Source organism: Micrasema longulum, unplaced genomic scaffold (genome assembly GCF_059751315.1).
Source record: "Micrasema longulum isolate JH-2025_06_02 unplaced genomic scaffold, ASM5975131v1 h1tg001645l, whole genome shotgun sequence".
Lineage (NCBI taxonomy): Eukaryota > Metazoa > Arthropoda > Insecta > Trichoptera > Brachycentridae > Micrasema > Micrasema longulum.
The window spans coordinates 303-288,660 of NW_028278824.1; the positions used below are offsets into that span (position 1 = coordinate 303).

The following is a 288,358-nucleotide window of genomic DNA, read 5'->3' on the forward strand; positions in this document are numbered from 1 at the left end:
TTGTTGAAATTTCATTTGTCGATGCGTTTTGAAGCTGCAAGACTTTTTGTGATGATAGCTATAATATTATTATCATATTATGTAAATGTTATCAACTATCAAATGTCTAAATTTAGTAAATGGGGTCTAGAATTTCAACCGTCCATGCGCTCAGTAGCTGCAAGACTTGTTGTTATCTAACTTCTAATTTTATAAATTTGCTTTTTATTTCGTTTTTAAAATATCACTTAAACTCTAAACTTCATTGTCAAATAAAAAATTTGAAAATATGAATTTAAATAAGGGCTAGATTTCTTATTGTCCATGTGCTCTGTAGCTGCAAGACGTTTTGTTATCTAGCTCATATATATCATAATTGGAGACGAGGAACTAGAATCCCAACCGTCCATGCGCTCTGTAGCTGCAAGACGTGTTGCGATATTTATTTATTGTACAGCGCCCTTGAGTTGATTTTCACAAAAATGGCGCTTTATAAATTATCCAAACATTATTATTATTATTGATTTTAATTTTACTTGAAATTTGTAATTCAATATATAAATAAAAAAACAAATAATTTTGTCATCACATGCTACGGATTTATTCAAATGACTTATTGAGAACAGGTGTGTTTTAAGGTTTTTTCCTGAACATCGCTTTACTCTCACAGTTTCGCATTTCTACTGGGAGAGTATTCAATGCCGCATGGTCTAAAACTGCAAATGCGCGTTCACCGAACTTAGTGCACTGGTTGCGTACTGGTACAGGTATAACGACTTCCTATGGCCGCAGATGTAGCTGATCTAACCATTAGACATATATCAGCTAGGTCATCTGGAATGCATAATTCTTTTTTTAAATTCCGGGGCAAAGTTGTGATGTGATTAGCATTCCACCTTCTGTGGAAAACGTAGCCAGTGTAATAACAAAAGTAGTGGAGTGATAGAACTAAACTTAGGTATTCCAAAAATAAGTCTCGCTGCGGCGTTTATTACAGACTGTAGGCGAATCGTTTTATTCATCGGTTGACCAATTATTTTCTTCGATTGAAATTATATGCCTGGTTGTTATGAAACTAGTTGATTGAAATCATTATTTTTTTTAACATTTAATCTGATATTTTAAAAAGTTACAATAAAAATCCGAAAACGGGTAATTTTAAAATTGTAATTTACCGTTTTTTTTATCTACATACTGTCGGCCTGGTGAAAGTATGAAATATGACCGATCATGTAGTTCATTTGAGTATTAAAATTCCTAGGAATAATTTGGTAACCGCCATTGCTCTAAAAATAACGTACGAAAACGGTGCAATAATTCACGTCGAATTGAAGAAATGCCTTCTAGAACTAATATTTAATTGGATGACTTGAATAATGGTTTCGAAGCACGATAGAAATGGGAGAGTCTTTTTAGCGGTAGATGAACACGCTTAAATTTGTTGAAATTAAAATAATTTGTTTGTCTAATTATACATTTGTCCATAAGCAGCTTAACTCTCCCTTCTCGGTGATGTGTAGTCGGTACAAATTGCGGTACAAATTGCAGATACGCAATAACTTGAGTATCTCAGAGTAGTAAACATAATAAATTCTGGGTTAAGATTTTTGGTATTCCTCCGTTATTCATTTACGTATCGGTTAAAATAATTTTTGATTAAACAATTAATTTATGTATTTATTTTATTTTATTTCATTGGAAAGCCAACAGACATTTATAAATTTTAACGATACAATTATACCATAAATACATCTCATAAAGTCCAAGTAGAGGCTTCCACATGATATTGTTATTGTAAATGTTGTCACATAAAAATTATACATAACATTAAATAACTAATCATACAAAACTTATAATATTACTAGAAATGTAAATGTAATACATATTATTCAAAATATATCAACTTTTGAATATTGGTCACACAGTTGCACATTATAATATATAATACAACTATAGTTGACCATACAGTGTACATTTATTATGTGCCTACATACAGAACTGCATATAATGCATAATATAATCATTCCATGTAAGTTATTTATAGACAATTCTTGATGAAATTCAATTTTTTATTTATTTATTTATTTAATGTCCAAATTTACACAATTTTACATGGACACAATTATATGTTTTTTATGTCCTGACTTCTTAGAAAATTTCGTGAAGTCGGGACTCTTCGATATATAAATCAAAAATATTTATTTACATATTAAAACAATATACAAGTAATCAAAACGATTTGCAAAATAATCAAAACAATAAACGAAATAATAATAGAAAAATATAAATAATAAAAATTTATACACGTCGAAAAATGGAATATAGAAAATTTATATAATAATACGTATGACAGTGATGATATACACAAATACGTATTTGGATAATAATGAAGACAGCGGAGATGTTATATATTTATTCCCGGAGCAATCTCATACAGTGGTCTCTACCCTTCGATACAATCCAATTATGGATCTTCATCTGAAATATAGACGTTGTTTTGGAGAACTTAATATGTTCATCCAAGACGTTGAACACTCTTGGAGCTATATATGAAAAGTGTCTCCGAGCAAACATCGTACGTGTTCTCGGTATTGTAATGATAGAAGATGCCCATTAGAGGATGAAAGCGCTAATTTTTCAAATAAATAAATGTAAGTGTACCAAAAAAATAAATTTATACCTTATATTTAAAAATAAGTTGACAATATTAAACAGTTATTACTTATTGCGAACAGAAAAGGCGTTTTTTCAATAATCGGAGATAAATCACCAATACAATAGAAAGTTTACTAATGTGTCGCATGTTGCGGAGTATGAAGTAAAAATGTACCGAATATATAATTGTCTTACACAATCTTTACGTCTCACTCTCGATACTACAGGTATATTCGGGAGCGAGAGAGACAATTTCACGCGTCACACGCGCTAACTTCAAAGTTTTCAGTACTTCTGCCGGACGCCAGTTGGTAGTTCTTTTAGAATTTCGTCAAGGGCGGTTACTTTTAATAGTTTATTACTGTTTTTTTAGGAATAAGATAAAAAATATTATCACTTTTGATTCCAACTATACATAACACCCAGAGAGGTCACATTATTTTTATTATTAATTATAGTTTGTAAGCGAAAAATATGAATAAATAAAAATAAAAATTATTAAAGCAATTGCCTATGAATATTCAATTTTTCCAATAAAAAATCTCGCGTTTTTGCATGTATAATGATTACACAGCACCGTAACGCGCAGTTGTTTTTGGCACAGTAAGGGAAAGGTCAAGACAATAATTATAAACAAAATGACTGTGGTGTTTATTGGTACTCCTTATAACCAATTTAAAATTCGCAGACGACATCGTATTGATCTGGATGAAGCGCGTGTCATGTGAAAAGAGATTGCAGAAGAGACAAAAAAGTGGAACTCCTATAAACTCAAGCAAGACTAAATTAATGACAAATCGATCCTCGGCGGTGCTGTAGATATTAACAATCTGCTAATGGAAGAAGTAAATGAGTATGAGTATCTCGGCGAAAACATTTACTCTCCAGAGATAACCAGACCACTGAGCTTCAGAGGAGAATTAAATGGCAATCTGAAGAAATTATTCGACAGCAACATTCCTCAAAGTATCAAACGCAGAATGTATGACCAATGTGTACTTCTAGTATTGACATATGAACCAGAAACACTTGGTATTAAATATAAAGACTTATCTTGAATGTAGTTCAAATAATTTAAAGATAACAAATTGAAAATTAAAACTGTGGCACCAAAATCTTAATTTTTTTGTTTTTTAAAAGAAATACAAGCATTTTTAATTAAATGAATTTTGCGGTATTTTTTTTTGATTCTATGTGAAGTTTTTAATTTTCACGGTACACTTTTAGCAAAATGTTAATGCTCATATCGGCCGTTAAATGACTTTTAAATGTTGCTGAAAAACTGTAGATATCAAATATTTACAACCAAAACATCCTTCAAAAAATATTATAATTTTAAATATATAATTCCGTAAAGAACTAAAATGTTTTATCAGTTTTATTTTTTAAAGCTATTAGTGAAGGCATTATTTCACGTAGAATTTAAGAAAAATGCCACAAAATTTATGTATTTTAAAACGCTTGTATTTCTTTTTAAAAGCAAAAATTTAAGATATTGCTGCCACAGTTTTAATTTTCAATTTATTATCTTAAAATAATTTAAACTACTTTATATGAGAATCAATGTACCAAAGTCTGGTCTAAATTTTAAGTGGCGTAATCTGCCGGTCGAAAAGTAATTATATTTTAGTTAATAAAATTTAGTTTATTTTTAAACAGAAATGCCTTCAAAATGATTGTTTTTATTTAATATATGTTTACTTAATTTTGTTAATAGTGCGAACAAAAAAAACCTTTTATAATGGCAAAATTGTACGGTGTACTTACTTTTTATCAGACGCGGTAATCTGTCCACTGATTATTAAGCTTGTAACAAAATGTATTTAAAAAATTTATTTACACGTATTGTAATTTAACATACATTTTTTTGTTTACTTAAAAGGGTGTGTTCACGATTATCATTTATATAGAGAAATAAAATCAAATCTAACATGGCTCAGCCTGTTTTAAGGTGGATATTTTTATATTAATGTAAAATCATGAATTCGAAAACCCTAAAAAAACACATTTCTTCAATAAGTATTTTATACTTATTTTTCATCTAACCTACATACAAATAATTATACTTAGTAAGCTTTAATATTTTTATTAAAGATATTTTCTTTTACAATTCGTTAAACGAAAAACCTTACTCGAAATTTGTCTTAATATAAACATATTAAGTTCGAAATTGAATATGCAGTAAACATACTGAAAAATACTGAAAAATAAACGTACTGAATTAAATCAACCGACTAAAAAGGCGTGTTGGGTCTTGTATGAAAATGTCAAAAGATGAAAGCGCTTATGGCTATTTGTAATTATTGTACATTCTATGTACCTTTGAATTCTCCGTTCTCAGTTTTTACTGAAACATACGAAATCACTTTTTGTTCGTAAAACTTACTTTTTTTTCTTTGTCTGTTGCTTAAATCGCGTTTTTGCGGATGGGTTGAAATTCTCGACAATTTGGGTTGAATTAAGGTCACACATTGTGTCAGATTACCGGACACCACACCTTCTCAATTTCGCTAACGCACGAACAACCGTCAACGGACACGCTACAGATTGGCCTTTGTTATTTTTCTATGTTTTATTATGTATGTTTAGAGTCAGCCAAACAGCAGTCTAGCAAAATATAAATATTGAAAATCAAACATACTCGTATAACATAACCTTTGTGTAATACTAGACTCATCGCTAATAATTACCATCCATTGATAGTGCTAATCACAAATTATGGTTCTCAGTTTTTTTTAATAAATATTTTAGTTCTTTGAGCCGGATTTCTTAACAGATTAACTGCCGCTCTGTCAAAGGCGGAGTGTGGGGCACCAACATCCAAATACTGAAACAAAATTTCACCTTTAAAATCACCGTAGTATACAAAGTTTTTACGATAGTATTTCCATGTTGGTGTAGTGAGTGTCCTGGCGAATAGACGGGTACGTCCCAAAACCGGTAGAAATTAAAAGTCGGTAACTGGTTAATTACAAATATTCACTAACATTAATTGAAATGTTTGACCACAAAGTTAATGCTTTGAACATTAATAAAATTGTAATTCATAATAAAAAAATCTGAATAAACTCTAAGCTAAAAAATGTTTATTTATATTATCGGGTGGTGGTCCCGTGGCTAGTGTATCGTACTCCCGGCTTAAAGGTCCGTGGCTCGAATCCCACTCTAACCCAACTTGATTCCCATTTTCTAATATTGCGTTATTTACAACTCGTTGAAGTTGGCCCTCAAAATTAAATATTTAGGTATATCATAAGAACGCAAATATTGAATATATATATATAACAATAATATGTAATATTTTTATGGTCCTTCGAGCCGGATTGTACAAAAAAAAATAGAAAATTTGTTATAATTCCTTCGCTTTTGTGTACGCAATATTTCAAGCTGGATTACAAGACTACGAACTAAAATAAGTTGAATGATTATTTGAATGGATTTTAAATTAGTTTCGATTTTTGTCCTATCAGAAGTGGATATAACGTTTTGTAATCACTCTGTTTTTACAATAAATACAATACTGCTTGACCGGAAGTTTTCGTTTGCGAATTGACCATTGTCACCGTTTATACTTCATGCTATGAGATCATACTGTCATATCTCACTGCAGGAAATGCAGCAAATTACTTTTGTGTTGTTTTTTTTTAGTTCTATTTCACTAGGTACTTTTACTGTTCAATAATATTTTAAGTATGCCCAAATGTTTTGTGCGGGATCTGGCTGTAGTGAAATTTTGCTTTATCATTCTTCTTAATCAAAAAATGGTCATGCCATGTCTTTCTCATTTTCTGTATTTATCAAAATTCGTATCGTTTTTTTTATAGCCGTTCTTTCGCTGTCCATTCGCTCTACATCTCCTTACCATCGCAGCACCTCCTTTATCACTTTTGTGTAACTATGTCACACGAGTCTACATAGAAAAGAAAACTTTGTAATGAAGTCGTGTTTTGCTATAACAAACCTTAATTATGTGATTATTTTTATAAATTTGGGAAAATAGATTATTCAACAGAACTTATGTATACCTATGTATATCTTGCTGAGAATTTCATTTACCTTTCTGATCATGGTCTTTCGCTTCGCTCTTCTCAGGAGATAACACTTTCCATTCCTCGACATAGCGCATTATTTTTCAGCTATTCCTATTCCCTCCAAGCCGCTAGACTTTGGAATGAGCTACCCATTCATATAAAAAATGCACCTTCTCTAGCCACCTTCAAGAAACGCCTGAAACATTGTTAAATATCCCCAGAATCCTGAACTCCTTGAGTTTTTACTGCTTTTTTTTCTCAAATGTATTTTTTTTATCCCTTTTTCTTTCCTTGGTTCCTCTTTCGCTCTCCTTCCAAACTCATTATCTGATCCCACATTTTTCTTATCATTTAATACGTTTAACATAATGTACTTAAAAAAAATAAATATATAAATATTAATGTTCATATGTGCAAGCCTTATCGCCCAATTAAACAGCTGTTATTTTTATTATTTTTTTTTTTTAATATTTTATTTTAACATATATGTATGTATCTTTTAATAAATATTTATGTTTTTTTAGTACAAAATTTTGACCAATCTCTTCTTTTGACCAGTTTGTTTTTTGGTCGGCTGGAAGATATTGCTTTTAGCAAAAAGTCCGCTAAAGTACTTATTCTTTGTAGGTACTTGAAGTTTTAAATAAATAAATAAAATATTTTGTACAAAGTTTATATTTGTAGCACTAACTTTGTGGTTATTCATTATAATAAAATAAATAAAACAACTTTGTTTTTAACCACTAATTTTTATTTTCCACTGACCGGTTTCAAAGCAAACGAGCTTTTTCGTCAAGGTTTACGTAATTAATGAATTGATTCCTATTTTATTTTTATCATGTTCACTAAATGCTACACGTGGACTCAATAAATCAAGTCGTTTTTTCCTTACGCGGGTGGTAATTTGATATCATTATTTTCGAAGTAAGGCAGGAGAGGACTAAAAGAAATATTGTTTATTTGGTTATTAATAATTATTTTCTTATTACGAATCGATTTTTTAATTTCTAACTTAGTTACTTAAACCTTGACGAAGAACATTGTTTGCTTTGAAACCGGTCGGTGGAAAATAAAAATTAGTGATTAAAAACAAAGTTGTTTCATTTATTTTATTAAAATATTTTGTTTTTGAGTACCTGTTCTTCAAAATACAGTCAACCCTCCTATAACGCGATTAATTCGTACCGCGTTATATGGAAACCGCGCTAAGCGAATTTCAGAAATAATGAAATATAATTAAATGAACATAAACCAGACCGCTTTGTTTTGCATTACACACATACTTACAAATTTCATCCTCAATGTCCAGGTTTTTAAGGATACGCTTAATAAATAAATTTGTAAACAAACAGAATACAAACGTTAATGAATATTATTTGTATTTTTTCATATTTTAGAGTAGGTTAATAAAATATGATACGTAGTTTATAATATAGTCAAATTATAAACAAAAAAAAATTGTTTCTTACAAAAAACTTAATACATATCATATGATTTTCATTAATCATCACTGTCGTCATGTATTATTAACCTAACCTTTTTTCAATCGGCCGATAATCCTATTCACTTTCCAAATTTACATCTTGGTTTTTGAAAGTGGTTTTATTTTGTAATTCTGCCAAATGATCTTATATGGAGCGATAGAGATAAAGTTTACGTTGTTGGAATGTTGTCTTGTACGAAAAACGCGTTATATGGAAACCGCGTTATAGGAGGGTTAACTTTATTACAATATTTGAATTTGCCAAAATGTTTGTAGACAAAGGACAAGATTTCACCACCTCGGGAGTCATTAAGATTAACAAATTACAACAGGGATGGAGAACTTAGAAAAAATAACATGAAAGTCTAGGCATTTGCAGGGCTTATGACCTGTCAGGCGTTGCCTAGTATGTGAAATAATTCAGTCAGGTGAATCTCTTCACAAAAATAAAGGTTTCGGCTCTTTAACTTCACTTAAATCAACAAACGGGAAAATTGAAGAAAAATGGATGTTCAAACATAGGCAAAATAGTGAACGTTACACGGTGGTTAACTTTATGTTGCTTTATGTAACATGTCGTTACAGCACCGTTTCCAGAGGAATTTTTAGCACAGTCTTTTAAGAGTTGATTTTTTTTTTATAATTTTTTTTTATCAACATAAACGGCAAATCTGCCTTTTACAAAAATTTATAATACTAACATATTTGGCTAAATATTTTTTTTTTTAAAAACATAAATTTCTTTTTACCCAAGATTTATAAAAAAAATTAAACCTAAAAATTATATAACATATTCAGTAGAAAGTTTAAACAATTCAAGAATAAATGTAAAAAAACAAAATTAAAGAATAAAATATTTTAAAGAAATATAACAAGAAAATCATTAGTACTGTTTCATACAGCTGGGCAAAGTGAACAAAAAACTGTATACATTATGAAATGCATGAATAAATAAATATAATTACAATTTACCATCTTTGAAAGGAACAATACCGTACACTAAATATATCAGATACGTGGGAATAACTATTGCCGAGTTCATGAAGTCTGTTTAATACGGCATTACAAGTATACACTGTCCGTGAATTGTTGCTACAAAACGGTGGCACCTGTCTAGTCATTCTTCCAGGCACCCTGAAGTTGATGAGAGATTATAGTTCAGGGCAATCCCATATTGAATTTACAATTTTGAATAAATTTAAAAGGTCTGTAATTTTATTAAGTTCGTTTAGTTTTAACAAATTTAATGTTTTTAGTAAATAATCGTAATTTAAAAAATTCATGACTGATTCTAACTTTTGTCGACAATGCTTGTCTTAGCTTTGCATAATAATGATACATTTTTATTAATCGTAATATCTTGTGATACACACGATATAAGGAAATAAACAAAACAAACAGAACAACGTATCTAGACATTCGTTATAGTTTTACCGCACATTCACCAAAATATCGCATATAGACAGCATTCAGGAAAAATTGACGTTGATATTTAAAAAAAAGATTCGCTCATTATTTTAACTATTATTTGTTATGGTCGTTATAAAATTGTTGCATAATATCATTATGTATGAGTTATAGGTATATCGTTTTGATTAATTTATCTAACGGCGGAAGATAAATCTTGCTTGTGTATTATATCGCGCTACGATAAAAACTATGTAGATTAGTGGGTCACTTTTTCTTGCAGTTGTTGCAATCAGATCTGAGAACTAAACTAGTTTTAAATGTTAATTTGAAACCATGAGGTCGTGGTCCTGTGGCGCAACGGATAACGCGTCTGACTACGGATCAGAAGATTCCAGGTTCGAATCCTGGCAGGATCGAAATTGAATTTTTTTATACATACACTTTTTTTTTTTTTTAATTGGAACTGTTAAATTTTCTTAATCAGTGTTGTAAAAATAATTATAGATTTTTTTTTATTGCCGCCTCCAAAATTATAAGATAGTTTACCTTACGTTCACATTATTATTTGATCTATTTGTAGTCAGCGCAGCTGTTTATAATATACAACATTCTATACAGTCATATCAACACGGTGTAATTTAGTCTCGATCTCCTCGTGGCAGTCGTGGCCGAGCGGTTAAGGCGTCTGACTAGAAATCAGATTCCCTCTGGGAGCGTAGGTTCGAATCCTACCGACTGCGATTTTTTTTTATGAAAAAATTGTGTACGTTTACAGGAATTAAAATGGTGTCACGTGTTATTTAGTTTTGATTACAATACTAGCTATATCTGTAATTATTTAATGCCAAATATTGTGTTGCTCTTAACAATTAGATAAAAAAGAAAAGAGAAAGCATTTCACGATACGCATTCGTTAATGTTTAAAAGAGATAAACATATTTCCTTGGTTCATATTTATTTATTTGTAACTCGTTACCGCAGATAAACTGTCTGGTAGCTTTCAAATTTTTTTAATATGTTAACATATTACAACAGAGATAAAGAACATTTTAGAGAATGTAAAATAGAAATCTAGGCATCTACAGGGCTTATGACCTGTCATTACCTTCTCTAAAATGTTCTTTTTCTCTATTGTAATATGTTAATATTAACAGCTCCCCGAGAAGTTGAATCCAGTCCTTGAATATTTGAACAAACTCAAAATATTTTTTGTGGTATTTTTTAATAAATCTTTAAATATTTTTTTATTTATTTATTTATTGAAATCTACAGTCATATATACAATAATATGGTTTTAATATAAAATATCCTTAATACTTGACTAAAAAATATTTCAAACCTATAATTAACAATGTACATAATGCGTCATAAATAAAGTTATTACTACTATACAGTAATAGAATTTGGAAAACCATAAATGAAATGTTCGTAGATTTTTAAATTAAAAATAATATTGTATTTTCTTTTCACTACTAACCCACGATGACAATGCCTGCATGCTGTTGCTGATTTCCTTTTTGAATTTATTATTATTCATGTTGAATATATCACTCGCATTGTAATATGTAAATACCCACTTAAAAATAGACCCACTTGTTCTTTATTATTGTTTTTATTTTAATTTATATGTTTTTTTTATCTCAGTTTTATTTTCTCACATGGTACTCAACAAAATATTTTTCTTTAACTTTTTTTTGAACATATACAGCTTGTACAATAAACCCCGTCACATCAGAAATCACAATGATCGGTAGGTATGAGCAAGATAATGTATTGGCATATTAAAAAAAAAAATTAGAAACATGACTACGTGCTATCAAATTCAAAAGTTTCAATTCAATTGATTTGTCTATAGAATCACTTTGTAAAGCGTCCTTGAGGTATTAAATTACGAAAATGGCGCTTTATGCGTAATCCATTATAATAATACTGTATTTATTATCTGTACACTATTGCTAATTAATTCTTCTGACTTCTCTACCCAAACCCACCAACCATTTTTTTAACAATTTATTATACGAGGAAGTTCAGTGGTTTTTTTATTTTGTTAATAGAAACTACGCCAAATGTCTTTTTTTGAATTATTAAACGTCGTTTTATCAGCGCTATGATTTTTAAAACTTTTTTATTTCTGTCCGCATGTGACGTCAGAGGTTCTCTTCCGCTTATTCTCGATCAGTTCTGCCCATTGGTCCGTTGACGGTGAGCATACCGGATATCTTCCATAATCTCTTATCATTGGTTATTCATATAGACTAGTGACGTCGCCGTCGTTCAAAGTAGTTCGTTTTTATCAAAATATTTTTTTTTTTTTCGTACATTTTCAAGAAACATTGCCGCACAATTATATGCTCTAATTTTAACCGCGCGCAAGAAAACATTTTTTGTACAAATTTTCTGTAGAGCTATTAAATCGAGGTCATAGTTTTTTAATGTTTATTGAGGCAATACATTTAATATTTTGGGTTCCAAAAACCTGCAAGTTCATTGCCCGAATTTAGAGCTTGGGCAATGTCAGAGTTTAGGCAATTTCCTTTTGGGATTTTTTTTTTTATAAAAAAGAAATATAAGCGTTCTTATAATTTACACAAATATTTCAATTTTGGTGGCCATTTTCAACGAGTTGTAAATAACTTACTATTAGAAAATGGAAATCAAATTAGGGTAGAGTGGGATTTGAGCCTCGGGTCTCTGGCCCGTGATTCCACAACACTAGCCACGGGACCACAATCCGATTCCCGAGCATAATAATTGTGATATAATAAAAGTGGTGTGGTAAAACGATGTATGATAGGTGCACAAATATCGAGATCCGTGAACTATGTAAGGCTGAGACATGCATTATCGACAGAATCAAGAAAGGGGTGCTGCGTCGGTTTGGACATGTAGAGCGAATGGACAGCGAAAGAACGGCTAAAAGGATGTACGATGCGAATGTTGATGTATGCAGAAAACGAGAAAAACCGAGAAAGACATGGCACGATCAAGTCCATCAGATACTTGAAGATGGACATGTCAAGAGTGAGAATAATCAGCGTGCGTGCATGAGAAGATGTATGAATGTAGAGGAAGCTAGGTTTGTATGCAAAGACAGAGTGATATTGCGTTTTATCCTCTCTGCTTACCCCACGGGGAAACTACGCGATGGTTTGTTTATTTGTTTGTATTTACCGTTACATACACTATATTCGTAACTCTATAAATATACAATTGCAACAATTGCCATTTATCCAAAACCCTATAATATTACTATATGAATAAAAAATAATGTTTTACTCTTAGAGTATATACTATACATCTATACTCTACGATTATACTATTCGATGATACTTCGGCGTTGTTGAAGTGTGGGCTGTTTGTTTTTTGTTATATAAATTAGCCGATCATTTGTTTTGAAATCTTGATATTTTATTGTAACTTATAACTGAATAAAATTTTCACTTAATCACTTTACTGGTATATTTATAATTAAATAAAAATAAGAATCATTAAAAATATTTGTCTAGAAGTGGCGTGATGGGGTTCCGAGGGTTGCCCTCTCACCCCCATGGTCTATGGTAAGTCGTGGGTTTGGAAGGGGCTGCATTGTCCCCGATATACGGGTCGCCTAATAGGTCTTTTGACGGTGGGCTGGGATTTTTTTCGCTTAATTTTTTTTTTAATATGTGTTTTCTTAAATTAAAAAAAATCGTTTCAAATCAAGTAACTAAAATGGTAAGAGAATTTGCTGAAAGAGAGCGTGAACGGCTCCACGCCTTTTATTGACAGCTGATTCACTCTGAAATCCCCTTAATCAGTCTAAACTATCAAAAGGGTTAAGAGTTTCAAATACCTGGGGGGAAAATATATATTACAGAAAATGACAGTTTTCAAAAAGAACTGGGAATGCGGTTAGGAGTTGGAGGCGCCACATTCAACAGTATGAAGGCTGTCTGGAGATCGGATATTTACTCAGTGAAAACAAAATGCCGCCTATATATCGCCTGCATAACACCTATTCTCTACGGATGTGAATCGTGGCACCTCACTAGGGCCCAAAACAGCAAAATTCTAAATTTTAAAACAGGTGTCTAAAAAGAAATTTCGGTGTGCGGTTTCACTTTGTGAGGAATGAAGTAATAAGAGAACGGACGTAGCAAACTCCGTTGACAGCTGTCGTCAAGTGGAGGCGATGCGGTTGGCTTGGCCATGTAGGTGCTGCAGATGCCTCCTAAGAGCCTTAACCACGCTTGCCTACTTTACAAGGCATCAAGTTCTCGACGACCTGGACGTCCATTGCTGACTTCGCCAGCAGTTTATGTCAGAACTTCAGGACGAGAAAGGAGGAGCTCGCAGCCGATAGAGATGCACGGAGGCTCTTTGTGGATACCATATGCTCCAACTAGGGAGCGGACATGGAATGATGATGATGATTCAGCTGGAATATATGTAGGCGCAAATTCAATGTGCTCAACACAAGAAAGAAAAAAAAAAAGTTCCCTTTAAAAAAATCTACCAATTGTGTTCAAAATAGTGATAAAAACGCAACATTTTGACTTTTACATTTTTTCTTATTTTTTCCAGTTTAAGAAGAGGTCCCGGTGCCAACGTACAAGATGGCAGTGGATACACACCGCTACACCATGCTGCACTCAATGGGCATAAGTATGTTTATTGTATTTATTAATAATTTTCATAATATTCATAAAAATCTTTTTTTTATATATATATATATATATGTTTTTCAGGGCCAGACCGCGAAATTTCAGAGGAGCATTCCTCATAGTAAGCTTTTAAAAAAAAATCATAACAAAATTTTTCCAAAAAGTCATTGAAATCTTTATTTTTTTTATGATTTCAAAATGGAGTAATCTTTAACTTCTCGGACTAGAATCTCTTCCGCAAACCCGTACCCCTCCCCGACAAAAATAAATTGCGATAAAAACGTATTTGACCAACGAACGATACGCACCAGACGCAGACAAGGGAAGTAGCTGGGTAGGACATGGGTAGGGGTTTGTGGAGGAACTGCTTGTCCGAGAAATTAATGATTTTCTACATTTTGATTTTACATTTTTTTTAGTGACTCTTTGGAAAAAAAATTAAAAGGATTTTTTTTAAAGCTTACCATGAGGAATGTTCCTCTGAAGTTTCGCGTTCTGGCCCTGAAAAAGCGTGCATACGTTTAAAAAGCTATGAAATGTTTTTATTTCATTTGATTTATTTCGTCTTTTTACGCACAAAGGAGCATTTACACATTGGTCGATTACGGTTGGTAGTGGTAGTATTATTATTTTTAGTGGTGGAGGTCAGTGCTATGCAAGCTCCTGACGTCACTGCGACCTGTGAAGATCTATTGTGACGGGTCACCGTGAATCGCCCTCCAAGCACAGGTCTATAAAGAGCCTGGCTGCCGAGTGAAAGGCGAGAGTTTACATTTTGCTAAGTCTCCCCCTCCATGCTCAGTTTCGCAAAGTATCGGGCTATTAGGTAGGGGGCGTGCTCTTCAGCATCTTCAGATTTAACAAGTTTAATCTAAACCACCCCGAGGATGAGGCTCATTTAATGATGTAAAGCATCACATACACATATAATGTGTATAGGCGTTTCGTCATCTGCACAGCAGAACCTACATCTAGAAGTTTCGAAAAAGTTCATTCTAGCAAGGTGTTTGTTCAATCGGCAGTGCCCCGTAAGGGCTCTAGTGATAACCCTCGCTTGATTTCGGCTTAGCTTTATTAGGTCAGGAGCAAAACTCTGCGAGTAACCTTTTATCAGTTCCTTCGCGTGGTGCTGAGTTGGTAGTATGCGTTTGTACACAAAAAATAGGCAGTAATATCATAAATAACATTTAGCTGAAAAAAACTTATCAAACAAGATAATTAAAATTAGACTATTAAAAAAAATGGGTTTAAAGAAAATATTTTAGAAGATGGCATACACTTAAATGGAATGAACAATTGAGTTGCCCATATTTATGTATTTATTTGTCAATTGTAGTCTGCATTTCTTTACGAACTGTTTTACACACCACGTATGCCGACTGTAAATATAAGTTAGAAGTTAATAAAAAGAAAGCCGATAGCTGCTAAACTGCCGATATGTACAGACAAATAGATCCACATTATCCGCAGAGGCCAGTTCAAACAGCCGTTTAAACCGCCACAACTTTATGCCGCTCACGCAAAAAACCGTTCTCTAATTTTCTATAGTGCTAATTTTAAACAATTATCCCCACTACACGGTCCAGTTTTTTCTGCCGCGCACGCTGGTGTTATTTGTTTTGTGTTTTAGTGTAATCTTTTAGTGTTTTTAGTTATTTTAGTGTTATCATAAAACTTATTATTTTGCTCTCGCAAAAAAAACCGTTCTCTAATTTTATATAGTGCTAGTTTTAAACAATTATTCCCACTACCCGGTCCAGTTCTTTCTGCTGTGCACGCTCGGGTTATTGGTTTTTGTGTTTTAGGATATTCTCTTAGTGTTTTTAGTGATTTTAGTGTCTTCATAAAACTTATTATCAAGTGGGTACACACCTCCGACAGCAAACTTAGACTCGCCCAGTACCTTGTGCCGAGTAAAGCCGAGGGAACACGAGCTAAGCCGAGCGTAATGTGTAAATGTGGGTACACCCCTACATGATACTTACTTCGCCTCGCCGATTCTCGTTGCGAAGAAAGCCGAGTTACTACGTGAGGCGTTCAGTTGTATTTTATGAATATCTGTTTATTATAGTAAATAGTTTTAAGTAAGATGCTTATTTAAACTTATTGCATTATTAAAGTACATCTAAACAGCAGTTTTAAAGTAAATATTACATTGATTTCTTAAATTTTGAGCCATTCGAAATCATTAAAAATTTCGTAAAATAATTTTCATATTCGTTAAGCTTCCTTTTTATTTATTTACATTTACTCAATTTTTTTTATTTTATTTTTTAAATAATTTAATTACTTATTTTTATTCGATATCAATCAACATGCCTTTCTTATTAGACTTACTCCCGAACAGGAAACAGTGGTAAGTACTTATAAACTATAATTATTTAGCTGAACTAATAATTAACATCAAAATAAACTGTACCTACATGTCAGTATTATCTTTAATTTTAAAATATATGTGAATGTACATATTTTTTTTTTTTTTATAATTTTTTTTTATTTTATTATTATTATTATTATTATATATATATATATATTTTTTTATTTTTTTAATTTTAATTACTTATTTTTATTTGATATCAATCAACATACCTTTCATATTAGACTTACTCCCGAACAGGAAACAGTGGTAAGTACTTATAAACTATAATTATGTATATATATATTTAGCTGAACTAATCATAATTAACATCAAAATGAACTGTACCTACATGTAAGTATTATCTTTAATTTTAAAATATATGTAAATATACTTTTATTTTTTATTTTTTTATTATTATTTAATTTAAACCAAGTGTATACTTTTGATTTTTATTGATTTTCATATTACTTTAAATTTCTATTGAAATGTCATCCTCTTCTGAGGATGATGGTGGGGGGAATGAGCAAAACATTTTCACACCAAGAACGTCCCTGAGGCGGTCACCTCCTGCAGATGCGGAAACGCTGGATGGCGGTGGGCAGATCAACCTGAAGAGACTGAGGAAGGAGAGAACCCCCTCCATATCACCGTCAAAGAAGGAGGCAAGAAGGGAAACCAGAAGGGAGAGGGATAGGGAGAGGGAGAAAGAAAGGGGAAATGCGAAGGAGAGAGAAAAGGTAGTTGATAGGGAGAAAGAATGCAATAAGAACAGGGTGAGAGTAGAAGATAGTAAGCGAATTGATGAGAGGGAGAATCAGAATGAAAAAGGGAGTGAAGAAAAGGATGACAAGGGGATTGCAAATGCTCCTTGTAAAGAGCTTATACTAGTCAGAGGTGGAATAGCAATCATAGAAAAGATCATAACAATGGAGAAGGCTCGCCTGAACTCAGACTTGAGGGCAGGTATACAAGGAGCGAATCTGGATATTCTCGAAGCGGTTGGACAATTAGCAGTTCGTCTTGAGAGGGAGGTAGGGGAAAGAAGGAGGCTTGAGGGAATGCTAAGTATTCTCTCAAATCAGGAGGAAAGAAGTACCCAGCCTGCTAACGTAAGTGGTGCCAATATCAAGGGAACATACGCATTAGCCCTGAAAACGGGCAAAGGTAAGGAAAGAGTAATTGTGCCCTCTAGACCAACACTTCTCATATATCCAGAGAAACCAGAAGGAACAACGGCGGAAGAGACCCAAAACACTCTCAAAAAAGTTTTGGATCCCAAGCAAGATGGCTTTGTTCCAGTGCGAGTCCGCAAAATAAAGCAAGCGGGAATCTTAATAGAGACCTCTAATAAGGACGGGCTTGGTCAAATTAAGAAAGCAACGGATAGATTGAAAAGTCATGGTTTCAACCTAGTTGAACCTAAAGGGAAACAACCAAGGGTTGTCATTTATGACGTCCCCAAAGACATAAAGGAGGATGAGTTTCTGGAGCAAATGTATGAGACCAACCTAAGAGATCGTCTTAATATTTCAAAAGAGGATGTTATTAAAACTACGAGAAGAATAGCACTTTTTGGCCCACGGGACCGTACCGTGGTTGGTTGCATTTATTCTGTACACCCGGAGGTCAGGTCTGTCCTTGTTGAACAGGGACATATCATAGTAGGATGGAATAGCTGTAGAACAAGAGACTACATTGGGGCCATCCGTTGCTTCAAATGCCAAATGTATGGTCATGTTGGCAAGTATTGCACACAGAAAGAGGAGGTGTGTAAATATTGTGCTGGTGTTGGCCATGGTGATACAGGCTGCCCGAATAAGAGTGGCCCAAGTAAGTGTGCCACCTGCACGCGATTTAAAAAGCCCAACGACCACCTAACGGGATCACAGGAGTGCCCAGCATATCTGGCCGCTGTAAACGCATACATAAGACAAACCAATTATGGGGATTGACAAGGTTAACCTAAAAATTGGGCAGGTGAATCTTGGCAGATCTAGGGCTGCGACTCTTGAGTTGCATCGGGTATTCGAGTCACATAAACTAGATTTAATTCTCATTCAGGAGCAATACACTGTCTTAGGCAGGACTGTATACCTGGGCGAGGATATTACGGTCTTGGAAACAGGTACTTGCCCCGGTGCAGGTATAGCAATCTGGAATCGCTCTCTTAGACCGTTGCTGTTGCATCACCTGTCTGATGACTACAGACTTTGCATTTCCCTCGACCTAGGAGGTGTTGAGTTGGTGGTAGTCTCGGTATATCTGAAATACGACCAACATGCTGGACCCCATGTCCGGGGTCTGCAGTCAGTAATGCTATCTTACCGACACGCCCAATTCATAATTGGGGGAGACTTTAATGCACGTTCTGCGATCTGGTTCGACACGGTGCGGTGCCGCACACCGAGGCAAGATGCAGTGGAAGAGTTTGTGATGGGATCTGGATTGATCTTGCTCAACTCGGAAGGTCAACCGAAAACGTTTTCGGGTCCATGTGGAGAAAGCAACATCGACCTTACCCTAGTTTCGGGTGGCCTTGCCACCTACACTACAAGGTGGACAGTTCAAGCCGGTGAGATGTCTAGCGATCATAGATTAATAACTTTTGGTACTGGAATTGAAACACAAAGCCAGGTAAGGACGGACACTTGGTCTTATAAGACTAGATCTGCGGATTGGTATCGATTTGGTCAGGATCTTTCGGACCAGTTATTAAACTTTGACGTTAGAGCGGCTAGAGGGGACGTCACACTTGGGGATTTTTTTAATTTGTGTGTGACCCGGTCAGCTGATTCGAGTTTAGGTCGATCTAGACCTAGCGGACGGTTAAAGACACCTTGGTGGAGCGAGAAACTAACCTCGCTAAAAGGTTCTTTCAAAAGGGCATCCCGTAGGTTGGGAGTTGCCCTCAGTAAGGTGATCTCCGCAGACGTGCTCGAACAGTATAAAAATAGGGTAAATATTGCGCGGCGCGCCTATCGTGCTGCCATTTTAAAAGCTAAGCAAACGAATTGGAGAAAGTGGATCACTGAGATGGGCAACGCGGATCCTTGGAGCCTAACCAGTGTACTAAACAAGAATGGAAAAGGGTCGGACAAATATTTGAACAACGTGATTGTTGGTAATTTAACTACCTCCACTATCGAGTCTACCTTGAAGGCTCTTTTAGATTCACTGATTCCACAAGACTGTGAAGTAAATGATTCTCCGTACCACACTCTGGTCAGAAGAATCAGCGTCGTTGACCCTAGTGCCAGTGATATCGAGGTGTCTGTTGTCACGGAGGGTGAAATCGATAAAATCATAAAATCCCTCGGACCAAAAAAGGCACCTGGTATTGACAGAGTTAACGGAGAAATTGTGAGAAACGTATGGTACTTTGCCAGGCGTGAATTCACAACTCTGATGAGTTTATGTCTAAAAGCAGGGATATTCCCAAAAGTTTGGAAAGTAGGATTGCTGCGGATCATCCCAAAGGGTACGGATAAAAAGGAATCTGATCCCAAGGCTTACAGGCCAATAACGCTCCTCCCAGCTCTCGGTAAAATTCTTGAAAATCTCATTAGAAATAGGTTGGAAGGCTGGCTCTCTGCTCCCTCTCCAAAGCAGTACGGTTTTACTAGAGCCCGGTCTACGGAGGATGCTATACTTCGTGCCAGCAAATGGAGAGATGATTGCCGGGCAAGATTTGCCTGTGGGATATTCCTCGATATCTCCGGTGCATTTGACAACGCCTGGTGGCCGATGGTATTGACAAAATTAAAATCCAGAGGTTGTCCGAAGGAACTTTTTGGGATCATCCGGAGCTACCTTAGTGATAGATCCATCTCTGTAGTCCACGGATCCATAACCGTGTGTAGAACGACGACCATGGGTTGTCCACAGGGTTCTATCCTGGGGCCATCACTATGGAACATACTATTTGATGACTTGCTGCGTTTACCTTTTCCGGCAGGCAGCGATATGGTGGCTTACGCAGACGACGCTCTTCTTCTCTTGTCAGGAGACAGTAGAAGGGAGTTGGAAATTAGGGGGTGTGAGGCACTTAAACTAATTTTAGAATGGGGAAATAGGAACAGACTAACATTCTCACCGCAAAAGACTATGGGACTCATGGTGAAGGGTATCTCTGACAGAGGAAGAAAACCCACAATCAGGATGGGTGGGCGGGGAATACGATTTTTCCAAGATGTAAGGTACTTGGGTGTCCTTTTGGATACCCAAGGATCGTTTTTGGCTCATGCCAAAATGATATCCTCAAAGGCGTCTTCGCTTTTTATGAAAGTACGAAGGGTGAGCCGAGCAACGTGGGGAATAAAAAGTAATGGGGTCCGACTAATATACCGAGGAACTTATGTCGCACAATTAACATATGCTGCTAAAGTTTGGGCTCATCGTGCATCCTCTGGTGGCGTCTACAGGACCCTCCTGAGTGGCCAAAGAGCCCCTCTTATTGCACTCACGGGTGCTTATAGAACTGTGTCCACAGCCGCTTTACCTGTCCTGGCCGGGGAACTTCCGGCAGACTTAGAGGTAATGGAATCTGTTGCGGTGAAACTACTAAAAAAAGGTGAGTTGGTTACATATTTTGACATCAGTGTTCAACACCGAGAGGGTAGTAGATTAAAACCATTGACAAAAAGAATAACAGAAAAAACTATTGACGAGTGGCAAATTAGGTGGGATGCATCTCTGACGGGGCGCTGGACGCATACATTTTTTCCGGACATACGAAAAAGACTAAGCCTTAAAAAAATTAACTTGGATCACTGTGTTGTCCAGATGTTGTCTGGACATGGTGAGTTTAGGTCAAAACTATATGACCTCGCACTAGTAAGAGATCCTGAATGTACTTGCGGGGAGCCCCGTCAGACGGCTGAACATATCCTATGGCATTGCCCGATTTTAGATACTGAAAGGGAAAACATGCTAAACGGCTTGACAGAGGTGACGAGGCCGATGTGGAATCCAAGCTTATTGGCTAATCCAACTAACGTCAAAGCATTTTTTCATTTTGTCAGCGAATGGGTAGAAAAATGGGAGGAACTGGGTAAAGGCCTACCATGAGTACTAAATCAGTTTAAGATAAAAGGATGCATACTTGGGTACTAGCATTGGTTGTCTGAACTGAACTCTTGTCCGTCTGTGTTGTTTTTGTCCCATAGAAGGGAAATGGTAAATTACAAATCTAAATAGTAGACTAACTCAAGAGAACCACGCGCCGACCATGCTCTAGGACCCGTTTCGTCTGCTTTAAGGTCTGTGAAATTGTTAGGAAGATTAAGGTCTTTGCATAGGATTGTTTCTACTGTTGGTATTAGGAAAATGGTTTTTGCGAGGAATTCAGTACTATGAAGAAAAGTAATTTCGCCTGAGTTCGATAGGGATCGTGTTAGGATCTGTGTTAGGATTTTGCCGGTAGTGTCTTGATGATTTGATTTTCCACTGTGATTTGTTATAGATCTGTTGATTGAGTGCATGTTGTATAGGGCAAATTATTCTAATGTTTCCTATATGTCTTTGGGTTTCGTGTCGTTTGATTGATTTGTTTGTATTACTACGTTCTTCTTCCTTTCCGATGCGGGATCTGGAGCGTACGGCCGTGGTCTCAATTTAGAACTAACACTGTATTCCTCCACTGTAATACTGGGAAATTAGAAAAGGGTGATTGTGCTGACCATGTGTATTTGATTGATCACAAACTGACAAAACTGCAGTGAGGGGTACAATGAAAGTTTTTAAAGTTTATTTGTTTTGTTATTTTCGCGGTTTGATTGTAAAGAAATATTAAATTTTCGCTTAATTAGTTTAAAAAAAAAAAAATTGATATTGATATGCGAAACTGAAGAAAGACTCAAGTCTTTATGAACAGTTTCGGGAAAGGGGTGGATGCTTTCATTGTATCCGCAGAGGCCGTATTCAGCAAGCGAATTGCCCGACTAATGGGTAAATTCCGACTCGCTTCTGGGTGCGCAAAACATTGCATGAGATCTCGCTCTAGTATAATTATTGGGAACATAAAATTCATTTAATTTATTTACGGACTTATTCAGTCCATTTAACGAGGGTAAATACATTTCTTCTTTTTTATATCATATCGATGGCTCAGTTCCATAGAGAGATAGCTAAAAAAATGATTTTTTAAGTTATACTATTAATTATATTTAAAAAATATCATTTTTCATTTCTACAAAGGTGTAACTCTTAAAAACTATTGATTTTCTCATAAAATACAAATGTTTTCATATGGAAATAAATGAACTCAACAATCTCTGAGCTCCATAACTAATTAAAACGTTGTAATAATATAACTAGTAAACATAGTGTACATATTTTACATAAATATATTCATATACAGGTGTTCATTAAACCCTGTCACATCCAAAACCACGATGATCAGTATGAGCAAGAAGACATATTGACACATAAAAATAATTTTTTGAAACTAATAAAATTCGCAACCGCCGGATCGGAACATTGGATGCCACTTGTTCCAGTTACGATGGTACATCAATAAAGCCGTTTAGTAAATCATACATTATTATAGAGTCAATGTTATTTCTACGTTTTTGTAGACTTGAGATTTTTAGCATTGACTCCATTTCTCTCTATGCGTAGTCTCCCTCTCGAGGCCAATCATCTATGCTACGTTTCTTAGTGGACGATGATGTACCGATTCAATATGATTTATTCCGGCCTACATAGAATGGAGACCAGATCACGGAGCCATATTAGACGAACAAGTGAGCAAAAGAGTGATTTAACTCTAAACCTTTGTTGTATTCAATAAAAAATAAATTAATCGGGTTGTGGTCCTGTGGCTTGTGTCTCGGACACACGGACCGAAGGTCCGTGGTTCGAATCCCACTCTTCCGCAACTCGATTCCATTTTCTAATAGTGAGTTATTTACAACTCGTTGAAAATGATTAGGTCAATCATAAGAACGCAAATATTTCCTTTTTCATTGTTATATTTTTTCCTCTTAATACTTTCTCAGAAAATATTACCACATTTAAATTATTATAACAATTATGTTTGTTACTTCATATGTATGATTTATAAGTTTTTAATGTTATTCGTTTTATTTGGATTGATATTTTCAATTTAATAGTCATCTTTGATATTGTATCATTTGTAGCTATTATAACAATTCATGTTTTGAGTTTGTCCAAATTTTTATAGACAAGGACTGGATTCAACCCCCTAGGGAGCTGTTAATATTTACATATTACAACAGACACGAAGAACATTTTACAGAAGGGAATATAGAAGTCTAGGCATCCACAGGGCTTAAGACCTGTCATTAGCTGGTTTAAGTGGCCACTTTTCACAATGTGTAATATTCACTATTCTGCCTGTATTTGAACATCTATGTTCCTACGACTTTTCCATCTGTTGACGTTGACTTTAACTTCAAAAACGAGACTTCTATGTATTCTCAAAAATGTTTTCACTCTCTGTTTTAGATCTAAATAACTTCCTAGGGACGGATCCAGCATATCTACAAATATTTGGACATGCTCAAAACATTGTTGATTAAACTAACTATTATAATTATAAAAATTGAATCTAACCCACATGATAAAAGTTTCAGCTCTTTTACTTCACAAAAGTCATCAGATGGAAGAATTAAGGAAATGTGGATGTTTAAACATTGGTAATATTGTGAATGTTACACAGTGTGTAAAGTGGCCACTTAAACCAGCTAACGACAGATCATAAACCCTGCAAATGCCTAGACTTGCATATTCCCTTCACAAACATGTTTTCCTTCTGTTGCAACGAATTTAGGATTAACTCGATTATTCACAAAAAACATTGCTTTTTGGTATGAGCGAAACCAATAGAAAGATCCACGGTTTTTGGCTATGTAGAGGGAGTGCTCTCTAAAGTTAGGGTTTCCTAGGACAGCGGTGCCCGTATTTTAACGGCCGTAGTGAACGGTGATGCAGTGGACAGCCGTCGTAACGGTGACTAGAGTGTGGTTTCCTAGGAAAACGGTGTTATCAACACCATTTAACACCGTTTCCCTAGGAAACCACTCTTAATTCGACGTTACGACGGTTATCCACCGCATCACCGTTCACTACGGCCGTTAAAATACGGGCACCGCTGTCCTAGGAAACCCTAGCTTAAGCAAAAAGATCTTGATTGGCCCACTTTAGTATATCCTTCCTGATCCCCAACAGTTAGCTAAATTTAAAGTAAAATAATTGCAGAAAAATCCACTAATTTAAAATAAAAACCTTGTATATCGTAAGCAAGGTAAATAATAAAGCAACTCCTGTATATAAAAAAATAAATAAAAAAAAGCAAGGAGATCATACTTATCCTATCACTGTTTTTTATCTTTGCTAATTAATTTCTTTTTAGTGCCTTTTTAAAAATTTCTTTTGGGTATTTTTACCTTTTGTTTTCCTGCAGGGAGATCGTCCTGATGCTTTTGGAGCACGATGCCTCTCCCAACGTTCCTGACTCCAAGGGCTCGTCCCCCCTCCACCTAGCGGCCTGGGCCGGACACACGGCCATCGTCCGCCTGCTGCTGACCCACGGACCTGCCCTCACCAACGTCAACCTGACGGTAAGTAAACAATTTGAACGAAACAAATATTTTTTAAACTAACTAACATACCAAGCTTAATGTTGACTTTACACAAGGACAATACAGTAGACAGGACAATATTGTCTAGTCCCACCTCAGATTAGCCTAAAGTAGTTTATACGTGGAACGCTGCGAAAATAATTAAACGACGACGCGACGTGCGTTACGAGTATTATTTATTTCATAACAATATGTATTGGAATTGTTGAAAGGACTACCTTAATAACAACAAGACATTTCTGAGCGACATTTTCGGCAAAATTGCGCAGGCAAGCGCCAAGCGCTAGGGTATTGTCCTATTAGCTTATCCGTGCGCGTTTACACGAGGACACTGCTACCGCGCGCGGTGATAGGGGTAATCCATTGTCGTGCGGAGATAGCCTGCTTGTTATATCTGGGATAATGTCTCTGTTCATTGTCCTGTCCTCAAAATTGCTGGGACAGGGCAACATGACATTATTTTCTGCCTCGGAACGTACATTTCTTATTTACATTATAATATGTAAACACGATCCAACAGCCAACTTTTTTAGTCAAAACGGACAAATGGGTTAAATGAAACGAGTAACATTGAAAAATTGCTGTCATTACGCAACGAAAACGCAGTACAGAGCTTTTGGCCTCATAGAGTTATCATTATTTATTATTATGTAACTTTTTGTACGTAATGTTAATTTTACATTAGCGGGCTTATTGACAAATGGCAATTTCTTCCAACCAACCACTAAAATAAAAGTTTCATTTTTGTAATTCACGTCGCAAAACATATTTATTTATTTTATCTTATTTCATTTTATTTCATTTTATTTTATTTTATTTTATTTTATTTTATTTTATTTTATTTTATTTTATTTTATTTTATTTTATTTTATTTTATTTTATTTTATTTTATTTTATTTTATTTTATTTTATTTTATTTTATTTTATTTTATTTTATTTTATTTTATTTTATTTTATTTTATTTTATTTTATTTTATTTTATTTTATTTTATTTGCCATACATTTATTTAATATTTATTGAGACAATATATTCAATAGAAAATAAAAATAAAAAAAGCTAAAGATTCACAAAAATGAAAATAATTGTAAATGTATATTAATTACCTTAAATCAATACTAATGCTTAATGGGAAAAGGGAATAAAGAGGAAAGAGGAAAGGGGGAGAGATTAGGAATACGTATGTTTTAATTTTTATTGCATGCACATGAATTAATAAATAAAATAACATTTAACTTTAAATTATGAATATCAAGAATAAAAATAAAACAATATTCTTTGGTATATATGTAATAGAACTGCAAAAAAATGCACTGATTGATTCGGTGTTTATTTTGTAGAACTCCATATTTAAACTTATAACATTAGAAATACACTGATTTGAGTCTACTGAACACTTTATTTTATTTTTACAAATATAAAAATAAAATAAAGTGTTCAGTAGACTCAAATCAGTGTTTGATTTCTAATATTATAAGTTTAAAATAAGTGCACCTTAATTATTGTGATATATTAAATATAATAGAAAATATTACTAGCTTTTACCCGAGGCTTCGCTCGCGTGGTATTAGGGAGAAATTAGTTATATTAGTTTTGTCGTTAAACAGTGAAAAAAATACGGGATTAAAAGTAGCCTGTATCGATTTCCGGGCCTCTAACTATCGCTATACAAAATTACGACGATCCGTTAGTCTATGGCGACATAGTATCGTTATTCTGTTTTAATGTTAGTCCATTTTTCCGCTGAGAATTTTTCGAATGAAGTAAGAGGTTTTTTTCGCAAGTCGCATATCACGCTTTTTAGAACTTCAGCTATCTCTGTGCTAAAAATCACGACGATCGGTTGCTCCGTTGCGACGTGAAAGAAACATAAACACACTTACGGGCAAACTCATTTTCGCATTTATAATATTAGAATGGATTTAATTTAACTGTTTGTTGTGAACTGGCCCAAAGTCGTTATATTTTTATTCTCTCTGCTTATTGAGATTAAAATATGTAATGTTATTGTTTGAAAATGATTTTGTTTGATTTCAATGTTATTTACACTCAAATATCAAATCATTTGTTGTTTATATAATTAATATGTAACTCAAATAAATGATCGTATAATGTTTATAAATTAATCTTTGAATTCAAACATTGTGGTTCATGTGTACGTTATCAGTTCCATGAAATTTTATAATGTTTTTATTGCGTATTTGATTATTTGGTTTTCCTTATTATTTGCATAATTCGTGTTTTTCCTTCATAAATTATTAAACATAAACGTACAGTGGGTTCGAACATTTAATGGCCCATATTAATGTGTTAGTACCTGCCAGTAAACCAAGCAAACGTACATTTTTTGTTTGCGCGAGTACGCGCACTATAATATTTTATATGAAAACTTCGTCGCGCAAACAAACGCAAACAATCGCCATGAAAGATTTAACCGCACTGCACCTTGTATTAAAAAAGCAAATATTTTATAATTAAAAACTCATCTCCGTTTTCTCCGTCATCTCTCACACAAATCTGCTGATTTAGAGCGTTAAAGCTTTTTTTTACGAAATGGGCATAAATAATGACCACAGTCTAAGACAAAATTCATTTGAAAAACCACCTGAACAATTTTTTTAATATTTTTATTATTTTTTATTTTTTTTAGAATATTAAGAAAATAAAGTAAAATTACATAACAATGAAATACATATTAATAGTAAAAATAGTAAACAAAAAATCCCACAAAGGCATGGCCTATTCGTGGGTATACTAGAAAATGTTAATGAATTTTTGCTCCTACAATAAATAATGGACAGTTATTATATTTTTGTGTAACATAAGAAAGAAAAAATAAGATATTCTGTAAAAGATAATATGGTTTTTTTATAGTAATTAAAAAAGGAAAAAAAAATATTAAAAAAAACACAAATATATTTCTTATTATTAAAGGGCAACAAAATAAATCATAGAAAAAAAGAGTTCGTATCTTTAGTTTGAATCCAGGATAGTGCATGTTTTTTAAAAGAAGGAAAATTTTGAAAGTTTATAATCAATGAAATATTATCAGTAAAAAAAGAATTAAAAAGTTTTGGGCCTATAAAATATGCACGTGACTTGATCTATTTGAATTGATTGTAAATAAATTTTGGTTCTTAAATATATATTTTAAAAATTGAAAACAGTATATTTGTCTTAGGTCTAAAAGTTTAGCTTCAATAAAATATTAAAAAAATATATTGTTTTCATTTTAATTTTATAAATAAATACTTTCTCTAAACTCCTGTACACTTAACTCAAATTTGTTGAAAATGGTCTGTTGGACGAAAACAAATTAAAACGACGAAAAATCAAACTAAAATCTCTTAAAATATTGCATCAGAGATGGACAATATTTTAGAAGGAATTCTAGGCATTTACAGGGCTCATGACATTGGCTGTTTTAAGTGACTGCCTTGAACACTGTGTAACATTAACCATTTTACTTATGTTTGGACATCCATATTTCTTCAATTATTCCATCTGTTGAATTTTGTGAAGTCAAAAAGCTGAAACCTGTAATGATGTGGTCGAGATTCGTCTGACTCTCAGGCGTTGCTCTCACCCACATCAATCAAAGATTCAGCTCTTTTACTTCACAATTATTTTGAAGTTAAAGTACCGTGAAGTGATCGAAGAATTGAAAAAAATACGTGTGTTTTAAGTAAAATGCTGAATGTTACAATGTTACATGTCATAAACACAGTGAGTGAAGTAGACACTTTAACCAGCCAATTGCATGTCATAAGCCATGTAAATACCTAGACTTCCATATTTTCTTTTCTAATATGTTCTTCATCTCTGTTGTAATGTGTAATTCTTAATAACTACCTGGAGGGTGAAACTCAGTCTATGTCTACAAACATTTTGACAAACTTAAAATATTATACTATATAGTATATTTTAAAAATAATATTGTAGACATATATATTTAGTTTCTAAAGAGGTACCTACGGAAAGTTTTTCTTATTTTTTTTTCATTAAAGTGTTTCTCTTTGAATTTCAGGATTATATATTTTTAAAAAATATTTTTTACCTTTTCACGCTTTTGAACCTTTCCGAGCCTGAGGGTAAAAAAATCCAAGAGCTCCTGAGAAATACCCCAGCTAAAATGCTATAAATACGACTGTAAAAAAATCAAAAATAAGTTATGATTGTCATGGTAGTGTTTATAAAACTGTTTCAAAAAATTTCTTAATAAAATACTGTCGCGATAGGATGCTGTATAGCATCGCGCTGCTCTCAAATTGAACATTAAACAACATTGATTTAAAATATGTTAGCGCGACGGTACGCGGGAAATGGGAACGGGACTGATTGTAAAATGTAAAGCACAAAATATATATTTTTTGTTTTTATGGCTAGAAGATTGCGTCGCATGTTGAGATAATTTGCCAGAAAATGTTTTAATCATTTTGATACATACTTTACAAAAAATTCAATCAATATGAGGAGGTATTAGGATCTTAGATATAGGGCAATTATATATCTTTAGCATAATAATGTGCTGTGAAAGCAAATTATTCTACCAAACCCCCAAAGGAACACTTTCAGACTACCAGGAGTCAAACTAGAGGATAAGCCATGGGTTCTACCACAATCTCTGAATTCGGGCAAAAAAAAAAATAGGTTTCTGGGCCCAAAAATATTTAATATGTTACCCGAACATTGCAAAACCATGACCCGGAATCAATTAAATAAATTTGTTAAGAATTGGTTTCTGGGTTTATGTAGAGAAAAATACGACTTTATTTAAAAAAAATTCCAAATAGAATAACTATTAAAAATTGTAAAACTGTATAATAAATTAACTAGTAGGTATCATGTTATTTACTTTTGCATAAAAATGTCTGCCTTAAAACAGGTACCTAGTTAGACAGACTAGGCATAATCCAGAGAAATCTATTGCCTAAAACATGTAGTAGATAAAGAAATTTGAAGTTTAGTTAATAAATCGTGATTATTATTATTATGATTATTAACGAAAAAGTTATTGAAAAAATATGCTGCCTGGGGGACCCTAGATACACCTCTAAGGCCCGGAAGGGTTATGTATTAGTAAATTATTGGTTCAACTGTTAGTATTAGTTTATTATTATTATTATTTCATTTTTTTATTTACATTCATATATTTTTTTAAAATATTTTTTATATTATTTTTTTTACAGGACTTAGCAAGCCAATTAATATAGCTTGTCTTGTTGTAAAAAAAAAGCAAAAAATAAGTAAATGATAACGCAATTATAAGATAAAAATAAATACAAAACCGGAGTACCAAAATTTAAAACAGAAGTGTGTACATATTTAATAGGCACAAAGCATTTTATTAAAAACATTATTTCTTAACATATCTATATCTATATCTACGTCTATATCTATATCCATATCATATCCTCATCTATATCCATATATATATATATATATACCCGTACATGGACACATACATATCCATACATACAAATATACACATATATACACAAACATACATATACATATATAGAATTTATAATTATAAATATCCATGAGAATATTACATAATTATAAATTCTGTTTTATATATATCTATATTTACAGATATTCAATTTTATTAATATATTTATATTATTTTGAACGTCATATTTTACAAATGACGTTTCTTGCATCCTTTTACCTTTATGTGTATTTAATAATGTATTTTTCTACTTACAAGTGAAAACACTAAGTACCATTTGTTTGAATAAAATTAAATGTTTTTTTTTTTTTTTTTTATATTTCAAAATACAAAAATGTACAAAAACACAATTGTTTTCCCATGAGTTAGCAAACTCATTCTGGGATTGATACAATTAAAGTTTATCAGATAAAAATAAAAATACATTTAGTTGAACATAATTAAAACAAAAATGGGCAAATCTCGGTGACCTTTTTAAAAACAAATTATAATATATTATTTAACATTAAATTACATGGGTCAAGGGTTATCGAGAAATAATTTGAGGAAATGATTTTTTAGTGTTATTTGATTTCCATTCGTAGACTGGTAAGAAATTGATTTAAGGTGAATAGGCAGGAGGTTATATTGAGTAGAGGCAATGTAGAGGAGTGACCTCAATCCTTTTTTATATTATTTCTCTTCATATTATTTCTCTTTATTTTAACTTTTAATATAATTTCTCTTATCCTTTTCGGTACAACCTTTAACATACTTTGTTTTTGTTTCCTCCAGACTCGCGACAATGAAACGGCCTTACACTGCGCTGCGCAATATGGCCACACCGCTGTAGTCGTGATGCTGCTAAATCACGGAGCGGATCCTACCGTCAGAAGTGCGAGGGACGAAACGGCTTTGGACCTTGCTTCTCAGTATGGAAGGTAAAATACCAGTCATCATAATTTCTTAAAATTGTGTTCGGGCGGATGCAGAATACAGTTCTGAGTGTGAAATAAAACCAGAACCCCGGACGAGTGAGTATTCACTGAGGAAATGAGGAAATTCAGTGTCTTTTTTTTATTTTTTTATTTGATAATAGACTTAAACTAAACCAATTTTTTGTTTGTTTATATATCGTATTATCAGCTCTATGATTTTTTAAAGTTTTGCATTTCTGAAATAACTCCGCGTGTGATGTCAGAGGATGTTTTCTGTTAGTTCTTAGTAATGTATAGAAATATTTTTTTTTAAATTAATTTTTATTTAAGAAGGTAAACATGAACATAAAATATAAAAGGAAACATAATGAAACCCATTAAACTGCGAAACCGGCTTGTCAGCAGCCAATTGGTTCGTTTACGGTTAGCCAACCGGATATTTTTCACAGCTCTCATGTCATTAGTTGGTTCATATGAACCGTGACGTCGATGAAAGTGGTGCGTTTTTATTAAAATATCTGGGCTCAGGGCCCATATCACAATGGAAAGTAACAAAGTTACCGTCAATGAGGAAGTTCGGTGTTTTTTTTAAATTCGTTATTAAATTAAGCCAATTTTTTTATATACCTATCGTATTATCAGCGCCATGATTTTTTAAAGTTTTTTATTTCTGAAATCACTCCACGTGTGACGTCATCTGTCAGATCTTCCGATTGGTTCGTTTACGATAACCAAACCGGATGTCATTCACAGCTCTCATATCATTGGTTGGTTCATATGAACTAGTGACGTCGTTCAAAGTAGTGCATTATTTTTTTCGTACATTTTCAAGAAACTTTGCCCTACAATTTAATGCTTTAACTTTTACCGCGCGCAAGAAAATATTTTTGTATCCAATTTCCCGTAGGGCTGAAATACCTCGTTCTAAAAAATTGCTTTTTTTTTTATTTACTCTCACGTCAAAGTCTGCCTTCGAACATTTTCGTATCCAATGTCCCGTAGGGCTGAAATACCTTGTTCTAAAAAATTGCTTTTTAAAAAAAAAAAATTACTCTCACGTCAAAGTCTGCTTTCGACTAGTCGTGGTTCCGTGGCGTGAGTAGTGTCGCGGACTCCGGATCAGGAGAACCGAGGTTCGAATCCCGCTCTATCACAACTTTTTTTCCAGTTTTAACACGGTTTTTTTCGTCGAAAAGAAAAAGGCTCAAAAATTTAAGTATTTGGGTTAATCATAAGAACGTAATATATTTGTTTGATAGGTGGTTCTTAATTTCAATATTTCATTGTTTATGGATTTGCACCTATAATTTCATACTGATCACCTTACTTTGCATGTACTAAAAATGATCAAGATCCGCTGCGATTTGGAATACCAATGCAGTGCCCTATGCACCACTGCCGCTGGCAAGCAGACATTTAGAAAAAATAAGCACTCCGTTGACTTTGCATGAAATAAATATTTTTCAATTAAGACAGTAACCTTAAAATATGCCGAAAAGTGTTGTTTGTGTGGGAAAAAAAATATGCCATTTATTTAATGTCTATTTTCATCGATGCAAAATTTAAGTTCGATTCTCTGACGAATTTTATTTTTATGCCAAAGAAAAATATTTCGACACAGATAGAGAATATTTTTTAAAAGAAGTGGTAGCGTAGGCATTAACAGGCCTTATGGCCACTTTACACACTGTTTAACGGTTACCTTTCTCCCTTTTTTATACATTGATTCCTTCAGGATTTTCCTAGCTAGTAAAATTATTTTGTAGAATTTCAATTAAATCTTTCAAGGCGTACTCGCAACTGCTTGAAAATTGAAACATTTGAGTAAATCATAAAAACTCTGATAATTTATTTTTTTAATCGAAAATTATTTTGTAAATAAACTATTTTACTTTTTTATTCCACGTCAATAAAATTTCTTAGATTTTCACGGTGTTTTTATGCCGCGTGTCGTTCGCACTTTTTTCGGATCGCATTACAGCGTCCATCAACAGGGTTGATGTTATAATATTTGTGTAAATACCTATTTATGTAACTTTATGTACTTAGGATCTGTACCGTAGCACAGTCGTTGCTATGTGCAGCTAATTAAACTGAAATCTATGCCGTTTAACAGTCAACGCTTTTATGTGATTTATTCCGAAATCCGTACTCTGGATTTTTATGGCCATCGATTAAAGTGTTTAAAAGCTATTTTGGACTATTGTGCCTCCTGTGTCAAGCATTTGTTTGCCGAAATTAATTTAGTGAACCTTTCAAATTGTTCCCAGCGATTAGCCTACTTTAAATATGTGAGCTCACAATTAATGTAATAAATATGCTTTGTTTAATTATTATTTTTGTTAATATTTGTTTTAGATTGGAGACGGTCGAATTACTGGTTAGAACTCATCCAGAACTTTTGGAACCCTATAGACACCCGAGGTGCATATATCCTCATACACCCCTTCACAGAGCCAGCAGAAATGGCCACAAGTAAGTTGTTTTGATTTCACATTTTTTGTTTGTATGTTGGAGTTGACAGAAGATAAACGACGGTATCCATTGAGGTGTACTTATTACACGTTGAACAAACAGAGTAACCGAGTAAATGTTTTACTTGAGTAACTGAGCACTGAACTACATGTTGTAACTGACTTAGTACTGACTAATTGAACTGACTGTCCGATTAAGTAACTAAGGATGCTACTGCTTATATTTATATATAAATTTTCCAGTGTTCATTTTACTTCCAAATGGGGTCTTGAGGTTGTGTACTATTTTCCTGGCTCTCAGCAATTTTCAGCGCGTGGTTTGTCCGCAATTTTATACTCGTGAGTTGTCAGCAATGTGTCATTAGTTATTTGAATGTTTTGATTCAATTTCTGCACTGTCTTTTAGACGATAGTAGGTCATATGACAGTGAGTATTGAATTTCCGAGAAAAATTCCGGGTGAATCATATATGTATAACAATTAAGCAAAAATTAAATAGAGTGTTGCAATTTTCGTCCAAAAAATGATTAACGGGTTAAATCAAATCAAAAATGTGATAAAATTAATCCTCCAATGCTATACAAACGAAATTAATGATAAAAAATATAAGTTTACCAATGAGGATAAAAACAAAGTCTTAAAACTCATTGCACAAGGGATTATGACTACAATGAGTTACCTGAAGATTTAAATTAACATAATAAACTTTGATATAAAATTGTAATGTTATTAAAAGTTAGTTAGTTCTTAAGTTTTTGTTATGGACTAAATAAATAAAATAAAAAAAAATGTTTTTATATGTATTGTTTGTATATTACACCACCAAAAAGTTCAATCAGCCGCTGAACTACGCGGCTAGGCTGTTCATTAAATGCGGGCATTCGACTGAATGGCTAGGCCATTCGTTGAATGAACGTTTAACGAAAGGGTTGAAGGTCACGTCGCCTAGCCTCTTTAATTTTAATACAACAATTGTCATCGTTTTATTTTGAGATGTGAGGTTAAGTTAGGTTAGGATAGGTTTGGTTAAGTTTGTTACTTAATTTAATCATTTATTTAACTTAATAATTCATCCTTAACTAAACTTAACAAGTTAAGTTTAAAAAAAACCCCCGGCGGTTTTTGGTTCTGCCGTTTCCAAAGGACAACTAACAACCTGCCAACACGTTGAACGTTGAGTTATCTGAATTCATTCATCGGCCTAGCCATTCAGGTGAATACTGGCGTTTAATGAACAGCCTAGCCGGTAAGTTGGCTGGCTGATTTAAGTATCTGGCGGCGACATATATAGACATGATCATAGAAAAACGACGCATGTGATTCGTGTGACATAGTGTGTGAAAAAATCACTCCTCTAGCGCCAGATACCTAGATTACAAAAATAATAAATCGCTTTGTACTTACAGCCCATCTGCCAAACAAAATGGATTTTTTACACTTGAAAATAGACGCACTGTATCTGAATTGTGCTATTTACATAAATTATTAAATAATAAACTAGACTCTTTAACGTACTCTCCAAAATTAATCTGAATGTCCCCTTTCGCGTGACAAGAAATAAGTAAATACTCCATCTGCCAGTTTGTAGCACTAACTATGCACAACACTCTTTCCTCTATCGTTTTTGCTCTAACTATTATGTTTTTTTTTCATCTATTAATATATTTTAAACGCCCCTTAATTTATTTAAAAAATAAATTAAGACTTTTTATTTCTGGCTGCGATACGATCCCACTTACTGTTTAATGATGCACACACCTGAACACTTACTCCGACACTAATAAACATAAACACACGTCTACACTTACTCTCATACAAATACACATAAACACATATTTTTGTTGTAACACAATTTAGTAATATTTATGATTTTTATTTAGAAACTTCGCTGGTCTGTCTTTAAACCGTAATTAAAAAAAAAAAGTTTTACATCATTGTCGACTGTTTGTTTCTTTAAAATAAATAAATGAATAATAATTAAAAGAGAAAATACGATAATACATTTGTATGAAGATAAGGCAGATCGCGTTTTCTCTTAAACAATTTCTAAATTAACGATTTAAACATTCGATTTTAAGATTCGATTTTATGATTCGATCTATAACAAATCGATCCCTTCCTCCTTGAACTCCTCAATTCCCTAATGCAAATTGTAAATCGTATTCCCTGTTTTGCGTACCGAGACGATAATCTAATTTCACCAATCCAAAAGCCTTCTGCAAATGTCGTGTCCTGATTGGTCGCGAGATTAGCGCTCGAACAATTTTGAAAAACGATTTCGAACCATCTCGAAGATAATTAAAATGAAAATCTGACGATGAAGGGTTCAGAAAGAATGATTTGGATTTTAATAAAGTTTATTATCATTTTATTTTTTAAAATTCAGTTATAAACAATAGCCAATTGATTTAGTCGTAATGATTGCGATTCAATTTACACATGAAAAACCAAAAGAAACTTAGGCGCCTAAATAATATTTAATAACTTTTCTAAATTCGCTAACCATCTGATAGAAAATAATCATAATTTTAATAAAGACAATGGGTTCAATGTTTATCATGTTGAAAATAGATCATTAAAATCAGACAACTTAGAAATTAAAAAAGAGATTAATAATAGCAAAATTGAAAAAATAATCAAACAAGCAATATTTCTTAAAAGTCCTCTTTTATCAAATAAAAATACAAATGTTCCAATTTCAACCACCATCAATTTACCAGATACCTTCAAAAAAACAAAATACTACATGAAATTATGACTGGGGGGCTTATTACCTCCATATGTTGAGATTTATATATATATATATATATTTAGATAATTTATGTAGCGCCATTTTTTGTGAAAATCACCTCAAGGGCGCTGTACAATAAATAAATATTCCAGCACGTCTTGCAGATACATAGCGCATGGACGTTTGAGATTCTAGTCTCGCCTCCAATTATTATGATATAGGAGCTAGATTACAGCACGTCTTGCAGCTACAGAGCGCATGGACAATAAGAAATCTAGCCCCTATTTACATTTTTTATTTTTTTGTTTGACAATGAAGTTCAGAGTTTTAGTGATATTTAAAAAATGGAATAAAAAACAAATTAATTAAAAATAGAAGTGAGATTTCAAGTCTTGCAGCCACTGAGCGCATGGACGGTTGGAATTCTACACCCCATTTACTAAATTTAGATAATTGATAGTTAATAATATTTATCTATTGAACCTAGATTACATAGATTATCGTCTTGCAGCTACTAAGTGCACGGACGAGTGAAATTCTAGCAATTTAAAATTATCAATCAATTTACGAAATAAACATTGAGCATAATAGTAAATTTGTAAAGTGTTCATGCTAAAAAGTAAACAATAAAAAAACTAAACAGATAAAGCACCGTTTCAACACTATGAATAACAAAACAGATAAAAAATATCCGAAGGGTAGCTTCCGTAGATTTTGGGTAGCCACTGTCGCAGAGCCGCACATGTGGCAAACACAGGTTGTTTGCTAAATTCCTGGAAGATGGCGCGGCCCATGTGTAGTTGCCGAGGGGGGAAATATGCCTATTATTCCAATGACTTTATATCGATTTCAGCTTAGAGTTAATGCATACACTAAGCATTTTAGTATGTATATAAATATTTAGAGTACCTATCATAGACACTGGTAGAATTATAAAATAGAATATGATACATTATTAAATTATACCTTGTGAGGAAGCTTGTGTAGCTTCGAATTCGGTCCGTCACAAAATATGAAATACGTGGTTTAAACAAAGTTGTTTTATTTTTAAATAAAAATGTGGTTTTTTTTCGACTGTGGTTAAGCTTTGTACGCACCACGTACAATGAATAATCTTAAATTCTTGCTATGAGTAATACCTGAGCGCATTTGGTTCAACGCAATAAAACAATTTCTTTATTATAATACACAATAGTTGCATTGATTTCCATACGTGCAGAAAATTACATGCGTTATGTTTTTTGAAAACAATTCTTGTTAGACATTATTCAGTAGTAAATATATTTTAATAAATTATCGTATCAATATCGACTACCATGATATAAAATTTGGCCAGGTAGGCCTCTTCTGACTGGCCACTGTTTTCTGTATAAAAAAATAATATTCTTTTGATATTTTTTTAAAAATATTTTAATTACTGGTTACTAACACAAATATTTCAAATTGTTACACAAATATACCCACACATTTTGCACAGAAATTTCGACTTTATTTTTTGAAAAAATTGACAATAACTGGGCCCAGGGCCCGCATAACAATGGAAAGTTAACAGAGTTATCGTCAATGAGGAAATTCTGTGTTTTTTAAATATTTTTATTTGTTATTAAATTAAGCCAATTTTTTTTTAATATACTATCGTATTATCAGCGCCATGATTTTTCATAGTTTTGTATTTCTGAAATCACTCCACGTGTGACGTCAGAGGTTCTTATCTGTCAGTTCTTCCGATTGGTTCGTTTACGATAACCAAACCGGATATCATTCACAGCTCTCATATCTTTTTTTTTTTTTTTTTTAAAAAGAAATATTTGCGTTCTTATGATTTACCCAAATATTTAATTTTGAGGGCCATTTTCAACGAGTTGTAAATAACTCACTATTAGAAAATGGAATCAAGTTGGGGTATAGTGGGATTCGAACCACAGACCTTTGGTCCATGAGTCCAATACACTAGCTACAGGACCACAACCCGATAAACATTTTTTGTATCCAATTTCCCGTAGAGCTGAAGTTCCTCATTGTCTATGCGGTCGTTTTTTTTTTACGAAAATGTAAATACTTCGTCAATAAAGTACAATAGAAGATATTGTTTTTAGTAAAAAAATATAAAAATGAACACATTTTCGTACATAAAACTTTGATTTTACTTTATGGACAATTAAAGATATTATCTTTGTTAAATTTTTATTGTAGTAATTGAATCTCAGTGTTGGTTCTATATTTTCCCAAGTGTTAGAGCTAATAGTGTAATTTGAAATATTATGAAGGTTTGATGATGGAGACACGGCGCAAAATAAATAAACACTAATTGGTTATTTTTCAGGGCGGTCGTGAACGTGCTGCTGGCGGCCGGGCACTCGGTGGGCGCGCGCACGCCGTCCGGCACGGCGCTGCACGAGGCCGCGCTGTGCGGCAAGGCGGCGGCGGCGCGCGCGCTGCTGGCGGGCGGCGCGGACGCGCGCGCGCGCGACACGCGCGGCGCCACCGTGCTCGACGTGCTGGCGCAGTTCCCCGAGCGCGCCACGCACGAGATCGTGGCGCTGATCAACAGTAAGGACCTTTGAACCTGACTATTATATATATATATACATATATTTTATTTGTTTTATTCTTTATCTTAAAATAGTGCGCACACAAAAATATTATTTTGTGTGCTCTTGTAAGAATAACTTTGAATATAAATTTAAAATTGTTGTAAGACAGAGGAAAAAATATTTTTGAGAAGGGAATATGGAAGTATAGGCATTTACTGGGCTTAAGACCTGTCATTGACTGGTTTAAGTGGCCACTTTTTACACTGTGTAACATTCATCATTCTGCCTATGTTTAAACATCCACATTTCCTCAACTCTTCTATCTGTCGACTTTTATGATTTCAAAGATCCGAAACCTTTATCACGTGGGTGAGATTCGTACAGGTCATAAATCATAAGCCCTGTAATTGCCTAGACTTCCATATTCCCTTCTTAAAAATATTTCCCCTCTCTTTTGCAACAAAGTTTTATCTAAATAACTCCCTAGAGAGGAAATCCAGCCAGTTTGCAAACATTTGGGCATACTCAAAATATTGTTGAATTAACTAACTGGTAAAAGAAGAAGTATTAAAATTGGAAAGTGGTTTCAGGCGTTGCCTAGTAGGTGAATTGGTTCAGCCGGATGAATCTCACCCACATGATAAAGGTTTCGGCTCTTTTACTTCACCAAAGTCAACAGATGGAAGAGTTGAGGAAATGTGGATGTTTAAATATAGGCAAAATGGTGAATTTTAACAGCCAGTGATAGGTCATAAGCCCTGTAAATGCCTAGACTTCCATATTACCTTCTCTAAAACGTTTTCCCTCTCTGTTATATATTATTTATAAATTGTTTAACGTATCCATGTTAACCTTATGTGTGAATTTTTTTTTCCCATTTGAGATTTTTTTTCTGCCTCGAAATAAATTGAATTTAGTGACTCCGCCTTCGAACCAGAGATTATGCATAAACCCAGAAACTATAATGCATGAATAATATTATAAAAGAGGCAATTGAATTGTGCAGACACCCAAATAACACAAACAAAGACAACGGGTTTAAAATTAACTCAACATTGTTCCGGTATTACACAATACGCACGACAAAAATGACACTGAATTTACCTACTGCCGACTGCATTTGCCGTAATTATTGCTCTTGCAACGGTAGCCAAAACGTCGAAACTAATCGAACTGACACCGGATCACCCAAAAATGGCGATACATATTGTAATACGTGTCTCCCGTTTTCCCAGAATACCGGTCCAGCAACGGCACGGACAGCTCCGGCGAGGAACTGCCCCCCATCCCCGTGGCGGGGGACAGCCCGTACGACAACGTGCGCCCCCCGGGTACGGCCCAGAGAGCCCAGCGCCCCGTGTGGGAGCGCCGCCCCGAGGACGAGCGGCGGGTGTCGGCCGCCTCCAACATTTCTATGTGAGATATTATTTTTCTTATTAGTGTTTTGAAGACGTTGAAAGAGTTAATGCAGAGTATAAAATGAGCGACGCATGTACCAAGTAATTTCTAGAAAATTAAAAAAAAAAAAAAAATTACTAGAAAATAACAATCCTGGATATACCTTGTATAAAAATAGAGAATTTAAAAAAAAAAAGTACTTTTTTTCTTAAACATGACAAAAATATCGTACGAACGATTTTTCACTATTCTTTATTATACGTCAAGCACTGACATGACAGGGGGGCTGTTATGTCAATGCTTGGCGTATAATAAATTTAAAAGCCCTATGGGCGTTAATCTTTACATATATAATTCCTCTGTACGTGTGATGTCACCGTACTCCTCCTAAACGGCTTTACTGATTTACGTGCGGTTTTCAGATAAATATAGATCTTTGCGCTGTGCGTGTTCGTAGATATTAAAATCTTTAATCGAATATGTAAAAAATAAGTTAGGAGCATAAATGTTTTATTCATCGATCTACCAGAGTTGCATTAGAGGAGAATGCATTTGCAAAAAAATGGAAAAATGTTGTTTTTTTTTGTATAAAATAAGTTTTTTTTTATGTATTCAAACATCATTTGAATTTTGTGGATCTCAATCAGATTCTTTACTTAAATTCCTTATAATTTCTACCCATTTATTTCATTTTATTGGATTTTTGGTAACACTAAAATAAAATTGAATTCAATACATTTTTAAAAATCGTATTCCTACATAAGTGCTCCCCTTTGTTGGTGAGACGACCGGAGTTTGACGTTTGCAAAAAGAATGCCATATTTGAAAAAAATATTTATTTCATCTTTCAGAATTCAACCATAAACAAGTACCTACTTAAATTTAATAATTGAATAATAACAAATTTTAGTTTTGGAATTCAATCACAAGCGAGTACCTAGGTACCTACCTACCTTATAATAAAAAGTATATTTTCAAGGAAAGCCAACGTTCGGGCAGGACAACGTCTGTCGGGTCAGCTAGTAAATAAATAAAGAAGTTTCAGCGTATTCAAATTAGGCTCCCCCCCATCCAATTCCTTATGAAAGAGAGTACTGCACAGAAGTATGATAAATTATTAAAAACATTTCAAATATAAAAATTAATTTATATTTACATATTCCTTAGTTCGCCTGCACCTAGACTATTCCTCTGTTATCTGGTCTCCATATTATGATGTTCACATCAAGAATATTAAATCAGTTTAACATCGATTTTTGAGAAAGATAGGCCGGAGGTTGGGCTTATCCAGAGACCAATATACGTATCTATAATAACCGTATCTAGAATAACTCCCTAGGGAAAAAATCCAGCCATTCTGCAAGCATTTGGACATACTCAAACTACCTTAATTACATTAACTACCTGGTAAAAGAAGAAGTATAAAATTTGGAAAATTGTTTTCAGGCGTTGCCTAGTAGGAGATTTTGTTCAGCCGGATGAATCTCACCCGCATAATAAAGGTTTTAGCTTCTGTACTTCACAAAAGTCAACAGATGGAATAGTTGAGGAAATGTGGATGTTCAAACATGGGCAGAATGGTATATGTTACACAGTGTGTAAAGTGGCCACTTGAACCAGCCAATGACAGGTCATAAGCCCTGTAAATGCCTAGACTTCCATATTCGCTTCTCAAAAATGTTTTACCTCTCTGTTGCAATAAGTTTAAATATGAATAATTCCCTAGGGAGGAAATCCAGCCAGTCTACAAGCATTTGGACATACTCAAACATTGTCCTCCATCAGTGTTTTTTGGTGCTGTAAAATCACAGTTGCGCCGTTGTTGCACTAAAAAAAAATGCGCTTTTGGCAAGTCCCCGCGCGCAACTGACCAATCAGGCGTTGTTGTCACTAGCACTCGCGAAATTGTTCGAATTTTCTATAGGCACAAGTTCTATCTGGTAGTTTGTAGTCAAACTATCATTCTGCCAATTTTGCACGGATAAAACACGTATTCATAGACTTGTGGCATACTTATCATGATTTTTTTTTTAAATGTTAGTTATGTCATTGTTGCGCCGGATGACCGATATGTTGGCCTAAGAATTTAAATCATAACACTTGACATTTAATTAAAAGAAAACCGCGAAATATCTCCTTACTCGCTGAAATATTTATCTCCTTTTGTTTGAATGTTCAAAGTGTAAAATATAAAGAAAATCGCCCCTTCGACACTTCGGGGTTGAATTCTCCGGAGTGATCTCACTCGGCGGCCGCAGTCAAAGGGTTTAAACCGTTTTGTAGTGTGTTAACCCTGTAATTACGACATCTTGTGAGGTGTCATCTCGTTTATTTTGGGCGGTCTTGGGTTCAGAGCCATAGGGATACATGTCAATTAAAAAATAATTTTTAAAAGAGGTGCTTTTTAAGATCTCCTATTCACTATCAAAGATATTACGACAGCATCTTTGTTTAAATCACATCTGAAGAAACATCTCATCTCTATCATAATCTATCATCCTCTCTTCTTTCCTCTTTGTTCCTCTTTGCCATTGAGTAATAGTTTTGATTTAAGGTAATTTATTACGTTTATTTATATTTTAATTTAAAGTTATTTATATATTGTTCAAATACAGTTATTTATATTGTTTTACATCTTAAGCTTTTTATTTTATGCTTATTTGTTTATAAATTTGTGGAAACCACTTTTAAATTGTAAATCTTAAGCGGTTTATAAATAAATAAGTGTAAAATGTCATACCACAAAGTGAAAAATATCTTTGATATAAACAATAATGAATCCTATTGAATATGTTTCGTTACTTAAATTGTGAAAATACTTTTTTTTAAATGCTGGTTGGAAGAAATTACCATTTGTCAATTAGCCCGCCAACGTTCAATTTACTTTTTTTTAATCAAAATTAACGGTCGAAGCCAATTTGTACAAAATTAAAGTTAAATACAAAGTTATATAATAGAAAGAAAACATAGTTAATTATTATGCTTAAACTCAATAAAAGTAATTCATAGTAAAAAAATATTAAAGATTTATAGAAAAACAGTAAAGTATAGAAGAAAAGTACTAAATAAGAAATACATTTTAGGTTTGTAAATCTAACATGGGCACATATTACTACGCAAATTCAGCAAAAATAAAAATAAATATACTTGTATATGATAAGAGTATATTATACAAACATACTAAATCTTTGGTTCATCGGTTATTGTTGCAAAGTCAGTAGTACGCACTATTATGTACAAAAAGTAAATTATAAAAAAAATCTTCAAAATTTTTACTTTTCTCTATATTCTCATTGATCGAAAAATTATTGGGGCGATTCAATTATCTTGAGTTTGTATACTAATTCTGTGATTTTCAGCGATTTTATATCCGCGCGTATCAGTTATTTGTCATCAGTAATTTAGGTGTTTTGACAACCTATTGTTTGCATACGGAAAATGCGTGATTCAATTTTTGCACTGTCTTTAAAACCATATGAAAGTGGGCATTTATTTCCGGGTGACTCCTAAAAACCTAATAATAAACCTAATGCATTCTAAAAAACTAAATGGAAGACTGGTCCGTGTTATAACGATACTCTAGTGACATTAATACTTATTATGAATACGAAATATTATTTATTTATTAATTTTAAAAAAACAAACCGTCGACAGTGATATAGTAACATGAAAAAAAATACAGCTTAAAGACAGACCAGCAAAGTTTCTAAATAAGAATCATACATATTATTAAATTGTGTTACAACAAAAGGGTGTGTTTATGTGTATTTGTATGAGAGTCAGTGTAGATGTGTGTTTATGTGTATTAGTGTAGGAGTAAGTGTTCAGGTGTGTGTAAGTGTGAGCATCATTAAATAGTAAGTGGGATCGTATCCCAACCAGAAATAATGAGTCCTAATTTATTTTACAATAAATTAAGGGGCATGTAAAATATATTAATAGATGAAAGAAAAGCATTATAGTTAGAGCAAATCAATTATAAAGCAACTACCTCAATTCTCGTAGTATACAAGTATTTATATACCACTATGATCTAGGTTGCAATAAAAGGGTTTTTTTAATTTTTTAAAGATATATTTGGACTCCTGTATTTAGTAGCCTTACGTGTCATGTACAAGGCTATGGTACTCGGAAAAAGTCGTTTTTGTTTGTCTTGGAAATGGGATATTTGATCACTGATTTTGGTTTATTACCTTTTTTTTACATTTTTTTTTTACATTTTTATTGCACCACAACAGGCCAGGAGGCCTAATTACAGTGGTGAATTACATCACAGAGCACCCAGGCTTGAGAAAAATCACATTTTTTTTAATTTTTGTGTTCTCATCGGGAATCGAACCCGGAACCTTCCGTGCGTGAGTCTAGCGTCTTGACCACTACACCACGGAAGCCGCCTTTATGAGTCCAATCACTATCGTTGCAAAGTTCAAGAACAATGGCTCGTGGTTACTACTTTAACTACAGTGTGGATATCTGTTAAGGATATTCCATCTTTCCTGCATTCTGCTTCAAGTTTATGGCGTTGTAAACTGAAAAATGGGCATTGAAATAACTGATGTTCGATACTGTGTGAAGAAATATCATCGCATGGACAATAGTCATCATTCCTTAATATAAAATATAAAAGGGTTAAACACCTTGCTATATTAATATGGATGCAAAAAATATACATAAAAGAGTTCGGATGTTTATAAAAGAAGTGATGAACAAAGCTTTTTTTTCAGTGCATCCATCGTTCCTTTCTCCTTTCAGAGAAGTCACCCACCCTCAAAGGAAAGGTGACAAGAGCCCTTAACGTTGGCTGGAAAAGCATTTAATGACAATTATTAAACTTCCTGTACCTGTGGAACATTGCGTCATGATTGTTTGAATAATATACGTTGGGGTCGCGTCGGTCGTACAGGCAAACAAGTCTTAAAAACTAACATATTACAACAGAGATGGAGAACATTGTAGATATTAGCTGGAGGTGAATGGTGGACTTTTACTTTTTAAGTGGAGTAATTTAATGATAATCGGAAAATAAGCATGGAAAATAGGCGCAGAAAAGCAATTGTAAGGAAAACGATTGAGTTATTGCTTCCTTGGAAAATTATGAATTCAGCTGATTATTCAGAGAGCGAGTGATTGTTGATTTGGGAAAAAAAGTAATTGAAACAAAATGAATATTTTATATGAAACATCATAACGGCTTCGTGACTTTGCTCCCCCTTCATACAGATTTATCCTTCTACCTGCTCACAGTTTGTAGTTTCTATCTCCCTGACATTTAATTCGTGTGCGTACCTCTTCTCTAAATAATTAAGATCCCATTTAAGTAACTTTGGACGGTTTTCTGAAAGTGTAGCGCACCCTCATTAGCGGAATCTCATTAGTTTTGTGACAGTTTAAATGCCTTTTCGTTTTAGTCGTGAGTGTCATTTTAATGAAAATTTCCTTCCATTCTAGCACTTTCTTTTACATAAACCTAACTAAAAACTTAATTTCTAGCAAACCGTCTTTACGTTTTGATCTATTTCACTTGAAAATAATTTCATCAAAAGAAACACGTTGTCCAAAAAAGTTACTTATAAAAATCGCTTCAGAACGTTTTTCTACTTACTTTCCTTATTTATATATTTATGTATGTTTTCCAATTTATATTTATGTTTAATTTCTTTATTACTAATGATATATTTTATAATGTGTATTTATGCTTCAATTTTTATTATTATCGGTATGTTTTATAATAATTATGTCTCATTTCTTTACTTTTAATGGCAAATTTTCTAATTTATTTTTATGATTCTCATTTTATTATTATTACCTGCATGTTTTCTAATTTATATTTATATTGATTTTTTCTAATGTTATTATTATTATTTGAATTTATTAAGCATCATTTAATGAAATTTAAAAAAAACATGTAAAAAAGAAGGTCTTTCCTAAACACAGGAATTTCCTAGCTAGTCGGGACCTGAAACAAAGAAACTCTGTACATTTTAAAACTGGGAAATACAAAAATAAATAAAATTAAAAAAATAAGTAATACCTAATTAATAATGAATACTATTTCGAATTGTATTTTTTTTTTGTAAAAAATCTGTTAAGACAATAAACATAAAACATCACTAAAAATGTTGACAATTTTTCTCTTTACATTAAAATTTTCATGTTAATACGCTTTGGATTTGTTTGTTTGTTCGCTTAAATTACGTAATAACAAGTTTGTATCCTTGCACTTTTTTTGTGTATATTGGGTATCATCCGAACAAAACTATATATTTTTTCATTTGTTTTATTTATCGTAATAAAAATACGTGTTTAGTTTGATTACACTTTTATGAGTGATTTTCACCAGTAACCGGGTTTCATCAACACCGACATAGTCGGACTGTCCGATTTCGATATCGGTCACCAGTCTGACGACGTCGGTCACGACGAAATCCGGTCTGTGGTGAAAATTATAAATAAAAGTAGAATTTAACTTAATACGTATTTTTATAATTTAAATACAGTTTCAGCAAGAAATGTCGACAGAAAAACTCATTTTATTATTTGTTTTATTTTGTTTGTTTTGGTTTTTGTGAAGCGAATGGTACGGAGGTCATGTTTGTTTGTTTGTTTTTTTTTAAGTTTCTCTGCTTTACAGTCAGCCATAAAATAAAGCATTAAACTACTTATTATCATTTTTACAGGAAATCTAATTGCAATTCTCCAAACAAATCTCTTATCCCTCGTTCACCTCAGTCGTTTGATAATTTTTCCAAATCAAGATACATGCTTCTGCTTTCATCTAAATGCTTTGGCCTTAAACATAAATCAAGTTCAGCGTCAGACATAAGTTCTAGTTCAATAGGGTATTACAAAACTTCGAAGCCTATTGAAAAAGATGAGGAAAGTCTTATGACTAAGTCAACTTCAAGCATATCCACCTTGCGTGTTGGAAAAAGCAAGTTTTTCAAAAGAAAATCATCCAATCCTATTGACATCCCCGAAATAAACGTCATCCTCGAATCTCATCTTAACGTCTCTAAATCTTATCCCCGTCAACAAAAAAATTCTACTTCCCAAAATAGACCATCTTTACCAAATATTACTGAGGCTTCGGAATACTTTGCTGATTCCGATAGTGATGGTTCAGCGCCATCTTTTAAATCTGTTTCTAATCCTATCTACTCTCACTGTGGAAGTGTCAAGGACTTGTTGGAATTAATGAAAAACTCTAACCTGTCGGACGACGAAAAGGTATACGAAGAAACGGAAGAACGACATTTTGATATTAATAACGTGTTTGAAGAAGTTGGATGCGAAGAATTAACGGTCAGAGATTCAATTTCGGGATCACCAGTAGAGTCAACGAGATCGTCGTTTGAATTTCATCCGAATTCTCCAAAAGCTGGATCTTTACTTACCAAAAAAAGCCAGTCTGTGAATGATGGGAAAATTTCAAAAAAACCTTTACGTTCAACACACTCAAACAGAACGCTTCGGAATTGGACGGTTGAACAAGAAGGATTTAAAAACTCTGACTCGATGTACACCAAAGTAATGCTTGCTGCAAAAGAAAAGAATGTCGGTGTTAAACCAACGAATCCGTTGTATTACGCCATGCTAGATTTTACAACAAAGGCAAACTCCCTCAAACAATTTGAAAAAGTTAAAAATACGGATAATCACCTATATGAGCCATTTGACTTTAGCAATTATCCTCCCGAAAATACACGAATAATTAAAAACGATAATTTGCAAAGTCCAATACATGCTACCATAAGAGATACAACATTTAAACCAATTGAAGTGTTTCGGGAGAGTAGTACTATTTTTAACAGTACACAATCTGATAAGACCGCAGATGGAAATTCTAGTGACGATGTTGCAATACAAACCCAGTCTTCTGAGGAGTCCTTAGAAGAATTACTCACATTCAGACACGGCGTAAGGAATAAACCTGTGGCTCCACCTCGCCCTAAAGGTCTAGTCATACCGAAAAAAATGTCTCCAAAATTATCTGATTCTAATTCCAGCAGATCGGTTAGTTTGTGTTATTCAAACGATTCCTGCAAAAGCGATAGTCTTAAATCATCTATATCCTTAAAGAAGCGACGCTTATCTAATCCAACTAATCGTAAATTGGCGGACTACGAAGAGTTTTCTAATAAAAGTACACCATCCTATAGAAATTCCATTGGTGCAACATCCATAAGAAGTGTAGAAATGGTGTCTCAAAGATCAAGTTTTGATTCTTTTAATACAGACTCTTCATCACAAAGATCTAGTTCTGATATTCCTGTTGAAAGTTTTTATTTACCAATGAATAAAGTTCTAGAATTTTCTCAAAATGCGCAAGATTCCTTAGATACCACACCAGGATCCTTATCAACGTTACGACAAATCCACGAACTGGACGCACCATTGTATCAAAATATGGCATACGTGAGTGATAATTCACGATCTAACTCCGAAGGAAAATTAACATTTACGCCGCAAGGTAGAAGATTTTCTGGCCATATTATAGGATCAAGAAGGTGTGTTTATGATACACCGGTTGATGACGGCTATATTTATATTTCTAACAAAGCATCTGGAAATGTTTTGAATTCACGATTAAGTCGTGAAATAGACAATGATGTCGTTCACGTAAAAGATAATCCGAATGTGGACATGTATAAAAGTACAGCTGAAGATCAGTCAAATTCATCTCTTCAAACTAAAGATATTGATTTGACTAATAATAGATTTGTTTGCTATTGTGAGGATTCCTGTTGCGACTCGCATCACACCAAAAAGAAATCCGACGGATCTGGATATCAAACAGCTTCATATTCTCAACTAAAACACTCGGTATCTTTTCCAAATCTTCAGACTTACCAAACCGAGAAAAAATTCTTATCAATGCCCACAAAATCTAAAGAAACATCAATCTCTCAAGCCTTCGATATAAATTTTAGCACACCATTTAATGATCAACCCGATACCTTCCTTTATGACGAAGTCCCCTCATCCTTGAAATGTGCTGATATTCCACCAATTGCTTTACAAAAACAGTTTTACCCAGAAGACACCGGTGGTTCCCAGTATGAAAACGTCGAAGCAAACAGAAAGAGAGATTCAACGGTTTCTAATGTGTCTTTTTATTCTGCATCTGATCAAACAATTTATGAAGTTCCTAGTGCAATACCTGTCGTATACAAGAATTTCCCTCGATCTTCCTATTTATCTAATCCTCGTGAATCCTCCATATCATCTGTGTCATTTTATTCTTTGTCGAACGAATCATCTATTCAATCCCCTTGTTTCTCTGAGCCCGATTCCTCCTCTATTCCAACTGACTCTTTACATGCTAATGTTGCTTCTTCCTGTGATTGTCTCGCGCTTGTTGCTAAGGGTGGCAGTACATTGTGTGTTCACAGCGGGTCGGATGGCGGTCATTTCCCATACTCTAAATCCCAACTGATGGAAGGCAGCTATCACTCTGAGGAACTATCGTCCAGCTACCAATCGGGCAGAGTCAGAGAAGCGGACCAGCTCAGTATATCTTCGACAACATCGAGTACTGGTGGACCCAGTCCGAGAGAAAGGCAGCGATGTGGAACCAACGACTCTTCAGTCAGTGGAGGAAATGTTTATCTTCCGATGGCGTCATCTGGGTACCACGCTCATAGTCCTGGTTCTAACAACAAAGTTTCGGTAAGTTTTTAGTCAATCTTATAATAATAAGCGTGATTTTAAAAAAAAAGCATTTTATGAAAATGCTTTTGACAAATTAAATCACTGCGTGAAGCCGAAGTACAGCATATCGTAGGTGATATTACAATTTTTTAACTGCAATAAATTCGTTATAGGGACTAAGATCCTTTGTTTTAAATTATTGATATTTTTTACTTTAAATACTTACTGTTTTTTTTACTCCAGCGTTATTTTTGGTTGATCCGTAAGTAATAAATTAACAGAACACTTGGTAAGTTCCCCTGCCGAAAAAAATAATTGATAGCTACGCGGTATTGCAGTATTATCGACGATAGCTTATTTTTTAAACAAAAAAAAAAATTCAAAAAATCCATTCGTAGCTAATTTTTTTCTTTCTAATATTCGTTTTGTAGATTTGTTGCATTTTACCTACTACTTAAAAAATATTTGTGCCGAAAATCTATAAAGATAAAATATGGGTTTGATTTGGTGACTTAAAATGCAGATTTAAAAAAATATATATACCTAACATTAAATGTCCATATTTTTTTTAATTAAAAAAAAAACATATTCTGTATCTACCTCAGTTCTCGCTAATAATTTTTCAATCACTAAACCTTCTATATCTATTTCTTTCCCGCGATTTTCCTGTCGCAGAGAAAATACACCAAATTATCCTCCTTATTTTCTTTCTATCTAAAACCAATATTTCTCATCTCCCCTGCCAGGAATCGAACCCGGGTCTTGGAATGGTAGACGAACACGCCAACCACTACTATAAGTGGCGGACTTATCTCCACTCGTTTTCCTTTTTTAGGATTTTTACCTGAGAGTAGCCATCGGCTCGGAAACACTTGTTCAGTGATCTGATTCTATTCACACTTAGAACTTAACTCTTCATCCGCCCGGACAAAGGAATTTGAAGAACACTCCTGTTTTGTTAACAGCTGTAATTTGTGATGACTGGACCGAGGAAAACATCTCACAACTAATGCTTTGTATACTCTTCCAGTGTTGTGTTTACATTTGGCTTTAGATTAATGACCCCTTTGGCCAAAAAGCATGTTCTTCCATGGCCATTGGCACCGTCTTTTATTTCCTCTCTCACCTCAAAGTTGTTTCCGACGATTGAATGACCCAATTTTATATACAAGATCTTGTTCAATTGATCGGAGTCCGTTCATTTCAACTCGCACTAATTGAGCAATCGAGATACTCGTAATTTCCAGAACGCGGGCAAATCATTTAGTTTCCCGCGCTTTTTGGCTACCAACCAAGGACTTCCGTGACGTAATCAACAACTGCGAGTTACGCCTTTCCGTTCTGAGATCATCCTTATCTCCTGGTTAATAAAGGGTTAATTGGCACACCGCATTCCCAGCACGATTTTGCAAGATTGGTGTTAGTGTGTATTGTGCATAAAGTGCTTTTTCGCGTTTAATTTAACCTAATAATACGCGCTTCTCGTTTGCTAATTTAGTTTTGAGATATTTTCTGTCAGTTTTCAGTTTACTGTAGACGTCTTAGTACTGAATATTTCTCCGGGTTTTTTAAATTATTAAAAATTGGTTTTTAAGTGTTTAAATTATTTCTTATATAACAAGGAATGCGTTTTATTTTAGTGTTATCATAAAATACAATTAAATATGTGTTTTTAATGCTGTGAAGTGATTTACTTTATTTATTTGTTATTTTTAACGTAGGTAGGTAAATCATCTCCCACATTTTCTTTATTCAACGCCAATAATGTGTTTTGTTGACTTATTTAAATACCTCATTATAAATATGAGTCATTACTCATTACACAATCTTCAGAAATCATTTTTCCAGTTTTATTTTTTTTCTTTGCAATAATGAAGTACATTTTATAATATTCGTAATAATATGTATTTTTATATTTTACATTATTGATGACCTAGGTACTAGATAATACAGATGAGCGTTTTAATTATTTCACAAATAAAACTGTTTCTAAATAATAGTTTAGAGCAGAATGGGCAAAAATCTACTACAGGCGACTGTTAGAACAGTTTCACAAAAGTTTATTACATTACTAGCCACGCTCCTCTCAACTGTTATTTAAGAAACAGTTTCAAGTACTCTTGAGTAGTTTAGAAACAGTTTCACATTGGAATCTGTTTATTTTAATACTCTGACTAATTTTTATTTACAGTAAAATTTTAAAATGGTTTCAGCTTTTTCCAAAGAATAATAGTTAATTAAAATAAATAAAACAACTTTATTTTTAACCACTTATTTTTTCTACGATATAATCCATTAATTAACTATACCTCGATAAAAAAAGTTTGTACAGCTTTGAAACCGGTCGGTAGAAAAAATAATAAAATAAGTGGTCAAAAAATTGTGTTATTTATTTTATTATAATGAGAGTGCTTCAAATAAAAAAAATATAAATTACAGATTATTTTTTTGTGAGATTGTTTTAGCTGTTTCGGAAGAATAGCTGTTTCACTTTTTTTAACACATCTAGTAGGTACCAATTACGTTTTGTCTTTGATCACTTTGTTTAAATTAAATGTATAAAATATGTAAAAAATATTGTTGTATAACTGAACTGCGTATTTATAAATGCGCAGTTACATTTTATCACAAAGTTAGTGCCTGAAATATTAATTTTACTATTAATCAAACTGAGGCGCCCTCCGTGGTGTCAAGACGCTCGACTCACGCACGGAAGGTTCCGGGTTCGGTTCCCGGTGAGAACACAAAAAAATAATATGAGTTTTCTCAACCCTGGGTATTATGTGTAGTAATTTACCACTGTAATTGTCCTCCTAATATGTATATAATTTTATTTTTTTTATCCTTTCTGATTTTTGTATAAATATATTTGATTTGATAATAATGATACCAGTCTTGATGGTATTGTGAAAGCGATGAAACCGGTCATAGGTTATTCAAATTTGGAACTTTTTAAGTATCACTTGTCTTTTATTTCCATAATAATGTACTCAGTTAGTTTGGATTTGATAATAATACTAAATAATATATACTAAATCATTAAAGATTTTCTAGCACTTAGTCTGTATACTTTTTCTTTCATTAGCTTTTAGTACGAATGTTTTACCGGTATATACATACCGAATATTTTATACAAATAACACAATTTTTGTAAATTATCGGTATTTTATCAATGTAGATACTAAAACTTTCATACAAATCGTACGATTTCCGTAAACTACCTATATTTACATACTGAACATTTCATGGAAATAGTATCCACAATTTCCGTAAATTACCGATGCAGATACAAAAAAATCATGCAAATAGTAACCATAATTTCCTTAAAATGCAGATTTGTTAATGAAAATAGATAGATACTAAATATCTTACAAATGGTATCTTCATTTTCCATAAATAACCGATGTGGATACTTAAATACTAAACATTTCATTTCACCCGTAAATCACCGAATCGTTACCCACGTAGATACTGAGAATTTCGTATAATTATTTATTTTTACTTTCTTTTTGATTTTCTGTTAAAACTTCAATTGCAAAATATAAGAAGTTGGGCGGAATTATTGCTAAAAGCAATATCTTCCAGCCAACCAAAAAAACAGACTGGTCAAAAGAAGAGTTTGTCAAAATGTGTATTTAAAAATGAAAATATGTATCAATATGATACATACGTAAAAAATGAAAAATAATTTATACCTACTAATAACGTTTTGACCGGGTATAAACTATTTAATAGTTTTAGGTAGTACCTAGGTTGAAGTTGAAAGTTTTATCTTAAGTTAAGTAAAGTGTGGTGGAGGGTAGATCAGCAAGTTTCCCGATGCGCGACTTTAGCCGTTTGAGTTTTATTTTTGTACTCTGTTAAGTCAGCCAAGTCAGCCAAGTTCAATGCCGCGTGTTTCCCGCGAAAACCATGGTATTTCACCACTTCTTCAAATACATAAATATACCAAAATAACGTAAATAAAGTTAGAAGATTACCAGTTGTAATTTCGAGGTTTAGGTAGGATTTTCAAAATAACGAAACATTGCGATGGTAATACAATACGTATTTTTTTTTGGATTAGTTTGATAGTCTATTAACAATGTTTTTTTTCGAATCCGCTCAATTACATTTTTGTTTCGTTTTAGTCAAAAAGGACATAGTGGTTTGCATATAATAGTATTAAATTAAAATGTTAACAACCATAGGTGCGAAGATTTTCACGGTCACTGATATCTATATATTTCTTTTTTGGGTGATACCGTGTGTGTTGGATTTGTTCCGACATTTCGGCTACCATTGCAGGAGTCATCTTCAGAGTAAACTAAGTGTTTTGTTGAAAAAAATATGTGTATAAGTACCAGTGTCACAGTCGGAAGTAGGCACATTTTTTTTCGTTTTCGTAGTATGTAGTGCTGAGAATTATGTTGAGTTTACTTTAAGCCCGCCGTCATTGTTTATATTATTTGGGTGTCTGTGTATTGCAATTGCCTCTTTTATTATTCGTGCACTGTAAAATCTGGGTTTATGTAAAATTTTCAGTTCGAAGGCGAAAACATGTCCGGGTCTATAAAGTGTTCCGCTATTGCAGATTTGTCAGGGTGCCCAAGTTCACAAACACAAAAACACAAAAAAACTTTTCAAACATCAACAGATGGTTCAAGTACATGCATAGTGGTAAATGTTACACAGTGTGGACCGATGATTGCGGGTAAGAAAATGATGATGATGTTCAATTTTCACCAGTCGTTTTTGGTTAGTGGGAAGATGTTGCCTTTTTTTACCGTGACAAGCCAGGAAGCTTTATCTACAGTGGTGAATTACAGCACAGAACACTCAGGCTTCCGGAATCTTCCGTGCATGACTCAAGATTTTTAACCACTACACCGCGTTGACCAGCTAGACAAAAGCCCGACAAAGTGCATTTATTTTGTACTTAAAGCTTACATTATATGTATTCTTCGTCCGCCCGGACACAGACTGATTCGCTCAAAATGTAATGATTATCGTCTTCATTCTTTCGTTTCAGCCCACCCCGCCCAAGAAGCCTCCTCGCCGCAATCTCTCTGTGTCTCCAACCCACCTTCTCCCACCTCTGGTCTTCAACTCGGGAAGCACCCAGCCCCAGGGTCAATTGGCCCGGTACCAGCAGACCAGGAGTCAGGATGACCTGGACGATTTCCAGGTACTGAATCTTAATCATAACAATATGTGAATGGCAACTGGCTTTTTTTTAAACTATAAGCTTTTTTTTGCTTAAAACCGGAAAATTCTCATGTAAAAACTCATGTAACAATGGTAGAAGTTCAATGCCCTATGCGTCATCAGGTACAAATAAGGTAAAATAAATAAAAAGTCAAATGTATTATTCCTTTGCATAAGATTCCTCAGTAAGGGTCAGTTGCACAAAACAACAAAAATTTTAAAAGAAAGAAAACAACACATGGAAATTTGGATGTTTAAACATAGACAGAATGATGAATGATGCACAGTTGTGTGAAGTGGTTACTTAAACTAGCCAATGACAGATCATAAGCCCTGTAAATGCTTAGAATTCCGTATTCTCTTCTCAAAATTGTTTTCCATCTCTGTTGCGACAAATATGGATCTTATAACTCCTTAGTGAGGAAATTCAGTCTGTTTGCATACCCAAAATATTGTAGATAAAAAGAAACAAATTGAAGATAAATTTTGTTTTTAATTAATTTTTAAAATGTCAAAATCATCATTCCCTTTCCGCACCTAATGGTGCATATGGCACTGCATCGGTACACCAATTGCAGCGTATGTTGAATTTTTTTTGTTACATGAAGGCAAGATGATCAGTCTTACGCTTCAGGTACCAGTCCAGGGACTATGAAATATTGTGGTGTGAAAACATTATTTATTTGACACTTTATATACATATACAATAAATATACATATAAGGGCGGGCATATTGTCTTAAGGCAATTTCTTCCTACCTACATGGGCATATTGAATCTTACAAACTAACAAAACACCCTTTTTTTTTTTTTTTTATTCAGAAAACATACAGTCATACATAATATGTATTGAAAACAGCAATTTTTTTAAATCAAAAGATTAATTAAGTTTTCATAAAATATGCAAAAGATGTAAACATTAAATGTGACAAAAAACAAATAAATAAGAAATTCAAGTGAGAAAATAATAATTGTTAACATTTGCGTTTTCCATGGAGGTTATCGTTGGTATAAATGAAAATAAATAAAAATATCGAATAAATATTTCATGTGAAACATGTCGGGAATCGAACCAGAGACCTCTTGCACAGTAGGCAAATGCGCTGACCATTACACCAAAAGGCCGACGTCAAAACAAGCAAAATTCATTGTTTTTTCTTCATTTTTTTATGCAACCCATTTTCAATTTTGATGAAAACAACAACAATGAGGAAGTTCAGTGCTACAGGAAGTTTTATACATTTTTTCACTTACGCCCGTTAAAAAATACAGCATTTAGCTGTACGGCGAAGATTCTCGAAAATGTATGAAAAAAATAATAAAAATGAACTACTTTGAATGAATTTAGTTCTTCCGAATCAACCAATGAGTGTTTTGATGGATTTCCGGTTTGCGTTAAGCCAACCCACCAATTAGCAGGACTCACCGAAGAGAATTTGCGACGTCCCAGGCGGAGTAATTAAAAAAAATTCAGAACGCTGATAATACAATACATAAAAACATATATATTTTAAATTTGGCTTAGTTTGATAGTCACTGAACTTCCTCATTTATTTTTATTAACTTAACTTCGAACCGGGTTGTGGTCCCGCGGTAGTATTGTGGACTCACGAGCCAAAGGTCCGAGGTTTAAATCCCACTCCACCACAACTCGATTTCCATTTTTCCAGCACATTTTTTTTACGACTTTTAGTAAATGGTCTGAAAATTTAAATATTTGAGTAAATAATAAGAACTCAAGTATTTTTCTTTTTATTAAAAAAAAAACTTTTTTTGGTAACACAACATTTTGTAAAACTTTACTATTTTTGGTGCGACTGGCCCTGAGGTTCAATAAAAAACTGCATTGACCACATTCCAACATGCAAAACTTGATTTGTTTTGAACATATTTGGTTTAATATAAGCTTTATGAGTTATGAGTCTGCAAAAACATAATTTTGAGTTACTAAGGTTTGAAGTTTAAACTGGTATTATTAGTTTTACTAAATCAGCTTCTTACGAGAGTAATTTATTTGTTTCTGGTCGTCCATAATTTAGTGTTGAATTTTTTGGTAAAGTTTACTAAATTTTTAGTAAAACTTAATTTCATGGTACCTATATTTCAAAACTAATTTTGGAATTTACCTGACCATAAAATATGTTGGTTTGATGGCTTCTATTTAAGCATGCGATGATATTTTTTGCGAAAATTGTTTCATTTTTTATTGTTTGTTTTTAACAGGCTCCAGGAACCAAACACTCTGGACTGCGGCATGGCAGATCAGTGGATCAGTACGTAGACAATGATCTGAAGACCTCACCGAGAGCTCGGCCTATCCCACAACCCCGGCCCTCATTAGCGCTTCTAGCGAGCAGAAAGGAGCAACCAATTGCCATCAGCACGATGTACGAAAATGTAGTCGTTAAAGAACAAAATCCAAGAAGAAAGCTGCGAAGAAACCCGACCAACCAATATGAAAACTATAATCCAAAAGATCTAAACAATGTAGGAGCAGATGGAGAATTAATCATTAATAAAAGATATAACTCTTCTCAAGAACGATCTTCACTTGAAAGTCTCTTAGATGATGTAGGATCCTACACTCCGAGCGATGTTGAGTCGAGAACTTGCAAGAATAGACCAACGATTCAAACTCCCCTTTCTCCAACTCATTACGATCAACCGCCGACTCCTGAACATCCACCTCCTTCTGCGAAACAAGCAGAGATGAGCATCCACGAAAGAATGCGACCTTTGAGCCAGGTCAGTATTGAAGATGAGACCAATATGGTGTTTTGATTGGCAGACTGCACAGTTAATTGGCTTTGTACTTTACTGTTTTTATTTGTTTTTAAGAATTGGGTATTATTTTTTGTTGTTGTAACAATCGCATTAGCTTTTGTTGTTAGATACGTAATTATTTATGTACAATTAAGGGGTATTTAATAAAATAAATTAATTATTTTATGCATATTCATAAAAACATCCATTTTAAATTCCGACAGAATTCGTATAATATTTGGATTGGAATAGCTGTTTCGCATTTTTATCAAAATAAGTTGAACTTAAAAGTATGTTTTTATTAATTTGTTTACTTATAATCCTACATTTTATTTACTATATCAATATTTTTTTACCTCTTAAAATATCCAGCAAATTATTACATAATATGGTGATTAGACAATAATTTGTTTTAGATGCAAAAAATACTCCTTTTTTGTATTTTTTCCTATCGTTTTTAAAAAGCAAATGGTTATTTGATCAACTGTATATAAATGCATTTTCCTCTTTTTTATATCTTTTAAATTGTATTTTTAATTATTTTATTTATTTATTAAGAAATTTAAATATTTATTTACAAAGACAGCTCTTTTCCAAAATATTTGTAAATACATATCTTAAATAAAAGAAAGTTTACATATCATTAATTGAAAGACTTTTTCTTTATATATTTTTTTTTATTTGAATATTATTTCGTGGCATGAACTTATTTATTTGATTTCATACCAAATTATTTCTACCAAAGCATGCAATATCATTGAAATGTAAATTTGTACATATGAATTGTTCTAAATTTTGATTTGATTTTCGCGCAATAACAGTTAATCAAATTAAAAATTCCAGTTTATTACTTTTATTAGGTTTTAATTTTAATGAAATAAATATATTGTGATGAAGTATTTTATTCCTAAAATATTTTTTTCAGTGGTAATTAGGAAGATAATTTGTTAAGTGGTAAATTTTATGTTTTATTTTTATAATTGAATTCTATGATTAAATATCGATTTATTGATTGACAAGTATTAGGTTTTTTTTATTGTTCAACATTGGTATATGTGTCCTAAAAGCAACTTTAGCTTACACAAATATTTAATGTATCTATACCTTTTTTAATACGTATATTTTATGTATTTAATGTTTTTTTTTTATGAAAAAAAAAACTAAAATATTTATAATATCGTCGGGTTTCTAGTACAAATTGGTATCTATCAATTTTTGAGAAGATGTCTTTATAAATAGCATCAAATAATCTTCGTTTAAAGAGTAGATAAAAAAAATCGTATTTTATAAATACGAAAAATAATCAGATAAAACGTTTTATAAAAAAAATCAATTGTTATGATGAATAATCACGAAATTAGTGCTTCAAATATAAATTTTACAAAAATGAGTGTTTTGTAAAATGTTGTTACCAACGTGTGCCAGAAACCTGACGACATAATATTATAAGCATTCTATATATTTTTAGTAATAAAAAAAACGTATTTTAATGAAAACCTAAACTAATTTAATTTTCATCGGTTGATTGATTATATAATTATTTTTGATTGAGAAGTTAACAATTGTACTAGCATACAAAAAATCCCACCACTTTAGAATATTTTGGAGTTTTGTTGTTTTATTAAATATTTTTATATTTTTACTTTTTCTGATAAATTGTCTTTAAAATCCTTCTTTTTAAATAACTATTGTTCACAGTAAAAAAATTCCAAACTTTTTTAATCAATATTTTTTAGAATAAAATTATAAATTAAGCCCACGGTTTTTAAATACATTATGTTATTTTGACATAGTATAATGACAATTAAAAATAATCTGTGATTAATTTTTTGTAATTAAAAGTGAATAGATGCTTTGATTGCTAATTATGCAACATACATTGCTCTATTCTGCATAAATTTGACAATAATTTTGTGATTTTTTTCTTCATGTACATTTTTACTATACATAATATAAGAAACGTCTATTATTTAACCCTTTCAGCCTGTGCGTATATAAAATTTACGCAAAATGTATGATTTTATTTACTCGCATGCCTTCAGAAATTAAAAAGTGGGATCTTAATTTTTTAACTACTGGTATCCCTCTGTAATTTTGTTCTTCTTATATTGCTAGTCGCCATTTAAAATTTTAGTTCCTTTAAATTGTTTAAATAATCCTTTTTTTAAAGTGCTTTTAGTGGGTATCAGATGCTAACTTTGAAACTAAACCTCGGAGAATTTAGAAGATTTTATCATTTGATAAAGCTCGAAAAATGATATAATTTCATTTTCAGAGAGTGTTATTGGTATAAGGAAAATATAAATTTTATTTCAATTCATATAAAGTAATGTGATCAAATGTACAAATACTATTGACAGCATGTTTTAACTTGGTCAATTTATTAGCAATATTTATTCATCAAAAATAAATGTTAAACAATTGTCAAAGTACGAAACATTATATACGAACATATAAATAACACATTTTATTTTATTGAATGGTTGGAAGATATTGCCATTTGGCAATAAGCTCGTCATTAAAAATTATTTTTTTTAATTCCGAAAATTCAAAATAAAATACAGTTTAACGTATGAAAACAGGGATGGAGAATACCTTAAAGAAGGTAATATGGAAATCTAGGCATTTACAGGGCTTATGACCTGTCATTGGCTGGTTTAAGTGGCCATTTTACACACTGTGTAACATTCTTCATTTTACGTTATATCAACCTTTATTGTTGTGAAAAGATTCATCTGACTGAATTATTATCCATATTCCCTTCGTTAAGGTATTCTCCATCCCTCCATTGTAATTTTTTAATCTTAATGACTCCCGAAGGGGTGAAATCCAGCCTTCTGTCTACAAACATTTGGACAAACTCAAATATAGTAATAAAAATACAGTTTATTTTTATATCCACAGCAAATAAGCACAGATATGAAAGGGTTATAGAAACAAAGATGAGCTACATATTATTTCTGTATGCTGCAAAACTATATTTTTACATGCATGTTTCCGTTTTTATTTCTAGCTTCTTGGACTTGTGAAATAGCAACATATTTGTCTGTTTTTTTAAGACTTGATTAACAACAAATATGAAATTGGCATGATTCAATTGTTGTTTTTAATTAATCAATAATAAATTTGTAAAGGTGATTTTTTCTTATTTATTTTTATGTTATATCAATAATTTTTATGATCAAAATATATATAACAAAAATGACTGGGAAAAAATATTTTCAAATTTAAAGGCATTTTTTACTTCTTGCATTTTCTTACTAAATTTACTGTTTTGTGTTTGTCATTTATTTTTTTATCGTTTTTAGTATGCAAAATTACTAGATAGCATGTTGTTTTAGATTTGTGTAAATACGTTACATATACATATCCCTTATTTTTAGTAGTTTTTTCACCAAAAAACTGATGTTATGTTTAAAATTGTCTATGTACAAAATTTTCATTTGCATTAAAAAGCATGAATTTACTAGTTCTTCTAAATGTTGCATACCATGAATGAAATGTTTCGATATTTTAACTAAAGTTACCATTTATATTTTAGTAAATATTTTTTATGTTTTTCTTTTGTTTTTCATTTATTTTTTACCCTTTCTTGTACCTTTGTAAATACCTCATTAATTATTACAATACTATAATTTAAGTTTGGATATTACTCGGGGGTTAAAAGTAAGTACATTTCATTTTTTTAAATGTGTCATAATCATGTTTCTATTACCTGGTACTACATTATCACATGCAGCGTTTGTTGATTAGTGATGCAACAGACCTCTGCTTCTGCTTCGGCAACTGCGGAAGTTCTGCATGCTTTTTGACATCCGTTTCTGTTATTACAACTTTTATTACGGAACATTGCTGGTGGGAGGGGAGTTCCAGGCGTTCCAGCCAACCAACCACGCGCGTGCTTTCGGAACTTGTCACAACGCGTTTGTTTACATACTTACACGCGTTTTTTTCAACGAAACCTGATACTTCAGAATAATTTCAAAACCTTCCAAAAAGATTACGCGATGAATTGAACTCGAGTGCAAAATTAGGAGAACTGACTAAAACGTCCGCAGTTGCGGAAGTTCTGCATGCTTTTTGACATCCGTTTCTGTTTCCGCAACTTTTATAACGGAACATTACGGGTGGGAAGGGAGTTCCAGGCGTTCCAGCCAACCAACCACAAGCGAGCCGGGCGCGTGCTTTCGGAACTTGTCGCAACGCGTTTTTTTACATACTGACAAACGTTTTTTAAACGAAACTTGATACTTCAGAACAATTCCAAAAATTTGCAAGAAGATTACGTGATGAATTGAACTCGAGTGCAAAATTAGGAGAACTGACTAAAGACGACAACTTTGACGTATCCGCGATATAAATCTGATTTTTTCACCAGCATCACAACGAAGCAGGTTGAGTCTAAAATATTAAACATGACAAATCAGCAGAACCAGAGAATCCAGAGAGTCCACCAGTTCCACTTGTGATGACGGCATACCATCCCCGAAAGATGCTGAACTCAAATTGAGAATGAAGTCCAACCTACGTCATCATCAATGATGAATTTATCATTACAAATGTTAGATGTATCCATGTTAAGTATGAATGAAGACGAGCAAGACTCTATTACAAATAACGAGAATGACAATCTATTTTTGGAGACACAGTCACAACTTCGGGAGTACGAAAATGAAAAACGATTGCCTTTGCATGAGGATCTCCTTATATGGTCGAAATGAAATTCATACAAATATACTTACTTTTTGCCATTAGTGCGCCAATATCTATCAGCTCCTCCCAGCAGCGTCGCCAGTGAGCAATTATTTAGCGGAGCTAGTCTTATACTCGTATATTAATTCAATTTTTCAATTTTCATTCAATTTATTTATTTTACATATAACATATACATTACAAAAATATATTCAATACGTACATATATGAAAGCACCGGAACAGATTGATAGGTGTAAAAGCGGTCAAACTATTTGATCGCGCCACTTGCCTGTTAGCAGATGCACGCTCGAAGTTGCTGGTTCGCGGGATGCGTTATCCTTAATTTACTTTGCCACTGAACCCTAAATACAATTAATGCAATTCCTACCTTGCAATGGTACCTTATTGTTTGTAACTTGTCTCGCGGCAGTCAGGATCAGATCAGATCGTGTGGTCATGAAGGAGGGGCACTTCAGATGGTTTCTTGATTATAATTATTTCACGACACAGTGGATAAAGTAACTGGTACGCGATCGCGGTGAGAAGAAAAAAAAATCTAAGCACATGAATCCTGACAGTTCGGTTATATTAACAAAAATTGTTCTTTTGTTAAATGCATTTGAGTAATTTTGAATATGGAACATGTTGGACCGGAGACGAAAATGTGGTACCTACCCACAGTAAGAAACGCAACATTCCAACCAGGGCCCAGTATGCAGCAAATAAATACAACAAAGTAAATGTGGCGTTACCACTATTTTTCAAAAAATATGACTTACCACTACTTTATATTAAATATTTTTTTCATTTAAAATTGTACCCTTCATAGTATTTACGCTTCCACATTCGCTTCCGTTTCTGTTTCCGGTAAAATTGACTTTTTATATCTGTTTCTGCTTCCGTTCCTGGACCGTCCCTGGACTGGTACCTAAAGCGTAAGACTGATCATCTTACGTTTTTGAAACAAGAAAATGATCAAGATACACTGAGATTGATGTATAAATGCAGTACAGAAAGGAAATAATGAAGATGATTTAGTAAACTTTTGATCTTAGGTTGCTTTTGCTTTACATAGACAAAGCATTAGCGATGCATTTTGGTAGCATGGAAGTGTTTTAATTTTGTAAATATTTCCTGTAGCAGATGTTTATAGATTTACTTGATCAATGTACAATTATTTATTATTTATTTTATTATTTATAAATTTATTGCAAAAAAAAAAAATATACATACTTAATAACAGGGAATCTATATAAAACCAATTAATGTAAAATGTAAACGGAGTGTTCTCTGTTTATGATAGTCTCCATCTAACATGGCACAGCCTGTTCTAAGATGGAGATTTTTTTATCTTTAGAGCGTAAGTAGTCCTATACTAATAAAATAATAACATAAAAAAGAAAAACTACTTTATTATAAATGCCTAGCTAATCAAATGTAAGAAATTGAGAATCATTATTATACAAATATAAAGTATATATATATGTGCCAAGAATACATGTTACTTAAACATAAATAATATAGTATAATATATAATAAAACAAATATAAAGCAATAAAAAACATAAAAATATAAATAATATGTGTACCAATTATATAAAGTACTACTCTATTGATTTACATATATTTTTCTAAAAAATCTCTCGCTACACTATTTATATGTGCAGTTATTTTTATTTTAAAATTTGTTTTACAATTTGAGTCTTTTATATTTGGCAATAACTCATTTAATATTTTTGGAGCAATTCAATAATTATAGCCTTTGGTATAAAGCATATATAATATATAATTATAATTATACTATATAATACTATATAATTATAATTTTTGTAAAAAAGCTTTTAGATATCAGTTAACTTATCTTTTTTTCAACGAAAGATAACATCCAGCACTAAAATTGTTAAAAAAACATCTCAAAATTAAAAAAAAAATACTTGTTTTAATAACCCTAACTATTTTATATATTTTATCTGGGATTGTGTAAGGAGTTTTTGGTAAAGTGTCTGTAACAGGCGCACGTAGCACATAAAAGGCATTTTCGCGAGTGTTTACGTAAGTTCCTGCAATTTTTTTTCTCATGAGACTTGAAAAAAATCCATTTCTGTCGCTGGATAAAAAAATATATACTTTAGATATTTCCTTGTTCATAGTTTTGTAATTTTATTGTTTTTCTAAAAATATATTTTTTAAATTACATGTCATCTAGTAATACCAAGGGGGTATAAAGAATGGTTCAGCCGGATGAATCTCATCCACATGACAAGGGTTTCAGCTCTTTTACTTCACAAGAGTTAACAGATGGAAGAGTTGAGGAAATCTGGATGTTCCAACATTGAATGGTGAATTGTACACCGTGCGTAAAGTGACTACTCAAACCAGCCAATGATAGGTCATAAGTCTTGTAAACGCCTAGATTTCCATTCCCTTATCTAAAATGTTTTCCCTGTCTGTTGCAACAAATTTAGATATATATCTTATTTTTTCTTAGTAATGGATGCGGATAGGGAAATGATAATAAAGAGTTGGGGTAGTGGTACAAATGTAGATGTGAATACCGGGGCTGCGATTATGAATGTTATTCATTCATCGTTACTTATCGATACGGTAAAAAGTAACATCGATATTTATGTACTAAAATGTGAATATTTGTATAAAATTTCAAAGTATCTTCGTCGGTAACCTGTAATTAAACATGTTGTGAAAAAAATGTGTTTTTCATACATAAACTTAATTTCAATTTGTAGATAATATTGAAGATAAATTGAACGTAGTTATACAGAAAGCTGCTAGCCATTGAAAAGTAAAACTGAGATAATAGCCATTTTGTGAAAAGAGTGAATTTTAAAATCTACACAATAGTTTGAATTGTTTTTGACTTAAACAAACGATAAACAATGAATACGTAAGTTTTTTTATATATTACAAACAAGAATCTTATTGTGTATTAAACCAGTTTAAAATGTAAAAGTACCATAATGTTTTTCTAGTTTTGTGGGTGTTTTCTGCAAATTGAGAAAGGCCGTTTTTGTGATCGACACCTTTTTCCGGAGGTGATTAATTCAGTTTTTTTTTATATGAAAGTGGTCTGGCTGTTTTTAGCAGAACATATAATTGACCTTACTGCACTTGATAACATCAACATCTCATTTTTCCGAAATTGTGGACCGGCTGCTTCCTGCATATCTACGTTCAATTTTAACTTCCCTTTAGAATACGGGCCCAGGTAAACATATCGTCGCTGTTTATCTACTGGATACGAAATCTCAGACATTTCACAGTCTGTCTGGCGTCTTTCATTATCTGCCCCCGTGGAACTGCGGCGATGCGTGAAACTGTTTGACTACCGGTCGGCGGCGTGTCCTTTGCTGAATCATACCACCAATCCACCTACGTCACATGTCGTACGTCAGACAAATAAGACGGAGGGGAACGCACTGGAAGTGCGCCTTAAATGGCATCATCAAATAATACGCTCAATATTTGTCATAATAACAAAATCTTTATAACAACAAATGTATTTTGAAAAAGCGAATATGAAAGGCCCCTTTGTGGTTTAGAGGTAAGCGCGTCTGCCTACCCCTAAATTTAAATTAAGAGGATAAGCGATGCGAGCCAATTTTGATGAATGGGTATTTTTACAATGTTTTTCTGTCCTTCTCTCGCAAATGCCTCCCCAATATTGTGAGAAAAAGACAATTGCACGTCGGACATATTTTTCCTAACTAAAGTCGACCAAATAGATGTTCTGGCAATCCCGTTTTTTCCGCACTTCAAAACTGAACCAATTTGATTATTTTTTTTAAAGGGTATCAAAAAAAAAAATCCGTGTCAAAACATTTTCCACTTTTCAAAATGATAATGATATCATATTTGCATACCGTATGTCCGAAGACGGCAGCTTGCTCATCACATACCGCACACGGCATCTGAGGACATAAGTCTCCTTGGCGGTGCCCACATACACGGAAAAGCTGCTCGTTTCCGAACGAGAAAAGCTGCCTGAAGGAGCTCTCTGTAATCTGGTAGCCTTAGCATTATACCTCACAGTAATAGTATTATACCTCAATAAGAGCTTATCGCATGAGTGCCTTAGCATTATACCTCAATAAGAGCTAATCGCATGAGGTTAAGTCATAAATGGTAAAAATAGTAAAGGTGATTGTTGAAATAAATAAAAATATGACACAAAATGCCGAACGCTCTCAAAGTGGAACGGAAGAATTGCTTATGCCTGTCAATAGTTCAGCTTCTCCTGTATAAGTTTCCACCACCAGATCCTCACACTTAAGTCAAAAAATTAGATGGAACATATCTTTTGCAGTTACTATAAGCCTTGTACATAATAAACGAGGCAAAATATATGCAAATCCTTTATTAAAAAAAATAAAAGCCTTAACGTCTTTGTGCTGAAAGAAGGTAATCCAAAAGTACATAATATGCACTTCATTGGGTTGAGAAAAAAGGGAAGTGAATTCTTCACTAACTGAGGTTAAACTGATTGGACATGATCAATTTGCCGAAATGATTACAAAACTTTTTACGAGCCTTAAATTTTTTTTCTTAAAAAAAATCTTGCTTAAAGTCGCCGCGTAATGTTGCCAGATCGCGAAAAATATAACCATAACATAAATATAAGTTTTTTTTTCAATGTAATTTGTTAATTTCTCTAAAATTTTAATTGACTCACGGAAACATTGATTGACACAACAGAAAAGATAAATAAAGGGTTATTTAATAAGAGTTATTTAATTAATGAACTTTAAAAATAAAAAAATAAAACAAATTTTATTTTACAAAAAAAGGGTATTTTTATGTCATGTTAAAGAATATTTGATGCTTCAAAAATAATGTTTTTTAAATGTCCACTACAGCGTTGTTTAATCCGAGAGGTCCAATTTTCGTTAGTTCTCTCATTAGATGAGCAAAAAATAAGCTAAAATTCAAGTGAATCAATTAAAACCAATGTTCTTATTAATAAAAAGTAGCGTAAAAAAATGGACTACCTTGGCAACACTAACAAAATGTCAATTTGATTTTCTTCAACAATCTGACAGGTGGAAAAATAGTAAAATTTTTGAGTGCATTTGCTACATACACATGCATTTGCTTCTTACACAACACGGCAGATTTGAATTCAAATCGGGAGTTGCGTACTGAGCGACGTCTACAAAGAAACAAATAGGTCAAAACGCAAAACTACTCGTTTTAGAGTAGTTTAGTCGCCTTCTGTTTGATGCGCGTATGCGGCCTTTGGACTATTCTTAATTCTATGGTGATGTTTATCAGCAAACTTGAAACCCACGTGTTCTCAAAATAATTTTAAATATTCCCCATTGAAGAGATAGCAAAGTACAAAGAACAATTGTATTGTGTTTTGAACGGTATTTTTTAATTTAAAAAATATTTTTAAAAGGTTGCTTTTTATGACGGGAGAAAAAATCAACATGCCTATGTGTTTTCTTTTGGTTTTTTACGATATTTTTTTTGCTGATTGACGTTTTCGCATAATGCTGATGACGTCAGGTAAAATATTGATGACTAATTACATAAGACAGTATTGATTCTTGATTTGGGAATTTCCCGCGTTTGGTATATTATACGAGCATGCATGTATTCTTGTAGATGCATACGTTCCAAACTAACGTTAACATTCTCTGCATATCTAAATATTGGCTTAACCTCCCAAAATCTCCCTTGCGAGAACCAGCTTTCCTAGGAATCGTATAAATTTGGATTAAACGTACCGACTTTTTATCTTAAATTTTATAATGAAACGAGCTGAACCCGGCAATGCTTTGCCATTGGTAGATTTGAGTTCTTGTTAAATAGATTAAATGAACGCAATCGAAAGTTCATTTATTTTATTTTATAAATTTATTGAATAAAATAAATACATATTTAATAACAGGGATTCTATATAAAACTAGTTAATAAAAAATGAAAACGGGGTGTTCTCTGTTTAGGATAGTCTCCATCTAACATGGCTCGGCCTAAGATGGAGATTTTTGATATCGATTATTGTATTTAATCCAAATTAGACATGTAATTTATTTTAAAATACTGAATTTGACTAGGTACCTTAGTACTTGTTTATGTTCGAATTCCAAAACATAAAATAATTCATTTTTAAATATATAATTAATTTAGCAAATGTCCAACTCTGCTCAGAGCTGCACTTTAGTTAGGAATTCGATTTTTTAAAATGTATCGTATTTCAGTTGATTTATTTTAGTTTTACCAAAAATCCAGTAAAAAGAAATAAATGGGTAGGAATTATAAGGGATTCAATGAAATAATCTGATTGGGATCCATAAAAAAACGTGTTTTGTTTGTAAACTTTCAAAAACAATTTTTTTAAAAACCAAAAAATTAAATTAATCCATTTTTTTGTATACACATTCTCGGCGAATGCAACCGTGGTGATGGATAAAAAAAACATTTACGCTCTTAACCTTTTTTGTACTTCATAAATTGAAGATTTTATGAACTATCGTGGCAAAGATGTACATTTATCTGAAAACCACACGTAAATTGGCCCAGTAGTGTACAGTTCATCGAGGACAACCATTCGAACATTGCCTTTTATATACATAGATTTAAAAAAAATAAATCTAAATTTTGGTAGAAAAGATTTGGACTTAAACCATAAAGAATTATATGAATTCAATAAAATTTCATGCTGATGACTTATTCATTTACAAATGAAGAATATTTTTGGAACGTTAGGCGTTTACATGGCTTATGACCTCTCTAATGGCTGTTTAACTGATCACTTACACTCAGCAACATTCACCATTCCTCATACTTACTTACGCTTGATTTTTTCAATTCCTCCATCCATTTTTTTTTCATTATTGTGAAGAAAAAAATCTAAAACCTTTCAATTCAGCTTGGTTCAGTAAAAAAAAGGCCATACTTTCAACAAAAAATTAAATTTAAAAAATAAAAAAATAGAAATATTGAAATATACTCGTAAATCTGCAAGAAAATATTTTTTACTAGATACGAAAATACCCACTCAAACATATTTGTACATATTTATGCATATAAAGTAAGAAAAATATTACTATATTCGAAGAAAAATAATATTATAATGAAAAATAAAAAATGACAAATTTACTTAATAATAAGAAATAAATTAAATCTAATAAATAAAACAAAAAATGGCAAGTAACAATCTCAATTCTAAAAACAAAAACTGTGTTTTCTGGGAGAATGATAGATTATAAAAAACTTTTTTTTAAATGATCCAAAAATTAACATCGATTCTTGAAGGCAGCATTAAATTCATGTTCTTCGAACCTCTTCCATATGACTTTTTCTTATTCTAAAGACCCACTGTTTTAATTCAAATTTATAGCCAGTACTTGTCTAATAAATGTTTGACAAACTCTTTTTTCTTTTGCAATTCAATTTATTTTAATGTATTGCGTTGCCGAATTTCATTTTCCGGGCAAATAATCTTGGGGCCAGTTGTCACAGTACTCGTATACCGCAAATGTCGCGTTTTTTTATGTGTTATTTTGTTGTTTTATCATATTTAAAAATTTTGACAGTTTGGAATTAGTCAGCGTTTGATAAGTTGTAAATGTATTCTGGGAAATGATTTCGGTACTGTTACTGACATTATTTCAAGCATTTATCTTCAAGTAACGCCATTGTTGGTAACAGTGAAGTCACAATGATATGAGTAATTTCGCAGCTCATTAACAAGCTTAACCCTGAGTTGTCAATATCATTAATGTTGTGTTGGAGCTTAAAGCTTACAAAAGTCACCTTATTATTGAGATATTTATTTTATATTATTCAGAAAACATACAGTCATACATAATATGTATTAAAAACCACAATTTTTAAACATAAAAAGACCAATTTAGTTTTCGTAAATTATGCAAAAGATATAAACATTAAATGTGTGTGTCTGAGAAGAGAATAATTGTTAACATTTGCATTTTCCATGGAGGTAATAAATTAAAATAAATAAAAATACCGAATGCACACTCCGAGCCATCCACGCACACACACACGCACATATAAAACATACACAAACATATACATTGCATGCTGCACATTTACATCGTCATCCTTCCCTTTCCGCACCTAATGGTGCATAAGGCAGTGCATTGGTACACAAGTCGCAGCGTATCTTGATCATTTCTCGTAACATGAAGATAAGATGACCAGTCTTACGCATCAGGTACCAGTCCAGGGACAATGAAATATTGTGGTGTGAAAACACCCTTTTAAATAAATATTTCATATCAACCATGTCGGGAATCGAAACCGAGACCTCTTGCTTCGTAGGCAAACGCGATGACCACTACGCCACGAGGCCGATTATTGGAATATACTAAGTATAAACCTTTTTGTCATCGAGGATTTAGAAAATCTAAAAGTTATATCGATCAATTATCGTACATTTTCTTTTTTCAAGTGCTAAGGAGAAATCATTGCTATTCTCTATTTATATTTTAAATCATAATCAAATATTCATTTATTAATAGCCTGATTTTAATTTAAGATTCCTGAATCTAAATATTAAACCAATATTTAAAAAAAAAAGTCAAATTAATTTACAGTTTACATACACAAATTAATGAGGGCTTTTTAGACTGTCCCGTGTTTGACCATAAAACCATATTAGTCCAGATATAACGGTCATGTTTTTTACTCAAAATATTTTTCGAAAAAAACATGAGCATTATATTTGGGGTAAAATATTAGTAAATTTTTCCTTTCATTCCTGGTCCAAAATTATAGGTCGCGTGATATTCGAGTCTGCGTTATATTTGAAGCTTGGCTACATTCAGGCTTTAACGGTTATTTAATTGTTTTAAGAAGGAATCAAAATAAATAATTACATATTATACAATAAGAATAAAAAAAAAACAGACAAAGTTACACAACAGAATAGCAAACTTTGTCGAATCAAATTAAAATAATTCGAAGAAATAGCGGTTAGTAACTATATAAAAATATATCAAAACTAATTACACATACAGTAGTTACAAAAATGACAAAGTCTACTAAATAATACAAGCATTATTAAAATAAACAGAAAATAAGACAAATATATAATTGTAGTAATAGTTATGATATACAAAATCTATAAAGCCGAATTAATGACGTAATCAATAAACGAACGAAATAACAGTGTGTTCCATACAAAACAATAAAACGAAATATAAAAATATACAAAGAGGAAATAAAGAAGGAAAGCAATAAACGATACAATCAATTATTCGGTTTAAATATAATGAATGAGTTTGCATCGGTAAAATAAAAAATAATCCTATTGAAGTTTGAAAAATGTCACTACCTCGCCTCTATAAATATTGAACATTTGTATGTTAAATACTTGCATTGATAATCAGATGTTTTATATTATCAAATTTTCTAATAAAATTATAATAAAAACAATAAAATCAATTATCATTTACAGTTCCAAATGCAATAACTAAAAGTAGAATTGTACGGTTCTTTCCAAAACTGACTATTGAAAAATTGATAAAAAAAACAATAATATTTGAATACAGTTAAGAAGGAATGATATGTTAAGTTTCTGAAAAAAATTGTCTGGTCTACCAAAATAAACCGAAAATATTTTAAAGAACCGTTTATTTTTATTTTAGACAAAACTGATCAATTCCCGAAAATAGTCAGTTTTGTAGATTTTTTTTTAAACGAACTATCTCCAACGTGCCTGTATGTGGAATAGTTCATTTTAAAAAATAAATCTTTTTAAAGTTTGGTTGAAACATTTTTTGCGTCTCCTAATATTTATTTTTATTTTATTTTATCTGGGCAACCAACAGTTTTACATACATATTTATAGTAAACAACCGATTTACGAGTTTATTATGTCTTTCTCGCGACGAAAAAAACCTACACAATGCAATTACAAAATAAAAAACATTTCCCTTTTAACGGTTTCGTCAATAATGGATCTTGGCATTACTTTAAATAGTAAACTCTCCTATCGTGAGCACATTGATAATATTGTAAACAAACCTCTTAAACTATCTGGTTTTATTAATAGAATGACGACAGACTTCAAAAATATTAATACCTTCCATCAAAACTCTTTACTGACACTAGATCGACCACATCTAGAATATGCTTCTCCTATTTGATCTCCATTCTATAGGACTCATTGGCCATATCGAGTCTGTCCAACACCGTTTTCTAAACAAATGGCATATTTACTCGGGTTGCAAAGGAATAATTATTCCTATTTTGAAATAAAGCAATCTCTTAATCTGTTTTCATTGGAGAAACGCAGAACTGAGATGGACCTTATATGCATTTTCAAAATACTTAATGCTATCAATGATGTCCCATCTCTATTGTAATCAATTTCTTTTCACGTTCCTAACCATGTCACCAGAAGTATATATCTACTATTTATTAAATCTTCTAAAAGCAACTTATGCTTTTTATGCCCCAATGTCCAGAATGTATAGATTAGTCTATTCGTCACAAAACTTAGAATTGTTTGGGATAGATCTTCCGGCTTTTCGTAGATCTCTTCGCTACTAAAACAGTGAAGATGGATTGGCATGGTTTAGCTCGAAGCCTTATATGTGTATCGTGTTTATGAATTCATCGTGTACTATTAGTTTATTGCCCTTGTTTATCTTTGCTACATAGTTTTATATTATTTTTATTCATTTTCTTGTATGTATACCTTATAATAAAAAATAAACGGGAATTTCGCAAAAAATTGCAAAAATTTAATTTCAAATAAATTTCTTTATTATGCCCTTTAAAATACTCGCCATTTGCGTAGATACATTGTTTAATCTAATTGTCCATGCACTTTTCATAGGCCTGCAAAGGTATGGCTTTTAACTCTCGCAACGAATCATTTTTTATGGCATCAATCTTCTCCAAGCGCGTTCCTCTTAAGAGCAATTTTAGTCTTGGGAAAGTAAAAAAGTCAGACGGGCCCTTTGAAGAACAATAAGGTTTAAATAATCTACGTTTAATATTTTTTTCACACTTTGAGGGTTAAGAACCATGTTTATCAAACCTAAATGACTCAACGAAACGTCGGAGAAAGGCGCCAGTTATGTTATTTTCTTACTGTCTACAGCTACAGATGCAAGAGTACGCAATATGCCACAATATTGTGGTCCCGATTTTGTGTGGATAATAACAGTAATTATGCACGCTATTCAAAGAGAATTTACATCTCTAGTTGGCGAAATGTTGGGCGCCATTTGTAATAATGTAAAATTATTTTATTTTTAAATGCATAAAAGAATTTCTGGAGTTTTGTAACTCATTTTGGGAAGGGACGTAATTCATTAAATAAGGAAGTTTAGTCTCTTTTTTTTCTTTTTTTACTAATAGTAAGATATCCTTCAAAGCCCTCATATCATTGGATGGTTCATATGAACCAGTGACGTCAATCAAAGTAATGCTTTTTTATTAAAATATTTTTTCATTTTATGTCACGACTTGATAAATACAAAAGTACGTGTATATTAAGCTTGGAAAAAAAAGCTTTTATCTAACTTTTTTAAGATCAATTATAAAAAAATGTCAGTGTCGCATTTTTTGCACGATAGTCGTTGTTTTACTATCTCGATGATTTGTTTATAATTGATGATGATTGGTGGTTTGACACCGCCATATTTCACGGTCTCTGGACTACCTTCCTGTAACACATGATCGATATACACGGCATGTAATTTACCAATGGAGTGCCCTATGCACTATCTGGTGCAGATTTAGGTTAGATGATGATGATAATAACATCTTCAAAGGTGCATAACAAAAGTGCTAAACAATCACGTTAAATCAAATTCGAATTAAAATGCGATATGAACTGCGTAGTTTTTTTCTGAAACATCATTTAACACTTCTGCTGTGAGATCTAAGCATGCTATGCCTACGGTCGTCAACACACGTTCACCAAATTTAGTGCGCTGGTTGCGTCAGGACTTTTTCTATTATTGTAGTTGTAGCTGATCTAAGCGTAAAACATCTTTCGGCGGACAAACATAGGCGCTTAAGTAAGTATGATCTTCCTACGTCATTATAGCAATGAATGTTCTAGAAAACGCATAAATTAAGGTGCAGTGTGTTCAAATTATTAATATGCATGTATGTGTTAGTGCCTGTCGGTGAACCAAGTAAATATACAATTTCTGCTAGTATAAGCAGGCACATTTTAATGATTTATTTGAAACAAATTTGATTGGGCCTCATCAGCAAAGCTTGTAAAAGATTTCAATGGAATAAATTCAAATAAATAATAAATTAAATGAACTTGGAGACGTTTTTGTTGGCCGACATTATATTTAAACAGCTCCCTAGGGAGTTGAATCCAGTCCTTGTCTACAAAAATTTGGACAAACTCAAAATATTGTTGATAAATTACCTGGTCCATGAAGAAGTATAGAAATTGAAAAAATAACATTTTCAGGCGTTGCCTAGTATGTAGGTGAAATAATTCAATTAGATGAATCTCACCTTCATAAATAAAGCTTTCAGCTCTTTAACTTAACAGACATCAAAAGATGAAAGAATTGAAGGAATATAGATGTTCAAATATAGGCAGAATGGTGAATGTTACACAGTGTGTAAAGTGGCCACTTAAACCAGCCATTGACAGGTCATAAGCCCTGTAGATGCCTAGACTTCCATATAACCATCTCTTAAATGTTCTTCATCTCTGTTGTAAAATGTTATTATATATTGTGGATTTCTTCAATATTTTTAATGATTTATCTTCTTCCTCAGGAATACAAGAGGATGTCCCGTGATATGGAAACGGAAACAGATCCTCGGTTTCTTGGAAGATGCTCTTCACCATCAAGTAGTGCCAGTACGGATCACTGTGTTGAAGAGTATGTTGCTGATGTGCCGTTTGCCGGTAAGTCCGTTCATTTTATTTTTATTTTCATCGACGCACATCAATATTGTACCGTATATTTTAAAATCTGTCATTAACGCACATCAAGAGTGTGCCGTATATGTTATAATATGTCACCAACGGACATCAAGACTGTGCTGTATATTGTATAATCTGTCGTCACCGCACAACAATATTGTACCGTATATTTTTAAATCTGTCATTAACGCACATCAAGAGTGTGCCGTATATGTTATAATATGTCATCAACGGACATCAAGACTGTGCTGTATATTGTATAATCTGTCGTCACCGCACAACAATATTGTACCGTATATTTTAAAATCTGTCATTAACGCACATCAAGAGTGTGCCGTATATGTTATAATATGTCATCAACGGACATCAAGACTGTGCTGTATATTGTATAATCTGTCGTCATCGCACAACAATATTGTGCCGTATATTTTATAATATGTCATCAACGGATATCAAGACTGTCCTGTATATTTTATAATCCGTCGTCAACGCACAACAAGATTGTGCCGTATATTTTATAATTAGTCATTGATGCGCGTCAAACGATGAGCCGTATATTTTACAATCTGTCATTAAAATGTGTCGAATACTGAGCCGTTTATTTTATTATTGTTGTCGTCATACATCGTATAATGTACGAGAACCACATATTTTTTTGTACAGTGAGCCGTTTATTTTTTGATTTGTTACCAATGCATATCGAATAATGTCACATATCTATCATATAATTAATCTTCAGTCATCACTAAACATTGAATACTGGGCGGTATACTTATTAATTTATCATAAACGCACATCAATATTGTACCGTAAATATGAAAAAATGACATTAATGCGGGGCTATGTATAGCGTGTGAGCTCGCCAATATATGACAGTAAAAATTTTATTGTCTTTGAATTTCCTAGAGTTTTAACCATCGAAAAAAAAGAAGATTGCAAATAAAATCAACAGACAATGGAAATTTGATGTGTATTATTTTAATAGATTGTTTATAACAGAAAAACACATAGAGAAATATGCATTTTTATTTTTTGTAATAAAAACAGTCTAGTAAATTCGAATAAATAAAAATACGCTTTATATTAACAATATTAATTCAAATGCAAAAATAACATTGAATACTTGAAAAATAAATATTACTGAGTGTTACAAACATAATTTAAAAAACGGATAGCGATTAAAAGTAAAAACTATCTTTAGTTTAATTCTTATAGCGATAAATACATAAACATTATAAAACAGGAGTTATACAAATACAAAAATAATATTGTAACTAGGCGGCTACCTACACGGTTAAATTTCGAAACACCACGCAATTTCTTATCTCGGCTACGCTATGTAAAATGAAAAAAAATATTTAAATTAATAATTTCATCACGTCATGAAGTCGTTCCTGGGTAGCGCCTGCTAACATCAATCAACAAAAACATCCTCGTTTTAATTACAATATTTTGGCTACGCCATAAATCTCTTTTTTTAAATAATTTCTCACGTCACAAAGTCGCCCCTGGGTAGCGCCTGCTAACGTCAATCAACAAAAACATCCTCGTTTTAATTACAATATTTCGGCTACGCCATGAATCTCTTTTTTTAAATAATTTCTCACGTCACAAAGTCGCCCCTGGGTAGCGCCTGCTAACGTCAATTAACAAAAACATCCTCGTTTTTATAACAGTATTTTGGCTACGCCATGAATTTCTTATAAAAAATGTCAAAACGTCACAAAGCCACTCTCTGAGTGTCGCTACTGACATCATTTACAAAAACATAATTATTTGTGCTTTTTTCAGGTACGCAACATTTTTTTTAAATACACCTACCTAACCGATAAAATACTATTAGTAATTAAACCAAGGTGTGCTTTAAAGTTCCGTATGGCCAAATAATATTATTTATTATTAGAATATTATTGACATGTAGTTCAAGCATTGCTGCATTCACGTTGCTTTACTTCTGAGAGCTCAACTGCTATGTTTTTCTATGGTTATGTTAATGTCATCTGTCATGTATTGGCGAGCTCACAGGCTATACTTACGCCTTAATGCGCATCAAACATTACATATTTTGATGCCTAATTAATTTTCACCGATAATTATTACGCATTTTGACTGAATTGAGAAGATTTTTTTAAAAAAGGAAAAATATATATTTTTGTTCTTATGATTTACCCAAATATTTCATTTTGAGAGCCATTTTAAACGAGTTGTAAATAACTCAATATTTGAAAATAATGTATTAGATTCTATTCAGGTAATATATGAGATTATAATATATAGGTCATTAGATAATACCCACTTTTCCTAAATATTAATTATTGCAATAATTCTAATTTTCTTAAACACGATTAAGGAGTGGAATATAAAAAAATATGTCGATAATTGTCTTATCTTTTCTAAAGTTTGTTGTTTTTTTATTTTTTTATTTACGGCCTTAGGCCTAACACTCACAATAACGAAATTATGTACAAGGAACTGAACAAAGGGAAACATAAAAAATATATGTAGCAACGACAAAACGGGACAATAAAATAATGGGATTAGTAATATTGAAAAAAACATGATCTAAATATTTATTTATTTATTTATACATCAACGGTTCAAAGAACCTTTTAGAAAAAAATGATTGACAGAAATAATCACAGCAGTGCACAATAATCATGTAGTACAAAATATTAAATAATAAAGTAATTTAAACTAAACAATTTATTGAACATATAATACAAAAACCAAAAAAGTAAAAAAGAAACATAACATCTCTAAATAAAAAATAACAATAACCATGAGAAAATCTTATGTTCAAAATACAAATATAACACAGTAAAGTTGAGAATAACTAGATAATAATAGTAAAAAAATAATACAACATTACTACTTTAAAAATTATAAGTTTTTTAGAACAATTAAATAAAATGTTTAAACAATAAAAAAACTTAAATGAATTTAAGAATACCTTTATTTGGTGAAATCATCATCATCAGTTAGTTGGAAGAAGTTTCCATTTGGCAATAAATTCAAATATTTTAAGACATCGAGCTAAGCCATGTCAATCCTTCCTCATTCCACATTACTGTTTTAGTAGCGAAAAGATCAACGAAAAGCCGAAATATGTATCCCAAAAATCTCTTACGTCGTACGTCAAATTGACTAATCTACACATTCTGGACATTGGGGCATAAAAACAAAAGTTGCTCTTAGAAGATTTGATGAGTACTTTACATTGATATTAATGTTTATACCTTAATTATGGACATATTAATGCACATAGACATGCCATGGGCCCCAATTACAATGGAAGTTAGCATTTATCTTCGATTTTATATACAAAATAAAATTAAGATTTCTGTATGAAAAGAAGAATATTCATACATTTTTTTATTTTAAACATGTTCAATTATAGGTAATCGATGAAGATATTTTGTATGTTCATTCAAATATACTAATTTTCGTACACAAATATCGAATTTTCTTTATAGACAGTCGAAGATAACTCTGTTAACTTCCCATTGTAATCGGGGCCCTGAACCCTAAAAAACAATGACTCTTAAGTCATGCTCAAACGCTCAGTCATGCCCTATGCGTATTTAGTCGTCCTTCGACCGCCAGCCAGGCGTGACATTTAGAGTCGAAACCAAAATGTCATGAACGCGTGTAAAAACCTTTCGGATAAACATTGTAAAAAGGATTGCGTAACTTTTCATTGGTAAATATTTGTTCATGAGTAAATAATAATGCTAAAAACAATTCCTTCAATCCCTTTTCCACACCTAATGGTGCATAGGGCACTGCATTGGTACACCAATCGCAGCGTATCTTGAGCATTTTTGTTACATGGAGGAAAGATGATCAATGTTACGCTTCAGGTGCCAGTCCAGGGACTATGAAATATGTTTGTGTTAAAACACCGTTTTAAATAAATATTTCATGTCAAGCATGTCGGGAATCGAACCCGTGACCTCTTACGAGGTGGGCAAACGCGCTGACCACTACACCACAAGGCCGACCAACAAATATTTTAATATTAAAAAAAAACAATTTTTTGTAAATGTCAAACTACGCCTAATGGCACAATTGCGAGCTCTTCTTAATAACAAGGATGCACTGATAGAAAAACGTTTTTTTAAATATAATAACTGTGAGTTTATATTTTTTTGCATTCCTTAATATCTAGTGAAAATAAATAAACGGATCGAAATTATAAGGAATTTCAGGAAATAATTTGTTTGGGATCCACCAAAAACGAATGTTGATTATAAACGTTAAAATATAAACTTTTTTAAATGCCAAAAGTACCCTCAAATTTTCGGTAGCATGTGCATGATCCTTGAATGAAGTCATGGTAAAAATAAACAAAATATGGGTACGTTTTCGTGTCACTACAATTTAAAATGTTTTTCTCTACAGGGCGGGTCCATGTATTTAATATGTCAATGGGTTGAATGGAACATAAAAAGGGTGCTAAATGCGGCATCTATGTATATTTATATATCAATGTGTAGGACAGAAAATTTTCTTTCGACTGACAACCTTTGCAATTTTGTTTTACGTTTTAGTGCGCATTTTAAATTGGGGAAAATTGGTCATAACCATAGAATTAAGAATAGTCCATAAGGAGCATAGAATCATATTTGAATACATCGGACTTTGTCCAATAATTCCCCCACTTAGACACACTTTCACCGCGCGCATACTTAAAGTCACCGAGTAATATTGCCAGATCGCGAAGAATAAAACCATAACACAAATGTAAAGTAAAAAAAAAAACAACTTGTCAATTTATCTAAAATTTTATTGTGTACTCGGAAACATTGATTGACACAACAGAGTAGATAAGTAAACGGTCATTTAATAAGAGTAATTGAATTAATGAACTCTGAACTTAAAATATAAAACAAATTTTATTTTACATAAAACGGATATTTTTATATCATGTTAAATAATATTTTATGTTTCAAAGATAATGTCGGCCAAATGTCCACCACGGCGTTGTTTAATCCGAGGTTCAATTTTCATAATTTCTCTTATTATATGAGCAATGTAGGGTACAAAATTTTACTACCCTGGCAACACTAACGAAATTTCCATTTTGTCTCTTCGACAATCTGACAGATGGAAAAAAAACTATTTTTAAGTAATGCATCTGTGACAAACACATTAATTTGATTATTACACATGAAATATGATTGCATCCTGTTTCTTTAAGATCCTAGCAGCATTTCTACACTTTAAAAGGACACAACACTGCATGGTTAAATTCGAATCAGGAGCTGCGTACTGAGCGACGTCTACAAAGAAACTAATGGGTCAAAACGTAAACCTACTCATTTATGAGTAGTTAAGTCGCCTTCTGTTTGATGTGCGCATGCGGTTTCTGGACCATTCTTAATTCTATGGTCATAACTCATGTTAAAACATAAAAAAATAAAATATTGTAACAGATTATATTATATTACAGCATTTTGCATTTGATATTGTTATCGAAATTAATTTGATTAATTCACATAATTTATAATAATGAAATGACAAATTGGTCTCCTTTTCACGAAAGTACCTGTTTACATGATATATTCCACGGGTATTTCATTTTAAATGTAAAATATTTGCAATTATTTTTCAGTCCGATATTTTCCAACGTTTCCTGCTTGATTATTTTTTGGTGCCTGATTCTAGCGGTATTTCGATACCATTTTAATAAATTGGTTGGGGAGGTTCAAGATAAAAAAAAGTTGAAATTGTTTTTTGTATAAGTAAATGACACATTTTTTCCTAAACCTACCATTTGAATATAGAAACATATCTAATCGAATACAAAAACATTTATTTATTTATTTTATTTTGGAATTCAACAGCTCTACATACATATTTATAGTAAACAAACAGATATAGTGTATAAACTCAGAAATAATAACAGATATCCACAAAGTATACAAAGTTAGTAAAGAAAATATATTAGAAATCAAATAAATACATGTAAGTTTATACATATAAAAATGTTATTTTCATTTACTCGTAAATATTTTTCAATAATTAAAGATTTTTTAAATATTTATTTTAAGAACATTAAGGTGCCGTAAATTGGGCGGGATTAGGACAAGAATGCTTGAAGAGAGGATAAGGAGGGGAAGGGAGATGTTCATATTTATTATTATAATGTCTACTTAGTTATATAATGCATTTTTAGAGTAAATTTTAAATCTGACAGAGTGATGTTTGTGTAATCTATATTTTTAAATTTTGTATTGTACACTGAAAAAGTCCTACAAAAAAAGCATTTTTAACAAACGATGTTTTACCTATTGGTACATGAAACAGGTGGTACCGTCTACAAATCCTGGCTGGCACATGTATTGTTATTAAACTAAGTAGTTCTGTACAGTCAACTATTCCTGTCATAATTTTGTAAAGCAGTAGTTGGTCCGCACACACTGCGGTATTGTAAGAAGTGATTCCATGGAAGGTGGAGGCAGTGAGAAATGATATATAAGAAATACCGGTTTTGTATTTAAGGTATTTTATAAATTTGTTTTGAATATTTTCTATTCTTGTTATATATATGGCATACTGGGAAATAAAAGAAACAAAAGACATGAAAGAGATAACATATCTTGATATTATAGAATGTTACAATAAAGCTTGGTAAGAAAGAAAAAAACAGTAGTTCCCTTTTGCGTCCTTTTCTCTATTTGAACTTTAAGAGGACAGGCAAGTGGCTGGTTTCCATATTTTCAACAGCTCCTTTTGTATTTCATCTACATTTATTGAAACAGAGACGGAAAGCATTTGTAAAAAGGTAGTACATAAGTCTTAGCATTTAAAGGGCATATGACCTGCCATTGGCTGACTTAAGTGGCCAATTCATGCTATGTGTAACACTCACCATCTGTCAATGATTAAATATCCACTTTTCCTAAGTTCTTCCATCTTTGACCTTTGTGAAGTGAAAGTGCTGAAATCTTTAAAAATGTAAGTGAGATTCTTCTGGCTGAATTATGTATTTCACCGCAACTTATATACTTATCATTATACCAGTAAGTTAAATGGAAAAAAAATTAACAAATAAATCAGTTGAGGAAACGTAAATGTTAACTATGAGATTCATCATCAATAAGAAATGTCAGAGGTTTAAAAAAAATGTCAACAGACTATCAAAAATAGACAAAAAAATATTTTCGGGTATCGTATTCTCATCGTTCTGATATTTTGAAGTTTTGTAATTTTTAAATTACTCCGCCCGTGACGTCACCAGTTCTTGTCGGTGAGTTGTCATGACATTTTAAAGTAGAGCCCCGTAGCTGTCTAAATATACTAAACGTTAAAAAAATAAATCCCCGGAAACCGGAAATCTATCACAATACATGTCAACGCTGTAACTGATTGGTTGACTTATAAGAACTTATGACGCCGCTCGAAGTTTTTATTAAACCATTTTTAATATTTTTTCATACATATTCGATTCGCCGAACATTTTTCATATCCAATTTCCTGTAGCACTGAACTTTTTGAATATTTTATCTATTCACTCATACAAATACATACATATTGCAAAAAAAAAAACAATAATAACGTATTTACATTTTACATTTACATTACATTTTTTTTTTTTTGCACCACAACAGGCCAGGAGGCCTAATTACAGTGGTGAATTACATCACAGAGCACCCAGGCTTGAGAAAAATCACATTTTAATTTTTGTGTTCTCACCGGGAATCGAACCCGGAACCTTCCGTGCGTGAGTCAAGCGTCTTGACCACTACACCACGGAGGCCGCCAATCCCAAACTCCATACTCTATCCCAAACTCTATAAGGCCGAGGGCCCTGTGTTGATTTGGGATACAACATAATGGAAGCACGGACATAATAAAAAAAATAGCAAAAATGAAATATTATTATATAAATATACATACATTTCAAAGGGCATCTGGACAACACGCTTAATAGTATATAAATCTATGCAATATCTCGCAGCAGTCTCCTGCAATGGTCTCTTCCCTTAGACAAAATCCAGAATTGTATACTCCTTCTGAAAATGGCTTTCGTTTTGGAGAATTTAATATGTTCATCTAAGACATTGAACACTCTTGGGGCGACTAAAGAGAAATTCCTATGTGCAAACGTCAAACTTCCTCATTTACATTCTTCTTAAAAAGGTTTTCCCTCTCCGTTGCAATAAATATGGATCTTCGTAATTCCCTAGGGAGTGATATCCAGCCTGTCTACAGACATTTAGACATAAGCGAAATATTATTGTGCCTAATCTTTGTTTTTGTGTACCATATATTGTCTGAAATATACTTACTGTAAACTAATTTTTATTTTTTGTTTTTAACACTTTGTATCCCGGAGCCGTGAAAACAGGTGATTATATAACCGTGCGTTATGTCCCGGTCCCGTGTTTTCACGTGGTTTTCCAGCTGTCTAAAAAAGTGCATTTTATTGACATCTAGTGACTTTTATTAGTACTTTTTTGCTGCTGGTAAACCACATGAAAACACGGGACCGGGATACAACGCATTGTTATTATAATCACGTGTTTACACGGCTCCGGGATACAAAGCACAAAAAAAGGAGTGAGGCCCTGTATATGTGCAAACATTGCAATGCGCAATGTGGCTTTCCATAAAGGCTAATGTTGGCAAAACTATCATACAAAAATGACTTATTTAATTGTTTCAAATAAATATGAGAAGTTTCCAATGATTTAACCCAGTATTTACATAATTATGACGGTTTTAAGAAACCCTTCACAAAGCATGAAATTTCACAAAAATGAGCCGGACGCAGGGTAAATTCTATGTGTTCGGCCGGTACTCAAAGTGTTAATACCATGTTTTTTTGTTTAAATTCTTTACAATTTATTTTTCAATTTGCTTTTCAATTCTAACATTTTTCTTATATCCATATTTTTTTTTTTTTTAATTACTATGCCTTTAAACATTTCACCTTTTATTTGCATTGCAGCATGCTTTTTTGTTTCTACATGTATACAAAAAGAAGTTTTGTTTATTTTAAAAATTATTACTTACTGTGTTTGTACTTACCTGTATAATTTTTGTAAATGCCCTTTGGGCGTATTTAAATTAAAGAAATAAAATATTTGATATTAGTATTAATCCAGTCAGAAAAAAATCCGTATTTTGTCCATAATTATTTGGATATACCTAAATTACTGATGATACAATATAATTGATTCTAATTAAAAATATGTGCATATTGAATTACCCTTGAATCCTTGCTACAGTTGCTCTGGCAATATTTGGATATTTGCTCTAAATATTGACGGTCTGACGGGTTCAGTGTTGCATGGTGCAAAAAACGTTCCGCAATTATGGTTGACTAAGTTCCCCCATCAGTTGCAGCGGAAATACAAAATAAAAATGTGCATTTAGCTTCCGTTTTTCATTTCATTTAACAGTTCCAGTTATTTGTGATTTATCCCCGAAATTTCGTGTATGAATTTCAGTTCTCCATTTTACATTTTCAGTTTGATTTGGCCATTGAAATTTATCAATAAAATGAACTAAAAAGTATACTTTATTTTGAGTATGTCCAAATGTTCGGAGACATGCTGGATTTTACTCTCTGGGGATTAATTCGGAGACGACGCGGTCTCGTTTTTCTTCACACAAACGAACTCACCATTTTCTCCCTGGATTACTGCACTAGAGCAATGGTTCTTTTGCACACTATTTTCCTCTTGCGGTGCTTTGTCAGGCCCCCCGACTTTGGCTATCGCTACAGCGGAAGCATCTCAGGCCTACATTACTCTTGTATCCTCTTACTCTTATGATAACAACATCGATGTCTTTAACGTGAGTCTTGAAAATTTTAAATATCAATGTATATGTTCCATATCAAATAAAACTTAATATTCTGTTTATATTGTATTTTATAACATTATGTACCTAGCTGCTTTTTAAAGCAAGGTTTACCGTTAGCTGCATTTCTTTAGCTTTTTTTTTTCAAACCAACTTAGCTTTTAAACACAGTTCTAAATTTTATCACTTTATACTGTATTTTTTTGAATTTATGTTTTTTATATGCTCATCTTTTTTTTTACCAACTTTGCTTCTAAACAGTGTTCTATCTTTTGTTGCTTTGTATTGTATTTTTTAAATTTAATGTTGTTTATATAGTCATATTTTATAAAACTTTTATGTTGGTAAAAGCCTTATGGGCGTGAAAAATTTATAAAATAAAAAAATAAAAAATATTCCGCAGCCAGGACAACTGCTTATTAAATGTACTCGCCATAGTGATTCCTGGGAAAAGGCGACCAGAGTTGTTTCCCGCTGCCTTCTCTGGTGGATTTTTCTGTCGAAGTTACCTTCCTTTAGCTGATTGGGTCTGGTTCGGAGGCGCCAGAAACTCGCCTTTCGTCCTCTCGTTATCTACTGAGATCACTCCGTTATAAGTGTGATCCCATTGCTCAGGGTTCGCGACGTGAACGCTAACGAATGGGACTAGTCAGTAGTTTTGCCGGTGGAATGCAACTGGGCGTTCGCAGCATTTTATAGAATCATACCCTCCAGCAAGATGTGACTCACTGCGGCCCTACTGATGGTTTGAACCCCAATTGGCGTGCCTCTTTCCCAATGCTTTTTTGATAAACTGTTTCTTATGGGAGCTTGGACTATCTTAAAACCCAAAAAAGCCCCCAGGTTTATCTGCCGTCTTCGAAAATTCGGTAAACAAAGATAATATCATTATCATTTTGAAAAGCGGAAAATATTCTGAAATTGTTATTATGATACTCTTCCTTAAAATAAAAACCAAGTTGGTTTAGTTTTGTGGTGCGGAAAAAACGGAAAAGCTAAAACATCGATTTTGGTTAGGCAAAATAGGTCCGACGTGCAGTTGTCTTTTTCACACGATATTGCGGATGCATTTGTGAGTGAGTGACAAAAAAGCAATTTTCAAAACCTTTTTATCAAAATCGGTCGTCATCGCAAAAAGCCAAAAGATGGATTATTGATATTTTTTCTATTTTCCTTATATTTTTCGGGTGTCATCTTAGACCGTGTTACCCTATGTTGTTTTTCCCAGATACATAGGAACAAAATGTATATTATGTTCATCCAAAAATCTTAATACGAGCCTTATTTAATAAGATCAACTATAGTTAATAAATCTGAAATAATCACAAACCTGCTATATGATATTTATGCAAAAATGATGAGCAAAAGAAAATATTTTCAGAACGATTTTGACAAATACTCAACCATCATAACGCGTTAGCGTCTTACTTTAAACAGAATTCCCCTACACATAAAATAAAACTTCATCTCATTTTTCTTTCTTCGGTATCTAGGTACAAGCAGGTACTAAAAAATGCTTTTGTACACTTCGGCAGCTAGGAATGTGTTAAAACCTCATTGGTTATAATCTCATTGGTTTATTTAGTGGTTAGTAAAAAAACTGAACCGAGTCGTGTGTACACCAGGTACGTACAGAGTAGCACGTGCTAAGTTTTGACGCGTGTACAATGTTATAAGTTTTGTGTTATTTGCTTATTTGGTTATTCCGAGAAATCTCAAACGTTTCTATGAAAATCAAACAAGAGAATTTTGTTCGGTAAATTTCTAAACAAATAACGAATGAACAGAGAGACCTGTATTCGTTCCAATGTTCAACTCACGGCTAGTTGCATTACAAAAAGCTACGTTAAATGTTGAAAGTCAAATATTTGTTGCGTGTTTGTCAAAATGGCCAAAACGTTTCTCAAACAAACGGTATGTCTTCTATTTTTCGAGCAACCCATTTCCTCTATTTCGACGACATCGAAACAACTCGCCATGATCGTAGAGCAACGACGCACGTGATTTTCTTTACCTTTACATGAGAGCGGTTTAAAATTTTATTTGGTTTTATTTTAAGATGCAAGGCGGTAAAATTACCGCGGTAATTTACGGCAATTTTACCAGATTTCGGTAAAATACTGTATTTTTCGGTGTTTTACGGTAACTTTCGGTAAGAAACGAATACGGCGTACTATATTAAACCCTCTGAAAGTAGTACAAAGATTAATTATTAAAGTGATTCTAAAGAAACCCTCAACATTCAATGCGGAAATTCTATATAAAATATTTTAGGTTCATACAGTTGACACTCTTTATAAAATAAATTCTAGTATACAAATTTATATAGAAGAAAAAATAAAAGAAATTGAAATGAATAAGTCACTCAGATACCAACATAATATTAAAATTCCTAAATTCCACATAAGTCATAGTCAAAATAGCTTTGTCTTTAAATGTTTAAAAAATTATAATAATCTTCCCAATGAACTAAAAATTGTTAAAAATAATATATGAATAAATAAATTTAAAGTAAATCTAAAGAAATTTTTTGAACACGTGTAAAAACTACATTAACTTTTAAGTAGTATGAATGTATTATTGTTTTATGATTTTTCTTTAAATATCCTATGTTTTTATTTTTTTTCTCATGTACTCATATTCAAAATTATACTCTATAATAATATATAACTCTTATAAATAAAAAACTACAACAGTTTAAGTCTCTTTTTTGAAGAGTTACAGTGATAACATTTACTAGATGTGTAAAAGTAGATATGTATAGAATTTTTAAAAAGCATGTACCTTTTATGAAATTTGTTAATAAAACAAATATATATATATATATATATATATATTTAAGATATAACCAATACGAGTAGCTTTGTTTTAGAACACGTTACATGACATTGAAAACCAGGTTTAGATCCATCGGGGGGTTGTCGAGATTTATTATAAGTATGGGACGTTCAAGGTAATTCGGTATGTACTTTTTAAACTTTTTTTTATAAAAAAGGTTATTATGATTTGAAATTTAACAGTATCGGTGTTAATAAAACCTTAAGTCTGTGACCTTGAACGACCCCCGCTCATGCCGCAATTTAGAAAAATTAAGTTTTTGTATTGGTCTTAAAAAAATTAAGTATTGGTCCTACAAAAAAAAACATATATTCGTTTCTTACCGAAAATTACCGTAAAATACCGTAAATTACGGTATTTTACCGCGCCTTAAAATTACATAATTTTACATCCATAGTCATAACTCGATAGGTACAAAAGTAAATCATTTGATACTTGAATTAGAAATATATACTTTACTATTTCAAACCTGGAATATTAAGCGTTTATAAAACTCTTTCAACATCAAATATAAAAGCTCTCCGTCAAACAACCTCAAACAAATAAAAAAAACACTCCTGTTAGCCAATAACCGACTGATTAAACGAATTTCTTTTTTGTTTTGTCTCTTTCACACATTCACCGGCCACAGAAGAGCGTTTCTCTCTTCTTTGTGATAAGTTTTATTATCGTATTATGCAGTAAAACAGACATATTATGGTATTAGCATCACGTTTATTTGTGTAATCTTTGCATAGCAATGATCAAAAATGTTATATTAAAATCCAGCATATTTATATAAATTTTACTTCCCAAATCCGGTGTAAAAATGTCTTCACCATTTTAAATATATTTTTAATTTCAATTTTATTTGCACAGCCTTTTAAGAGCTTACTTTTTGGAGTAAATGGCCCTGAATTGCATAGTTTTAATTCAAATTTAAATTTATTTATAATTCATAAATTCATGTACTGTATTTATAAGTTTGTATTATCAATTTTTTTTTATTTCTCGTCCCTTATTTAGCATAAATATAATGATTGTTAAAATAAAGGTACCCGTCTCAAAGATGTCGCGAAAGCGATGAAACCGGCCACTTTGGAATTAAGTATTACTCGTCTTTTATTTCTACAATAAATTGCAGTCAACTTGAAGCCAAGACTTTTCAGACAGACTCGAATCAAGCGCTTTCCACACATACATACAGTGGATGCGGCGCATCTAGTGAAAATTAAGAAAAAATATTATGTATTTTTTTATTAACAATTATAAATACGACAAAATAATCTAAATAATTCATACTGTTACCGCAGAACATGTTCGACTGCACGCGATTCACAAATTTAAACAATATTTTCAGTATACATACCTACCTAAGTATGCTTATTTTCTATATCAACGTTCTGAATATTAAGTATCAAGATACCTTGGCCTTGATAGTATACGTTAGATACGCTTGAATCTGGATGCTACGATTAATATTGAGTCCAATCCTATTGATAATGTTCGAATTTCCGCGCATGCGCAATGCACATTTAGTTTCAAAACGTTGTCGTATTGCTCTACAAGACTCGTACAGACAAGAGCATCCGATTTGTATAATTCGAAGAAAAAACGACTCTAATAATGTGCTACATAAAGTTTTAAAAAGCGTATTATTGAAATTTGGCCAAAATTTAAGAACAGCTCACCTAATGTTTACAGCTTCGCCGCTGTAAATATACAAAAAGATTACTGATGAAAAAAGTAAATTTTCTGATGTAAGTGGACTCGAATGTTTTGTACTTACAATACTTTTCTTCGGCACCATCGCTATGGACACTATTGAATCTCATTATATATTCAAAGCCTAAAGATCACGGACAAAGAGTCGTTATAAAGTCAATATCTTCTGAAGGAAATAATATCCATCTTATTATATATTTATCACACAAGAAGATGATATATCGTACCCTTTGTATTGTTAAAAGATAAAAATCACATCCCGAATTCATATTTTTCCTTTTCCTCAGTTATCATTTGGAGTTTAGGATAGACATGATTTTAAATATGTAAATTTGAACGTGTCCGGTAGAAGTTTGCCCATTTGGTTACTATGCATAATGTTGCTAGTTTGATTTCCGACAAGGTCATCGTAAAAAAAATATATTTTGAGTATGTTTTTTTATATTCGTGTCCGGGTGGATGAAGAATACAGTTCTGCGTGTGAAATAGAACCAGAATTCTGGACGAGTGTTTTTAAATCAATAGCCATTTTTTATTAAAATCCTGAATGACTCAATCCAGTGGAGATAAATCCGCCTTGAAGTTTAGTGATTAACGCGTACGTCAATCATACTTGAGGTTCCGGGTTGATTTCCGAAGGGCTGACGTGAGATATTGAATTAGTTTCGAAGGTACTTTTACACTGTAACATGTCACTGTTCCTAGTTTGGCACTTGAAGATTTAAAGAAGATTTTATTATCATATAACATTTCAACATTTCGTACCTTTAGGACGAAAACGACTCAACTAAAAAATCATCTTTTTGGGAAATTGCAAAAGAAGAATGTAAATTGTGACACCATCGTATTTTTTCGTCGATTGTTTCGTATTTTTCGAAATAAGCACCAAATTTTGAGTTAAAAATAATAAATACCAAAGGCTTTCAGTTATGAATCTATGAAAAAAAGCGTAATAAAAATAAATTATTATTTAAACAAGGCATTTATTCAACGAGTCATAATTAGATTGTAATAAATAAAAAAAACGAAAGCACTTTGATAAATACAATAATGACATAATTTTTATGAAGTCAGATCAGGTCACCAAATTCATGTTTTTATTTATTTACGAAAAATGACATAAACGTAAATCAGTCATAAAGATTAAAGATAATTTAAATAATAAAATATCATTAACTTAAATACGTCACTAAGATTATCGATAAGTCGGAACGAAGCAATTACCAAGCTAAATTTATCGTTTAAATATTTTTTAAATAAAGTAAACATGCCATTTGTATCGCAATAAAATCGACTCAAGCGGCTTTCAGTCACTTTATGTTTGTCTGCGTTGCGTCCTTCACACAGCAATGTAAACACAGCACTAATTACGTCGCCAAGGGAGGGGCTAAGAAGTTAAACGTTAGATGCTTGGTTAATTTTTTCACATTTTGCAATATATTGTCAAATATTTTTAACCTAATTTTAGTGCATGTTTAGACATGGTGGTGTTTGCATCCCCCTTTTAGTAAATACTATGTGAACTAGAGTGATGGTAAAGGTAAAAGTGCATCAAAAATGTTTTGAGTTTGTCCAAATTGTAGACAAGGACTGAATTTAACCCGCTAGGGAGCTGTTAAAATTAACATATTACAACAGCGATGGAGAACATTTAAGAGAAACCAGCCAATGACAGGTAATAAGTCCAGTAGATGCCTAGACTCATATATTCCCTTTTCTAAAATGTTCTCCATCCCTGTTGTAATACGTTAAGTACAAGTGTATTTTAATATTTTCATGTTGGTGTAATGAGTGTCCCAACGAAGAGACGGTTACGTTTTGAAACCGGTAGACATGAAAAGTCGGTAAGTTGTTGAATATTAGTATTTACTAACATTAAATTAAATAAAGAGTTCCTTACTAAATTAATGTTTCGTGTATTTTTTGTCGCAACCGGTTTTAAGCATAACTAAAAATAGTAAATTGATGTATTTTTTTATCTTAATGTACTTGTATGGGAATACTAATTTAAGATAATGGTCAATTTGAAGATTGAGGATGATAATGAGTGTATAATGATAATGATGATAAATAATACTGCGATCATCAAATAACGTGATTATTTTCAAGCCATGCGAGGTGGTTGTTTACAATGGTGTTAGCTATTGCAGTAATAATTGACGTGTGACAGCGTAATTAATGCTAAATTCCTCGCTGTTAATCATCCAAGTGCGTAATTGTAATTAGCGAATCTACCAACACAACAATTACTGCTGCCCAAACTATATTGCGCCTATTAATAAACGGTAACTGTAATTACATTTTTTTTTTTGTAATTGGGTTGCAGTATAGCGAGATTCGAACCACGGACATTCGTGAGTCCGCGACACTACCACGGCCCACGGCAGTGACGAGAAGTGAATTTTTTAAATGTAATCTCCAAAAAATGATCATAAATTTGTACCCACATAATATCGGTACCAGGGCGAATTGTCCAAATAACCTATTATGCGGACGACCGGACGACGGGTGAGGACGACCAAGGAAGACGTGGCATGATCAGATAAACCAAAATCTTAAGTCTGGTCATGTCAAAAGCAGGCAGAACCGAAGTGCATGTATGACAAGATGTATGAACGTGGAAGAGGCTAGGATTGTATGCCAGGATAGACGTGTGTGGCGGTCCATTCTCTCTGCCTACCCCTACGGGGAAATGGCGTGATGGTAGTAGTAGTTACCATTATATTTAACTTTCAATAATAATATATTATAGTTACTATTATGGTGGCGTTTGTTACCTACTAAACGTCGGGTTATGTCGACTGCCGAGTAGGTTCCACATAAATTGCTAAATATTTATCCGCGTTGATATCGTTCCGTAAAAATCGTCTAGTGAGAACATTTTTTACTTCACGCTCGTTTTGAATAAAAACCCAGACTAACATGGTATGTGTAATGCACTGATAGAGTAAAATATTGTACTTACAGTTTTATTATATTTTATTAATACAAAATATACAATATATAAACTTAATATAATAGAGAATGGAAATACTTAAAAATAACTCAAGGAATCTAATTTGTAAAACGTAAAATAAAGCAGTTAAGAAAAAGTATGAAATCGTAACAATTTATTTATTTATTTATTTTTGCACCACAACAGGCCAGGAGGCCCAATTACAGTGGTGAATTACATCACAGAACACCCAGGCTTGAGAAAAATCACATTTTAATTTTTGTGTTCTCACTGGGAATCGAACCCGGAACCTTTCGTCTGTGAGTCAAGCGTCTTGACCACTACACCACGGAGGCCGCCTCAATCAAAATTAAATCAAGTTTTTGTCTAAAAAACGTGTGTCACCGAACACAACCAAAACGCTTCTCTTGGTGTCCGTCGCTCGGACCTGGTGCGCGACGCGACATCGCGTGTGACGTCTATAGTGTTGCCATACTATGTTTATGGGAAAATAAACAAATTAATTGTTATTTTTTATAAATCCCCGCCACTGGTTATATATTCCTACAAAAAAATATCTGTAAAGTGTGTCCAGTGCCCAGCCCGTTTTCAGTAAATTATAAAACTAGCCGATTACCTCAGCTTATTGCTCCATGCAAAAAAGTACTCATTATACATTTGTAACCCAGTTGTAGTTTTTTCGTACTGAAACACGCTTGCAGATTACAAATATAATTTGAAGATTCTCTATTTGGAAATTAGCATTTCGAACATTGCTTCCGAAGGACATCAATTCGATTATTGTGAAAGTGGATTTGTCCTCGTGGTGTTATGTTCAGCGCGTTTGCCTACCATGCAAGAGGTCTCGGGCTCAATCCAATTTATATTCCCGACATGCTTGACATGAAATATTTATTTAAAAGGGTATTCTCACACTAGATTATTTCATAGTTCCTGGACTGGTACCTGAAGCGTCAGACTGATTATCTTACCTTCATGCAACAAAAATGATTAAGATACGCTGTGATTGGTATACCAATGCAGTGACTCATGCACCATCATGTGCGGAAAGGGAATATTGATGAAAGTGATGATATAAAGGAAATAGTTTAGGATTCTGACTGCTGTTTAAGTATTATGTTAATTTGTAAAAAGAGAAAAAGATATGTTTAAATAAATACACGTCAAATATATTTATAAACGTATTACTAGATTTTTTTTTGTAGTTTTTAAAATTAAAATTTTTTATTTTTTATTTTTTTAAAGATTTATTATTTAGTTTTATTTTTAAAACGGTTGAGAACCCCTGAGCTCTTATCAGGAGACAGTTAGTAATATACCTAAGGCATAATATATTTATTGCAACAATACCAACAAATCAATGATTTATGATTTTAGCTATTTTGAATGTACCGCGTTATCTTTATTTTTATTACTATTACATTTTTTTATTATTTTTTTACCTAAGTATGTTAAGTATTAAAATCGCAAAGTTATTTATTACATAGAACAATGTATAAAACAACTGTGTAATATGTAAAGATTATAGATATATTGTTATTATATTATTTCATAACTTTGTAAAAGAACACTGTTATGTTAAATGTATTTACACACTAATAAATAAGTGGATATAAATTGGATATTAATTTAAAATGAAGTTTTACATTGCAATATCTTATTATTCCTGGACTGGCACCTGAAGCGTAAGACTGATCACATCACCTTAATGTAACAGACAATCAATATACGCTGCATTTGGTGTACCAATGCAGTGCCCTATGTACCACGATGCGGATAGGGACATCATGATGTTGACGACCCTCTGCTACTTTAATTATTGCTCATTTCGTTTTTGTTTGTGCATATAAGTTTGTCGTTGGTAGGAAGCACTTACCTTAACATGATATCCCTATTTTGTGACGTCACTAGGCAGATATACTACTGTCTTCGTACTATATTACCAGTAGCCGGAAGATACAGAAAACACCAACCTTTTTACAGGTTCGTAATCTAGATAGACTTTTTTTAACACGAAAATAAGATACGTAACTAATCCTTGTAAAACAAAAAAAAAACGTATTTTTTATTTATTTATTTAATGCACACAATACACAGTTTTATCATAGCACAATTATATTTTTTTTATGCCCCGACTTGTAAGAAAATTCCGTGTTTAGTCGGGACTCTTCTTTATATGTATAAATCAAAACATATTAAACAATATACAAAATAATCAAAAAACATACAAAATAATAATAAAAAATACACACATTAAAAATTTATACATGTTAAGAAATGGAAGGCAGAAAAGTTATTTAGTGTTACATGGCAATATTTAATTAATAATAAGTAGTTATTTTATAGTGCAATTCGGTAGTTAATTGAAAGTAAAAATAATTCAAAAAAGTAGTAATAGTACTACTACCATTACGCCATTTTCCCGAAGGGATAGGCAGAGATAATGAGCCGCCACACACGTTTATCTTGGCATACATTCCTAGCTTCTACCACATTTATACACCTTGTCATACATGCCCTTCGGTTCTGTCTGCGTTTGACATGACCAGACTTAAGATTTTGGTTTATCTGATAATGCCACGTCTTCCTTGGTCGTTCTCGTCTCACGCTACCGTTTATTTTTGCCATATATACTTGTTTTACCATTCTTTCGTCGTCCATTCGTTCTACGTGACCAAACTATCTTAGAGTAGTAACACATCTATATGGTAGAATATGTATAAATAATTTTATTCGATCAGCAATAGTTAAAATTTAAAATATATATTCATAATAAGAATGAGGAAGATCGATGATTATTTTTTTGTTAATAATAATAATGATAATAGGATAATTTATAGAACGCCATTTTTTGTGAAAATCACCTCAAGGGCGCTGTACAATAAATAAATATCCCAACACGTCTTGCTGCTACAGAGCGCAACGGTTGGGATTCTAGTTCCTCGTCTCCAATTATGATATATATGAGTTCTGTTATTTAAACAGAACGTCTTGCAGCTACAGAGCGCATGGACAATAAGAAATCTAGCCCCTATTTACATTTTTTCAATTTTTTTATTTATTTAATATACTATTAGCCTAAATTATCAATAAAACTAAACCAAGAAGTTTCATTGATAATTTTAACTAAATCATAAACTATGGAGCATAAATACTATTAAACTAAGCAAAAAAATCCGCCATTATTTTTAATAGTTCTGTATTTTTTAATTACTTCACGTGTGACATGTGACGTTATAAGTTCTTTTCCCCTCCTTCTCGATCTGGTGATTCGTCAGTTGACAGTTGTTCATTGGTTGATTCGAAAGAACTAATGACGTCATGCGAAGTAAGTAGTTCGTTTTTAATATTATAAATTTTGTTTTTTTTTTCGTACATTTTCAAAAAATTTCGCCGAACAATTCAATGCTCTAATTTTTACAACGCGTAAGAATATTTTTTTTATAGTTTATTAAATTTCCCGTAGGACTGAACTTCCTCATTATATTATGTAAATCGTATAAGAATAATAAATGCTGATGAGCAGAAAACTAATTAAAAATGTGAAATAAGCAATATCTTGTCAATTTATTTTAATCCAAACTCCAAAATATATATTTTTCAAATTGACGAAGACTTACGAATTAAAATGTTATTTTTCACGCGCTTGTGACATGTCTTTTCAATTTCAAGTCATTTTAATAACTAGATATATATATATATATATATATATATATATTCACATAAAATTATACGTTTATACAAAGTTGCCGCGACTGTCTCACTGGGTTATTTACGCCGTTTTAAGACAGTCAAATATAAAAACATTAATTAATACAGAGAAAAAACAAATTGATAACGTAACAAAAAATATTGATAAATAATGTGGTAAAAAAACTTTGTAAAATGAAAGTAAAAAACATAGTACATTACTTATATTTTAAATTGCTTTTCTTAAACGTTTACCTATATTTTTCTAAAACTTGTTAAAAGTAAACAGGAGTTTTCTCGTATTTTTGTCAAATCAACTCACATGTGTCCTTGTATTTATGTGTATTTAATAAAATTCTTAGTAATTAAAACACAAAAGTTTTAATTTAAGCATTAAAAAACAAGCCATATTAATCTTCATGGTTCACAACCACGTAAAGAATATTACTCAGGGCTTAGACAGAACATCGTGGTTTATTTGTAACCAACAACAAACCGTCATCTTTTTTGTCTAGATACACAAAAAATGTTAGTCAGTATAAGACAACTTACAAAAAAAATCATGCATGCATTATAAACTTATTACATCGAAACTTAACGTCAGTTTCTTATTTTTTACTCAGGGTTCGTTTTCAAATTCCATTGCACTTATCGCGGTTCGTCGGAGCTAATTTGGTCGGGCACGGAACAGGTACGTGTCACTTCATGAAAAAGTTCTATAAATCAAGTGAGAAAAAAATATTCTTATAGTGGTCGTGCCTTTTTTGCTACTCGAAGTAATTATTTTCCTTGCCGCCTGGTTTGTTTTTGTTCGTTTTCAAGACAAAGCATTAGCGTGGCTGGCTTTTCGTGTATTATCTAGTCAGCTGTGAGCCGTGTATGGGTTTTGACTTCTTCCGGCCGATTTGAGCGCGAATGTTTCGGTTCTTTTTTCGAAAATCGCGCCGTAATATAAAAGTGACGACTTTATAACGTATAAAGAGTTTTAAAACAATTTATCGTCCCTCGTTACATATTAAAAGACTCCGAACGAATATTTTTTAAATCAACGGCGAAATAAAAAGTAATAAAAAAAAATTGTGAATATTAGTACTTTCGGAATGCTAAATTTTTGTTTAGAATTTAAGGTGAAATGTGCTGGATTTGTGCTGTGATTCGTGTGAAAAATTATTAATAACTATAATTTAATGTTTTTTCCAAACAAAATAACAGGTAGAGTTTGGAGCAGGTAAAAGCGTAATGGTGTACTGATTTTTAAATGAGCAAGCAAAAACGATTTTTAATGCCCCGCGTTTCTTTCATAATAGGGGTTATATTTGCGTTTAGGGGGTGTGTCGGAGGGATGTTTGTTTTGTTGAATGGAGCCACATGCAGTTTGAGAACTTCAATTTGGTGGTTTGTTTTGAAATACGGATGGATTTGTTTTTTTTCACAGTGATTTATGACGTTGTGGAGATGTTTACTCAGTAAATGAATAGGCATTATTGTTTTTTGTTAGCAGACAACCATTTTAATGTTAGACATAAAACGATGTGCCTAGTATTTACATATGTACATAAATAATGTGCTTTTTGTTGTCAATATTTTTTTGTTTATCTTTTGACAACGTCAAATAAAGTGCCCCGGTGTTAAGGTAAACAATATATAAATTTATCATAGAAACTTATACGTTTATTTGTGCATTCATTTGATGGTCACTGTTGAGTGAAAAATGCATCTAACTGGTTTGATGTAGATTAGTATTGATAGTTGATAAGGAAAGGGTATATGGTTTAGTCATGTAGAATCATTGGAAACTAATCAGAATCTCAAGTCTGGTCATGTCAAAAGCAGACACAACTGAAGAGCATGTATGACAAGATGTATGAATGTGGAAAAAGGTAGAAATGTATGTGGCGGACCATGCTCTTTGCGTTCTCCCATGGAAATTGGCGTGATCAATAGTAGTAATGTCATTTAAAAAAAATAATGTTACCAAAAAAAATCGACCTATTAACATTTCGAAATTGATATTTTTTTCTTACTTTTACATAATCCCTTTTTTCGCAAATTACAGAAATATATAAAAAAACTGTATTTGAAGGTCATCACAGTAATAATTCGCCATGGAAGCCCTTTAATCCTACTGCATAGAAAAAAAACGTTCCAAATTTTTGGTTTGGTTTTAATTTAACAACAAACGTGTAAGAGGCGCCGGGCGGTTTCGGTTTGCGCTTGCAATTCTTGACCTGGGCCAGGATTACAAACTCTATCTTCATCGGTACATATCGAGACGGTATAAATTATTTTATTTTTTTTACGAAAATATGTATATTTGTACGAAACTTTAAGATATCTTAATCGGTATCTTATAAATGAACATGTTAAAAAAAGATTCTTTGCATATTCTATTTTTCATACAGAAAACTCAATTTTACTTTGTAGATCTAGTTGAAGTTAACATTTATCTATAAACATTATTCAATATTTGGACAATTGAACTATTTACTTCCCATTGCAATACGGGGCCAGGGCTGGTATTCTGAACGGAATTGTGTGCGAAGAGATCGCTCTGTCAGCGTGTATTTAGTACGTAATACGCGTTTAAAATACGTTTTCTACGCGCGCTTTCGCGTACTAAACTGCGCATTATAGCTCGCTGAAAATGCGTTCGGTCCAGGGGTGCTATTCTGAACCACTCTCGCGGCACGAGAAAATTGTTTTTCTCGTGTATTTTGTATGTAAATACACGAGATAATACGGACGCGAAGGCGTTTGGAATACTACCTCTGGGGTGCTATCCTGAACCACTCTCGTGGCACAAGAAAACAGTTTTCTCGTGTATTTACATACAAAATATTATGGCCACGAGAGCGTTTGAAATACCATCCCAGGGCTTTTATTCCAATGGGAAGTATAACATTTATCTTCAATTTTATATACAAAGTAAAATTAAGTTTTCCGAATAAATAATATAATATGTATAGGCACAGTTTTTTTTTCTAGATACGTTCATTAGGTTACCGACGAAGATATTTTTTTTTTTATGCAAATATACACACTTTCTTATATAAATGTCGATTTTACTTTATACCTTCTCGATAGCGTTTGAAATCGCGGTCCTACTCACGCATCAATTTATTTATATACTCATTTACATAAGCAGTTTACAAAAATAGTTAGACATGCATATCCGGATTTCAGGTTAACACTGCCAATTTGCAACCTTTTAGCTTTTTTAATAAAGCCAAACAAACAACATCTTGGCAGCCCTAAGACCCGATTGCAATGGGAAGTCAACATTTATCTGCAATTTTATCTACAAAGTAAAATTAAGTTTTCTGCATGAAAAGCAGAATATGCATACAATTTTTTCTTCTAAACCTGTTCAATTATAGGTTACCGACGAAGATACATAGATACTTTAAATGTTTATGCAAATGAACTCATTTTCGTACACAAATATCGTTTTTTTTTGTATAGACAGACGAAGATATCTTTCTTAACTTCCCATTGTAATCGGGGCCCTGAGACATTTTTTCATTAATTTATTTATTTAACTTTTTGTACATAATGTTATTTGTACATTGGCGGGATTATTGCCAAATGGCAATTTTTTCCTACCAACCAATTAAATTATAGTTTTATTTGTATCATTCAAGTTACATAACATATTTAATAGGAAATAATTATTAAAAAGCCAAAGACATATAAAAATGTAAATAAACGTATTTGTTTATAAATTATCTTAAATCAAAACTATTACTCAATGGGAAAAAGGAAAAAAGGGGAAAGAGGAAAGGAGGAGAGATTAAAGAAGGGAAAGGAGATGTTTCTTCAGACGTGATTTAAACAGAGATAATGCAGTAACATCTTTGATGGTGGATGGGAGATGATTCCACAGTCGAGCCGCATGGACACTATATGAGTGAGAGAAGAAAGAGGAATTGTGGATTGGTATTAAGAGAATTAGAACGAAGAGGTAAACCATGAACTGATAAGCGTTGAAATTTTTCACGCAGGTATATAGGAGCGTTAGGACATAAATATGTTCAGAACATAATATTCTACTAGTTTATCCATATATATTTATAAATGTATTTTTTTAAACTATCGTGCCAGTCTAATTAAAATTAGTCCCCGTACTAAAACCGACAAAAATGTACAATTGCGATGTTATTTTAGTTTGATAATGTAATTTTATAACGAAATAAGAAAAAAAAATATGTAACGATGTTCCAATTAATGTTTGTAATAATTACATCTTTTATATTAATCTATGAAATGTTAATCTTGCCAATATAAATGATTTCATTCTTTCCCACCATATATTTTTTACGTAGGAAATAAAACAATTGTCTTTTATATGTAAAACGTGGGAAGTATAGTTTAGCGAGTGATTATAATAATTTTCAAAGCGATCATTTGCAATTTCACGGCCGGTATAAAAGGATAACCACGCATTAAATTGATCAATACATTTTAGTTCTTTCAAAATAAAGGTCGTGTGAACTGCAGTTAATTTTTTTACAAGCCTAATTCTAGCCGTGCTAAATGCGTGTTTTAACATGATACGTGTCGTCTGGAACTCAAGTCTATACTCGGTCAAAACGAAATGCCGATTATTCAACTGTTGTATAATGCCAGTCAGTATTCCTATATGGGTGCGAATCTTGGCACCTTACCAAAGCTCTGAACACCAAACTTCTGAGTTTTGAGAGTAAGTGCTTGAGGAGAATATTAGCCAAAAATGCTGACATACACAAATATAACACCAGACAACAACATTATCATATTGAAAAAGCAAAGGCAAACACAGGACAGTCAAAAATACTACACAATGGACTTAAACACTACAACGACTTACCCTACTACTTGAAAACTTTTACTGGAGACAAATTTAAAATCAATCTGAAAAAGCAAATGATGACTGAACTAACTAGACTATACGAGACATAAAATGACTAGACAATATAAAATTTCTAATGTAACCCTAACGGGTTTTTTAAAATTGTAAATAAAAAAAATAAAAATAAAATTAAAAAAGAAGTTTCGATTTGAATGGCCCACAGTGGCCGGGAAGAACCTTATAAAATCACCATACACTTGTAAACAATCGTATGAGAAAGATATTATGTCATCATTTAACCCTTATCTGCTCCTGGAGGTGCATAGGGAACTGTATTCATGAAGTAAATGCAGTTTTTCTCGACCGTCTGGAACAGAACGTTTAGGTGTAAATATTTAAGTTAGTTTGATAATGTCCTAACAAGACAAAACGCGTCACATTATACACTCTTGTATACAGGGTGTTCATTAAACCTGTCACATCCAAAACCACAATGATCAGTATGAGCAAGAAGACATATCTCCTCACCCGCATAAATAAAGGTTTCAGCTCTTTAACTTCACAAACATCAACAGATGAAAGAATTGAAGGAATATAGATGTTCAAATGTAGGCAGAATGGTGAATGTTACACAGTGTGTAAAGTGGCCACTTAAACCAGCCATGGACAGGTCATAAGCCCTGTAGATGCCTAGACTTCTAAATAACCTTCTCTTAAATGTTCTTTATCTCTGTTGTAATATGTCCAATAATAGTATTTTATTTTGGATACGTTTAATTTTTTTAAAATGAAATTCTACCAATTATCTGCATACACAATAAATAGATACGTCATTGGCTAACACGCTATATTTATTTGAATTATTATTTATGTTATTTATTAACAAATCTAGACGAAATTTCATTGTGTACTTTCATATCATTTGTAGTAAATTAAAATATGTGCCTTCCTAAGTTGTGAACTTTCCCTTACTTATTTGAAAAATAAGTAATTAAGACGTGGTGAATTCTGCATTCCGTACGAATTTCGTTATAATATTAATTTATTTTTTCGAGCCTAAGCGTGAAAAAAATCTGTGAGCGAACTCCAGCTAAAATACTATGAATACGGCTTGAAAAAAAAAAAATGTCATGATTGTCATGGTAGTATTTGTAAAACTATTTTTTCGCAACAGAGGGGGAAAACATTTTTGAAACGGGAATTTGGAAGTCTAGGCATTTACAGGGATTATGACCTGTCGTTGGCTGGTTTAAATGGCCACTTAACACATTGTGTAAAATTCACCATTCTGCCCATGTTTACACATCCACATTTTCTCAACCCTTCCATTTGTTGACTTTTGCGAAGTAAAAGAGCTGAAACCTTTATCATGTGGGTGAGATTCACCCGGCTGAACCAATTTACCTACTAGAAAACGATTTTCTAATTTTTGTTGGTCTTCTTTTACCAGTTAGTTAATTCAACAATGTTTTGAGTATGTCTAAATATTTGCAGACTGGTTGGATTTCCTCCTAGGGAGTTATTTATATCTTAATTTGTTGCAACAGAGGGGCCCTCTCAGGGCGCAGTCAACGCCCAGTCCAGTCCAGTCCAGCTCAGTTCTCGCGTTACACAACCAAGTGCCGTATCTTATTCGCCATTTAATTGGTGTAAAAATGTAGTGTAGTGCAAAAATAAATAAAATAAAATAAAATAAATAAAATAATATGGTGCGGAAAAGTAATGGTGGTCGTGATAAAGTATTGAAACAGAAGTTCTGTATTTGAAATAGAACCAGATCCCTGGGCGAGTGTTTTGGATTCGATATCTGCTCTCAGACTAAAATGAGGACTGAATGAGGAAATCGAGTGTAGATATGTCCGCCTCGTTGTAAAGTGGTAGGCGCATTCCCCTACCTTCTTGAGGTCCTGGGATCGATTCCTAGTAGGGTGGACATGTAACATTTATTTTAAGGGTTGTTTTTACTGCAATATTTTATTTTTTAACCTGGTTCGTAAGACTAACCCAACCTAACTTTTACTTATTTAAGATGATCGAAATACGAAATTCATTTAGTTTATCAATGGATTGCCCTATTTATTCATTTATTTTATTAATTTATTTGATATATATTTAATAGCAGGAAATCTAAACTGGTGGGTTAGAAAATGAATACGGAGCGTCCTCTTGTTTTCATTTAATTTATTTTCATTTGTTTATTTTTAGTTACATTGAGAACATTACAGAGTATCCAATTAATTCTCAACACATTACAATATATACATATCAGATCTATCAAATAGAAAAGAGAAAAAAAAAGTAAATTGTCATGTAAAATTGACTTACATACATATTACAATTTAGAAATTGCCCCCCTAAGAGTAATCCCACTTCCATAAAATATATCGACATCCGAGGCGATACGTTTGAATAACACGATTGCTCTAGGATAGTCTCCATCTAACATGGCTCAGCCTGTTCTAAGATGGAGATTTTTTATGTTTTAAAGTAAAAGTATTTCTACACAAATATAACAATAACAAAAAAACAAAAACTTCTTAATTATAAATGCATAGCTAATCAAATACTAAGTATATACATATGTGCTAAGAATACATTATGTTACTTAAACAAAAATAAAATAGAAAAAAAATATTTAAAAAAAACAAATATAAAGAAATGTTATAAATAGTAGTATAAATAATATGTGTACCAATTAAATAAAGTAATACGTTTGTTAATCTACAAATATATTTTAAAAAAATCTCTCGCTACACTATTTATTTACGCCTATGCACAAGTGGGTGAGGAGAGGGGAATGATGATGATGGTGGAACTTGTTTTGGCCCTCATAAATCGTGTAAATTATTATTTATGTAGATTTCCTGGAATCAGAAAAAGGAGTAAAAGGCAAAATTCCAGACTACGCAGACCCTTGGGCGGACAATGCAGGGATTAAATTTCGGGACGATATTTCGTATCCAAAAAAAACCTATCAGGTAAAGAAGTGCATGTGCAGAGCACAGGTACAGACACAAAACGAAATAAAGGTTTAGAGGGCAATGTACTCCCGCTGAAGAGAATTGTGTCCTCTGAAAAGGAGATAAAAAAGAAAGAAAAAGATGAAATAAGGTTAATCTAACACAATCTATTCTTTCCAGTCGGATGAACTGTTAATTAATACATTTCTGTGTATGAAATACAGCCAGAACCTTGGACGAGTGTTTTTGACTTTCAAGTAAATATCTTTCAAAATTAAATCGAGTGGAGATATGTCCGCTGATGGCTGATGTTTATGGTCCCGGGTTCGATTCCTGAGAAGGCTCAAATGGATTGTTTGCTTCTAAATGTGAAGGACCAAAGATTTTTTTACTGGAACGCGGGCTGTAATTACATAGAAAATGAATATCCATTCAGTTTTGAGAAGGTTGGAATACTTGGAAAGGAAAGGAGCACGGGAAAGGACCTACCTTTAACATGAAAATTATGCATCGTTCTGTAATTATTGGTACGCTGGATGATAAAAACGATTGCTGTATTCGTTGTTTTATTGATTCTAAAAAAAGATTTCACTTTCACCCACTACGACGATTCCAAGAATTATATTATGTGAAATTTGGAATATATTGCAAATTCAATTTTTGTGTCTCGAGAGTATAGGAATGAAAGGTAATTGGCCTGGAATGTTATCCATACATATTGTTTTGTAATAAGCATCATGTATATATATGTACATAAATATGTATATACAATTTCGTCAAACTTGAAGTGTAACAATTGAAAACAAATAAAGTTTACTATTTTGCCCGAGGCCAAAAACACTGGCCATTGGCAGGCATGTAATTTCAACTTCAAACTTTAGACATGATAGAAATCGACACTTGAGCCTTTTTGAAATCAATTGGTTACGAACCTGAATCTAGCATTACTAAATAGCATTACATCAAACATCAACTGTCGGTCGAGTCTACGAAGCATGATACCCGAGACGTCCATACGATTTCGTTTTTACAATAGGGCTCGAAGAAACTAATATTATGATTGTAAATTACGTTTGGAGTTAAGAGTCACTCCTCTTGCACGTGTGTCTAGTTTTGTAATCATAATTAATTATTATTCAAGAGATATTGACTGTATTCATAATATTCTAATGAACCCGAGTACCTATTTAATATGTACTTAGAGTGCCGTTTGCACGAACGAGAATACATAATAAAGGCCTATCATAAAAAAAAAAAACATAATAACCCTGGAGTATATACATCTTAGAGACCGTACTATTCCAAAGTTTTTAAGAATTTTCGAAAAGGGGGCGTGGTCGTTTGTTTACTGAAGACGTTTTTCGTTTCCAGATGTTTATAAAACAGGGTTGTCACAAATGCACGAGTTTGGGCGATTTTTTACAGAGATTGGTAGGGAGTAGGGAGTACAATATAAACGTTTATTTTAATTTAGTAACAAGTTTACTAAAAACATTTTTACTAAATAAAAGTAAGCAGTAATAAACATAATAAATGACATTGTTGGGTACATAAATGAATTTAATAAACAAATATGCAATTACCATAATAAACAAGTAAAACTCCAATAAAGTAAATTAATTGAGTTTGAAAATTAACCAATTTGTTAAAATATTATCTAACTCTGACGGCAGGTTGTAACTTACATCTTTAATAACTGGTTAAACGGGGTCTCCAATTCCAAAATATTTTCCAAATTTGTTGTTTGATTTGAGAACTGAAAACAGTAATCTCTATTAAATTTTATATTTAAACTCGTATCTTTGGATATAGTAAAGATGCTACAATTGAGGTGAACAATTAACAACAAAGATTAACAAAATAAAAAAATATAAAAAGTTAACACTATACTATGAATATAAAAAAATAACACTATACTATGAAGAGAGGGTATTGGATAAGAAGGAAAGAAGAAGGAAAAAGAAACAATTTAAATATTTAGATAGTGACATTTCAGTCTTGACTTAAATGTAAATAAAGAAGGGGCGTCTCTAACATTAGAGGATAGATTATTCCACAATCGAGCAGCTACTACTGTGAAAGAGGAGGCAAGAAAATTAGAGCGATGAGAGGGTATTGTATTTGTATTTGTATTTTTTTTTTTTTTTGCACCACAACAGGCCAGGAAGCCCAATTACAGTGGTGAATTACATCACAGAACACCCAGGCTTAAGAAAAACCACAATTTTTAATTTTTGTGTTCTCACCGGGAATCGAACCCGGAACCTTCCGTGTGTGAGTCAAGCGTCTTGACCACTACACCACGGAGGCCGCCTCGTTACAAGAGATAGTCCATGTTGTGATAAAGGTTGGAAGAGCTATCTCAGATAAACAGGCGAAGTAGGAGATATAAAGTCGACATAAGACATCAGGTCGAGAGTCTGTCTACCAGCTTCAATTCCTGATATATGGAGGCGTTGGTGCGTCTGGCTATCCAGAATATTCTTAGCGTTCGCTTCCAGCACCACATGTCAAAGGCATCTATCATATTGCGTTCGAACGAATTGTGGAAATTTTACTTTGAAAATCAGTGTTCAGTTCGCCAATCGTAAAAGGGTCTTCGTGAAACCATGAATTTGGTTAGTCACAAGTTTGGCATCAACATAATTTTCATAAACAGTCCTATTGATTTGCCTTCACGATCCTGTGATTTGACGCCATCGAATTGTTTCTTATAAGACTACGTTAAGTCCACGGTCTATAGAAACGGTATAACAACTCTTGAAGCACTGGAAGCCAATATAACATGCACCATTTCGATAAAAAAATTACGGATTTGTTTGAAAAAGTGGTTATTATAGTGGGTATTGGGAGCTGCCACTTCACCAGACAAAAGTCGAGCCTCTGTGGCCATTATATACATAAAATATTGATACCGATATTTGAGGCCCATCCCACAATGGCCACAACGTACAACAAACAAACCGTTATGGTGTTTTCGGCTAGGCAGTAGACGATTTAAAAGAGATAATAGTACGCGGCACTATTTTATCTTTACTCACTTTTAGAGTACATACTTGTATCTATTCAAATATATTTGCATGCACTCATGTTGATTATTTATATTTTTTTGCGTCCATTAAAATCGTACAAATCACTGTAAATCTTTTATGCCGTTCTTTCGCTTCGATCGGCATATTATCCACCTGTGATCGAAATGAAGGTCCCGTAGAAAAAGTAATTTGAACCTTATTGACCCGATTAAACACTTGATATTGATAAATTTAGCTACTGGTGACATCAACGACCTTGCAATGAGAATTTCCGAATCTATGTTTTCTGCACTTCTACATTCCGTTCTATTTCGCTCTCGGTTATTGGTTGTTTTGCATATGTTTTTTGCACCATTATCGTCGTTGTTTTGCTATTCGATAAGCTTGACATTGTTTGATGATCGTAAAACTTACCTTAGTAATACTCAAAACACATGTTAAGTAGTGATAGAGAAATCGGCCCTGGCTTTTAGATCCCATGAATATTATGAATGTAAATAGTACGTTAGTTTGATCTGACGAGTATGAATTATTATCTTTCTGTTGAAATGTTTTTAAGGTTTGGCTTATCACCTTCTCGTATCGTGAGCACTTTCTTAAGTACGGTTCAGAGATATGTAAATAGATAACGAATTTTAATCTCCAATGCGTCTCGGTGTCACGACTTTTTTAAAGCTTTGTCTGTACTTGGACCCACTGGCTGGCGTTGGTACTAGGACTGAGTACGTGAGTACGTGATTGCTAAGTACAGTACTGAAGTTGACATAATAAATTATAAACATAATATGCTGTATGAATCAGTACTTATGATTTTCTTGTTGTATTACTGTAGAATGTTTTATTATTTAATTTTGTTTTTTACATTTATTCTTGAATTATTCACTGAATTCTACTGAATATGCTGTATAATTTTTAGGTTAATTTGTAAAATATATTTTTTTTGTTTTTTTTTTATATAACTCTTGGGTATAAGAAAATTAATGTTTTTTAAAAAAATATATATATTAAGCCAAATATGTTAGTATAATAAATTTTTGTAAAAGGCAGAATTGCCGTTTATGTTAATAAAATAAATAAATACAATACAATAAAACTAATTGTGTGATACATATTTTCACCATTTCTTTATCCGCACCAAGTGTGAAAAAATGCACCCATAGTGCGTTTAATTATTATTATTTTATTTTTTTAAAATACAAATCTCAATTATTACTTTTCATGTCCCGACTTGCTAGAAAGTTCCGAGTTAGATCGGAATTCTTATACTCTAAATCAATACATAGATTGAAATATTTATATTACGACGCACATTGATATGCAAAATACATAATTACGTATCAAAATATAATGCAGATAAGTTTTTTAATAGTACAGTGGTGTAGCAAAATCAAGATAATGATTTATTCATACATTTATTCATTCAAAATTACACTCGTTTACATATTCATTATCTTGTTATGACTTTTTAGGCTTTAACCGTGTTAAGCCATAATTTTTATTATTATATATTTTTAAAAAATAAATATTTGCGTTTTTATTATATACCTAAATATTTAATTTTGAGAGCCATTTCAACGAGTTCTAAATAACTCACTATTTATTCTTGAATTGTTTAAACTTTCTACTGAATATGCTGTATAATTTTTAGGTTATTTTTTTATACATAAATCTTTTATAATTTTAAGGTTCAATTTTTTTTATAAATCTTCGGTATAAGGAGATTGTTTTAAAAAAAAAAAATTAAGCCAAATATGTTAGTTTTATAATTTTTTGTAAAAGGCAGATTTTCCGTTTATGTTAATAAAATAAAATAAAATAAAAAATATAATTAGAAAATAGACATCAAGTAGGGGTAGTGGGATTCGAACCACGGACCTTTGAGCCGGGAGTCCAAGACACTAGCCACGTGACTACAACCCGATTCAAATTTAATACTAATAAATTTGATAAAATAATAGGGAAATGTCACATGCCACGAATACCAATTAAAATATGTGAAATAGATTGAAAAAAATTAATTGTATTTTCAAAACCAATATGGATATTGTGGAGAAATGTTTTCATAAATCAAATTGTAAAAAAATATGTCTCTACCAAAACGCGACATGTTTGGCGTTGACAATTATGACGTCAAGATTCGTGACGATGTTCTTTTTTTTATTTCAACGGTTACAAACAAAGTTTAAAATTTAACCGCATCGTGACTTATTAGAGGCGTGGCCATGCAATGGACCGTTTTCGCGGGAATTTAAAATTATAAATTTAAAAATATTTGTTACACTGCTAATAAGAACATTTTTTTTTTTGCTCGACAGTATTTCTGATACCCTGATGATTTATACGAAACAACCGCCTCAAATAATTGGAAAATCTTTTTATTTTCAATATATTGATTTTAACAAATAATAAATACATTACAAACTTAAATTCAAGACGTATATACTATAAAAAGAAAAAAATACGTAAAAGCGACTCTTATTAAAGTAGTAGGAGAATCTTGCTCCGGATAACCCTTTCGGATACATAGAACAGATCAACATCCAGAGAGATGTTGTTCAGCATAGTGGTAGCTCTTCCAACAGGTGTAACCATCGGCAGGTTGGTTTTGTACATTGGAATATGAAACCATCTATGCTGATGTGTCTTAGGTAATTATCTGGAACATACAAACCAATGCCCATCATAATCTAAGAATTATCGACCACACCGCGCAACAGTCGATAATTATATGAAATCAAATTCATATTCCTTCTAGTCTCCAAACTGTTGTAGCCATGTATACTCTGTTGAAACTCGATCGGATAGAGCCAAGGATAATACCGGTACTCTTTCATGTAGAGATATCTCAGTTGCTTTTTTGTGGATTTTGTCTATATAAGAGAGTGCTTCAGTTCTCGTGGCCCCCAAATCATCGAGCCACTCTCTAGTCTACTTCGCATCAAGGAGTTGTAAGGAGTTCTCGGTACGCGGGTATTTTCTAAAACCCTGACAGTGCTCAGGACGAAACCTAACATCTTCAATGCTTTACTACTGACTGTCCCCATGTGGGCATGAAATGCCAGGTCGCTCACTAATCTAATGTTCGTATCAGATTCCGGTCATTCATTTTGTAGCGAAAAAATAGAGTTTTTTGGTCCCTAGTAAAGGACGTGACCGAAAAGTTTGAGACATTAAACCTAAGTTTGTTTCGCCTTCCAGTTCCCTCCCGCCAAGGAAATTCCTCTCCAGATTTTGTCTATAATATGTATTTCTTGATGACTCCTTACTGCCTCCCCAGGGCGTAAAATACAATCCGTGTCTCCGAACATTTGTAAATGTTCAAAATATTGTAAAATACGTATCGTAGATAAACGTTATCTTGTGAATTACGAACACTATCGTTCGACTGATGAAGTATTTCGACCTTGGCTACTGTGACATGTGACAGTAGGACAGTACACAGTACTAAGTACTGGCATGTACACGTCCATTGTTACAATGCCAGCTAGTTTTGTGGCTGGTGGAATTAGGAATGACACTAGTTAAACTGGTAACTAATTTGATCCCATTGTTTGAACAATTAGTGAAGCTCAATTGAGCCAAATTGAGCTAGTTTTTCCTTGAAACTTTAGCGGTAATATTGTTGCTATTTTTAAAAGACAATTATTCTAGATTAACCATAAACACTCGTTTTAATTTTGTTGCAACAGAGGAAAAACATTTTGCGAAGGGAATATAGAAGTCTAGGCGTTTACAGGGATTCTAACCTGTCGTTGGCTGGTTTATTTGGCCACTTTATACACTGTGTAACATTCACCATTTTGCCTATGTTTAAACATCAACATTTCCTCAGCTCTTCCATCTGTTGACTTTTGCGAAGTAAAAGAGCTGAAACACTCAAAACATTGTTGAACACACGTTTTTTTTAAGACCCGATGAAAAATTAAATCATTTGTTTTCTTACTCGTTAGTCTACCATGCAAGAGGTCTCGGGTTCGATTCACGTCATGGTTGATATGAAATATTAATTGAAGACGGTGTTTTCACACTAGAATATTTCATAGTCACTAGATTGGTACCTAAAGCGAAAGACTGGTCGTCTCACCTTAATGTAGCAAAAAATGATCGTTGTAGCAATGCAGTGCCCTATGTACCATTAGGTGCGGAAAGGGAATGATGATGATGACCTACATACATACAAAATATGTTTTTCAGTAAAATGTGTCTCTGCGCAAAATGTTTTTCTGGGTTATTATGCCGTGTGTCGTTCGTACTATTAACCGACGTTTCGGATCGCATTACAGCGTTGATCATCAGGGTTGATGTTATTTGTGAAATAGATGTGTAACTTTAAGTACTCAGGATTAAATATCAAAAGCGCTAGAAGGAAACGGATATTTAAAGAAGGACATTTTGAATATAATAGCTTCCATATCAAATACAAACAGGGCAAATGTCAATAATAACGACAATTATAAAAGGACAGCTTGTTTGCCATATGTCCAGAATGTTGCGGATAGAATTTCTCATTTTTTTTAAGAACACGATATCAAAACCGTTTTCGGCACGTCAACAAAAATTAGATATTGTCTTAAATTAGCCGGATCGGGACCCTCTCGAAACTGGTGGTATTTATAAGCTGAATTTTAAATATTCTTAATATTTTCTGCAATAACTTTGTGTATCATTTTAAATTAAATTTGGAGAAAGTGAGTGTATCAAAAAGTACAAGTTTTATTTCTCCAAATTAAATTTTAAATATTGTCCCAAGGTTGTACATCGGGCAGACTACCTGAAAAATGACTACCAGAGCAAAGGAGCACATGAGCATGCAGGCTCGGCTACCCCGAAAAATCGGCTTTGCAAAAATAAGTTTTCCTTCCAGCCAATAAACTTAGGGAGGCCAATTTTATTGGCTCGAAGGAAACAAGCCACTAAATTTGATTGGTAAAAGAGGCTATCGATATCTACAAACATCCAGACAATACTTTTTTTTATTAAGGAATAACCCGCTAAGCCTCTATTTAGGGGCTTGTCAGCAGGTGAGATAGAGGGGATATGGAAGGAGGTAATGAAAAATACACCACAACACCCAGACCAGTTGAGTTTTTTTTTCTTTTTTCTTGCAACTGGCGGGAATCGATTCCGCGACGCCAATTTCATAAACAGTTGTATAAACAGAGATGATAAGATGCGTTTAAAATCATCGTAATTCAGTGATAAAGAAATCACATAAAAACTTAAGACTGTGAAGCGCCACAGATTTCACAAGGTTACGCATCTTTTTCACAAATAACATCAACCTTTCCGAAACGTCGGTATGTACATAGTACGAAAATAATCATTAAAAAAACCTATTGTGCATCCGAACGACCGTGAAAATCTAAGTAGTTTAAACTGAGTTTCTATTTTATTTATTTTGGGGAAATAAAAACAAATTTTACATGAAATACATATGGAATATAGTTAAGAGAATTTACATGAAATGCGTAACCGCGTTATGGTCCGTGGCTAGGGTCGCAGCCTCGCGGATCAAATGTCCGAGATTTAAACCCCACTCTACCCCAACTAGATTCGTGTTTTTTAATGGTGAGTTATTTACAACCCGATGAAAATGCTCCCCAAAATTAAAATTTTAGGTTTAAATTACAAGAATACAAAAAGAAAAAAAAAAGTTCAAAATTATAATTGTAGCATAAATTTACTGTCAAAAATAGTCTATATACATTTTTTACATTGAAAACTTATTTTTAAAATGAATGATTTAATGGCTTCATACAAATAAAAAATAAAAAATAATAATAAATAAAATTTTACTCTCATACAAATACACATAAACACATCCTTTTGTTGTAACACAATTTAATAATATGTATGATTTTTATTTAGAAACTTTGCTGGTCTGTCAATACGGTTAAACTGTATTTAAAAAAAAATGTTTTTACATCATTGTCAACTGTTTGTTTCTTAAAAATAAATAAATAAATCATTCGTGAAACTGTTCAAATAATTCAATCAAATTGATTGATATATTAAAAAAAACTATTCATTTTGGGCCGTACCTCTCGTTAGTACAATATTTACATCAATTTGTGCCCAACAAAACATGCAGCTCATTCAAATAACACTTACTAATCACGTTATCTTTGTCATTTAAATTCTCACGAGATTTCTTGTCACTTATTCTTGCAGTACGCAGAATTGAACCTGCGACCTTTAGACTCGTAGTCAAGTTTTCACCCACTCATCTGCTAACTCGTAAATATTACTCTAAGTTCAAATGAGGTCACAATGTAGAGATATTGACCGTAAGAATTGCGAAAATTTCACACTTGCATGGACACAAACTAATCACATTGTTCATCTTTATATTATTATAGGATCGTTCTCATTCACAGAATACAAAGGGCCATAAAATGCACTCGCGGAACCTTAGAGTATATACCAGATGTATATAGTCTAAGCACGAAACATAAACAAGATAAATAATAATAATAATGATGTGGTTTCTTTGTAACAAATGTTTTTTTTTAAAAGTCCTTTTTATATTTATTTCTGCACCTTAGAGCACAAAATACAGTCCACATTTTGCTGTTATGGAGTTAAAAGAGTAGGCATTATCGCAAGCTATTTTATACGTTAATAATACACCGAAGTCCACTTTCGTAGTAAAAACGCTTTTTAACTTTTAATTAAAATTTGAAGATTACTTTGTTTTAATGCAAAAAACATCAATAGTCCCAGATACACTATTTCAATATGTACCTAATATTATTTAAACTTATAATATAAGAAATCGAACACTGATTTGAGTCTACTGAACACTTTATTTTATTTTTACAAATATAAAAACCCAAAAATTTCGTGACAATTGTTTTCTTTGTTAGAGTTTTTCCAAACAAATGTGACGATTAAATGGATCGAATGTCCTTGTATAGTTATATAATTCAAGGTATTTAAGTAGAAAATAAAAATAATATTATGAACTTTAGCATGTACATTAATCATAATTGTGAGGAAAACCAATAGTTAAGGGCAAGGCTCAATGTTTAATAGGTAATGGGGAATTAAGGTATTTATATTTGAATTTCGGAAAAAATTATAACAAAGTGTTTATTGACATACATGTTTGTATTGTAAGATAATTAATGAAGATTTATAGTTTTATATCTTTAGATAATAGTTGAGGAAAATATATCAATAGGTTGGTGTTCTTTATAATTTTAACATACGATTGAAATATTATGAAGAAATATATGTCAACAAAAATGTATTTTAAACAATTTTTATGTTTTAAGAATTTCTAAAAATATAAATACAATTGTAAAATTATTAATCTATTAATAACGCATAATGCAAGCGTGTACATATAGAGACATAGTGTAAAATAACAGTCTATTTAAATATGTTTAATGGTGGTGAAGATATTAGATTGGTTGGTTCATTTATTATTTTAAAATGAGGGTTGTTTAGATATTAATTAATTTCCAATTTTTGAGTATATTAAGTTTACATCCTTTGCTTGTCAGGGTTTTTTTTGTTTTTATATTTGTAAAAATAAAATACAGTATTTAGTAGACTGAAATCAGTATTGGATTTCGTATATTATAAGTTTACATTTGGAGTTTTACAAAATAAACATCAAACCAATCATTAATGTACTATTATGATTTTTTTAAATAACATTTTTTACATTGATCGGTTGAAATTACCTCATTTGGTTCCAAAGTTTTGATGTTTTAGAAATCGCACAATGACAAAATCTGGTTTCCTCAACATTTTGTTCAACGTGACTCTTGTTGTTTGTTCTTTTGAAGGTACATATTTATATATTAATATTTATTCATTAGTACGTCAAAATTGTTTATTTTTTTTTATTTATTTAATTTTACGGAGCAGCTTTTAAAATAAAATTTGTTGATTGTTCTTTAAATCCGTCTGGAGTTTTCTTGTGTTTTTCTGAAAAGAATTGATTTTATCCTTGACAAAAAATAGATTATAAGATATGATTTCGAGGTCGTACTATTTCCGGAGAAAAGTGACACATCTTAGTCACATTAGCTTCGTACATATTTTTTGACGTTTCTCTCTTACAAGTGAATCTTTTAAACATCTTAATGATCCGATTCTTCAGAAAAGGGTCAACACTTCTCTGGCTCAAAGGCAACACTACTTACTACATTAGGCAACAAACGCATAACCTTATCCCTAGAACATGGAAATTTGGTGGTGTTTAAATTAGTTCAATAAATTGTTTTTCTATTTAGAAATGATTCGTTACCTATATATTTTTGTGTTTATCTATTATTTGGCATTTTTAAATTATTCTATTTTTCCTTTCCTACATAACATTTTTTACTAGGCCTATTTTTTTACTCTTTTTAAAATAGTCTTTTACTCTTTTTGAAAACGCTTTTTTTTTAAATAAAAAAAGGAATAACCTGCTAAGCCTGTATTTGAAGGCTTGTTGGCAGGTGGGATAGAGGGGACATGGAAGAAGGTAATGAAAAATACACCATTTTTATTTATGCATTTGCACATTCATTCATTTACATAATTAATGAAAACTTAATTGGTCTTTTTATGTTTGAAAATCTTAAAAAAAAAACTTATTTTGTAGTGGTCTGAGAGAGCCAAATATTGACTTAATTCTGAAAAGACGTTACGTCAAAAAATATTTTTATAAAAAATATTTTATTTTTTTATTCATATTGTAAAAATACGAATTAACAAAAAAAAAACCTATTCCTGACTTAATGAGGCCAAGAGCCCTGTGTTGAGTTGGGATACAACATAATGGAATGTGGAAGCAGGCATATTATTAAAGAATCATAAATATAAACATTTATAAGATTTTATGGAAGAAAACATTTTTTTATTTTAATATTTTTATTTTCTTTTATTCAGGAAAGATACAGTACAGTTTTATATTTTACACAGTTAGACTTTACTCTAATGGACCAGTGAAGTTTCCATATTATATAATAATTATATGTAAGGTTATTAATGAAAGTACAAAAAAGAGAAGGAAATAAAACATAAATGGAAGTTGTTTAAGAATAAAAATTAAAGTAAAAAAGTCATTTAAAAGTGTGTAGTTAGTATTTACAAACGGAAATAATATAAAAAATTATGAAAAAAAAAGTTGTAAAAGTAATTAAAAGGAAAGAATGAAAAACATGCTCAGATATAAAAAAAAAAAAAACATTTTCAAAAAGGAAAAACAAAAAATATACACATAAGACAGTAAATTTAAGTAAATTTAAAAAACATCTTTAAAATTAATGACACATTATAGTAAGAGCAGCAATATATTGATTTTATTAAAATATGCAATATAAGTAATTAAAAGTAGTTTTAAAGTATAAAAACATGTCAATGCAGCAGAGAAAAAAAAAGAATACAATAACATGTATAGCAAGTAATCTTTAAAATTTGAGAAAGATATATAAAGAGAAGATTGTAAACCAAAGGTAGTGGATAAAATTTTATTAAAGCGATTTTAGCAGAAATACAAATTTCAGTAGAGAAATTCGATTAAAAATAACAGTATCAATGTATGTAATGTGAAGTGATGTGAGAGAAAAAGGGATCAACGGGAGTTTTATTAAAAAGTTTCAAATGCACTATTTTTAAATAATTGTTATCCCGTATGATAGAAATCAATATGGTAAAAAAAGCTGTTAAAAGTGAAACACGATCTATGTAAAAACGAATTCTGACAATAGTTCGTATTGACGCTAGGTATTCGAAAGGTTGGGTGATTTCGTAGGGCACGCGATGGACAGTTAATTTTAATTGTGTTTAGGAGCTGGGACGAATCAGCTAGACTGTATATGCATAATGTTACTCAAATAAAGTGCTTGTATTACCCCTTCTCAAAAATATTCCCCGTCATGAAAAATTGATGTTGAATAGAAGTATTTATTAAACGTGCGTTTATTTTAAAGAACTCCATGTTAGAATCACATTTTTAATCGATCACTGCTTTGAGTCCATTGATTTTATTAATTAAGGGCGAAAGTTTAGTGAGATTTAAAAAAATTGGTGTTTGATTTAATATTAAAAATTATGTCTCTATAATATTGATGTGTTTTTTGTAGATATTTCTTGATTAAACTCAATAATCAATGATTTCGACATAAATATCAGTAAAAATCCGTGGTTATGTTTTATTTGACCAACGAGCTCTATACATTATGTTGTCTGTCCCTTAAATAAAAATTCTAATGAGATATTCTTGATCATAAAAAAATTCAAAAAAAAATAGTACGTAAATAATGAAACTTGACCATGGAGTTTTATTGATATAGACATGCTGTTCTTTAAACCCTGTCATATCTGAAACCACGATGATCAGTATGAGCAAAAATACATATTGGCACATTAAAATAATTTTTTAGAACGGATAAAACTTTAAAAAATAAAATATCGAAAAATACAAATGGTTGACTACTTCTGCAGGGGTGAAACGAGGGGGGTAAGGGGGATTCTGATACTGCGCCACGCTCCCCTCACTTCTCCCCTGCAGAAGTAAGCAACCATTTGTTTTTAAATATTTTCTTTGCCCTTTTGTCTTCTTGCCCATACTGATCATCATGGTTTCGGATGTGACAGGGTTTAAAGAACACCTGTATATCATTATTACGTTTTTGACAGACCTTTTTTTCCATGCAATTGCCCCAAGGAACATAATGATAGAACACACTTTTTTAGATCCCTGACTTTTCAAAACTGTGAATTCAAGTATTTCTTTCGCCAAGTATAACTCGCATTATATTCACTGGCAGTACCAACTGTTCCACGGTAGTTTGTACTCTGCCACAATTAGACGTTCTGAAAATAGCCAAAACTTGTACGTGTTCAATGTAAAGCCATAAATAAAGATGGCTGAAAGGAAAAAAGGCCGGCCGAACTTAGAGAATTAGATTTCTAGTCTTTTGAGTTTTCAACTTCTTTGTTTAGTGAATGCATATTTTTATTTATTTCTTTAATCTTAAGCTAGTACATACCTAAATTTTTGACGTATCAACTTAAACTTAATTATTTATCGGAGAACTATATTATATTTATGAGCATGTATTTACTTATTTATTTATACTTTTACATTGATTGTATTTTTTTTTATACAGAATATTGTTCCCTCACTGGGGTGTCCCGTGCCGAGGGAAACATTTTACAAAATGTGAAACATGCCTAAGATTAGCTATTTAACAAAGTTAACATAATAATAACAATAAAAAAAACGTAAATTAATCCAATTAACCTAATTATAATTAACATTACAACAATAAAAAACAAAATATTAATAAAAAACATAACCAATTTATACAGACCAATTAAAAAAAATCATAAACAGAGCATACATTTTATCTATTTGGCTTGATCCACTCATCGATCCGTGCGCAACCCACCTCCACTATCCATTTCTTAATAGCAATGTTATATTGTGAGAACTTAATCATTGTCCTTATGGATAAAGGAAGTAGATTGTACACTTTAACCGAGTAGTAGGTCAATCCTCTGTGACCGAAGGTTGTATTTATTATTTTATTTTTTTGCAGCATCAGGGTGGAGTATCTAGTAACTCTTGTATTTGTAACGGAAGGTAGAGAATAATGTTTTTACATGTAACAAAGTTTTTACATAAAGTTGTTTTATAGATTTGACATTAAGATTTTCAAATATACCGAGGGAGTTAGTTCTGATCAATTTGATTTGTCCATCTTAAATTCCCAGCTATATAAATTCCCAAATATTTAATTGTTATAATTCCATTTTTATTTATAATTTTTACCGGTGCGGTGTCCGGTTTTCGTTGCGTGTCTGACGAAACTCACTGGTGAAAAATATAAATAAAAGGGCAAATTGACCAACTACTTTTTTATTGTTATAATTAAAATGCAGTTTCACCTAGATATATCAGTAAAAAAACGCAATCTAGTAAGCTATACACAAATTAATAATATAATCAATATAAGGGTATTATTTGCAAACCAGGCAAATCCATCTTTCTTTATTTTGAGGAAATCACAAAAAACTGATACCATACTTACATTTTTTTATTTAATCAGTAAATATTTTATACGTAAGCAGTGATGGCATAAGCATGATTATGTCAAGAAACAGTAGTGATATAATAAATTTAATTTTATACATTCCGACTTTACAATACTTAAGTAGAGGTTGCCATGTTTTATTTTTATTTTATTTTAATTTATTAAGGAAAAACAACAGTTGTTATATAAGAATACAAAATATAAAAAATAGAAAATACATCCAATTAAAGTTGTTCACAAATATAATGAGAGAACATGTTACACAGTAAAGAGAAATAATATATTACATAAGACATGAGAAAAAAAAAGAGCTCGTAAGAAGGTTAAGGGATGAGGAAATAGAGTGGAGGAGTGGAGGAGAGGGATTTTCATAATATAGTTGACCAATTCAAAATTTTGATATTATAATAAAATAAACATAATTAAAGGAACATAAACTTATTACACACTGACAAATGTTTTATTTTAGTGTTTCAAAAAGTTTTTTTTTGAAGTCACTAAATTTTGTATTAAAAATATCTAAATTGGGACAAAGTAAATTAAATTTGGAGCAGCTACGATAAATAAACGAGTTTTGAACAGATTTTTTTTTGGGCAATAAATTATTAAAAAAATGAGCTTGTCGTGTCGACTTTACGTTTTTGTTTGCAACGAACCCGATAATTTAAGTCAAGTTCTTACAAATAAAGCCGTATTTTTGACTGACAATGTAATAATTGTTGTAAAAAAACTGTTTTTTGAATAAGTTTCAATAAATATCTCACTTTTTTTAGATTTTGGATTTTGCCGGGTTTGCAAGTAGACCCTCATATCATATCAATATCGGGTTGTTGTCCCGCGGCTAGTGTTGTGGACTCACGAATCAGAGGTCCGCGTTTCGAACCCTTTCTATCCCAACTCGATTTCCAATTTATATTACCGAGGATTCTTAAGAATTACCTCATTTGCGATTTAAAGATTTAAAATAAGAAGTTTTTTTCTCTTATTTCTACTAGTACTTCTTTATGTATATACAGAGTTACAGAGCATACAGACCTCAGTAAATGAATACATTCTGTGGATGTAATAAACATGATAGTGCAAATTAATCACTTAATGAGCATTACTTATAAACCTGGTATGAAATTACGCTTAAGCATAGTGGTAAAATAAGGATGGTAATACCATCCTTATTCTACCGCAATAATAAGGAGTGTATTCCCATCCGTATTCTACCACTATACTTAGACGTAACTTTGTTTAGTTTATGAGCAAGGCCCTATATGTGCAATCATCATTAATGTGATAGTTTTTGTTTTTCTTCTGCCAAACTAGAACTCTGCACACGAAAACAAAGCAACTGATCCATTTCTGTGATTTTGCACCCTTTATGTAACAAAAATAGCTGTTTGAACTGACAATGTGTAAAATAAATTAGTTGGAATAGTTCCGAAGACAGCTCGTTGCTAGGTGAGTTATGTATTTTGGGACCAAACTAAATTGGGAGTATGTTGAACGCAATCTATCCACACTTCCTCCAAGTTGCCTACCGTAATTACTTAACGCCATTCCGCTTAAATAAAAAGAAAACCAATTGAAAACCCCCAAATTTACGTTTAAAAATATAATGCATTATCGGGTATTTTTAGCTGTTGAAAGTGCACTTTATTTTTTAATTTTGAAGACTCCTTCTTCCACTGCTCCACATTCGCTCCTAAGTGGAGCATGCGGACATCACCAGACACCTCCAGGAGACCCTATCGCCAGCCAACATTCTCTCCTCCCACGTCAATCCCGCGTCCGTTAGTTTCGCAGAATAAAGCCGAAAGATCGCCATCGACGGCCTTCCAGGACGGTTTAGGTTCTCCCGAGGCATGCGCAGCACGTGTCCAAGCCATTTCCACCGCTGTATCTTCTAAATGCTCGTTTTAGGAGGTTGCTGCTTTTGTTTTCGGACTTTAACATTAGTAATGAGATCGAACCACCTTATGCCTAGTATTCTCCTCCAGCACTTACTAGCGAAACTCAGAACTTTGGTGTTCTGAGCTTTGGTAAGGTGTATTTGGTAATGTTAGTTGTGTGGTTTGGTTTGGTATCGAAGACTTATGACTATATTGAAGTTTCGGACCAAAAACATCATAATCAAAATACTTCATGCTATGAGTGATGTCCCATCTCTGTTGCAATCAATTTCTTTTCATGTTCCCAACCGTGTCACCAGAAGTCAAAATCTACTATTTATTAAACTTTTGTTTTTATGCCCCAATGTCCAAAATGTGTAGATTAGTCAATTCCTCACACAACTTGGAATTTTTTGGGATAGATCTTTCGGCTTTTCGTAGATCTCTGTGATCGCCATGTGAGATGAAGATGGATTGGAATGGTTTAGCTCAAAGTCTTATATGTTTATCGTGTTTATGAATATATTGGATACTATTATTTTATTGCCTTTGTCTTGTCACGGTATTTCTGCCATATACATTACATAATATTATTAAGCAGTTCATCAAATTTTAATAAATGGGCCCAGGGCCCCAACTACAATGGGAAATTAACAGAATTATCTTCAATTGATCAAAAAGAGCAATCGAATTTTCCATACAAAAACATGTATATTTTTTTGATTTTTCATTTAAAACATGTCGCCGAAGAAAAAAAACGGGTTTTCTTTAAAAGCAACTAAAAAAATAGCTCAGTTAACTTGCCATTATAATCGGCGCCCATTGTGTAGTTATCAACGAAAAAAAGTAATTGAATTCGATCGATAGTTTCCTTCGCAGTTTCGAAAATGTTTATGAGATTCGCCATAAGATCAGACAGTTCCCATTTTCTGAGTCAACTAATTTGTAAATAATATATTTGAATACGATTTTTTTTTTTTTTAATTATTCAAATCTGATTTCGACAGGATAGACTTAAAGCGTAACCTTATACAAGCAATTCTTTAGGCAACATACAATATGTTTATGTAGTTTCGTAAATAGACAGGTTTGTACCATACAAACTTGTTTTTCTTGTACTTTGTACCTATCACTTTTGATAAATGACATGAAAAACGATCTTGTTCATATTTTATGTAACAAGCATTAAATTCTTTTATATCTTCAATCAATTATGTACTAATTTGCTGGTTAATAAAATTATCGTACCACTCTCCCCTTTGTTTTCTGTTCCGCTGTAGGGTAGGTGATACAACATCATTCATGCGGAGTCGTATACACGTGTTTCAAGACCAGACCGCGAAACTTCAGAAGAACATTCCGCATGGTAAACTTAAAAAAAAAAATCCTGATAATTTTTTTCAATAACTCTTTTATTATAATCTCAAAAAGGAGTAAATACTTAATTTCTCGGTCTAGCATTCCTACCACAAACATTTAACCCTCCCCTACCTTGCTGCTTCCCTTGACCGCGTCTGGTGCGTATCACTTCGTAGGTCAAATGCGTTTTTTATCTGATTTTTTTTGTAGGAGATGGGTATAGGTTTGTAAAAGGGATGCAAGTACGAGAAATTAAATATTTACTCTAATGTCATATTCTAAAAAAATATTATTTATTAAAAAAAAAATTTTGAAAAAAAATTATTTGGTTTTTTTACAAGGTCTGGCGTGGAACGCCCTCCCGATCCAGAAGTGCGAAATTGCGCAACGAAATCGCTATTCATTAATTTTTTCAGTATATTTTTTCCCCCCACAACAGGCCAGGATGCCCAATTACAGTGGTGAATTACAACACAGAACACCAAGGCTTAAGAAAAATAACATTTAATGTTTTTTTTTCTCACCGGGAATCGAACCCGGAACGGTTGTGAGACAAGCCTCTTAACCACTTCACCACGGAGGCTGACGTTCATTCAGATGATACTTGCACGCATCAATAAAGGTTTCAGCTTCTAAACTTGTCAACATTCAACAGGTGGAAGAATCGAAAAAAAGGCACGTTCAAACATAGGCAGAATGGTGAATGATATACAGTGTGTAAATAGGTCATTAACTCCGTAAATACCGAGACTTCCGTATTCCCTTCTCTAAAATGTTCTCCATCTCTGTTGTAAAGAATAAACTGTTTTCTGTTCATCATTCTATTATAAATGAAGTCATTGCTGCTTTTTTGTTGCAAATAATATTTCTAGTTAAATTCTGATAATTTATTTGAAAAAAAAAAAAAAAATTTTCCTTTAGGGTTTCGTTGACTCGATGTGATTTGATACGATAATAAAGTTTGGAACAAAAAAATTGTGAAATTGTTTAAACAATGTGTTGTTTAAGAGTGCACAGTGGTTATTTACAAAAAAGATAAGATAGGAAAAGCTGTCATATGGTGACTTTTCTGACAAGTTCAAAGCGATGGCTCCCGAACACCGAAATCAAATAGGTAAGAATAAACCAAAATATTATTATTTGTTTTTTATCGGTTACTGACACTGTGCATTTAGTAGATATATGATGTTAAGTAAAATTGAACGTAGTTATGCAGAAAGCACCCAGTCCACAATTTTGAAAAAATGAGATATTGATGTTATCGGGTGCAGTGAGGTCGAATCTATGTTTTGCTTAAAACAACCAGACCGCTTTAATACAAAAATCTTTAAAACATCACCTTCTAAAAAAGGTGTCGCTCACAAAAACGGTATTTCTCAATTTGCAAAAAACACTCACAGCGATAGAAAAATCTTAAGGTCCATTGAATATTACTAAAACTGCTTAAATAAATAATTAAATTCTTATTTGTAATGTATAAAAAACTCATGCATTCATTGTTTATCATTTGTTAAAGTCAAAAACTTTCCAACTGTTGTTGTAGATTTGATCATTAACTCTTTTCACAAAGATGCTATTATCTCAGTTTTACTTTTCTATGGCTGGCTGTTATCTACATTTCTACGTTCAATTATCGGTCGATATTGGCAATCTATGGCGCTTTTAATGTTTCTTCTTCTTCTTTCGGTGCCTTGTCGGGTCCCCCGACGTTGGCGATCACTACAGCAAAAGCATTTCTGCCCTGCGCTATTTTTATATTCCGCCAGGATGACTGTGTATTTGCACTGATGCACTCGCCGTGGTGATTCCTGGGAAAAGATGGCCAGAGAAATTTCCCGATACCTTCCCTTAGCTGGTTGGTACTGGTTTGGAGGCGCCAGAAATTCGCCTTTCAGCCTCTTGTTATCTGCTGTGATCACACCGTTATGAGTGTGATCCCATTGCCCGGGGTTCGCGACGTGGACGCTCACGAGTCAGACTAGTCAGTCGTGTTGCCGGTGGAATGCAACTGAGCAATGTGTTTTAATGTTTAGCCTAGGTAAATTGTCACGAAATGGTTAAATATTATTTTTTATATACTATGTGGGTCGTTACCTAGACTTTTCTAAAAGCTTTCGGGCAAATTTTTCCCGCCATCGCGTTATCGGTGCCATCTTAAAGAAATCACCTTATCATTTAAAACTGCATCTAACAAAAAAAGTGTTTATTTATTCATATTTTTTGCTTACAAACTATAGTTAATAATACAAATAATGTGACCTCACTGGGGTTTCCCGTGCCGAGGACACTTAACAATATACTTTTTTAAAATAACATTTGAGAATAAACAAAGAAGACCAACTTAAAAAAACGAAGATAATTAACAAATATTCAGACAGTTTCAAAAACAAGGTATTTATGTACATCTATATTATTTATATTACAAAACACACACTGAAAATAACAAAAACCTTACATAAGCTGTACATTTGTGGAGCAGCTGGTTCAATATTGGTATGGGCGAATAAGACAATCCATTTTACTTCTACCTAGCTCCACTATCCATTTTTTATAGCCTTTTAAAACATGTTCTCGTTACTAATTGTTTTAATAGATAGTGGAAGTAAGTTATAGATTTTAATTGAATAATACTCAAAATTCCTCTGTCCGAAAGTGGTTTTAGTTTGTATTTGTTTAAGTTGTCTATATGTTGAGGATCTAGTGATTATATTATTTGTATGTGATGAATTGCATGCGTTATGTCTTTCATTTGAGTGAGAGTAGTTTTTGAATATATAAGTTAGTATTGTTTTAGCGTATAATTGTTTTGGTGTCATAAGTTGTGATTTATGGAATGTTTCTTATTTAATAGATTTGGAAATACAGCTTTTTAAAGTCAGGTAAATATTTCCGTAAACTCCGCACTTTTGATTAGGTTTTAATTTAACCTCGCAGATATCCATAAAAGGCTTTGTGCCTCTGGTAAATACTTTATTATTAATCATTCCCCATACGTGTAATAATTTGCAACCTTGATTTTTTTGGCAATGTAATTACTTCATATCCTAGGCTAAATTAACCGTTACTATTAAATGATAGTCATCGTTTAGCCAAATTGACAACCATCACACGCTTAACTATCAATTAATTAATCATTGTTGTTAATTGTTAATATTCCAAACACATTTAATTATGCTCTAAGATATCTATCGATTGAAAATAAATTATTATTACATTTTCGCCGTCTAGTTAGCATAAAGTTTTAGTGAACTTTGATCAGGCAGAAGTCTTATAATCGCATTACAATACATTATTATTAGAAGATAACGTTTTTGAGAAGAAGATAATTAAGGTAAGACATTTACAGAGCTTACGACTTTGGCATTGGCTAGTTTTAGTTTACACTTTAGTTCATAGCATCTTAAGATTGAATATAAGCTTTTATTAAAAATATTTTTAAAGAATATATTTTTTCAAATTAATTTGAAATATTTCATGGCTTTCCATTTATTTTATTTTTTCTGGTAACTCATTGTTCAGTTTTAGTAACTTGTACAATGAGTTTTTACTCTGTTTTATTGTTCATACATTGTGTATCTGACATTTACATTTATGTTTATGTTTGAACATCCATATAACATGAATTTTAGTATGATATACCTTTTTAATGAAACTAAGTATTATTTTTTATAACATGTGAACATTACGATACACTCTATACCCAAATTTTACGGTGTTTATTTTTTAAAGAAAACAGCATTTATAATGATTTTTCGTAAAATTTTATTTTACTTCCTCTTACTATTTTTTCTTTTCTTTCTTCTTTTCCTATTTTCTATGAACTTTTTTGTTCCATTTTCTTTACTCCCGGGGGATAGGGAAATATCAGTTTTTTTTTTTTACTTTTTTGAAGTAGTAATGGTCTATGAAATACTGTCCAGTAAAAATAATAAATCTAATAAAGTAGCATAAAAAATATTTTTTAATTTGTAATTTTTAATTCCCGCAAAAACGGTCATTCCATTGGCCACGCCCCTAATACGTCACGATTCATGTTTATTCGTTCCTGCTCATTTTTTTGTTTAGAACACTGTCACTAATTTTGACGTCACAACTGTCAAGGCCAAACATGTTGCGTTTTTTAAGCGACGTATTTTCTTAAAGTTCTTTTTTAAATTTATGTATGAAAACATTTCTCCACACTGATTCAGAAAATATAATTGATTATTCTAAATCCATTTAACATATTTTTATCGGTATTCATAGTATGTGATATTTCCCTATTGTATGTTATGTGTTATATTATTGTTCCTAGGTGGAACCCGTAATTGTTCAAGTTATTTGCTGTTACTTTGTACATTTTGTTTAGTTGCGCATGGCTGGGTTGGTTTCAATAAATTAATAAAAAAATATTAAATTCATCGTTATTTTGTTGATTTTGGTAAACTTGTTGCGTTTTAAAACTGCATTTTCCCTAAACCTTAGGTGTTATGGTTCATTCTGAAAACTAATTGTCACGATATGAAGGTAACACTTGTACACAATTTACCTAAGTGTAATATAGACGTTGCTCAGACATGTACACAAGCGTAACGAATCAATTATTTTTTCAATTAATAATGCTTAAATAATTTCGATACGAGACGCGAGGGCGTTATCGATTATGGATCGAATTACATGGGCGGATAATCATATGAATTGGTTTCAATTAATCAATACATGGACATTGCATTCTTTCATCTGACTAAACACATAAGCCATTGGCCTGTCAAAGTATGTCATTGAAGAGGTCCTGTACTTTGACGTATCATAAAAAGACGCGTTATTCCTTTCTTTGCTGCATTTAACATTAAGCAAATACTGCATCGTCCTCAACAATTCAATATAAAGAAGATGGCGAATCGCGATACGCACGAAAACATTGGTTTGAGAAAGAGATAAACAGTATTTAAATTTAAAAAAAATTCAACAGAGAGGTAAAACATTTTTGAGAAGGGAATATGGAAGTCTAGGCATTTACAGAGCCCTTGACCTGTCATTGGCTGGTTTAAGTGGTCACTTTACACACATTGTTTAATACGGCATTACAAGTATACACTGTCCGTGAATTGTTGCTACAAAACGGTGGCGCCTGTCTAGTCATTCTTCCAGGCACCCTGAAGTTGATGAGAGATAATATTTCAGGGCAATCCCATATTGAATTTAGATTGCTCCCAAAATCGGCACCTCACGTATACCCACCCTGATATAGTACCTATTACCTATAATTACACCGAGAAACAAAAAGAAACGTGTGAAATGTTCTTAAAGATGTGCATCTATTTACGTTATAAGTACCAATTTGTTTTAAATTAGTAAAATTTTAATTATACGGTATATTTCTTCAAGTCTAAATAATAATATACTTATTTTTAACACTGAAGGTAAAAAATAATTAAAAACGGGATTTGTAACAGAAGCTGACATTTACTTGAGCCGTTGATTTGTGACTTTCGCCTCGTCTTCTTCTTTCTTTTTTCTTTTTCGTTTTGCGTTCCGGCTAGTCTTCTCAGAAACGGTACATCTAAAATTAAGTACATTAAAATAACCGTTTCGGTTGCGATTAGGTAACCGGCCTGAGTGAGTTATGTTATATTGTTAGTCTTTTTACTGTTTATATTAATGAGTCGGTTAACATATCCCGTGATCGTGCTTAACCCTTTCAGACCTGGGTCCGAATGAATTCGATGTATTGATACATTGTGTTGATTCGAAACAAGATATTGAAAGGAAAAGACCCAGGAAGACATGACATGACCAAACTTTACAAATATTTCAAGATGAACAAGTTGAAAGTCGGAATAATCGTTGTGCGTGCATGAGAAGATGTATGAATGTAGAGGAAGCGATGTATGTATGCAAAAATATGGTAAAAGCACTCCCACCACATACCCGAAAACTGTTTCAAAGACCATGGTTTAACGACTAACGGTTTCTAATACTAAAAAAAAAACATTTTTTGTCGAAAATCGAGTACCTTTATTTATTTTTAATTTAGTAAATCGTTATTTTTTATTACATTAGTATTTATATTTTTACTTTAAAAAAAATGCACCATAATAGGATAGGAAACCTGATTCCAGTGGCAAATCATATCATAGAACTCCCAGGCTTGAGAAAATATCACGTTTAATTTTGTGTTCTCACCGGGAATCGAACTCTGAACCTTCTGTGCGTGAGTCAAGCGTCGTAACCACTTCACGGAGGCCGCCAAATTTTAAATGAATTTACCTCTAATGTTTTCATTGCCCCTTTCATTATGAGATTGACAAATTATATGGAGAGCTCATGTCGGATATTGTTATTTTTCCTCATGAGCAAATTACATAAATATGTTATAAACTAGTTCTAGCCTGTATGCAAAGATATGCTAAAATGGCGTTCTATCCTCTCTATCTACCCATACGAGGTGACGGTGTGATGGTTTGTTTGTTAATTAGTTGTATCGTATGCTGTCGAAATGCGATCTCTCAGGCGAATCTTTGCAGTTTGCAAAACTAAGACAAGCATTATGGACAAAATTAATGCGGGGTTGCGTCGGTTTGGACGACAAAAAAGATTTACGATGCGAATATTGACCGATATAGGAAACGAAGAATACCGAAAATGACATGGCATAACCAAATGTAATAACTACTTGAAGATAAATATGCCAAATGACGGAAAAATCAAATCATCGTGAGTGCATGAGAAGGTATGTGCCTGTGAAGGAAGCGAGGTCTGTATGCGAAGACAAAGTGATGAGGCGTACTATCCTATCTGACTACTCCTTCGGAGAAACGGCGCGATGTGTTCTCAGAGCTTTGTTTTTTTTGTTTTAAAAAATGGCCTAAACCAAAACTACGGTCGGTCGCTAGAAATATCTACAAAATCATAAATATTATAATATGTAAATATTTATCGATTTGTAGCTGACATTTTGTTTGCTTCTGCTGTATAAGATTTTAGATTTTATTGCTACGTAAATTCATATCGATAAATTTATCACTTTCAAATCTCATTAAAACGCATTTTTATCGGCATTTCTCTATCTTCCCTTTACTATTTTATCTACTTTATGTCTATAGATGGTGCACTGACGTGACAGAAATAGCTTGCCTCTCAACAAACGGTTTTGTATAATATATAAAATGTATTTACCTACATCTTGTCAGTTTACGACCCAGCTCATAGATTCTCAAACAAGATAATTAAAATTTTACGATTTCATTTAGAGCCGTGAGAAATCACATTTCCTGTGTAATTAAAATCTAATTAATCGGGTTTCGTTAGTTGATTAACTAATAATTTATGTTGGGTAAAAATATATAAAAACACATAGCATCTCTGTAGGTATAATATTACGTCTAAAAAAACAATTGCCATATCTTCCCTAAACTCTCCTTTCTTCCTCTGCTTTTATTTCCTGTTTTTTTTTCAGACTGATATCAAATAATGTATTTTTAAGCGCAGATTTGCTAGCTTATCTTTTTTCATTTTGTTTATTCATATAAGAATATAACCATAAAAATTAAAACAATTTAGTTTATTGCTCAGTTGGAAGAAATGGCCTTTTGGCCGTATAAAATGATCACAAATGTAAATAAATAAAACACCTATGTATAACACATTAAAGCTTGTTTTTTTTATATAAACGTTTAATATATTGATACGTATTCTTTTATTTGCCACATCTCAGATATATTTTTAAAAACAAAACGTACAGTTCGCTAGGGGAGTGAGATGGGAAAATAGAGAAGGAAGAGAAGAAGGAAGAAGATATAGTAAGTAAATATAAAACAATGAAAAAATAATTAAAAATGAAAATAAATGTATACATACATATACATACACACACACATCCATTTATATATAAATATACAGATACATACATACATACATATACACACATAAACATGCATATATATATAATAAATATTACCTTACCCTCAATCACGTCAAATCACGATACACGTGAAGATATATGCATATTTCCCAAGTTCTTATTTATTTCTGAGGAACTCTCAACCATGTACGATACAAACTGGCGGCTGTTATTGCATCATGTGTTACTTTAAATTCGTGAAATTTTTATTAATTTGGGTACGCGTTCATAAATAGTTGATTATGTTACATTAATTGAGCCACAAGAAATCTATGGGACTCAAGTCCTCGTGTTGAGTTGGGACTGAAAAATGCATCCACATCAAAATATATATAATTATTCAATCAATTCGATTGTATTTACCAATGGAGTGATATATCTGGTATGTTTTTCTACACAGTTCTAGTGTAATTAAAGCATTTTATGATCACAAATGACGGCATTTTCTACGTATTATCAGGTTGGATCACGAGACACGTCCGTTAGGGAATAGGCACGAATTAAAATGCGATCTATTACGCGCTTGTGACGTGTCCATTTAATTTTATTTCATTGTATAAATAAGCATATTTATTTCTTTATTCATTACTTATATTCATACATTCAATTAAAATGAAAGAATTTTAAAGTATAACAATCCAATATGCAGGTACTTATCTAATAAACGGGACCCAAACTCAAGCAATATAACGATTTAGTTCTATGGAAATTTTTCGCAAAAATATTATTTTTTGTTGGTGGCATATAAATTAATTTCACATTAAAAAAGCTTCAAAAAATAATTTTCCCTAAATAAATAATTAATTATCTTTTCAATATAGCTCACTTTTCGATAAAAAAAATAACCAAACGTGTAACGTTCAGCCACTTAGCCCCTCCCCTTCTCTACCCTCCTTCACACATTCTGCGACATATTGCTAAATATTATTAAACTAATTTTAGTGCATGTTCGGACATGATGGTGTTTGCATCCCCTTTACGTACGCTACTTGAGACACTTGAGGAGTGCATCAGATACAAAGGAAAATTGTAACGTGAAGTAAAGTAATAGGGACATTGCGGACTACAATTGTCAAATAAATAAAACTGCATTCTTATCTTAATTTTTTTTTTGGACTAACTTATCTGACTAATGAACTGGACGATCGTTAATATGTTGTGGAAAAAGTTATCATAATAATAGAGAAATATTACTTTTTTTACAATTTTTAAATTAATAAGGATTTTTGAAATACTATCGAGTGAAATTTATATTTTTTTATAATTATTAGCATATAAAATGATTTTTAATTCCCCCAGAAACTGTTTATTGCATTAGACATGCCCCTAACACCTACATTACGATTCAGTTGAATTTTGAACATCGTTTGAGACCGTTTAAATTTAAATAGAACATAGTCACTAATCTTGTGAAGACTTTACAATTTTACTTTAAAAACAACATATGAAAACATTTTTTAACAATATCCATATTGATTTTGAAAATATAATTAATTTTTCAAAATTAGTATGTGATATTTCCCTTTTCTTAATTTTTAATTTCTATCATGATTTTTGTTTTTATTTTAGATAAAATTTCAAATAAAAAAATGCGTTTACTCTATATTTTTGTTCTACAGACTTATAATATGATCTAAAGAAATGCTCTTAACTTTGTTATGAACCATTGGTTTCATCCATTACATCACGATTTATAGATCTGTTTGATAAATGGTAATGTATTGTCCGGCCCACAATTCAATATTTGGGTTCCCAACTAAGCCTGTCGCTATTTTAAATTACATCTGATCTGATACTTCCATTTATAGCACTTTTCATTGTTGCTTCACGTCAGCACTGTTGACTTACGTCTGCTGGATTCGGGATTTGAACTTGTAATCTAATAATCTACACGCCCGCGCCCGCACGTTAAAAGTTAATTCTAACATATTACGACACCTACTGAAACGTATTTTGGTTGAGATGTATGCGTGTATTAAAAGATATAAAATATTTTATTGAGAAGGTAATATAAAAACCCATGAATTAACTGAGTCAATAATCAATCTGATATTTAAATTCACGGGCCAACTTCAACTATACGGTATGAAGCCTGTCGCTACTATTCGTGACCCTTTTATAAATCCTGTAATGTAACAAAGGTACGGTTTGGGTGGTTTTCGAAAATAATTTCAAGGTTTTTTCAAGGCAAATCGATCATGTCCTTAATTTAATGTGTTTCTGCATTATCTTTTTTCTGCACGACAATAGAAAGGCTATCAGGGGTGCTATTCTGAACCACTCTCGCGGCACGAGAAAACAGTTTTGCTCGTGTATTTTGTATGTAAATAGGGTCAAAGCACCATTAAATGACTACCCCCCAGTAAATGACCTTTGGTTGATAAAACACAATATAATAAGAATTGCTACATGTGTCCAGTCAAAAAACTTTTAACACTAGAAACTATGACAAAAGCAGTAGGCGGACACATTTTTTGGTAAGAAACAAATCTATCAGTTTTGAACTGTGATTTGTCAAAAGGTAATAGTGCGTCTACCCGTTATTGTTCTGAGATTGATAGTGTTTTTATAAGAAAAGGTGTGGTAAGTGTTTTATTTGATGCTATTTCTTATGCAATTTTTTTAATATATCCATATTCTAATGTGTTAGTTAGTTAGTTAGTTAGTTGGTATGTTACTAATTCTGAGTATTATTTTTACTCTGGTAGTAGTGGTCATTCACTGGTGATTCTGATATTTTTTTAGAGTAATATTAATTATAATTGTAATATTCGTATTCCAATGAAAAGGTAAAAGTACTAAGAAAAATTAATGTGTTTTTTATTGTTTTCTTTTATTTTGTACGCTGAAATAATTAAATTTATTAATTAAACAATTTATTTTAATTTTTGAAATGTTAAAATTTCAATTAAGTTAGGTAGCTTGTATTATATGGTGACCATAGTTTCTAGGTCATCTGAATTACCATTTTTTTCCTGCTTGTATTTGAAGTATTTTAATATGTTTACCGAACATTCTTTAAAAATATATGCATCATTTATTTATTATTACTATCAGACAATAGAAGCAGATGTACTCGTTTACGTACATTTAGTAAGACATCACTTTTATCGCTTAAGATATACAGAGCCTGTGTAATATTTTCAGCAGCCATAAAGAACAAGTGCCAATGTATTTAAGAAAAATGTTTGCAATTGGTTGCTGCACATCGATAGGGACGAGGTTGTCAACCTTTTTAATTTCGAGATTAGCGAAAATTGACTAATCTGCTTTCCTTCCATCCTTCAACTTTTGTTTGCTTTTTATTTAGATATCTTGATATTTTTATGTTTTTTCATTTTGTATTTTTGTATTGTTTTATTAAGAACTCATTGTTATTAGGCCTATTATTTATTACTCTCATTTCTTACTATAGTATGAGATTATTACTATAGTATACCCTATAGGGTGAGTTTCTAGAAACCATATCTCAATTATCATTTCAATGTTTTTTTAATTTTTTTTATTGAATTCAATGATGCTATTATTTTTTATATTTGATTATGTATGAATCTAAATCTGTATAATTTGTATTTTAATATTAATATCTGTTTTTTTTTACATTGAATTCTTTGGCATTTTATTATTTATATTTTTTTCTGAATTGTTATTCTATTGCATCACATGTCATTATAATTTAATTTAATTAATTTTATTTTGTATTTTTATTGTAAATTATTACGATTTGACACGGGCACAGCCTAAAAAGCCTTAATAAGTTAATTTATATTTAAATCTGCGTAATTTTGAATGAATAAATAAATATATTTCCTATTATTTATGTTTAAAGCATTAACATTTTAACTAATATCAGTAAATATAAGTAAATAACCACATACCGACTTTTTTAAGTCTATTTTTTTAAATACTATATTATATACTACGGTGATGGTGAAGGTAGAGGTGTATTTTAGTATTTGCATGTTGCTGTAGTGAGTGTCCTGACGAAGAGACGGGTACGTCTCAAAACCGGTAGACTAAAAAGTCAGTAAGTGGTTATATACTAATATATACTAACATTAGTTTACTTAATTTCCATTCAAATTATCAGTTTAACTGGAAATTAAAATTTTTGAACGTGGTATTTCGAATCCGTGTAAAATAGTTTAAAAAGTGGTTCCGGTACATAATGAAATTAATAAAATGACAAACTCTATTATGTTAGATAAGCCAGATTAATTTTGTAGCGGAGGTATCAGAACATAATGTTGTAACTAAGAGCATCTGAATTATTGTAATAAATTTTTAGTTAATGAGTTCTATCAGAAAATCTTCATACTTATGGTACTTGGCACTCATCTCATAAACTTGTTTACAATTGTATAGCTGCTCCACTCCATCTGTTTACTCTAGAAACTAAAGCATTAAACAAGATACTCCGTGACTCGTTTATTAGGTAAGTACACTAAGTAAAGAGTACATAGAGAAAGATTAACTAGGAAATGATTTACTCAAATAACTACAGTGTAGGCACTTTATTTTATTTGGTGTTTTTGGAGTCATTTTCATTCTGGAAGATGGGGATTTATTACCATAATAATATTGCACCTTTAGGATGAAATAAAGTGGAGACCATGGGCAAACAAAATAAGTGCTGGAAGGCCACAGAAAAGATGGGTCGACGACATTGCCTCTATTGCCGGTACAACGTAGGAAAGCTGGTGATAGGAAGGAATGGAGACGTTTGGAAGAGGACTTTATCGAGCAGTGAAGAGAATAAGACCGAAAAAGAAAGAAAAAAGAAAGGACGAAAACGACTCAACTAAAAAAATCTACTTTTTGAAAAATTGCTAAATACGAATTTAAATTGTGACATCTTCGTATTATTCCATCAATTGTTTAGTATTTTTCGAAGTAAGCATCAAATGTTGAGTTGGAAATTATACCAAAGGCTTTAACTATGAATCTATGAAAAAAAAGCGGAATAAAAATATTTTTTTATAAGTTTAAACAAGACATTTATTTAATGAGTCATTATTCTAATAATATTGGAAAAAAAACAAAAAGCAATTTGATAAATAAGATAATGACATAATTTTTATTAGGTCAGATCACGTCACCAAACACATGGTTTTTTATTCTCAAAATTACACAAACGTAAATAAGTCACTAAGATTATCGATAATTTAAATAATAATATGACATTAACTTAAATACGTAACTTAGATTATCGGTTAATCGGAACGGAACAATAACAAAGCTAAATTGGTCGTTTTAATATTTGAAAAATAAAGTGAACATGCTTTTTATATCGGGATAACATCGACTCACCAGGTTTTCGGTCACTATGTGTTTGTCTGCGTTGCGTCCTTCACAGAGCAATGTACACAGCACTAATTACGTCGCTTCCGTACTGACACGGGTCTAAATTTTCTGAGTAATAAAGAGACCGATGTAACGGTTTTGTTCTATTCCCAACCGAATGTTGCGTTTTTTTAAATGCAAAAAGATGGATAATATTCATTTAAGTCGTTTAATGAACGTAACTCATTTGAAGGTTTTTTGAGTTAAGTCGTTTTCGTCCTAAAGGAGTGACATAATCTGACATCGCGTCACTGCGACTTGTGACGGGGTCCCTGTAAATAAATTATATCTCTTTTAAAATATGTATACTCAATTGAAATAAATGAAATATTCACGTGCATTGACTAAATAAATTAATAAATAAACATATCGGTGTTAAAAGTGTAAAGGACGTTAAAAGAGTAATCTTCAATTGTCTATAAGGTAAAAGCGATTTTTCCGCATTAAAAATTACATATTCATTAATTACAGGTTACTGACAAAAGATCCTCCGATTACAATACAAATAAACACATTTTCGTAAAGAAAATTCGATGTTATGTTATAGAAAGTTAAATAAATCTTTGTCAACTTCCCACTATACTTTAATTGGGAACGTTATGAACCAATTGTAATTAAAGTATTTATTTTAAATCTTTGAATAGTGCACACATAAAAATATTTAAATGTCTAACATGTTTTTTAAATATTATTTTTAATTATCATTTTTGTGTATATCTTTCACTGGGCAAGCCTGTGTCTAACATTTTGACATAGGTTTTTAATAACTTTTTAATAAAACAAAATTCTGAGCATATTTTGACCTGTAATATGTTTTCAATGTTGCAATATCTATATATATAAGTTATATATTATTATACTAGCGGACCCGACAGACGTTGTCCTGCCCGAACGTTGGCTTGCCTGCTATTACTATTACTACCGGGTCCGATTCTGAATCTAAACCATCCAGGGACCCATTCAAACACACAAAAAATTTAATTAAAATCGATCAAGCCGTTTAGGAGTTCAGTGACATACACAGGTACAAAAGAATTATATATATATATATATATACTACTTATGTTATATGAAACTGAAGTCTTGTTTTGATTTGTCCTTGTCTTCAATGTAATACAAATCAAATTATTATTTTCCTACACTAAATCTTTTATTTGTAAGTTACTGTCTCACCCACTAATTTATTGCTTGAATAATAATACAACATTATAAAAAATACACATTTTTCCCACATTTTCGGTTTATGCGGTTCCATATATCACATTATGCTGTTCCAATATTAATCATTTCTACCATAACAAGATTAGTTTTTTAAGAAATAAGCGTGTTGTATTTTTTTTTCATTTCAAACAAGATTAATTGAATTTATTTCCGACAAAGAATTGGCTGGAAAAGAAAAGCTGTTGAGGACTTGGTCCTATGAATATGTGACTGTTGTCCGCACACCGCACCGTTAGTAATTAGGTACCTCAATGAGTTGTTTACTTAAAGACCTCATTTTCGTTATAAAAAAAATGAACGCTTTTTTTTGTTTTAGGATATTTATTTATTTTTATTTATTTATTTATTTAAACGCTTTAGGTTTTTACATGTTTTTATACGCGTATACACAAATAAAGACAGACATGTATTTTACAAAGAAGTAGCAAAAATATATAGATGATTTTTAGAAGAAAAAGATCAAAAATATCATTTTTACATATTAGTATAAAAGTGGCAGAACAGAAGTGAATTTTTAAATATGAAGACAGAAATGCATTTTACACAAAGAAAGGAGCAAAAAATAACAATGAACTAAGAAGAGAAAGAAAAATAAAACATTATATATTAGTAGAAAATATATGAGGATACATAATAATACATACATTGCAGTGGAAAACAGGAGTACATTTTTTCTTAAAGGTTGTATTAAAATAATCTTAAAATTAGAAGAAGTTAGAAAAATACTTATTTAGAATTCATATATTAGTCAATAAATGGTAAACAATTGAAATCAGCCTAGTATTATTTAAGTATTACAATTTAAAGATAATAAACTGATAAACTGCCTTTTAAAATTCAAAAGTTTTATCAACAATATTTTGAGTTTGTCCAAATTTACCGAACGAATGTATTCGCTTGGCTCTCTTGCCAGGTATTTGCCCAGAATATTCGCTAACCAAGAAATAAATATTATGCTAACCAATGTTTTTTCTATTCAAAATCCTCGACAAGTATGAGAGGTTTTTTCAAAGAATTTCGACAAGAAACCTATAATTTATTGTAATAAAAAACATTCGATCTAAAATGATTGAAGAGAAACGCATCTTCCGATATAAGGAAAAAAGATTGAGATTCTCAGAGTTATACGATATATAATTATTAAATACGTTTCCGATTTAAACGCTGAAAAATTTATACAAAATTCGTCATGTCCGCTCGCTAGTTGGTGCATATGGTGCCAGCAAAAAGCCTCCTGCCTTCTTTGTCGGTTGCCATTTTTTTTAAATATTTTATTTAGGAGTTTCTTTATTATTTACCTTGCTTATAATAAACAAGGTTTATATTTTAAAAGTGGATTTTCTGCAATTAAATTTCTTTAAATTTATCTAAAGTGTTGGGATCAGGAGGTATATACTGATGTGGGCCAATCAGGAACTTCTCAGCATTTGCTCATGTGGAGAGGAAACCACTTAAAACTCTTCAGGAGAAGCCGGCCTGTTGACAGTAGTCAACCGGCCTTCCGTTCCACTAGAAGAGTGTTCGGCATTTTGTTCCCTATTTTGGTTTATTTTCCCAATTGCCTGCACTATATTTATCATGTATGATACTACCTCTCGTGTTAGTTCTTCATTACCCATTGTCGGTTGCCAATTATTGTGTCTTCTTCTTCAGGTCCGTGTCCCGTAGTCGAGACACGAACTGCCGATGAACAGTCAGTAATGGACGTTCAGGACAAAAATCCACACATCTAAACTAGGTAATCCCGATTAAGGCTCTCGGGAGGCATGATAACATGTGTATTTAAGTAAAAAGTCCCGATGCCATTAATTAGGCACCAGCAAAAATAAATTATACTGCTGTTTTCTTGTGGTCAGAGACGGTAGAACGCCTCGCATCCTCAATATTATTATTCTTACGAATGGAGGTCAGTGCTATACAAGCTCCTGACGTCATTGCGACCTGTGAAGTTCTATTGTATTTTGCATTCCGTTTTTTGACATGTATAAATTTATATGTTTTTCTATTATTATTTTGTATTTTGTTTTAATTATTTTGTATATTGTTTAATATGTTTTTAAATGTTTTTGATTTATGTATAGAAGAGTCCCGACTTAACGCGGAATTTTCTAACAAGTCGGGAAATAAAAAAATATAATTGTCCTCTATGATAAAATTGTGCATTTTGTGCATTAAATAAATAAATAAATAAATTGTGACGGGTCCCCGTGAATAGTTCTCGCCCTCTAAGCTTAGGTTCTAATAAAAGCCTGGCTATTGTGTGAAAGGCGAGAGTCATTCCCCTATGCCCAGAATTCTTAGGTCTGCCAACAAACATACCAGTCTTGATTTTTTTGATAACAAGTTGTCTTCTTTCAAACGATCACTGAATCAAATTCAATCTCTTCAACACCTCTCTTCCGCTTCCATTCCCACAAAGTCTACTATAAACCATTGAGTCTTTCTAATTTTGTTATAATAATTTTCTCTGTATACATGTGTCCATAAAAATGCTCATTGGGCGTATATATAAATAAATAAATAAATAAATTAGGTAGGGGGCGAGCTCTTTAACATCCTCAGGTTTAACCAGTGGTCCCCGAGGATGAGGCTCCTTTTATGATGGAAAGCATCACATTTATATATAATGTGTATGTACATCTAGAAGTTTCGGAAAGGTTTATTCTAGAAAGGTATTTGTTCAATCTACAGTGCCTTGTAAGGGCTCAGATCCGTTAAGTATCGGGCTTTAAGATAAGGAGCGAGCTTTTTAACATCCTCAGGTTTAAGCAGTGGTCCTCTGATGAGCCTTGTTTCCTCCTCTATATTCACACATATTCTTGCTATCATGTTTCCAAATTTTGACAGGTTTAATTTGAAGTATTTGTTCGATTTGGTAAGGCCATGTCTTGCGCGGTCTTCGTCCATTTCGGCACCTTTCAACATTCGCATCGTAAATATTTTTTACCGTTTTTACCGTAGCTAACTGCCTATTTTCCAAGTCCGATCCAACGCAGCACCGCTTTCTCAATTTTAGCGATAATGCTTGTCTCAGCATTCATACTGCACAGACTTTGGCATAACATTTGTGCGCCTATCATAGACAGTTTCATTACGCATTCGCTCTAGTGTAAACAACACTTCCACATTATAAAAGCCCGGACAAATGTAAGACAGTCAAAAATATTGTACGATAGTGTTAACGCTGCAATGACCCTCATGAAAACAAACTTGAAGTGAGCATTATGAAGCACATAATGCCTGCTTCACTAATCAGGCGAGATATAGCATCAACAATGTGTTGCGTATGTCCAAATGTTTGTAGACAGGCTGAATTTTCTCCCTAGGGAGTTATTAATATCTAAATTTGTTGCAAAAGAGAGGGCAAATATTTTTGAGAAGAGAATATGGAAGTCTAGGCATTTACAAGTCCTATGATCTGCCATTGGCTGATTTAAGTGGCCACTTTAAACACTGTGTAACATTCACCATTTTGCCTTTGTTTAATCATCCAAATTTCCTCAACTCTTCCATCTGTTGACTTTTGTGAAGTAAAAAAAATTTTTTTTTTAATGAATGTTATCCGTAGGGGTTTATAAATAAATACATTTCAAATAAAAAATAAAATAAAAAAAGACCAGAAACCTTTTTTATGTGGGTGAGATTCATCCGGCTGAACCATTTCACCTACTGGGCAACGCCTGAAAACATTTTTTTTATTTTTATACTTCTTGTATAGTAATCGTAATGGTTAGTTTAATCAACAATGTTTTAAGTATGTACAAATGTTTATAGACAGGCTGGATTTCCTCCCTAGGGAATTTTTTAGATACCCACATGATAAAGGTTTCAGCTCTTTTACTTCACAAAAGTCAGCTGATGGAAGAGTTGAAGGAATGTGGATGTTTTAACATAGGCAGAATGGTGAGTGTTACAATGTATGAAGTGGCCACTCAGGCCAGCCAATGACATGTCATAAGCCCTGTAAATGCCTTGACTTTTATATTCCTTTCTTCATTTTTTTCCCTTTCTCTTGTAACAAATTTAGAGATATGACGTGCCTATAATAATTTATGTAACTTTTTAATTTTAAATGAATCGGATACCTCATTAGCTTTGTACTCTGATGAAACAAAGAGACAGAATTGAGTTCCTTAGCTATGAATTGACCGTAGTCCTAAGAAATCAATATTACAGCGGATGGAATCCACAATCCACATTAGGCATATGATATTTTGACTTTACTCGGTGACAAATAGGTACGGCGTGACCTCATCATTGCAATTCAGTGACCTCAATTATTAATCGTTCCTGTAAATAATTTTTGTACGTTCGTCGCGTGACATGAGGTCGCGGGTTCGATTCTCAACTTTTAATTAAGTTTTTTCAGTAAAATATATTTTTTGATGTGATTTTAATGTAGCTTTTAATATAGTCACATACTAACTCAGAAAGCAATAAGATTAAATTATAACCTATTATTACCAAGTTGAGGAAATATGAACAAAATCGAAAAAAATCCTCCATTATCATCTAATAGGAAAATATAACTTTCACTTTTTTACAATAGTTAATTAATAAGAGTCTATGTAAAATACAATATTTAATTTTAATGAACGTCGAGACAATTCGAGATCTTGTGATACTTTTTGATAGCAAATTTTAATTCATCCATCACATTGACCACATTTTAAAGAAAGCGTCGAAAATCTGTGGATTTATTTTGCGAATATCTAAGCCATTCAAAAGCCCGAAAATATTGTATAAATCATTTGCTCGTTGTTTTCTTGAATTTAATTATATAATATGGTCTCCCAATTATAATATTCATATAACGCGGATTGAATCGGTGCGTTTACGCTTTTAATTTTAATTTAATTTTAATTTTAATTTACCATTCTGCCCATATTTGAATATCTATATTCCTTCAATTCTTTCATCCGTTGATGTTTGTAAAGTTGAAGAGCTGAAACCTTTATTATTATTAAAATGGAAGAATTTAAAATCGGGTTGTGGTCCTGTGGCTAGTGTCTCGGACTCACGGACTAACAGTCCGTGGTTCGAATCCTACTCTACCCCAACTTGATTCTAATTTTTTAATAGTGAGTTATTTACAACTCGTTGAAAATGGCCCTCAAAATTAAATATTTGGGTAAATCATAAGAACGCAAATGTTCCTTTTTTTAAAAAAAATAAAAAAATTGAAGGAATATAGATGTTTAAATATGGGCAGAATGGTGAATGTTACACAGTGTGTGAAATGGTTGCTTAAACCAGCCATTGACAGGTCATTAGCCCTGTAGATGCCTAGACTTCCATATTACCTTCTCTTAAATGTTCTTCATCTCTGTTGTAATATGTTAATAAAATTATGAAGATAGAAATAAGTCCTGAATCAGCAAATGAAAGCTTATACTGGAAGAAGTCATACGAGAAATGAGGGAATTAGAAGCAAACTTAAATATCTCCATAGAATGAGTTACTGATATCTTTGCGAAAAACTTTGAAAAAAGAATTGTGAGATTTCTAATTATTACGCTCCATCAACTCAATGAAGAATGCTGAAAGTTTGCGGTGTCAAGCATAATTAAAATCTTTTTTTGCAAGATTTAGAGACGGTTTTGAATTACGCTATTATCTAGGTATGTAGGTTTTAATGTATAGTTTATTTTATCTTTTTATTATTTTTTTTAAATTTAAATCTTAAAGTAGGGCACACATATCATACATATTGTTATGTGTGTTCTAATAATAACATTGCAAATATATTTAATTTATAAATTGTTTATCACATATGTCTTGACCATTATTTTAAATTTTGATATGTTTTTTTCTTCATAAATATTTTTTTCCATTTCGTAATACTTTTTAATTGCTTTAAATAAAATTGAATTTTGTGACTGCCTTTTTCCTAAATGGAAGTCTAATCTTGTTCTTTTCTCTAGTATTGTGATCGTGTTCATGCTGGTTCCGATCAATTTTTTTCCAAAATTCTGTTTTTTATTAGAGTTTATAATTTTATGAACAAATATCATTGTATTGTAAAATATTCTTTGTTTATATGTTAATAATTTCATTTCATTCACCATCGACTTTACCCTCGTGTATCTGTTTTTTTTCAAAATGATTCTAAAGGCTTTATTTTGTAATACAGTTAGTTTATCTATGTTTTCTTTGTTTGATAAAAATAAAATGCTACTACAGTAGTTAACGTGTGGTTCAATAATTGCTTTGTAAATAGTTTTGCAAGAGTCCTTATCAATAAATCTTCTGATCCTTCCCAAAATTGATATTTTTTTTGCAATCTTATTTATTACCATCTTAGCGTTTTTGGCATCAATAACTAATTTTCCGTTTTACCTGGAGATTTTTAAGTTCGCTACTAATACCTTCAAACACACCTTTTGAATTGTATGTGTAAAGCGAGAACACCATATGGGCTTTTGATTTAGATAAATAATATAATAGATTATCGTTCATTAAAATCGCTTTATAGTTGCGTGATTCTTAAATATAAATGACTTTTTCTTGTTTCTATTGTTCGAGTAAGACTATTGTGAACTTGAAACCGTACTGAGTTTAAGTAGGACGCGTTCCTAAAATGTGCATAAGTCATTAGGTACAGCTTAATTACTGACCATTTCTGACCAGTCTTCTGTCTTACTCATCAAGTATTTATAATTACACTGTCATAACAATTATTCATACATATTTAAGATTTATCGTGTCTCCTGGTGGACGAAAAACATAGTTTATCATCATTCCCTTTCCGAAGCTAATGATGCATAGGTCACTGCATTGGTACACCAACCGCAGCGCATCGATTTTTTTTATTATTTGAAGGTAAGATAATCAGTCTTGCGTTTGGACTATGAAATATTCGAGTGTAAAAACACCTTTTTATTTAAATAAATATTTAATGTCACGGGAATCGAACCCGAGACGTCATACATGGTAGGTAAACGCGGTGACTACTACTTGAGACCATAGTTCTGTGTGTAAAATAATAGAATAAGAATCCCGGTCGAGTGCTTTCTACAGGACGTCTGAGTAGCTCCAGGTTTACATCCCGAAATGTGAAATTGATTAAGCATAAGTCTTCCTCGTTGTGAAGTCGTAAGACGCTTTAAGTTCTGGTTCGATTTCTGGTAGGGTAAATGTAAAATATTGTTTTTAAAGGTGGTTCTACACTGCAGTTTTTCATTGTTTCTGAACTGGCACTGTCTGATGATGATTTATATTAACTCTTAAAAGACTGTGATAAATAATCCATTTACTCGCGGTGATGTAACATCGTGTTACCATTAGTAAAATAAGGAATATTCTAATGGTCCGACATTTGGGAAAAAAAACATGGAGAGATAATGTTTTATAATTCATTTATGCAAATAAACATTTAATTTAGCCCTATTATAGCAAAATAAATTATAAATCATAAATATGCCGCTCATATTACGCGCGTGCGTTCCCCATTACTTTCATCAACCGACTGAAGACTGAATTTGTTTTACACAACACCCGCCTCAGAACAGCGTCTCTATCTTCCTTGTTATGAGTTATATCTTCGTGCTCTCTCTTATACAGATATGTTGCTGAATTAGCGGACATTTATTCTTTGCGTAGCAAGGATAAATATTTTTTGTATTAACATCCAGCATAGTTGTACAAATTTTACTTTTCAAATTCGGTGTAAAAATGTCAATTTGAAGATTACAAAAAATACGAGTTCATCATTTAAAAAAATAAGAGAGATTTATCAAGTCTTGTGTCCTATGTCGACTAGTGTGACATCACAGCCATACAAGAATTAACTTAAAATAATGCGCTGCAATATTTCATTGTCTCTGAACTAGTACTAGAAGTGTAAGACTGATCATCTTGTCTGTATGTTCATAAAATCGAGTACGGAGTAGGTGCATACGCTGTGTTCTATAAATTATTATTATTAGATGAAGTAGATCATAATAAAAAAAACGACGAAATAAAAATATATTGCCTACCGGTTTCAGCTGCTCATTTTTCAAATAAATGCTTGTTAACAATTTTTTAAAGAAAGTGTAATTATTTACTTTTAAAGCTTTATTTATTTATTGAACCTAAAACAGTTATACAAAATCAAATAATACATGCCTATATGTACAAAGTAATACTTACAGATTCCTGTTTTCCAAATCACTTGAATAAATCTGTAAAAAAAACTATTTCACTAAAAAGTTTTACTTCAACTCAAGGCTGTAGTCTGGTAAAACGCACGCAAAATGAGGAAATCATATGATTTTGCCATTTTAAAACTAATGTTTATTTTTCTATCGCGCAATAATAAAAACATAAATTAGATAAAATCAATAATTATTTAAGGTATAAAAAAAATCGGAGGTTTCGAGATGTGGTGTTGGCGGCGAGTGCTGCGGATTCCGTGGACGGCCAGACGTACGAATGCATCTATTCTCCAGGAACTGGACATAGGAGAAAGACTGATATCCATGTGCGAGAAAAGAATCCTGCAGTTCTTTGGGCATATTTCCAGGGGAGATTCTGATAGTTTGGAGAAAACTATTCTCCTAGGAAGTGTCGAAGGGATAAGGTCGCGTGGACGTCAACTGACAATATGGAGCGGTACAGTCACTGAGTTATCAGAATCATCACTGACGAATGCCTATAAAAGAGCACAAGACCGTTCCAGATGGAGGGAGACTGTCCACAGACGAGCCATGCCTGGAGTCAGGCGTAATCACCATCCTCAGACATGAGGCACGGATTGAAGAGATAAAAAAAAGCCTAAAAGTTTTATTTAACTAAAATACGATTACTTTTAGACCGGCAGATTACGCCATTTCAAATTTAGACCAAACTTAGGTATCTGGGTTCTCATATAAAGACTAAGTATTGAACTAATATTTTTGTAATAATTTGAAGATAACAAATTGAACATGAAAGTGGCTTAAGCAAAATTTATTTTTTTTGTTTTTGAAAAGCAATACATGCATTTTAAATCACATATATTTTTGTGACATTTTCCTTTATTTCTACGTAAAATTATGCATTCGGTTATACTCAACAAAAACATAGTTATTGAAATATTTTAGTTAAAACCTTTTTTTATAGAATCGTATTTTTTTTTAAGAATATACTTCTGGTTGTAATATTCAGTTTCTAACAATATCTTATTTACGTTTTTATTATCTTCATACATGTTCTTACCGGTTTGACGCATAACAGTATGGAAATAGCGCTGTGTAAGTTATCCTCCAAAACATTTATGTTTGGACGGAAAATGTAGACATTGCATTTAAATAAAAAATGTGTAATCATTAATCTAAAAACGATGTTACGATTTCCATTTGTGTGTAGCTGCACTACGATACAATTTATATTTATTCAATACTAATCAGAACATATTTTGATTAGATAAGCTACATTAATTTTAAGCATCGTAAAATCGGATGAATAATATTATGTCCTACGCGAAAATCCCACAACTTGACCGCAATAAATATCGCCACATTCGCACTGATGATTAAGATTTAAAAATAAATTATTTTCTTAGAACAGCGTGTAAAGAAAAACGAGTTTCTCATACGTGATCTATGAAATTTGTTAAATTAGCCGAAATTACACTTTCATTGATGAATATTTGCCAGAAATCGTGAACCATTGAATTACAATAATATTCGTTTTTATTCCAGTTAAATAGCTAATAGAGCTGAGTCCATTCTACCATGTAAAACAAAATACATAATTTTTCATTTTTTATAGAAATAACTAACATAATATCGTGGTTTCGGACCATTATTGTATGAAATTGTATATTTTAAAATGCAAAACAACATTGTTTTATCTGACATACTATGTATTTTTTTAATAAAGACAAAAAAATACATTTATCCGTGTCTGCACCTATTGGTGCATAGGGCACTGTATTGGTTCACCAATTAAGTGTATTAACTAACATTATATATTATACTAGCGGACCCGACAGATGTTGTCCTGCCCGAAAGTTGGTTCGCCTGCTATTATCAATCTTGAAAAAAGACTTTTCATTAATACGTAGGTTGGTAGGCCGTTTATAATCGCGGCCCTGGCATGTTGTGGTGCGAAAAAATCAATACTTAGGAAATATAAGTATGTATATTTATTTCATATGTAAAATCCTAGCATTCAATAGACCAGTCAACATTAGCATTTGGTTGAATATAACCAAATGTCAATGTTGTGAATTGTTTAAAAACCTATGTTAATAATATTATTTTTTGCAAATATTGATAGCATTTTGTTCTTGAACTTATTATATTTGAGTAAACGCATGAAAAGGCTGATATGAAGGGTTTTACGATAGTGAAAACTAATAAAAATAACTCAATATATACTCTATCAAATAAGATAATCCAGAAGAACAAAACTGTCCTTTAGGAGATTGAGGAAAAGAGTAAAGTGAACAGACCTAACGGAAATTAAGTAGAATAGATGTAGATAATAAATTTACCGAAACGATTACAAAATGGATCAGGTTGTGGTCCCGTGGCTAGTGTTGCGGACTCACAGGCTAGAGGTCCAATTTTCAAACCTCACTCTACCCCAACTTGATTTCAATTTTCTAATAGTGAGTTATTTACAACTCGTTAAAAGTGGCCGCCAAAATTGAAATATTTGGGTAAATTATAAGAACGCCATATTTCTTTTTTATTTAAAATAAAAACCGTTGAAAATCCTTGAAATAATTTTTGGAATCCATCAGACCCGTGTATCCGACAGGTCCTATGAATTTCGGTATTCGAAGAAAGCGACTAGACCACAAAATGTTTTCAGAAAATACAACGACCCCCGTGGTGTATTTCTAAGATTCTTGCCTCAGGTACGGTGGGTTTAAGGTTCGATTTCCGGTGAGAACTCAATATTTATTTATTTTTTTCAATCAGTACTCTTCACACTATAATTGAGGTTTCTGGCCGGTTGTGGAGCAAAAAAGATTTATCGGAACAAAACAGTTATTCAATGATTTCGCAGTAACTATCGCTGATTCTATCGAATGTTTCGATTTCAGATCTAGACAGTGCACTGTGTTTCTTGGCCCTCGTCCAATATCCTACTCATTACAACTGCTGGGAACACGGACGTCTGAGTTGAGTTGATTCCCCGGATTGTATTCTTAAAATAATAAACTTTTGTTTACTTAGCTCACAATTCGGCAGAATATTGCGTCAGTCGTGTGTTACTGACGGATGTAAAAAAAGATGTTCCTCACACGACACGTGTTACAATTTATAACAAGATATGTAAATATACAAGTAAATAATATTATATGTATAATACAAAACCGCGCTCTACCGCAACTTGATTATTATTGCCAGTAAAAGCTCTCCGTCCACATATCCTTATATTCTTAATTTACATTTGAGTCAAGATTGAAATGTCACTATCTAAATATTTAAATTGTTCCTTCATCCTTCTTCTTTCCTTCCCATCCCCTTACCACTCTTCATAGTATAGTGTTTATTTTTATATTCGTAGTAAAGTGTTATTTTTTTATTTATTTTAATTTTTTTGTTTATTCTTTTTAATTTTTGTATAAAATTGTAAGATTCAATATGTCCATGTATTTGTAATTTTCTCAAACTGAACGGTTTGGGTAGGTAGGAAAAAAATTTCGTAAGGCAATATGCCCGCCCTTATTTGCATATATATTGTATATGTATCTTCTTTTTCTTCTTCTTCAGCCTTATTCTCTCCACTGCTGGATAAATGCATCTTCCAAACGTCTCCATTCCTTCCTATCACCCGCTTTCATCATCCATGTTTTACCGGCGATAGAGGCAATGTCGTCGACCCATTTTTTCTGTGGCCTTCCAACACTTATTGAGTTTGCTCATGGTCTCCACTTTATTATTCTGGGTGTCCACCTCCCTTCATTTTGTCTCGCGAAGTGTCCTGCCTACTGCCATTTCAATTTTTCTGCACGATCCATGATATCCACGACTCCGGTTTGGCGCCTTATTCCTTAATTTCTTACTCTGTCTCTTAGAGATCTGTCCGACCGAGCATCTATCTTTCCATGGATCGTTGAGTGCATTTTAATTTCTGGATACTGTTTTTGTGTTTTAGACATGGTTTCTCGTCAGTATGTTGTCACCGGCAATATGCACATAAAGTGTTAAATAAATAAATATCCGAAAAACCGTTTTAAAGACCGTGGATCTTCCTATCCGTTTCGCTCATGCAAAAAAGAAATGTTTTTTTTTGTCAATAAGCTAAAAATTTTAACATTTTCTACTGTTTTCACTGTTTGGCAAATTATATGGAGTGACTTTGTCGGATATTGTCCGACGCCCAGGGTTAGCGATGTAGTCGCTAACGAGTTGGACTTGTCAGTACTGTTGCCGGTGGGATGCAACTGGGCGTTCGCAGCATTTTACAGAATCACACCCTCCAGCAAGATGTAATTTACTGCGACCCTACTGACGGTTCGAACTCCTAGCACCGCTTATTTAAATGTTTTTAACTTAAATTAAATTAAGTCACAGTGAAAGGATTGTTGGTACATACAACGTTTAATAATTTTTACACCAAGGGTTAGAATAGCAACACTACTTTCCTTCGATGGGAAAAGACGGCACAAAGTAATTGTTCAGTTCATACCCAGACATTGGACTCATATATATTCATTATTATTGCCTATTGAGGACACAATCCTTATGTTATCTGTGACACAATCGAACGAATCAATCTTCGCAGGAAACACGATGACGTCACAAGTGTGACGTCGAGCAAAGAAATGATTTAAAAAAGTAAATGATTCGAAAAATATATCGCCATAATAATTTTCCTATTTGCTATCCGTGGATTCCGTGGCACTGCTTTTGGACTTTGGACTCAAATTGCTATTTATTAGGCTTCAAATCCAGTCTTTGGACTACGAAACATTCATTATTATCATACCCTTATCTTCACAATATTATATGTCAATTCAAAAGTATATATGATACTTAATTTGATACGAGTACACCAAAAACAGCGAAACAGCACTTTAAAAATAATGTAAAAACATATTTTAGCTTTTAAATAGCACTACTGAATTTACTTTTTGAAAGAGCTAAAATTCATTACTATTTTTAGCGAATCGGCATTCACTTCGTAACATTTCATTATAAATTATTATGAAAATAAAACTTTGTTATCAGTGTTACACAATTTTATTATTTTACGAGAACACAACTATTGTAATTATAATAATAATAAAATGCAGTTCCACCAAGAAATGTCAGTAGAAAAACACAACTATAGTAGTTTTATATCACCCGTCGATGGGAGGAGTGCTCTCCCGAAACTATAGTTGTGTTCTTGTAAAATAATAAAATTGTGCAACACTGATAACAAAGTCTTATTTTCATAATAATTTAAAATTCGTTACTGCTAAATACATTTTTGTATTTATCTTTCCTCTTCCAAATGTCTCCATTCCTTCCTATCATCACCCGCTTTCATCATCCATGTTTTACCGGCTATCGAGTCATGTCATCGACCCATCTGTTCTGTTTTTTTTTATGTAGAAGTGGAAAGGCGACATAAATATTGAAATGAACTATTTCACACCATACAAATCCAAACCGCACTTTTCATCTAGCAACTAAATTTACTGACGGGCAAACGCACTAAACATTACACCTTGAGGCCGACTATCTACACTATATTTATTTTTGCAGTATTTCCATCGGAGGGCAGCCACTTCTTATACGAGTACATACATGATTACCATATTACAACAGAGATGAAGAACATTTAATAGAAGGTAATATATAAGTCTAGGCATCTACAGGGCTTATGACCTGTCAATGGCTGGTTTAAGCGGCCACTTTACACACTGTGTAAAATTCACCATTCTGCCCATATTTGAACATCTATATTCCCATATGTTAATATAAACAGCTCCCCAGGGAGTTGAATCCGGTCCTTGTCTACAAAAATTTGGGCAAACTCAAAATATTGTTGATAAATCCACCTGGTCCATGAAGAAGTATAGAAATTGAAAAAAATAACATTTTCAGGCGTTGCCTAGTATGTAGGTGAAATAATTCAATTAGATGAATCTCACCCGCATAAAAAAAGTTTTCAGCTCTTTTACTTCACAAACACCAACAGATGAAAGAATAGAAGGAATATAGATGTTCAAATATGGGCAGAATGGTGAATGTTACACAGTGTGTAAAGTGGCCACTTAAACCAGCGATTGACAGGGCATAAGCCCTGTTGATGCCTAGAATTCTATATTACCTTCTCTGAAATGTTCTACATCTCTGTTGTAATATGTTAATATAAACAGCTTTCCAGGAAGTTGAATCTAGTCCTTGTCTACGAAAATTTGGACAAACTCAAAATATTGTTGACAAATATGTTTTAATTACAAAAAATATATAATAAGCATTAATCCACCTTAATTTTACCGTACCGTGTGGATTTGTACGATCGTCTGTAATGGGCCAATGTCTCTATCCAATCATATTATGGTCCAGGAAGTGACATTCCGTTATTCGACTGAATTCCATTTGAATTTAGAATATTATATTCATATCTCATGGTCGTCTAATACCACCTGTTGACAGTGTTGACAAGGACGAAAAGAATGTATGACAAAAAAATAATGCAGAGTCATCTGGTCTGGTAGCTTGCCTAGTATGAAGCCTAAATCTATTTTTTATGTGTTATTTTAAAAACGTCTATTGCGTACATGCATATTACATGTGTATATTATTAATTCATTATCATATTTGCATATTGGCTTAACTTTTTTAGAGGTCTTTATTAATATTTAACTTTAAATTTTTCTCTATTTACAATATTTTGAATTTGTCCAAATTTTTTTAGACAGGAATTGTTACACAGTGTGTAAAGTGGACACTTAAACCAGACAATGACAGGTCATAAGCCCTGTAGATGCCTACACTTCTTCTTTTTTGCACCACAACAGGCCAGGAGGCCCAATTACAGTGGTGAATTACATCACAGAACACCCAAGCTCGAGAAAAATTACATTTTAATTTTTGTGTTCTCACGGGGAATCGAACCCGGAACCTTTCGTGTGTGAGTCAAGCGTGTTGACCACTACACCACGGGGGCCGCCATATGTATGTTAATATTAATAGCTCCCCAGGGGTTGAATAAAATCTTTGGATAAATTCAAAATATTGTTGATAAATCTACCTGGTCTAAGAAGAAGTATAGAAATTGAATTTAAAAAAATTCAGGCATTGATGTAGGTGAAATAATTCAATGAGAAGAATCTCACCCGCATTATTATAGGTTTGAGCTCTTTAACTTCACAAACATCAACCCATGAAAGAATTGAAGGAATATAGATGTTCAAATATGGGTAGAATGGTGAATGTCACATTATGTAAAGTGGCCACTTAAACCAGTCAATGGCAGGTCATAAGCCCTGTAGATACCTATACTTCTATATTACCTTCTCTAAAATGTTTTTCATCTTTTGTAATATGTTAATAATTTTTTTTTCACCAAAAGAACATCACAAATAAAACAAAATATTTAAGGTGTTAAGTTGGGACAAAATATTAGACCAGAAAGCCTCGGTTAATAATTTATAAAGACACAATACTCTCTAATCGCCATTTTTTGCCTCTTAAACACATTTTCACTGATGTGAATAATGTCCATCTTCAAAGTGATCATGTTCATCTGCCTGATAGTTCTTTCTATCACGATCAGAGGCAGATTGGTTCTAGAAGCCGAGAGGTAAAACAATAAATTTACCCGGAACGTAAAAAATTATCCAAAATAGGCGACTTTTCAATATGTACGAGTATAACCTCTTATCAGCCTGAATAAATAGATTAGTGAGTTAGTGTTAACTGTTAACCATCCCTTCTAAGTTGCAAACGGTTGGTCTAAAATATGTTATACGCAACTATTATGGGGAGCAGGATATCAAAATGACATAAACAGACTACAAAGACAACAAAATAAAATATTAAAGTTAGTGTATGACCTTCCCTATTTAACTGCAACTAGAGAACTTTTTAAACAAACTAAACAATTAAATATAACTGAACTCTTTCAACTAGAATCATTAAAATTTATCCATAAATTAGCCACTAATGTAATTGTAGACGAAGAACTAAAACTAGTAAAAAATTGTAGTCAACATGGACATAATACGAGAATATCAGACAAATACCATATACAACTTTCTGAAACAAGACAAGGACAATTAAGACTAATGAACCACGGACTGAAATTATATAATAAACTACCAGACAAAAGTAAACAAAAGACTCAGAAAACTTTTCAAAAGATGTAAAAAATATTATCTTGAACAACAGAGTATAAATGAAAAATGTATATATTATTTTATGTAATATGAGTGTAATAATCCGTAAGGGTTTATAAATAAATTTTCAAATAAAAAAAAAAAATAAAAAAAAAATGCCCAAGAAATCGGGTTGTGGTCCCGTGGCTAGTGTCTCGGACTCACGGCTCAAAGGTCCGTGGTTCGAATTCCACTATACCCCAACTTGATTCCCATTTTCTTATAGTGAGTTATTTACAACTCGTTGAAAATGGCCCTCAAAATGAAATATTTGGGTAAATCGTAAGAACGCAAATATTTATTTTTAATAAAAATAAAATAAAATAATAATGTAGTGAGATAGAGCCACAATATTTCTACTACCTTCACGCCATTTCCAAATAGGGGTAGACATAGAGGATAGAACGCCAAATAGTTCCCTTCTTATTCTAAAATATTGTCATACATGCCTTTCATTGTATGTGTTTTTGACAAGACCAAACTTACGATTTTGGTTTATCTGATCTTGCCATGACGTTCTTGACCATCCTCATCTTACGATCCTTTTTCTCGCCGTATAGTACATCTGTTTTACTATTTTAAAACGCATCAATACCAAATCCCTGAATTAAATCTTTACTTAAGTCATTTAATTTGGAGTACAATCAAATACCAATCATTTGACAATAAATTGATACTGGAACCCATTGATTCGGAAGTGTTGATTTTCTGAATAGCCGGAAATGCGCTCTGTAATGGCGATGAATGCGTCTAACGCTGGCGCAGTTTCCGGTTTGGCCTGTACCACCGGAAGTCAGTCGGACAGGTGATCGGATAGAGGTACTGAATGCATGTATACATATCCGGTTTAATAGGCTTTTATTGCATGCTATAAACCTTACTGATATGTCTTTAGATTAATGGGTTAGCCTCATCTTTACACAACTAGCATAAAGATGTTTTTAATGTGGTTTCGGTTTATTTAATTACATACTCAGCTTACGCGAATGAATCAATAATTTTTTACTACTAGTTTCGGGTCAAGTTACCTATCTTATTTTCATTTTTAATTGTCATTTAACCAAGATATATACTAAATAAACAGACCATTTGTAGATAATCTTTGATAAAATTCTATATGCATGTTTTATAGTAAATTACAGTGTATGAAAAGATAGAAAAATAATAAATTATTTCAATCTTTTATTGAATTTTTTTTGAAGAATTTTATTTGAATTTTTCTGACAAATTTATAATACACACAGAAGAAGAAAAAAACAAAATACGCATACGCATACACAAATATATATTTTAATTTAGGGAAGAAATCATCATCATCACTCAATTTCTGTACCTTATGGTGCATAGGGCGCTAGATTGGTACACTAACTGCGGTGCATCTCGGTTGTATTTGTTACATTAAGGTAGGATCAATTTAATGTTTCAGGTGCTTGAGATATTAATAACATCAGAAATAAACGTCCTGGGTTTTGATTTTTTACCGAAAAAACTGTATTATCAATTTTTTCGGGACACGATAAAATATTAGCAAAAATAACAGAAACATTAACCTTCCGAAAATACCCTAGCTAAAATGCCATGAATATTTCTTTTAAAAAAAAGAAAGAATGTCATTTTAATTTTCATATTAGTTGTTAGTGTTTGTAAAACTGTTTCATAATATTTCGAGATTTCCGCGAAATTCATAGATTGTATCATAAAATACTGTTGCGAGGAGATGCCATATGACATCGCACTGCTCTCTCTGTGACACGTTGAATTGCACTGGTTTAAATTCTCGCTACGCGTTAGCGAGGCGGCACAGTGGGGAGTTGGGAGGGGAAATGCGTGTAAAATGTGAAGCATGTAATCCGTATTTTTACGGTTATGGCTGGAAAAAGGCCACTTAATAGATAAAAGCAAACGTGCAAACTGACCAATATATTAAAGATTATTCAACTGTAAAATTGTGAGAAAATTGATAGATATGATGTACTTGAATAATATAATTCACAATAATGATGATTCAGTGGTTTGTGTTGAAAATGTGTCATTTTACGTTCCCTGTAGGCATCTGACCTCACCTAATACCTTTTACCTTTCAATTTTACAAACAATATCGCACATTTTAACCCTGTTGCAAGAATGTTAAGACTCTAAAACAAAATAGAAAAAAAACTTGATATTGACATTCATCATGATAGAGCGAATGATTATAAAAAATATATTACTATGCTTCTTAAATAAAATGTCCAATCTTTTTTTTTGTGCATGTAAAATAATTTTAGTTTATTTTTTTACTTTTAATATGTTCTAATTTCTCTTATCTTTTCTTTAAAAAAAAAAATTGTTTTTCATCTTTAACATAATTTTATTCCTTTACTCTATCTTAATTTTTATCTTTCACTTAATCTTTATATGACTTAAATTGAGCTAGCTGATGATGGACTTCCATAATTAAGTATATGTATAAATAATGTTACTAATGCTTACTTACAAATTGTATGTATTTTATGTATTCTTGTTGAACTTCCAAATAAAATAAAAACAAAAATAAAGCAAAGAAAAATGTTAATTATTATTGAAAGAATTCTGCAGAATTATAATTTAATAATTTTGATACATTTTAAACGTTATGGGGTACGATTATGCAAAAAAAATGATTTGATGAATAACAAAAAAAATATTAAAAACATATGCTACTTGGGGGACCCCAAATACCCTTCTTAGGCCCAGAAGGGTTATAGCAACAGTATACGTCACACAAAGCGGAAATCCTCTGCATAGCATTTTTTATTGTTCTTTTTTGTTTGTTTTGTCAGCCAATCAGAGCTCGTTACCATTGTTTATACACGCTACCAGTGTTGCCTGAGAGATAAATAATTAAATATTATGACAACGCCAGGGTTGCCATTGCTCTGTACTGTATCTACTCTGTACTGGTACAGCTTTTGTGACCGCCTGCGTTGTTTTTCTTCTAAGTTTTATTGCCAGATAAAAATATTTGTTATTTTGTAGTGCAGGATTTCGACGATAAGCGCCGTGTCTCTTCGTCGCTTTTAAATATTTATTATTTTCATTCGAATAAAATAACATTCGGAGTCCACTATCATTTTATTTAACAATCTTGAAAAGCACAACATTTTTAGTCCCTAACATTTGTATAAGATTAGCATCGGTCCTAAAAAAAAATATGTCTATTTAAATGTACCTTTTTAGTTTCTCCAATGTCATATCTTTAAGATGAAAACATTTTTAATACAAATTAATTCAAACTAAGATGTTATAACTGATTATTTATTTATTTTTTAAAAGGATAGTTTAAAAAATATAAAGAACCAATATAAACATTCAATTGGCGCACGGCGTCACAAATAATATTAAAGTTGAATGAGAATATAATTTCTGTTATTGTACACTTTTGAAATCTTATGTAGTGAGTTTTTAGACTTTGTTTTTTTTTCGCTTTTCTCTTGATTGATAGCCTTTTTTATCTCTGGCCTCACATGTGCACATATTATGATATTTTTTATGCGAGAAAGGTAGTTTTACCCGCGCGTCCGACTGGTGCATATTGGCGGGATGGGTAAAAATCCCCGCTACGCCGGCTTCACTTTAAAGGTAGGAAAGGTAGATTTACTCTATTATTTTGTCTGAGTATTTTATGTCAATGCTTCAAGATGTTCCAAATAACACACATCTATAAAAATATTGTCTAGTGTCCTGTGTCCTGTGGCTAGTGTCTCGGACTCACGGACCAAAGGTCCGTGGTTTGAATCCTACTCTACCCCAATTCGATTCCCATTTTCTAAAACTTAGTTATTTACAACTCGTTGAAAATGGCCCTCAAAATAATTGGGTAAATCATAAGAACGCAAATATTTTTTTTATAAAAAAAAATAAAAAGTATTTGTTTCTTTACTATAAAAATACAACATCTTGATATCTGCATTCTTATTTGTTTTCTTCGTGTATGGCCTAACAAAAAATATAAAGGATGTTCTTTAAACCCTGTCACATCCGAAACCACGATGTAAAGTATGGGCAAGAAGACATTTTAGCATATTAAAAAAAATATTAAGAATGAAAAAAAATTAAAATAAAATAAATATTAAAAAAAAACAAATAGTTACTTACTTCTGCAGGGGAGAAGCGAGGGTGGCGCGGCCGCGCGGTTGACGGTGTGTCGTACTTTCCCCTCCCCCCTCTCGTTTCACCCCTGCAGAAGTAGGCAACCGTTTGGTTTTTATTTAAAAAAAATATTTTTGAAAATTTTATTCGTTCTAAAAATTTATTTTAATGTGACAATATGTCATCTTGCTTATACTGATCATCGTGGTTTCGGATGTGACAGGGTTTAAAGATTTTTTTAAAAAAAATGTGGTTTTATCAGAGAGTGAGTAATTTTACTAGGAAACAACGCTTTTATTATTTTGGATAACTTACAAAGCGCCATTTACGTAATACAATAGGTATTCCCCAAGAGCGCTTTACAAAGTAATTCTATGAATATAGATTTTGTCGTTACATGTTACATATTTATTCAAATGATTTAATTTTTGTAAATACAAAAATTTGGGTTGACTATGGTAGGACACTGACCAGTCGAATCGAAATAGATAAGTTAAGAAAAATAAAAATATTTTCTATGTAATATGCAAAAAATTGCACGAAGAAAAGTTACAAAAAGTACATTTTTATTTAATTTTGACCGATTTTTTTTTCAATCCATTTCGCCCTAAATTATTTATAAACAATTGCATGTCGTTAGTCATCATAATTCTTGATTATTTGGAAGAGATACTTATATTCTCCATATTCATTAGTAAATTGTATTATTCAACAACAATTTACACGCGGAATGTACTACTGTACTGCAATTTTTTTATAAAACAAAGGAAGTTTGTATATTAAAAACACGTCAACAGTAGCGAATAACATTAACCATGTTTTTATTTTAGGTTTTAACATAACACATAACACGAGAATTCAAATTAACTCGACAAGTATGTCTAAGATGGTAGAAAACAATTGATGTACTTTGACAAAACTACACGATACCCTTAAATGTATATACATATAACTATGAATTCTAACTGGTTCCGTTCCAGCAACCGTAATTTTTATTTCAGATTTAATGAAAAGTGTATGGGTTAGAAAATATGTATTTGACCTGCACGAGAGGAAAAAGTATATGTACATACTGGTGGATTTTTTAAAGCTGGCGCGTTTGCAATACGAATTGTGTAGTATCTGTAAATAAGCTCATGGTATGACATCGCACGGCATACGCATTATGAAAATAATATCTTTCTCTCTCGCGCTCAGACGCGCTTATGAGCGTTAGCGCATTTTCATTTAATCAAATAATGTATAGGTCGATTATCTAGTGCTGGCGCTTTCTCAAAACTTATGCAAAAACATTTTTAATGTACAGAATATTGGTTTAAAAAATCTTGATATTGTATTAAATATTTTTACAAATCCCTTTTGGATTAGAGTAAAAAAAAACAGTTACTTAAGAAAATGTCATATATTTATTTATTTTTTATTTGATATTTGATGATCAAAAACATTTTTGATGTACAGATGATATTATTATACTTGATATTATATTAAATATTTTTAAAAATCCCTTTTGGATTATAGTGAAAAAAAAAATTACTTAAGAAAATGTCATATATTTATTTATTTAAACAAGCGTGTTTTTTATTTAATATTTGGTGATCATTATAATAATAATTAAAAGTGTTATTTAAGTGCACAGAACACATTATTTTGGAGAAAATGTGTACACACACTTATTGATAAACAATAACGAGAGCAAATTTGGTTTAAATTTAATATAAACTTTTTTCAAATCAACATCCAGTAGATTTTAAATGCGTTTGTGAGAGTTTTGTTAACGCGTTAGCTTTAGTTAAACAACCAGTATCTATTGGAATAATAATACGCCACCGACCAAATGCATCTGCTATTATTCACTTGACATACAGTTGTTTATTTTCGACACCATAAAAATTTTCTCTTTACGAAATTTAACAAAAAGCTTGCTGTAAAACCGAAAACCATGGCCGTTTTTTCTTCGATGTTCGGCTCAGACGCATCGATTGGAGTCGATAGCGATCTCCCGTTTCGTTGGGTTCGAGGAACTCATAATACACACCCAGCTGATCATGTTCCAGATCGGAGATGACGATGATTATGAAGATGATGATCGTGATGTTCCGACAGGCCATGGTCGCCGTGATGCTTGGCCATAGTGGCATGCCGGCATTATGGACATTTCACTTGTTTACCATTAGTTTAAGTCCACTGCGCCTTTGCAACTGTGACCAATCACCGTGTCTCCACGAAAATTCTATGTGTTTCAGCTGCAGATTAAAAAAAAAGCAATAAAATTCCCCGCAAACACTCTTTTTCGGGCACGATTCGACGTGTTTAACGCTATGAAAAACTACGTTGGTTACACTTCGACGGAATAACATATACTGTTATTTCAAGTCTAGTTGTGAGCTTCACGACGAAGTTAGCTGTAAATTTCCCGATGTAAAAAGGCTAAGATAACACAGTCTGTCGGAAAATAGCGAGAACTAATTCAAGTCTCTATTAATGTTTATTTTTTACGCACCCAAAAATTCAAAATGATGAACGTCCGTTGGGCTGCAATTATTCTGATCTTATGAATTAATTTCAGTTTGTTATTCTGATCGAAAGCTAAATTGGCTTGACATGTTCGTTGCGCGTCGTTCGTTTTCGATTCTAATTATTGCGTACAAAACTTTGTTTGTTCTTTTAAATAGTGGTGTGGTAGGGCGCCGGCAAAAACTGATCATCACAATCAATAAAGTTTCAACAATGATTTTTTCATTCTCGCCACTTACCTTAATGACCTCAAATGATCAAATTACTCCACATTCCATTAGTACCGCCATGCAAAATAAAATCCTCGACAATAATTGACATCCGCTGACTTAAATTAGTATAATTTTGAAGAACAATGAATAGGAAATAGAGATGAGCACAACCGAAAATAATCAAATATTATATAACCTGTTATATATCGATCTAAACAACACCACCGATCTCAATGTCATTTTGTAAGCAAGTTGCGTTGGCAGCCGCTTCTTTCCTTTCATAACAGTTTCGAATTATTTTTTAAAATGCCTCTTTACGCTAGAATATTTTATGGTCCCTAAACTGGCACCTGATGCGTAGGTTTGATTACTATCTTACCTTCGTGTAACAAAAAAATTGAGACATGCTGCGGTTAGTCTACCAATACAGTGCCCTATACACCATCAGGTACGGTAACGTAAATTATGACAATTGAAAAATAGGATAATACCGCGTTTATTTTAGATTTAATTAAAAAAATTAAATTATTTTACTATTAAAATGTACATAATCGATTTTATCGAGCAATGATCGCTTAAACATCGTAACCGACATAAATAATATTTTATGGGGGAATATTTTTTTCTTCTAAATATTTTTTTATTTTATTTAATTTGAATCTTAAAACACAAATATATTCTTATGTGTGCTCTAATAATAACCATAATCATCATCATCACCAAAAATGAGTTTAATGCCGGTTTTGATAGCATACTGCGATTTCTTTATGTGCCGAAAACGTGCAAGTTCCAAGTGCTTACTTTGTTGCCAAATAAAGAAATTTAAGAATCAAAATATGAAAAGATCCGCAGAAAACAGTCAAACCACTTGGACGTTTTTAAAGTTAATATAACAGTGATAGCAGTTATGTGGGTTAGAAATTTCGTTAATCGGCAAAAAAAAGTATAACACTTTGAACTTGGATGTTTTCAGCACATAAAGATATCGTAGTAAGCTATTGAAGCCGCCATTACTCATTTTTAGCATTTTGGGGGTTGGACGCTTTCTGCATAATTACGTCCAAATATTCTATTGTGAAAACACCCTTTTAAATCAATATTTCATATCAACCATGCCAGGAATTGAACCCGAAACCTCCTTTATGATAGGCTAACGCGCTGACCATTACACGACGATAATGGAGGTACACACAATTCATTTAAAAGTTCTTTTTGAATTTCGTTTTTTTTTTCTTTACAAACGTTTTTTTCCATATCACAATATTTATAACTGCCTTATTCAAATTTATTATTCCAGAATGTACTTTATACCAATAATATAAATATTCGAAACATAAATTTTTCCTTAATAATTGAAAAAAGAAAAATATTCTCCTGTAAACTATTTTTTTTGTCGCTTACGATGTTTTGGCGATCACGACTCGATATATAGCATCATTCATATTTAGACAATATATTGTATATGATGAACTTCTGTATATCGGTGATTAGATTTTTTTCTAAGAATCGGGACGAGACACGTCGCAATCAAATATAAACAATTGAAAAATAAATTAGCTTCAGTTAGCATCCACATATTGAAACAATAAATTGTATAATTATATCGTGTGTCACACTTAATTATTGAATTTGAAATAAACAGTATCTCAACAGAGACGAAATTTGTTTCTGTATTTATGTTTTTTCAATAAATATTTGCGTTCTTATACTACCCTAAATATTTCAATTTTTAAAGTAAGTTTATAACATCTTAAGAATTAATATAAACTTTTAATACACACATCCAAACATATATTAGGAATACAGTTTATACAGTTCACACAGTTTATATACACAATACGGAAATACCACATACTACGAATATTGATAAAAATATATGAAATGGATTAAGACTAATTAATTGTATTTTCAAAATCAATATGGATATTGCGGAAAAATGTTTTCATTCAAAACTTTAAAAAAGAGACCACAAAAAATATGTCACTAGAAAAACGCGACATGTTTGGCATTAAAAATTGAATCGGATTGTGGCCCCGTGGCTAGTGTTGCGGACTCACGGGCCAGAATTCCGAGGTTCAAACCCCACTCTACCCCAACTTGATTTCCATTTTCTAATAGTGAGTTATTTACAACTCGTTGTGAATGGCCTCAAAAATTTTAATATTTGGGTGAATTATAAGAAGGCTAATATTTCTTTCTTAAAAAAAAATTGTGACGTCAAGATTCATGACGATGTTTTATAAAAAATTCGACGTTTTGGAACAAAGTTAAAAATGAACATAAATCATGACGTAATAGGGGCGTGGCCAACGCAATGAGCGTTTTTGCGGGAATTCAAAATTAGATAATTTAAAATTATTTTTTATGCTACTAATAAGTAGCAAAAAATATTTTTTTTTACTAGGCAGTATTTCAAAGATCCTTATTACTTTAAACACGTTTAAAAAACCTGATATTTCCCTATTAGTAAGAACCAATGACTGTGAACTTGCCCCTACTCACTAGAAAAGACTGGTTGAGTACATATTCATATTATATGATCGGATTGTGGTCACGTGGCTAGTGTCTTGGACTCACGGCTCAAACGTCCGTTGTTCGGGTCCTACTATATCCCAACTTGATCCCATTTACTAATAGTGAGTTATTTACAACTCTTCGAAAATGGCTCTAAAAATTAAATAGTCTGGTACATCATAAAAGCGCAAATATTTAGTGTTTCTAAAAAAATAAAGAATTTAAGTTTATATTTATCATTAAAAAACTATTTAATATCATGAATATAATAAACTATATGACAAAATTGCAAAAAAATCGTATCAAAATTATTGATCAAGAACTTAATATAAAAAAAATATATTTTAATGCTAAACTGCCGTTTTTCTTTTCTCAGGTAATCTTTTTTTTTCAAGTTTTATGTATGGCATTGCTGGTTAAATTATACTGTATTTTTTATTTAATTTAACCTCTCAATTATGAGAGCAGGATTTGAAATTCAAGGCACTAACATGATTGTAACTCATATATATTTGATAGATATGCAAAAAACATTTTTGAAATGGAAATCTGAACATTTACAGGGGGCTTATGATCTTTCACAAAAGTAAACACAAAGAAGATTTCGGGAAACGTGGATGTTTAAACATAGGCAGAATTGTGAATGTTATATTAAACCAGCCAGTGACAAGTCATAAGACTTGTAAATGCCTAGACTTCCATATTCCCTTTTCAAAAATGTTTTCTCTTTTTGTTGCAAAAAAATAAGATTTTAATAACTCGCAAGAAAGGAAATCCAGCCTGTCTACAAATATTTGGACAGATTAAAAACATTGTTGAAAAATAATTTCTTAGTTTTAGTATTCTCTATGTAGCGCAGTGCATATAATACTGTTGGTATTATATTTTAATAAAACTTGTCCTGTTAATTTTATTGAAATGGTATTTATTTGAATGAATTCAAAATAGGACTTAAATAAGACGTGATATCATTTCTGAAACGTGTTTAGGTGATCTTTAATTAATAACTTGATAAACATAACATTCAAGTTTATCAAATTTATTCGTGGACTGCACACCTTGAATCCCATAAACATTTAAATGTATTTTATTTTATTGAGCACCTCTCATCAAATCATTACACATAATCGATATTTAAATCGTCAAAAGAGTAGCTAAACTTTCTTATCATAAAGGCTCATTCACAACATGGCAAAATACTTGATAAAATTAGATAGGGTGGGTCTTTACTCTGGTGTGAAAACTATAAAAAAAAAAACTCTAAGAGATTAAAAAAAAAAACACGTATTTTGCTTCATGTAACACGAAGTTACTACACCGTTTGCAAAGTGATTTTTTAGCACAATATTTCAATAGTTAACCGCTTTAACGCATACGGAGCCATATTGAAGAATAAAATATTTTTACTTAATCTTTCGAGATATTTTAAATTTTACTGCATTCCCTTACATATTCCCATATTTGTCAATGATATATGTATCTATTGGTTACATATAATGGCAAATACCTCAAATAATCATTCAGTTATAGAGTTCGCAACGGTGACAGTCGCACCATGCAGATATTTCCGTATTCAAATGTGCGTAATTTAATAAACTTAACAGTTCAATAATAATAATAAAAATACTTTAATAGTCTCCCACCAGTCTGACGATGTCGGTCACGATGAAAACCGGTCTCTGGAAGAAATTATAAATAAAAGTTATATAAAAATACATACAAATTTTTATTATTATAATTAAAATGCCGTTCCACCAAGAAATGTCAGGAGAATAATTAAACAATTCAGCTTAAATATTTTTTTCCATGAAGACAGCACACGGGTAATAATTTGGTATATTAAACCACATTTATTTTTACAATTACGCAGTTTCTTTCTATAGGCATGTACGTCGTTACATGCGTTTAAGGTTATATTTATTTGGCCATATCTGCCGTTCTATGCATTTAACGTTTATTCATAATAGCCATATTTGGCATTCCACGCGTTCATAGTCCCATTCATATTCCACAAATTATTCTATGCCATTTAACGATAGTAAATATTTTTAGAAAATTTGATCCAATCGCATTTATTTATTGGCAAGCCATTTCAATTTTTTGGAATGTAAAACACTAGCAAAGAAAATAAAGATTAAAACCTCGAAGAAGAGTAAAGTTACTCAGGAGAGTGTCGATCATCTTCTTGAATGAACCAACCTTAGATTAAAATGCGAAGATAATTTTGTAAAAATGTGGAGCACATTTCTGTATAAAAAAATAATCTATTTTATAGATTATCATAAATTGTTATTACATAGGTTTTTCATAAATTAGGTTGTGATTTTCCAAATCTAATGTCTTGTTGCGAATTTTTTAAAGTTTAAAAGAGCCCTCAACTGTATTTTGTGTTCTTTATATTGAATTTTTTTTTTCTATTATCAAGAAAGCTGTTGCGTAAGAATGTTATAAGTGCATAAAGTTCAGAGCATGGTTATACTTTGGGTTTTTGATGCATGTAAGGCCAGTATACACATTAAAAAATATATACATACACACATACACATATATACACATATATATATATACCCACATATATACACATGTACATAAACACACAAGTACACGTACATATACCCATGCGCATACACATACATATATGCATAAAACATAGACAATTTATTTATAATGCAAAACTTCATGGTTACCATCTGTAAATATATTTTTTTTAATGATCCTTTATTTTTCTTTTAAGAAAAAATAAATAATATTTTTTTTAGATTATTCTTTGTCTCCGCATAACAAATGTTTTTTTTTAAACTAAAAAAAATAAACCTTTGCGGTAAGAGGTTAAGTGCTGCATCAACAAATCAAAGACGTTTTTTTAGATAATATATATATATATACGTCTAAAGGATTTTTTAAAACATAATAAATTAATATGTAAAGAAAAAGACAAGAAAATAATTTTTAATCTCGAATATAAATGTCTACACAATGACAAAAACAATATAAAAAGTTACAATAAAGAAGAAATTATCGTGTTGTAAACTGTATCACCAGTTTTATATTCAACGCGCACTGTACAAAATTTCCTAACACGGCTATGTTTTTTTACTCTTTTACTATTTGGTCGCTCTTTAATTACATTAGACGGCTTGAAAAACAGTATTTAAATTTAAATTGTAAGCCTAAGTTATGTATATTGAATTCAGACACATTAAGTACGTCATACATTACACGGACATACATAATAATCTTGTATACTAAACATGTGTTCGCAGTATGTGGTATGGTATGGACGAGTATGTTTCTTATCAGTCAGTTTGCGCATCTGCTCCCGCGCACACAGGAATCGCGAAATATTATTTTGTATAAAAGTTTTTATCGTTTGTCAAATTCGTCATAAGAGTGCATAGGATTTTCGTAAATAAATTAATATCACAGTGATTCAAATTTAATTTATAATAGTAAGAAAATAATAATATTTTAATCGAACGGTACCTAATATGTGATGTAACAGTTACTACAAAACTGTGTGTAGCTTCTTTTAATAATAACAGTTGTTTATTTGTAAAATACGAGTGCATACAGTTTTTTATTACACATTTAGATTGTTCTGAAAATTCCATTGCATATACGAAGTGAATCTGTTCGTTTTGGAAGTAGGAAATATTTCAATCTAAGTGTCGATAATCAGTCAATGATTTGAAGGTTACTTTGTAGAATTCTTTATTTATTTATGTAGATTTCTGATCTTTCCCTGTAGAATGACTTGTAAAATTTTATATTTTTCGCCTCTCATCACATGCCCAAAGTACTCAAGTTTTCTTTTCTTTATAGTCTTCAGTACCTCTTTATCATTTTCCATCCGTCGGAGAACATCATCGTTTCGGACTCTATCCACCCAGGAGATTTTTAATATCCTCCTATAGCACCACATTTCAAAGGCTTCGATCTTTTTTGAAGTGTTTTGGGTGAGTGTCCACGTTTCGACGCCGTAAAAAAGTACCGAGAAGACGTAACATCGAGTAATTAATTTACTTAAATATTTTAATTATGAGCCCATTTTATACGGATTTTAAATAACTCGCTATTAAAAATTAGAATCCAGTTGGGGAAGAGTGAGTTTAGAACCTCGGCCCTCTGATCTGGGGTCCGCAACACTAGTCATGGGACCACAACCTTATTTTTAAATATCTTACCTATTTAAGCAATTTTGAACTGTGCATTTATCCTACCAATTATTGTTTCTACATTGGGACAAGCGCCGTGGTGCAGTTGATTAAACAAGCCACTGTGAACCTGGCGTTGCAGATTCGATTTCCACCAGTTGCCCGGACAAAAATAAAAATATTTTTTTTCCCAATTGGTCTGAGTATTATGGTGTATTTTTCATAACTTCCTTCCATTATCTTATCTTTTGCATCTGCTGACGAGCCGAGTTTTACCATTTTTTTAAATATAAAGGTACCCATACATACCGAATAAATTTACTAAGTAAAGATAAGAGTAAACGTCATTATATTTATCACGAAACGTCATACAGAGAAACTGCATTTTTCTTCGTACGGAATTGTCATTGCCAATGAAATAACATACTGTCATTTTATTCTACTGAGAAAAATAGTGTTATGTTTTGTTGACATTTGCATTTCCGCAGTATGCAAAGTATTATTTTATTTATTTATTTTTAATCTAACAGGCAATGTAACACAATTATTATTATATTGGTAGATGACAGTTCAACTTCAATTTTTTCTTTCTATTTTATACAAAAATATTATGACTGTCCATTATTTATTATAGGAGCAAAAATTCATTAACATTTTCGTAGTAGTATGTAGGTGAAATAATTCAATTACACGAATCTCACCCGCATAAATAAAGGTTTCAGCTCTTTAACTTCACAAACATCCACAGATGAAAGAATTGAAGGAATATAGATGTTCAAATATGGGCAGAATGGTGAATGTTACACAGTGTGTAAAGTGGCCACTTAAACCAGCCTTTGACAGGTCATAAGCCCTGCAGATCCCTAGACTTCTATATAATCTTCTCTTAAATGTTCTTTATCTCTGTTGTAATATGTTAATATTATTAGCATTAATTTAGTGCTAAAACAGTTCAATTGCCGTTAGTAAATAGTTTGTACATAACCACTTGTCTACTTTTCTTAGTCTACCGGTTTTGAGACGTACCCATGTCTTCGTCAGGACACTTATTATTCTAAGCGACCTCCGTAATATAATGGTTAAGATACTTGACTGACGCATCAACAGAAAAATTAAATGTAACTTTTTTATGCTCTGGTGTTCTGTGCTGTAATTCACCACTGAAATTGGGCCTGCTGGCCTTTTTTGGTGCAAAAAAAACAATACAAATCCCACTATACACCTTAACCACAGGAGTTGTACTAAAATATAAGTGCAACTATTATTTATTTATAAATAAGCGAATATTTGTTGTGTAAAAATAAAAGAAACTAATTGTAAACATAAATTGTTTGTTAAATATGTATTGAGTTCTACAAATTAATCGCACGATCATTTATCAATTAATTACAAAAATAATAAGAAGTTTGTTTAAAATGTTCAGTTTTAAAGTGTGTGAAAAAGTTTACAAAATATAAAATGTTAACTTTACGAAGGCCTAATGCTTACTCTCAATTACATGGGTAACTGTAAGTAAATTTATTTCTTATAAATTATATGTTTGTAAAAACAGTATTAATTGAAGCATTTTGTGTTTTTTCATGTGTGGATAAACAACTTATCTTTTTTTTTTTTAATCAATAAAATAAATTAAATATTTAGTAAAGGAACTCAATATAAATGAAGGGTACACGGGAAAAATTATAAATTTGCATTTTTTCGATTTTAAATATATGGATGCTATTTATTTTTCCTGAATATGTTATATAATGCTTGAAACTAACAAAACGTGGCTCTTTGCCTTATAAATTTTATGAAAAACATATGGAGTCATGGCTGACAAAAATCCATTTAAAATGTGACGGTTGCTTGTTTTTATCTATTCAAGGAAGGCGTTTTTTAAATTTAAAGTAGACGTTATTAGAAAAAAAAATTGTGATTGTTTGCAAAAAATAGTTTGCATTAATTGAAAACCCTTTTTATTGAACTTATGAATCCAGTGTCTTACAAATAAGATAAAAATATTTCTTTTTGCTCTCCAGTAAAATTCATTTTTTGTTAATTAGTCCGTTTTTGCAGTGTACACTTCAAATGTAATTTGGTGCAAGGATTTGGTAAGATTTGAGATTTGAAAACTAAAAAGTTTAGTTTATATTAAACCTTGACAAAGAGCTAGTCGTGTTATGAAACCGGTCGGCATGTTGAATTTTACACAAAATAAATACGAAGCGTGTTGGACTAGTTCTTTATATCTTTTGTTATAACTGTAAAACTCCAATTGTCAGGATTAATGAGTGCCAGACGTTATAAAAAAATCTGAAGAAATCGCTCAAATTAATTTAAGATCACTTTTAATTTAAGATTTCTTTTGAAATAATAAAAAGAATTAGAATCACGTTAAAAACTTTTGTAAACAGGATCAGGGCCCCGATTACAATGGGAAGTTAACATTTATCTTCAATTTTACCTACAAAGTAAAATGAGGTTTTCTGTATGAACAGCAGAATATGAATATATGTTTTTCTTATAAACATGTTCAAAATTATAGGTTACCGACGAAGATACTTTAAATTTTCACGCAAATTTACTCATTTTCGTACAAAAATATCGTTTTTACTTATAGACAGTCGAAGATAACTCCGTTAACTTTTTTATTTTTTATTACCCGATAACGACCCGGATATTTGCCAATCCGGATGAACGGAGTTCGGATAAATTAAGTTCTACCGTATTATGTTTTTATGTCCGTGTACATGCGGATATATAATACAGTTATGTGGGTGAAATATAACCAGAACCCTGGATGTACTCTACTTACTTATAGTGATCTGTAATTTTTTGAACTAGCTTTATCCTGTGACATTGTCTACTGTCTACTGATGGTTAGACGATTAAGGGCAATTAACTTTGATTGATAAAGCACAATCTTCAATCTTCTGTCCACTCTATTTGGGCAGGAGATATTTTACATCGTGTCACAAGCGCAAATAAAATTATTGACCTTTAGATACATGGTCATTAAAAAAAAAATGTTAATAAATAGAAATACATTTGATTCATTTTTTAATAAAATATAAAAGCTGCATTTGAAAATAAAAAGGTTTTTAAAAAAAATATTTAAAAAAAAGAAAAATATCTCTCCCTTCCTGGCAATGTGTAGCTAGTACCTACACATTGCATCTAATAACTTTAATGTCTCCATAAATATAATAAATTATGTGTAAACATTTTCAATATTTCTCCGTTATACATTTTCGTATCGGTGAAAACATTTTTTTATTATACAATATAATTCATGCCTATTAGGAACAGATAAAATATTTTATCAATGTATAAATCAAAATGCATTGCATAATTCATATCTATCCAACCATATATGTATTTATAACAACGTTATATTTTCCTTTATTGCCCAAATGTAAAACAAAAAGTATTCCTATATCTGAATATTATGGTGCATATGGCACTGGATTGTGTTAAAACAGTAGCAGTAACAGTTGTCGTTTCACAAAGTTACTGTTTATTAATAACAGTTTACAGCAGCGGGAGTAAGGCACAGTTTTATCGCACTTCTCTAAAAACTGTTAAAAAAACCATTTCAAATACCCGTATTGCACACGTACCTATTAACCGTTATTTTTGATGCTTTTATTTAGTTAGATTATTTTAACTGTTTCCAAGATTCACTGTTTTTTTTAAACAACTATTAATTTTTGTTTTTTTTTTTAAACAACTATTAATTTATCTATTTCAACTGTTTTAAAAAAGTATCTATTTCCGTTTTTTTTACCTCCAACAGTCATATACACAACCGAAAAATCAAAAGTGATAATTGCCTTTGTATAACTTACCAGGAAAATAGACTAACCGAACCGAACGAACTAGTTTATATTCAATTGTTTTTTTTAAATGATTTTTACCTTGGAGTGGTCATTGAATCAAAAACACTCGCTCAGCAGTCTGAAGTCAAAAAACGTCTTTAATATTATTTTATACCATATATTTTTTTAAATTCTTGATTCCTATAAAAATAATTTCGAAATGAATTGATAAAATGCAAATTATTTTCACTCTTATCTGCCGAATTTTCATACAAAGATATCTTAATCCTTACATCAGATGATAGTGCCAATATTATATTATTTTGTACTTTATTTTAATAAAGCTAATCTATGAACGTTGACAGTTGACATAATGTCACAATTTACGATCGATTCATCGCAAGTTATTTAATTACAATTATAATTTCATATCCAATCAACGTAAAGCTTGAAAATGCTCTAAAAAAGCGAAACAGTTATCCAATTTCCATTTTTTTTTAAATATATGTTGACTCAAATCAATGTTTGATGTAATATTAAGTTAACAAGTCTTTCAATTTATTTTCACATTTTTTGTGAATATTACAAGCAAAGCACTAATATTATTTGTCCTTTCTCACATACACTGGAACTTCGTTCTACACGATTTTTTACACGGTTTCGAAATACACGGTCCAAAAATTAAATAAAAAAAAATAATTAAATCATACATGTATTTAACAAGGCGTAATAATAATATAATTATTATACTTATGCCCAACACCGCTCTTTTACTTGGCGAATAATATGATTTTTTAAAGAATTTTTATATTTAAGGAAAAAAATAAGGTTCAATAAATAGTACACAGTATAGTTTTTTAAAATCCCTAATTTATTTTTTTAGTGACCAACCGAAGTTTCGGTCAGTAACATAAGTTTCGGCCGCGGTTTCGGTTTCGGTCATAAATTGGCCGGGACTGTTTGTGAAGTTGAAGTTTTCAGCTCTTCAACTTCACAAACAACAACAGATGAAAGAATTGAAGGAATATAGATGTTCAAATATAGGCAGAATGGTGAATGTTACACAGTGTGTAAAGTGGCATCTTAAACCAGCCATTGACAGGTCATAAGCCCTGTAGATGCCTAGACTTCTATATTACCTTATCTTAAATGTTCTTCATCTCTGTTGTAACATGTTAACATTAGAATGATTTATAAAGACTTTCGTAATAAAATAAAGATAATGAAGGTTTACTCGTAGTATACAAAAGGTCGGAGACCATTTTGTATATTACCTTTTTGGTTTATCTTAACGGATGATTTATTGTTGAATACAATTTCTGGATTACCTAATCGTATAAGAGCTCATTGCACCATAAAAAAATAAGTTAAATAGTTTAAAGTTATGTAATTATGGCGTTTTTATTCGAATGGGTTGTTTTATATTGCTTTATTCATGTAACCTGTAAGGGTTCCTTCTTTTGATATTATCCATTGTAGCTGTCGCTCCCGCTTATAGAGATGCTCTTTCGCTCTATTGCATATTGCATAGAACAATATCGTCCGTATTGGTTTAACAGCACACGCCTAACGGACGACTTCGGTTCTCGCTTGCAATTCTCGACCTGATTACCTACGGACCAATGTAGTGCTGTAAACTGTAGCTAATCAAATAATAGTTTTTGTCCGTATGGGGGACTCCATTACTCTGAGGTAGTTGTGGTTTTTTAAATGCGTGGTTCTCTGTAGAGAATTATTTTGGAAAGATCATTTGAACGTAGTTATGCAGAAAGCAGCCAGTCCATAATTTTGAAAAAATGAGATATTGGTGTTATCAAGTGCGGTAAGGTCATTCTATGTTCTGCTAAAAACAGGCAGACCGCTTTCATACAAAAAACTGTAATTATCACCTTCTGAAAATAGTGTCGATCATAAAAACGGCATTTCTCAATTTGCAGAAAACACCCACAAAACTACAAAAATCTTAAGGTATTTTAAAAATCATTAAAACTGGTCAAATACAGAGTGAGATTCTTGTTTGTAATATAAAAAAAAACTAATGTATTCATCGTTTGTTTATCATTTGTCAAAGTCAAAAACATTCCAACTGTTGTGTAGATTTGATTATACACACTATTCATAAAAGTGCTATTATCTCAGTTTCAATTTTCTATGGCTAGCTGCTTTCTACATAACTACGTTAATTTATACCTGAAGGGCTCTGTACTGCAGGGACTACTGGGGACCAATGAACACAACTGTTGTTTTGAGAGTTAGGCAAACAAGGAAGAAGTATGATAAAGGGGGTAAATTACAAGAAGCCCTGTAAATAAATGCCTAGATTTTTATATTCTCTTCTGTAAAATGTTCTTCATTTCTGTTTTAATGGATATTTTTTATTTGGTATATTTATGCCCAACGAGTATTTTTATATCAGGCAAATATGGTTGGTACAATAGTAAAATTTGAAAGCAATAACAAGTCAAATAACATAGCTAATACTGTACCAATTAACTGTTTTATGTATATCGGCGGTGGAAAGAAAAAAGTTACCCAGCGACATGTGTAGCAACTTTACAGAAGCTAATTAAAGTTTTTTGAAAACCCAACGCAATTAAAAAAGAATCGAAGCTTTGAAATGTGGTGCTACAGGAGGATACTGAAAATCTCCTGGGTGGACAGAGTCCGAAACAATGGCGTTCTCGGACGCAGAAGTATTACAGACCATAGAGAAATAAAATCTTGAGTACTATTGGCATGCGATGAGAGGCGAAAAATGAAGCATTTTACAAGAAGTCATTCTACAGGGAAGGATTGAAGGAAGACGCAGTGCAGGTAGAAGGCCCATCTCTTGGCTGAAGAATTAGCTTGACCGGTTCCATTGCAGCACTCAGTCCTTGTTCAGGGCAGCTGCCAACAAATTGAGAATTGCTGCAATGATTTCCAACCTCCATCCGGGAGAGGAAAGATAAGAAGAAGAATAGAAGTATCTCATATAAACCTATTCGTTTGGCGTTATTCCTACATAATTGAAATATAAAAATAAATAAAAAAAATTATAAAAAAAAAATATTTAGTCGGTTTGTCTGTAAAGCTGCTACATGTAGCTTAATATTTTTTTCATTTCTACCTTCAATATGATAGGCTTAAAGACGTTATATAAACATAATTTATACAAGTAAATGTTGATGCTTGACCATAGTGGCGAGCGTTCTGTGGCGCAGCGCGGGCGCGGTCACTATGAACACTATACTTCTCACTATATGTTTGAGTTTACCGCGCTGCAAAACGCTCGCCACTATGGCCAAGCACTTAGAGGTGATCAGAATTTAAAATCATAAATTCCGTTCTATTTTTGAACTCTAAATGTTTATTTGTTCAATTGGTTCGAGCGCTTTATGATTGGTGTAGTTACAATAAATAATTGTTCTGATTTTAAATTATGGCGTTATCAAATCCGTCGGTATCAAAATAGATGTGACAGAGAGAAATAAATTGACATCTATGAATTTTCCTTCTGGTTAGGGACAGTTTTTAAACATTGCGTTAAAATATATTTTTTTTTACATATATTTTTTTACCGACTATTATTTCATATTTTTTTGCTATTTTGAAAAGCGCTTTGGATGGTTACGAAAACTTATGATGTCTTAAGTGGGACGTCCTCATGTATCCCACAAAGGTTCGTTTATTCGATCATGTCGTCATTCCCTACTTATATGATTGCGAACTAATAAATCCGAACAGAAGTTTAAGAGGAAATGCGATCTGACTTTTTTTCACACAAATATTTTCTCGTATTTTCTTCCTGGATCATAAGTATTTACAAATGGCGTGTCTCTATCGTTTTTTTAATTTTTTTTTTATAAAATATTTATTATGGAAGCTTTAACAATCTAAAGCCCCGAAAAAATATCAGTTTTATCTGCTGTCTCCGGACGTACGGTATGTAAATCTGATCAAAATATAAAATTTCATTCTCAAAAAAATAAAAATCGTTTCAGTTTTGGGGTGCGGAAAATGGGACAGCGAAACCTAGATTTTGTTTATTTTAGTAAGGCATAATCTCGTGGAAGCCTCGCCTTCCACTCAGTAGCCAGGCTCTTACCTTATTAGGCAACTAGGCAACGCTCAATAGCAAGAACTATTCACGGGGACCCGTCACAAATTATCTTCATAGGTCACAGTGACCTCAGGAACTTATGCAAGCACTGAAGCCTACCTCTAAGAATAAGAACAAGAATTGGTTTAGTCAGTCCGGCGTGCCGTTTTTTTGTCCGCACAATTTTGGGGAGGTATCCGCGAGAGAGTTATATAGAAAAACGATGTTCAAATACCTATTTTTGAAATTTCTCGAAGATACGATAACAAGTCAATTTTAAAAAATGCGGCTTTAAAAACGGTTTTCGGTATGAGGTAGGACTGCTTTCAATGTTGATTTTTGGAAATGAAAAATCTGATACCTTTACTGGTTTGGATGAGATTTTTCCGAATTATTTAACGTAGTAGACGCAACGCTTAGTTTTAAAAAAATGTATGTTATTAAACTAATATAAAAAAACGGGCCAACATCGCATCGTGACGAACTGTTTATACATTACTCGTTAACTTTCATGTTTTGCATTTCTGTTATCGTTCGTGTGAATTTGTAACGATTTGCAATCCTGAGCCAATGCACCTTGCAACGTGTTAAGTGCAACATATTACTCGTGCAAACAACAGTTTATGCAAATGTGTATTACTTAATGTCAGAAATTTATAGATATTTCAACAAATCGACCCCTCCCACGTATAATACCGTAGCCCACAAATTGACGATTTTTAGTGTTCAGTGTATTTCGTCCATATATAATTATATATGTAGTTCCAATAAAGAAAAAAAATGTTTTGCAATAAGTTACGTTTTTTTAGACCCATATTGTTATATCACTTGCGATATTTTTCACGGGACGAATGAAATGACGGGAAGCGGCATAAATTTCAGTTTTAATTGTGTTCTCCGGACTAGACGGACGTCCACCGCGTGCATTGTTTTTATTATTAAATAGCATTTTTCGTAATTATTTTCCAAAATGAATCCCTCTTATAAGAAAAATAAAATTATCAGCTAACTAGAACATTAAAATATGATTTGTCTTAGAAACTTAATCTACAATACTTATAGATCCCGGTTATCTCTGTCGTCCCGCGAAAATCATCGCAAGGGTTAATACAATAGTTTTAACCCGGATGAACATATCATGTTCTCCAAAACGAAAGCTATTTTCAGAAAGAGTGTGCAAGTTTGGATTTTGTCTAAGGGAAGAGACCATTGCAGGAGACTGCTGCGAGATATTGCATAGATTTATATACTATTAAGGGTGTTGTCCAGATGTTTATTGAAATATTTGTTTATGTAATATTTTTTAATTTTAATTTTTGCTATTATTTAACAATGAACATGCTTCCACTTTCTGTTATGTTGTATCCCAACTCAACACAGGGCTCTTGACCTCATAGAGTTTGGGATACATTATTATATCTTTTTTTTAAATATCTGTATTCGTATGAATGAATTAATAAATGATTAAATACCCTTTTAAAAAATATGAGTATGAGTTTTAAGTACGAGTCCCAAACAAAAAGTAAATCATTGGAAAACATATTTTTTTCTTTATTGGAACTAAAGATATTTTAATGTACAGACAAAATACATCAAGAACTCTAAATCGCCAATTTGTGGGTTATGACATTATCCGTAGGAGTCAATCTGAGGTTTGTTTTAATATGGCCCAAGTGATAAATATTACGCAACGTAATTAAATGGATGTCTAGGCATTTACAAGGCGTCTGTCTGTTCTCTTCTAAAAATATACCCTTTATGATCAAAATTGTATTTTCTCGATTTTTTTTACTTTCATTATTATTTTTTTTATTTCTTATGTAATTTTTATTATTTCATTTTTGTCTTAAAATAGTACAAACATAATAAATGAATGTCCTAATATTAACTCATATCTAATTATTATTAAAACATATACTAATTATTAACATTTCTAAACAATATACGCACACTTAAAAAGAAAACTTCTATAAAGCTAACACGAATAAGATTACTTTTTAAAAACTAACTTATCTGCTAAACACATGTTTTTTTAACTGACATTTAAATGAAATAATATTTTTTTGCTCTCTTATTTCTAATGGTATTTCCTTATACTATAACTGTACAGCTCGATGCATCAACGAGTTCTGTGTATTTGTTTTCCTACGAAATGGTAGTCTTACTTCATGTTTATTTCTTGTTTTATATACGTGTTCACATTGATTAGAAAAACCTTTTGAGTCAACTCTTTTGAGGTATAACCATAAAATACGGCGAGTGATTGTTTATTAGTATGGGTCTTGCCGCTGAACTTGACAATTAATATGGTGTGAACAAATTTATAAACAAATCTCTCTCTCTTCAATCCGTGCCTCATGTCTGAGGATGGTGATTACGCCTGACTCCAGGAATGGCTCGTCTTTAGACAGTCTCCCTCCATCTGGAACGGTCTTGTGCTCTTCTATAGGCATTCGTCAGTGATGATTCTGATAATTCAGTGCCGGTCGCTCCATTTTATCGGTTGATGTCCACGCGACCTTGTCCCTTCGTCAATTCCCAGGAGAATAGTTTTCTCCAAACTATCAGAGTTCCCCTGAAAATGTGCATAAAGAACTGCAGGATGTTAGTCTTTCTCCTATGTCCAGTTCTTGGAGAATAGATGGAGAATAGAAAAAAAAGGAATTAACTTTCATAGTGTGATAAACACAAATGGATTGATCAGGTACTTGTTCCTATTTTACCTTGTTAACAAATAAGTGCACATTTTATAATTTAAACAACTCCATCTTAGTGCATCATAAAATAACGGTACCGTTTCAATATCTGCAACAATAACTTTAACCGTACAGATAAAAAAATATTGGTTTTGTACAAAAGAGTTTTAAATAAACTCGAATTTTCCACACAGTGGTCTACGTGGCCGCATTTCAACGGAACCAATACGATCTTGAATTGTTTAATGTTTCGCAAGACTCGATATCTAACAATGGAGACTATTTCGATGGGTGACTTTGCTCTTTTAAAAAGCCAATGGCCGAATATCAAATATAAATTTACCACATGCGGCTTTGTTGATTAACAATATTGTAGTTTTAATATATTTTTTAATATTTACCCTTTTTTCGTTGGTTTTACGAAACAAAATAAAAAACAAATACATTAATTGTAAGACGCACTAAAATAAAAATGTTTAAAAAACGTTTTAAAGTCGCACTCTGGAAATAACAGTGGCACTACTCAATAAAGTCATTTTTACAGGACATCATTTAGTTAAGCTTACACATTCTATGTACATTCGTGCTATCAGTAAACTATCATTAATTTGCAAAAAGGCACAACTAATCTTATTTAATTTTCTGTACATAATGTTATTCGAACATTGACGGGCTTATTGCCAAATGGCAATTTCTTCCAACCATCCAATAAAATAATCGTTTTATTTTTCTAATTCAAGTTATAGAACATCCAATTGACAATAAAGATTAAAAAGCCAAAGATATGTAAAAATAGAAATAAACGTATTTGTTTACAAATTAACTTAAATCAAAACTATTACTTCATGGGAAAAAGGGGGAAAAGGGAAAGGAGGAGAGATAAAGGAAGAGAAAGGAGATGTTTCTTCAGACGTGATTTAAACAGATATATTGAAGCAACATCTTTGATGGTGGATGGGAGATGATTCCACAGTCGAGCCGCATGAACACTATATGAGTTAGAGAAGAAAGAGAAATTGTGGATGGGTATTAAAGAGAGTGCCTTGAGAATTAGAAGGAAGAGTTAAACCATGAACTGATAAGCGTTGAAATTTTTACGCAGGTATATAGGAGCGTCAGGACTATGAAGTACATTGAACAGACGTGAGAGTGAGTGAGTCTCTCCGCTGTCTAATTTTGAGCTATTTTAGTTGCCTACGATAATAATAAAGAACCGCTTCCACGTGGACAATACAAAATATACGACAATATTGTCTTGTCCCAGCTCCGTGAACAGCCTTGACCGAGCAGGACAGAACGCTTTGACTTTACGAAAATTCGGCTGCAGTTCACACGTGAGCGCTGCAATAATATTATATTATAGAATTCACGAAAAATATAATTAATTTTTCCAACAAGATGTATTGGAATTTTTAAAGGACGAACTAAAAAATAAAATTATTTTATTTCTGCTGCCATTTTCAGCATAATTAAACTTTTGGGGGCGACACGTTCACGCCAAGCAAATCGCTTTTATCATAAGGTCCTGTCCGTCAGTAGGTGGCGATGTCTCGGAACAATTTTTGTCCTACAAACTGCTGTTAAAACGTGGACAATGGTCGAGTCCTAGGACAAAACAATATTTTACTGTCCACTTGTAAATGGCTTTTAAGGTCCAAGACACAAACTAGCAGGCAGCCGACGCTAGGTATTATATTTTCTTACACGGTCCAGCATCTCTATGTTATTCGCGGCAGAAGTCTATCGCAGACAAATAAATGTGTTCTTATTTTTTTTTTAAACGTCACGTCGCGTCGGTGTCGCGCTGTGAATCAAAATTTCCAATATAAATTTGTATGGAGACGGGCGGCTCCAGCTTTTATAAATATTCTCAAAGCTTGATTGAATAACAGTGAAAATTTCATTACTTTAACGTAATTATAATGTATTTGGAGTATTTTAAACTTATTTCATCTGGGATTATGAGGGATTTTTAATATATATCTGGAACAAGCCCACGGAGCATGACAGAAAAGGCATTTTCGCAAGTTTATTTAACATGTGATTTAAAGCACTTCAATTGAAGATTTTAATTACCTTAATCTACGTATAGAATTAACAGTTCAGTCAATAGCAATATTGTTTATGTGGAATGACATGAAGTAGTATTTCTAATAGCTGAAATGTTTTCCGAGATAAAAATGGAATTATAATCATTATCCTACACCTTTTTTTTCAATATGAGTTAAAATAAAATAAAAACATAACATTGAAGTTTTCGCTTTTAAGGCCACATTTATATTTTTAAGTATAATGCCGCTGATTTTTCGGATAGAAAAAACATTTATGCATCCTCAATTCAATAGTAAAAAATTTTAAAAAGCTATGTACCCACTTATAACTTAAATGCTTTATGCAGATTTATGAACGTAAAAATATAAACATGAATTATTTTCTTTGTTACAGGTCTCTTTAAGGGGTCCACCACAACTCTCGATGGAGCTGGTCAAAGACCTACCCCAGCTGAGAGACCGAAGTCTCTCAGGACCCTGAAAAGCGTCTACGATGGCGGTGGAGTGCCAATCAATCAAGGACCTCAACCCAACTCAAACAACCTAGCTCAATCCTACCACGGTGCAAACAGCACAAACTCCCACGGAAACAGCAACCTCAGCCAAAGCTACCACGGATCTCAGAACAACCAAAATAGCCTGAATTACAGGAATCAGGCAAGCAGGAACTCCACTCAGAATTATGGAGGGTATTCTCACCAAAGCTCACAGGGTGATCGGGGGTCCAGCAAGACGGAATTCGAAGACCCTTGGCACTATAGAACAGGCAGAGAATCAAAAGATAATGATAGGAAGGAAAACAGCTCAAACCAAACATCGGGCGGGTTGGAAAGATCTTTGTCCATTTTGAGTCCGTTTGATGAACAGGTTAGTATTACTTTTATTTTCTTTCTTTTTCAGCTTTATTCTCTCCACTGCTGGATGAAGGCCTTTCATTACTTCTTTGGTTTGCCTATAGTCATCACTTTATTATTCTGAGTGTCCACCTACCACCATTTTGCCTCGTCAAGTGTCCTGCCCCTTGTCATTTAAATTTTGCTGCACGATTCGTGATAACCACGACTCCGGTTCAGCGTCTTATTTCCTTTTTTGCCTCTTAGACGTACACCGAGCATCTCTTTTTCCATGGATCATTGCGTGCTTTTTTGTTTCTGGCTACTTTTTTGTGCTAAAGACATAGTTTTTAGTCCGTATGTCGTCACCGGCAATATACACGATTCCTTGACTTGTCGTTTTAAGCATACAGGCACTTGTTTATTTTCAAAAATACATTTTTGCTTGCCAAAAGCAGCTCAACTTAGTCCTATTTTTCTTGGCAACTGCGTTGTCTGGTTATCTTTACCAAGTTTGACTTCGTATCCTAGATATATTTATTTACTAACCACTTCGATTTTATTATTTTCAATGAAAATGTCTCTACCTGTTGAACTCATAATCTTTGTTTTATGAATATTCATTTCCAAACCAATACTTGTTGAAGCCTCAGGTAGATCCAAAATCATTTCGCCTAGTTCATGCATGTCTTTACTTATGACCACCATGTCATCTGCAAATCTGAGGTGATTCAAGTACATGCCTATTTTACCAATTTAGTGTCACGTCCTCTAAGACTAGTGTAAAGAGCTTTGGCGATGTTGTTTCCGCTTGTCTGACACCTTTCTCTATTTTGATTTTATCCGTTTTTGTATCTCCATAAATCTTCACATCCATAGTAGCGTTGTCATAAATGAATTTTATTAATCTTATGTATCTAGAATCAACTCTGGCATTTTGAAGTACTTCAAAAACAGACAATTTTTTAACTGAGTCAAACGCTTTTCGATAGTCAATAAAAGCCAAATTTAGTGTTATGTTAGTAGTAAATATTTGTTAAAACCATTGTCGCTCATCTCCGAAATTTATCTTGTACAGTTTTCTTCAAAAATGATCTAAATTGGCCATTTTATCGCTTATTAACCCTTTATAGGACACCTAGAACAAAGCAGTACATACATAAACCACTAAAATTGGGTGTATTTTTTCTATAATTTTGTACTAATAATAAGTCTTATGTCACAAGAGTATCGTAATAACGTACCCCTGTAGATCAGTCTACAATTTAGATTTTCAAATGCAATCTTAAAAAAGAATATTTTTTATTAGGTTTGCAAGACGTAAATCAACACGAAATATGTACTTTATAAAGGGTTAAAAGAAGACACAAAATCCTTAAACAATTGTCAACCTTAAACAATTTTCAAATTGTCAATGTTATGTCAAATTTATTCAATCACAATTATGTAATTAGCACTTCTCTCTTTTTGACCATCGATACGTGAAATTTTAAAGCCTTATAGTATCGGATTTAAATACTTGGGAGTACAAATAACTGAGGATGGAAGCATGCATAAAGAGCTCGCAACCCGCCTAAGAATTGCTGGAGCAATTTTTAACATGATGCGTGTTGTCTGGAACTCTAGTCTTTACTCGGTCAAAACGAAATGCCGATTATTCAACTCTTGTATAATGCCAGTTCTCCTATATGGGTGCGAATCTTGGCACCTTACCAAAGCTCAAAACATCAAATTTCTTAGTTTTGAGAGTAAGTGCTTGAAAAGAATATTAGGTATAAGGTGGTTCGATTTTATAACTAACATTGAAGTCCGAGAACGGACCCAGCAGCCTCCTATAACGAGCGTCTTGAGGATGCGGCGGTGAACCTGGCTTGGACACGTGCTGCGCATGCCTCATCATCATCATCATCATTCCCTTTCCGCACCTAATGGTGCATAGGGCATTGCATTGGTACACCAATAGCAGAGTATCTTGATCATTTTTGTTACATGAAGGTAAGATGATCAGTCTTTACGCTTCAGGTACCAGTCCAGGGACTATGAAATATTCTAGTGTGAAAACACATTTTAAAATAAATATTTCATATCAACCATGTCGGGAATCGAACCCGAGACCTCTTGCATGGCAGGCTAACGCGCTGACCATTACACTACGAGGCCGACATGCCTCAGAAGAACCTAAACCCAAGTTGCCTCTTATTTAAACCTGCGGGATCACGCCGTCCTGTAAGGCCGTCAATGACGATCTTTAGACTTTATTCGGCGGAATTAAGGGACGCTGGATTGACATGGGAAGAAGCGAGAGTGCTGGCTGGCGATAGGGTCTCCTGGAGGCAACTGGTGTGTCCACATGCTCCGCTTGAGCGGATGTGGAAAAGTAGGAGAAGTATCGGATTTAGTGACAGATAGTGAACAAATTTTTTTTCTGGTTATGCAGCTTTTAATTGAGATTACAACGGAATTCTTACTCTGAAATTCGTAAATTTCGACTTACCACTCATTAAAAAAAATATATTTTATTCTAACGTTTGTTTTGTTTATAATATGATTATTTTTTTGCTAGCAGAATTTTAGTAAACCGGAATATTGATCCAACCGTATTATGTCAATAATGATTTTGTGATGAATAACAACATATTGTACCATCGTTATTTGTCAAACATCTACCAGTTACAAACATGACGTGCGTAGAATGACAATAATACCTCAATGTTCAAATGTATGCAGGGAGAGTGCCCATGAGTGGGCATATTTTCAACAATGTTTGAGTATGTCTAAATGCTTGCAGACTGGCTGGATCTCCTCCCTAGGGAGCCATTCATATTCAAATTTATTCCAACAGAGAGGGAAAACACTTTAGAGAAGAGAATACGGAATTCTAGGCATGGAAAATTGTTTTCAGGCGTTGCGTTGTAGGTAATTTGGTGCAGCCGGATGAATCTCACCCACGTGATAAAGGTTTCAGCTCTTTTACTTCACAGAAGTCAACAGATGGAAGAGTTGAGGAAATGTGGATGTTCAAACATGGGCAGTATGGTGAATGTTACACAGTGTAAAGTGGCCACTTAAACCAGCCAATGACAGGTCATAAGCCCTGTAAATGCCCAGACTTCCATATTCCCTTCTCTTAAATGTTTTCCCTCTCTGTTGGAATAAATTTGAAGGGACATTTAAAAAAGAAATCAAGAAAAGAAAACGTGGTTTTTCTTTATTCAATCATTAAGTAACAAATATGCGATACATTGTTTTTAAATCATTTAAACTTTAGTGCCTACAAAACCTATTTGAAAAAAGGTCTAAAATTGTACCATTCATAATTGTCTTGATGGGACACTAATATACATTATACATTGAATCAGACGCATATTAAAATACAAGATTGGTTAAAAAAAAAAAGTAAACACTCTCCCATAATATTTATGCATATGTGTAGGCGTATACTTTAATTAAAAAATATATATTTAATTTCAGAAAAAGCATTTGCTAAAAAGAGAAAAATAAATACTTGTTACTTCAAAAAAATGTTAAACTAAACAACCGCAAAGTATTTAATATGTCCGTATCCATATTTCAATATCTTTTACACGCAGTCTTTTCAAAATAATCATCATCATCATTTCCTTTCCGCACCTACTGGTGCATATGGCACTGCATTGGTGCACCAGTTGCAGCGTATCTTGATTATTTTTGTTACATAAAGGTAAGATGATCAGTATAACGCTTCAGGTACCAGTGTCCAGGGACTTTGATATATTCCGATGTGAAAACACCATTTTAAATAAATATTTTATTTATTTTTTATTTTATTTATTTCGAATACAAACAGATGTACAGGTTAAATGAATATTTTTTTAATTTTTTTCATATAAAATGTATACATAGTAGGGCCTGCCATCCAATTATATGTATTCACTAAATAATACTGTAATAAAGCGACGACGGCTTGAAGTTTAAACTATATAAATAATAAATATACTAAATATTAAAATAAGATAAATATGGACAAAACAAGGAGATAGTGGAAAGGAAAAGAAGGAAATTGATAAGGAGTGGTAAAGGATGATTGAAGGAAAGTGAGAGTGGAAAATTGTATTTGATTTAATATCAACCATGACGGGAATCGAACCCGAGACCTCTCGCATGGTAGGCAAACGAGCTGACCATTACACCACGAGGCCAACAATTTATTTTTTAAATAGTATAACTTAACAACTAGGAAAACTAGCAATAGAAAAAAAATAAAGGCGATTTACAAACAGTTTTGGCAAAAAAAGTCCGGAGTACCTAAAATTAAAAAATTTTCACGTAAGATATAAAGATACCATTGTTTCTTCCTGCTTCTTTCTTTCTTTCATTATCAAACCCTAATTAGCACCTGGTGGTGCATAGGGTACTCCATTTGAAAAGTACATTCCTTGTATTTCGACCATGTGTTACAGGAAGTATCCTATTCATGATCACTGCGCTTGTCCCCAAGGAAATGCACGATTTAAATCAATAGGGTCGAATTTTCATAAATTTGATAAAACTTCGACGGTGGAAATTGCTCATAGCAATTTTTTTACTTTGGCATTTTTATAAAAGTGAAACAACATAGAAAAATCACCCTTTTTTCACATTTTTAAAGTTACATAGGTCTATGAAATACTGTCGAAAAAAAAAATTTTTTTACTACTTATTAGAAGCATCAAAAACATTTTTAAATTTGTACGCCCCTAGTACGTCACGATTCACGTTAATTTTCAACTTTGTTCCAAACCGTTTGAATTTTTTAAAAACATCGTCACGAATCTTTACGTCACAATTATCAATGACAAACATATCGTGTTTTTCTAGTGACGTGTTGCTTTTCTATATCTTTAAAAAGTTATACGTGAAAACATTTTTCCACATTATCCATATTAATTTTGAAAATATAAATAATGTTTCAAATTCTAATTTTATTTTCCTATTATCAAACGTAATAATTACGTGTAGAAAATATTACATCGTATGCAATTTGTGGTTTAGTTGCGGTTTCGATAGTGATTATAATATATTTAAAAAAAAACTAGGTTCATAGCAATTTCATTGCATGTATTTAACATTTAGCTGGCCCAAAGCAGCAGTGAGATAACCCCGAAATTTTCCATTTTGACATGAACACTCACATATGTCAATAAATTAAAAAAGTAAAGCTTTCAATTTTTATTACTGAAGTTTGATAATTTACCTATTTTAGAATATAGTATTTACAATTTACTTCAAACAAATGAAGGGTGATTTTTCAAAGTAGCGTCAAAAAATATCATTTAGAGAAAAACAGTCATTTGTGTTTTGTCCGTATTTATCCATATAATTATTTTATACAAACAAACAAACCATCACGCCGTTTCTCTGTGGGAGTAGGCAGAGAGGATAGAACGCCATATCACTCTATCTTTGCATATAGAACTCGCTTCCTCTATATTCATCTTCTCATGCACGTACGCCGATTATTCCCACGTTTGACCAAGTCTATCTTTAAGTATTTGATGGACTTGATCGTGCCATGTATATCTCGGCCTTCCTCGTTTTCTGCATCCATCAACATTCGCATCGTAGATCCTTTTAGCCGTTCTTTCGTTGTCCATTCGCTCTACATGGTCAAACTAACGCAACACGGCCATCTTGATTCTGTCGATAATGCATATCTCAGCCTTACACAGTTCACGGTTCTCGACATTTGTGCACCTTTCATACATCGTGTCAAATTGATTTTAGACTCTAGTCATGCAATCAGATCACTTAAATACACTTTGGTAATTTGCCATCATCAACATTGTTATTCAAATAAGGATTTTTAAGGCATTTTGAGGAAGTAAATGAAATTTGAAAGCCTTATAATATCGGATTTAGTATGAGCTAGTGAAGTTTTTTTTTCTATTATTGGTATCAAAAACATTGTTCTCTTTGTGTTATGACATTTTACACTTATATGTGTATAAATTTGAATAAACCACTTTAATTTTAAGTTACACTTCGACCGGTTTCGCGGTAACTACATCATCGTCAGGAATTAACTAGCTTATAATTACACGCATTGCTATTTAAATTATGAAATATTGTATGAAACGATTAGAAATTAGTAAAGCCATCAATCAAGAGCTTCAAATAATAATTAATCAATTAAATTTAACTTCGAGCCCTCTTTAAAAAAAATATTAAGATCAACTTTATCTTCTTTCTCTCTCTTCCTTTCATTTTTCTGTCTCTTTTATACAATATTTTATAATAGAAATAGCAACGCGTGTAAGTTAGTTTTATTTCTGACGATGAGGTAGTAACGTCGAAACCGGTCGAAGTGTAACTCAAAATTAAAGTGGTTTGTACAAATTTAAAAACTTACAATATCATATTATTGCTTATAAAATCATAAATTTTTAGTTTAAACTCTTTGAAAATCACTTTTCAATTTTATTCAGTCCCCTTTGCAAAATTGGAAGTCCGATTATCACAGAATTGGTTTATCAGAGATATCTCACTGTTGCTTTGAGCTTGTGATTTTTAAGCTAGTTAAAATAAGTAGCTGCCGTGTAATTCAAATGTTTCTACCGAACAAACATTTTTATAAATATACTTGAGTAAGCATTACACATAAAAAATAATGAACGCTTAGAGCGCAAATGTGTAAAAATATTTGTTAGTTCCGGCCAGGAATAGAAATGTAGTTAATTTAAGTGATGCAAAAACGTCTAATATCTAAAATCAGTTCTTTCATAATTTAAATTCTCATTTTTTAAAATGCAAATACATTAATAACAATATTATGAGAATGTAAAAACGTTTATGGACAAGGCTAGATTTCACTCCCCAGGGTTATTAGGATTGAAATTTATTGCAACAGGTAAGGAAAATATTTTTAAGAAGGAAATGTGGATAATACACGTGTACATGGATTATGACCTTCCTAAAGTTGGTGATAGGTTGGTTTAAATGGCCACTTCACACACTGTGTAACATTAACCATTGTTAAAACGGGGCTATGAAAGTCATCATCATCATCATTCCCTTTTTGAACCTAATGGTGCATAGGGCACTGCGTCGGTACCCCAATCGCAGCGTATCTCAGTATTTTTTCCTACATAAAGGTAAGGTGATCAGTCTTACGCTTCAAGTACCACCAGTGTGGAACTTTGAAATATTCTAGTGTAAAAATACTCTTTTAAATAATGTTTCATATCAACCATGTTGGGAATCGAACCTGAGACCTCTTGCATGGAAGGCAAATGCACTGACCATTACACTACGAGGCTGGCAAGTAGAGTAGTAGAGTTAAATTAAATTGAAAAAGCGATGTATAAAATTGAAAATGTAAAATGAGCCTCGTTTATTGACAAAAAAACAAGTTTTTTGTATGAGTGAAACCGATAGGAAGACCCACAGCCTTTAAAATCCTAGTTTTAGGTATGTGAAGGAAGTACTTTTACTGCAATATTTCATGTTCCTAGGCGGTCGCCTGAAGCGTAAGGGTGATTACTTTACAATTATGTAATTGATGTGCGCATCATTCAGTGTACCAAAACAGTGTCCTATTTGGTGTGGTCAGAAGTATGATGATGTTGTAAGTTCGGTTTGCAGAAGTAAAAGGCTCGATAGGCCGATTTTATGGTCAAATGTGGGCCCTACTGAAAACAAAACAAACGAAAAAACATATGTATAACGAACATGTAACGCGCTTTTTATTTGCTCATAAACGTTTTTCTTTTTAATTTTAGGAGGAGTGGGCCAAAATCTCGGAAATAATGGCGTCCTTCGGCACCCGCCTGGTCAGAGAAAGCGTTTTTGCCGAGGAGCTGGAAAGGGAATTCCAATCCAGGCTGGGGTTGGCTGGAGCCATGGCCAGGAAGAGCCCCAGTCCGGCTCCGGAGCTGATGCCGCCCAGGCCAGAGACGGTCGGGGCCTGGCTGACGTCCATTGGATTACAGAACCTTGAGCCGAACCTCGTCGGAAACGGATTCGATGAACTGGAATTTATTGTAAGTATATAAATTATTATTTTAATAATTTAATTATATAGAACTTAAATTTATATATATTGTTGTATTGTAATGCTGGTTTTTCTTTTTTCTTTTTATTTTTTAGTATGTCTAATTGAAAAAATAACAATATATTTCGCACTATTTCCTGACGGTATAAATTTGTAACACTATTCTTGTTTCGTCATTCCATGTCCGCTCCCTAGTTGAAGCATATGGCATCCACAAAGAGCCTCCATGCATCTCTATCGGCTGCCAACTCCTTTGCGTCCTCCCAAGTCCGGTTCTCGTCCCGACGTTCTGATATAAACTGCCGACGAACAGTCAGCAGTGGACGTCCAGGACGTCGAGAACCTTTCTTTTTGTTTACATAGATAAAAAATGAAAACAATATTTTGAGTTTGAGTTTGTAGACAAAATACTGGATTTCGCCCCTTAGGAAGTCATTGAGATGAAGGGGATATGGAAGTCTAAGCATTTACAGGGCTTATGACCTGTCGTTGTCTAGTTTATGTGGCCACTTTATGTATGTTTAAACATAGGCAAAATGGTGAATGTTACACAATGCAGGATTTTGATATAAAAAATACAGCAATAAATCTGTATAAGAGAGAGCACGAAGATATAACCCATAACAAAGAAGACAGAGACGCTGTTCTTTGGCCGGTGTTTGTATGAAAGAGATTTAATCGGTTTGGCAGTGAGCGCGGGTGCATGCATGTTAGATGATCGGTGTTTTTATGATTAAAGATTTATTTTTTTTGCTAAATAAAAGTAAAATATCGATGATTTTTTATGATATTTCGTGATAAAATCCAAAGTTAATGATTTCGATAAATTTATAAATAAACTTATCAATAAAACTTCTTGGTTTAGTTTGACTTTTTTATTATTTTGACCAGCGAGCGCCTCAAGACTAGTCATGAAGATGTCTGCTTACGCGAAAACGTTCGTTGGTAGAAATAATAAAAAAGGAAAACTCAACCAAAAATTATAATACATCCTTGCGCCGATATATACTATGTACATATTTTCATTATATTTTTTTATGCATTTCATTTTACCTACATTTGACAAAATATTCTCAACCACCCTGTACCCATGTACCTCATCCGCCCGGTAGTTAGTTAATAATTGACCACCGTATCGTCGAGACAACCGCATTTGCTCAAGTTCTCCGTATCCGCGCTGCCGCATACCGCTCCCGCTACCGCTTCTCCGCGTAATCGCCGAATTTAGTGAGGAAACTGAAGTGTCCCAGATCCATCTCTTAGCCATCAGTCTATTCAATAGGATCGATCCAGAAGGTGGGAGATTCTTCTAACTTATCTGCTGGGACCCAAACCCATCTTCTTAAAAACCTTTCACCGCACCGCTCCGCAAGGCCACATGGCCCCTCCAATCCCCATTCTTCATTCGTTTTTAATATGAATTTAGCACGTTTTCTTATTTAGCGAAGTTTGTGTTATTTATTTATTATAATGTTTTATCGAATCGAGTTGTGGTCCTGTGGCTAGTGTCTCGGACTCAAGAACCAAAGGTCCGCGATTCGAATCCTACTCTACCCCAACTTGATTATCATTTTCTAATAGTAAGTTGTTTATAACTCGTTGAAAATGGCCTTCAAAATCAAATATTTGGGTAAATCATAAAAAAGCAAATATTTCTTTTGATTTTATATAAAAATATATATATATTACATACACAAAATTATAATTTATACAAAGTTGCTTTGACTATCGAACTAGGGTTATATACCCCGTTTTAAGACAGTCAAAAATATATATTAAAACAGTAATCAATATATAGAAACAGTTATTAAGATAGTGGACAAAGTGAAAAACAAAGTAAAAAATGGAGTAAATCACATGGTTAAAAAAGTAGTAAAACCATAATAAAAATGTAGAAAAAACATAGTAAAGTAGAAACCTAGTATGTAGGTGAAATAATTCAATTAGATGAATCTCACCTGCATAAATAAAGGTTTCAGCTCTTTAACTTCACAAACATCCACAGATGAAAGAATTGAAGGAATATAGATGTTCAAATATAGGCAGAATGGTGAATGTAACACAGTGTGTAAAGTGGCCACTTAAACCAGCCATTGACATGTCATAAGCCCTGTAGATGCCTAGACTTCAATATTACCTTCTCTTAAATGTTCTTCATCTCTGTTGTAATATGTTGATATAAACAGCTCCCCAGGGAGTTGAATCCAGTCCTTGTCTACAAAAATTTGGACAAACTCAAATTTTTGTTAAAGTAAAAAATGTAGTGAAAACATTAAAAAATGTAGTAATATTTTTTTTAAATATATAAATAAATATATTAAAACCCAGAACACATTAACTCAATACAATACTCAGTAAAATGTGAATTAAAAACAGAATACATAGTAAGTAACATATTTAAAGTCAAAGTAAAAAAATAAATATATTTGTAAAGCAAAAAGGTTATTTAAAAAAACAGCAAAATACCGAGTAGAAAGAAATAATAACATTGTTATAATGATTTATTCCTATAATTATTGTTAATTATTATTAATTAACTGATACTAAAATCGTAAAACTTGTTTACATTTTGTTCTTATGCTTACAATTCCAACATAAAAACTATATTCAGTATTCCTCAATAGATAAACAATACTAGCAAGAACGTTTTTTTTCAAACCCTATCTTTTATACGTCATTTATTTATTTATTTATTTTTGCACCACAACAGGCCAGAAGGCCCAATTACAGTGGTGAATTACATCACAGAACACCCAGGCTTGAGAAAAATCACATTTTTATATTTGTGTTCTCACCGGGAATCGAACCCGGAACCTTTCGTGTGTGAGTCAAGCGTCTTGACCACTACACCACGGAGGCCACCATGTTATAAATAATGTTCTGGGTGATGAAAAAATGCAAAGGTAACGTAAAATCAGTTTCAATAATGGAAATAATATAGATTCACGACCTATTCCACTTCGTTATACTTCGTCAAGATTAATGTACGAACCCAACTGTAATTATTACAAGTAATGATCATGCAATATTATGTTCAATCCGTTAGCATACTGTGCTTATTTCAAAAAATAATTATTTGGAATTTATACGTACCTACGTTCATTGGTTCTCAAATTATGAGGTTCTGGTGTCGACCTCGTGGTGTAATAGTCAGCACGTGTGCCTACAAGAGGTCTCAGGTACGATTCCCGACATAATTTATATAAAATACTTATTTAAAAAGGGTGAGTTTTAGTCCCAACACAAATGTATGGAAGTGAAACATGGAACTGGCAGGGGAAGGATGAAAGCCGAGTGAACGCGGTTGAAATGCGTTCTCTCTTGAAAACGGATGTGTGGAAAATCAATGTATGACAGGGTTACGAATGATGAAATCAGGCGAGAGTGTAAATCAGAGTCATGTATAATTGATAAGATTAAGAAAGGGTCTCTGAGATGGTTTGGTCACGTAGAACAAATGGATGACGAAAGAATGGTAAAACAAGTATATATGGCGAAAAAGAACGGCAACGTGAGACGAGGACTACCAAGGAAGATGTGGCGTGATCAGATAAACCAAAATCTTAAGTCTGGTCATGTCAAAAGCAGATAAAACCGAAGGGCATGTATGACAAGATGTATGAATGTGGAAGAAACTAGGAATGTATGCCAGGATAGACGTGTGTGGCGGTCCATTCTCTCTGCCTACCCCTACGGGGAAATGGCGTGATGGTAGTAGTAGTAGTTTTTACACTAGAATATTTCTTAGACCCTGGACTGGTACCTGAATCGTAAGACTTATCATCATTCCTTTAATCAACAAATAAATGTACCAATACAGTGCCATATGCACCATTAGGTACGGAAAGGAGATGATAATGACGAGGTACTAAAGGTTTACATTAGGTATTTAAAGGCCGTATGCACGTGGACAATATAGCATTTTCCTGTCCCAGGACTCGACCATTGTTCACGTTAACCGGACACATTGACAGGACATTGTTCCGAGAAATTCTCGCGGAGATAGATGGAAGGATATCTCTACGGAACATTGTCCTGTCAATGCCATTGTTACACCACCGCGCGCAGCCACATCGTCCTTGTGTGAGCGCACACGGACAGAACCTTATATTATTATTTTTATATATTTTTTTTAGTAATGATGGTTTATAATGTAAAAAATGAATAAATAAATAAAGATGAATAAAATAATCGTGATTTGCTCAACACGTGCGTGTGGCTCCCGCGTATTTTTTCTGCCGAAAACGGAGGCTGAAAAATTCGTTTTCATTATTAAGTTCGTTCTTTAACAGTCCCAATACATCTGAGGGGGTCATAATCCATTGATCGATGACACACGCACGTGCAATGATTTCACCTGAAATATAGAGCAATGACCGATAAAGCAAGTCATTATTTTTATTGAATACAAAGCAGCATATTCTGCAAGACTAAAGTATTGTACATTAAACGTCCGTCTACTTAAGGGCAACTTCCTTCGATACATAAACTTAGTTCCTGCCATGGAGACATGAAGAACAAAGGAACGTGGCCTATAAGGGACCACAGGGTATAGTGACGTCAGTCAGCCCAAGCAAGTCAGCCCAAAAAATCAGCCCAATAAAGTTCCGTATATTTGTCCGCCATCTAATAAATACACCTTGGAACACCACCATCGTGTTTTCTGTTAATCTCAAAGTAGGGTAGGAGCTCCAATCCTCAACAACCATAAATCGTTCACATCCTAGTAAAAAAAATCGTGTTTTTCGTTAGCTCGCTCGTAATAAACGCCGTGGTGTATTTACTTTCGCGGCGCTCACGTGTGTAGGTACTCCTGCAGGATTTTAATATTGACCCCGCGCGGTCAAGGCTGTTCACGAAGCTGGGACAATATAATATTGTCCTATCTTTAGTATTGTCCACGTGTGTACGATACTTTAGTGTAACATTGCCGTCTCGGACACTGTCCACCCAGAAAATGTTTAATATCCTCCTGTAGCACCACGTTTCACGCGCTTCAATCTTTTTTGATGGTTTGGTGACTGTCCACGTTTTGACGTCAAATAATGTACCAAAAAGACGTTACATCATACAATGCATGTTCGGAGGTCCAAATTGAAGTCTCTATTGCAAAGGAGGACGCTCGCTCATCCTGAAAAAGCAGTCTCGTGCCATCTCTATTCTGACTTCGATCTCTTGTGAGTTATCCTATTTATTTTTCAGTCAACATCCTAAATATTTGTATTGATGGACTTGCTCAATAACCAGCGCTTCAATTTTTAAAGATATTGGTAAACTTTGTGGCTTTTTCCGAATAACCACATATTTAAAACATTTAAGTTTATTAGTGAATATTCTTGATGGAAGTTCATTGTAATTTATTATATAAATAAAAGACGAGTAATACTTTATTATTTTTTTTATTAAAAATTGAATATTATTTTTTTAATAAATACTTAAACTCATAAAAATAGCATTATATCAACTCATTAGTAAACCCCAAAAAAAAAAAAAAAAATAATTCTTAAGATAAAAACAACTTTATTTAATTTACTTTCATATAATTTTGAGTTATCTATCCTTACCTCTGTTTTGTATAAATACATTGAACTCCTTAATAAAGATACCAGTCTCGAAGATGTCGCAAAAGCGATGAAACCGGTCACTGGATAATCCAAATCTGTAGATTAAAGTGTCACTCGTCTTTTATTTATATAACAAACCATATATTTGGTGTTGGAAGTATTCATTTCTAGCCCTGTACTCAAACCAGCCGTGTGCTCTTTGTGGAGGCTTTCCATACTATCTGCTTGAAGGACAGTATCATCTGTGTATCGGATATTGTTTATAATGTGTCCATTTATACTTATGCTGCCGGTTGGTTCATTTAGTGTATCCCTAATGACTTCTAAGTACATATTAACAAGGGTAGGAGACGGTATGCATCATTGCCGGACTCGGAGACATATGTCGACATACATATATCCGAAAGAAATTAGTATCGATACTAGACTTCAATGGGAAAAGGTTGATAAAGAGAGAAGATTTTTTTTTTCCTTTTTCAGGTTTTTTAGTCTGTTATCCGAAGAATACTATTCTGTACGCAATACATAACTAGAATCCTAAACGAGTGTTTTCGACTCTACGACATTATATTTTATACGAATAAAAAATAATTGCTTAATCTTTTAATGATTTTACTTTGAAAAAAAAAAACAAAAAAATTCTAAAAATGAAAAACAGAATGAAAAAAATAATAAATTACAACTTAAAAGGGTTGATACATTAACATAATTAATACTCGGTGATAACATTTTTACGCTACTAGCGTCATTTAGAATGACCTTATACCATTTGTGATAACTTCTAACAAAGAATAATTTACGAATAAAATTTATGTAAAATCACAAGTAGGTGGTGTATTGGGAGTGACAAGTAGATTGTTGGTTTGAATGCAAAAGTGACTATTCCCATTTTTAGAATGCGCTCAAAAAATATTTACATGATCGTACCGATTTTGTAAGTATATATAAGGATATATAAGGATTGAACAAAAATTTTAATTTATTTTAACTTTGTAATACTTTGAAGATACATTTTAGATAAAGTGGCCGCAGCCAAATTTAATTTTTTTGTTTTTGAAAAAAAATACAAGCATTTTAAATCACATTTGTGACATTTTCCTTTATTTCTACTTAAAATTATGCCTTCGGTAATACTAAAAATAAAATATACTTTAGGTGAAACCCTTTTTTATAGAATTGTATTCTCTTTTTTTGGAAAAAGAATATAATTGTAATATTCAATTTGAAACAATATCTAATTGACTTTTTTGTGACTTCAGACCAGCCTTTTCGAAAGCAAGTAGGGCTGGTCTGAAGGTCAGTCTCATATGTATGTGATTTAAAATGCTTGTATTTTTTTTTCAAAAACAAAAAAATAAAATTTGGCCGCGGCCACTTCTATGTTAAATGTATTATTTTCAAATTATTACAACAAAATTTTGTTCAATACTTTGTCTTAATTGAGATCCCAGATACCTAAGTTTAGTCTAAATTTGAAATGGCGTAATCTGCCGGTCTAAAAGTAATTATATTTTAATAACATAAAACCTTTAAGTATATTTTTAACAGAAATACCTTTAAAAAATATTGTTTTTATATAATTTATGTTTTTTTATTTTTTTATTATTGCGCGATAAAAAAAAATCGTTTTAAAATGACAAAATCGTATGATTTCCTAATTTAGCGTTCGTTTTTCCCGGCTACAACCTTAAGCAGTGATAAATTTTATATATTGAAGGTATTTTATATTGTAAATTATTATAATAATTAAGTTACAAAAAAACAATTGCAATTATTTTAAGAATATTTTAAACCCCAGTACATTCCATTCAAATCGTTAATAAACTTTGTTTATTTGCGCTTGACAAATCGTTTTCAAATTAAATAATCTATTGTGCCTACTAACAACACAATCGAAATTTGTATGTTTGCTTAGTTCAGTGACAACTAACACATTAACATACGCTTATAAAACAATCAAGCGCACGGTACAATGAGTTTTGAGATTCTGATTTTTTACTTTATTAATTGAATATAAATGATCGAGATACTCTGCGGAAGGTGTACCGATGCAGTGCCCTATGCGGATGTGGAAATAAGTGAAAGTTGCAATTTTGAAACGAACAGTTTTGAACTTCTAAATATAGTCATATTTTGACATATTCCATTTTGCATTATAGCCTACCTTACTAGCATCCGCTGGCAAAGTCGATTTTGACGTTTGAAATCACTAAGCGTTACCGCCTTGTCCCGATTCGATAACAAATGGTGACCGACGAGCAATATTATTGGAAAATATTCAATTAGTATTGCTTTGTGCGTCTCTAGTGACAATTATTGTCGCAGACTATCATTGTGCGCTTGCTGCGAGTGAACCAGTAACGTGAAAAGATGTGCTCCTTTGTCAAATTGAAATATAAATCGTTCATCAAAGCAGTGACAAAAGCCACTCGTTGCGTGGTGAGATTTTATTTAATAATATGATTAAAGAAGTGACATATCTTTAGAGTTGGAAAACGGTTTAAGGAATGGATTACGGTAGTAAAGTAGGCTTATATACTCTTATCAGCCGGTTTAAGTGATCACTTTACACTCTTTACTTTTTTTTTATATGAAGTAAAATTATATATAAACTCTTACGTACTATTACTTTTTTCAATTAGTTTATTATCTATATTTAATACAAAACATACGAATTTCTTTTGATTATTAGATGATTAGGGTAAAAGTGGACTTTCTTGTTTATTACTTCGTCGAGTAACATTATATATCGGCATTATTTAAGCATCCATATTTCTTTAAATCGCCTAAAAATATAAAATTGGAAAAAAATAATGTGAAAACATTTTTTAAGCATTAACTTTGTAATTTTTCATGTTGAATAATATAACTACATGCGTATTTAGTTTGTGTTAAACGACTTAATTTAATTTAATATGCTAACCGCTTTCAGAACATGACTGTTCCTTTGGCAAGGCTTAAGGCTGTTGTCGGGTAAAACGCACGAAGAATGAGGAAATCATACGATTTTATCATTAAAAAAAATATATATATGCAGATAAAAAATATAAATACAATATTACGACTAAATTAAATTTTTACATGAATTAAATACATATATTCACATTAACGTTTCCCATTACGTAAAGAAAAAAACAATTCTTGTGTACATAATGGAGAGGGATGTCTCACAATAGTTTATTTTATTTTTAATTATTTAGATTTTAAAACGAATGTTTTTTTTTAAATCGCGCAATAATAAAATAAAAAAAAACATAAAATAAATAAAAAACTGTTATTTTTAAAGGTTTCTATTAATTTATATTTATATACTTAAATGGTTTATATAATCAAAATATAAATACTTTTCAACCGGCAGATTACGCCATTTCAAATTTAGGCTAAACTTTGGTATCTCGATTCTCATTTAAAGATTAAGTTTTGAACTTAAAAAAATTCAAAGGTTTCAAAGATACTATATTAGAAAATTAAAATGGCTGAAGCAAAATGTTAATTTTATGTTTTGAAAAGAAATAAAAGCATTTTAAATCACATACATTTTTGTGACATTTTCTTTTATTTTTACGTAAAATTTTGCTTTTGGTAATTCTTTGAAAATTAGTTATTGCAATATTTTAGTTGAAACCTTTTTTTATTAATTTTTATTATCTTTTTTTTAAAGATAATTCTGGTTGAATTATTTAATTTCTAACAATATATTATTTTAGTTTTTATTAGCTTCATACTGGCTCTTACCGGTACCAGTATTTTTTTTTTATTTTTAATTTTTTTATTATTGCGCGGTTTTTAAAAAACATTTGTTTGAAAATAGCAAAATCGTATTGTTTTCTTATTTTTTGTTCGTTTTACCCGGCTACAGACTTAAAAATAAACAAATTTTGTTTTTTAATATTGTATTGTATTATTTATTACAACAAAGATGAAGAACATTTTAAAGAAGGGAATATAGAAGTCGACACATTTACAGGGCTTATGACCTGTCATTTTGTTTATTTTATTTTATTTTTATTTATTCACAAAATATTCATTTATCATTTATTGAGACAAGTCCCAACTCCATGGAACCAAAGTCCTGTGTTGAGTTGGGATAAAAATATATTATATATGTATTAAACTTTTACAGTTAATGTCACCATATTTACTACATATAACAAAAACATAATTAAAGAATACATTGCAAATTTAATGTAAAAAATAACGTGCTATTGAAAAATTGCCATTGGCTGGTTTAAATGGCCCCTTAACACACTGTGTTACATTCACCATTCTGCCTATGTTTGAACATCTATATTCTTTTAATTCTTCCCCCTGTTCATCTTTATGAAGTTAAAAAGCTGAAATTTTACTATCGATACCGGTGAGATTCTGACTGAATTATTACACCCACATGAGAATTATTATTCCACACAGGCAACGCCTGATAATACTTTTGAATTTTTATCCTTCTTGGACTAGCGATATATAATCAATAAAATGTTATTCATCTCTGATGTAATATATATTTATATTGGTAACTCTCAAGAGGGTTAAATCCAGTTCTTATCTACAAAAAATTTAACAAACACAAACTATTGTTGATAAAACTTTGTTTATATTAGGATGCATATTAAATTTATTCTAGTGATTTTATATGAACTAAACACGTCATTTTATTTTTGAAAAAAAAATTTAACTTAAACCTATTTTATTAATTTTAATGATAAAGAAATAAGTAAAACGGCAAATGTTACAGAGTATGTTAAATGATTAGCAGCCAATGCCAGGTATTAAGGTTTGTAAATGTATAATCTCATCATAAACACACCTCTACACTTACTCTCATACAAATACATACAATCGCACCCTTTTATTTTACCATAATTTAATATGTTTGATTTTTATTTAGAAACTTCGCTGTTCTGTCTTTAGACCGTATCTTTTTTTATGTAATTATATCATTGTTGACTGTTTGTTTCTGTAAAATAAATAAATAATATATTTTGTACAGCAAATATAAGACCAACCAAAGAGTCTTAGTAAAAAGTAATGCTTTTCGACGGCCGATATGAGCATTAACCTTTTGCTAAAAACGTACTGCAGAAATAAAAAAAAATATCGCCATAAAGGTGTGAAACTAAAATATTTTTTTTTTTTAAACTTTTGAAGGCATAATTTAAACTGGATTTAAAAAAAATACCGCTAAATTTGTTTCATAAATCATTGAATTTTTTCAAAAACAAAAATTTAGAATTACGCTTCAAAAACATTTTTACTTAAAAATCTATTATTTTGAAATTATTCGATCTATTTTTACTTAAACACATTTTTTTCATTATTTGTGCGCCAATATACTCGATTTAAGTCTTAATTTTAAGAGGCGTATTCTGCCGGTCGAAAACTACATATATTATATTTTTATCCGAAGTAGGTACCTTAGAAAAAATACCTTTTATTTAATGTTAATTTACTCATTTTTTTTATTGCGTGATTTTGAATAAACGTCCTTTTAAAATGGCAAAATCGTACGATTAATTTTCTTTTTATTACCGGTTTAAGACTATACTATAATTTCTGGAAGCCTGACATTAGTTGACCTGACTTTGTCCATTAAATATTTGAACTTTAAAATATATCTGGTATTTTAGAAAACACGATTTATCATACAAAAAAAAAAACCTTATTGGCACAAAAAGTTTATTGATTGTTAATTATTATTATTTGATTTTTAATGGAACCAATTTTTTTTTTCAGAACGGTGTCATCGAAGACAATGACTTCTCGGAGCTGGCGATAGAAGATCCGGAGAAGACGATAATTCTAGAAGCTTCTAAATCTCTTCCTCTGAAGATAGACGAGGTGATGTCACTTCCTCCAGTAGCCGATAACCACAATAACAACGTATCAAGTAAAGATCAGGAAGCGGAGCCAGACCCTCAAGCAGTTGATAAGTGGCTTAAGTCAATTGGTAATTAAATTACAATTTATGATAATATAATAAACTTTTATAAGATTCAATGCCATATATTTTTTACTAACACAATCAAAATTATCGTATTTTAAGCTTTTTTATACTTTCAACGCATTATTTCTCCCACAACTTTCGTTCATTTGAATTTTTTTTAAAGCTTGGAAGGAATAATATTTATTTTCATCATCATCATCATTCCATTTCTGCACCTAATAGTGCATAGGACATTGCATCGGTACACTAATCGCAGCGTATCTTGATCATTTTGTAACATGAAAGTAAGATAAAAAATTTCACGCTTCAGGTACCAGTCCAGGTACTATGAAATATTTTTAGTTTAAAAACTCCCTTTTAAATTAATATTTCCTATCAACCATGGCGGGAATCGAACCCGAGACTGGCATCTGAAGCGTAAGACTTATCATCTTATCTTCTTGTAACAAAAATGATCACGTTACCCTGCGATTGATGTACTAATGCAGTGCTCTATCCACCATTAGGTGCGGAAAGGGAATGATGATGAAATGTCGGTGAATTTTTTTCATTTTATTTCCTAACTTTTTGCGTCGAAGTGCTTTTGTTTTGCTGGATATTGTTTCATTTGTTCATTTTTCATAGGTCTTGAATGCTACCAAGATACCTTCAGAAAGCACCTTTACGCTGATATGGAGAGGGTGCGAAGGATCTGGGAGGTTGAACTGACCGCTGTACTGGAGATACAGAGGGTAGGACACAGAAGAAGAATTCTGGCTTCAGTGGCCGGAAGGCAAAATGGACCTACAACAAATATGGAAGACATTAAAACTGATCTCAACAATCTGGTAAGAACTAAAATAAATCTTTAAAAATATTTTCCTAATGAGGATGTTTAGCGTTTTTTTTGTGTCCGTGTCTTGGGTCTAAAAGGGTCAATGTTGAATGTATTTTTTTTTCCGACATTTTGTAAAGGTTTGATGTTAATAAAAAAATACGCATACTTGAAAACAAATATATAGATATTATATTAATATTTAGGAATAAATACTTTTTTAATACACGCGAATTCACGAATTCGCGAATTCAAAATCAAACTGTGTATCATGATTATTGTATTTTGAATACAGTATCATTTAAAGTGTTGTTTATTATACCATATATTAGATCCATCTATTTATTAAACTTTCGTAATTTGGTGATTAAATTCAAGCCGGTGTCACAAAAAACTAAACTTTTAACTTTTTTTAACTTAAAACAGAGATGAAGAACATTTAAGAGAAGGTAATATAGAAGTCTAGGCATCTACAGGGCTAATGACCTGTCAATGGCTGGTTAAAGTAGTTTAAAAAAATGAAAAAAAGAAATTGAAAAAATAATATTTTCAGGCCTGCCTAGTATGTAGGTGAAATAATTCAATTAGAAGAATCTCACCCGCATAAATAAAGGTTTCAGCTCTTTAACTTCACAAACATCAATAGATGAAAGAATTGAAGGAATATAGATGTTCAAATATAGGCAGAATGGTGAATGCCAGCCATTGACAGGTCATAAGCCTTACATAATTTTCAGCTTACGTATAAGGGATCATTTAAACAAAGCATTTGGAAATTATTTGGAGATAATTATTTTAATTATCATCTTGATGGAAAAATAATGTAAAAGTCTTACATTGCAGAATAGAAACTGTCATTAAAATCTTATAATAATATCCATAAATTTCACACAATTACATATCGCTAGCCCAAAGCAACAGTTAGATATCTCTAAAGAACCTATTCTCAGATAATAATCGGACTTTGAGGTGTACGGAGGGTCTGATGGAATTCAATTATTCAAAGTAGATTGGGTCTGATGGAATTCAATTATTCAGAGTATTATGAATATTATATTTTCACATAGGTTAACTATCTAACTTCAATATTTTATCATTTGAAAACATTAATTCATTTAAGTTATTAACATATCTGCATGTGTATATCAAAATCGGAAATTTCGGGTTTATCTCACTGTTGCTTTGGGCCAGCGATATTCTAATCGCAAATTAAAGGATGTTCGATTAAACTTATACATCATTGTATGTTTCAATAATTCATCTTAATCCTCCTTCGCACCTAATGGTGCATAGGGCAGTGCATTGGTACACCAATCGCGAAGTATCTTCGTCATTTTTGTTACATGAAGGTAAAATGATCAGTCTTACGCTTCAGGTACCAGGCCAGGACTATGAAATATTCAAGTGTGAAAACACCCTTTAAAATAAGTATTTCATATAAACAAAGTCCTCTTGTATGATAGGCAACCGCGCTGACCATAACACTTCTAGGCCGGCTCAATAATTATAATGATATAAAAAAATTATATTATTTATCTTTGTATCCAGGACATTATTATTTATATTTTAAGTTTGGGAGATGTATTTTGTACATTTTCAAGATATTTTTTTGTATTCTGAGAATGTAACTGTTTCTTAGTAATTAAAATCAGCAAATAACAAAATATGGCCTTAATTCTCCAATGATCCGACCCGTCTTTGTCGTATTGTTAACTCAAGACAAAATCTGGACTTTTTTTGTTTCAATTTAATCGAGCACTAAATAAATAGTCCACATCTTGTCTTGATGTCCTTTATGTTTGTCTAAGTTTTTTTTTTTTTTTTTTTCAATGTTTTTAACTGTTTTTATATTGTTATATTTATCCATAAGAATTGTATAAATGGGCAATGTCCCCAAACAAATAAATAAAAGAAAATTGAAAAACTTAAAAAATGATCATTTTGTAAAATACATTTATTCAAATAATTTTAGACACTATCGCAGTATTTAGGTGTCACAAAAAACTAAACAAACATATTTTTAAATACAATTTTAATAATTCATTTTCAGCTTACGTATAAGGGATCATTTAAACAAAGCATTTGGAAATTATTTGTAGATCATTATTTGATTTATCATTGCTTTTATAATTATTTTTGTTTTATAATAAGGAGCTTGGTGACAGATTGTGTAATAATTTATCAGCATTTAGATGTATTAATTGATTGTTTTAATGTTTATTCATGTTCAAAAACTTACTGTGATTTAGTTATTTAGATCACCTTTTGTTAATTTTAATAATAAGATATTGTTTTAATCCATAGATTTTGGAAATAATGTCGCTTGCAGAAAAACCTACGATGAAGGTTAGGATAATTTAAGGTCGTGCTAATTTCTGAAAATTTTCTAACTAAAAGCACATTTTGAGGTGGATTGTGGCAAATTTATTAACATACATTTATCTCATTTCACACTTAATTATATTATTCGTTCATCCCATAACTTGCAAAGCGTATACAATTAGAAAACGGTAAATTTTGGCATAAAAATTCTTATTTTGTGTGCATTGTGACTTGCTATTGCTTTTAAAAAAAATTGCTTCCGATTTTACTATTTTTTGGAGTAAAGTTTGTAATAAATAAAGAAAAGTTCTTTTGTTTCACCAACTGCTTTAAAAAGACTGCTTTGTTCGCTTTCCGACTGGGTCGTTTTTATGAAAATTAAAACATCAGATTAGTCACATTTACAAATAAGCAATTTAAAATTAAATAGCAATTAAAATAATTTGTAATTTATTCCAGCAAAGAGGGAAAACATTTTCGATGAGAGATGTAGAAGTCCATTTACTAACACGGGGTTTATGTGACCTATCAGTGACTTTCACTAACTTGTATAAAAACAAATATAACCCACTTATATGTTTATAATTATGTATAAGCCACTTTTATTTTGAGTTACACTTCGACCGGTTTCGAGGTTACTACCTCATCGTCAGGAATTGAACTAACTTATAATTACACGCGTTGCTATTTTTATTATAAAATATCGTATAAAAGAGACAGAAACATGAAAGAAAGAGTAAATCATCCATAAATCTTCTAATCATCCTTCATCACATAACCTTTTCTGCTTTCCATTATATGATACATCGTCTTACTTCAATACCAGTAAATAAAAATAATTTTGACTTAGAATTAAATACTAAAAAGAGTACTGCTTTCAATAACGGTTATGAACCAAATTTAATTGATAATATTTTGAATAAAAAACTTAAAATAAACTGTATGAAAAAATACTTATATAGTTCCCAAAATTTTTCTAACAATAATGAGAATTGACGTAGAATTTTGTACATTAATTTGTTTTATAATAATATTGCTCTAAGTTTACCTAACAATATTAGGCCAGCTTTTTATACTTTTAATAACATAGGTAAAATATTATCAAATTGCAAAGATAAGGATGATAAATCAAATCATTCTGTAATTTATAAATTTAATTGTTTAAATTGCCCAAATTTCTATATTGGAAAAACTTCACGTCAATTTAAAGTTAAAATCAAAGAACATATATGTCTCAGTAATAATGATTTTTCAGAATTCGCAAATCATCTCATATCCGAAAACCATGATTTTAATCAAGAAACGGGTGTAGAAATTTTGCATGTCAATATAAATGGTTTTCGTCTAGACAATTTAAAACGATTAGAAATTAGTTAAGTCACTAACCAAAAACTTAACTTTGAGTCTTCTTTTAAAAATATTTCCGTTATGATTCATTTAATCTTCTTTCTCTCTATTTATTTAAATTTTCTGTCTCTTATATACATTTTTTTATAATAAAATAAGAACGCGTGTAATTATAAGTTAGTTAAATTCCTGACGATGACGTAGTAACCTCGAAACCGGTCAAATTTTAACTTAAAACTAAAGTGGTTTATACAAATCTATAAACACATAAGTGTAAAATGTCATACCACAAATTGAAAAAAGTTTTTTACAACAATAATAAAAATATAACAGTTGAAAAGGTGTTTCCAGGCATTGCCGAGTGGGTAAAATAATTCAGCTAGATAAATTTCACCTACGTCAAAAAATATTTCAGCTCTTTTATTTCGCAAAAGCCAACAAATGGAAAAGTTGAGGAAATACCGGCGTATTAACACATGCAGAATTGCCATTTAAAAAAATATTTTTTTTACAGCTAATGACATATCATAAACTTGAAACCGATGACAGCTCATGCCTAAACTTCCATATTTTCTTCTCAAAAACGTTTTCCCTCTTTGTTGTGATAAATTTTAAACTTAATTACTCCCGATGGAGTAAATATAGCCTCAGCAACGAACATTTATACGTTATAAAAAAAATATTTGTTCATTTATTTATTTCAAATTACGTTTTCATACATGCTCACCAACATTTTTAGGCTGTGCTCGTTTTAAGCCATAATAATTAACAATAACAAAATATTTGGAAATTACATATGTAATGCAAAAAAAATAAAAATATAATAACAATTCAAATATAAGAAATAACAATATTACAAATTTAAAGAAATCAACGCATAAAAGTTAAAGTTAAAGACACGACAAAAAATGATAATTTTAGCCTCACTTCTTATATTTTTTTAAATAAACTGGGTCACAAATATAAAAGACAATAATTTATTTTCCAGATAAACTTTTTATTAGGTTTCACAATTAAAATAAAGGTTAAAGTGATATTAAAAAATAAAACAAAATAACAAAATACTGAAAAAGGAAATGAAAATACGGATAAGAAAAGAAATTAAAAAGAGAAACAAATTAAAATGAATTATTTAATTTACTGAATTAACGTGTGCGAAAAAATCACTAATCAAAATACTGTTGATTAAACCGAACCGTGTTCACATGTTCAAATTTACAAATATCCTCTTTTTTTCTTTTTTGTTTGGTTTTGTAGTAAATTGGCTTTCATCCCTTAAGTTTGGCACTTGCGGGCGAGGGGTGTCATAACTCAACTAACTAGAGTTATTACCGCTGTATAGGATGGGTGGAATACTCTTGTATGCACTTTGTCACCTTTTGTCAGCTAGTTGCCATTGAGATGTGGCAATTATATCGCTGCGCTGCGAATATCAAACACTAGGACTTTGGAACACAAAAGCAATCGAGAACCTTTTTTTGTAATTTTTTTGCTAATAAATTCACATGCATTTTTTTGTTTAGCTTATATTATCGTGTCAGGGTGGTGGGTAAAATACTGTTTTTTGTAAAGCGCAATTAAAAATACTAAAAAAGATAATCGGGATAAGGCTGTAGTCTCGTAAGACGAACGCAAAATAAGGAAATCATACGATTTGCCATTTTAAAACGAATGTTTTTTTTTTAATCGTGCAAAAATAAAAAAAAAAACATAAATTAGGAAAAAACTATATTTTTCAAAGGTATTTCTATTAAAAAAATATACTTAAAAGTTTTATGTAACTAAAATAAAATTACCTTTAGACCGGCAGATTACGCCATTTCAAATTTAGACTGAACTTAGGTATCTGGGATCTCAATAAAGACTATGTTTTGAACCAAAATTTGTTGCAATAATTTTAAGATAATAAGTTGAACATGAAAGTGGCCGAAGTTAAATTTTAATTTTTAGGTTTCGAAAAGAATTACAAGCATTTAAAATTACATACATTTTTGTGACATTTTCTTTTATTTCTATGTGAAATTATACCTTCGGTAATAATTTCAAAAAAAAAAATGAAATACTTTAGTTGAATCTTTTTTTGTAGAATTGTATTCTCTTTTTTTTTTAACAACACAATTTTGATTGTAATATTTAATTTATAACAACATCTTATTTACGTTTTTATGACCTTCAGACCTGGCTTTATCGTTTTCGGTGTTCAACTTATTATCTTCAAATTATCACAACAAATTTTTGTTCAATACTTAGTCTTTATTGAGATCCCAGATACCTTAGTTTAGTTTTAATTTGAAATGGCGTAATCTGCCTGTGTAAAAGTAATTGTATTTTAATTACATAAAACTTGAAAGTATATTTTTTAACAGAAATACCTTTATTGTTTTCATGTAATTTATGTTTTTTTATTTTTTTAATACAGCGCGATTGAAAAAGAACATTTATTTTAAAACTGCAAAATCGTAAGATTTCCTAATTTTGCGTTCGTTTTACCAGACTTCAGCCTGAAGCCTAAAAAATAATAAACAAACCAGTCAAAACCAGCTGTCGAATTCACATTTCTGCGTTTTACTAACTACCAAAAAAGTTTTAAAAATTGAGACATGTTGGGGGTTAACATAAGTTTTGTCCGTTTTTTTCGAAATGAAAGGACACAACAAAAAAAAAGTTTAACAGATTAGTCAACAATGTATTCTCCTTTATTATTTTACGATTAATCAGTCAATAATTCATCGCATCTTCACCGTATATTGCGCAAATATCGCGAGCAGCCTTGGCAGCTTTATGGCCTCGATTGAAGGAGGGGTTGAAAATGTTTACTTTTCTCTACTTGATATTCCATTTTGAAGGCTTGTAATCAAATCAAATATTATGTGTAACGTAAAAGCTAGCACAATACCTCGTAGAACAGATTTTCTTTCGAATGAGATAACCTTTACCATTTTTTATGAATTTTATTGCTCTTTTTTTAATAAAAAAAAAAACCGACACAACAAATGCTAACATCTAATATTATTATTTATTACTGGATTACCATATTTCGGCACAAAGATGCCAAAGCTACCAGATTACAAATAGCTATTTCTAGCAGCTTTTCTGCAATTAACAATACAGTGCGCTTTTCACAAAAGGTGCGGAAGTAAATAGGATGACAATTAATTATGAAAATAAAATTTCATAATATTTCTTTTACATTTTCTCCGCCTCATGTTCAAATCTTCAGCGTGATGGCAGACTTGAATTATTAATATCTCACTGTCTACCTAGTGGTTTAATGTTTAGCGCGTTTGCCTACCATGCGAGATCTCGGGTTCAGTTCCCGACATGATTGACATAGTAAATGTATTTTAAAAAGTGTTTTTAAACTAGAATACTTCATAGTCCGTTGACTGCCATCCCAAGCGTAAGGCTGACATATTACCTTCAAGTAACAAAAAAGGTCAAGGCGCGCCGCGATTGGTGTACCAATGCGATGCCCTATGCACCATTAGGTGTGGTAAAGGGAATGATGGTAATGAGACTGGCAATTGAAGCATAAGACACATCGTCTTACCTTAATGTACCAAAATGGTCAATAGGTTGGTGCACCAATTTTGTTTTTATTTTTAAAAAGTTTACGATACCTTCCCATATGCAGTTACAGGGGCACATTCAATTTCTATTGCACCCCCGTCAATAAATGAATCCTCCCCTGTGCGACACCTTTTGTTTTCACCTCTGCTTACCTCCCTTCCCTCCACTTCACACGTGCCTTACTAAAGGTGGGTAATTAAAAAAGACAGAATTTATATTTCGAATTGAAAATAATTGGTAAGGGTTGAACAACAAATAATTAAATATTAGTTAATATAATTTTTATGTTATCACGACTTTTCTATATCTACCGGTCTCGTGACGTACCCGCCTCTTTGCCAGGAAATTAATTACACTAACATGCAAACTCCATTATATACCCTCACCATAACAGATGCACAAAAATATAAAACCAACGTGCTGATAGGACACATGCTATTGTGCTTCCTATTTCAGGTTTTCCCGGGAAAAACATTCCAACGTCAAATTATTTTTACCTTAATGTTAACACTTTGTATCCCGGAGCCATGTAAACACGTGATTATATAACCACGCGTTGTGTTCCGGTCTCGTGTTTTCACGTGGTTTACCAGCTGTTCGAAAAATTGCATTTTATTGACATCTAGTTTCTTTTATTATTACTTTTTCGCTGCTGGTAAACTACGTAAAATCACGGGACCGGGACACAACGCGTGGTTATTATAATCACGTGTTTACACGGCTCCGGGATACATAGCACAAAAAAGGAGTGAGACCCTGTAGATATATGTGCGAACATTGCAATGTGGCTCTCCATAAAGGCCCAATGTTGGCAAAACTATCATACAAAAATGACTTATTAAATTGATCTAAATAAACATGAGAAGCTACAATTGATTTAACCCAGTGTTTTCATAAGTATGACACGTTTAAGAAACCCTTAAAAAAGCATGAAATTTCATAAAAATGGGCCGGGCACAGGGTAAATTCCATGTGTATTCGGCCGGTACTCAAAGTGTTAATAAAGGTTTTTACTATTTTTCGTTATTGAATTATATCCTTTGTTGGAAAATACAATTAAGTGGTAAAAAGTACATGCTTATTCAAATTCATTGTAGGTACATAATATTTGATGAAAGATCAGAGTAATAATTCACTAGAGAATCCCTTTAGCTCAATTGCATAGAACAAGAGCGTTCCAAATATTTGGTTTGGTTTTTAGTTAAACAACAAACGTGTTACGGACGGTTTCAGTTTGCACTTGTAATTCTCGATCCGAGTTCCTATGGCCCGTGGTATTGCTGTAATTTGTATCTACCTTAATGGTTTTTCTCCATATGGGCGACTCTATCAGCCAGTTTCGTGTTATTGTGTTATTATCCTAAGATTAAAGAAGTAAGTCATTGACACATTTATGTTCATGCGGTCACAAGAAGAGATCCCAGCAGAAGGCTCGTACAAGGATTTCATATAATTTAAATTTTTTTATACCAAAAACACGTACGGCTTTCGCACAGAGAAATTTCTCATTTGTTGCTCCACGAGTGTTTAAGGTCCTGGATGATCATATTTAGTTCTCGAAAACGAAATTTTTGGTTTTTATCTAAGGGAAGAGACCATTGCAGGAGACTGCTGCGAGACATTTCATAGATTTTTAAACTATTAAGCATGTTGTCCAGGGGTTTATTAAAATTTATGTTAATGTTATAATTGATTTTTTTTGGTATTCATTTATAATATGCATGCTTCCACTTTCCATTATGTTGTATCCCAACTCAACATACAATTCTTGACCTCATTGAGTTAGGGAAATGTTTTATTTTTGTAATATGTATGTTTATATAAATAAATAAAAATAATTAAAACTTAAAAAAACTTTAATAAATAACCAAGCAGCTTAAAATTAAAATTAGCTATTTAAATAAGTCTTCTGGTAGATTTTTTACTTGAAAAAAAAACGAAAAAATACATTCATTTTTTGAATTTTTGTTTCTTCATTTAAAAATATTTCATTTTAGCTACTTATTTATTAAAAACACTAAGGGTGTTACAAATCAGAACCTTTAAATTTGTTTAATGAAATAATTCTTAGTTGTAGCTTAACAATAATCTTTAAAGTGTTTATTTTAAATTTAGGCATCCCTGATTTGCAAGTAGGTTCTATGAACAGAATACGCGGATTATTCTGTGAAAATAAGCCATTTTATGGTGGTGAATAAGCCTTTTCAATGCCGAAAATAGGCTTTTCACTGTAAACAGGGAGGCTTATTGTACGAAGCTTTTTCAAAACGGATGCGCGAGCTTTAAGTACTAATGAAAAAGACAGTTTGAATAGCAGTAGGTGTATATTTTGACTGTACTAACATTATTTTTAAGTAATGAGACTGCTTTGTTTCTTTGTTAGCCATTTTTTCAATAGAATCGCTGTTTGAATGTAGTCGAGTGCAATTATATTATACAATTTCGAGGAACTCTCTTTGTTAATTACTGTGATTGTAAAAATGCATTTTTGGGATAATTAATGCATAACCAGTCCACATACATATGAGAAAATAAATTAAATAATTTTCATTGGTTTTCCGCTTTTATAATTTAAAAGAAGACTTTTTCAAATAATAAATATTTGTGTATTTATTATTAATATTTTCTTGACGATTTTTACTCTTTTTTTAAATTTATTATTCAAAAATATTTACAAAATAGTCTTAAATTAAAGTCCTGCTGAGTTGCATACATACAACTCGTTAGCAGGTTCTTATAAATTACATCGATTATTTACACCCTACATTACTAATAATTTAATAATTTAATTTAATAACTTTTAAATCATGTTAGAAAAGAGAAATAACTTTTAACATTTCCTTCATTCAAACAATTTGTGGTGATGGTTTCAGATATTTTTTTATTTAGAAAAGTAAATTAAAATTATTTCAAAAAATTTTCTTTTCAAACAATATCCCTAGATAGTAGGGTTCTTTTTTATTTTCTGTTCTTACTTTGTTCTAACATAATATCTATTTAAAAAAATACACTTTTTGCTTACAATTCTCATAAACGTAATTTAGAAATTCAATATTAGGTGGTTCGGGATTTATATAATAATAATAATACCAGTGCCTGAATGTTCAGTCTGTTTCATTTATGTTTTCGTTTTTTTTATAGCAGAAAAACCTACAAAACCTCAAAGCTGATGTAAAAGACATACCTGTGGTAGAAAATATACTCGCTCTACCGCAAAACCCGACAGTACCTCAACAGAAATCTCCATCAATTCTGAACCCAGCCGTGGCAGCACATAACTTAAAAATTACCGGCGACCAGAACCAAAATACTGGGACATTGAAAAATAACGCTGTTCAAAACTCTTCGGGACCAACGTTGGTACCATCTGGAGGAGGTGAGACCCTGAAGAGAAGCCATAAGAAGAATAGACCGCCACCACCACCAACTACCAGAGGCGCAGATCTTGAAATAAGAGCTCCTTGTGAACTTTTGGTCGGAGTTCCTGGAGCTTTGAAGACTCAGTGGAGACATCAACCTTTAGTGCTTGTTACAAGTTCTGTTATGTATGTTGCAAATGTAAGTGACCAGCTTGTTCTAACAATAGAGTCTGACTCTTCCAATCGTGTTGTTTATTTATTTTCTTAACTTTTTGTTTGTTTGTTACAGTATTTAGGATCAACGGTTGTGAAAGAATTAAGAGGTACTGAATCAACTCAAAAATCAATTCAGAAACTTAAGAAGACTAATAGTGTACCGAGTGCACTGCCTGATATTATTTTGTCGATTTCATACAGAGGAGTCAAATTTTTAAATACTATAACGAGAGTAATTATAAAATTTCTATACAATTTATATTTTTTTCCCCTTTTATTATTTACTGCAATCTTAAATAAATGTTTATGTCTTTTTAGGAACTTGTGTGTGAACATGAAATAAGAAATATTCATTGTGCTTGTCAAGATGCTGACGACTTAACACATTTTGCCTATATTACCAAAGACAACTCTACGAAGAGTCATTACTGCCATGTTTTCTGTGTTGCAACTATGGTAAGCCGTCTTTCATGCCTTTTTTCAAATAAAATATCTATAATTTTTCATAAGTAATATTTATTACGTTATAAGATCATCAAAAAATAATTATCTGCCTCAATCATTCGGTAAGTTTGTCGCCTTGCGCCAGGAAATTCATTATTTACCTAAGTATTTTTATAAGCATATTTGCGCTTTAAAAGTAATATTTTCTGCTATCAAATAGGAATTTATAGATTTTTTGGGTACATTTTTTTTAACAGTAAGTTTTACACGTTTAATTTAATTTATTGATTTTTTATGTTTTACAGGATCAAGCAACTGAAGTTATTCTAACCTTAGGTCAAGCTTTTGAAGTTGCGTATCAAATGGCTTTAAGGGATTCTGCTCCCAAAATTAACCCTTCATCAACAACTACTCAGCAGCAAACACGTTCACAATCATCAAATCAAATCACCCCCACACAATCCAAAACCCCAACGCACGAAAAACCATCAAATATAATATCCAAAGAAAAGCTTAACCAGGTGCACGGAAGATCTCATTCTGTGACCGAAATCAAACTGAATGGTCACCAATTAAAAGTAGCTCCTATGACGGTGTCCATCTCCAACGAAGACTTCCAAATCTCAGGAAAGAATGGAGATGTTCAGAGAAGCCCCAGAACTCCGTCTTCTAAAGCGCCCATTGCTCTCGCAGAAGAGCTTTAATAGTTCCCAATTCGAACTGATGTAACAAAAAATGCCTCATTTCAAAGACATTTTTAACATGGTTACCACATACCAGAATTTTACAAACAAAAGTAATTTAAGAACTAATCGATGTGACGTAAGAACTGACCGTAATCAAATTCCTAATTATAAATCTAACAAAGGTACCAGCATATTTATTTGATCAAATATTTATAAAATCTGGTTATTTAGTTTCACCTAAATAATTAAGTTATTTTTAAATATGGGTAAATTGACGAATATTTAAAATATACAACCAGGTTGTTTTGGACCCTGAGTTTATGATTTCCTAATTCTTGTACAAATAAAATATACATATGTTTGAATAGATGTAGTAAAAAAATAATGGATTTGTGATGTTTTTTTTAAAATAATAATTAGACACAGAACGCAGCTCAAATATTGTACGACTATAAAACTATTTATTATTAAATATACCAACATATTCAAAGTATTCAATTCAATGCGTTAAACGTTTTGATTTGAATCTTGTGTATTATTTGATTAAATTATTGCTTTTGTTATTTGTATTTTAGGCTAAATGTAATGCCGCAGGCTTTATTGGACATTATATTTAGGCGTAAATTAAGCTTTTGTCATATTTAAAAATTTGTGCTAATATTTATACATTATGGCATTACAATACCAAATATATTTAATTGTATAGATGTAAAATATTCCTAATAAACGTAGTTATTTTGTTTTTTGTTACAGGTAGGAAAAATTAAATGTTTCGTTTAATAGCAATCATTATTTTATAAAGAAGCTTTATTTAAGCTTTCTCGTGAAAATAGTGTTTGAAATTCAAATGACTGGCTAACGTTTTACACTGCACAAAATCTTTAGATGTTTAAAATATAAAACTAATACTTTTAAAATCTATAGGACTAGGTCATTTATATTGAAAATCAAATCGAAATATTTAATTATATCGTGATTAAATAACACTAAGCATCGTCTATAAGGTATCTTCAAAAAGCATGTTTTTGTATCGCCTGTTTTCTTATTTTAATTAATAGTACTTTCAAAAAGATTTTTTCAAATGTGCGTAAGTTTTCTATATTTTTTAATAATAATTACTCTATATTTGGATATATTTATTATCAAACTGGAAAAATTATTCATACGAGTGGCAAAAAATCAATACGTAAACCTTAGGGGATAAAAAAATATTAATGAAAACTTTACATCATTGATACGTTATCTAATTCAAATTCACTTCCGTTACAAAACATAATCGCTGTTTTATTTTTATACTGAAGCTTAAATAAAGATTATATTCATTTACATCAAAAATGTTCACAATTATCAATATACCTTTAATCAAGTTAACCTCTTAAAAAAGTTTAATCCAGTATCAGCCTACAAATTAAATCTTCTTGTTCATTTAAATAACTGTATGTTGTTTTTTTATGAAACATTTTAAATTATTATTTTTTTACAAAAAATATTGTTTAAATCTAATATTTTCATATGGCTATCAAAAAAATAGACTTCGATTAAAAATATTGTTTATTTAGTTTTTTTATGATAGCAAATGATAGCGGTAGAGTTTTATGAAATATGCTATGAAGATTTGTGATACTAAGTTACTAGTCTTTATAAAAGTTATCGGTTCTTCAGTATTTATATGTTTAATTGTATAATTTTAGATTAAAACAAATAAAATACATTATAAAATAAAAATATGTGTGAGAGATGACTATTAAAAAAATATTTAAGTGTATAAAAATAATTGTTTTTACCAACGGATGTATTTATAAAATGTATTTGCTGGCTGTACATATTACAATTATTTTCGTTTTAAATTATCACAAGGTTTTTTTAAATTCTGTAGTGTTATCATCAATATCTTTTATTCTGTAAAAATGAGAAAACTTTTGACGGAAAAGAAACGTTTGTATTTCCGACATTGCGCAAAGTACACCGGAACCTCTTTTTACACGGTTTAGAATTAATTATTAATGCTTAGTAAAAATTATAAATTATTATTTTCGTTTTTTTCTATTCCCACATCGCATCGCTCTTTCGCGGAGGAAGGGTATAAATAATCTTTGTTATTCTTTTTCATAAGTATTTTGTTACCATGTCATTATTTTTAATTAAATTTGGTTACAAATAAAAGTAAACTATTTCCTCTTTAAAATCCCGAATCGATTTCTATACATTCACCATTGTTATTTTTAGTTCACTTTTTGTTAGAACGTGGGTTGTTTGTTTAACTGACTAAAATAAAAGCGCTGTCCTTCCATTTGGAAGTCTTGTAGTTTATTGTATGAATTTTCGATGTACAATCTTACCTTTTTATTATTAATTACTTGGGTATAAATAAAACAATGGTGACTAACTTCACCGGAACCAATATTAAAATTAAGAAATTTATTCTGAACTGAGAATTTGTCGAGAAAGTGGACGGCCATTGCGGTTTTATTATAACCTTTCATTGCGCTCTGAACGTAGGCGCGTATTGAGTTACCAATACAAGAAACCTAAATTAATAATAACTCCTTAAAACAAAGTTTTTAAAACAAGGAAGCTCAAATCAGTTCTGGATTAGACTTAATAAAAATTCAATCTCTTTTTATTGACGGTATTGCGTGGCATGTATCCCGGGGTAAAAGAGGTTCCTGTGTAGTTATAAAATTATTGATAACACTAAGTATATCACAATTGTCTCAAAATATACAAAATAATATATTAATAGTTTAATGATGAATAGAAACAAAACTGACGTTTTTTTACACATAACTATGAACAAAAACAATTTTTTAAGAAGTTGTTTGGATTTTTTGAAGATTTTTACTTTACAATATTTTATATTAATTTTTTTGAATTTTAACTGTCTAAAAATAATCTCGTTTAAAAAAGTGCCAAAAGTATCACCATCGGTAGAGTTAAAATCATCATTACAACAATTGTCTTTTTTCAAAAAAATTCATTCTTATGATAAGTATTTGTTGTGAGTTTAAAATTATCTGTGTTAAAAACATCAATTGAAATATTTCGTTAGGTTAAGATTTGAAAAATCACCAGAACTTTTTATTATAAGAAAAATAATACATAGGTACTTCAAGGAATTACTATTTACGTACCAATGATTAACTCACATAAATAAATAGAGCTACCGATTTGCTTTACGAGGTATTAAAATGAATTAAAATTTCTGTCAAAGGTTTCGTCAAAGGTCTCAAATGATCGAAATAATTGTATCATTAGATTTCATTAATTATTTAAAACCATATTTATGATAGAAGTTTAGATTTTTTTATTGTTACAATTTACCTGATAAAAAAACACGTTAACTTTATTGCATTTCGACACCACTGTGATTGAAAAACATTTTAAACATATTAAAACATTTTAGAGAAATAAACACAGAAGTCTATGAATTTACAGAGCTTATAACCGGCTGGTTTGAGTGGCTACTTTACACACTGTATTATGTTTGCCATTCTGCCTATCTTAAACATCCGAATTTCTTTCATTCTTTCATCTGTTGTTTTTTTTGTGAATTCAATGAGCTGAAATCGTTTAATCGGCGGCCAGTCCAGGTACTACGAAATATTGCAGTGTAAAAACATTTTTTAAATAAATATTTTATGTCATCATACAAAAGATCGCACCCGAGATGCTAAGCATAGTAGGCAAATGCGCTGTCTGCTTGACTACGGGGCGAACAAATTTGATGATTTAGATTTGTATAATTCCTGGTTTAAATCGCACTTGTGACGTCCAGTTTTACTTCTTATTTTACGAAAGGCGTGGAAATTTTCTGCTATGGTCAAGCGAGTGTGTATAATTGGGTAAATTATTTGTGAATTACATGTGACATGAGTATTTTTAAAGTGTAAACTATTTACACTGGAACCTCGTTCTACACGTGTTTTTACACAGTTTTAATATAAAACGGTACGAAAATTAAAATTTGAAGATTAATTTAATTTTAAACAATGCGTAATAGTCACATATTTGCCTAACAGTGCTGACATACACCGTCGTACCACGTAAACATTTTACAGTCTTTCAATAATGCTAATGGGCATTTTGCCTACTGCATTCAAGAAATCAATTACAGAACGCTGTCTAATACGAACATCGATGTCGGCCATTTTGCAAGCGACTTCAGTGCTGCCACCTGTACACGTAGAAAGTTACTACTGCAGTAGATTGTGGATGAATGTTTGAGGAATAGCGCCGAATAATTCTTCACTTAACCAACTTTATTTAAGTAGAAAAAAAATAGGAGGCATTAGTGTTTGACTGACCTCGTACAATAAATATGATGGTGATAGTGAATAATCTGTGTTTCGAATTTTAAAATTATTTTGACGTCATAAAATATTTAAAAAAAATATATAATAAATAAATAACATTTTTTTAAAATTCCGAATTAATTTTTATACAGGGAAACCTATCCGGTGTTTTTTTTTAAGTATACGTACTTATTTTACACGGTACTATATGAAAAGTATCTCCCTTGTAAAAAGAGGTTCCAGTATATTTGTTTGTACTTTATCATAGTTTCTAAATATCCGTATTGTCCTTATAAACATTTTTAAAAAAATACAATTTTGGTTGATATTTCATTTCCCTTTTGAATATGTAATATTTAAGTATTTAAAAATATTTGTTTACTTTACAGAGCATATCGTTACGTACCTAATAATTTAAAATGTGGAAATTCGATCTGTGTTTGTAATAAGCTTGTTGTATTTTATTTTTAAACTGCTTCTTTAAAAATATTTAATCGAATATCGATATATATCTCATGAAAAGAATAAATTATTGTACAATTTATATTTGAAGCACCAAAATTGTGGTTATTCATTATGTAATTTATTAAAATTATAGTAAAATCACTTTGTTTTTAACCACTTATTATTTATTCAAATACGGTTTGGTTTCGGAACTACACGTTGTAATAATTAAGAATGGTATAGAAATCCTATTTTATAATTTGTAAGTGTCTTTAGTCTAACATACCGATGTAGGTTAGAAATCAAGCTTTTATGCCAAGTAGTATTTTGTGTTTATGGGGGGTTGAAATTCTATTATTTGCATTTGTTTTAAAATAAGACAAAAGTGGACTATAGGAAATATTTATTAATTGATTATGTATCGTTTTTTTAAATTTCTAATTTCTGAAATCATAAAAAATATAAAAACGGTAAATAATAAATAAACCATATTTTCTCTAGTCCACTTCTGTCTTAAGAAGCACAAATTACCATATTTCAACCCCCCTTTATCTTTACTCCATACACTCACAAATCAAAATACTGCTTGACATTTAAAGGCCTGACTTATTACCTCAATTCAAAGTATTGGATCAATTTAGTATTTAGTAGACTAACTAACTAACTAACTAACCATCACGCCATTTCCCCAGAGGGGTAGGCAGAGAGGATAGAACGCCACACCACTCTGTCCTGGCACACTTCCTTTGCTTCCTTCACATTCATACATCTTCTCATGCACGCACGTCGATTATTCCGACTTTTCCATGACCACTTTCAAGAATTTGTTGTACTTGATCATGCCATGTCTTTCTCGGCCTTCCTCGACTTCTACAACCAGACACATTCGCATCATAAATCTTTTTAGCCGTTCTTTCATCATTTATTCGCTCCACATGACCGAACCATCGCAAAAGACCTTTTAGTAGACAATGTTAAAATTATTGAAACAATAGTATTCATGACCTTAAGAAGGTAGCTGGCGTCACTTTGAAACCGGTCAGTAACTAAATGTATAGTAAGTGGCTAAAAATAATAGGTTTTCTTTCAATTATAATAAATTATTGCTAATTTAAAAAAAAAAGTTTACGCAATAATGTTGTATTTTTTACTTTGAGAATGATATTATATTATATGAAATTGTAACGTGTTGTATCAAAAGTAACTGTTTTTTAGTATATGACATTATGTAGATTACGAAATTTTATGTAAATGGTGCATTCTTTATGTTATGATTATGACTAAAAGTCTTAAATAAAATTAATTAATTACCATACATTTAATTATAATAATTGGATAAATGTGCGATTTTTTGATTGGATAGAAAATTAAAACCGAATGTAACTTCCAAAGCAACTGCCAAAAATAGGAATTAAATGTTTGAAAAATACAGGATGTTCGCGAAAAAAATTCCTACTTTTAAGAGTACAATAAAAGTTTTGTTAGTTTTTATGTTCTTATATTTATAGACTCATTGTATCGGTATCTAGTGATGCATATTTCACAGTATTTGCATTTCAATCGTAGTGTATCTTGATGATTTTTGTTACCTGAATATTAAAGTACAGTCGGTCCAAGGCATTGAAATATTAGAATGTAGAACCATCTTTCTAAGCGCCCTTGAAGTGATTTTTCAAAAAATTGCGTTAAATAAAATATCTATAGTAAAACATACTATGATCATTATTCTACGTCCACCGAGCCAGGAATCAATGATATTACCTTAAAAATGGTAGGCAAAAGCGCCAACTACCACACAAACTGAGAGTAGCTGGCCATCGAGTCGTTATCTCTCACTCGTCTAAGGCTCTAAGTTCTACTGTATTTTTCATCCGCCTGGTCACAGAACAATAATATTGTTTGATTACAGAATTTGGATTTTATTATAGAAAATAATTAACGAGTAATGTTTACCGCGGAGATGTATAAATACATTTTTTCAGCCATATTTGGCCATATTATTCATTACGAATATAAGGTAGATGCCTAAAAAACTTAATCAACTAGCGTTTTCGGTTGGTTGAAATATAAAAAAGCGCGCCAATGTCCATATTACATACCTACGTAATTTACTGTACGAATAGATAAATATAACAAAAAATGTTTCTAGGTGCAATAAATTTTAACAACTACGTAAAACATTAAAAAATATCTCCAACTAACGTGCAAAAGAAAATCGCATCAATTAATTTATTTAATTTTGCAATAAAAAAATACTCGCGATTTGTAGGTCGAAATTTTTTTGCGGACATCCTATACTTAAATTAATTTCATTCTAAAATTAGATGATTTCGAAATCAATTAAATATAAGACAATTATTATATCACTGATTATATAAATAATAATTGTAAATTTAATATTAAAATGAGACTATTTTAAGCTTTTCTGGCTTATCAGCGACTTGAAATGTTTTTGGTAATTTTTTATCAACCCAACAGAAATATTTGTATGTTTATACTGCATTTTTCACAAAGGCATTTACGTAATATGACAAAAATCAAATTAATTTATATCCGCTATCATTTTATTACATTTTATAATCTACAGTAATCATTATCGATTTACCTTTTTGATATTGATTTTGCTTTAGGGATTCTACCCCATTAGATAATTGTATTAAGTAAACTATCTTGATTATTCATAGATTTATTGCCTACCCGTATAATTTATTAAGTTGCCTTAAGTATTCAAAGTTTCCATCAATGTTATTTTATTCGTTACGACATTGCTATTTTCTTTTTTATAATTATATTATATTGGAAAATAATGTAAATAAAAATGTTACAAACTATGAAATATTTCTTTTTATTTTACTCCAGAATTACAAGTTAATTATTAATGTATTCGAATGAACTTATAGTTACAATACTATCTTATTTAGATTAAACTTATAGTGGCAAATTTTATTTAAATATTTTATTTGAATGTCTCAAAAATTAAACTATAAATTGAGATTTGTATTAACATTGGAAGACATAGGTAAGTCCGTAAGTGGTTATTGGATAATTATTTTTAAATATATAATTATTAGTTGAAAACTGCCGCAAATTGTGAAAATTAAGGTAACGCATTTATTTATTTATTTACGGTTCCATGAACCTTTTACATAATTACAATAAAACCAGTGAAAAAAAATACAACAAAAAATAAAATAATATTAAAAAAAGAACAAAAACATCGAGAAATGTATACAATGATAAACAGTATCTATATGTCAAAAAAATATTACATCTGTAACAAATATAAATTATTACCTTTATAAAAGAAAGGTAAATAAAAGAAAATAGCAGTTTTTAAAATAGAGAAAGAGAAGAAGAAAAAAAAGAAAGTCCTTTAAAAGGAAAGTTAAAAAGTTTACACAGGACTTGATCATCAGCGGCGTGGCATAAAATAAATCTAAATCATCACAGTATTGATTTGCAAGTCGCTGCATGCGAGTAATCATACTAATTTACAAATAAAATAAAAATACGAAGATAATTAAATGTTATATAGTTATATATGGAAGCAGAAGATATAACCTTGGCAAACCCCTTGTTATCGATGTTATGTCTGAAGTTACAGCAAAGGGCAAATATCCCATTAGGCAGCCCTTAATTAATTACATTGGGATGATTATCCAAATTGGGCCCCCTCAATTTCGAACAGATAAAAATATTTGACAGGACAAGTGGTTAGATCTCCCTATGACAAACAAAAACAGGGACCCTAAACTCTAGACATAGAAAAACCTCGTAAATAATTCATCCCTTCATTAAAAACAAGTTATGTTTATTATTTTGATTAATTTTTATAATACCATTAAGAAAAATTAAATAAAACAACTTTGTTTTAATTACGATGAATAAACGTGTTTTAAATACATAATTTATTGTATCATTTTCGTTTTTCCTCGAGGTCGCTGTGCGTTAAACATTTTAACACGTCATAAAGCTACAAAACGCTCAAGATTTTTATTTTCTGTAATACTTCTATGTTGACAGATAAAATAGAAAATTACAAAAGTAAAATTAACTGATCAGCAAATAAGCGCCTCAAATAACAACCCAACTATAAATCAAATTATTTTCATATACATAATTACAACTTTAATTTCTGTTCAGGTGGACGAAGAATACAGTTCTGTATCTCCCTAAAGCACGGTAAGCGAATGCGCTTACCACTACTCAACAATGCGGACTTATCACCACTTGATTTCCATGTTCAGGATTTTTTACCCGTGATCAGCATATCATAAATCACTCATACATTATATAATACTATAACACAAAGAGAACTGTATTAATCGTCGTAAAATGTAGTTTTATAGCGGCAGTAAAAATATTTGTCGGCCTCGTGATGTAATGGTCAGCGCGTTTGCCTACCATGGGAGAGGTCTTGGGTTCGATTCCCGACATGGTTGATATGAAATATTTATTTGAAAGGTGGTTTTTACATCAGAATATTTCATAGTCTCTGGACTGGTACCCAAAGCGTAAAACTGATCATCTTACCTTCATGCAACAAAAATGATCAAGATACGCTACGATTGGTGTACCATGCATTGCCCTATGGCAAGGGAATGATGATGATGTAAAAATATACAAAAATATTTCATATAATATTTATTTTTTATTTTTTAAACACATTTATGTTGAAACTTTCTGACACGCCACAAAATAACTTTGACAATTTCCAAATTCTGTACGTCTTTGTTCACAATATTTGTGAAGATAGGAGTGGCAGATCAGGAGAACTTCTCTCATTCCTCCCCTTTCTCCTTCCAATCAGCCCAGAACAACCCTCCAGCCGGCAAATTACCACTCATGCGTTTGCTGCCTAATATGATGCAACTGCATTTGATGTCAATGCGCCCTCTCTAGACTGTATTTTAGTGACGTGATCATGAAATGCACTTTTTATGTAAACAACAAGTAAGAATTACTTATGTTATAATATATTCAATTTTAATATAGAATCACTACAAAAAAGGCGCCTTAGATATGATTTAATTTTTCTTTTCAAAATTCTCAATAACATAGTTGATTCGCCGTATCTAAATAATAAATCTAAAAATATTGGTTTCCGTTGTTCTCTTCGCTATACTAGATTAAATTCCTTTTTTTATGTACCAACTTGTAAAAACAATTATACCTCGAATTCGTTCATTAGACGTACCTGTAGAAATTATAACGGACTCAGTATTGATGTAGACATTTTTAACTGCACGTTGCATTTGTACAGAAAATTTCTTCATGGGGTCGATTATTTGGGATAGTTGCTGAATGTACATCTTGAGTGGTTTATGCTATGTATATGTGCCGCATGTAATGTATATGTTTGTGTATGTTTTATATGTGCGTTCATGTGTGTGCGTGGATGGCTCGGAGTGTACATTCGGTATTTTTATTTATTTTAATTTATTACCTCCATGCAAAATGTAAATGTCAACAATTATCCCTTTTTCACTTGAAATTCTTTTTTATTTTTTGTCACATTTAATGTTTATATCTTTTTAATTTATGAAAACTTAATTGGTCTTTTTATGTTAAAAAATTGTTGTTTTTAGTACTTTTTTTGTATGACTGTATGTTTTCTAAATAAAATAAAATAAAATAAATAAAATATGTAAGTTTAGTAGCTAATGACGTTATAAATAAATCGAAATTATGGTTTGACAAAAAGAAAAAATCTTTAAGTACGGAAAAGACAAAAACCATCCCATTTTTAATCAACAAAACAAATTTAGATTCAGTAGTAAAAATAATTATTCACCAAAGCAATTATAACAAAACTAATTGCGATCTTACATGTTCAGTACTTGATACAACAGATAAAATGAAATATCTTGGTGTATACATAGACCAAAACTTAAAATGTAAAGACCATATTAGTGAACTAGTTAAACGAATTAGAAAATGTATATACATATTTATTAGATTAAGGAATATTTTAAAAATCAATCATTTAAAAATAGCTTATAAATCAAATGTACAATTTTTGTTACAATCTGGTATTGTAGGATGGGGTGGTGCATATGCCAATGTATTAAACCCTCTTAAAATAGCACAAAGATTAATCTTTGAACTAATGAATTATTAAAGTAATTTTAAAGAAATCCTCAACATTCAATATGAAAAGTCCATATGAAATATTTCAGCTTCATCTATATAAAATATTTAAGCTTCATACAGCAAACACTCTTTATAAAATAAATTCTATTATACAAATTTATGAAGAAGAAAAAATAAAAGAATTTGAGATGAATAAGTCACTCAGATACCAACATAACATTAAAATTCATAACATTAAGTTATGTTTTTCAGTTTTCATTTTATATTACATGCAGACAATATGCTTTTTCGGTCTAAAAAATACAAGAAAGTAAGGAAAACAAGAAATAACGATTCTTTTGAACATCTTTTAATATAATGATGAATGTTGGGGAAACAATTATAACTTCAAATCTTAAAAACGAATCAAATAAATCACCTTTTGAACTTTAGCTAAATAACACTCTTGACAAAATACGTGCAACTGACTTTTTATTTCAAATTTTATCGAAAAGTTTTATCCTGGTAGCGACTTTTAAAAATAAATTATAATGACTAGTATGTATACAATATAATAAACTAGTGGCCGAGTGATAAAAATGTTTGAAATCACTTTTATAGATTGATTATCGGTATGTAGCACATTGTCTACATTAGGCATAGTAGGGTTAAATCAAATAGTTTATTTTGCACAATGTTTGAGTATGTCCAAATGCTTGCAGACTGGCTGGATTTCCTCCCTAGGGAGCCCATGTTTGAACATCTACATTTCCTCAACTCTTCCATCTGTTAAATTTTTTGAGAAGTATGTAAGTGTGTTTAAATAAATTTAAATATTACTAACTCCCTAGGGAGGAAATCCAGCCAGTCTGCAAGCACTTGGACATACTCAAACATTGTTGAATTAACTTCCTGGTAAAAGAAGAAGTATAAAAATTGGAAAATTGTTTTCAAGCGTTGCATAGTAGGTGATTTGGTTCAGCCGGATGAATCTCACCCCCGTGATAAAGGTTTCAGCTCTTTTATTTAACAAAAGTCAACAGATCGAAGAGTTGAGGAAATGTGGATGTTCAAACATGGGCAGAATGGTAAATGTTACACAGTGTGTAAAGTGGCCACTTAAACCAGCGAATGACAGGTCATAAGCCCTGTAAATGCCTAGACTTCCATATTACCTTCGCAAAAATGTTTTCCCCCTCTGTTGAAAAAAAAACTGTATTCTGAGAACGTTCAAATGTTTAAATACGAGGCTGGATTTCCTTAAGGGGTTTTAAGGATTCAAACTTATTGCAACAGAGAGGGACAAGACTTTCAAGAAGGGAATATAAAAGTCTGGGCATTTACTGGGTTTATAAAAAGATAGAAAGTACAAATATCGAATGAAAAGTATTTTCAGCTTTTGCCTAGTATGTGAAATAATTCTGCAAAATGAACCCTCATCGATAAAACTTACAGCCCTTTTGATTAACAGAAATTATATAATATTGATTACAAGTCAACAGATGGAAGAGATAATAGAATGTGGATGTTTAAAAATAGGCAGAGTGGTGAATGTTACACAGTTAAATAAGTAGTCCACATCCTTGTATCTTTCTTTCAAATGTTCTCCATCTCTGTTGTAATATCAATTTAAAATCATAATATGACTTACAACATTTTTTTTTCAGAAATCGTATAAAAATGTTTCAGCGCGTTTCAACCAATACTTACTATATAGAATATGTTGTTTACCTAGAACCCAAAACCGGTTCAAAATAATAAAAACTTTTTATCAAAATAATTCAAGCGACTAAAACAAACTACCTACATGAAATTGCTAAGAATTTTGTTGAAACTAACGCATAACGACAAATGAAAATAACAAGGGATTAAAAAAATATATGTTGATTAATAAACGTAGTACTTTGTATAATTGGTACACATTTTATTTATATTTTTATGTATCACTTGTTTTTTATTATTATTTATATATTTTATGTTTAAGTAAGATGTTTTCTTACCACATATACATACTTTATATTTGTATAATAACGATTGTTAATTTCTTACATTTTTTTAGCTAGGCATTTATCATGAAGTAGTTTTAGTTTTTTTGGTTATTGTATTAGTATTTTTTTTATTTATTAAGGAAAAACAACAGTTGTTTTATAAGAATACAAAATATAAAAAATAGTACAAACATCCAGTCAAAGTTTTTCACAAATATAATTAGAGAACATGTTACACAGTAAAGAATAAATAATATTTTATAATATAAGACATGAGAAGAAAAAAAAGAGCTCTGAAGTAGGTTAAGGGATTATAGAATTACTAATGCTTTAAAATATAAAAAGTATCTCCTTTTTTATTTTCTATTCACTATTACTATATAGATTCCCTGTTATTAAATATGTATACTTATTTTATGCAATAAGGTTATAAAAGAAAAAAAAACAGTAAAACGAACATATTGGTTAATAATTAGTACCTACTCGTATGTCTGCAATTAATACAATGTTTTATTTCTACTCTTTTACACGATAAGTATTTTTAAAATCAATTTACAACGCGACGGACCACGAACCACGACAGAATACCGCAGTTTGGCAAGTAAAACTGAAGGAGGCTACCATCTATCGGAAAAAATAAAAGCTTGAGAAGTTATGGAGTATTATTTTAACATTTAAACATCAAAATATATGTTGTATTGCAAAATGTTATTTGAATTGTTTTTTTTTATAAGGTAATTCAACAAAGATACATACTAGAAAACATACATATAGTTATTCGTCGGTATAATTTCATATGCATATATTATGATATATTTTATTATACAATTACACAAAATAGATTGAATTGCATTTGCTATTTTTTTTAAATACATATTTTGTAAATTTCTTATACAGTATACAAGGCAATGAAAAAAAAGCTGGACGCGTGTAATTATTAACTAAGATTTATTCCGAAAATATTATTCGCTTAAGTTAATCATCATAAAAAATGACAATTTTGTTTTTTCGACAGTATATTATATTCCTGACACATGCGGGCCATAGATGTGTGGTATGTAGCATTCCTTCGAAACAAAGGCATGTTAAATATGTCCCGATGTCTGAGTGTTCTCAATTCCGCATTTATTTGTAGTTTATTAAGGAGGTTAATATTTACTTTGTAGTTTATTATTTTAAAGATAAATTTTAAGCCGAAAACAACGCGGTGTTTTGACAGGGAATGAAAATGAAAAATTGTTGGAAGTTGATCGTAATTGGAATTTTAACGTGGGTTAGAAATTTGAGACTTATACAATTTTAGACCCCATGCCTCCACTTTCGCAGGCTATCTAAATCACTATTTTATGTATATCCTTTAATGACTGGGAGGCAAATATTATTTGATATTCTTTTTTTTTTATAACTTTTCCAATTCATTTATCTCAAATTCTTTCTTGTAAAAATTGCGTATCGATCAATTCTGTTAATATTTTTTTGTGTTCAAACGGTTCCAAATATTATAATATGTGATATTTGTTTCATTGTAACAAATTATTTCCTAATTTTATCAAATAAATTTCACCATGCTTTGTGAAGGGTTTCTTAAAAGTGTCATAATTATGAAAATACTATGTAAAATCAATTGAAACTTCTCAGATTTATTTGAAATAATTTAATGAGTAATTTCACAGGGCTTCACTACTTTTTTGTACTTTGTATCCCGGAGCCGTGTAAACACGTGATTATAATAAACATGCTTTATGTCCCCGGTCTCGTGTTTTCACGTGGTTTACCAGCATCAAAAAAATACTAATAAAAGTCACTAGATGTCAATGCAATGCACTTTTTTAGACAGCTGGCTAACCACGTAAAAACACGGGACCGGGACACACCGTATGGTTATATAATCACGTGTTTACACGGCTCCGGGATACAAAGTGTTAAAATTGTTAAAATTTATCTTTATTATAAGGTTTGTTTGTTGTAATGTTATTCAAGTACATACGTTTTTTTAAAATTATTGCTTGTGTCCATATTGTTATTTCTTTATGTTTGCATTGTTTGAATGTTATTTTTAATCCTAATTAGTAAATCTATGTAACCTGTATTTGGCCGATGTTATCATGTTTTGGTAGAAGGCTCTAATAAAGGAAAAATAAATAAAAATAAAAGGTACTTTAAGAACTTAAAAAAAATAAACCTATTGAGTTTGAATTTTTTTTATATTGCAGACTCCATACGCATGAGGATTTAATTTTCTTGAATTAAATAATTCAAAAAAATTAAATTAATAAAGTTTTTCAATTCAATTGAAAACGTCAAAAAAATTCATATTGACTGTCTCAAATTGAATACCTCAGTAAACACACTAAAATGCTTATATAATTTGTTTTAACAGAGAAAAAAATAATACGAAAAAAGTAAATATTTATACATCTCAATTATCTGTAACACCTTAGTATGGTGATTAGTCTTACGCATCAGACATAGGAACAATTAAATATTCATGTGTACAGTGTTGAACCACAATATTTTTTAATGAACATTTTATTTATTTATTTATACAAATACACGTATTACAATGAAAATAACGTATCCCTAACTCCATAAGGCCAAGAACCCGATGCAATTTCATGTCGATTTGCGAATAATAAAACCCAGTGCCTTGAACATGGAGACGGTTGATTAATTTGCCAAATATATTTCAAGGTTGACTTGTTTTAATGTCGTCTATGTCCGGGTAGACAATGAATACAGTTATAGCTATATATAGAAAAATATAAAATCTGTCATTGTCCATTATAGACCTAAGATACAGAATTATAAAAATGTACACTTTCTCGTACGGACAATTATTTTACTTTATAGACAATCGAAGATAACTCTATCAACTTCCCATTGTAATCGGGGCCCTGGAATTAAGATCCGTTACATAAGAATAAAATAATAACAATACTTAAAAATGTATCTTTTTAACCAAAATAACAAATAATTTATCATGTTCCGTTAAGCATGTTCAATTCAATTCTCTAATTTTTTTTTGTGGAAGTTTAAAACACCAAACCATTTAATTTGTGCCCCTAGGTAAGTTTAAAAAAAATCAGCCTATCTCGCGAACACAATGCATTTTGTATTGGCAATCCTTTTGGTACAGGGGTTACTGAAGTGTTACTAAGTCGTCTAGGGGCGACGCTAAGCTCGGGGGTTCGAATCTCGCCCTAGGATATTTTCTTTCACCCCTTAGTGTGCCTTCTGCCGACGAAAGGGATGACGGCTAACAGAAACGGATAAATGGCGATTATTATTATCATAGGTTTTACAAGAATGGCGACGGGATACGCGTTTGAAATTGCGTTTTTTGTGATTTTTATCAAGATGTATGAGCGCATGTAATACGTATTAAAGGTATACTATTATTCAAGAAAAAAATTATTTCACACTGTAAAATATTGAGTTCACCATCTTATGAACAAATAAGACATACAAAATGTACATGTGAAGTACAAACAATGTGATTATTCATTATAATAAAAATATAAATAAATTGACTATGTTTTTAACCACAATCAATTTACATTTTTAAGCACCCAGTTTCGAAGCTTCACAAGTTTCTTTATCAAGTTATAAGTACTAATTAATCTTATCATATTTTATTTTAACAGTGTCTGAAAAACTTTTAATCTAAACACATGGATTTAATAAGTAAAGTATTTTTGTCATGTCGTTCTTATAAGATATGAGGTGTAGAGTGAGGGAGAACGATCATTATAGCTGAAACTATACCCCAGTGCTCTAAAAGAAATATTGTTAATTTGGTTATTAATTATTTTTTTGTTATTATTTATTGCTTTTTTTGCTTCTAAGATTTATAAGTTGTCCAGTTTTTTTGTTGATTTTTTATTTAAAAAAAAATGTGCATTATTTTATTACGCATTATTTCATTATGATGGGGACGAAATATTTGTCAAACAATGGCACACACTGTTAATAATTTAAAGTATACATTTTCAGTTTTAACAGAAAAAAAGTGTGCACCGATTTACTTTTCCAAGTAGAACATATTTAGTTACTGTATCATGAGAATATCCCTAATAGGACGGAGCAGTAAGTGTACTCGCTTCGTGTTTTAAAAAAAAAAAAAAATATGGGTTATAAATTAAACATTGAGAAATTAATTTAGTTTGAACTCTGTACTAAATTTTACAAAATTTATGTTTATTTATTTATTTATGTAAATACGTTGTAGTAATATAAGGAAAGCATCTTAAGATATTACGATGTTTATTCTGGGAACAAGGCATCTGCTGAAAACTTGAGAAGAACTCTGAAATTGAAACTGTAACAGATGGGAAGCGTTAAGAATGCTGAGATGCTTTCATTGTTTCCCTGAAATGTTTTCCTGAAAGGCTTGCCTGAAATTACAGACTTTTAAATCAAAAATACCCCTAGCGCTTAAAGCGAAACAATCCTAAAAAATAGAGTAATTCGAATATATTGAATCTACGAAGACCCCTTTTCACAGCCGGATTTACAGCACTTGTAATAATCTGGGCGCTGTTAGATATTACGTAAATTAATAGAAAATATGTTTTGTAAATTATTTTATTTCCTTTTAGAAAAACCAATGTTTATTTGGTAACAAGTAATTTCAATTAATCATTTATCCTTTAGCTTGATTTTACTAAAAAGAAAGAATAGAAAAAAAACTTTTAATATCCTCAAGCCACTTACTTGTTACACTGTAACAGATACTTTCTGGGGGGCCCAGAGGGTATTAAAATGATTTGATTTGAATTTCAAAAAGTTAGATAAAAATAGCTTACAAACAATATATTAAATTGAAAATACATTGACTCACCAAGCTTTATTTTATTTAAAACATTTATTTCAAAATAACGAGACCATTTTTTTAAAATTACCGACAAAAAAAACATTTTGCAACTATTACAAACATCATGAATATATTATTTATCAATTAAGCTTTTTATCCTACACCAATCACAAGAGATTTTCACTTTTTTAATGTGGTATTTGCTTTGTTTACGGCGCACAGACGTACGGTATATAAATATAACTTTCAACAATATTTTTAGTTTGTCCAAATTTTTGTAGACAAGGACTGGATTCAACTCCCTGGGGAGCTGTTTAAATTAACATATTACAACAGAGAACATTTCAAAGAGGTAACATAGAATTGTAGGCATCTACAGGGCTTATGACCTGTCATCGGCTGGTTTAACTTCACAAACATTAACAGATGAGAGAATTGAAGGAATATAGATGTTCAAATATGGGCAGAATGGTGAATGTTATACAGTGTGTAAAGTGGCCACTTGAACCAGCCAATGACAGGTCTTAAGTCCTCTAGATGCCTAGACTTCTATGTTACCTTCTCTAAAATGTTCTTCATCTCTGTTGTAATATGTTAATATAAACAGCTCCCCAGGGAGTTGAATCCAGTCCTTGTCAACAAAAATTTGGAAAAACTCATTATATTGTTATTTTAATGAGTTTAAATACATTATTGTTTTAAAAATACATATTGCTTCAATTCCCCTATCTATTATTTTTAGTGAAGTAACAGATCTGAAACTATCTAAAATACTTTACCTACTAGGCAACGCCTGAAAATACATTTTAACTAAATTTTCTTTTTTAGCATTTTTAATAAGTCAAATATAATTATTTTTGAAAAACGCAACACATACCGAGACAGAAAATTTTATTCCGATACCTTTATCTAAAAAAATTACAAAATCGGTTGAGTTTTGAGGAGCGGAAAACGGTACAGCGAAACGTCAATTTTATCTATTTTAACAAAAGGTCTGACATGCAGTTGTCTTTTTCGCACAGTATCGCGGAGGCATCTGCAAGACAGTGACAGGAAAACAATGTTCAAACACCTATTTATTCAAAATTCTCTGTCCTCACAATTTATTTTTTTATTTTAAAATTTATATACATATAAGGGCGGGCATATTGCCTTAGGGCAATTTTTTCTTATCTACCCAAACCGTTCAGTTTGAAAAAAGTACAAACACATAGACATATTGAATCTTACAATTTTATACAAATATTAAAAACAAAGAATAACAAAATATATATTTATATATATATATATATAATAAACACTAAACTATGGAAAGAGGAGAAAACAATTTAAATATTTAGATAGTGACAGTTCAATCTTGACTTAAATGTAAATAAAGAAGGGGGCGCCTCTAACTTTAGTGGGTGGATTATTTCACAATCGAGCAGCTACTAATGTGAAAGATAATTTATCTAAGCCAAAACACAACAATAATAATGTATACGTACAAATCTAATTTGGACTAAAAACAATAATTGATATCAAACTTTCGATTGTGTTCATTTAATCTATTTACCAAAAACTCAAATCTAGCAATAGCAAAGCATTGCCGGGTTCAGCTCGTAGTACATGAAACTGAAATAATATAACGTATGAAGTATACCTACAACACATTGAAATAATAGCAAACATAATCACAAGCATTTAAATATAAAAAAATATATCAGATATTAAACGAATCCTCCACATTGCTCTTCAAATAGTATTCGTATTGGCATTTAAAAAAATTCTATACCACTTCGATTTTACACGTTATTTATTTTTTATCTATAAATCATATAACATAAAGTATTTTACAAGTATAATACGTTTAATTACATTCCCAGGAGTTACAAAAACTCAATTCGGGACATAAATAATATAAGCATTTAGATAATAACACACATAGAGAACAACAAAGAAACAAAGTAAGTTTAGCACCTTTATAACTAAATATACTTACAACAACAATACATACGCCTAAAACCTTTTCTTACACAAGCAGAATAAATATATATAAAAAAACTCTTTCAAGAAAAAAAAAAATAGTGAATCTACTAAAGGAGATAAGGTCATTAACATCACATGCCATACTGATGATGCTGCCATAGTGATGATGAGAACATATCCATCTCAGTTAGTAAACATCTGGAGCTCAATCACAGATGGCTATCGACATGCTAAAAAACGTGCTAAGTATTTGAGCGATGACCACGAACAATCATGAACACGCTGAAGTTAAAGCGGTCGCGTTGCAAAACGAAATTCAACTTCGGTCAGTTCAAGAGGATTGGTTGAATCTCGCACAGGAACTTATCTATGGCGTTTTGCAACGCGACCGCTTTAACTTCAGCGTGTTCATGATTGTTCGTGGTCATCGCTCAAATACTTAGCACGTTTTTTAGCATGTCGATAGCCATCTGTGATTGAGCTCCTGGATGTCTAAGAAATGTCGTATAGTACAATGAACACATGATCATTGGAAACATTATTCGGATTTACAAAACGTGTGTCAGACCAAATCATGGTGTATCCAACAGAGGCGAGGATAGATACAGAGAAAATAAAAAATACGAAAAACCAAGTAGAAAAACTTAGAAAAACCAAATAACTGCTCAGAACGCCAGAGATGAAAGTACTAAAGGCAATCGCAGGGAAACTCAAAGGAGGCAGAATCTAGAGTCAAGAAGTTAGTTATATTTCAACTGTCCTTGGACTGGTGGTCTGACTGACCACCTTCATTTTATGTGTCATTATTTTGATCTGATGCAGTGCCCTATGCGCCGTCGGGTGCGGATGTGAGTATAGTGAATAAACTGCATGGGGTGACAAATCCAAATTCATTAAATTTTCGATACTTGTAAACTCCCCATAACCTTCGATAAGTGGACACACTTACCAATGCCAAACATTTGTCGCAAATTGCCGTTTGATTGCAAACTTGACACTTGACACTCGGCTTGACAATCTCGGGCCAAATTACCCCAAACACTTGGACGGAACATGCAACAAACATGTTACAAACACATGCGCGCTGTAATTTTATAGCAACTCTCAAGTGCTCTTGAAGACCCTTAACAAGTGTACGGGAGAGATTACTATTTACACTCGAGTAGGCAAGCAGTAGGCATTTAATTCTTCCCCCCGTGGTAAACTGTTACATCTAAATATTGAAATCAATTTTGTTATAAGTGTCCTTCAAATATGCTGTAATATTTCTGAAATCAAATTGTAACTTGCTTAGCCTCTAGCGTCCCAGTGTAGAGATATCGTACATTCGATAATATAGTCACAATGAGAATGTTTAGTGTTACCGGAAATTGGATACAAAAATATTTTCTTACAAAAAGTTTCTTAAAAATGTATGATGGTCAAATAAAACTACTTTGAATGATGTCTCTAGTTCTTCCGAATAAACCAATGATAGTGTTGTAATGAATTTTAGACTTAGGAGAAACCAATTCACGAATCAGAACTAGAAATGCAAGGCGGTAAAATTACCGCGGTATTTTACGGGAATTTTACCAGATTTTGGTAAAATACGGTATTTTTCGGTAAGAAACGAATTGGACGTACTGATTTTTATTTTTCAAAGATATTACAAATACGAGTAGCTTTGTTTTAGGACACTTTACATGATTGCAAAAGCCAGGTTTAGATCCATCGGGTGGTTGTCGAGATTTATTGTAAGTATGGGACGTTCAAGGTCATTTGGTATATACTTTTTAAACTTTTTTTATAAAAAAGGTTATTATGTTTTGAAACTTAACAGCATCGGTGGACAAAGGGTTCTTAGTAACCTTAAGTTTGTGACCTTGAACGACCACCGCTCATACCGCGATTTTAAAAAAATGGTGCTTAAAATCAGCTTTTTGTGTATAATTACGTCCCTGAAAGTTTTATAGAAAAAAAGATACAAAAGTCTGAGAAGATAGAATTTACTTAAAAATTGTAATATATTTTTTTTCTTTGGACCAATATTTTCCAAGATACATGTTTGAACATCAAATACATTTGATCAAAATAGCGGAAAAACGGTATTTACACTAACTTTTTACTAATTATTTGATAGTTGACCTACGAAAAGTCATCATCATCATCGTCGTCATCATTTCACGTCTACTACCTAGGTATTTGAACACCATCCAACTAGTTGGAGCATATGGTGTTCACAAAAATAAAAATTAGTACGTCAAATTCGTTTCTTACCGAAAATTACCGTAAAATACCGTAAATTACGGTATTTTACCGCGACTTTAGGTAAAATTACGTAATTTTACATCCATGATCAGAACTCAGCGATGAGAACTCGGACGACATTAGCGCATAGCGGGTAATTTCAAAATTACTTAACTTTCAGAAATTATAGCGCTGGTAACACGATATTATATTTTTTGCTAAGTTTGATAGTAGGTATATGACAAAAAAATCTATTATTTTAAAACCACTGACTTTTCTCAATCAAAAATATATGATTTGTGTTTTTTTTTTTAAAGGAATAACCCGCTATATAAGTCTCTATTTTGAGGCTTGTCAGCAGGTGGGACAGAAGGAATATAGAAGGAGGTAACGAAAAATACACCACAACACCCAGACCAATTGAGAAAAAATCATTTTTGGATTTTTTTTTAGAACTGGCGGGAATCGAACCCGCGACGCCAGTTTTACAGTTGGCCGTCTAACCAACTGCGCCACGGCGCCTGTCAATTAATTTTGTTAGGGAAAGTTGTTGTTAGAATTTCATTCATAAAAGACGAGTGGTACCTACATCTACATGTTTAGAATAACCAGTGACTAGTTTCACCGCTTTTGTGACGTCTTCGAGACTGGTAAATTAGTTGCAGACTGGTACCTGAAGCGTAAGTTAGATTGATCATTAAAAAAAAAAAAAAACTTTTTGTACATAATGTTAATTGTCTGTTGGCGGGCTTTCGCAACTTTCTAAGTGAGTGTAGCCTGAAACATATTTTGCGCCTTAATTCATTAGTTTTTTTTACTTCCTGTAACAGATTATCGAGATATGCTGCATTAACTTATAAATACAGTTGCCTATGCACAATCAGGTGCGGATAGGGTTTGGATGATGATTGGTTGCTTTCAAAAAGGTTTAAATGTTATTTTTTTTACATAGTCTGTATAGGTACGAAACTTCATTATTAGGTAGATATGAGCATGTAGCATATATGCTATCCGATAGTCGAACCGCCGAAGTGTATCCCAGGTATCGTTAATAGGAAATTTGTTTGTGAAATGAACCGTTATCGACGGAATAATATTCTACCGTGATGGGAAATTGGAGTAATACGAACTCTTGCGTGAAAAGCGTATACCAGTGCCATCTATCGGATAAATGATAAATGATAGATTCGGTTTTAGGAATCGAAATAAATGTTTTAATAGTACTACACACACAAATGTGTTTACAATAAAATATTTAATAGTCAGAATTATTTTTATTTTCAAATTTATTTCCATACCCTTTTTTTCAAGGATGCAGAGAGGACAGAATGCCAGTAAAAACGATTCTTCAAGCTTAATTTATGTACACACCTGAAATTTTCCAAAAAAAAATATTTAATTGTTTCGATCAGTTATTCTTTAATAATAATTAAATTAATTATAAAACATTCGAAGCTCTCAACGTTTTTTTTGGAGGAGGTTTTTTTTTTAGAAATAAAAGATGAGATAAAGGTTCTGATTTAAATCTGCAAATTTTGAAATCTCACCAATTTTATCGTTTTTGTGACCCCTTCAATACTGGTACTCGTCTGCATTAAAAACAAAACAGTCATGGAGTTTAGTAGGCAACAATTATAGAACGCAACTTCTCTATGTCTTTGCATACAGAATTTGCTTCCTTTACATAACAGTCCGCGCTTTTCATGTCATGCACGCAGTCCGATAAATCTGACTTTTGGTATGTCTATCTTTGTCATTCCATGTTTTTCTTGGTCTTCCTCGTTTTCTGAATCTAACAATATTCCCATCAATCTTTTTGGCCGTTCTCTCGTTGTCCATTTGCTCTACATGTCTAAATCAATGTAAAACTCCATTTTTGATTTTGTCGACAATGCTTGGATATCAACTGATTTTGAATTTATGAAAATAATTATTTGTAGATGATACAAAGGTGATGAAACCAGTTTCTAGGAATTTGGGGATTTGGGGGTCACCCATTCTTTATTTGCATAATTCATGTACTTACTCAATTTTTAATTTGATTTATATTTATTGAGACACAAGTCCCAATTTCATAGAACTAAAGTCCTTTGTCGAGTTAGGATAAAAAATAATGATTCAAATTATATTACAAAACAAGATATACATAAGTAAAAAATAACAAATGGCACATAAATATAAAAATAACACATAGCTCAGCAACAAAAAATAACAAACAAAGACAAACGTTCTATTTACATGAAACAAATCAACCCTTCAATATTAAAACCCATCAAGGAGTTTCCAACTGAAATCCCTCTCTGCAACGAAAATCTAGTCCCTAACCCGTCTCTAAAAAATAAATTTTGTCCTCGAGAGCTTAAAAAATCCTTCCAAAATATTCACAACTCTCGGTGCGATAAAAGAGAGGTGCCTTTGAGAAATTGTCGTTCGGGTTATGGGGAAAACATAATTGATACTCTGGGTAAATCTCGTGAAAACATTTTGCTGAGAACTCTTCTAACTATCAAACCAGAAGTGTTATATATAATATGCATATTATAAAAAAAACATTTTTATTTAAAATCAACGAAGGATTTCTGCGTAGGTTTAGACATGTAGAGCGAATGGACAGCGAAAGAACGGCCAAAAAGATTTACGATGCGAATGTTGATGGATGCATGACCAAATCCAACAAATACTTCCTCTGTTATCTGGTCTCCATATTAAAATGTTCACATAAAAAATATTGAATCAGTTCAACATCAAGAAAGATGGGCGGGAGGTTGGGCTTATCCAGAGACCAATATACGTATAATGCGTTAGAAACTAGCTTAAATATATCTTTTCTTCAAGACCGTCGAAATAAATCTGACTTTCTGGTCCTATTAAAAATTCTCAACTCACTCTTTGATGCGTCTGAACTACTGAGCTCAATAAAATTAAATATCCCAACTAGAAACCTCAGACAAAACTTACTCTTTCATACTGATAACCATACAGGGTTTCATTCCCCTATGCCCAGAATTTTTAGATCTACCAACAAACATACTAGTCTTGATTTCTTAAATTCACGGGAATCCACTGAATTAAATTAAAATATAAACACCTCTCTCCCGCTTCCACTCCCACCAAGTTTATTATATACCATTGTGTCTTTCTACTTTCCTTTATAATAACTTTCTTTGTATAAATATGACCTTAAAAATGCCCATTGGGCGTATATATAAATAAATAAATAAAAGTCGGAACAATCGACGGGCGTGCATGAGATGATGAATGAATGTAGAGGAAGCGAGATCTATATGAGTGAAATGGCGTTCCAGCCTCTCACTGCCCACCCTGACGAGAAGCGGCGTAATGGTTCGTTTGATGTTTTTTGTTTTTTATAAATGTATCCACCTCGTAGTGTTGTGGACGGTGCATTGGGACAGGCGATGTAAGAAGTGAAGACGCTTCTCTGTTGAGCATGTCATTATGACAATATCCCTTTCTCCGACATCATGTACGAGTATGATTCGATTTCAGATATGAAATGTTTATATAAAACTATGTTTTACACTGCAATATTTGAAAGACAGGATCTCAGGTGAAAACCTTCAGCATCTTATGATTTTATCACATGTGATTGAGTACTTTGCACCATTGGCTGAGGAAAAGAGGTAGGCGAATTAGACCTGAAAATATAGGATTATATTAATGGAGACCTCGTTTTCTTTTTAAACCAGACCTTAAGTTAGCGAACATTTCAATATTATGCTGAAGGGATGATGTTTTAGAATAGGGGGAATGAAAGTATATTCTAATAAGATTATCGTACAGTTATTTTAAATCGTAGAATGCAATTTCACTTGAAGTTAAGTGCTAAAAAATGCAGTGTCAGCTTATTTATATAAAAAAAATGGCTTTTGAAGGGTTAAATAAACAAGGTTTGGTTTTTCAAATTCAGTTCTAAAAATATTTCAACAACAACAAAAACAAACTATCACGCCGTTTCCCAGTAAGAGTCGGCAGAGAGAATAGAACGCCACATCACTCTATCTTTGCATCCAGATCTCGCTTCTTCTCATTCACGCACGCCGATTATTCCGACATTTGACATGTTCATCTTCAAGTATTTGTTAAATTTGGTCATACCATGTCTTTCTCGGTTTTCCTCTATTTTTGCATCCATCAACATTCGCATTATAAATATTTTAGCCGTTTTTTCGCTGTCTATTCCTTTACATGTCCAAGCCAGCGCAGAGTTCCTTTCTTGATTAAGTCCATAATGCCTATCTTAGCCACACATAATGTATGGATCTCGACATCTGTACATCTATCGTACATAGTTTTACAACACATTCGCCTGAGATACCGCATTTCGACAGCATTTAGCCTACATTCATTCCTGTTTTTCCAAGTCCATACTTTGCTCCCATACATCACAAATTCTCACAAATTGAGTTGTTTTTTGAGCCGACAATGTTACTATTATTGTAAACAAATGTATTCTGATAAAGTTTCGATTCATATCTCAAATTTTTAAACTTTTGGATTTTGCCAGGTTTTCGAAATCCCTCTTATATCACTTATTATTTTGAAATGTTTCAGAGTGTTTTTAGAATAGAATAAATTTTTAAACCGTAAATACACTAAAATGATTAAATGTTGTAAAATTCAAAGTAATGTTTTAAAAACACACCCTGGATAAAACCAGCGTTTGTAAGTGCCCTGAAAGTGAAATATTTGCTAACACGTTTATAATTCGATTTGTATGTAAATTTCTTATTTCAGTACTAGACAAGTCAGTTAAGGGTGCCAGAGTACCACAGCCTGTGTTCAGTGGGTACTTTTATATAAGTATACTAGAGTATTGTCATATCAAATTAATGAATTATTTTAATGATACGAAATGTCCTTCATTGTTCTTTTAGGTACAATTGGTAGCACAAGTTTGCGGACCAGAAGGAGAATTACCTTGCTTATTATAAATATTTTGTTGTATTACAATCCAGCACAGTTTAATTTAAGTTATCATCCAGATGATAAATCCAGTGTAAAAATGACAATTTGAAGAAGAACAAAAATGGAACATTAGAATAATGGACTAGTGTGATATACAGCCACACAAGAATTAAAGTTAAAAGCTCATTCCAAACCAACAAAACATACAATATGTACAGAAGAGAATTAATGGGCTTGATTCATGCTCTTCATTCATAATTCAATAAATCATTAAATCAAATGCAATTTTCCACTCTTACTTTCCTTCACTCATCCTTTACCACTTTTTATAAATTACCTTCTTTTCCTTTCCGCATCTCCTTGTTTTGCCCATATTTATCTTATTTTAATATCTTATTAAAGTAAGTCAGATTAGTATGAAAGAAATTATCAGTGTTGTCAAATGTATGCGGAATGGTAAAGCGCAAGGGTATGACTGTATTGCAGCAGAGTTTATTAAGTCGGGTGGCAAATTAATTCTCACATGGCTACATAAACTTTTTAACTTGTGTCTCAAGGAGGAAAGGACTCCACCTGATTGGAGGAGGGCAGTTGTTATGCCGTTATACAAGGGAAAGGGTTCTAAGGTGGAGTGTGGGAATTACAGAGCTATCAGTCTTCTGAGCGCTGTCGGCAAAAGTATGGAAGAATACTGATAGAAAGAGTAAGAAACGTGACCAAGAAGAAAGTATGGGATGTACAGAGTGGATTTATGAATGGTAGAGGATGTATGGATCAAATATTTGCATTACGCAATATGACAGAAAAGTTTTTGGCGAAAAACCAGAAGCTTTTTTGCGCTTTGTTGATTTGCAAAAAGCATTTGATCGAGTTGATAGGAAAAAATTATGGATGGTTCTATCGGAGTATGGAGTGAGTGACACCTTGTCCGCGCTATTGCTTCTTGTACAAAGATAGTGTAGCGTGTGTAAGGGTAAATGGGTCATTAACTTCCTGGTTGACATCCCTAAAGGAGTCAAACAGGGATGTGTAATGTCACCGTGGTTATTCAACATATACATGGATAAATGTATGAAAGAATTGAAAAGTATGGATGTGGAGCGAAAATGAGTAATCTAACTGTCAGTTGCCTTCTGTACGCCGATGACGCAGTCCTCCTAGCCGACAGCGAAGAGGAACTGCAATCCTTGGTTACAAAGGTTTACGAAGTGTGCAAGGAGAGTGATTTGCTAATGAATGTGCAAAAGTCGAACGTCATGGTCTTTGAAAGAAATGTAACTATGACTGAATGTAAGATTGTAGTAAATGGAGATAGTTTGAAACAGGTCGAAGAATTTGTATATCTGGGTAGTATGTTTACTAGAGATGGAAATATGGACAAGGATATTGAAAGGAGGGTTAGTGCCGGTAACAGAGTTAATGGTGCCTTAAAGTCGTAGCAAATAAGTGTCTATCGCAAGAGGCTAAATTAGCAGTTCATAATGGAGTTCTGGTACCAACCCTAATGTATGGAAGCGAAGCATGGAGTTGGAAAAAAAGGACGAAAGTAGACTGAATGCTGTTGAAATGCGATCCCTCAGGCGAATGTGCGGAAAAACAATGTATGATAGTGCCCTAATGTCGAAATTAGAGCAGAATGCAAGGCTGAGTTAAGCATTATCGACAAAATTAAGAAAGGTCTTTTGCGATGGTTCGGTCATGTGGAGCGAATGAATGATGAAAGAACGGCTAAAAAGATTTATGATGCGAATGTGTCTGGTTGTAGAAGTCGAGGAAGGCCGAGAAAGACATGGCATGATCAAGTACAACAAATTCTTGAAAGTGGTCATGTGAATAGTCGGAATAATCGACGTGCGTGCATGAGAAGATGTATGAATGTGAAGGAAGCAAAGGAAGTGTGCCAGGACAGAGTGGTGTGGCGTTCTATCCTCTCTGCCTACCCCTCCGGGGAAATGGCGTGATGGTTAGTTAGTTAGTTAATATCTTATTTAAGTATATTTATTATTTATATGGTTTAAACTTTAAGCCGTCGTCGCTTTATTACAGTATTATTTAGTGAATACATATAGTTGGATGGCAGGCCCTAATATGTATACATAGTTTTTTTTTAAATATTAATTTAACCTGTACATCTTCAAATAAAATTAAACCGCAAGTTAAATATAATACAACATTATTTTTTGTACTGATAAAATCCTAAATATGTTTATTTGCTTTAAAAACAAAGATTATTTAATGCCATTTATGAAAACATCTTAACTTCTCGAAGATTCGTACGAGTAGTTACCGGATTGCCAGAGACCAGACGATATTATGTAGTCACTGGCTTAATTTAACAATAGTATTTTTTTGTATAGTAATCAATATTTTTTCCTATTTTTTAAAAATATTTTTTATATTCATATATTTTTTATTTTTAAGGAAAAACAGTTGTTATATAAAAAATACAAAATATAAAAAAATGTACATACATCCAGTTAAAGTTTTTCACAAATATAATGAGAGAACATTTTACACAGTAAAGAGAAAAATAATATATTATATAAGACATGAGAAAAAAAGGAGCTTGTAACAAGGTTAAGGGATGAGGAAATAGAGTGGAGGAGTGGAGGAGAGGGATTTTCCTAATAAAGTTGACCAATTCAACATTTTGATGTAATAAAATAAACATATTTAAAGGAACATAAACTTATTACATACTGACAAATGTTTTATTTTACAGTGTTTCAAATTTTTTTTTTTGAAGTCACAAAATTTTGGATTAAAAATATCTAAATGGGAACAAAGTAAATAAAATTTGGAGTAGCTACTATAAATAAACGAGTTTTGAACACAATTTTTTTTGGGCGATGAATTATAAAAAAAATGAACTTGTCGTGTTGACTTTACGGGACAATTGATTGAAATACGTTCCAAGAGATATGGACTATCGAAAAAATAGTGTAAAATTTTGAAGAGGAAAGACAGATCAGAAATGGTTCTACGTTTAGTAAGGGAAGTTAAACTATGAAAAGAAGAAGAGTCTTTATACGAGTCAAAATATGTAAGAGATTTATGATCCAGAAGTTGAAGGAATCTATTATGTAATTCTATCTAGTTGTGATAGATTAATTGTACATTGTTCAACTATTATCATATAACTGCTAATACATTAATAAAATATGATCGTTTATGAAAATACGGTTGGTCTAATTACGTTACTTTAAAGAGATTAAAGAAAACAAGTACTTAACATAGTAAACGAGTATTTCAAAGTTTTAAGATATGTTACATTTTATGAATACTTATTTTCGTTCGCAAAAGTCTAAATTGTACTTTATGATTATCAGGTCGTATTCTTATGCATGTATCTGGGTTATGCATTTTAATAAATAAAATACAAAACCGGTATTTCTTATGTATTAACTCTCACTGCCTCCACCTACCATGGAATCACTTCTTTACAATACCGCAGAGTGTGTGCGGACCAACTACTGCTTCACAAAATTATGACAGGAATAGTTGATTGTAAAATTACTTAGTTTAATAAAAATACATGTGCCAGCCAGGATTTGCAGACCGTACCACCTGTTTCATGTACCAATAAGTAAAACATCATATGTTAAAAATGCTTTTTTTCGTAGGACTTTTTTAGTAAACAATAAAAGATTTAAAGATATAGATTACACAAACATCACTCTGTCAGATTAACAATTTGCACTAAAAATGCATTATGAACTTTGTAGACATTAAAATAATGAATATGTACATCTTCCTTCCCCTCCTTATCCTCTCTTCAAGCATTCTTGTCCTAATCCCGCCCAATTTACAATGACTTACTGTTCTTAAAAAAAAACTTTGATTATTGAAAAATATTAACGAGTACATGAATTTAACATTTTTATGTGTATAAACTTATATGTATTTATTTAATATGTGAGTTTTTCTACTGACATTTCTTGGTGGAACTGCATTTTAATTATAATAATAAAAATACTTTATAGTTTTATTCCACTTTTATTTATATTTTTTTACCAGTGACCGGGTTTCGTCGTGAACGACATCGTCAGACTGGTGTCGGTCATGACGAAACCCGGTCATTGGTATAAAATTTAAAAAATATATAAATAAAAGTGGAATAAAACCATAAAGTATTTTTATTATTATAATATTTAATATGTCATAAATTTTCTTTACTAACTTTGAATACTTTATGAAAATCTGTTATTAGTTCTGAATTTTTACACTATATCGGTTTGTTTGCTATAAACATGTATGTAGAACTGTTGATTTCCAAAATAAAATAAAATATTTGAATTTTTATTAATTGCTTTGATTAATCGATTTATTTGAAATTGGTAATTGAAGAAAATTGAACGAATCTGATTAATATTATGTATCTTTTTTGGGTGAATCTGATTAAATTTGTTGCAATAGAGAAGGAAAACATTTCTGAGAAGGGAATATGGAAGTGTAGGCATTTGCAGAGCTTTTAACCTGTCATTGGCTGAATTAAGTGGCTTTACACACTGTGCAACATTCACCACTCAGCCTATGTCAAAATAGCCACATCTCAACTCTTCCATCTGTTGACTTTTGTGAAGTAAAGTAGCTTAAATATTTACCACGTGGGTGAGATTAAACGCCTGAAACGTCCGAAAACAATTTTCCAACTTTAATGGTACTTCTTATACTAATTAGTTAATTCAACAATAATCCAGCATGTCTGCCAACATTTAGACATTCTTAAATCATTGCTGAAACCGATTAAGATTACATTCCCCTAGCGGTTTTTTGGGAAAAAAATATTTAAAGTAATTTTGAGATCCAACAGGGGCCATTAGTCTTCCGGTGGAATTGGGGGGGTGGGATAAAAAATAATTTACATTCTGTCAATCACTAAGAGGGGTGGTACTTTGTTTTCCTGTCAATTCAAAAGCGTTTTTCTTCGATAATGTGGTTTTCAGTGGAAAACACCCCTATTTCAATTTTACGGATTAATAAATAGATGCGTTTATTTATTTACTCGTAAACTTCATCCTTGTTCGCACACGTTAGATTTGTACACTGATTACAGCGCTTCTAGGTTATTTGTTACGTGTCCGAAGTTAATGAGGAACTTCAGCCCTACGGGAAATTGGATACAAAAAATGTTTTCTTGCGCACGGTAAAAATTCGGAGCATTCATTTTAAGGCGAAGTTTTTTTTAAATGTACGAAAAAAATAATAAAAAATATTTCAATAAAACCGAAATACTTTGAACATTACTAGTTCATGTATGATAAGATAGTTTTTGTGGATTTCCGGTTCAGTTTTCCAGTCAACTGAGTATTTTTTAAAAAAAGTATTCTTTACTACTATTATTAACATACTATTACTATTATAAACATGTTTATAGTTATATATACTTTTTACTATATCCCAACTCAACACAGGACTCATAACCTCATAAAGTGAGGGATACGTTATTATGTTTTTGTAATATGTTACTTTATACGAATAAATAAATGAAATAAATTTTTTGAACACGTGTAAAAGCTACATAAAATTTTAATTAGTATGAATGTTTTATTGTTTTTTGTTTTTTCTTGATTATTCCTAAGTTCATTTTTTATTTTTCGTGTACTCGTATTTCAAATTATATAAACTCTTTTAAACAACTACAACAGTGTAAGTCACTCTCCAAGCACAAGAGTTAGTCTCTTTGTTTGGAGAGTTACAGTGATAACATTTACTAGATGTGTAAAAGTAGATATGTATAGAATTTTCAAAAAACATGTACCTTTTATGAAATTTGTTAAAAAACAAAAAAATATATATCACGATATTTTTTACTGTTCGTGAACTAAAAATAAATAAATAACATGAAGGAAAGAAAAAATACCAAAGCTTTTGATTTACAAATGCGTTGCTCTTTGCACCATTGTGGATGATAAAAGATACGACGAATATAATCAATAAAAACAAGTTGTGTGTACACACAGCTGTTTTTTATCTTTTTTCAATGATCCTTAATCGCCAGCTATCAGGGATTAAAAAAAAGTTCCACGATAGTTTACTGCAAACACCGCGGAACAGAATTAATCTTGTCCTTAGCGGATTCTTTCAGCATTTTTTCAGGAAAGCTTCCCCTGGTAAATGCCACAGGCCTCCCCATACACGAGTGATTGATGTTCCTAGCACACCTACTTTCCAACTTCCGACCAATCCCTTCATGTAAATTTCTCTCCTTCCTTCTTTCCTCGCTATTGACAAGGCGAGATTGACACGAGAACTATTAGAAACACTTTTCTGAATAATGGCAGTCATTATTTATAAGGGAAAATTCAGTTTCAATATATATCATCCGCAGCCAATGATGCATAAGGCAGTTTTCTGTATCCAATAGAACGTCGTATCACTAGTAATCGACCGAAACAAGGTTTTGGCCGAAACACATTTCTGGTTTCTGTTCCAGTTACCGAAACTTATTTAAATAACAATGATTTGAGTTCGTCCAACCCCGTAAGCCCTAGGTTTTTGCTCATCATCGAATCGCTTCCCTTGTCTTTTTCTCCTTGATTTTTAAAATAAAAACAGTAACAAAAATGATAAAAAAAAATATTTTATTAACTAATTTGAAATCTCACACCCACCTGATAATCGTCGAAAGCTAGCACATAAGTGGTTCGGATATTTGCTAAGCTGAAATTCGTATCACGTACCGCCATCTGTCAGCAGAACGCGGATTTATTCCAGCATTCGTCTCCGAGTCCGCTCTAGTGTAAAAATTGTTTTCGGCATTTTTCTGCTTTCTCGCCCTGAAATCAAACGGATTTTTCATCCTGGACTTTTCCATCCCATTCTTTAAATCTTACCGATTTGTTATATCAACCTACATATTACATTTTTCAACCCCTCTTTCATGAAATATCGCAGAAAAGGAACGTCATGGTATAAATGTACCTAAGTATTAAATATATTAAGTATTCATATTAAAATGTATTCATAGATGTTGCGAACTAACAAAATAAATGATAAATAAATGCTTGAAAAGCCGAGTGGCATCGAAGAATTTAAAGCAAAATAATTGTTACGTTTTTGCCAAAACGGAATATTCAATAGTAATTTATGACAATTGGTTGAGGATTGGTCTAATTCTTGATTAATGTGTAAGTACTTACTATTTATTCACATTATTGTTTTATGGTCTTTTTACAAAACGGAAGATGCCGAGAGGACTTGAGGACCATGAGAACTCAAGACTTCTTCCACGTGTTAAAATATAGTAGAACAATACCAGAGTGGCTTTAGACCAGATAGATCAACAATTTACCAAATATTTACACTAAGGATCATACTGGAAAAAAAATATAACGTTGAGACCACCGCATGTTTTTATTGTTCATTGACTTCAAAGCGGCATATGATAGTATCAAGAAGTCAAAGTTGTAGGAGGCAATGGCTGTATTGGGTATTCCTAAAATGCCAACGAGACTTACTTAGATGACAATGTCTAAAATACAATTAATTTTATTATTTATTAATTTATTTCCTTTTAAGTTCTTTATTACCCATTGTTTGAGACGTAAATCCCAACTCCATGTGACTAAAAGTCATGTGTTGAGTTGGGACGAGTTGAGACAATGCTTAGTGAAGGTCCAAAATGGCAAATCAGACCTACTCCAGACGTGCGACCGTCTAAAGCAAGGCACTGGCATGCCTATTGTTTTTTCCCAAATTGCAACACACTTCAAATTTCACAAAAAAACTACAGCCATGTTGACAGTAAAATATACATAAAAAATTAGCTTCAAACTGCAGCCATAAAGCACTATTTGGGTGAACTTACCGGAAGTATTGTTAAAAAGCTTTTTCCTACAATTTTCCATGCCTTTGATTTCAGGAGAATGCAGTAAGTCGGCTACGAGCTCACCCAGATTCTTACGGATCATGGTGGGTTGATATAATAAGCTACATGCATCGCTTTAAGCTCTCCGAGATCGACAGCTGCCCATGCGACGATGAAACTCCTCAAAATGTCCCTCACCTGTTGATGCATTGCCTCTTTTTCAGCCATCAAAGACAGCATTTGGAGACACGATGCAGAAACTTGGGTAAAAATCTTTGCGACATCCCATCGGTAATAGGGAAAAAAAGAACTCACACGAGAGACAATTGGTAAAATAAACCAAAGTAGGGAACAAAATTCCGAACACTCTTTTAGTGGAACGGAAGGCCTGTTGACTACTGCCATCAGGCTGACTTTTCCTGAAGAGTTTAAAGTGGTTTCTTCTCTACCTGAGCAAATGCTGAGAAGTTCCTGATTGACCCACATTAAAATAACCTTCCTGATCCCAACAGTTTAGCTAAAATAAAGTAATGCCTTTGTGAGATTTTTTGTTTACTATTTTTACTATTAATATGTATTTCATTGCTATATAACTATTCTTTATTTTTGAATACTCTGTTTTACCTCTTATGTATGTTGTAAAAAAAACAAAATATAAAAAAAAAAAATCAATAGTAGAAAAATCCCCTTATAAAATATAAACCTTGTATATTATAAGAGAGGTAAAAAACATTGCAACTACCGTAAAACAAAAAAAAGTGCTTTTATTTAGTCTATGGTTATGAAGGCAAAATAGAGATAATTAATTAGTACATAATAGGCGACAGAGACATTGGCTTCTGATTGAAACTGAAATTATCTCTGGGTACGAGTAGAGACGTCTGAATAATAGACAGAGGGATTCACAATTATTATTGTAATGTGTGCAAGGTGACAATGGTATAGCGCAAGCTTATCTATGCATGTATTAATAAATTAATATGCATCCCGACGTTATATCGTTGTTAGTATAATAAAACATCCTACGGGAAAAGAGCCAAAATCAGTGTTAATACATAAAAAGAGAGAAATAGTTCTTTAAAAAAGAATGTGGAAGTCTGGATAATTACATTAGCTGACAAAGTGTGTAATATTACAAAATAATCATTAACTATGTTGATATTTTATACGTATTATTGATATATGTATATTTTGTCAATTTTTATAAAATTTTTGAGGATTGAATTCGGTTTCTCTGTGTCTAGGCAGATGAAAAATACAGTTCTCTGTGTGATAGGTATAGAAATAGAACCCTCGAAAAGTGTTTTTAATTTGACAGCTACTCTCGGTAAAAATGTAAAAAAAGGAAATTGAGCTAAAATGTATTTTCAGGCGTTGCCTAGTAGGTAAAGTATTTCAGATAGTTTAAATTAATTTCAACAGAAAGATAAAACATTTTTGAGAAGGGAATATGGAAGCCTAGGCATTAACAGAGCTTATGACCTGTCATTGGCTGGTTTAAATGGCCACTTTACATACTGTGTAACATTCACCATTCTGCCCATGTTTGAACATCAACATTTCCTCAACTCTTCCATCTGTTGACTTTTGTAAAGTAAAAGAGCTGAAACCTTTATCACGTGGATGAGATTCATCCGGCTGAATCAAATCACCTACTAGGCAACGCCTGAAAACAATTTTCCAATTTTTATACTTCTTCTTTTAACAGGTAGTTAATTCAACAATGCTTAAGTATATCCAAATGCTTGCAGACTGGCTGGATTTCCTCCCTAGGGAGCTAGTCATATTTAAATTCATTTCAACAGAGAGGGAAAACATTTTGGAGAGGGGAATATGGAAGTCTAGGCATTTACAGGGCTTATGATCTGTCATTGGCTGTTTTAAGTGGCCACTAAATTTATGAGTAGCTCCCTAGGAAGGAAACCCAGCCAGTCTGCAAGCGTTTGGACGTACTCAAACATTGTTGTATTTCAGATAGTTTCAAATCTGTGACTTCACTAAAAATAACAGATAAACTCATTAAAATAACATTATTTCATTTTATAATAAAGATCCAAGTCTCGAAGACGTCGCAAAAGTGATGAAACCGGTCACTGGTTATTCCTTATTTGGGGTTTTAAGTATCTCTCGTCTTTTATTTATATAACACGTAAATCATCATCATCATGATTTCATATCCTTTCCTAGTTGGAGCATATGGTGTCCACGAAGATCCTCCAGACATCTTTGTCAGCTGCCAGCTCTTGTGCATCCTCCCAAGTCAAGTTTGCGTCTCGTAGTTTTGACATGAACTGCCGCCAAACAGTCAGCAGTGGACGTCCAGGACGTCGAGAACCTGATGTCTTGCAGATAAGGCAAGCGTGGTTAAGGCTCTCAGTACATGGCCAAGCCAACCGTATCGCCTTCGTTGGATGACAGTTGTCTTAGAAGTTTGCTGCGTCCGTTCTCTTATTACTTCATTCCGCACATAGTCAAACCATCCCACACCCAATTCTCAGACACCTATTCTCGAAACTCAGTATTTTGCTGTTTTGGGCCCTTGTGAAGTGCCACGATTCGCATCCATAGAGGAGAATATGTGTTATGCAGGCGTTATATAGGCGGCATTTAGTTTTCACGGTGTAAATATACAGACAGCCTTCATACTGTTTAATGTGGCGCCTGCTATCCCTAGCCGCACTCCCAGTACATTTTGAAACCTGACATTTTCCATAATTAATTGAAGATATTAATTACTCATACTTAAATAAATATTTAAATGTACAAACATTAGGAAACAGAAGAAAACTGAATGATTTGTTATTTTTATTTAAAATATTAAATTCAATATTTGATTGTTCCGAATTGTTACAACTTAAACTTGCGAGTTCCGGGCCGGGTTACCCGATACGCAAATGACGTAGATAAATTTAATAAAACACTTTTTTATTTTAAAAGGCAGTTTATCAATTTATTATCTTCAAATTGTAATACCTAAATAATACTATGTTGATTTGAATTGTTTACCGTTTATTGACTTATATATGTATTCTAAATAAGTATTTTTCTAACTTCTTGTAATTTTAAGATTATTTTAATACAACCTATACGTAAAGATGTACTCCTATTCTCCACTACAATAATATATGTATGTATTATTATGTATCCTCATATATTTTCTACTTATATGTAATAATTTTTTATTTTTTTATTAAATTTTTATTATTCTTTGTCTTCTTAATTCATTTTTATTTTTGCTCCTTTCTTTGTGTAAAATGTATTTCTGTCTTCATATTTAAAAATGCACTTCTGTTCTTTTCACTTTTATACTAATATGTAAAGATGATATTTTTGGTCTTTTTCTTCTAAAAATCATTTATATATTTTTTGCTACTTCTTTGTAAAATACATGTCTGTCTTTATTTGTAAATATGTATGTAAAACATGTAAAAGCCTAAAAGGCGTCTAAATAAATAATTAAACAAATAAATAATTACAATAAACTTCCAATGAGAATTTTCACTTACAAACTTGAATGTTAAAAAATAAAAGTTTTTATTATTGAACATTTTAGCGCATGGGTAATATTACAGTACAAGTGAATATACGTGCATGCATATATAATTGGATATGAATGTAGATCTGATACAATATTCTGGCATTTACCGAACTAATTATTGCGAATGGTGCATTGTACAAAGTAACAGGCTGTTACAGGAATAATTTACTGTAACCTCATTCTGTTGAGTGAACCGTGACAATGTGCGACGCGTCTCTGGCTTCTGCTATTTGAATATGTAATTGGAGCCCCGATTATTTAAAGATTTACACGGGAAATTTTCCATGACAAGAATGCATAGTGATGTCCCAAAATGGAAGAAATATTTCTTTTATTAGAGAAAGAAAAGACGTGAGAAGCTTTAATCCACAAATTGTGAATATCTTGCTACCGGTTTCATCGCTTTCACGACATCTTTGAGACTGGTATCTTTATTATAAAATTTATTGTATTTATATAAAACAAATGTAAGGATAGAGAATTCAGAATTATATGTGAGTAAATTAAATTAAATTATTTTTGTTTTAAGGTTCATTAACAAAATGCTTCAGGTTAACTACTGAGTTGAAATAATGATATTTCTCATCAGTTTAAGTATTGTATATTGTGAGTTTGATTTCTGTCAATAATGATTTCTAAAAAAAAAGATTAAAAAGTCGTTTGTTAAATTATAATAATGGGTTTAGTAATGAGGAATACACGTGTGTTAGCTGTTCATTAGGTAATTCTACGTCGGCCTTATTATTTAATTTATTAATTTCGAGATTTTCATGTTTGTCAAGTTTATGGCCTTTAGGTGCAATGTGAATTATATTTACATTATTTTTCAAATCAAAGGAATGATTGGCAATATTTTGATGATATTTATTATAAGACCTCGATTTTACGAGTAGATACTCTTTCATTCGTGTTTTAAATGCTCTACTACTACAATGAAAAGTTCCTGAATTGGAAAACTTATCTTTTTTCTCTATATTGTAAACTAAAAGATTTCAAAAAATACTTTTATAAATGGCCGCCGTACATTTATTTTTATAAATTATGTTTGCAATTTTATCACTAGTTTATCCCAGATAATAAAGTTTTGCCCGACGCTTTCAGTCTTTATTATTATTATAATTAATTTAATATTTATAAGACGCTTTTGATTATTTCTGATTAGATTATCAACTAATGTATTATTGTATCCGTCATTTACCGCGACAGAATTTTGCTAAGTCTATGAATTAAGGAACGAAATACAGACAGTTTTTGTGAAATATGATGTTGAGAATGAGAAACTTCAGCCCTACGGGAAATTGGATACAAAAAATGTTTTCTTACGTGGGGTAAAAATTAGAGCATTAAATTTTACGGCAAAGTTTCTTGAAAATGCACAGAAAAAATAATAAAAAATATATTGATAAAAACGCACTACTTTAAATGACGTCACTGGTTCATGTGAATTGACCTATGATCTGAGAGCTTTGGAAGATTTCCGGTATGCTTGTCGCTTCTGGACTAATAGGAAAAACTGAATGAAAATAAGCGGTAATGAACCTCTGACGTTACACGCGGAGTTATTTCAGAAATACAAAAAATAGAAAAATCGAAGCGCCGATAATACGATAAATAAAAATTAAAAAAAAAAAATTGACTTAGTTTAACAGTCAATTAACAAATATATTTTTTTTTAAAAACCACTGAACTTCCTCATTATTATCCTTAACCTTTGTTGTACGCTGTTTTGTGGGTTAAGTGAAAGTGAAAGGGTTTGTGGGTTAAGTGAAGTTGAATTAAAAATAGTGGATTAAAGTATCACTCGTCTTTTTTTTCTATGATAAAAATTTAACACTATTATTTTTACATCAATTAAATAATTTTTACTTCATTAACAATCATTATACCATTGCAATTGATAAAAGCATTAAAATCCAGATGGCACAAGTGAGTGAAATTTCTGTTGTCTTTGTTTTTAAAATTGAATGTTAGTTTCCTGATAACGCGGGTTTGTATGTAGCTTTGCACTCCTTTAAAAATGAGTCTTTTGAGTTGTGCTACTGTTAATCCTAAAGTCCGATATGTATTTTATGATTTATGACTAAATCACTTTTTAAAAAAAGTCTTCTAAAAGCAATATATCATATTCTCTAGACACGCGCCTAAAACTCAAGACAGCTTGCTTACAACGAATGCTGTATAATACATACATGTATATGAAGTGCCTTACGCAATATTTGATGCAAAAGTAAAGTGATGATGATTGCATTTGCTATTAAATAATTTTTAATAACTTTACTACTGCTAATTATTTACCACTAGTAGGTATGCATAAGAAATAGGTATATAATATGTCTAAAACAACCCTCCCTTCATTCCCATACAAATCAGTGCCCCCGCTCTTAGACCAGATTCTCCTCAAAACGGAAGGAAGTTTCTCATCATGCTAAATTACCCATTTCAGATCATCCCCCATCCCTTCTCTCTTTTTGTCTACTCTTGTCGTCACGTTAGGATTTTTTAAATTTATATTTTGCCTTGGTTTTCCTTTAAGTACCTTTTCAATTTTAAGCGTTAGCGTGTTTTTTTAAATCGCACAAATAAAATAAATATCACGTCGTGAGATTTTATTAGTTTACACTTAGAAAATTTGAAATGCTGTGATTATTAATAAAGAAAACTCATTAATTGATTTAAAATACCATTCGTACTCAAATTCATTTACATATGGCTTTTCAGGCTTTGTTCGTGTTAAACCAAGAATAAATAACAAAAAGAAAAAATACATGAAACAATAAATTTTTGTTTATTTTTTTTAATAAAAAAATAATCATTTGAGTTCTAATAATTTACCGAAAAAAATAATTTAAGGGCTATTTTCGACAGATTGAAAATAACTCACCATTAGAAAATGGAAATCGAGTTGGGGTAATGAGGGAATAGAACCACGAACTTTTGATCCAAAAGTCTGAGACACTAGACACAAGACCACAACCAGATTTAATTGCCGTAATATGTGATTACGCAATAGAGTAGATATAAGTTAAGGGTTATTTAATAAGAGAAATTGAATTAATGAACTTTAAACTTAAAACAAACTTTATTTTACATAAAACGGATGTTTTTATATCATGTTAAATGATATTTGATGTTTTGAAGATAATGTCGGTCAATCGTCCACGATAGAGTAGTGAAAAAGAAGTAAATACGCATATAAAACTACGCTACAAATATCAGGTTATGGTGTTCAGGAACGACTCACGTCTTTGTACTTGCTCCGAATAGATAATCCGCGTTTAGTTAAGAATGGGATGGGTTTGTTTTTAATATGGATTTAATCCGGATTGATTTAATAATAGATTTGTTCATGATATACAGACTTTGTTAACGAGTTCTTAAAGTACGGTTTGAATTATCTAGAATCTAGACACACGATGAAGTCAAAGATTTTCAATTAATTTTCACAGGGATTTGAGTAGATCCTAAAATAAGATTTTCAGGAGTGGTGAAAATAAGATTTGCCGCCGTCCTCCGAACCTCGCCAGAATGTCAAAAGATGTCGTAAATATGCAAAACTAATTAAAGATTTAGAATATTCATCGCAACTTCGTCGGAGACACCCTTTTGATTTTACTAAACTCCTCTTGACTGCTACGGCAGTGACATAACCACATTGAGTAAAAATAATTATAAAATTTAATTAATCTGGTAATGACACGACATTGGATGAGCAGCCTAATTTTTTGACACGCAAACGCATTCCCCAATTTCATCCCTTGAATACGGCAGTAGACCAATATTTTTTATCATCATTCCCTAATCGTACCCAGTGATGCATAGGGCGCGCAATGATACTACAATCGCAGCGTATCTAGATCATTTTTGTTACATGGAAGGTAAGATAATCAGTCGTACGTTTCAGGCACTAACACAGGGATAGTAAAAAAAATGCAGTTATCAACCACCATTCAAAAATTATTTGAAGTTCTTTTGTCGGTATTTTTTTTTTGTGAAATTTAAAGTATACAAGTAATTGGATGGCAGGCTCTATTACGTATTCATTTTTTCTCTCTTAGTACATATTACTATTGTAACCTCAACATTAGTTTTTATTCGAAATAAAGTAATGTCACAAAAAAACGTTCTTTATTATTAATATGGCATATATTTGTAGGGTAAACGTTCCCATTGCCGTCATGTACGGTTATCCAGTCCCCAGCCGGTTGACATATCGACCACAGGGGCGCCTGCGAATTCCAAGATAAGGGGTAAATCTCATATAAGTCTCGGCCTTACCAAAGCGTAAAGCGTCACTAATATGCCCTAACACCGACCCCCCGTTCTAACCCCCATACCTCCCCTACTCCGTTTTCCTGACTACAAAGTCGTAAATGCTTCGAATGTCACTGCGGAATGATATTCAGAAAAAAATATTAGATGTTGACATAAGTTTCGTCCGTTTTGTCCAAATTTAAAAATGAGCATTAAACGGCAAACAAAATACCTCGTTATTCGAAAAAAAATCCTGGTCCACAAGATATTGTATTTGTTTTTACGTGTCATGTATTCATTTGTTTGATACTAATAAGAATGAGTAAAGTGATGTCTCTGTGTCCGAGTGGATAAGGAATATAGTTTTGCTTGTGAAATCGAACCATAATTCCATTCGAGCGTTTGTGACCCTATCGGTAAATCAGGTAAAAATCCTGAAAATGGGAATTGAGTGGAGATCACCACGCCGCATAGTAATAACAATAAAAAATCTTTATTAACAATAATATACAATGTGATAAATAAAAAATAAAACAAAAGTATGCATATTTAAATGGCGTACTTATTTCCACTAGTAATTTCTTACAGCCTGACCAAAAACAAATAAAAAATATAGCAAAAATAAAAAATAATTTAAAAAGATTAAAAAAAAAAAATGACAAAAATAAAAACCTTTAAACATTATATAAGATAATGAGGTCCATAGCTTACATTAATTACATTTAATACATTTTAATTTATTAAATTGCATCTTTAAAATTTTTATTTATATTACTAAAACATTTATTTATCAGAAATACACTCCCGTAAATTTTTTTATAAAATTTATTTCATTATTTTTTTGGGGAAGCTAATTATTTTTTTATAGTGTAGTATTTAACATGTTTGCCTACCATACTTGAGGTCCCGGGTTTGATTCCTGGGAAGATCAACACGAAATATTGATTTGAATGGTTGTTTTACCCTGCAATACTTAATTGTTCCTCGATTGGCTTCTAAAGCGTTAGACTGGTCACGTTATCTTCACGTAAAAGATTATGATGATTTTGGTGTACAGATACAGTGCATTTTGCACCACCAGGTGTAGATAGACATAATTATGAAAGTGATTATGACCGTTTTATTATCAACCAAAGTTTATTTTATTGCAATGATAAAGCATTTCTTTCCGAAATCATCATCAAGCCAAAATGACCGAGCATCATAAAAGGGTTGCTTTTATTTAAATACCTATATAAACAAACAAACAAACAAACAAATAAACAAACCATCACGCCGTTTGCTCACAAGGATAGGCAGAGAGGATAAAACGCCATATTGCAATGTCTTCGTAAACATACTTCGCGTTCTCTACATTAATTCATATTCTCATACACGCACGTCCATTATTCAAACTTTAGACATGTCAACCTTCAAATATTAGATTTTATCATGTTGTCTTTCTTGGTCTTCCTCGTTTTCTGCATCCATCAAAATTCACATCGTAAATCCTCTTAGCCGTTCTATCGCTGTCAATTTGCTCTAAACGTCCAAACTAAAGCGTCACCCCTTTCTTTATTTTGTCGATAATGCTATACTTAGCTTTATATAATGCATGGATTTCTACATTTGTGCACTTATAAATTGCTCTACCACACGTGCGTTCGAGATACCACATTTCTACATCACTCACCCTACTTTCATGGTGGTTTTTCTAATATTGTACTTCGCTTCTATTCATAAGGGTCGGCATCAGAACTCCATTGTGAACTCCAATTTTTTCCATTGTAGATTTAGGTGCACCGTTCACCCTGTTCCCGGCATTCACCATCCTTTCAATATCTTACTCAGTCTTTCGATCCCTAGTAAACAAACTTCCTGCTTTAACTCTACCTGATTTAGTATATTTCCGTCCACACTGATCTTCAACACTAATATTCATCACTACCCTTCATCGAATTTGATGCTGCATGGGTACTACATTGGTTCACTAAAAACAGCATATCTCAATATTACCAGAAGCATAGGTAATTAGTCTTACGCTTCAGGGACAGGGACATTTTTTTTCACATACACAAAAAAACATTTTGAAGGGTCTTCTTGAATGTTTCGCTCATACTAGCAAAAACAGAAAATAGTTTTTTTTTCAGAACGAGTTGATTTTGAAAATTTAGAGCTCGGGCATAGTGGCGTGGCGTTAGCGGTATGAAGAGGGCGCACTAAACTCAAACACACGGTAAACAATAAATTAGTGTAGTGTCCATAGTGAGCGCGCGGGCGCGGCAATCTTTCTATGTGATTTAGGCTAATTGCATGGAAAGCTTATGTCAGACATTATGACTATTACAAGAATGGTAGCGAAAAAAGTGTTAAAATTGAAACTTTTAAATACAGAAAAAAAAAAGTTTAAAATTACTTTATACAACAATATTTATGTCGATCATTTTAGAAATCTAACCAGCATGGTAGGCGAATTCGCCAATCACTACACTACGAGGCTGACTTATCTTTACTTGGTTTTTTATTATTATTATTTTTTTATTTGGTCTGAAAATAGTAAAACATTACTATATATGAATATCTTAATCATTGAATTAAGAATAGTCCAGAAACCGCATACGCACATCAAACAGAAGGCGACTAAACTAATCATAAATGAGTAGGTTTACGTTTTGACCCATTCGTTTCTTTGTAGACGTCGCTCAGTACGCAACTCCTGATATGAATTAAACGATGCCGTGTTGTGTCATTTTGAAGTATAGAAATACTGATAGGATCTTTAAAAGATAGGATGCAATCACATATTATGTGTAATTAGCAAATTAATATGTATGTAACAAATGCATTACTTAAAAATTTAATTATTTTTCCATCTGTCAGATCGTCGAAGAAACAAAATAAACATTTCGTTAGTGTTGCTAGGGTAGTAGATTTTTTTACCCTACTTTTCTCATCTAATGAGAGAACTTATGAAAGTTGGATCTCGGATTAAACTACTCTATCGTGGACGATTGACCGACATTATCTTCAAAACATCAAATATTATTTAACATGATATAAAAACATCCGTTTTATGTAAAATAAAATTTGTTTTATGTTTCAAGTTCAAAGTTCATTAATTAAATTACTCTTATTAAATAACCCTTTACTTATATCTACTCTGTTGCGTGCACAATAAAATTTTAGAGAAATTAACAGATTGCCTTTTTTTACCTAACATTTGTGTTATAATGAACTACATAAACTTGAAACTTTAATTTCATCACATGGTAATGAAAAGATGGCAAAAAACTAAACATTTTTAATTTTGAAAAGAACCAGAAGATTGTTTGATAAGGGTTGATGCAAAATCACCTACAACACAATCACTGAACCACACACCAACCCCGCAGTAGCGCATTATCATATCAAACCACGACAAGCTTTAAACAAATTCACTAAATTACAAAACAAAGCTCCAAGAACAATCCACAGAAAAGAAACAGATACACTAAGGAAAGTGGATATTAAATTTATTTAGAGTACTAACACATAATAAACAAAGAATACCTTTTGATACAAGGTGCCTAAATAATGATAATTTTTCTGAATTCGCAAACCATCTGGTAGAAAATAATCCTAATTTCAATAAACACTGAATTAGAAGTACTTCACGTTGAAAACAAAATATTCAAATTAGACGAATTGGAATTCTTAGAAAATAAAAAAGCGATTCATAGTAAGAAAAAATTAACAAATAACTAAATAAAAAATATTTCTCTCAGTCCACTCTTGTCTAATTTTGAACGTATACAGCTCACATTACTATCCTTTCAAGATAATAGACTTGATTTATTTGTTTCATTGGCAGCATACTTATAACATAAAATAAAAAAGGAAAAAAATCATTGGTTCAGTAAACCTTGAGAAAGAAGCTTGTTTAGCATTGAAACCGGTTGGTGAAAAATAAATAGTGGTTTAAAACAAAGTTAACAATAGTATTCGTTCACAAAATCATTAATTTTAATAAAAACGCATCATTTTGGAAAACACAAAAAAAAACTTCTTCCGAATACAATACCCGTTTTTTTAGATCTATTTTACACGTATAACTGCAGTATTCATTCGTTGGACACGGGCTTAGTGTTATGGGAATTGACTTTTTATAAGAGAACACAAAAATTAAAAATGTGATTTTCTCAAGCCTGGGTGTTCTGTGATGTTATTCACCACTGTTATTGGGCCTCCTAGCCTGTTGTGGTGCAATTTTTTTTTATTAGATATTAGATAAAGCGTTAAAAAATACATGTTTTGAATTTTTTTGCATCCTTACAGGTCAGGAGGCTCAATTACAGTGGTAAATTACACCACCGAACTCCCAGGGTTGAAAAAAATAACGTTTTATTTTTTGTCTTCATCAAGAATCGAATCCGGAACCTTCAAGCGTCTTAAGGTCAAACCGCACTAGAACAGCACTGCGCAGCACCACGCGGTGCGTCGCGGCAATACGAAATATATTTTTCACTGGTTTGGATGAAACAAATCGCACTACAATTCAAAGCATTTACAGGTCTCATGGCTTGTCATTGGCTTCTCCATTTTACCTAATGCTTGCGATTTTCACATCTACATAATTTTTCAGAATATATTTAGTCAAAGCAGGCCAGGCGTCCTTACACATTATTTGAGGCATTTCAAATAAGCGGCTTCTGTTGACTTCTTGAAAAAGCTTGTGAAAAGAAAACTGTGAGCTTTTGAAATGGGTTTTAGGAAATAGTCTGAAAATTTAAACTCAACAGGGTGTGGTCCCGTGGCTAGTGTTGCGGATTCACGGATCAGAGGTCCGAGAGTCAAACCCCACTCTATCCTAACTGGATTCCAACAACAACAACAACAGCAACAACAAACCATCACGCCGTTTCCCCGTAAGGATATGCAGAGAGGATAGAACGCCACATCAATCTATCTTTGCATACAGATCTCGCTTCCTCTACATTCATACATCTCCTCATGCACGCGCGCCGATTATTCCGACTTTTGACATGTCAATCTTCAATTATTTGTTGGATTTAGTCATGCCATGTCTTTTTCGGTCTTTCTCTGTTTTTGCATTCATCAACATTCGCATTTCAAATATTCTTAGCCGTTCTTTCGCTGTCCATTCGTTTTACATGTCCAAACCAGCGCAGAGATCCTTTCTTGATTTTTTCGATAATGCTTGTCTCAGCCTTACATCAGCACCACCTCGGAAATTTTATTCGGAAATAAAATCTTTACTTGAATGGGCCATCACTCGTACAGAAGTAACATACGTAACTGGAGATCTGAACATTCGTTTCGACCGCAAGACGGATTCAGAATCGGTTCGTTTTAATGCACTTTTAAGTGATTTCGATTGTTCACAAGAAGTAAATACCCCTACACATGATGCGGGAGGTACACTTGATGTTATAATACGACGGAATTGTGATAAAAAAATCACAGTTTTTGTAACAGACATCGGACTTTCAGACCACAGATTAGTGCACTGTAAAATTAATATCCAAAAACCAACACCAACTTACAAAACACTCGCATCAAGGCCATGGAGAAAATTAAATTTAGAACATTTTAAATCCGAACTTCTGACATCGTTGATTGGTCCGGACATTGACCGTCGCTCAAACAACGTCGATCAATTGGTTGGGTTGTACAATGAGGTACTATCTAACCTGATAGACAAACATGCACCATTTACTACGAAAACTATTCGAAAAAGGAAATCTGATGCATGGTTTGACGAAAATTGTCGACTCAAAAAGAAAGAGCTAAGACGTTTAGAACGCAAATACAGAAACACACTGTCAACTTTGGACCGATCAATATGGTTAGATATGCAAGCCTCTTATAGGACATTTATAAAAGAAATAAAATCTAGTTTCTGGTGTACAAAAATCACTGAACAGAAAAAGTCTCCAAAACAACTCTGGCGAAGCCTTCAATCTGTTCGTGGTGACTGTATAGCAGAGACATCTAACACAAGCGCTACTGCCACTGATTTTGCCGACTTTTTTACAAATAAAGTCGAAAAAATCAGACTGGCGTGTAGTTCAGCGAAAAAACCTGTAATTTTAGATAATGCCCTTCAAAAATTCAGTAAATTTGAACCAACGTCTATAAATGAGGTTAAAAAAATTGTTGCGGCATTACCCAACAAACAATGTATATTAGATCCGATGCCAACATGGCTTTTGAAAAAATGCATTAACGTATTAGCTCCATTTTTAACAGATTTATTTAATACATCCATGGAGCGCAGCATTGTTCCGAGAGCCATAAAAAAAGCAAATGTAACTCCACTTTTAAAAAATTCCCAACTAGATGTGGAAGATCTTTCCAGTTTTCGCCCTATTTCAAATCTTCCCATCGTATCAAAAATACTAGAAAAAATAGTTTCTCACAGGCTCGTTAACTATATCGAGCGGAATTCTTTATTTTCGGTAAGGCAATCGGCATACCGACGTTTTCATTCCACGGAGACGGGAGTGATAAGAGTACTGTCTGACATTATAACGTCGGTGGACTCTGGTAATCTGGTGTTGATGGCTCTTCTGGACATGAGTGCTGCATTTGATACTGTAGACCATAATATTTTGCTTGAACGTCTGGAGAAAACTTATGGTATCCGTGATCAGGCACATATGTGGTTCAGTTCATATCTTAATAAAAGAGAATATGCAGTCGTGTTCCAGGGTAAAAGCTCAACCAACTTTCGGGTGTCTACAGGAGTGCCTCAAGGGTCAGTACTCGGACCACTTCTCTATCTCCTTTACACTAAAGATATAGAGAACATTATCAAAGAATGTGGATTGTGGTCGCACTGCTATGCAGATGATACGCAGATTTATTTTTATTGCAAACCAGGCGAGAGAAGTGTGCTTATCAATTTAATTGATGGATGCATCAAGAAAATAGGAAACTGGATGGCTGAAAACAGACTAACATTAAACCCATCAAAAACTGAACAACTGTGGGTGGCTTCAGCCAGACGACAGAATTTGATCCAGGATACGGCTCTACCCAATGTAGGGAGTGCCGTTTTACCCACCGTTAAACTACTGGGAGTTTTACTCAATTCTGACCTATCTCTTGACGCTCAAATTAGTAGAACGATAAGTTCATGCTTCTACCAGCTGAGACAAATTAAATGCATACGCAAAAATTTGCCGGTTGATGCCGCCCGTCAATTAATAAATGCGTTTGTAGTGTCTAGAGTCGATTATTGTAATGGTATCTATGCAGGTCTACCAATGAACAAAATGACTCGCCTACAATCTGTATTGAATGCCGCAGCGAGACTTATTTTCGGAATCTCTAAGTTCAGTCATATCACTCCACTACTTCGGGAACTACACTGGCTACGTTTTCCACAGAGGGTCAAATACAAACTCTGTTGGCTTATGTATAAGTCACTGCACAACTCGGCTCCGGAATATCTAAGGGAACTATGCATTCCAGATGAACTAGCTGACAGGCGTCTCACGCTTAGATCAGCTACGTCTACGGCGAGAGGAAAAGTTATTATACCTCTACGCAAACAGCGCACTAAATTTGGTGAGCGCGCATTTGCGGTCGCAGGCCCTATGGCATGGAATGCTCTCCCAGCAGAGGTGCGAGGCTGTGAAAGTGAAGTGATGTTTCGGAAAAAACTTAAAACCCACTTGTTCTCTAAATCATTTGAATAAATCCGTAGCACGTGACAACAAAATAAATTATTTTAATCAAATTACAAATTTAAAGCTTCAATTAAATTAACTCAACAGTAGAATCACCATGTAAAGCGCCCTTGAGGTATTTTATTACGAAAATGGCGCTATATAAGTTATCCACAATAAATAAATAAATAAATACATAATGTACGGATCTCAACATCTGTGCACCTGTCGTACATATTTTTACGACTCATTCAGCCAACTTTCATCCCTGGATTCCTATTTTTTAATAGTAAGTTATTTACAACCCGTTAGAAATGGGCCCAAAATTGAATTATTTAGGTAAATCGTAGCCATGAAAATATTAATTTTGACAAAAAAAAACAAAAATTCGGTAAACAATAATTCAAACATTTCATTTTTCATATATTTACAAAAATAGGCATCGCGTTTGTATTCATAAATTTTTATTTTTTTACAGATCCAAGACTGGTCTCTTAACTCTGTTTCAGAACCATTCGGTACTTAGTTGTCCGAATCGCCCGCCCTAGCAGACCGCTTCTGACCAGCTACTGTGAAGCGAAGTTTTCTTGCCGCTCAAGTGGGCCACGAAATTCGGGTTAGTCCAGGCTTCACGGCGCTTCTCTGCATGCTCCGCAGGGTACCACCGCCTCTTCTCATGCAGAAGCTCGCCTGGCTTATATAAAGCGGCTGCCAGGCCCTCGAAGGTCAGTTTCCCGCTCATGATTGAAGGTTAAGGTCGGAGACGAGAACAAGTTTCAATCGATAGTGACAGTAAAAAAATATAATTAATAATAGTGATATATTTTTTTGAAGATCGCTATGCTTGCATAGCGCGGGTCTAAACTGTGCAACTCGTTTTAGCTTAAATTATACCCTGCCAGCGTAATATAAACGTTTGTAAGTACTACAATAAATCAGAAACACATTTTTCGCGTAGTAAAAAAAAAAATGTTTGAAACAAATTTTATCTACATTGAGAATATTTTTAAAATGTGAAGATTAGTGTCCAGACGTTCATTATTACCAATATTTAGAATTATTTAAAACTTTCAAATTTGTTAGCGAAACATGTTTTTGAAAGTTCATTGAGTTTAATTTTAGTAACAAAAGACGAGTATTACTTGAATTCATAAATTTTGAATGACCAATGACTGATTTCTTCACCTTCGCGACATCTTCAAGACTAGTATCTTTATCATAAAATTAAATGCGTAATATATAAATATGTTGCACAAAATAACAAAAATTTATAGGTAGTTTATAATAAAACAGTAATTGAATTTAATTATTTTCGTCTGAAGGACCTTTTTACAAAGCGTTATAACCCTATAAGGTAAATGCGAGAGATTATAATAAATAATACAATGTTATTTTAATTGGTTTAAATACATACGTATATTGTTGAGTTTATAAGTTTTTGATTAACCCATTCCTGTGAACCTAATGATTGTCAATTAGGACGTCTAAAAAGTCAAGTGAATTCTTCCAAAGCCTCAAAAGTTTATTTTCAAAATTTCTATTAAATCAATTCAAAGGAACTAAAACGGTTTCATGAGTTAGTATGTATCATGTATCATATCTTAAATATAAAAAAAGAAGAAATAAAAGACTCTTGTTGAGTCAAATATTCCAATTATTTTTTTTAAAGTACGGGCAATAATGCATTTTAAGCGCCTTTGACTTCCATATTTGATGTTGCGGGCTTGATTTCTGAAAACATGAACATTAAATATTTCTCTATATACATAAAAATGACGTTTTTTCTTCTGTATGAACACTTCGATGGGCTTAACCCTCGTTAAGGCTTTTATAAGCATTATGTAATTAAAATATCTAGGCAGGTACCTTAAATAATAAATTTCTTAAAATAAATAATAATAAAAACAGCCTGTAAAAAAAATATGTATAAATTACAATAATATAAGTGCAATATAAGGATACCAATTAAAATTATGATAACCAATAGTACGCAACAATTTTTCCATATTCACCAGACTATTGCACTGGTAGGGTGGGCATTTACCATCTTGAGGTAATATTTTAAGTATGGCTACCTAAATGTTGTAGGTAAGTGCTGGCTTATTTTTCTTTCTTATTTAAAAAAATTCCATCCCCGTTGATATATTAATTGATGTGAACCATTAACTTAATATGTAAATTTTTTCTTTTTTTTTTTCTTTATTGTATAGTGATAGTGTTGAAATGAAATATTTATTCAAAGAGTGTTTTCACACCAGAATATTTCATAGCCCATGAACTGGTATCTGAAGCATAAGACTGACCATCTAATTTTCATGTAACAAAAATGATCAAGATACGCTGCGATTGGTATACCAACCCAGTACCCTTTGCAGCATTAGGTACGGAAAAGGAATGATGGCGATGATGATAGCAGATTTGTATACCACGCATGAAATTTCTGGTTCGATTCTCGATAACGTCGACCATGAAATGTGTATGTATTAAAAGTAATTTTTCACTGCAATATTTCAGTCTTAGGACTGGCTTTAGAGCCATAAGACTGATCATCTTTTTGTGTGTAAAATAAAGGTTTTTATAACATTATATCATGCAACTACAGAAATTGTCCAACGTTTTATGATTGAAAGATTGGATTTAGTTAGAAAAATACGTAGATAATTGATACGTAATAAGAAAATACGCATCTACATAAGGTGCTCACTTCATTATGGTCTGTCCAATTTTCAAAGTTGTAATTTGTACAAGAATCATAAATACTGTTTCGTATATTTGCGAATCGTACGCAAAGTTTTATAAAAGCAACACTATTTTTAATTGAATTTTTGGCAATAAATCGTACAAATACAAATAAACTATCACATAAACAAACAAAAAACCCACAAAGACACGACTTGTGTATTAGTAGGCATACATTAAAAATTATAAAGGCTGCTGAAAGAATTAAATAGATACAAACATTTAAAAGCACTAAAATTGAAGGCATGATCTAACCAAAAACTTACGAAAATACCACAAAATTTGTTTTACTTAAAATGCTTGTGTTTCTTTTCAAAAATTTAAGATTTCACTAATTAAAAAAAAAAAATTAACCTCTCTTAAAATCATTGAATTTTACTACAATACCTCGTTTTTAAATGTACCTGTATTTAGTCTAAATTTTAAAAGCCGTTATCTGCTGATTGCAAAGTTATTATAATTTAGTTACATACAACTTTCAATATACTTTTTTCATCAAAACTACCTAAAACAATGAAAGTTTTTATCAAACTATTTCTTTTGATGCCGCAATTTTGAAATAAAAGTGTTTTAAAATTGAAAAATTGTAAGATTTCCTTTTTTTTATCACATTACAGCCTTAAATAGAATTAACAAATTTTACAAAGCAATTTTAGGTAATGGTTTATGTATAATTTTAAATAAGATAATTAAAATCAGTTAATTCGTATGTACATGTATGTTGTTATTAACAAAGCTTTTTTTGCCTATTTTCTTGTAAGAAAAAAGATTATATAGTGGATGTATACATATGTACGTATGAAATTATGTATTTGCGAGCATTCAGTTTTTACCGCTTGTACCTTCACTCCCCCTATCTTCCCCAAAACAAGGGGAGAAAGAGAAAGGAAAGCAGAAGGGAAATGAGCAAAAAACAGAATGCAGAAAACGGGGAAGAGATTACGAGGCTCTTCCTTTTAACATCCTACCCGACTTCCAATTTACAGGGGTGGATTTCAGATTTTTTTTTTTTGGGAAAACTAAAATATTTTTCTTTATAAACGTATTTGAATTATTTATGTTTGAACTTGTATTTATGTCACTTTACCATTTACCTATCTGCATCCAGCGTGCATAAAGAACTCCGTTGGTACTCTAATTGTGGCGTATTTGGATCAATGTTATTGGGTGATCAATTATACGATCAAGGTTCCAGTCTAGGAACAATGAAACAGTATTGCAGTGTAAAATGCCCAAAAGGGGGCCCGATTACAATATAAATTTGACAGAGTTATCTTCAATTGCATGTTTTTACGATTTTCTATTCAAAATATTTTCAATTATATGTTACCGACAGAGGAACTGCAATTTTCATATAAAAACTTTTATTACTTGATAGACAATTAAATATATTTTGTTTAATCCTAAAATGATAAACATGTTTTTAAGAACAATAATAATAACCTGACGTCCATTCAACGTGTATATGTTTGAGTTCAAATATTTGGGATTGTGCAAATAACATGTTTATTTGAGTGGTAATGTATTACTTGAAATGACGTTGTGTTATAGATAAATAAATTTATATGTTTTATATATTAAACGCCCATAGGGTTTTTACAATACAAATTTGCGTATTCAAAACATAAAACAATAAACAATAGATAGCAGTTATACGAGTACAGAGGTTAAAAAATTAAGTTGACAAAAACATGTTTAAGAAGTTATGGTAGAAGTAGTTAAAAAATTCGTATTTTATTTGTTACAATTTGTATTTTAATATATCTGAAAGAATAAAAAAAAAAATTAAAAGCATATACACATATTTATATAAACAAATAAAAAAAAGTTATTTCATCACTATGATAATTTAGTAGCAAGGGAGTGACTAATTTAAACAATAATTTAACTGGTAACTTATTACATTGTACTTAACATAATTTTTGATTTAATTAAAGCATACTAAGGTTTACTTGCATATTTATTAGGAAAAATCTTTGAATAACAAAAGAAACTATTTCTTACCTTTAAAAATAAAACAAATATTAAGATCTAATCTGCAAACTTATAGTTTTCACCATACAGTTATAAAAATCAACTTTTTGATGTATTTTTTACATAATTAAAAAAAAAAAAAAAATTTGCTTTGCTTTGCTTCCTAATGCAATACGGGCTCTGGACCCAAAAAACATAGGCGTAAGCGAACTTACATATCTACAATAAATTTCCTTTTTTAGGATTTCTACCTAAACGCACCCATCGAATCGAAAATTCTCGTTCAGGGTTCTGGTTTTATTTCCTCTCACAGTACTTTATTATTTGTCTATCTGGACTTTTCTGTGATAAGCTTTTTGAATTAAAAACGGTAAAACCTTTATTGATGCGGGTGAGATTCTACCATATCACTGTACCTGCTAGATAATGCCTGAAAACGATTTTATTTTTTAAAACCTACTCTACCATATCTAAACCAGTTGGTTTACTCAACAATATTGTTCGTATATCCCAAACGTGGAATCATACTAACAATAACAAAGGTTTTAACCATACACGAATTACAAATAGTATATTAAAATATATAATTGTAGTGTCCATGCATTATAATAATGTTAGTGTATAGGCAATGACATAGGAACGTGTACGTATATTATATAAGTATAAGTTGCAAGCGGCGCGAGGCAGCCGGCTCTATTCATTCGGGTTTTGCATTCCTAGTCGGTCACATGCCCTTGCTATTTTAATCGTATTGAACTCTCTAGTATAGTTGTTTTACAAAATATCTGAGTTTTCATTATTAATCTAATAAGAATTTATCTAACCTATCAATTGTGATCACTTGCACTTGGAGTTCTTAAGGATCCAGGCAAAAGATTTCACAATAATAATAATAATGTTTATCATATATTACATTTAAAAAATATTTCTCATAACGATATTATTCAATTATAATTGATGCACTATGGTAAACTATTGTCGATAAAAACATTTGGTGGAAGACGAAGTATAAAAAATCAAAAATATTTTTAGGTGTTCCCTAGTACGTTAGTGAAATCATTTGTTCAAATCAAATCAATCAGAATGTCACCCGTACCAATAATGTTTTAAGTTATGTTACTTAAAAAAGATCAAAAGATGAAAGAATTGAAAAAATAAAGGTATTCAAACATAAGCAGAATGGTGAATGTTACACAGTGTTTAAAGTGGGCACTTAAATCAGCTAATGAAAGGTCATCATAAGCCCTGTAAATAGTCAGATTACATATATTCGTGGTTTGTTGATTTTTTAAAAAGTTTTATAACTGATTTTTTTAAATAAAATGTTCGTTATCTCTTTTGTAATACAAAAATAGTAATGGAGTCCTTTGGAATACATATTGTCTGCCTTTATGGTAAAACCTGTCAAATGCGAACAAACTCAACAAGCCAATGTCAGGTCAGAAGCTATATAAATAAATGTCTAGACTTACGTTTTTTCTTTTAAAAATGTAATCGATAATTATGGCAACATAAAAAAATCAATCGTTGATTATTGAGCTGAAATTTTTCATTTTTATTGATCCAACCCTGTCTAGATTTGAACCAAAAATATTTTCCAATAATGGAACGAGTAAGGGTTGCAAAGGCGACGCAAAGTCTGTTAAAATTGAATAATAATTTCAGAAATTGATTTACTGCCTCTAACAAAATAACCTCACAAATATTTTTCTAAGGCTGTCTAAAAATAAACTAATGTGATTTTAATAAGGTTTTTTTTAATGAAGGCTTTGCCGTTTCAGAAAGCGTATTTTTTTTTAATGTAAGTTGGAAACAAATGTTACAAATACAACTTACTTTATGGCATTGGAAATATGAATTTATCAGAAAAGAATTAATTTTAAAAGTGAAATACTTTGTTTTAGTTGATATAACTTTTCATTTGTAAATTTTAACATGTAAATTCCATATTAAAAGTAGCTTGCCCACCAGATACCGCACACCGCATCTGAGGACATAAGTCTTCTTGCACGGAAAAGTTGGTCGTAGCCAAACGAGAATAGCTGTTCAAGAAGCTCTCTGTAATCAAGTAGCCTTAGCATCTTTGTGCTGAAAGAACGTAATTCAGAAGCACATAATATGCACTTCATAAGATTGAAAAAAGAGGGAATTGAATTCTTCAGTGACTGGGATTAAATTAATTGGACACGATCAATTCTCTGAAATGATCACAAAACTTTTTGAAAGTCTTGAAATTATATTTTAAAGCCACCAGATCTGTATATCTGACAGGACCTGTAACAGGGCCATAGATAGTAGCGAGAAACTCCATTCGGTAATAATAGAGATGGGGAAAGGGACAAGATTAATAGTAGTCAAACTTTATAATTAAAATTCAATTTCACCAATAACGTCAAAAGAGAAACATACTATTTTAGAACTAGTAGCTACAATTTTCTCTTTTCTCTACCCCCAGTCTGATAATATCATTTGAATACATCCTTACCATGTGATAGTAAAGTAAATTGTTTTACTGTTTGTTTTAATTAAACTCTAAGTCAAATTATCTTTAATATGGCATATCACCATTATTTATAAAAAGCGCTTGAGGCGAAAAAAAATTGTCTCTCGCGGTTGTAATATGTTTATCTTCATAACTTCCTAGGGGTTTTAATTCAGTTTTTGACTACGAAAATTTGTTTAAACTCCTTGTCGAAAAATTGTTAAATACTAATAGGAGAGAGTAAGATTTTTTTTCCCTGGCTTAAGCTTAATGAAGAAATTTTATTTATTTTACTACCGCAAACCTTAAACCTTAAAATCCAACCCTTCCTCGCAATTTTCGTATTCATAATAGCTATGTATTCGTATGTATACATATTTTAACAAGGTTCTATATTCTATACTACAACACAGGTGTACTAATCTGCAATCCTTTAGATTTGGAATATACCCGGTACAGGAATACTAAAAACGAACTCTTTTTTTTATTTTATATACAAACAATGTTAAGTTTTGTGCTGAGGTTTTTTTTAAGCATAAGATTCTAGATTAGATTTTTTGTTTTATGTTATGCAAAAAACGTGCAGTCATACGTAATTAGTATTAAAAACAAAGATTTACAAAAATAAAAAGAACAATTAAGTTTTCATAAATTAAGTGAACGATGTAAGCATTAAATATGACTAAAAATACGACTGAATGAAATAGTTGGTGAAAAAGAACCAGAATTCTATATGAGCGTTTTCGTGTCGATGACTGCTTTCAGGTAAAAATCCTGAATAAAAAAATCGGGTGGAAATATTTCCGCCTTATTGAGTAACGGTTGGTACGATTGCCTACCATTCTTGACGTTCTAGGTTTGATCCCCGGCAAGGTGAGAAGAGAAATATTAATTTCAAAGGAGGCTCAAACTGCAGTATTTCATTTTTCCCAGACTGGCGTACAACTTATTACTTCACCTTCATGTCATAGACGATCGAAAAATAATGCATTTGATTTATTAATGCAGTGTCCTTTGCACCACTGGGTGCCAAAGGTGAATGACGATAATGAAATATTTGCATATAACCACTCATTGACTTTTCTATAAAATCAAAATGCTGACAGGACGTTGGTGTAATTATTGTCCTGAGGTTGGTACGTCTTGAATCCGGTAGACATATAAAAGTCGGTAAGGGTTACGTTCAAATCTGTACTTACACTAATTAAAATTTTTGATAACAATATGAATGCTTATAATTTTGTATTAGTCACACATTGTCGGTTAGCGTACATTACCGCCAAACTATAATTTTAACAAAAAATATATTTTCATATTAGGGGATATATAACTCTCATTGGATGTTCTCTAATCATACGATATGCGTTAGACCAGTAGGAGTCGAGCATTTTGAAGAAGAACAAAATCGCGGATCAGAGTAAATAATGGTTAGATTTGTTAGAAATATCTAATGTAGATATTTTATTTTTACTTTTTAGGCTTACTTTTTTTCATCCTAAATTCTTATTTATCGAAAAAGACTACGAAATTTATGTCTCGTTTGGAGTCTTATAATAATGCTTTTAAAATTCTTTTTTAAAAAAGGATAAAAGTATTTTACCCTTGACCCTTGACACCAAAACGTCCATTCCATTTTTTTGAAAATTATAATATTGTATGAAATATTTACCCAATTAATTTAAGAGTTCTTCTCATTAGGAATTCCTGTTCTAAAGTATAATGTATAACGAATTCCTATAATATAAGGGGAAGTAAGAGGTCAACGGGTTGATATTAAAAGTATGTCCTAAAGATGGACCGATTGCTCCAGAACAGATCTATATATATTTACATGAATCAGTGGTTAAAACGAATAAACGTTAAATTTTTTTTTCAAATAATGTTATTCTTTTGAAACCTTCTGTACCTACATATAAGACATTTTCAAGAGAAATCCACTTACGTTCTCATCTAGCATAAATATTCCTTACTCGAGGATTTTTTATTAAAATTTAATTTCTACATTCTAATATTCTATTTGGTAAAAATCAGTACTTTCTATGCCTTATAACTATGTTTAAAATTAACGAATAAATTCATTTATGTATTTATATCTTTAAGTTCATGTTCATGTACGGTGTGGAGTGTTGGACACTGAGGGAATCTGAAAAGTAAAAAATCAAAGCTTTCGAGATGTGGTGTTGGCGGCGAGTGCTGCGTATTACGTAGACGGCCAGACGTACGAATGCATCTATTCTCCAGGAACTGGACATAGAAGAAAGACTGATATTCATGTGCGAGAAAAGAATCCTGCAGTTCTTTGGGCATATTTCCAGGGGAGACTCTGATAGTTTGGAAAAATCTATTCTCCTGGGAAGTGTCGAGGGAACAGAGTCGCGTGGACGTCAACCAACAAGATGGAGTGGCACAGTCACTGAGTTATCAGAATCATCACTGACGAATGCCTGTAGAAGAGCACAAGACCGTTTCAGATGGGAGACTGTCCACAGACGAGCCATGCCTGGAGTCAGGCGTAATCGCCATCCTCTGTCATGAGGCACGGATTAAAGAGAAGATCATATAGTACAAAGTATAAGTATTTTAGCGGACTTATGGCTGAAAACAATCTTCCAGCCAACCAAAAAACAGGTTCGTCAAAAGAAGAGTTAGTCGAAAATTCGTGCTGAAAAACAAAATGTATATCAAATTATATATATGTGAAAAAACCCAATTAATTCAAAATAACGGCAATTTTTTTAATGAAAGGTCAAAGCTTTTTCTTTCTAAACTTAAAGAAAAGCACATTATGTTATACATATTAAGGAATGAGGAATATGGAAGCAGGTAAAGAATTTTGAAGAAGAGAGAAAGAAGAACTAAAGTAAAGTAAAATAATGTTTCAGACGTTTCTTGAAGATGGCTAGAGCAGGTGCATTTTAAGGAGGTAGCTCATTCCAGTCTAGCAAATCAATCAGAAAAAAAATTCTAAAAAATTATGTTCTTTGTCGAGAAATACAAAGTGTTATCTTTGAAGAAGAGTGAATCGAAAGATTACGATCTGAAAGGTAAATGAAATTCTCAGGAAGACATTTTGGAACGCGAGAGTTGTAAAAAATATTATTTATTTTTATATTTACGGTTTAATGAACCTTTTACAATAAAAAGGTTTACAGAAATAATCACAGCAGTTAACAATTTATCATGTAATATATAAAATGAAATATAACTTTATATTTCAACTGAATAATCAAAACTAAACAAATTAGTAAAAGTAAAAATTTTTTTTTTTTAAACTACAAAAAAGTAAAAAAGAAACTTAAAATATCCAAGATGACAAATATAAGATAACAATAAAAGTGAGAAAATCTTATATATCAATATAACAACGTTAAATTATAAAAAAATTAACATAAACATAAAGTGGCTAGTATTTAGCTAGGTCATATAAAAAAGAAAAATAATGGTACATTACTACTTTATAAGTAATACGTTTTTTGGATCAATATGAAAACTTAAATTATCTTAATAACACCTTTATTTTATCAGTTGGAATTTGGCAATAAATCCATAAATGTATAATTTATATATCAAAAAATTAACAAAAATACGTCTCCAAATAAAAAGGAGTAAGAGAGATTGTGCTTATAAAAACAAAGCCATCTGATTTCAAATTTATTCCAGATATTTACAGAAAACTGACAAATCTTTTCATGTTCATGTCCCAGCTTGATAAAAATAAAATCTGTGTTAAGTCATAATCTACGGATGAATTAAAAAGAAAAATAATTGATGGTCAAATTAATGTCCAGTAATTTACAAGTCAAATATTATCGGAAAAATAATTCGCGGCCCGCTCAAACGATCAATAAATCAGCGTAATAAATAATTATTTTCTTTATCGATTCGAATTTTTCCGATAGAATGATATATTTTATTGGGATTCAAGTAGCTTGGTCTAATTATCGCTCTGAAAAAAATACGACGATCCGTTAGTCTATGGCGACGTAGCGTCGTTATTCTGTTAACAAATCCAAAATATTACTACAACCAAAACGAAAAGCGAACAAACGAACCGTCGATAAAGCAACTCGATTGTAAAAATTTAAAGAATTAATTTATGAATTATTATTTTTGAAATCTCACCTTACTGCCTACTCATTTTTAAATAATGTGGCTTATTGTTGATATATTATACATTTTTTAAAATTGCATTTATTTTGATTTAGGATTAAAAATAAGTACCATATTTTACTTCTCACTTTTCAGGCTAACCTTATGCAAAAAAAAGTCAATTGGTTGCTACGCTGAAACCTGAAGGAAACACAGACAAACACACCTTCGCATTAGTATAGAAACACTGATATAGAAAAAGAGTAGTATTTATAATAAACTATGGATATACAATTACGAACAATGTTTTTAATTTTAAAAATCACTATTAATCTAACATTCATTTTAAATAAGATTCACGTGAAATGCCGTAATATTATTTTGATCCCTTCACATATAATGTGTGTACATTTTCCTCTCGGGATAATCTCACGTCGATAGTGGGTAAGGGGCAGAGCCTAAACGAGGGTAGGAAAATATTTTCCTCGACAGATTTCGAGATTTAAGGGCTGCTGGAAAGCTGTGAACCGATTTCACCCCTAAATGGGTTTTCAATGACTTTTGCTCACCCAAAGTCAGCTCTCAGTAATGACGTGTGTAATGGTTGATTGATTTTAAAAATTTCATTTATGTATTGTCAGGTTTATTGCCAAATACGAATTTGATCTGAAACTAAATTAAAATTCATATAAAATAAAAATGTCATAATTTTACCTTTCTGTTCACTGCTTTCTTATCTATTTTTTTTATATTGAAGTTGGATTTATTATTTTCCTTGCTTATTATGTACAAGGTTTATAAATTGAAAATTTGCATTTTTTTGCTTTTAATAAGCTCCTATTTTATAAGTGTTGGGATCAGAGGAGATATTCTTTAGAGGCCAACCAGGAATGTAAAAGATGTTCCTGATTGGTCCTGATTGTTTGTGAAGTTAAGAGCTTAAACGATTATTTTTTTAAAGAAATATTTAGGTTCTTATGATTTACCAAAATATATAAATTTCGGGGGACCAGTTTTAATGAGCCGTAAATAACTCACTATTAGAAAATGGAAACCAAGTTGTTGTTGAGCGGGGAGTGAAACTCGGATCTCTAATCCGCGAGTCCGCGACACTGGCCACGGGACTACAAAGCAGTTGTTGATGCGGGTGATGACAGGTCATAAGCTCTGTAGATCTGTAAATGCCGAGACGTTTATATTCCCTTCTCTAAAGTGTTCTTCGTATTTGTTGTAATATGTTGATATTAACAGCTTTCTAGCGGGTTGAATCTAGTCCTTGTCTCCAAAAATTTTGATAAAATCAAAACATTGTTTTATATTATAATAAGTTTTATATTAAAGACTTACATTGGGTATTCGATGTACTAAAATGTAGAGTGCCACTTAGCTAAAATTGCGGTCATATCTTGAAAAATAAATATAAAAAGTGTTTGCTGAATTGCTTAAGACGGGAAAAAGGTGAGTAATTTATTAATTGACTCTTAAGCAAAACAATGATAAAATAATTGTCATGTTCTCTTTTTAAAACCATAAGAAGTCTAAAACTACAAACTATTGTACTAAAAAGGATTTTTTTCAGTCGTTCTTTAGCTATCCAATCGCTCAACATGTTCAGCATGTCCAAACCAACACGGCACCCCTTTCTCAATTTGTCAATAAAATAATTTGTTCATAATACTTGTTCCAGCTTTGTACAATGCAAAGGTCTTAACATTTGTATCCCTAACATACATATATGCCCAAGAAATCATATTTCGACCGCATTTTGCATACTGCACAATTACATATATGACATACAAACATACACATACAAACATCCATACATATATGCATTTATTGAAAATATATGTAATATATTCGTGAAAGTATGAACGATAAAAAATACATTTTAATGACATGTCACCGCTTGTTAATGTGATCACTTTAGACACGGACTAAAGTTTGATCTCTGTCTTTTTTAAAGTAAAAATTAAAACACGATTAAAACTCTTTTAAATAACATTTCAGTATGAACGAAAATACTCTGAAAATCACGTTTGTAATTTGTACACATAAGTGTTCATAGCATAGGGATGGGTGGCTTTATGAAGGGGTTGCATGATGTTATGCGCCGGACAACCCTCGCGTCATCCAATCAGCGATCTGCGGAAGCGGAAACGTCAGCCGGATGTTTGTTCCAAATATAAAACGCCCGTCAGATTTTCAATTTCAATTTCGAAACTTATTTTTACATAAATTACACGATTAAAAAAAAGTTATGTGAAAAAATATCTATGTACAATATTAAGCACTTCATTTGTTATAATAGAAAAGGGATACATTACGTGATGACTAATAATTGGTTTAGTAAATAAAATATCTATGATACACCTATTAAATTATATATACATTATATTTAACTTGAAATAAATAAATAAAATCCTAAAAGAGAAACGTAAAACGTAAACGTTAAAAAAAAAGAGTACCATAAAAAAAAAAATGAAAAATCACCATCAATTTGATTTTTTAAGACAGAAAAAAAAGAATTTTAGGAGGCATCATTTATCGAAAAAAAACTACTAAGCTTCTTTTTTAGCGTGTTCTTGGAGATTTTTTTTGATACTTTACTTTTAAAATTTTTAAAATAATAGTTGATTATAAAACGAAGAAGGTTTTGTGAATCTTAGCATATTTTTTTCAAAAAAGAATAAACATATATTTTTACCGCTATACACTTATATATTATCAATCTGACTATTCACATAATATATAAACCGATAAACTTTTGATCGAATAGCCACACAGTCTTATTTTGTTCTGGTTACATGGAGTCTAGTATTAAATTAAAGTTTATTTTATTTATTCTTGTAAATTTAAAATGCTAAGCACAAAATATTTGAAACTTCTATGTACTGCTATATTTTTTAACAATCAAACCATCATTATATGTGAAGCGTCTGTTATGTTTACATTTAAAAGTAATTTTGAATGCATAACTATAACACTGCTCTAGAAAAGAGTAACAAAAAGAAAACTAAAATATTTGTAAATAAACATGATCATTTTATGGCATGTACAAGTAAGTTGATAGATGGTTGTTATTATATAAATATACATGTATATATATATATACTGAAACCATAACGAGGTACTTGATACGTCAGTATGTTGACCACTATGCTCACGGTTGACTTCATTATTTTGCTTTGTCAGTGTTCTAGTACGTAGGAAATTATAGAACATCTATATCGAATACAAACCCCATCGAATAGTGTAGGGGAAAAAATACTGAGAAATCACGTATTTAAAAAAATATTTATTTTATATTTTTGATCAACTATTAAAATACTGTGGTAAATAATCCCTTTGCGCGCGGTGTTGTAACATCGTGTTAGACGGAATATTCTAAAGTTCAGACATTTGGAAAAAAAACATGGAGACATACTGTTTAATAATTATTTTTCTATAATTTATGCAAAAAAACATATTATAGTTTAGCCCTGTTGTAGCAGAAAAAAAAAACATAAATACGCCGCTCATATTACGCGCGTGCGTCCCCCATCACTGTCATCAACCGACTGAATATTAAATATGTTTTACACAACACCCGTCACAGAATAGCGCCTCTGTTTTCCTTGTAATGACTTATATCTTCGTGCTGTCTCTGATACAGATGTGCTGTTGAATTAGCGGACATTCATTTTTCACGTGGCAAGATTAATATTTTTTGTATTTACATCCAGCATAATTATACAAATTTTCTTTCTAAATCTGGTGTGAAAATTTCCAATTGAAGATTAGAAAAATACGAGTTTATAATTTTTTTTAAAATAAGAGAGATATATTAAGTCTTGTGTCCTATGTAGACTAGTGTGACATCACAGCCACACAAGAGTTAAAATATACAATATTTACATACTTAAGTGGTGCGTATTTAGGCAAAGAGTACATTAAAAAACGAAACCAAATACCTACTTAAAAAGAGTCTAGGCATTTTCATTATATATCCTGTCGTTGGCTGTTCTAAGAGGTCTATTTCAACCCTCATGCATGTCTGGACATTTATTTGTTTATATATTTTAATGAAACAAACAGTCGACAATGATATAGTAACATTAAAAAAAATACAGTTTAAAGACAGACCAGCGAAGTTTCTAAATAAGAACCATACATATTATTAAATTGTGTTACAACAAAAGGGTTTGTTTATGGGTATCTGTATGAGAGCAAGTGTAGATGTGTGTTTATGTGTATTAGCGTGGGAGTAATTGTTTAGATGTGTGCATCATTAAAAAGTAAGTAAGATCGTATCTCAGCCAGAAATAATGAGTTAATTTATTTTTAAATAAATGAAGGGGCATGTAAAATATATCAATAGATGAAAAAAAAGCATTATATTTAGAGCAAAAACGATAGAGGAAAGAGTGTTGTGCATAGTTAGTGCTTCAGACTGGCAGATGGAATAAATACTTTTTTCGTGTCACGCGAAAGGAGACATTAAGATTAATTTTGGAGAGTAGGTTAAAGAGTCTAATTTATTATTGAATAATTTTTATAAATAGCATAATTCAGATACAGTGTGCCTATTTTCAAGGGTAAAAATCCATTAGTGTTTATGAAAAAAAAAACGTTTCTCTTGTATCTGGGAGCATAATTTAACAATCTTGAACTTGAAGTTTTCGCTGTTTAAATAATTAATTCCAAAAAAAAAAAATACGATTATTTTGTATAATTGATTTTGTACGAATGTAAATCTGTATAATTTTAAATTTAATATTTATAACTGATTTTTTTTACATTGTGTTCTTTAAAATTTTATTAATTATTATTTTTACTTTGTTTTTTATGGATTGTTATTCTATTGCATCACATGCAATTAAAATTTAATCAAATTTATTTTAATATTTATTTTTTATCGTCAATTATTATGGCTTGACACAGGCACAGCCTAAAAAGCCTTAATAAGTTCATTAATATTTTAATTAGTATAATTTTGAACGAATAAACAAAATAAAAATATGTACAAACATTTTATACACGATATTTTGAGTTTGTCCAACTTTTTGTAGACAAGGACTGAATTTAATTCCTTGGGGAACTGTTTACATTAACATACTACAACAGAGATAAATAACATTTTAGAGAAGGTTATATGAAAGTCTAGCCATCTACAGCGCTTACGACCTGTAATTCGCTTGTTTAAGTGGCCATTTTATACATTGTGTAACATTCACCATTCTACCCATATTTGAACATCTATATTCCTTCAATTATTTCATCTATTGATGTTTGTGAAGTTAAAGAGCTGAACATCAAACAAAAAAAAGGGCAGGATGGTGAATGTTACACTGTTCGTAAAATGGCCACTTAAAACAGCCAATGACCGGTGATAAGCCCAGATAATGCCTAGACTTCTATATTACGTTCTCCAAATTTTTCGTCATCTCTGTTGTAATACGTTAATTTTATACACGGTAAAAATATTACTCAAAAAACAGTTTTCTTAACTCTTAAAAGGCTGTGTTACAAAATTCCTCTACACGCAGTGGCGTAAAATCTTGTTACCTAATGCAAGAGACAGAATATTCTGAAGTTCGGACATTAGAAAAAAAAACATCGAGACATACTGTTCAATGTTTCCTTTTCTTCCATTTATAAAAATTATAATTTAATTTCGGATTTTTGTAAAGAACAAAATTAAAAATCATGTCTCCGCCACTTATATAACTAGCGTATACTGCCACTCACTACCAATAAATAACTTACTGATTGAACGAATTTATTATTTTACTTTTGTTTATTTCACACAAACACCGGCCACAGAGCAGCATCTCGGCGGCCTCCGTGGTGTAGTGGTCAAGACGCTTGACTCACGCACGGAAGGTTCCGGGTTCGATTCCCGGTGAGAACACAAAAATTAAAAATGTGATTTTTCTCAAGCCTGGGTGCTCTGTGATATAATTCACCACTGTAATTAGGCCTCCTGGCCTGTTGTGGTGCAAAAAAAATGTAAAAAATGTAAATAAAAAAAAAAAAAATCTCTATTTTCTTGTTATAAGTTATATTACCGTGCTCTTATAAAGTAAAACAGATTTATTGTGGTATTGGCATCACTTGCATATTCGCACAGTAAGAAAAAAAAATGTTAAAGTCCAGCATATTTATACAAATTTTAACTCTGAATTACTTGATAAGTTAGAACGATTGCAGAATATTTGTATTCGTTATATCTTTGATCTTCGCAAATTTGACCACATAATCGAGTATCGCACGCAACTACACTGTTTCAGTATCAGGCATAGAAGAAACATTCACATTTTATCACTTCTTCATAATATTTTAAATAATGAGAGAGCTCATCCAACCTCTTTTGCAACACGGACTATATCTTCGTTTTAGTAACGAGAGAACCATTTTAATACCCTGTCATCGCTCTAATTTTCTTGCCTCCTCTTTCACAGTAGTAGCCGCTCGATTGTGGAATAATCTACCCACTAATGTTAGAGACGACCCTTCTTTATGGACATTTAAATCAAGATTAAAATGTCACTATCTAAATATTTAAATTGTTCCTCTATCCTTCTTCTTTCCTTCCCATCCCCTTTCTTCTCTTCATAGTAAAGTGTTAATTTTTTATTTTGTATATTTTTATTTTGTTAATCTTTGTTTTTAATTTTTGTATAAAATTGTAAGATTCAATATGTCCATGTATTTATAATTTTCTCAAACTGAACGGTTTGGGTAGGTAGGAAGAAATTGCCTTAAGGCAATATGCCCGCCCTTATATGTATATATATATATATATATATATATTGTATATGTGTTTAAAGTGTCAAATAAATAAATTAAAATTTCCAAATCCAATATGAAAATGTCCATTTGAAGATTACGAAAAATATGACTTAATCGTTTTAATAAATAAGAAAGATATATCAAGTCTCGTATCCTATATAGATTTGTTTTTTTTTCACCACAGCCACATAATAGTAAACTTTTATTATCGTTTAATTTTGTAACATAAATAACTAAGTAAATTATTACGAATATTTTCGGAAAACCTGAAAAGCTTTTCCATTAGTAAAAGCGGGCCTAAGTGTATTCTATCATTTTCACAAAGCGACCTAAAAAGGCGTTTTTCATTATCTTGAGAGGCGTAAACATGAATTTTCTTTGTTTGCCAATGCTGTTGGTTCCTCCCTTGGTCCTGATAAAGACAATGTGGAAATATGCAAGTTCAGTTATGTTTGTGTTGGCTAAATCCTGGACTTGCTTAGATTTTACCGGTTTTTTACAACAAGGTATTTTCAATAATTAACACTAAGTGCATTAAATACAGAGTTTTTTTAAATCTGTTTTTAAAATGAAGAAATGACTTTTCAAATTGACATGTTATGTAATGCTAAAAATAAAATAATTAATACATTAAAATATATAATGGAATGGCCCACGCAGAGACGTTGATGCTATTGTGGGAATTTTTCCAATATTATGCGTTTAGCTATATTTCTGTGTCTACATATTTTTATTTATTAAGGAAAAACAACAGCTGTTATTTATTTATACTTTTACATTGTTTGTATTCTTTTTTTATACAGAATAATGTTCCCTCATTGGGCTGTCCCGTGCCGAGAAAAACATTTTACAAAATGTGAAACATGCTTAAGATTAGCTGTTTAACAAAGTTAACATAACAATAACAATAAAAAAAAACGTAATTAATCCAATTCACCTAATAACATAATAAACAAAAAAAAACTAAAATATTCATAAAAAACATAACCAATTTATATAGACCAATAGAAAAAAATTCATAACAGTGCACCCATTTAACCTATTTGGCTTGATCCACTCATCGATCCGTGCGCAACCCACCTCCACTATCCATTTCTTAATAGCAATTTTATATTGTGAGAACTTACTAATTGTCCTTATGGATAATTGAAGTAGATTGTACACTTTAACCGAGTAGTTGGCCAATCCTCTTTGACCGAAGGTTATATTTTTTTAATTTTTTTTTAGCATCAGGGTAGAGTATCTAGTAACTGTTGTGTTTGTAACGAAAGGTAGAAAATAATGTTTACGTGCGTATAGTAACAAATTTTTTACATAAAGTTGTTTAATAGATTTGAAATTAAGATTTTCAAATATACCGAGGGAGCTAGTTCTGATTGGGACTCTTAAGATAATTTTTATTAAAGCTTTTTGTGCTATTATTTGCTTGATCCGTGTGTCATTTGCACATCCCCATCCAATTATCCCATATTCCATAACTGATTGAGTTAGAATATTATATAAGAATACAAAATATGAAAATAGTACATACATCCAGTTTACAAATATAATGAGAGAACATGTTACAAAGTAAAGAGAAAAATAATATATTGTATAAGACATGAATAAAAAAAAAAAAGAGCTCGTAAGAAGGTTAAAGGATGACGAAATAGAGTGGAGGAGTAGAGGAGAGGGATTTTCATAATAAATATGACCAATTCAACATTTTGATATCATAATAAAATAAACATATATTAAGAAACATAAACTTATTGCACACTGACAAATGTTTCATTTTACAGTGTTTCAAAAAATTTATGATTTGTTGTTAATCTTGTAATTATATAATACACATTTGTCTGGTCAAAAGAAGAAAAATTATCATAATCATCAATCATTTTCCGTATATACTGCATTGGTATTGATGGTATTCCAGATTTATTATTAAAAAATTGTAGCTACACTCTCTCTAAACCAATCTCATTCATGTTTAATCTCTCTCTGTCATCTGGTGAGTTTCCATCCTTATGGAAGATAAGTTATATAAGGCCTATTTTTAAATCAGGCGATAAATCTAATGTTAGCAATTATAGGCCTATCTCAACATTATCTTGTATCCCTAAAATGTTTGAAGCTATAATTGCTAGCAAAATCACGCCCATGTTTAAGAATATACTGATCGATGAACAGCATGGATTTAGATCTGCCAGATCAACCACCTCTAACCTGGTAGATTATACCCAGGTTATTGTCAAAGCACTCGAAAATGGTCAGCAGATTGATGTTCTTTATACAGATTTTTCTAAGGCATTTGACAAAGTAGATCATAAAATTCTCATGTATAAATTACATGCCTTGGGAATAAGAGATCCATTACTATCATTAATTAAATCGTATCTAACTAGTAGGACACAAAATGTTCGGATAAATAACTATTTATCAACCAGTATTGATGTTACATCGGGTGTACCTCAGGGTGCTCATTTGGCACCCCTGCTTTTCAATTTGTTTATTAATGATGTTGCTAAATCATTCTCTTACTCTCGTTTTTGGCTCTTCGCGGACGACAACAAAATTCTCAAAATAATTCAAACTTTACAAGACTGCTTTCTTCTTCAATCAGACATTAACTCTTTTAATCGATGGTGTAAAGTCAATAAATTAGAACTAAATATTAAAAAATGCAAAATAATGTCATTTCATAGAACAAAACAACCAATTTCCTTCGAGTACCTATTAGAAAACTCCAAAATTGATGTAGTCAAGTCCATCAGAGATTTAGGAGTTGTTTTGGACTATAAACTGACATACAACGAGCATATAGATAATACAGTAAATAAATCACTGAAATTACTTGGCTTCATTAACAGAATATCCTCTGATTTTACTAATGTCCGTACAATCAAAACTCTTTATTGCTCAACTGTTCGCCCTCTTCTTGAATATGCCTCAGTGGTCTGGTCTCCATTCTATGTCAATCGCATAAATCACATTGAATCAGTCCAACATCGCTTGCTTCGAAAAATAGCGTGGATGCTCGGACTAGAGAGAGATAATTATTCTTATGCTGAAATAGAGTCAATGTTAAATATTTCTAGTCTACAAAAACGTAGAACTAATATTGACTCCATATATATGTTCGGCATACTAAATGGTATAATCGATGTTCCATCATTACTGGGACAAGTAAAATTCAATATTCCGACTCGTAGATTGAGAAACAGTGAAGTACTGTTCATCGATCAGCATAGAACAAACTATGGCCTAAATTCTCCAATGACCCGCCTTTGTCGTATTGTTAACTCAAGACAGGATCTGGACTTTTTTGGTTTAAGTTTACAACGATTTAAACGAGCACTAAATAAATAGTCCAGATCTTGTCTCGATGTCCCTTATGTTTGTCAATGCTTCTTTCTTTAAATGTTTTAAACTACTCTTTTATTGTAATATTTAAACCTTATAAATTGTATACATGGACTATGTCCGTTAATAAATAAATAAATAAATAAATAAATAATTGGTACACCAATTGTAGCGTATCTTGATAATTTTTGTCACATGAAGGTAAAATGATCAGTCTTACGCCTCAGGTCCAGTTCCAGGGACTACGAAATATTCTAGCGTAAAAACACCCGTTTAAATAAATATTTTATTTCAACCATGTCGGTAATCAAACTCGAGATCTAGTACCTACACAATAGGCAAACGCCCTGACCATTACACCACGAAGCCGACGTAATCTAGCTTATATATATTCAAGTATATTTTTTTGCACCACAACAGGCCGGGTGGCCCAATCACAGTGGTGAATTACATCGCAGAACACCCAGGCTTGAGAAAAATCACATTTAATTTTTGTGTTCTCACCGGGAATCGAACCCGGAACCTTCCGTGTGTGAGTCGAGCGTCTTGACCATTACACCACGAAGGCCGCCTTATGAGATTGTCTTAAGTAAATGCAAGTTCAGGAACAATGAAATGAACGTAGTTATGTAGAAAGCAGTCAGCCATAGAAAAGTGAAACTGAGATAATAGCATTTTTGTGAAAAGAGTGAATAATCAAATCTACACAACAGTTGAAATGTTTTTGACTTAAACAAATGATAAACAATGACTACATTATTTTTTTTATTTTACAAACAAATTCTGTATTTGACCAGTTTTAATGATTTTTAAAGTAGATCCCATCGGATTTTTCTGGGGCTGTGGGTGTTTTTTGCAAATTGAAAATGACGTTTTTGTGATCGACACCATTTTGAAAAGGTATTTTGTATGGAAGCGGTCTAATTGTTTTTAACAGAACATAGAATTGACCTTACTGCACCCGATACCATCAATATCTCATTTTTTTCAAAATTAAGGACTGGCTGATTTCTGCATAAATAAGTTCAAATGAAATAAAGAACATGAAAATTATATTATACGATTTTGTAAAATTAAAAAATATGTTTTCACCGCTTTTTATCCAGACGTGCACAATCAAAATAAATTATTTTACACAAAATAAATATGAAATGGACAATTTTATTACGACCTCTTTGTAATATTGAATCTGATCTAATTAATCCGGAGTATCGGCGGACTTGCCGCGTATATTTCTGAGTGGCGCGAGTGTTCTCGCAATATGTATGCATAGTGAGCGTGTATTTTCGCGATACGTATACCTATGCACGGAGAAAGAGAATCCTCGCAATATGCACGAGTAAGTATAAAGCCAGCAGGTGTAATTAATTCTCGAACGTAGGTACTGCAGAAATGGTCCGACCGTTCTCCCGGATTCTGTGTACCGGGCACTAAGCTAATTATTTTCGGAAAGGTCCGTAATAAAATTATTTTTCAGCTTTTCCATTTTCATGTTTCTGCTGAAAGTCACGAGTTTATTAAATTCGGAAGGTTATACAATTAACGTTTGTTTTAATATTTACTCTAAGGTTGACTAGCAGTGGCGAATTGTGATTTTATTCACAGGTAAGCTATAAAAAAAAAATCATATATTTTTACCTAGGTACTAGATACGTATAAAATACCTAATATAATGTACGTAAATTGATATTTTTCTGTGGTTTTGTTTGATACAACAACTCTCATCTATGAAATCAACTCAAATGACGTAACTTCGTTATATATAATATTGTACAAATATATTATCCATTACTTTAACACATAACTCATTAAAAAATAAACAAAAAATAGCACTAGAATTCAGTTGATATTAGGTATTCAGTTGAAATGTCAACTGGCCGCATTGTTCTAGAAATTTTAAAGTGCTAAAAACGGCCGCGTCGAGTGCCATATGTCCTGAAATATGACGCATGAAAGTTATTATGGTCTTATGTCAAAAGTACAATCTCAAAGAAAAAATGTTTGAAATACTGTTTCCTAAATCAAGAATCTTCAAATGATTTGTGTAATCTGCAAGTTTAATCTATAATTAACATTACAACAGAGTTGAAGAACATTTAAGAAAATGTAATATAAAAGTGTAGGAATCTAAGTGGCCACTTTAATCAACCACTTAAACTAGCCATTGACATGTCATAAGCCCTGTAGATGCCTAGACTTCTATATTACCTTATCTTAAATGTTCTTTAACTCTGTTGTAATTTGTTAATATAAACCGCTCCCCCGCACGAAAAAACCCGCACTGGGGTTAAGACATTCAAAATATAGTATACTTATTTGTATGAAAAAATAAGCTGGAATAATCGGCTAGTTTATTGGCTCACCGAAGGCGCTGGGCGCGCTTTATTAATATTAATATTTTATTATGATAAAAATATAAACGGTGGAAATAATTTATTTGTTTGTTTGTAAATAAAGTTACAGTAAAACATTATTATGGTTAGTCAAATATTGTGGTAACCTAAGCATAATCGCTTCTATACATTGTTCGCCCCTGCTATTAAATGAATGTACTTTTACATTGCTCTTCAATTTCTATAATCATATTGCTGTTCACACTTTTGCTTGGTTAGTCATTGTTTTGAATATCATTATGCATAAGTTCAAAGCCATAATTGAAGTTCTAAAATAATCATCCTATATATTTACAAATACATACATGCATGTATTCACATGTATATGTATTACTTACAAATATACATATATATTTTTTATTACTTTTAAAATATTTTTCACATACTTTAAATTTGGGTTTTAGACCGGAGCGTTTCTAAAAATCTTCTTAACATTTTACATCGATTGATAAGGGGCATGATAGGTTTCCTCATTAAGGTTTTTAAAAAAAAAGATTTTTTATATTTTTTATTTAGATAACAAATAAAAGTATACAAGATTACAACTGAATTCAACTTTTACATTTATTGATTGATTGATTTGGTGTTTATTTTTTGAACCCCATATTTAAACTTATAATGTAAGAAATCAAACACTGATTTGAGTCTACTGAACACTTCATTTTATTTTTACAAATATGAAAACAAAAATTTCGTGACAATTGTTTGTCCGAAATTTTTGTTTTCAAAGAATTGAAGGAATATAGATGTTCAAATATAGGCAGAGTGGTGAATGTTACACAGTGTGTAAAGTGGCCACTTAAACCAGCCATTGACAGGTCATAAGCCCTGTAGATACCTAGATTTATATATCACCTTCTCTTAAATGTTCTTCATCTCTGTTGTAATATGTTAATATAAACAGCTCCCCAGGGAGTTGAATTCAGTTCTTGTCTACAAAAATTTGGACAAACTCAAAATATTGTTGATAAATTATAAGAGCTAATATTTCTTTTTTTAAATCTCTACGGTTTTGTATAGAAAGTTTTAGAGATGTCGCAAAAGCGATTTAACTGGCCATATGTCATTTTATCAATGCACAATATTCTCCATATTTTCTATAATAGTCTTCAAAAAACTTCAATAGATAAACAAATGCCGACCGTTTTCGGTAACACGATTTCTACCAAGCCACTTACAAATTTATAGTTACTTATCAATAAAAATAACATAACTTTCATTTTACAAAACTGTTTCTTATTAAAGTAATGATCACGTTTATATTTGTGCTAAGCAAAAACAAATAAAACTTAAGCTTATAATTAAACGTCTTACAGTCAAACAACTCTTGCAAACAGTGAAAACTTTCGTTACATATCAGTGTTAAGTTCGACCAACATATCTACGAATTTACTGCGTGACAAGTTTGGCGACAACATTATTTCCTGAAATGGTTGTGTTTATTCTGCCGTGCAGAACCTAAACCAACGCAACTCACGTTCTGTAGTTTTTGAGTTATTTATTGATTCGTAATCAGCATTTAGCTAACTATAAGTATATCCAACTCTTACAACAACTGTAGCTCAATCACAAATAGCTATCGACGTGCTAATACAAATAAATACAACCTTCGGTCAAAGAGGATTGACCTACTACTCGGTTAGAGTA

At 31.9% G+C, this 288,358-nt stretch overlaps 1 protein-coding gene and 3 non-coding genes across 4 annotated transcripts; 3 read left to right on the forward strand and 1 right to left on the reverse strand.

Moving 5' to 3' along the window:
• The first annotated feature begins 9,901 nt into the window (after positions 1 to 9,901).
• Positions 9,902 to 9,974, forward strand: TRNAR-ACG (transfer RNA arginine (anticodon ACG)). Its single transcript has one exon. It is a non-coding gene; the product is annotated as a tRNA-Arg (tRNA).
• A 242-nt stretch (positions 9,975 to 10,216) lies between these two features.
• On the forward strand, positions 10,217 to 10,298 carry TRNAS-AGA (transfer RNA serine (anticodon AGA)). Its single transcript has one exon. It is a non-coding gene; the product is annotated as a tRNA-Ser (tRNA).
• Positions 10,299 to 13,074: 2,776 nt separating this feature from the next.
• LOC148274449 (uncharacterized) lies at positions 13,075 to 213,287 on the forward strand. The gene is made up of 19 exons (XM_088237109.1): positions 13,075 to 13,115; positions 14,122 to 14,202; positions 24,986 to 25,142; positions 31,388 to 31,533; positions 33,889 to 34,005; positions 39,059 to 39,285; positions 40,505 to 40,685; positions 50,060 to 50,336; positions 55,330 to 55,485; positions 57,728 to 58,249; positions 75,711 to 75,843; positions 180,229 to 180,701; positions 188,404 to 188,664; positions 199,970 to 200,183; positions 200,805 to 201,007; positions 211,375 to 211,791; positions 211,882 to 212,040; positions 212,127 to 212,264; positions 212,558 to 213,287. The coding sequence occupies exons 1-19, from the start codon at positions 13,075 to 13,077 to the stop codon at positions 212,954 to 212,956; spliced, it is 4,302 nt and encodes a 1,433-aa protein (XP_088093235.1). The 3' UTR covers positions 212,957 to 213,287.
• TRNAR-ACG (transfer RNA arginine (anticodon ACG)) lies at positions 71,223 to 71,295 on the reverse strand. Its single transcript has one exon. It is a non-coding gene; the product is annotated as a tRNA-Arg (tRNA).
• Positions 213,288 to 288,358: the final 75,071 nt, after the last annotated feature.

Bases quoted from the DNA above. Each gene is read 5' to 3' on its own strand.
- LOC148274449 (XM_088237109.1), top strand. From the start codon at position 13,075: ATGGGGTTCCGAGGGTTGCCCTCTCACCCCCATGGTCTATG. The intron at 55,486-57,727 runs GTACTGAATCTT...TGTTTTTAACAG, and splicing joins ATGACCTGGACGATTTCCAG to GCTCCAGGAACCAAACACTC. The intron at 58,250-75,710 runs GTCAGTATTGAA...CTTCTTCCTCAG, and splicing joins GAATGCGACCTTTGAGCCAG to GAATACAAGAGGATGTCCCG.